This window comes from Cuculus canorus, chromosome 1 (genome assembly GCF_017976375.1).
Source record: "Cuculus canorus isolate bCucCan1 chromosome 1, bCucCan1.pri, whole genome shotgun sequence".
Taxonomy (NCBI): Eukaryota; Metazoa; Chordata; class Aves; order Cuculiformes; family Cuculidae; genus Cuculus; species Cuculus canorus.
Genome location: NC_071401.1, coordinates 136218832 through 136469163, shown reverse-complemented (window position 1 = coordinate 136469163; position 250332 = coordinate 136218832). Strand labels below are relative to the sequence as shown.

The window sequence follows — 250332 nt, the reverse complement described above, 5'->3', positions numbered from 1 at the left end:
TTTACACATGCATCTCTCCAGAGCTATAGAACTTAATACTGCTGTTGAAACATGTAGAAAAGAAAATACATTATGGGCTGAGAAAAACAGACCAGCACGCTTTATTCATTTTATGAAAGCATGCAGGAATATTGACCCTAGTATTACATTAACCATAGTCAAAGTATTTGATGATTACTGTACACATCCCACAGCTGCCTAGCAGATTTAAAAGGACAATTTGATTCCTGAAGCATATAATCCTATTCAACATACAAAAATCCCAAGAGAAACAGCAAATATAAACCAACTGTTATAGATGAACTCCTTGCACTACAGTGTGCATATGATGTTAAATACTCACCAAGGGCTAAGGCTGAACTTTGCTTTTTTTGTGTTTTCCTCTAATGGAGGATAGTGTTCCCAACAGTTGCACAGAGGTTTTGCTAGTGAGAAGGGTGCAGAAGAGATGTAATCTTTGAAACAAATTTCTCCTTATTTCACTTCAAGGTCTTAAATGCATCCCCTTTAGGAGCAGTTTCATTAGGCTGCGGCACATACATGGTAGAGGAAACATCAGAAGGGAGATTTTGCTTCTTTGAACTCTTCTGCTGGTCAGCCCTTATTCTCTTGCCTCAGCCTTTTTGATTTCTTTTTCTTCACCATCTCCTTATATCACACCCTCTTTGAGGCTCATGCTTGTATCCCTAAATAATCCTTATTCTGCCTGTGGCCTCCCAACTCCTTCCTGATTTAGCCCTATACCCTCTGCTCTATTTCCTTCCTGACACAACTCTGCGCTCACTCTTCTCTCCCCTCGACTATCTCTAGTTTCTATCATAACAACCCTCCTGTTTCGGGGTAACACTTAGCCTAGTGTCATCATGTGTTGGGCCTGTTTTTGTTTTCCCAAGCACTGAACTAAACAAGCTTTTATGACTGCAATATTGGTGCTAGAATTATTAAGTTCTTCCTTTTACAAAAGAGCTTTGATTGCAAACACTGGTCATGTGTACATATCTTTTAAGTGTGGATGGAAAAGAATCATCTCTGTGAGAGGTCCTAAATTATGTTTCTCATCTCACATGCATTTCTTTTTCTGCTAAGCGTTTATGTGACAGAAGAAGCAAAATAGGAGCAAGATAACGTGCTGCCAATGTAGCTGCTTGTAGATCCACAAGAGTATTCCTCAGCCTTTAACTTGCCACCAGTGGGTTATCTTTCCCACTCTTTGAGACGAGTCTAATGGCTGGCACGGATGAGCTGCTTATTGCTGATTTTTTTAAATCAGAAACACCTTATACAATCTTTGCATTTATTACTGAATTAAAGCTTTAATGTGCTGTGAAACCCACTATTTTAAGTTAAGGGGTTTTAAGTAATTGTCAAAGCAGGTCCACAAGGTTCTGCCATAAAGAAATGCTGCTGACAGGTGTCAAGGGGAGGCTTTTGCCCTCTCAAGATTCAACACATAAAACGGATCTCTCCATCTATTCACTTTGCTGGGGAGCTACATCAGCACAGTTGATGTTGGGACTCATCTAAGATAAGTTATTTTTATGATGTTTTCTGGGCAATCACAGCTTGAAAGATGACGAGAATCTCCTCAAGAATAGCTTTGCCTGAACCACTTGTGTTCTGCTAATTGTTATTTATACTTCAGAGATTTTGGGAGCATGACAATTACTTGCAATTGACATTTCAAACAATACAGTTGCCAAATAGCAAAGCTGCTTTTTTTAAAAAAAGGGAATAACTCAAGTTAGTGGCTGTGGGGATGCCAAATTCTGAGGTAAGATTGTTGCTGATTTTTTGCAATTTTTTTCAAACTTGTTTGTAATTAATATTATAGCTTATTCCAAAGAGTCCCTTATAACTATTCGTACCCCCTTTACTTTGTTATGAAAATCTCTCAAATTGACCTGGAGAATTTTACCCTTTGATATACCGTAAACTGTCTGTATGCTTGTGTGTTCACACACAAACATGCAATCTGTTATTTTAAAGAAGCATATGGTACAAGTAATAATTTCCTTTCACAAGAAAGGTTTCTAAGAGAAAAAAAATATGCTTTTTTCAGTGCCAGGCAAAATCTGTGTCACATCAGTCAACAGGATGATTCACTCACTGGAGGTGCCTGTCTCTCACCAATGTCTGCAGAAGCCCAGGCAATGAGCTTGAAAAAGATGTCAACCTTTTTGAACACAAACTTTATAGCCTCAGGGAACCTCTGAGGGGTAGAAATAGACAATCAGTGTGACTTTTAGCCATATATAAACCAAAGAGGACACGCTGATCCACGAACACTTTTTGCAAGGCAAACAGCCTTACAGAACTTTGGAGTAGCTCTGAGAAGCCAGGGGCATAAGTAAAATCAAGTTTGCAGGGAGACATCATTGCTTTGTTAGGCAAATTGATATGCAAAAGAGGTATCTCCAGTGTTTATAAGTTCTAGTTTCACTGCAGACCTGAAGAAGTTCTTCATTTCGAAGAGTTTGTCTGCTTTAAGATGTATCATGTAACTGAGGAATACATTATCAAAGATTTCTTTGGCGCTTGGATAAGCCCCTTTTAGGTAAGTGTAAACTAGCAGAACACATCTGCTAGAAATTAACACATTCCCACTGAATTCAATTAGTACCAACATGAATATGGCCCAAAGGATTTGGAATTTCATTATATATAAAACCTCTGTCAGAAAAATAGTAACTGTATTGAATTATGTTTTCTTAAAATACAGATGACATCAGTTCCGAATATGGTCACGTAGGTCTCTTCAAATTTCTCATACAATACATTGTTTTATTTATTAAATTGTTTTCCTTTTGCTTCCTAAAGTAATGGGCTCTCTTGCATTATTGTATAAAGATGCTGATACATTCACATACCATTCTGATAATATGTCATGAGAACCTGAAGGAAACACCACACATACATTTGACGTAAGCTATCTAGGCTTTTTATAACAAATGGAGACATCATGTATTTGAGGAAAACATCTACCTTTATAAAAAAGCTGTGGAAGGGCCATGTTTTGTTTATCATATTTCCATTATCTAAAGGCAAAAGTTGAAGCGTGTTTCCCTTGCAAGTACTTTGGCCCAGCGCACCCAGTGCAATACTGTCAATAGAAAACAGTTCTAGAGTAGCCAGTGAAACCACACTGCCACTTGTTAAAATCTCTCTGGAGCAATGATATGTATAAAAGCAAAAATTCATTCAGCACGTTTGCTATTTTATATCCTCAAGTATTATCTTTTGAAAGCCTAATTTAAAATCAAAATATGTTATGTAAATCCTGTGATATGAATTCAATGATGGCATGAAAGAACTCTTTAGTTTCTTTGGAAATAAATCCTTTCAAAGGCAAAACTAAGAGTGTACTAAAAAAAGTCTGAAAACAAAACTGTAAATCAGATTCTTCATTTCCATGCAAACATCCAAACAATTTCCACATTGGGTGTTTGCTGCTCTGCTTTTCCTCCACCAGAACTGACCTCTGTGTGGAATTGTAGGGAAAGACTACCAGTTCTTCAGATTATCAAAAAATAGTTATGAAGGAGCTCTCCGTGTCTTACAAATTAGCAATGTGCTGATGGTGTTTTACCAGGACAGCTTAGAGTTCGGTTTGTACGAAGCTGTGCAGTTCAGAGATGCTTGCAAACGTAATCCTTGAAGAGAAGAGAGACATTTAGAAAAATCAATCTATTTACTATATATTTCTTATTAATTATTCATTATTGATAGCACCTATCTGCTGCTGGATGCTACCCAGGGAAATAGAAGAGACACTCCTGGCAGGAGCTGTTTATTTCTCTAAAATAATAAGCCACATTCCAAAGAGACTATAAACAAGTAGTCATTTAAAAAATATATTAATAATAATTAGTTTCTATTTGGCATATTGACATTCAGCATGTGCAAGATGCCTTCTTTCATTTTCATTGAACAGAGATTTTCATCCTAAGACTTACTATATAATAATGCAGCATCCAGCTCACACGTTACCATGCTGCACATTTCACTGCCCAGTGCATTCATTCCTATGTATATATATTAGTCATTTTTATATATACATACATTACATGGTTATCCATTTGGATAAAATGTATAAATAATGAAGAGTGCCAGCTAGCACTGCCTATTAAGGGTGTCTCATAGCTATTCCCATGACATTTCTTACATCTCCCTTAATTTACTTCAGGGTTTTCTGGCTGTACCAGCTTATATCCATAAATATCACTTAAACATCCAGTAAAATATTTAACCATGTAACTAAGGAACTAATGCAGCTTAGTGTAAATGATATGGTCCAGAGCCACTACCTTTCAGTATCACAGTTACAGATACTCCAAAGCAGCATATTCTCTGAAAAGCAGAAAGTTACAGATTGACATCTAACAGTTATACATGTTTTTATTGTACTAGCTAGATTAGGACCCTACCCTTTTAGCAATACCAATGATGACTACTAGACCTCTCCATCAGAGGCAGGAAACTGAGGTTCTAAGAAGCTCTGTGTATTGCAGATCTTTATGGATGAATTATTCAGGATTGGGGCCATCTACTTCTCCAGGTCTCACCACAGCATCCAAGATCAGAGGGCTTGGAGCTGACAGTTATTCTGTGATATCATCTTAAGATGAGAGATAGCATCTATCTTCCATCAATGACATAATATTAATTTAACCCTCACTCTGCAGCCAGCAGAGACAACAGGCATATCGATCGCGTGTAGGCAAGGGGACCTGGAAGCACAAAAGATGGAAATACACAAAAATTCCATTTCACAAATTAGAAGAAATTTGTCTCCATCAGTTGGCAATAAGGCCTCTGAGCCAGCTCTGGGCTTCTCAGAAGAGGAGACAAAATTATGTTATGCTACTCTGAGGCTGAACCCAGCCAGAAGCCAGAAGGCTTCCTGCTACACAAGAGGAATAAGCACAGTTTGGACAAGGAGATTGAACCTGATGCCTAGTTTGTTGCACCAGATAGCACCAGCGGGAAATAAGAAGAGAAACAGCAGCTATAATTTGTCCCAGCAGCTGAAGTACATACACACTCCTAGCTTCTGGGGTTTTGTTGATACCAGCATTTTCCCTACTGAGGCAGCCCTACCTGTTCCCACAGATAACACCCAGACTCTACTTACACTGTTAAATAAAATAGGAAAAGTGGTACAGCCCCTCGTGTAAAACCACCTCTATCCCAAAACAAGGTTGCCTTGACCATCCTGCACACTTGGAACGGTCTCTGGACCATGCTCAGGGCATCCCACACCCAAGTCATGCCCAGATACCAGCTGGGAGGATGCCACCTGACACAAGTCACACAAGTCTCCTTTGCCACAGGAGAACTGGAGAAACAACACTGCACTGGAAGATGTTTTTAAAAAATCCCAGATATTAGACACTTTGACATCATGTAGTGAGTAAATCCCTACTCCACAAGACCTAAAGTCCAAAAGTTGTATGAAAATCTGACATAAGACTTAGGAGGGGGAAGAGGGCAATGACACTAAGGAAAGCACAGAGCCGTGCCTGATTGCTGAGGAGTAGGTTCGCAGACATTGCTCTGAGACTCTCTGAGTTTGGAAACAGCTCAGATGTTCAGAGATGTCTGCTGTTTCAAGTGTAGTCTGTAATGGGTAGATCTGTGAGGATAAAGGGACGAGTGCAAGAGGAAGATGCTAAGGAGGCCAAACCCTCATTTACCTTTACCCAATGCACCAGTGGCAGGAAGTATGGCACTGAAGCTTCCCACCAGCTCCTCCACCCCAGCTACAGGGCCACTTCAGCACTGGCCAGCAAGTTAGGAACATGTGGGAAGTCATTCTATACTGTGGTTTGACCTGTGAGTGAACTTAGACTGTTTGATGACTCCATCTGATGACTGATCATAGGAGTTTAGCAAAGAGTGGGAAAAGAAGTATCTACATCTCCACCAGCTGAAGGAGGTAAAGCCATTGATTGATAAAAGAAGTGCGGAACCTCTTATCCTGTTTGAGCTCTTCTGCCCTGTCCCACACTCCTCTGCAGCCCTTGACACCTGGGAGACACCCACTCTGCTGGCCCTGCATGGATCCCTGCTCTTTCCCAGACATCTTGGTGGCTATGCCGGCTTTGGAACCCCAGGTGGCCATGGGGCTCCTCAGGTGCTGGCAGCAGCCCCACAGTGCATTCTGAGGATCCCTGGGAGGGCTGGGAGAGCCAGAGGGCAGAAGCACGTAAGGGAAAAGAACACTCCAATGAATTAGCAACACAGCAAGAAACTTATTTTGACCATGTTCAACCTACCTAGAAACTGATCTACAGCTTTTCCATAAATTACAGCACAGGGAGACACATCAAAAAAATGTCAAACTAGTCTCTTCACAGAGTCTTAGAAGAACAACCCCCCTATTCCAGGAAGGAGCATGTAATATGATAGATGCACTTAAGCATCAGAAAAAGGCTGTTCCACTGTCACTATTGCCATCTTATCCTTTAGCAGAGATTGATTTGTTTAAGTCCCAGATGTGACAGTAAAGTATTTCTGTACTTTGAGGTAAAGGCTTAAACTAAAGCATGTGGGACCTAATATTTGTTGTGAACTGAAAAATGAGAGGATTATCTAGCCATGCTGGTCAAGGATACCACTACCTAAATGGTGGACTGGGTAAATGTGGTGCCACCGTCCCTGATACTGCAGCGTTGTGACAGACTGAGTCTCCACAGCACCGACACTCAGCAAACTGCAGCCTTTGGTTTTCAGCCTGCACTAAAAATGAGAGATCTGGGAAGAAACAAACAAACATCTAAAATTAAAGACAAAGATAGGGAGATCAACAAATAGTGCAGGGCTGCAAGAAATCTTGGTGGGCTTTGCACAAGAATTTAATATGATGTGGTCACATCTAGGGGAATTGAGGCTAAGGATTATGGCAAAGTATAAGGTATCTCCTGCAGCACAAGGCATTTCTTTCAGCTGCCCCTTTGTTGGCTCACACATGTCCCTGGAGCAGAGGTGGAGTTAAGGAAACAGAGGCTAAAAGATGTTGGATTGCTTAAATCTGATGAGTGCAGGAACTATGTAGTTTGGGTGTTATTATCTCTCTCCTCTCCCCATTTCTCCCTCGACACTGCTGACTGAGCAGGAGGCCCAGGGCTACAGCCCCAACTCAAACCAGTTCACTGCCAGCTTTCTTATGCTATGGGGCTGTATGTGTTTCTCTAGGACCATGTCCTCTCTTAGTGATGTATGCTGGTGACCCATACGCTGGTCTTCTATTGTACCAAGTGAACTGCTAAAGGACAGCATCACTTCCTAAGAGAGGCCATAGGAGCCAACAGGGGAGCACGTGCTGCATTGCAAGCAGCAGCAGGGACCCAGCCCTGGGTAGGTATAGCTGGAGTTATCACTGGCCACCAAGCCCATGGAGCCAGCTGTGAGCAGAGATAGTCTGAAGTCAGCCTAATGCTGTTAAACTATAGCAAGCTTAGACCTGCTCAAGGAGCTAAGGACATGTTCCAGGAGATATAGCTGCTGTCATTCAAGACAGTGCACCCAAGATGGTGTGAGTTTTTTCCTATGCTACATAGGAAGCAGATATGAAGGTAAGGTATACCTCTGCTGTCACCAGCAGTGTCCATCAGCTCACTGAACTGCAGAAGGTAAACCACAAGATATCACCCTATCTGCTGCCTGGTGACTACATGCAGGGGGATAGGAAATACTAAAGTCTTGGTGACAAATGCACCAGATTTCATTTGTCAGCACTGGAAGTCCCATGACAGAGATTGAGACAAATGCCAACATATTGCTAGCTTTGCAGAGGGTCAACAGCCTGCACGCCATAGCCTGACAGGCACAGAGCAGTCAGAGTACAAGATTTCATTGAATGAGGCAGATGTATCATTTCCAAACCAGACAGTTTTAATCAGAAAGAATTTCTCTGCCAGTAAACACACAGAACGTCTACAAACTTTACTATGTAACTTAGTAATGTTGGGCAAAGGGCACTAGTTACATGTATTTTGAAGATAAAAACTATTTTTGTCCTGCTGTTCTTGCATGAAACAGAAAAAAAAACCCAAACCGGTTCAGGCTAACAGACATCCTTACTTTGCAGTTTCTGCACTTTCGTATTTGATGTATATACTGCCAGTTCATCTGGGAAGAGTTCATCCCTCCTATCCAAATATGGTTTATCAGCTTTGGATCTTTGTGGAAGCCTCGTGCTGAGTGCATGACATCTCTGGATGCCTGCAAAGTCATCCTATCTCTAAGCTAAGATTAGAATTTCAAACAAAACTTATCATGAAGCAGGATTTTCTGAAAGGGCTGGACACAGCTATAATGTGGAAATTACAGAGTCATGTCTAAGTATATTATTCAATCCTTTTTTATATAGGCATATTTATAAAACAAGGCTTACCATAACATCAGTAAACCTTGTGGGTGGAGGGGAAATGAAGCAGTGTGAAGGGAGATGCATGATGGGCCATAATAAAACGAGACCCAATCTTGCCACAACTTCTCATCATATTTTGCCTGAAAAGGCTGTGTTCACAGCACTCGGACATTGCGTTCCTTACAAAATTGGTTAGGAGACATTTTGAGAGATTTTCTCAGCTATTACTTAAATTTCATACTTAAATGTGCATGTGGCAACCGAGCAAGTATTTAAAAGGTCAAACAGGATCATTTTTTGTAGCTGTCACTCTCCAGAGCATATTCATACACTGCTACTTAGGGAAATCATGCTGCACTCAAAATCGTGTCTCAAAATGCTTAACCAGGAAGGGGCAATAGTTCTGGTGCTCATCTTCACATCCCAGTAGTCATGGCCCAGCAGACTTCCTTGAAGCTGATCTGAAGCGTAAGAGAAGAGGAAGGCATCCCCTCTTGCAAGGGGGAAGCTCTTTCAGAATTGAACAGGCAGAGGTGGAAAGGCATGATTTTATGAGCACTTTTCTTTCAAATGATCACTAGTTTTTGTTTAGTCAAATAAGGGCTGGGCCATTGTTTGTGCCTATTTGATGGGACCCCTTTCCTATCTCAGCTACAAAAAGCCAGCCTCTGCATGGTACCCAATTAAGGGCAAGGAAATCTCCAGCAAATTAGCGAGGAGTATGTGAGGCTGAGAGGCTGTAGGGGTCTCTGACAGTATCAGTGCTGGTGACAGTTTCTGTTCCACCTAACCAGCTGGAGGAAGGTACTCCCTTGCTCCTACTTGCCCTCAGAGATTATTTTGATCCATTTTGCCAAACTGGCTGCTAATCCACACACTATGTGTCAGTCCCTGCCAGCAGAGATGGGACAAGGAGCACATCAGCAGCAGCTCCTGTATCCTTGCACCACAGAACAGCCAAAGGACTTTTGCAGAGTGACAAGGGGCCAAGGCTGAATACATCCACAGTGATGCGTTATGCTCTAAGGTGCTAAGTAAATAACTGCCATTTCTTGCTGTTTCTGTGTCCCTGTTTATAAAGCTGTAGATTTCAATAACTTCAGTAGGAACTGCAATTGAGCATATGACATAAGTAAACTTGTGTCAGAAGCAAAATAATACAATTCAAGGATCTTACAAAAAAAGGAAAGGGGTTTTCATGTAGTTTCCAGACATATCTTTATTTTTCGATATGCAGCTAGCAGCCACCCTGGAGAACATCAATATTGTTTCTAGCCCTAGCGAGGAACAAATACTTTATAGAGCTAAAAGGAAGAGAGTAGAAAGAAAGTGATAAGGAAAAAGGAAAAGAAAGGAAAAGGGAACAGATTTTTTTTTCCATGTGTATTAGATATTTCCAATAGTTACACCCAAGTAAGAGGCACTTCTGGAGGCTGCATCAAACAAATGAGTCAGCACCCTCAAGACCAGTCTCTGCCACCCCATCTGCAGCAGTGTAACATGTGAAGTTGTCCAAGCCCAGCCCATATAGTGCCATAGCTGGCACCAACAATGCTGACCCTGCAGAAACCCACCCAAATGACTTTATCTATGTGTACTCGGAGTCTGGCTAGAATTTAAAAATCATTTGGGTGGGTTTAGATCCTGATTTTTCAGACTGGAGCTGGTCATTTGCCTAAAGTTGATTTCATACACAAATGCTAAGTTAATTCCCTAATGTGACTGAGGCTTTAAGTCTGTCTCTTTTCTGACTACTGGATATCTGGTATTAGAAAAGGATAGTGCCAGAAAAGTTTCCAGGAATCACTCACCTATTTAAAGTTGAGCACATGCATGTGTTCAACAGGGTGGATATCTTCAAGCTGAGGATTACACTGCCTGTCAAATGCACCTTCTCAGTTTTTCCAAGCCTGAATACAGTTAAAAGCCTTCCTGACCACTGCAGGCCTGTCAAGCATTTCTTTCTTTCTTTCTCCAGTTTACAGAGAGAAGTAAGGTCTTTTACTCTGCATAATTTTTATAATATGGAGGTCATTCTCTTGAGTGATACACAGAAAGTTTAGAAACCTCTCTACTGTATACACACATTTTTCTTGGACACGTGGGAGTTAATCTGACACAATGAAATCTCTGCGCTTAGCTTCATTAAAATCTAAATTTAGATCTTTTCAGAGAGTTGATGTAGTGTTTATTCTTCCTACTACAAACCCGAAGACTTTGGGAAAAAAAGCTGCAATTTCCAAGAATGCAAGTTTCCATTAAACACAAGAGCCAAAACTGTAAACTTTGACCTGTGGGAAAAAGAACAAACTGCAATTTTACTGAGTTTTTTGCCATTGTGCATAATTTCCCCTATACCCATCCCATATACACACACCCATCTGCCAGCGCCTGTTACACCAGCTGAACGTTTTAATGGGTCTGACTGTGCCCAACACAAGCGGTGATCCATAAAAAGGAATGTCTTTTTTTTTATCTTTTCTTGCAGAAACAGGTAATGAAGTTTGTCAAAAGCAGCAAAGGCCATGGGATTCCAGCTGTGGTCCTCCAAACACTCACATGCTTTGCTTTTTGCCTGCAAGCTGTTTCAGCGAGATTTGCCTTAAGATAAAAGTTAAAAAAGCACGACTCTTGGCTTACCAGAGGAAGCAAGCAATTGGGGACTGGTTCTGCATACTCCGCCAGAGCCAGTTCCCTATGGAAAAGGGACAAGCAAAAGAATCATAAATTCATAGAATGATTTCAGATGGAAGAGACCTTGAAGATCATCCAGGTCTCAGCCCCCTGCCATGGACAGGGACACCTTTCACTGGATCAGGTTGCTCAAAGCCTCATCCAACCTGGCCTTGAACACCCCCAGGAATGAGGCAGCGTAGGACCCCCAGGAATTTCTCTGCATAACCTGTGCCAGTGCCTCACCATCCACACAGAAAAACATTTCTTCCTAATATCTAATCTAAATCTCCCCTTTTTCAGCTTCAAATCATTACCTCTCATCCTATCCCTGCACTCCCTGATACAGAGGCCCTCCTTAGCTTTCCTGTAGCCCCCTTATAAGTACTGGGAGGCGGCTCTAAGGTCTCCCCAAACCCTTCTCTTCTCTACGCTGAGCAAGCACAACTCTCTCCAGATCAGGTTGCTCAAAGCCTCATCCAACCTGACCTCGAATACTTCCAGGGATAGGGCATCCACAGCTTTTCCTAGGCAACCTGTGCCAGTGCCTCACCAGCCTAATGTCTACCCCCACCCCCACCCCGCCCCATGCATTTAAAGCCAGAAGCACCTTTCCCCTCCGCTATTCCCACCGTCCCCGCCCCTCCCCCCCCCTCCTTCGCCGCCGGTCCCGCCCCGTGTCCGTGCGGAGCCCCTGCCCGGTGGGACGGGCCAGCCGGCGGGGAGACGCGCCTTCCGTAGGTTTCCTTCTGTCACCCGCTTGGGGACAAAGTTTGGGAATAAAGGGAGGGTTTCCCGGGCTGGTTTCGGAAAGGAAGGAGGGCTGAGGAAGGGAAACGCCACCGCCTGCTTCGTGGAGCCCCGTTTCCTGCGTGCCGCGCTCCCAGCTCCGCTCCTTGCTGGGATGATGCTCGTGCGGGAGCTTGCGGCGAGGCTCCGGGCTGCACCGCGGGGCTGCAGCCGCCAGACATGAGTCTCCGAGGTCTTGTCACAGACTAGCCTCGGTTCAAACCAGAGAAGTCCGATTCTTGAGGTCCTGAAGGATGCGAATAACTTAGCGTTCTGTGTTGCGGGACCTACCTGGGCACAGCTGTCTCCTGGAGAAGCAGCCTGAGGAACCAACCCGTCGTACGTCGTGTTATTTACACCGTTTGCAAGTCTGTTCTGCAGCCTCCCTGTCTGCAAGGAGTGTCAAAATAGCATCTTTTGTTTCTGTTGTGAGCTGATACCACTTGCTCATATAAAAATGACGGTCTGAAAGTCGGAGGGCACTGCAGAATAAGTAGTCATACAGTGACATTTAATGTAGTGGTTGTTGGTTGGAGATACCTACGCGGGGCTTCTTGCTGTAGTGCATAGGTGACAAATCTGACCAGGTTGTCTCTTTTTGCAGGGTAGAGCAAGCCAGGTGGACACTCACTAGAGGGACCAGCCCCCGTTTCATATCTCGCTGAGGGGACTATGGTGGCAGGAAGATGTTGGCTCGGAAGAGTATCATCCCTGAAGAGTATGTGTTAGCACGGATCGCTGCTGAGAACCTGCGCAAGCCGCGCATCCGAGACCGGCCACGCAAAGCCCGCTTCATTGCCAAGAATGGGGCATGCAACCTGGCACACAAGAACATCCGTGAGCAGGGGCGATTCCTGCAAGATATTTTCACCACCTTGGTGGACCTGAAGTGGCGTCACACATTGGTCATCTTTACTATGTCCTTCCTGTGCAGCTGGCTGCTCTTTGCTATGATGTGGTGGCTGGTGGCTTTTGCCCACGGCGACATGGACCCAAGCACAGAAAACACTACAAACAGCACGAAATGGGCACCATGTGTGACGTGTGTTAGGTAAAGTACGGTTGGTGGGATGAAGAAATGGGGGGAACAGAGCTGCCTACTCTTCTACCAGTGCCTAAAATGCAGCTTTTGATTTACACAAACCATTGTGATTGGTTGAGACAGTTGAAAAATGCAGTGTTTTCCTCTAGTTTACTTAAAGTCATCAAGCCATCTGGGCTTGAAAAATACTGTACTGTAGATTTCTTTGATTCTTTACAGGATCTGAAAGAGAGGGAGACCTGCTGCTTTTCATGTGTCTCCACACTCTGTGGGTAACGTACCTTGCCTATGGAGATAAGAGCCTGCTACATGAGTGGGTATGTGTTATGTGTATTGTAACGTTGTCTACAGCAGCGTGAGAATCCCAAGCGTGTTGTGAACCACTCACTGTGCCGGCTAAAGGGAGTCACCACAAGAGTGGTACCTGATAGGCAGGGCATTGGACATGGGTGCCAGGCAGGGCTAAGAAGGGAAGTGCTACTTTGGGCAAAATTAAATGTCTTTCAAAATTACTCTTATGAGAGAGCTAAATATGTGGTTCTTCAATTACCTTGAAGAAGCCATAGGCCAGCAGCTTGACAGTGGGACAGCTTCCATGGGGTGATGATGTATCAGACAGTGAAAATTTAAGGGACTACTAGGTTAAATTTCACCTGTTAAAGTAGTTCACTCTCCACCCTTAAAGCCACAACAACTTGCAAGGCACTGATGAACTTACACATACGTGTGTGGAATAGAAGAGTGTTTATAAATTGGAGGTGACAGTAAGCAATAGGATCAATTTGTCATCTCATCAGTAAGATCTCATATACAGTATTACGTGTTTTAAGCAGAAAAAATTTGATTTGATGCAACCAGAGTGCCCCAGATCATCTGCTGTTAAACATTGCAGCGCTGTGAGGGACTGGAGGGGGGGGAGGCTGAAGGGTCTGCTGAGATGCAGGGTATCTGCTTCCCTTTTCTGTGTTCTCCTGATGTTCAAGCCACCTCACCAAGTTTGAAGGGACATTGTATCTGGCTCATGAAGTAGTGGAGATTTCAATCTCCTTTGTGTTGATGCTTCTTTGCTAAATAGAGATTTTCCAAGCTAAAGGAAATAGGGATTTTTACATGCTAACCCTCATTAGGTTTAGGTTTGGAACGGGGTGAGGGATTAGGGCTATTGTCTTATTTTTTTTGCAGTGACTGGTCACAAGCAATCACCTCTGAAATGAGATTTCATGACCCAGCTTGTGTCTGTTGGGGTGTCACTGCTGGCATGTCTAGCATTTGTAGGATTTGTCCAATCTGAATTAGCAAGTAGCTGCACCCTGCCAGCTCTTTAAGGTCAGCCTGGGGCACATCCCTCCACTTGGTTGGTGGCCTCCTTGGCTTTGCCTGTGCCATGAGGTTCCCCACGGGGCTCCTGGGCTACCCCTCAGAGCCTGAGAGAGCTGCCAAGGGCTTCATGCCACTGGGATGAGGAGAACCCATGACTGCGGCTCTGCCCCTCACTCTCCGCCTGTAGCCACAGCTGGGGCAGCCTCACACCAACAGTTCTTCCAGAAGGGCTGCTAACCTCTGCTGCAAAGACCTCCTGGAGGGATGTGAAAAGCAGAGCAAATGAATTGCTGTAACTTGCTGGTTTAGCACACGACAAAGACCACGTTGCATCCTCATGCAAGTGTCTCAGGTGGTTCAACCAACAGCTGCTCAAGTGTGTCCACATCCAAACCATGCAAAATCTTTCCCCTTAGTAGTGAAATACTTCATCTTGTTAAATCCAGCTACAGCTTTGAATAAAGTCATGAAATAGCTATATGATTGCTGACATCTTAAAGAATGGTGAGTTGTTGGATGTAAAATATATTTAATATTGCAGTGATACATATGCCAAATTAATGGCAAATATTTTTCACCCTCTTTTCCTGGGATTTAGGCCCACAGATATTTCAGGAGAAACACCAAGGTTTTTTGGGGGGTAGGTACCATTACAGATTTATGGGAAACCTGATTTTAGAAATTTTAGCCAGTGCCTAGAACTTGCACAGCAGTTTAATTTTTCAAAGTACTGCAGAAACTGCTAAGTCTCTCGGCTCTTTGGCATAGAAAGCTATTATCCAAAGAGGAAAAATGGTACACAGCTCTAAGGGGAAGGACCTGAGAATAGTGGGATTTGGAGTTCCTGGCTCCCTCTTCACATGATCAAAATGTTTTACAAACTTAGTACCTCAGTTACTTCCACTGTACAAAGGTGGGTTCTCTTTTCTTATCTTGTTTTGTTTTTTAATAAGGAGTACTGTTAAAGGAAATCAGGATATTTACTCCACAGATCTTTAAGTTGAATTTAGCTGATTTCAGTTTATACCAGAAGCTTCATTCTGCCTGCAACTAAATATTTGTGAACATAAGAAATAATTTCGTATTTCCTATTAATTAACTCTTTCATCTGTAATTTCTTCAGAATGAAATGCAAAAATAAACCCCTCAATTCAAGGGAATCTGCCAAAGATTAAAACCATAGAAAAGTTAAAAAAAAAAAAAAAAAAAAAAAAGCAAAGTTCTTTCAAAGGTGTATCTGTAGAGACTGGCTGGTTTTCTGAAATATGAACTTTTTCATTCAACAGAAAAATATCCCTGGTATTGCTTATGCTATTTTACCGCTTCCTCGTGACCCCAGGTTCACTGAAAATATGGTTAGGGGGAAAAAAAAAAAACAGAACAAGTGATTTAAAAGCAGATTAAGTGAAAAGCAAACCAAACCCAGTGAGTGGTTTAGAACCATCTTCATTGGCTGAACATATTTTCCACAGCTAAAGCCATGTCGAGCATGGCAACATTTCAAATGTTGGTGGATTGCACTCAGTTGAAAGGATGACTATTATATCACTCCATATGTGCTGCATGTCTGCTGGATAAACTTCAAGGTACTGACTTAAACATAAGAGACTTTGGTGAAAGATGTATCTAGTTATAAAAGGAAATTAAAGACCCTGGTATATATAGGAGATATGACCTTTTGGATTATTATAAATGATGTATTTTGGAAAGTTTGTGGACAACAGTCTCTCATGTCCAGCACTATGGCATATTAGGGACATTTAACTTAAGCTGCACTTCTACAACCCACTTCTGTGTTGAAATTTTCCAGCTAGTCTTGCCACATTAGTGAGCTAAACCCAAACCCTGTGTCACAGAGCTGTCCTCCTGCCAGGATGTGCAGAGGAGACCACTGGCTTACTTCTCTCTGCAGCCTGATCCTGCAGGCTCAGTCACAAGGCGAGCAAGGGTTTGGGAAGTGTCATGAATCTGGGAACGTCCCATTTCCCCCCAGGAAATACTGCTAAAGGGGGTCACAACTCAGGTAGTATGAGTGAAATACTGCAGTTTTCCATATTTCCTTTCCCTGTATAGGCTGGTGGAAGAATCTTGGTGTGCCAGCTGACTGCTCACCCTTGCCTAAACCACTGCTTTCCAGTAGGAGCTTCATGAGATTGAGAAGATGGAAAGCTCAGGTGTTGCAGCACTGTCAGTTAACACAGTGGGTAGCATGTGTTGCTGAAGAGAAAATCTAGTGAACTTCTCATGGTCACATAGTGTTACAGATGGTCTTTCAGGATCTTAGGTTCTGAGGTCTTCCAAGTCACTATCAGATACTGCACCAGTCCTACGAAAACAGGCAACAAGTATGCAGTGCTTTTGCTGGTGTTAACAGAAGGCTTAAGCATACGTGGGTGGTACAAATAGGTCCTTAAGTGCATTTAGTGTGTTTCTAGAAAGCATATGTTAATAGCTTCTCAGTTTGTGTTCAATGTCCTTAAAGTTAACTTTGTGCGATCTTCTTCTCCAGGTCTTTCACCTCTGCTTTCCTCTTCTCCATTGAAGTTCAGGTGACCATTGGTTTTGGGGGTAGAATGATGACAGAGGAATGTCCTTTGGCCATCACAGTCTTGATCCTGCAGAACATCGTGGGTCTGATCATTAATGCTGTCATGTTGGGCTGCATATTCATGAAAACTGCACAAGCTCACAGGCGGGCTGAGACTTTGATTTTCAGCCGGCAGGCAGTCATTGCAGTTCGAAATGGCAAACTTTGCTTCATGTTTCGAGTGGGAGACCTGAGAAAGAGCATGATCATTAGTGCCTCAGTGAGAATTCAGGTTGTAAGGAAGACTACGACCCCTGAAGGAGAAGTCATACCCATTCACCAAGTAGATATCCCTGTGGATAACCCCATTGAAAGCAATAATATTTTTCTTGTGGCTCCCTTAATTATTTGTCATGTCATAGACAAGCGGAGTCCTCTTTATGATATCTCTGCTTCCGACCTGGCACTCCAGGACCTGGAGCTCATTGTGATACTTGAAGGAGTCGTAGAAACGACTGGCATCACAACACAGGCCAGAACCTCCTACATAGCAGAGGAGATCCTCTGGGGTCACCGCTTTGTGCCTATTGTCACTGAAGAGGAAGGTGTGTATGCAGTTGACTACTCCAAGTTTGGCAACACTGTCAAAGTGGCAGCACCGCGTTGCAGCGCTCGAGAGCTTGACGAGAAGCCATCCATTCTCATCCAGACCCTGCAGAAGAGCGAGCTGTCCCACCAGAACTCCCTGCGGAAACGCAACTCAATGAGAAGAAACAATTCCATTCGGAGGAGCAACTCCATGCGGAGAACCAATCCCTCCCTCATGGTGCCCAAAGTGCAGTTTATCACACCTGAGGGGAGCCAGAGTGCCTCAGAAACATGATACGCAGCTTTTTGTGAGGCTGGTGGCCTATGGAAGGAGGAGGCAGCTGGGGTGTTTTGTTTAAATTTTCTTTTGCTTAAAAATATGAGAGCGCAATGCAGAAAGGAAGCATGCAAGAACTATTTATTCTAATACTTACTGAAAGCACCACCTAATGGCATTAGAAAACACTTTAGCACTTAGTGTATGAGTTAATATAAAATGGCACGTACACCAAAGAAAACACAGCTCACTCTTGTAATATAACGTGTATTTATTCTTGGTTTAATGTCGTTCTAATTTTTTAAATCATGTTTTCCCTGTCAAGGGTCTCTTTCTTATCTTTTACTGCTGGCTGTCACAAAATGTGGTTTTTTCTGTGTTAGTGGGTTACCCACCTGCAGGCAGAAATGAGTGTTTTTTCAAAACTGCTGTGTACAACAGCTCCTACAGATTTTGTAGGGGATATTTGGATATCGATCTTTTTGGGATGAATTTCTTGTTCTTTTGAAAGGGGTAGCTGAATTCCTCAATGATTTCACTGGAGAAGAGTGTAAGCTAGGATTTCATCTTCGGTTTTCTGTATATCTTCTTTCAATTTATTTGTTGCAAAGGCATTCTGAGAGCAAATTCAGGTCAACTGAAGTGACCTGACCATCCTATGGGAAAACTGGTGCCGCTCTGGGCAGCACTGGCAGAAGAACCAGCAAAATGACGTTCCCTCTTGCAGAGCACTGCTCTTCTTCTCAGGGTGAGGTACTTTGCTGCGGGACAGCATGCATCTGTAGCATAGCTGTAGCCCAAGCTAAGAAACTCTGATCCTCCAAGCAACTAAGCATCCATTTCACTGAAATTACTCAAACAAAAAAACACGTGCATCTTTAACATCCTCCTCATATTGGTGGAAGAGCAAATGCTGTTTTATTTTCTCTTTTAGATTCATATACTGAAGGCAACACATATACTTTCTTCGCTTATGGTATTTTTTGTAGGATTAAGTATGTTTGCTTCAGCAAAAGGTTGCGTTTTACTGGTGGGAATTCGTGAATGGGAGTGAGAGGAAACCTTGCCTATAATATTAAAGACAGTATTTTCAAAGCTATTTGAATAATTTTCAGGGGGACGTGGATGCTGCTACTGAATTACTGCTTTTTCAGCAATGTCTCACCCATGTTTTTATATAACATGCATTGAGAATTGGTGGTAAGCAGCTTTTCTCTTCAAATTAAAGTGGGTGTTTGTAATCTAGGTCCTTCAAAAAAATGTCATCAAAAGTTTTTTTACAAGAATAAATAAATGCATGACAACTAATTGTATCATATTTGGTAGTGCTAAATTGATACATGCTTTTTTCCCCTCTGTGAATATGAAGTGTAATTATAAACAAATTCCTGTTCAAATTTCTTACTAGAGTTGCCTTGCATCTGTGACTCAAGAGAAGAACTATCTCTGTGCTGATGCTCTGAGCCACTCAACCACTTGATTACTTTTATAATTTTAGATATCAAAAAGCAGTGCTGGATTCTCATTCTTTTTGGAATTCAGTCCATCAGCACTAGTATGGATGGTTTGCAGACTTGAGTGGTGACATGGAGGGACATTTCTCTGCAGTGTAGGCTCCCTACATTTGAAGCAGGTGCTCTTCAGAAAATAAACACTGACAAAATACTTCATCTGAAGCTGTAGCGGAAACTGAAGTTTCTGCTAAGAGCTTTCATTGCCTGGCCAGACCATTGATGTTCTGGAAGGATGGATGGTGAACATCCAGAGATATTCATCTGTCCATTGTGTTTCCAAAAAATGAATGTTTTCACCTTCCAAGAAGAGTCAAATTTAAATATATACAATTTGTTTCTGGCCTCCGTTTTGAGGGTTGTGAACTTCTTTGAGGCTGTGTGTTTGATAAATAGTTAAATCAGATGCTGTACAAAAGCAAATTTTCTACAAAATAAAAGTGACAATAATGATTTTTTCTGTCTCTGTTTTTTCCCTATTTCTTCTCATACTTTTCTTTGTATTCTCCATTCATATATTTTTCTATACTATTAGTCCTTCTTGTATCCCAACCTTTACCACAGTCCTGATGAGTAATAATTTGATATTATCTCAATGCTCTGTTAGTATTTCAGCTGAGAGGTGTTTTCCACCCACAACAATTTTCTGATTTTCTCCTTAAGTACATTCCTTCTTCCAATTTTTATTTTACCTTCATCTCTCTCTGCTTTACACCTAATGTACTCTCTTTCCCATAAGGCTGTTACAGGGGTATTGGTATTTTGAGATAACACTAAGGCACCTCAGTCATATGCAAGGATACTGAACAGAAACACAAAGCAGACCCTTGTTTCATGAATGTCATGTTCATATGTGCTGTGCTCCTGCTCCTTGCAGAAAATCACTTAATGCAAAGTTGCTTTCTTCAGCAAGAGTTGCAGTCCTGAAAGAGGCTGGCAGCAAAAGTAGTTGGGTTAAGCTACCCAGCCAGCTATGAAGAGTGGCGGCGAGGTTTTGTGGCTGGGAGTTGCATTCCTCAGTGAATGACAGGTTTCAGACCCAGCTTTGCAGAGTCGTGCCTGCTGAGAGACGATAAGCTGGCAGCCGCAGGGTTCAATGTGTTTGATTATTTGTTCTCCCTGGCAACTTTATCAGATGAAGTGAGCTTTATTTTAAATTCGAAGTTTTCTGTGTTTAAAGTACACTGACAGGGTAAGAATGACAATTGAGATTTCTACCAAAGACTGTTGACAGTTCATGCTGGCATTTAGCTGTGTGTCTCTCCCACGGACAATACTTTAGAAAATTAGAAGCAATAATGTGTAAGCATCATCTAACTGCCGTTCCTTCTCATGTATTTGTGTCTCTACCATTCCCATCACCTAGTAACATGGTGTAACTGGAACTGTGTTATCCAGCATCACTTGTTCCATACATTTAATAGGCTTTGGCTCTTTTAACAGCCTACCAGACAGATGCAGATGTTACTGGTGTAGCCTTCTGTGGGGAGCAAAACTATTTTGTAAGAGCAGAAAAGTGATTATAAAGTTCTTTCAGGGTGGGCATAATATCAGGGGCTGCACTTTGCTTTTTCTTTATACCTTTAACTTTAAAACCTCTCTATTTTAAAAAGAAAAATGGCAATTAGACCCTTTGTCGTCTTTGTGGACATTCAGGAGATTCAGAGTTACTGTGGTGGGGACAGACAGCAAACAAACAGAAAACACAGATAGCACTTACAGGCGATACAAAGCTTGATTTTCCAGGGTTGAAGCCAACCTCTGTGTAATATGATTTGAAGGAAACTTTCCTCTTTGGCAGGTTATTCTGTAGCTGTCACTTTCAAGATTTCTTGCACTCTCTTTCGAAATATCTGGTGTGAGCCAAGGACAGTGGCAGGACCCTAGCGCAAGCACACCCTGAACCAGGTGGGTAAATCAGATCTCTGCAGGAGGACTAGCAGATAACAAATACGAGGGCTCTTCCTTTCCTCCCACTTAGAGCGATGTCATCAAACCCCATCGTAGAGCCAGACCAAGAGCCCTGGCTGCAGCCAGGTCTTACCAGGATGCATAACATATGGTCATCGAGTACTTCCCAGAACCCAAAAAGTCTGCCTTCAGAGAGGAGCCCTCAGCACCTGTTGTGTGGAGGAGACCACTGCCTAACAGGGCTTGACAGGGGGTTCAAGGGGTTTAGGGCTGTCCACTGAAGGGGGTAACCTGGCTAAGCAGGACTGCTGGGGGGACTGCATCACAGGCAACGCAACAAGGTTGCGCTTCATGTCTAGCTTGGACTGAGGCTGCTAAAGATAGAAGCAGGATAGCTGCCTAAGCTCTCAAAGCTGATAAAAATGGGATTGTAACTCAATGAGTGATAACTGGGTGTATTTCCGGTGCCATGAGGCACTTCCTCTGGCCCCCAGAGCTGTTTAGATGGCCAGTGGTCTCCCGTCAAGGCCATGAAACTCCTGCCTACTCAAAATACCCCTCCTGGGCATCCAGTTGCATCTTGATCTGCATACCAAACTCTCCTAAAGCATGCTGCAAGTCACTTCCATAACAATATCACTGTGACCTTGAAAAACAACCCACCTTCTGAATATTGCTGTGTGGGTATGCATTTTACCACAGCAGTTTGTCCTTGTGAATGCTATTGATTGGCCCCATCCACAAAAGGGTTATCCCAAGCTTTCTGACTCAAATCTTTGTACAGCAAGAGAACAAAAAGTGTATTCATATGTAGTTGATACCTCACGTATGTAATAGGCTTTTATCCTAATGCCATGTCCGCTAGTGTAAATACAGGCTGGGGGATGAACAGATTGAGAGCAGCCATATGGAGGACTTCATAGTGCTGATGGATGAAAAGTTAGACATAGGCAAGCAATGTGTGTTCACAGCCCAGAAGGCCAACCATATCCTGGACTGCATCAAAAGAAGCGTGGCCAGCAGGTCAAGGGAGGTGATTCTGCCCCTCTACTCCATTCCCGTGAGATCCCACCTGGAATACTGCATTCAGCTTGGAATCTCTCAGCACAAGAAAGATATGGACCTGTTGGAGCAGGTCCAGAGCACGTCCAGAAAAATGATCAATGGTCTGAAGCACCTCTCCTGTGAAGAAAGGCTGAGAGAGGTAGTATTATTCAGCTTGGAGAAGAGAAGGCTCCACTAAGACTTTGTTGTGGCATTTCAGTGCCTAAAGGGGATTAGTAAGAATGATGGAAACTGATGAAATGATGTGATAGGACAAGGGGGAATCATTTTAAAACTAAAAGAGGGTAGATTTAGACCAGAAATAAAGTTATTTTTCTAGTGAGGGTGGTGAAACAGATTTCGTTAACAGGTTTCCCAGAGAGATAGTAGAAGCCCCATCTCTGGAAACATTTGAGGTGAGGTTGGACCAGCTCTGAGCAACCTGATCTGGTTAAAGATGTCTCTGCTCAGTGAAGGGGGTGGGACTTGATGACCTTTAAAGGTCCCTTCCAACCCAAAGCAGTCTGTGATTTCAGAGGCACAGGACCCAACTCACTTCACAGCCATCTTAAATGTATTTAACAAAATCACACACCTTTATCTGTTTCCATAAATTTCTGGCAAGGAATTATGGTTTTGCTTTTCCATCTATAAAGCAGTATGTTCACAGCATTCTCGCTGACTGAAAAAAACATGACTGATTATGCATATCTTTTCTTCCTTCACATACTAAGATTGAGGACATCTTGTGAAACCAGTTTCCAAGCTGTCCAGTGATTATTATTAGCAAATGCTTGTTGTTGCAAGTTGAAAAAATATTTAGTGGAAGACCAGAAAGGAACATAAACTGGAGAAAAAAAAATTGATATTGTTTGATGAAAAGAACAACGCTTTCATTCTTTTCCACAAATTATATGCTCTGCAGGGCCTAATATTTACAAAGTACTGCCGGAGGGTTGGAAGGCACCATCAGGCAATAAATCATATTCTGCTAGACTCTGATTTTGTGCTGTGTTACTATTAGCAATAGGGTTTCGTAGTCTCAGTATGGCACCCTACCAGTGTGCATCAGCCTGATCTCCAAATCCTTGCATTCACCGAACATGATGCTGAGGATTTGCCATGAGCCAACTGGCGGCTAACTCCAGGAGCTATGGTCACTGGTCTCTACATGCAGTGATGCTGGGGATCATGGATGCAGGGCTGGGGCTGGAGGCAGTGAAGACCCTGGTGTCAGTGTCCTGGGTTGGTGACTTCCAGACTGGGAAATAGAGTGGCTTCCCAGGTGCTTTGGGCAATGTCATTCACAAGAAGGCATCTTTCTTCCTGTCAAGTTGGTGGGGGACACTCTTGCTGTGTGTTGAGGTGGCAGTGAAATACAAAATATTGGACTAAATTTTCACTTCTCTAAGCCTGATTTCCTGGTTCTGGGTGTTGCTTGTATAGCCGGGTAAGAGTTAAATTTTATTCCCAAAATGCTTATGTTAAAATATACTTTCCACATATGTGTGTTTACATCGCATCTAGACTAAACTAAGTCTAAAGGCAGGCATTTCTAATACTCCTAATATATTAATAATGCTTCTCAGCTCTATGTCAGTGAATTATATTTCCTACTTCCCCTTAAGAATTCTTTGAAATTTCTCATACAATAACTGGACAGTAAAGATAAAATATATTCCCACGTTCCCTTTTTGGACAGTGTAGAGAGATTTAGCCTGCAGAGACAGGATCACTGCTGTCCAAGAGAAACAGCCACTGAGATTGGGGGACTGACAGTCAGCACACATCACCAAGGTGCTCGGGTTAAAAGAAATATTTAAAAGTACTAAGTATTCAGTAGGTTTCTGGCTGAGGACTCTCAGACCACTGATAACTTATCAGTTAACAGTGAAGAGATATGCTGAAATCATCAAGACATACTACAATGTAAGAAAGACAGAAACCATGCATTCAAGGAAAACATCATCCATACTTTAGTTATTGTTACCAATAATTTTAACATTTAAGTTGTTAAAAATTCAAAGAAGGATTCTCTCTTCACCTTTAACAAACATTTAACATCTTTTTTTTTCTCTGCTTTAAAAAAGAGTTGATCCAACAGGAGACACTATTTCTACCCACAAATCTAGTGTAGTTTTCTGGAGGATAAGTGTTAGCCTCAACACACTTTTCTGGGCTCAGTGCAGGAGTAGCTGTGCATGATGTCACGGCCTGTGCTGCTCAGGAGGTCATACAGGATAATGTAATGGTCCCTTCTGCACTCCAGATTTATGAATAGGGAGGTTTAATGAGTTTTGGTCAAGAGAAAGGCTTCCTCTGATTCAAAAGTCTTAAATTAAGCTCCCACTGAGGAAATAAACAAACATGAAAAAAAAAAAAAAAAACAACCCAGGATTAGGCATCACCAAATGGTTGATTTATTTTGACAAATGCATTTCATGGCTAATTATGAATCATTCAGACAATACTGACAAATGTCTCTGGGGATCATTTGTAAAAATTAGGTTATCTTATCATTGCAGGAGTTTACTTTGCTCCCTGTTGTTGCTAAATTTTGGATTGGGAGCAAGAAAAGGAAAGCCAGCTTCTGTGTGGGACAGAGTGAAATTTTATTTCATGGTTTTATGGTGTGAGGTCTACTACAAAGATCATTAAATTGAGAAATGGTGCTGGAGTGACTACAAAGCACTGTCGTGGTTTTGGTCTCAGTGTCTTCCTCACCGAGGGAATATCACTGCTCTTCTCAAGCACTATTTTAGTAACCACATGAGCCACAAAAAATAATTTAATTCTTCAATGGCCCAGCTTTGTTATTTTTCAGGGTATATTTTTTGATATTAGGTCTTTGATTCTGGGTGATCTGGATTTGTCTGTCAAAAAGGGGCTGCTTTTTTGACAGTCTGCTGACTGTCACAGTTTTCAGGATCAGTCAAGGCCAAGATTTAAAGCAAAACTGAAAGGCTGCAACACCCAGTGAATGAAACTCTGCTGAGTTTGAGAGAGAGCAAGTGATAATTGTTAACGACTTGGGTGGTCAGCTTTGTGCCTTAATTTGTTAAATTAAGAGAATAATAAGATTTCTGAACTGAAGCTCTCCTTGTAGTTAGCCCCTTTGTACTGCCTGTAAATCCACATGACAAATGGAATACAGCTCTGAGTGTGCTTATTGAAATATATAGTTTAACCTTATTTTAAAGACATGAGTATCTTTACGTTTATATTCGTATTAAGTATGTCATTATCAGTCATGTGGTTTTTTTTCTTTGGGGACAATAATCTACTCAAATATCAATTCAGATATTCTGGTTAAAGATAAGGACTAACAGTCAATGAGAAAAGAGTGAGCTTACTGCTCAAATACACAAAATTGCTTATGATATTCCACCATGTGTCTGTGAAGGTTTGTAGTAAACTGGGTGACTGAGTCCAAGTTTTTCAGTGTGTGCTTTTTTTAGGGACTAAAAAAAAAAAAAAGCCTTCCATAGTCCAATTTATTGTGGTACGTCTTGAGGAATGACTGCAAGAAAATATGCAGTCATTACTACATTTATTACTACATTTATTACAAGGCATTACTACATTTATTACTGAGGTCCAATTCGGTACTACACTTCATCACTTCAACTTGTGCTCCATTCTGAAGAACAACTGTCCCATCACTCACTGCATAAGGCTATGTCAAATGTTAAAACTCTGTTTATTTTTTGCTTGAATAAGAAATTTTCACCAGTTCCACTAAGGCCACTCAATCCCTGCAAAAGCATCAACATGGAGTAAAAGGTTGGCATGGGTGTGATAACTTTGCACAACTGGATGTTGTATGTCTACACCCTTGCTGTCAGTAGGCCAGGGTTAACTCGCACAGGGTTTCAAGTTAATGGTCTACTGCACTGTTGAGTCACAGCCCAAGTTATGGACACCAAGCTGATAGAGAAAACGTACATATGTCACCTATATGGCATTCACAGAATTAAAAAAGGAGTAGTAAGATGACCACGTAAGGCTACAAAGCAGCTGCCACCTGTGGAGCCACATGACCCTTACTTGTGCCCCTTCTGTTAATGAAAGCTCCAGGCAAAGTAGATCACCTTCTGGGGTTTTTCTTTCCTTCCTTCAATGCCAACAAATGTTCCATTTTAATTAAACTTGGAAACAGAGCAACCCAAATCATACACAACCCCCTGAAACATTTCATTATAATAGTTTAAAACCTGTCACATTTATAAGTAATGAAAAATGCTACTTTTAACATGCAAAGAGCTATACTGTACATTGCTTTCGGGGGAAGCTGGAGAAAGTCCGGGGCTAATATACTTCAGTGATATTGATTACCAGGGTAAAGGCAAGAAAAAAACAAACAGGGGAATGAGAAGTTAAGATGGCTAAACTAAAGATTTCCTGACCATGCACAGAGTGATGAGTGGAACAGTCTTCAAAGCAGAGGTAGCAGAAACTTTACTGATGGAGGTGTTTAAAGTGAGACCACACACAGACATGTACAAGCATAATAATTTAGCAGAGAAACACACAGACTAAGTCAATTGTATCTTTCTAATTTCAAATGTCAACACTCACTTACTGGGAGGCTGCTAGTGGTGATGTCCACAAAACAGAAAGATCATCTTAATCAGGTAGCTGCACCTTGCACAGTGCTTGCAATTCACTGCAAATCACACAGCTAGCAACTAATGGTAATACCTTATGTCTTTCCAATGTAATCTGTGTATATTAATACATTCTTTCCTATTCCACTTCAAGCACAGGACTATTGATTCACTAGTAAATTCCTTCAACTTAAATTCTCCTTGTGAACATTATCAAACCAAAGGAGAGAAGCTTGTTTAACTTGGTATTTATATATATATAAAAGTAAAAATTTATAGAAAGAGGTGTTTGCACTGCCATACGTGGGGTAGGAGTTCTCCAGGTTATTGTTACTTTGGCTTCCCAGCCAAAAGCTTCCATTTAAAGTTTGATGTCTGATAACACACACACGATCAATAGATAGATAGATAGATAGATAGATAGTGGATATGAAGATATGTAGATATACCACGAATCCTCATGGCTCAGAGACCCCCTCATAACCTTTAGAGAGGAAAAGACTATCACTGTGATGGTGTTCTCTGCCATCCAGGGCCTTGACTAACCTCATTGACCTTTGAGTAAAGCTGCTGGCACACTCTAAGGAAGATTCGACACAGCAGAAGACGTATTTTTTTGTTTGCCTGTGAAGGGGGAATTTTCATCCTTATTAGGGCAACCTATCAGTGAATAATGTGACATGATGTCACAGGAGAAGCACTGGTTTTGAGACTCATTTTATTTGTAACTCTTTGCAATGTGTTGGTTTAGACTTCTGTCAAGTGTCTCAGAGAGCTTTACATGACCACTTTGCTCTTCAAAGTTTTCAACTTCACTTAAATATGGATGCAGTGGCAGTGAAAGCCTGGTACCTGCCCTTGAGCCGTCTGAACAGAAAACAGAGCAGGATAGTTAAAAAGTGAAACTTGGTTTTCTTCCCCAGTTAGGATTTCCAGGCATTTCTATGGGTATTTCAGAAATGTCATTTGATGTATTACAAAGGGGAATTAAACAGTAATGGAAAAAATAGTGCATGTTAAAGTTTGTGTGCAAATACATGTGCAAAGACTTTTTTATGTTTTATTCCTGAACTTTTTTGAGAAAAATGAAGGGGTTTTTTATTAGAGATTTCAGACCTCCCTTTGAAAAACTTGCCCATATTAGTTTGGCACATGAAGTCATCAAGAGGCTGTGGCGGTTCAAAGCAATAAAATTGCCATACATGTGTATACAGCTGCCCAACTGCATCAGTCAAGGCACGCACTCAAAAAAATGCCTTCCAAGGGTTGAAATATTTATTAGTGAAGACACGGGAAGCTTATCAAATAGTTTCATTCAGAGATATGGGTTTTTAAAGGCTAACACTCTTTGTACCCGCTCATGGCCCCAAGGAGCTCCCTGTACACTCGCAGCCACAGATGATGTCTTGTGAGAGCTGCACAGAACATGCAGGACATGTGCTTTCAGTCATGAAAAGGGGTAGCGGCCACACAGCTACGTGCCTCCTTGTTCACATCAGTCAAGGACTCACTTCCAGCTGGGTCGCATGCCGTGGCCGTGCAGACTTCACAGCAACAGCGAGGATGAGCCCTGGATGTTCTAGCTCTCAAAAGCACATGTGCCTAATGTGCCCCTAGGGAAGGTTCACTCAGAGCTGCCAGAAGCACAGTTCAAAGGCCGGTGAAAGATAAACCAGATTCCTGATTCCCTTCCACAGCCTTTGCCTTGCCTTGCCTCTTCCTAAATAATTGACTATTGCATGTAAGAGTCTTGCACGCACTCTGAAATGGAATAGTGATTATGATTTATTTCAGATCAAAGACTTTTAAAAAGGAAATCTGCAGGTACTGGATTCTAGTTGCTGTGCTGGGTAGCACATGATAAGACATAGATACCTAATAAAGTATGAACTATTGAATGCCATCTGCTAATATGAATAGATGTGAACATAATTAAAACACTGAGGATGCTGTTACCAAAACTGATACACAGAAACACCTGGCCACCTCTAAAATTCAAAACAGTTCGGCAGTATTTGTAGACTTGCTTTTAAGTCCCAAATTAGAAGTGCTCTCAAGGAAGCCCCTAAGGTTGAATACATCCTTAACAGTCCAGAGTGCTGGCAGGAAGTGGACTCAAAGTGAAAAGTGGCAGTCTCCAGAGCATAAATCTGTATAGCAGAGGAGTTTTCCGGATCTTGAAGCAGCCCTCCCCAGGCAGCGTGGGTGCATGCCTTTCAGCCCTAGGGAGTTATTTAATGCTAAACTTGCATATAGACACAACCATCTTTGTTTAGACATTTCAATGCAACCTCTACTAGAAAAAAAAAAACCTAGCCTACCTACCCTTTCTGTGTGACAGCAATGTGCTTCTGTTTAATAGATTTCTGGTAACAAAAGGAAGATTACATAGCAGTAGCAGCTCACTTAATAATGAAAGAAAAAACCCATAATGCAAATATTAGTAACCAAGTAAGTGAACAAGATTTATCTTTTCCTATTTTATACATCATGATTCAGTACTGCTTTTGAAAGCGTTGTCTCCTTTTTGATAGAGATGGAACTCCAGACACTGGTAGGGTAGTCTGATGCTGTTTGAAATGACAGATGTGAAAGCTGAATGATGAAAATAAATTTAGGTACACCATATGGATCGATTATGTGTACTTAGTAGACCTGTCCTTCCTGTGAGTCTGCAAAGTGCCTTCAAAATGCTGTAATTGCAAGTGGTTCATATTAGAAAATAGTATCAGGTAGAAAGCAGAGGTCCAGGTTAGCTAAAATTTATGATCAGTTCTGACGTAACATTATCTGAATCCTTCTAATCCTAATTCCTAACTGGCAAAATGTGGTCTTCTGTAAAGGACTTCAGGTTTTTCAGATAAAATTTCAATGTATTTTACAAGCATTATTCACACTAAGTATGCTCTATTTCCAGAAGGTAGAGTATGTGTTTTCATTTTATAAATAAATCAGGCTTTGTTTCTGGTTCAGTGATGTAATAAATACACCATAGCTACAACAGGCACAGATCATCACTGGCCCCTCATGGCATGGATGCTGCCCTGGTTTGCACTGAAGTCTGTTGTCTCTGGTCCCCAGATTCCCTGCGGGAGGGCGTATGAAAGCAGAGATGGGCAATGGCCCAGTTCTGAAGGGATTTTCAAAGCTTGTTGTGGTGTCCACCACCAAAATGCAGCCAAAGTAGCCCAACCCAGCTCAGTCTTGCTGTAACAGGCACTGGAGAACAAGCTCCTGTATATCCATTGTCATAAGCCAGTTCAGCCTTAACCATAGAGGAAAGAGCCTTACAATTACATAATACCATGTACTACTTGAAGTCAGGGAAAGAAAACTGGCTTCTCTCATCTGAACAAAGGCCCAGTAATCACTTGAGAAACTAAATGTCAAACAAGAAACATCTCTAGGGTACTGAGCATTCCCAGAGGAAGCAAAGGACACATTTCTCCTTGGGAAAATTTCGCAGTGGCAGAAACAAGGCCATCATGCAGTGTACATAATAAAAAATTGAACAGATCTCTTAAATGAGCCCATTTTCTTTCCTCAATCTAGTCCTAGGTTTAGGTTACCCCCACATACACATTAACACCCACTATTTTCCTCTGACTACAGTCAGTCCTGTACTCTCCCACTTCTTGTTCTCCTTTGGGCAACTGAATGTCAGCATGAGATTCCTGGTCTGGAGCCACAAATCTTGCTGGAAATACATTCATCACAACCAAAACAGCCAAAATATTTCTGATAGATTGTAGGATAGGATTGAATTACAGCCATAGGAATGAATTCTTATAAGTGATCGAGCCTGGAGACTGTTTAATCAGACTGGCTTTACAAGAAACCAAAGCACAGAAATCCCAAGACATCCATTCTTTTCCACAAAATGCAGATCTTTGAGAGAGTTGAAAATTAGAAGAAACTCTCCTTACTCTTTGTGTATTCATCTATTATGAACACATGCATATATGTAGCTAGAGGAACAATTTGAGCATTGAAGGGGAACATATATGCCGCATTAGTCCTGTATGTTTATCCTCTAAAAGCTGCAAAGGATTTCTTCTGAAAGCCTTTAAAAGACGGATCCTGACCTCTGCTGTAGCATTGACTGGATGGAAGGGGATGCAGAGCAGATCAAGACTCATGTATACAATACAACATCTGATAGAACAGTATTAAGGAATGTCATTGAGGCAATATGTAATCCTTCAGTGATAAGGAACTATTAGATCATGCTTCATTCAGAAGAGAAGGCATACTGCAGCATGTTTCTTGTTGCATTCATCAGTAGGAAGGGGCAATCATTCATCAAATATTTTTTCCATTAATTCTCTGAATTTCCCAGAAAATGTATTGTTCCATAATGTGCTACACAAGTGGAGAAATCTCTTAGTGAGAGATATGGGATATTATTCAATGAAACTCACCTTCCTCTGCCCCTGTTTTGGCTGAAGTGGACAAAGCTAGTCAGGGACAAATAGAAATATTCAGTAAACGCACTCACCATTTTGCTTGATAAAGAGAAAAATGGTGGATGGATGAACAAAATTCTCCGACTATTAAGGATAGCTGGGAGCATTGCATTCTTCAGTATCTCTGACCTGTCACCCTACAGAGTTCACTTCCACATAAATCAAACATTTACCAGACAGGGTAAAACTATTTTCACTGTTACAAAGGAGGCAGCTGGCCAGCTCAAAAGGACTAAATCTCTGTTCCTCTGGGACCTGTGGAAATGGTCATTACAAGACAATATTTATTTATAAACACACTTGGCCCTGTCAATTGAGCTTGAATATATAGAGGAGTGGAGCTTATTAGTAAGATAAAGCTTTCCCATGACCTATAGAGGACACTGCATAGGGACCACAGATGTTCCGTGTTACAAAAGCTGGAAAATTGATGTCAATGGCCTTGAAAAGTTTGGTTTGAAAATAAGTAAATAAATAAATAAGGAGGTCACCAGCAAAGACAAGAGTAAGGACACTGGAAAATGGATCTTCCAGGATATTTGACCTTTATTTATTTAACTAAGTGGAACATATCCTGCCCTTGACTGCCTGTGTCCCTCCTGAGCAGCAATGCTGAAGTTACCAGAATTATTCTGGATTTCCACCAGTGCAGAGCAGGGCAGATGGCAGCCTCTGTGGCAGCTAGTCTGTCATGCAAGGGAGCACATACACACATATATACGCACAGAGGTTTGCCTTACAATGGGATTCACACAAGTAGTGCCAGGAAAGGGCCAAGGAAGAACTGTACTTCTGAAGTCAATCCATGCCACTTTCCAATGTAGGTATGGAAAAATCTCTGTTCTTGTCAGAGAAACTCTTGAGGACTCAGCTTGAGTTGCATAACTTAAACATGGAGCTTCTTGACATGGAATTTGTAGCCGATTTTAAGAAGGAAAGCCAGAAAAAAAGCTACACAAGAACTTCACAAGACTTGATTCAGTTTTTATTCAGCAGGTTCTAGTTATTCAGACTGTTCAAGCTGCTTACACCAGCTCTGAATCCGGCCTAGACCAAACACAAACCATATGACATCCTGGCTGGCCTGAGGCCATGAAGCAAAGGTTTTGTGCATATATGCGGGCTGTGCTGATGAAAGCCATTGAACACAGGTTGATGTTGTTTGCACAGCTGCAGGCTCACTGTGCACGCTTGCAGCATCCTCCTACATCTCAGCTGCTTCTTCCTCCAGCATAACATGGAGATCAGACCAGCATCTACTCATGTATCTGTACAGCAAGGGACTTTTCTATCACACAATAGCTTGGACAGTCTTTTTACCCCCATCTGCCAGAGGGTGCTGGCTAGTTACCTTCCAGTACAGCCTTTTGAGATAAAACCAGTGTAGGCTACTGCTTTTCCCAACCATTAAAATTGTCTTCACATATTCAGGTGTGCCAGGCCACTCATTGATGCAGCAGGAACTAGAAAAAAAATCCTTTTTTTTTTTTTTTCCAGCTAGGACTGAGAAAAGCTCCATTAGCCCACAGGAACAGGAGCGAGGCCACAGATGCTTGGGGTTGTAGGACATCTTCCCTATAACAGTTTTGCAATGAAAATGCCACAACTGTCTCATGGCTGAGGGCACCAGTGAGTAACTGACTGACTGCCATCAGGGAACTAAAGTAGTTGTTCTAAGCTTTTATGAGCTGCAGGAAGTTTCCAGCTTGTCATGACTTCAGAAGGCCAGGCAAATAACTGCAAAAGTATGGATCCACCTCTACGTTCAGTTTGTCTTACTTTCTGTTTTTCCCTAAGCATCTGGTCTCACAGATATCTCCACCTTTCAGCTCACTGTCCAGATCTACCCAGCTTTCTCCTAGGCACAGAGAAAGCAATATGTTCACAGACAGCTGCCTACAGAGACATCGGCCCAGAACAACATACTCCCATTCTCCTGGGATGCACTGGACCTTCTTGGCAGCAGCTACTCAGTTTGCACCATGGTGGATTTCCTACCAGGTGAGAGGGGAGCAGTAATAGTACTCCCCCCAGAGCAGTGTCTGGTGAGGTCATGGAGGGGTAGAGCACTACAAGCACCCCAAAACTGGAGCAGGTGCATACCTACTAAAGAGCTGAAATTGTTGTGCTAAAAAGCCAAACAAACCAAACTGCAGTTGAACGTTTTTTAATATTGTTTCCCATGATAGGATAAATATAAATTATCAGTCTGATTGCTGCAGCTCAGGCTGGGTTTACTGCAAAGGCAATTACTGAAGGGTTCTTTTTCCTTTTCCCGTGAACTTGGTATAGTTTACACTGAGATAAAAAATTCCACAGTGCTGTTTTGCAGAATCATTTTCCCCTCATCTGTCCTGCTTCAACCTTTCTAGGATTTTTTTTTAGAGTAGTTTTTTTTTGAGTAGAAACAAAACACTTGAAGTACACATAACCTTCTAGCTTATGAGAAATCAAGCAATTTCCACTACTTTTCAATGCCAAGGGGAAAATTTTCATCTGGAGTGTAATAGTATCTGTAATATGGACTTTGTTGGATATGGTATGGTCCAGTCTTTGATGCATTGAATCTTCATGGGAACTTTTTCAAGTGAAAGTAAAACAGGATGCATGATCACTTATTACTTGCAATAAAAATATAAGGAAATAAATTATCAGCACTTTTATAGTACATCACTGCTCAGAATTACCATATGTATCACAAACTGGAACTGTCAGTATTTCTGTAGCCAAGTGATACTTTCATCGGTTCTCCAGCTTTTCTTTGCCATCCTTCTTCCATTTCCAGTTGAATTTTGAATATTTGCAGGGGTGCAGGCTCCACAACCTCTCTGGGCAACCCATTTCACTATTCAATCACCACTACAATGAAAAAAAAACAAAAGACAAACCCAAAAACATTTCTTATGCTTAAGTGGAATTTCTCATATTTCAGTTTGTGCCCATTGTCTGTAGTGCTGTCACAGGGCATCACTGAAAAGTCTGTGGCTCCCTCTTCATCATGCCTTCTGCTGGGCATTCATACATATGAATAAGATACCCCAGGCCTTCTCTTCTCCTGGCTGAACAGCCCCAGCTCCCTCAGTCTTTCTTCATATGAAAAATGCTCCAGTGTGTTAGCTATATTCCTGGCCCTTCACTGGACCTGCTCCAGTACGTCCATGTCTCTTGTACTGGGAAATGCCGATCTGGACCCAGCGCTCAAGATGTGTCTCACCAGGGCTGAGTAGAGGGGGAGGATCATCTCCCTCAACCTGCTGGCAATGGTCTACCTAATGCAGCACGGGATGCTGTGGGCCTTATTTGCCACAAGGGCAAGTTGCTGGCTTCTGGTCAACTTGTCCACCACACTCGGATCCTTTTTATACAGAACTGCTCTTCAGCCAGTCAATCCTCAGAGTGTACTAGTGCATGTTGTTATTCCTGCCCAAGGACAGGACTTTGCATCTCCCTTTGTTGAACTTCATGAGATTCTTCTCAGCCCAATTCTCCAGCATGTTGACGTCCCTCTGAATGGAAGCAAAGCTATCTGCTCTATCAACTAGTCCTACCATTTCTGCATTGTCTGAAAGCTTGCTGAGAGTGACCCCACTGTGCCCTGTATACAGGTCATTAATTGAATTTTTAAACATTATAGGCCCCAGTATCAATTTCTAGCGTACACCACTAGTGACTGACCTCCACTAGACTTCATGTCACTAATGACAACTGTTTTGCCCTGGCAGGTCAGCCAGCTTTTAGTTCACCTCACTGCTCACTTATCTAAACCATACTTTATCAGTTTGGCTATTAGGAAGTTATAGGAGATAGTGTCAAATGTTTTGCTCAAGTCAAGATAAAAAATATCCACTGATCTCTCACCAACCAAGTCGATCATCTCATCACAAAAGGTCACGAGGTAGGTCATGAGATTTCCCCTCTGTAAATTTGTGATGACTATTTCTAATCACATTCTTGTCCTTAATATGTGTGGAAATTATTTCCAGGATCAGTTGCTCTATCAACAGTTCCTTCCAGGGGATCAGGTTAAGGCTGTCTGACCTATATTCCCAAGATGGTTCATCTTGCCCTTCCCAATGATAGGGGTGACATTTGTTTTAGTCCACTCCTCAGCAACCTCTGCTGATTGCCACAACTTTTCAAAGATAATTGAAACTGGCCTCACAATGACACTGTGCAGCTCTTGTCAGAGAAGCCCATCATGCCCTTTGGACCCATGTTATGTCCAGTTTGTTTAAATACAAGTATTTCTCCTTAGAGTAGGAAAATGCTGACAATTACCCATTCGTTTTTATTGATTTTTTACTAATTTCTCTGTTTTACTTCTAGAAACACTGGTGCTGACCTTGTCATCTCACTGTTTGCAAAACTTTAAGTCTACTTATCATCCCATTAATGGAGTCAGAAGTCAGAGACTTCACTTCTTCCACACTGCATTCTTTGTTCTCTGCTTCATCCCTCAAGGCATTCTAGTCTCTAAAACATGAAGAACAGAAGATCAAACCATTTTAATGGTGCTCCTTGTGCTTTTTCCTGTACCGAGAGCCCAGAGTGTTCGTGTGCATTAATTATTCTTGCTCCCCTTGAAATTACCAACAATATTTCTACCAGCAGGGTTCCCTGTTTTGACACTAATCTCTCCAGTTCTCATAGAAGCTATCCTATGTGGAATTAGAAACACTGATTCATCCCAATTAGTCTGTGCTCAGAACTGTTCCTCATCTTCCCATGCGACATTCTGAGTAACCCACAAAGGGAAAAATACTATCACAATGAAACGTTCCTTTCCAAATCCTCTGCTGTCCCTGGATACCACGGGAGCTCATTTCAGCTGCAGTCGGGACAAAGATATTTATTTTGATTTATGTTTTCCTATCTGCTCCCCCTTAGCCACAAGAAGCTGGTCTGCAAGCACACACATCATCTCTGTGTATCTCTGCTCCCCAACTAGACAGTGACCTACTTCAGAAGGCAAACAGAGATCAAATGTTACTCTCTGGTTCGTGGGTAAAAAAACCCTTTGAATTACAAGAGGAACCAGAGGAAAAAACAGTGTTCATCCTGCACACTGCTGTGTTCACAGTGAGTACGGCTGGTTCCTTTCCCACACATCTTTGCTCTTTATTTGTTTTTTTGATTAAGCTAACATGCATTTCAACAGCTGGATCCTTGAGAGTTTTAAAACATATCAAGGAGTAGGCTAATCCATCAGCAAGAAAACAGGACTGGGAGAAAGAAAAATTGTAACCTGGTGGATGCTGAAGCTTGATTTTCTCCTAGTGGCTCCATGCGCTCAAGAAAGCAGTGAGGTAAATGTATGTGGGAAAATTTCACAAAGCACACAAATAACAACACAGTGTATGATGATCTGGTTAAAAAAATGTTGCGTGAAGGAGAAGGAGAAGGAGAAGAAAAAAAGAGATAAAAGAGCTCAGCCAGTAGTCCTTGTTTCAGCAAGTTAAAGCTGGAGTCATTGACCAAAACCAAGCCAGTTATAAGATTGGGCCTGGGTTCTAGAGTCCATAGTCATGAACTGGTAGCTCATGGTCAGACTGAGGCTCTTAAATCAAGGTACTGTAATAACACAGTAATAGAGCCTCCCTATATTTAAGGGTATTTATACTTGAACTCTATAACCTCAGCTTCTTGCCACATCTCCCTTTCCCCTTCTGTTGTACCACTAAGGCTTAAAGTTTTTTATGGGTTTTGCTGTGTACAACACCTATGAAGAAAAATCATTCTCTGTATTCCAAAGCCACTGGCTGAAGTGATCAGTTCATAAATTTGTCTTCGTTAAATATGTCCTCAAAACATCAATTAAATAAACCTTCTCTTTTTTATATTCCTTATAGAAATACTGCAGAACTCTGCCATAACAAGGACAGATTAAATGCAAGAAGGAAGAATCTGGCTGGCAATTAAACACCTTCTTAGTACCTACACTAAGCTTGATAAACTCAAATCTATGTTGGTTTTTATGGGTACTCATATTCCTGGTAATAAAGGTATGAAGTCACTTGGTAACAGGGTCTCATTCTGATTCCAACAGAAATAAAAGGAAAGGAGTGATTTCTCACGTGTTATCCTAGAAATAGCCAACACCATGTGAAAGGCTCTTCTTTGTTATGAAACACTGCACTAGGGCAATCATTTGGCCATAGTTTGTTTAAGAGAAGTGGAGACAGGGAGAATGTAAAAGAAAACACAGTTTTACATCTATTCAGGATGGAAACACAGTTATTCCCAAACAACATAAAGATAACGTTGCTAAGTGCATTTTCAAAGTCGACTTGCCTATTAAACACATCCAGCTTTAAAAAAAAAAAGAGAGACAAAGGGAAAGAGAGAAGGAAAGAAAGAGAAGAAGGAAGGAAGGAAGGAAGGAAGGAAGGAAGGAAGGAAGGAAGGAAGGAAGGAAGGAAGGAAGGAAGGAAGGAAGGAAGGAAGGAAGGAAGGAAGGAAGGAAGGAAAATAGAATGAGATAGAAAGCAAGCTTTAAAATTTTAAAGAGCAAAGATAATAGCAAGATAGTGTTCCAAAAGCAATTTATGTACCAACTTTAATTAATTCGTAATACACACAAAAATATTTTCTTCAAGGACATACCATGTCAGAGGAGTCTCTCCATAAATGCGATCTGCAGTATGCATGATGGATAGGGCCAAGGAGGGGAGCTCTGTAGAGCTGTCCTGGACAGTCCTGAGGGACCAGTTCTGGTATGTCCTGAAATCTCAGGAAAGCGGAGATTGAAGAGGGTAAAACACTAGATCAAAACCAGTGACACTTCTTGGAAAGAAATTGGCAAGCAGTCTGCAGTGGAGCAGTCTGGGAAGGAAAGTTTCTCATTTATAAAAATGATAAAGATTTGATCATTTAATCTAATAGAGGGAATTTTTGTGTTATTTTTCAACTGTCCCATTCAGATCCTATAACAAAGGAGCAGGAGTGCACAGCCTCATCCACTTTAATTTTGTACATGCAGATTTCGCTGATTAAGGAAAAGTCCCTCCATTTAGCATAAGCTATGGATGGTCTCAGTAGCTGTCCTCATAAACACCAGGCCCTGAGCTGGTTCAACTGATAAACCATTCATGCTGGTAAGTGTCTGCTCCCTTCATCTCCTGCAGCAAATAAAACCCAGTGCAGGTGTTCCTGGGGCTTTGAGGATACTTTTGCATAGTTTGAGTCCTTACTACAAAGAAAGGAAGCTAGAGACTCTATTCTCCTGACTGGCAAGCAGAAAATATTGCTAAAGTTCTAGTCAAAAAAATCTGCTTATAGAGGCATGGAATTTAGAATAAAGTATGCAAAAACTCACACTTATGAGAAAGCCATGCTCTCTATCACTTTGCAGGAATGCTGTTTTCATATAGACATCAAATATGAATGAACTGATAGACAAAAAACTTCTTGATGGGATCAGAGATTGTTACAATAATCCCCATGACTAGCATTTTTGAAAGGCAGGATTTCAAAGAGGAACAAGCAATTCCCTAAGCAGTGAAAATAAACACACCATCTTTCACAAGGATTTTATGTTTTTATCTACTTAACTCTAGTGTCCAAGGATGTAAGACTTCCAGGTGATATTTGGCATACTTTGGCACTTATTTATAAAGGAACTCTGTGATTCAGGTTTTTTACTGATTAAAAGGATGCAGGCTTACACTAAACTCTATCCTCAGTAAAAATACTAATAAAGTCTCTCTTCTATTTTGATACTTATTTTCACAAAGCTTGTAGTGTCTTAATTATCCTTAAAGTCCTTACCCTTTGTGGTTGATAATAGCTAAAGGATTCAGAGACTACTATGGAGAGAGGAAGAAAGGAAGAAAGCAGGGGGACAGGCATAGTCACAGCGATTGCATTCACCTTGTTCTCATCTGCAAAAACTGTAACACAGATTCAGGGCATGAAAAGCAATAAGATTTGCACCTTTATACTTTCTTCTTTTTTTTTTTTTTTTTTTTTTTTTTGATCTGGGGAGAAACATAGTAGAAAGGATAATAATTAGCTCCAACTTTGAGAAAATCCAGTGACCACGGACTAAGGCAACTCGAACAAAAATGTGAGTTACTAGTAACAGAAACAATATATCTGAGAAGACCTGAATGTGTCAGACCACAGTAAGCCTACAAATCTCTCTAGCCTGCTTTCCCAAACCTACAAGTAAGGACTACAGGGTCTTTTGCAGTGACAAGGTGGAGGAATGCTTGGGCCAAATCTCCCTGCTGGGACCTACACTCTACAGGTGCGAGTACCACAGCTGTTGACAGAGTTTGCTTCTGTCATCGTCAGGCAACCTGGTTCCATTTCTCACTTGAATGTGTGTTTCTTTGATGCTAGCTACCAGCTCCTGTTCTGACTTTGTCAGGTTATGGAGCACTTTAACAAAGTCTTTAACTGTTTTACTTTCAGAAACTACTTGTGTGCCTTTTAAAGTCATACCTCAAACAAATCAGGTTTAAATTTTGCTTAGGCTCCCCATTTTTTTTTAGCACTGTGTCAGTTTTTGTGACACTGATCCAATTGCCCCAGTTCTTCAGCTTTCTTTTTAAAGCCCAAATACTACAAATCTCTGACACATGCTCATGTCAGGCTCACAACTGTCACATACCAATACAACTGTCGCTCTTTGCTGCTACTCACTGCACCCTTGTTCCAATGTCTGTCTATCATTGCTTACTTACCCTTTTACCATGGTGTCGTATGGCATTCAGGTTTTCTCCCCACCGACCTCAGCATGTGGTAAGGGCTTGCAGAGTCTCCTCAATCTGCTTTGCTGTTTATACTTCCCTGCTGTGAGTTTGGCTGTATCTTGGGCAGCCAGGAGCTTTGACTAACAAGACGTTAAGACACTGTATAAGAGCAGAAGGGCACATGTACTCAATCAGACCAAATGTTCTTCTAACTTAATAGGTTAGAGAAGGTTTAGTTATGATCAAATGTGGTATCTCTTTTTAATGGTTTAATATAACAGATGCTTGCTGTGAGGACTTTCCATTAAAACCCTGCCGATTTATTACCCAGTAGTACACTAGCCCTTTTCCACAGAAACAATGTCCCAAAGTGGCCAATAAAGGGTGTGTAGGGAGCAGTCAATGGTACTTTCCCCTCTGCCAGCATCTACATTTTGCTGTCCAAAGGTGTTCTGAAGTAGAGGTGCGGTCTTACAACACCAACCTTTTATGGATTTTTATTTTCTGAATTTGTCAAATCCCTTTTTGAGTATGTGTACATTGATAGCATCCACCAGATGCTGCAGCAAGGAATGACTTGCTTAAGTATATATTCAGTGAAGGATCATATAATCACAGAACGGTTGAGGTTGGAAGTAACCTCCGGAAGTCATCTTGTCCAAGCCCTCCTGCTCAAACAGAGAACCCTAGAGCCAGCTGTCCAAGCTCGAGTCCAGATGGCTTTTGAACATCTCCAAGGACAGAGAATTCACAGCCTCCCTGGGCAACCTGTTCTTGGTCACCATTTCAGTGAAAAAGTGTTTCCTGATGTTCAGACAGAACCTCCTGTGTTTCAGTTGCGATGCATTGCCCCTGATCCTGTCACCGGCCACTACGTGGCTCCATCTTCTTTGTACTCTCCTTTCAGGTATTTCTATAAATTAAATTCCCCTCCCAAAGCCTTCTGTTCACTAGGCTGAACAGTACCAGCTCTCTCATTTTTTCTCACAGAGCAGTACACATCGTTCAAGGTACACCATGGACTCACACAGAGACATCACGATTCTGTTTTCATTAGTTTTCCTTTCATAATGATTCCCAACATCCAGGTGCCAGGGAGGGTCTGAAACAGAAGTCTCCAGGAAGGATGCTGCAATCTGTTACTAAAATGCCAGAAACAAGGGGTGAGGATTTTGCAAGTTGTATCTATCCTCTTCCATCGATAGTCTGAGTGGAAGCTCTGTGAACTGAAGGAAATTCAGACGCTCTCTGTTATCTTTGAAAACCTGAGTTTAGATTCAGATTTGGAATTTTCAAACCCTCACTACTTGCCTATTAACATCATCAGGTTCTCAAAGAGTTAGAGCCTGGGTCTGGTGGTTTTGAATAAAATCTACAGGACAAGGTAATTAAACCCATGCTTTCTGATTCCCATGCTAGTCGGAATCAGGGCAAAGTGACACAGGGTGGTTTGAGCTGAATTAATCGCTTTCTGCATCAGCTCGTCTGACAGCTTGATGGATCAAAAAGAAAAGAGCAATTTCTCTAAAAGAGCTGGATAGAGAGAGACTTTTCCGGACATTTTATCAGCCTGAGCAGCTCCAGGTCAAGCGCAACAGAGCTGGATTGGCACAAGCAAGCAGGCACCAGCCCATCTATGAAGTTAGCCCTGACTAACTTCATCCCCAAAGGGGTGCAGGGACTCTGCTAAGGAGTCCCACTCCACTAGGTGCTCAGCCATGCCCAGGTGCTGTGCCTCCACAATCTCTTATCTCTCACAAACTCAAAGCATGGGGATTGGGCCTCCATGGTTGTTAAGCCTGCAAACCTTCTGTCAGCTTGTAGAGATGCTGTTGTTGAGCAAAACTGTAATTTATTTGGCAAATGCAATGACAAATGGTAGAGCTTCAGTGTGCTCTGCCATAAACCACTAGCTGTGGCGTAAATGTTCTAGGAAAACAATGTTTAATACCACTGTTAGCTAATAAAATGCCTTTTTTGGTGGTATTTACAGGAAGGGCTTGTTTCCTTTGAGTAAGTTTGCTTTGACATTATTGGGAGAAGTTTTGTGGCAAGATATTTACACTTGGCTGAATTCCTGTGGCATTCTCCAAGCACATTTGACACAGACTTGGGGCCCAGGCTGCCAGAAGACGAAGCAGCACTTTGCACAGCACCTTATCAATTTGTTGTGCTGACTGAGTGGTGTGATTACTTTTCCATGGCTGGGAAGGCTGGCTAACCCTCCCTGAACCATTAATCTCAGAACAGTTTGAACTAAGAGAGATTTCTGTAAAAATAGACCACAAAGAATGCATCAGAGAGGAGAGGCTTTACGTCTTTTATAGCTTCTTGACCTCTTCTGGGTGGATTTTTTTACTAATGAGAAGGATTAAATGGAATGTCCTGGTGCCTCAGTGCAACAGAGTGACCAATTTGCACAGCTGCTCTTATTAATGTCTGTGAACAGCATTGCTGCTTGGGCATTGTTGTTGAGCACACAAAATAAGGGCCTGAGTCATTGCTGCTTCAACTCAGTTTTTGACCACTAGCTCAGATTTTTGGGGTCTCAAACTCATTCCTGGTTATGCTCATCTTTCTGAATCCTGATTTCACCAGAACCAGGCTGGAGGAAAAAATGAAGGAAGAGGGCAAGAGTGCAACACCTGAGAAGACTGATCTTTTCCTAGCATATAACTTTTGTCTGGTTGGTGATCAGTTGTAGTGACAGCCCCTCTGAGCCAAATAAATCACAAGATTGAGTAATCATTACACTGACAATAATGTAAGATTCAAGATAATAAAACAATACTAATGCAACGTATCCTACAATTACAAAAATATGAAGTGCATGAGGCACGGAACAATGTGCTTCAGACTGGAAAACAAACTTTCCTCCTTTCTAAGAACTTATTAAGTAAGATTATTTCTTATGTCAGATATTTTATCTGATACGATGAAATAGAATATAGCTTTTATACTGTAGGAGAAAAACTCTCACTTTGCTAAGTGACTCTTGGAAATGTTCATCAATTTAAGAATTAGAATGGTAAAGATTGTAGAGTTTGTAAGCAGTTCTGTAACCAGGATTCATTTTGTAAGTGCAGTAATCAAGTAATCACAGATTACAATGAGGATATGTCTGTGTAATTCCCCTTTTTTATGTATTTTTAGCTTCCATGTTAAATTCAGTTAAACGTAATGAAAATATAAGTAGTTACACCATCTTAAGTGCTTACGTAAGGAATTAAAATTTTACATTTCAGTATGATTTTTTGTGCATTTAAACCTTGGCTGCACTATGGGTGTCAGTGTTCTGCCTTGGCAAGGACTTGGCTGCAAAGGTGAAGAAAATACTTATGCAGTGCAATGTTTGGACTTTGGTCTAATGAACACAGATCCACTGTCTTCCTCTGGTGCATTTTCTGTTTGACCAAGAATGCAAGAACAGGGGGCTGGTTAAGATACATTTGAACATTAACTAGATCACATTTTGTTCTGCTGGAATACAACCAATGCCTAGCAGCAGTCTTATGGCTCAAAGCTGCAAAATCATACTTAACCAAACAGTAAGACAGATCCTTATCTTGTTCTCTATGATATGTTTTATTTAGTTTCATTTGTTTTTAAAAAAGGCATTTGATGGGGCTTTCAGGTTTTAAACCTCACATTAACCAAAGCTCCTGCAGCCTGAATCTTGCAACACAGCAGCCCAATGCTAATGCAAAAGTGGAAATTTGACTACAAATCTACATTTTTCAGCCTTTAAATAGAGAAGGCATTAAAAAAATAAATCTGTAGTGAGCAAGGAAAATGACCCCTTCCCTTCCCAGTCAGCTGCTCTGTAATCAGCAATACCTACTCTGTCTCCCGTTTCTGTGATCAAGCTGTTTGCGGCTGTTTCTGGGGAAGACACATTCTTTCCCACTGCAGGACTATGAGCCTGTGGTTTCCATTTCACATCTGCAGACTGACGGGTGTTTCATCACCACCTAAAAAAAATGTTCACGTGGTATCATGAACAGATAAAACTGTCATTTAAAAAAAAAAAAAAAATAGAAAAAAAACACCAACCAACCTAAAAATTGCGTTGTTACCACCGCCTAGTGGTGCTCTTCTCACACTTGCAGCAGTCATTTTTATTGCAAAAAAACTGCTTCAGAAAAAAGACTACTTGCACAAGATTTATATGACCTTTCTTTAGGTTAATGGCTCTTTGGTGTGGACATGAAAGTTTCACTCATTTTTCCACTTATGCTGCTTTTAATCTGTTCTTAATGATTCAAGATGCTCAGAATTTCACTGTAAATTACCTACAAGCATTTTTTGAACAACTTAAAGTTGAAGCTGATAAGAAGTCAGCTGCTGATGTATGAGCTTCCCCAGTCACTACCACATACTTTAATGTCTATCGTTTCATGGTAGCCAGCACAGACTTGATGAAAAAGAGTGGAGTCTCAAAGACTAAGAGCCAACTCATTTGTAAACCCCAGCAAACAGAAATAATTTTCTCCATGTGGAAGAAGACGGCCACAGCCCTGACTATCCTAGAAACTGTCCTGACATCTACTTATTATCAACATCCTTCCAGCACTCCCGGAAGCACTTTCCTAGAACTTTCTAGGAAAGCAAGTACATTATAGCCTATCCACCAGGCTGGAATGCAGTAGGACTCTGGAAAATAAGTTAGGATTAACGAGCAGGCAGTATACAGCCAAAGTATAGGTTTGTAGGAAATGTTTATTTTTCAGTTTTTCAGCAGAATCATCAGCTTGTGCAGCTTTAAACACAGAGCAACAAACATGGGCAGGTGAAGCCTCAAAACAGTTCACTGAACATTCCTGGCAATTTTGATAATAAGGTATAACAAATAACAAAGACTATTTAATAAGCATGGTCAGCGTTCATAACATCATAGTTAGCTTCTAGCAGCACAGAAACTGACAGCTTGTGGGAGAGCAGGCCCTTTTCATTGACTGAAGCAGACCTGGACCTAGCAGGAGAGCTACTGCGCAAACTCCCACACCTGACGCCAGAAAGCGATGGGCTGTGGTGTCCTGTGCAGTGGAATGATCTGGCATCAGGACTTCAAAGAATAGCATTTGATATTATACGTCACTGTTGTCACATACTTGTAAAATTTGGTTGCATTAATTACCCAGGCCAGAGTTCAGACAGACAACCTACCTCACCTCTGGTTTAGACTGTTGTTTATTCTCACCTCTCTGTATGGGCTCAGCCTCCCACAGACCTGAGAAAGTGGGCAAGAGATGCTGTGCTGTTCCCAGTCATGTCCTGTCCTCAGCACTGATCTGTTTCGACTTTGTCTCCCAGCAGCCCCTGATCAATCGCATCTGCCGCAGCAGCTCCTGGAGCAAAAGGATCCAAGAGGTGTGGCTGCCCTGCACCCCCACACCTTCTCCCAGCATAAGCCACAGCAGAGGAGCCCACTTTCCTGACTGGAAACTTTTCAGGAGTCCCAAGGGAAGCACTCTTGCCTCTCCTGTTCCGGAACCTGCTTATGCCCCAATTCCTTTATAAAATTCGTAGAATCATAGAATCATAGAATAGTTAGGGTTGGAAGGGACCTTTAAGATCATCTAGTTCCAACCACCCTGCCATGGGCAGGGACATCCCACTACATCAGGCTGTCCAAGGCTCCATCCAACCTGGCCTTGAACACCTCCAGGGATGGGGCATCCAGATCCTCCCTGGGCAACCTGTTCCAGTGTCTCACCACTCTCATGGTGAAGAAATTCTTCCTAATGTCTAGTCTAAATCTGCCCCTCCCCAGTTTATACCCATTCCCCCTGGTCCTATCCCCACAAGCCTTTATGAATAGCCCCTCTCCAGCTTTCCTGTAGCCCCTTCAGGTACTGGAAGGTCGCTGTAAGATCTCCTCTGAGCCTTCTCTTCTCCAGGCTGAACAAGCCAAATTCTCTCAGCCTGTCCTCATAGGGAAGGTGCTCCAGCCCTCCGATTATCTTTGTAGCCCTCCTCTGGACCAGTTCCAACAGCTCCATGTCCTTCTTATGTTGAGGATTCCAGATCTGGACACAGTATTCCAGATGAGGTCTCACAAGAGAGGAATAGAGGGGCAGAACCACTTCCTTTGACCTGCTGGCCACACTTCTTTTGATGCAGCCCAGGATATGGTTGGCCTTCTGGACTGCAAGTGCGCATTGCCGGCTCATGTCAAGCCTCTCATCGACCAGCACCCCTAAGTCCTTCTCTGCAGGGCTGCATTCGAGCACATCATCCCCCATCCTGTACTGAAAACAGAGATTGCCCCAACCCTGGTGCAGGACCTTACACTTGGCCTTGTTGAACGTCATGAGGTTCTCAGAGGCCCACTCCTCCAGCCTGTCCAAGTACCTCTGGATGATATCCCATCCTTCCAGTGTGGCAACTACACTACTCAGCTTGGTGTCATCTGCAGACTTGCTGAAGGTGCACTCAATCTCGCTGTCAATATCATTGATAAAGATATTGAACAGCACTGGTCCCAGTACAGACTCCTGAGGGACGCCACTGGTCACGGATCTCCATCTGGGCTTCGAGCCATTGACCACTACTATTTGAATATGACCATCCAACCAGTTTCTTATCAACCTTACTGTCCACCCATCAAATTCATATCTCTCCAGTTTAGAGAGAAGGATATTGTGGGGGATCACATCAAACTCTTTACATAAGTCTAGATAGATCACATTCATCAGTTTACCTGTGTCCACTGCTGCGGTTACCCCATCATAGAAAGCCACCAAGTTGGTCAGACAGGACTTGCCCCTGGTGAAGCCATGCTGGCTGCCATTAATCACCTCCCTGTCTTCCATGTGCTTTAGCATAGCTTCTAGGAGGATCTGTTCCGTGATCTTCCCAGGCACAAACGTGAGGCTGACAGGTCGGCAGTTCTCATGGTCATCTTTTCTACCCTTTTTAAAAATGGGCACAACATTACCCTTCTTCCAGTCACCAGGTATTTCTCCTCACTGCCAGTCTCCCTGGGAAAGACACTAATTGCTCCTTTATTTCTTCATCTTAAAATTTCTTGCAGTCAAGCTTTTAGGCAGGAGACAGCACTCCCTTCCGATGATGATGAGTTGATTGACCAAGAGCAATTGTAATTCAGTATGTCCAATAATTACATCCACAGTTGTATTTTAATGTAGATGACATGATTATAATCAACCACCACCACCATAAGAAAAAGAAAAATCAAGGTTTGGTAAGGGAATTGCTACATATAGAAATACTCATCGTATTTTTCTTCATAGTGGCTTGACAGCCTTCCACAAACAAATTAGCAGATGTAATTTTTAGGGATTATTCGGAGCAGAAATTTCTTGCCACCCTCTGGTCCCCGCCCTGCTGGTTTGCTGTTACCTCCTTGTAAGAGATCCTGTAGTGAAATAGATGTAATTCGTATGGATATTATTGCCACCAGAGGTCAGCACACACCAGATTAAATAGCAGATTAGCTACTATAAATTAAAGGGGAAAGTCCTCAGCATCCCGGGACCCTGAACAGCCACTCTTCAAGGATGCAAACAAATCAGTCGTGGTGAGCACAGATGGGGCTGAAATCTTTTTAAAGGGATGAGAAGATTTTCTGTGCAACTAGACAAGTTGTTCCAGGCTTGGGGTTATACATCACTGTGTAAGAACCAATCCCTTTTGCACCAGTGGAATGACATGGGGGATACAAACCACACCTTTATCGTGCAAATTAAATGAGAAAGATTAGTAGGGAGTTTTAAGAGTGCTCTGTGATACCCACTGAAGCATTGTACCATCAGTCTGGACTTCACTAATAAGAGCATTTCTCATCCCTGCCTGGAGCCATTTTCCCAAGTATGGTGCTTTCCTTCCTTTCTTCTAGGACTCACATTCAAAATGTTCCATCCTTTCCCCACGAAAATCCTGAACCCAACCTCAAAGCACTCTGCAGTAAGAGTTGTAAGAAGCAAACTAAATAGGACTGCCTATACAGTTTGTGCCTAGAAATAGTTTTGAAAATAAGAGGCATCGTGACAGCAGAAACCTTTTTCTCATCTTTACAGATGTTTTGGTCTGATGATCTTACCTCTAAATATTAAAAGGAGTTAAAGACAGAGTACCATGAGAGTTACTGAGGTGTGTTCCTTACTCAGTTCTAGGGAACTCGGGGCCCAAGAACTTTATTTGTGTGTGCACGCTTCCTTCAGGCTGGCTGATAGCGCACTTCTGCCTCCAGTGCCAGCACAAGCTGCAGAGCAGTTCTGTGCCTCTGCAACAGAGAAAACCCACAGCAAACAGGACTTTACCTTTCTGTGTCATGTACCTAGGGACGGGGCTTTTTTGTTTGCAGTCCTTGTGCTCTGAAAAGAGCTTTGGCTGAGCCTGGCATAAGCATACCTGCTCATTGGTTTTGAAAAGGACTACAATTTATTTATTATTTATTTATTATCTATCTATCTATCTATTAATTTATTCATTATTCCAGGACTTGCCTTGAAGGAAATAGAAGTAATAAATGAATAGCAGGCATTATGAATAAAGGGAGGTTTGGCAGACTCTTGACAGAAACAGGAATTGGAGAATTCAAGCTATTCAAAATTATAGATGGGTGGCTTGGGTGCTTGTTTTTCATGTTTCTTATAATGCACTGAGATGACAGATAGCAGACTTCCAGTAATTTTTAGAAAAAGACATTACTGCAGGTGTCTAATATCTATTTTTAATTATCTGGTCAGTAGGTAATTAAACAAGGTATTAGACACTTGTAGGAATCTTCACAACTTCCAGAGAGGCTTTAAAAGAGAAAATAAAAACATTTGTGCTTTGGAACAGGTGAGACTCATTAACAGATAGGCATGTTGCAGGTCCATTGTTTTACTATATGTTTTCTTAACTCTTATTCACAAATGTTTAGTTCACCCCTCAGTCAGAGAAGACTTAATGGACTTTGATTTCCAATGTTCTTGCAAATATTCCAACATTATTGACTTTCACTGGTCTTTAACTATAGAACTTTGGAGACAGTTTTGCTATCTTCATATCCAGCTTGTCCAAAATCTATTCATTTACCAAGACACAAGAACAAGACATGTATCGGGCTAAAACTGAATTAGATGCTTAGCCTGCTGGTATCGGCTCACACAAGTTTTGTTTATGCAAGTGTTGCCATAACCTTGCAAGTTGCAAGGTTGCAAGCCTTGGGACTGGATTTTCTCTCCTAAGTCACATCTGCTCCCGTGCAGATTTGCAGAGACAGAGCCTGGATTTCCATGCTGTCCCTGGCACAAATTTGCATCCTTGCAGTTAGCACAGCTCATCTACAGTGACTTGTAGCCTCAAAGGTCTGGAAAAGAAAGTACAGATGTACTGGGATAAACACAATGAACTAGACAGCAAAGACTGGGTGATGCTCTTTCGGCGACATCCAGGAGCAGGATGGTGAGTACTGCAGCGCAGTGACAGCTTGTGGCAGTGGGGTGCTTGCCAGAGCCGGGGAAAGCCCAGGAAAACCCAGGAGGGAGCGGGACAGACGGCTCCTGGTTCTGACACCTGGAAGCAGTTGTTCCTGCCTTGTGGCTGACATAGGGGGGCGGTCCGGGCAGCTACCGCGGGAGATTTAAACAGCCCCTAGGGAGCGCCGCGACCCGAAGCGTGACAAACAGTTGCAGGGTATGTTAGTAAAACAGAGCCGTTTGAACGGCAGTTCGAATGGGCAGGGTGAGCAGGGAGGGCAGAGAGAGGGGCTGGACGTCAGCCAGAAGGGACCAAGGACCATGGTGTCTACCCGGCAGAAAACTAAGGCTGCTCCAGGTACTGCACCAGCCAGGAGCCATGCAGCCACCCAGACGGAGCCTCAATGGGTACTTGCAGCCACCCAGACACCAGGCTGCAGTCAGTGCCTGCCTCTCACGCTGACTCACTCCACTGGTAGTGACTTCACTTGTGGAAGCTGTACTCGGGTGGGGGAACTCCTCCACTTGGTGTCAGAACTAAGGAAGGAAGTAACCAGGCTAAGGACCATCAGGGAGTGCGACGGGGGAGATAGACCAATGGAATAACACCCTATGCTCCCTCTCACAAACTAAACAGGCAGACAGAGTAGCACAGTTGAGAACTCCCCATCTACTACCTGTTGGCTGAGGAGAAGAATGATGGGGAATGGCAGCAAGTTCCACAGGCCAAGATTATTTATCTTGCCAAGAGCAAGCAAACTGATGTCTACGTGTGGCTTTCAACAGCTCCATCAGCACCCAGGTAGACCAAAAGCAACCCTGGGCTAGGGAACAGAGTCAGGAACACAGAGCCTTGCCCCAGGTTCTGCAGGACCGCAACTTCTCTTTGAGCACATGCACTTCTCTGCACTCCAGATCAGTGCACAGCTCTCCCTAAGGACTTTCTGGTTCCCCCTTCTGGCTTTGAAAGCAGCTGTACAGCCCTGTGACAGTCCTGCTCACTGCAATCCTTTTACATTCCCTTCTTACTTCCTCTGGCCCTCTAAGGTATTGTTGAGCATCTAGAGCTCTTCTCAGCTCATCTGCCAGGATCCATCCACCTCCATGCTCAGGCAGCTGGGACTGCTGAACCCAAACAGAAAAGGCTTGAAAAAGGACTGTTGTGTTTTCACTCAAATTTACTTTGCCATCCTTTAGTACTTTGTGGCCAAAGAACACTTGCTTTGATTGAGAGGCCAAGATTCTGCAACCGTTCCTGATTATCGACACCATCCCTGCCTAATATCAGTACTGTACCATGTATAAGATTTCACTATTACTGAGTCTAGTCCTTTGGCTCAAGCAGGAGGGAGACTTAGTAAGTTACACACTTGAGAGCCAAACAAGGCTGCCCCGTGGTCAGCGCTCAGTAGACTTCTACCAGGCATCTCCTTGCTGTGCCCTCCGATGGACAGAGCTAGGCAGCAGATCCTGCAGGGCCCCTGGGTGAGCTCCTCAAGCTGTGCTCCCCATCTAGTCCCACTCACATACTCACAAATGCACAGCTCTGTAGCCTGTGTGTTACAGCACAGAGATGCTGCTTGAGGAGTTTTCTCAGCCTGGGGACAGCCTGGCCAGGTCTCCAATGCCTTTGCAGGCTGTTGCCAGCCCCCACCGTGTCCCCCACCAGAGGGGGAAGCACCCAGGTCATTCCCCCTCCCCCTGCTGGCTTTCTCCCCACAGCCCCAGCTTCCTCCTTCCTTGTGGGGTGCCCGTGTCCCCTGACAACCCACAGGTCACAGCCTGTGCCTCAGCCCCACGCCCCTTGACAACCCTCTTTGTTACATCACCCCGACTCGTCCAACCTCCTAGAGTTGCTGGGCCACCCAAAAGGACAGAGCGTCTGGACTCTGGAACAGACATGGCGTCATTGGTGTGCCTACTCGGTGAGTGACCCTACCCAGCCCCAAGCCACCCTCACGGGGCCACCTTGGAGCCCGGTGTCTTGGGAGGGAGGGATGCCTGACCATCCTGTCACCACCTGCCACACTCCTGCAGCCCCGTGTCTGACGAGCACACCCTACCAGGCACGGCAGCTGTGCCAGCCAGGGTGGACAGAGGCTCTGGGAGGGGATGTAGGGCAGAGCAGGGGAGAGAGTCTTGAGAGGACAAAGAGGGGAAGGGACAGAGGGGTGTCCCATTTGAGGGACGAGCATCTGAGAGTGAGTCTTCAGAGGACGAAGAGGGGAAGGGGTGAAGGGGTGTCCCCTTGGAGGGATGAGCATCTGGTGTGGTGGTATAGCAGTTTGCAGGGAGGGCAGCCCAAGCCTGCGCCACTCACTGCAGCTGCTCCCAGAGGCACCGGGCAAGTGCAGGCAGGGCTTTGGTGTCGAAGAGCACTAAAAACCCCAAGTTCAGGCAAACCCAGGTTCTCCCGGGGCCCTGTAGGCGGTGGTGATCCTGATGAGACCTCAGGGTAGCTTATCCTGGTTCCTCCCTCAGCACGCGCAGACCGGAGCAGGTAGCCATGCAGCCGCTCTTGCCTTTCCACCCACTGTTCTCCCCCTTTGGAGGGTTAAGCACAGTCTGCCTTTTCCCACAGGGTTGCTGACCTTGCTCGGTTCTGTTACTGCATCGTTGGCCCCTGCTCCAGGCAGCCCACTTTCGGACGACGAATACCGGGACTTCTTTCACAGCCTGCGGCCCCCATGGAAGGCAGTGTTCTCGTGCACCATGCGCCAGAGGTATGGCTGCCTTAGCCCAGGAATCCTGAAGCTGGACCGGGAGGAGAACCACGGGATTGTCCCCAAAGGTAAGGGCATCCCTCCACATTCAGTGGCACAAGTGGCCATCTCCAAATCTCCCAGGGTTTTCAGCTCTCCTGCATGACCTCAGCTATCCAGCAATCACCGCAGGAAGAGCTGCAGGTTTTGAGCTACAAGGGTCAGCTGTGCTTGTCAAGACTGTGGTGCACATGTGGGCAGACACAGGCTTTGCCAGCAGCATTTCGGCCCTATGGACCTTTCCCCTTCCCCTCCATGGCTTAAATCACTCTCAAACTACTTTGCTCTGAAGGGGTTGTTTTCTCTAGTGTTTCTGGCCCTGGGCTGGTCATCTTTTAACGCATCACAGCGCTACTTGCTTTTTTTCCCTTTATTCAGCCTCTCAAGGACCAATAACAAAGCCTTACCAGACCGTGGAAACACGACGTTTTGGTCTCTCTGACAGGGCAGTGAGCAGGGTGACAGAGGACAGAGAGACAAACTGAAAACCTGGTTGAAAACCTTGACTTCCCCTTCTGCCTGTCAGCTCTGCTCTCTGCCCCTCTACTCTGCTCTCGGGAGACCTCGCCTGGAATTCTGCATTTAGTCCTGGGTTCTTCAGCACAGGAAGAACGTGGATCTGTCCAGACCGAGTCCAGAGGAGGCCACAAAGATGATCAGAGGGCTGGAGTGTGTCTTATACAAGGACAGGCAGAGAGAGTTGTGCTTGTTCAGCCTAGAGAAGAGAAGGCTCTAGGGACACCTTAGCACCGCCTCCCAATACTTAAAAGGGGGCTACAAGAAAGCTAAGGAGGGCCTCCGTATCAAGGAGTGCAGGGATAGGATGAGGGGTAATGCCTTGAAGCTGAAAGAGGGGAGATTTAGGTTACATGTTAGTAAGAAATGTTTTGCTGTGTGGATGTGAGGCACTGGCACAGGTTGTGCGGGCTGTGCAGAGAAATGGTGGCTGCCTCGTTCCTGGGGGTGTTCAAGGCCAGCTTGGATGATCATGGCTTTGAGCAACCTGATCCAGTGAAAGGTGTCCCTGTCCATGGCAGGGGGCTGGGACCTGGATGATCTTCAAGGTCCCTTCCAGCCTAATCCATATTAGGATTCAACCACAAGCCAACTCTGAAAACAGCCAACCAAGAGGTCCCGAACTCTTACTGCGCCCCAGCCTAGGAGCCACATAGCTAAACTTGCAGCCTGCCCCCATCCCACACCTCTCTCTCTCCACTCTCTCCAGGGTCGATCTGCTCCGACTTCCCAGAGAGGATGCAGTTTGAGAGCTTCTGCCAGTTCGCCCACTACCGCTGCTTCAAAGGCCAGTTCTACGTCAAGGTGGGGAGTGGCATTCAGCACAGGGAGTAGGGGAGGAATGTCTTGGGAGACGCAGCGGGTCAGGAGGAAGGGAACCTAATCAGAAACATTTTTCTTCTTCTCACCTCTGCTCAGCGAATCCAGTGTCCAAATACGTCTACTCATAAAAACCTCTTCCTAGCGGGGCAACATGAGGCCGTGGGCTATGGAGTAAAGGATCAGAGCTCCCCTGTGAGAGAAGGTACGGCTGCACGGAGCTGCACTGGGCACCCCTGTGTGCCTGCTCATCTCCCACAATGACCCTTGCCCATCAAGCAGCTTTCTGGGTGACTCCAGAAAGGGTCCTCAGCCCACCCATGTCCTGCTCTCTCCCCAGCCCCAGGGCAGGCTTCTGTCTCACCTCCTGGTGCCCTGCTGGAGTCTACGGGGCTGCTTCTGCTACCACCAACTGTGCCATCGCCGGCTGCCCCTGCTCCCTCGCCTACCAAGTTGGAATCCCCTGCCCAGGAAGAGACATCGTGGAAGCAACGCCTGTGGAGCAGCATCTCGAAGCTGATCTCCTTGGCCCTCTCCACAGAGAACTCATCGGGCACGCACAGCTCCTCTCCACAGCGCAGCCCGGAGGCAGGGAGCACACCCGGCACTGCTGAGGAGGCAGCACAGGCAGCTGCTCCCCATGGCAGGTGAGGACCTTTAGCTTCTCATGTTGCCTTGGATGAAGCACTAATTAACTGTTACCAGGTTTTTGCCTTTCTGTCTAATCCAGTGGCTCAAGCAGGAGGGAAGCTTAGTAAATTCCATAATTGAGAGCCAAACGGGGCTGCCCCATGGTCAGTGCTCAGCAGACTTCTACCAGACTTCTCCTTGCTGTGCCCTCAGATGGACAAAGCTAGGCAGCAGATCCTGCAGGGCCCTTGGACAAGCTCCTTGAGCTTGCTCCTCTTCTTGTCCCTCTCACATCCTCCCGAATGCACACACAGCTCTGTAGCCTGTGTGTTATGCAGGCATGTAAAGACTCTGACGATTCCCCCGTTTCTCCACGCGGTTTGGCCAGGAGTCCAACGTTTCTTTGGAAAGGTTTTTTTTGCTGTGCTTTGGGGTTGTTTTCCCCGCTTGCACTTTTGAACTAAAGGTCTGTCTCTTCAGCTGATGACCAGAGATGAGGCTTGATTTCCTCCCTCCTTTTCTCTGTCAGTCTTTCAGACCTCAAGAATGACGAGGCAGTGATGATCCTGTGCTCTGTGGTGATGAAGGAAAACTGTCTCACATCACTGCTCACCAAGTCTTGGAAGGAGCTAGAAGAGACACTCTTTGGCTTTGGAGATTCGGTAAAGATGCTGATGGTCCCCTTTGTGCGGTCTGTGTGTAGGGCTCCCTGAAGTGCTGAGCACAATGCTCTTGACGGCCAGAGCACATCAGCACTGTCCTTTTGGGTGTCCCCTCTTGGGTAAAAACTGAGCTGGGTGACGGGGAGGCAGGCTCTGAGCCAGGGATATGGGAGCTCTTCAGTCTCCTTTCCCTCCTGACCTCCCCACTGCATCCATACTAGGTGTGTGACAGCATGGGTCGGCGCCACATGGACCTGCACCCTCACTCTGCTTTCTGTTCGCTGAAGATGGAGCAGTGTCAGAACAGGAAAAACCTGAAACGCGTTCACTGTGATTCAGGCAACTTCACCAACTACATCAGCCCTCAGGTCTCAGCTCAGCTCCAGGCTGCAGAGAAGGAGGTACTAAGCATGTTGCATGCCCTCCTGGCCTCTGAGGAGAAGTCTGAATTGCCTGGTGGACAAGGGGAGGGAGAAGCTGAGGAGAACCGTTATACATTCTGAGGGCCTGAAAGGGTCAAAAGCAGAATGATGAAGCCAGAGGCCTTGAGAGCAGTGTTCTGTGGGGCCTGAAAGGGTCGATAACAGAAAACTGTGCTGAGATTAAAAGCCGCTCCTCCTGGAAGGGAGGATGCGGACACAGAGGTTCTTGGCAGTATAATGTGTTTCTCCCCATTCCAGGGCCCAAGCTAAATGTATACACTCCAGGAACACCTGCAGATTTAGTTAAGGATGTTATGTGAACTCTGGACAGACACGTAGACCCTTGTTTTGTAGAACTTGTAGAGCCTGCTTTCTCACGACAAGAATAATAATAAAGTATGTAAACAGTGCATACAAGTACGATGTTATCTCAACCAGAAGAGTATAAAAACTCCGTTTGGAGAATAAAATGTTGCTACTTGCCACCAGAGCGGTAGTCCATCTGTCGATTTAGGCGCCCCTGTGAGCTGGTCTCCGTCAAGAAGCATGGTTGTTTCTATCCTTTTCCAGACCAGCTCCTCACAGCCCTTGCAGGTCAACAACATGGAGAATTTAGGAGGGCCGAGGGTAGAGCAGTGGTGCAGCCAGATAGCGAGCCGTGGTTGTGAAGATCCTCGTGTGTCTCTGTGGTTGAAGGCAGAGTACAATGCCTTACAAGAAGGAGATGCCCCAGCCCAAGTGGGTGCCCAGTAGATGCTCCCATTCCTCCTCCTCCTCCTCCTTCTCTGGCCTTCATTCCCATCTCCCCAGATCTGCGACTCAAACGGAGTGAGGTACCCAAACTACTGCACCTTCAAGAGCCACCAGTGTCTCCAGCAGAGCCTCTACAATCAGAAGATGAGAAGCAGCTTGCACTGCCCTTCACACACCCTTTTCCTCCGTGGCCGGTCTCTTCACATATAGCCCCAAATCCCTGCAGGACTCACTGGGCCACTGCTTTTCCCTCCAGTAGGAAAGGACCGGGGGTGTTTGGTGGGGGGGTGGTGACAAATAGTGACTGAAGCTCAGCTGCTGTGGAGTTGAGGCAGTGGGATTTGCACCAACACTGTAAGAGATGGCAATGGAGACAGCCACTAACATTGGACAGTCTCAGGATGCCATCCGTCATGGGGGTCCTCTTTCCCTGCAGGCAGAATGGGCAGTGGTATTAGTCCTACAAACTGGGGCTCTCCTTGCAGGTGTCTCGCCACGGCTGCCAGAGAAATGAGAGCTACCGAGTGCTGAGTGAGAAGGAGGGAGAGGAGCAGGTGCAGCTGTGGCGCCAGAAGTTCCACAGCCTGTGGATAACAGGCTGATGAACAGGAGCAGGAGGACGCGCGGGAAGCGCAGTGCTCCAAGGCAGCCCCTGTTGCAGCGAGAATTTTGGAGAACTTTCCTGGGACTATTGGGAGGTCCTATGCAGGGTGTGCACTCGTAGGTGAGGCCTCCAAAGTTGCTGCAGGAGGGTCCATTGTTAAATAAACAACTTATATAGTTCTAAAAATGTCGAATCTCCAGTCTCAGCTGCCCTCCACTCGCCCCTCTCCTGGAGCGTGGCCACAGCCCAGGAAGGTGGATCAAGGGAATGGCTGGATATCTCTTCTCTTTGAACTAAGGGGGCTGTTGAGGTGCAGCATTCCTGCACAGTTCTCCTACAGTGTTCATTCCCGTGCTGACTGGTCAGCCGAGGTGTTGATGGCCCATCTCCACAATGCTCCCCTTCAAGTCCCGTGCACACTGAAAAAGCTACACCTAAAGTGGCACAGCCCAGTTCTACTGAGAATGCGACTAGGATGCATTTTCTCACATTTTCTCATACTATGCATTACAAAAATAACACAGAGCTGTTCTACTGATTACAGCAATGTGAAACTGTACAAGTAGCAGCGCAATATGGATCACGCATGGGACACCTATTTTGCTTTAGGCCTATTGATCAGGCCCTGTCACTTGAGCATTGGAGAAGGCATCAGCTTTGTGGACCGGGATTTGGAGCTGCTGGCCCACACGTCCTTATCTAAGGTCCACAGCTGCTCTTGGCTCCATCCTTCTGCAGGCCTATAGAAGGCAGAGTACAACACCTTCCAGGAAGGAGATGCCTCAAGCCAGGTGCATGCCAAGGAAATGCTTCCATCCTTCCTTCTACTCTTTTTCCTCTGGCCTTCATTCTCATCTCCCCATATCTGTGACTCGAACAGAGTTAAGTACCCAACTGCTGTGTGTTCAAGGGCCACCAGTGCCTCCAACAGAGCGTCTAGAATGAGAGGGTGAGAAGCAGCCTCCACTGCCCTGTACAGAGCCTTCTCCTTCATGGCCGGTCCCTTCACAGCCAGCCGTGGGTCCCTGCAGGACTGACTGTTGCATTGCTTGTCCCTCCGGTGGAAGAGACATGGGGGAGCTTGGGAGGATGGTGACAGATAGTGACCCAGGCTCAGCTGATGTGGAATTGAGGTGTTGGGATTTGGACAGACGTTGCCGAACTCAGTTCTCCTACTGCATCGTTGGCCCCTGCTCTGTGCAGCCCCCTTTCCAACAGCGAGTACAGCACCTGCTTTATGAGTGTGTGGCCCATTCCCACAGGGCTGCTGACCTTGCTCCGTTCTGTTGCTGCATCAGCGGTCCCTGCTCCAGGGAGCCCGTTGTTGGACAAGGAATACCAGGCATTCTTTCTCAGCCTATGGCCCTCATGGCAGTCAGAGATGTCCTGCACCATGCACCAGATTGATGGCTGCCTTAGCCGCGCAATCTTGAAGCTCTCCCTAGTGGGGCAACATCAGGCTTTTGGCTCTGGGGAAAGGATGAAAGCTGCCCTGTGGAAGAAGGTCTGGCTGCACAGAGCTGCACTGGGTGCCGTTGTGTGCCTGCTGATCTGTCAAAAATGGACAATGCAAAAAACGCACCTAGTCCACGCTGCCCTCCGCTTTTATACATTTCGTGAAAACCGTTTTGTGGGAAAGCAGTTAACAATAAGGCCCATACACCCCCCATCTCATCAGAACAATAAGGCCTATCCATCCCCCCATCAGCGTGTGTTGGGATGATCTGTCGGACGGGCAGAGGAAGAAGGAGAAGAGGGGTGAGCGGCGCCCACTGGTGAGCACTGCCCCTCCACTAAACCCCACACCACAGATGAGCTGGTGTCGAAGAAAGACATTTTAGTTCTCCACCTCCCTCAAGCCAAAAATGCCAATAAGCCTGTTTATCCCCTTAATGCTTGATCTAATTTTTGGCTTGAGGTTAGAACTTTTTACTCCACTTTTCTTTCCACCGTTTTTTTATACCTAGATTGAACCCATCCCATGCCTAAACCAAAACATGAACAATTCACTAAATTTTCAACAGTCATTAGTGTTTTATCTTCCCCTCTGCCCCTGTAGTCCATCATGAGGGTCTTTAGGTACTGCATTAGATGTCCTTATTTGTCATTGTTTAGTGGCGAAAAGCCAACTGTTCTTCCCTGATTCTCATAATGCCCCCTTTTTCTTTTGTTACTACATTTGGCTTGAGCCTGTAAACATGACCCAGCTTTTCTGTTTGTTAACAAATAAGGGGAGGGGACAAGGTATTATCATCAGGAGGGTTCCCCCTAGTATTATACCCTTTAACTCTCCAGAGTTCTGCCAATTGTCTTTTCACCTCTTCTCCATATCTAAATTGCCTCATCATCAATCTGAAGACAACAGTTGGTTAAGTTAAATCTCCCACAGACTCCTCCTTCTTGAGCCAAAAGATAATCCAAAACCAGGCGGTTCTGGTACACTGCCGTCGTAATATTAACAAAACCGTTTTATCAGCAGTATTCTAAATGGCCCATCTTACGCAAAGTCAAGCAGCATTGTAACATGGGCCAGAAGGATCACACATATCCTGGTATGATTCCCTCGGAAGCCACTCCTGGGGTTTAGCTCAGGGGTTGTTACACACGATGCCTTGGGTGGTATTACACCTCCCATAAACGGTACTATTCCTGTTTCGGGGAGCTCAGTCTACACTCCTCGCAGCTGTAATGGGTGGAGTATCAGGAGGAGGATTATGAACAGAGGTCCGGTATGACATATGCTTCCACTCCCTTGACCTGTGGGGCTGCAGCCCACAGTCAGGGTAGGAGATGTCTTTTTGGTGGCAAGCATAGGAGTCAATCCAGTCTTGCCGGTCTTGCTGCACTGGGTGCGCTTGTGTGCCTGCTGATCTCCTGTCTAAAACGGACAATGCAAAATCTTCAATCAAACAAAAAGTTTATTATGAAACATTTATTATGAGGTACCAAATAGGCACAGCAAGGAAGCAGCGCTGGACGCGCGGCTGGGGCTCGGTCACATCAGCCAGAGGCGCACCTAGTGCAGGGTCCCCTCCCCTTCGATACATCTCGTGAAAACCGTTACAGTTTGCCGGGAAAGCAGTTAACGATAAGGCCCATCCGCCCCCGTCCCATCAGAAAAATAAGGCCCATCCGTCCCCCCATCAGCGCGGGTTGTGGTGGTCGGATGGGCAGAGGAAGGGGGAGAAGGGGGAAGGGGAGCGAGCGGCGCCCACTGGTGAGCGCTGACCGTCCACTGAACGCCACACTACAGATGAGCTGGTGCCAAAGAAAGACGATTTGCATCTCCACTCCATTTTAAACAATCTCCTGCCCCATAGCAGCGGCTTCGAGCCCGGCGAGGGGAGCGGGGCCGCTCCTGCCCCTCCCTCCCCGGACCCGGCACAGTGCGGGCCCTCGGGCCGTGTCCCCAGCTCCGCCCTCGGGGAGCGGGGCTGCTGCACCGCCCAGCAAAAGCGGCAGCGGCCAGAGCTCAGGCAAAGGCTGTGGGGCAAAGAAAGAAGCGAAGTCGGGCAGCAGTTCGGCCCCGTGCACTTTTCTCCATCCCCTGTATGGCTTAAATCCCTGTCTTTCGCTCTGAAGGGGTTGTTTTCGCTCTCGTTTTGCTCTATGGTTCTTTAACCTTTCAAGGACCGATAACAAAGTCCTTACCAGATCCTGGAAACACGACGTTTTGGTCTCTCTGGAAGGGCAGAGAGCAGGGTGACAAAGAGCAGAAGGACAAACTGAAAACCTGGGTGGTTTGACTTTCCCTTCAGCCTGTCAGCTCTGCTCTCGGGAGACCTCGCCTGGAGTGCTGCGTGCAGTTCTGGGTTCTTCCGCACAGGAAGAACGTGGATCCGTTCAGACCGAGGTATGGTGGGTGCCTCTCCCGTGGGCAGGCACGTGTGAACACCAGCCATTCCTTAAAGCTCCATTTCTTCACACAGCATTGTAACCACAGGAGCCTAATGGTAGGGCGGTTGATCTCTTTTAGCTTCCAGGCCTGGCAATTCCTCTGATCCCTCCCCTTGGCCTTCCTGCCCGGCAAAGGATCCGGTGCCATGCTTGATGAGCCCTGAAGGAAAAACTGCTCCCATGCTGCACACCCTTTACGTCAGGCACCTGCAGCCAACTTGTGGCTTGAATGGATCTCATTCCAAATTCCAGCCACCAAAAGTCGGCACACTTTCATCTGCTGACAAAGAGAGCCTTCCAGCAGATCCCCATCTTGAGAAAAGCCCTGACTGACCGAATGGCCACTCATTAACAACTTTGCTCAGCTAATGAAAGCTTTATTAGATTCTCCCTCTAAGGGAAAGTTTTGCAGGCCTTAGGAAGTCTCATCTTCACAACCTTGCTCCAGGTTCTCCCCCTCTATTTCATTTGTTTAATGCTAATCTGAAGGTCTCCAAGAAGTTTCAGCTACTCTGAGGAAAGCTGCTCAACGCAGGTTAGCCCCTGTACCGATTTGAAGAGCATTTGAATAGAAGCAATTGCTGCTCTTACCTTCTTCTTTCCTTCTGCCAGTCCAAAGTCTGCTTATTTATCACTGGTTTTGTTTCCAGACACGGAATACAAATATTTAATGAGAATTGTTACCTCTTCTGCATCACTGCTGATTATTGACACCATCCCTGCCTAATAACAGTTCTTTCTGTACCATGTATACGATTTCTACTACTACTAAGAGATGCAAAATATAGAATCATAGAATCACTAGGTGGGAAAGGACCCACTGGGTCATCAAGACCAACCATTCCTAACACTCCCTAAACCATGCCCCTCAGCACCTCATCCACCCGTCCCTTAAACACCTCCAGGGAAGGTGACTCAACCACCTCCCTGGGCAGCCTGTTCCATATTCTCTCATCCTTATCCCACTGTCCTTACGTTTTCTACCATTAGCTTCCCATGTTGCCTTGGATGAACAATTAATTAATTGTTACCAGGTTTTTGCCTTTTTGTCTAATCCAGTGGCTCAAGCAGGAGGGAGGCTTAGTAAGTTACACACTTGAGAGCCAAACGAGGATGCCCTGTGGTCAGTGCTCAGCAGACTTCTACCAGGCATCTCCTTGCTGTGCCCTCCGATGGACAGAGCTAGGCAGCAGATCCTGCAGGGCCCCTGGGTGAGCTCCTCAGGCTGTGCTCCTCATCTCGTCCCTCTCACACCCTCCCTCTGCAGCCTGTGGGCTACACAGGCACGTAAAGAGACTGCCGATTCCCCCATTCCTCCGTGCTTTTGGCTGTGGGTGATGACCTTGAACTCTCTGACATGTCCTTGAGCAGCGAGGCGTGAGGGGGCAGGGTGTGGCAGGCCAAAAGAGGAGAGAGAAAGCACCAATTAGCGGCAAGCTCGAGGCGCGTGAAACTAAGGCTTTAACCTATCAGCGAGCAGCTGGGGGTGCGTGGACGGGCGCGTGAACAGCAGCGAAGGTATATAATGTTGGTACAGGTAAGAGAGAGGTTTTTTGGTCAAAGCACGTGCTGCTGTTCGTGGGTTGGTGCTTGCGAGTGTCGCCCCTACGTGGGGCAAAAATAAGTGCGGAAGGAGCAGCCGGCAGGGGGTCCAGGTGAACGGATCAATCAGCGGAGGAGCTGACAGACGAGGGTCTCCATCGCCTGAAAGGTGAGCAGCTGCGTGCGTTTTAAAATAGGGGCATAAATGTTCGTGGCAGTCTGTTTTAAGACTGTTAATGAAGGTGCTATGAAAGGGGGGCGTTGAATGTGAAGAGTATGCTACGAAGCGATTGCTGGCGTGGCTTAAGTCGCAGGGGGTCCCGGCAGAAAATTGAGACCGCTTTCGAGGTGGAGGCTTGGGAAGCGGCGGGATAGTTGGTTGGGGATGCCGCTTCTCGCGGGGATTTCACAGCAGCGGAAATAATGAGTACTTGGCGCCTCGTAGTAGACTCACTCGTTAAAGCGGGTCGAGGCCGACGGAGAAGCTGGGGCTGTATCTGAGCCCCGGCTGGGGCTGCTGGGACTCCTGGCGCTCCTGTAGTTCAGGCGAAAGCGCCGGACGAAGAGTGTAGAAAAGCCTTTAACAAACGTTCTTGAAGGAAAGGAGCCCAAAGAAGGCGGCGGCAGGCCGGATATGCCTGGCCCAGCGGGGGCAGAGTTGTTAAAATCTGCCTTTATCACACGTAATAAAGGACATAATCTATTGGCAAACCTAATAAAGAGGTGCTAAATGGATTAGTTAGCGTTGCTACTGACAAACACAGTGGATCTTGCGGGTTACCTAGATATTTTCTTTGGGTTGGGTGGGGATGAGATTCCCACAATTTTTGCAATGCAGGTCGTATACATCTTGCTGGTATCCGTTGCGGTCCATCTGTAGAGACACAAGCATACCCTCGCCCTCCCGTTATTAATGGCCGCGGACCTTCCCACTGTCTCGTTTCTGAGTTACGTATCGTTACTTTAGCTTTACTCATGTTGTTTGATTATGCGATAAAATGTTGCTCTGTCGGGGGAATATTGTCTTGGCAACGATTTAAAAAATTTAGATCGTACGTAGCTTGCAATAGTGTCTCTTGAGGGGCGTATCTCATGCTCCCTCTTTTTTGTTTTTGCAACGTGTTTTTTCACGTACCGTGAGCTCGTTCGACTGTGGCTTGCCCTGTCGGTGAGCGAGGGATGCCTGTGACGTGAGTGTTTCCCATTGCTGAAAAAAAGGATTTCCTTATATTAGAAACGTATCCCGGGCCATTGTCTGTTGTTGCTGGTTTTGGCACCCCCAAAATAGCCATTGCATATTGTAAATGTTTCTTTACATCTTCTGCTCGTTCTCCCGTATGTGCGGAAGCAGCAGTGCAGGTAGAAGAGGTGTCAGTCGACACACGTACATATCTTAGATGTCCAAACTCGGGGGGGTGTGTTACATGAGTTTGCCGTATTTCAGGTGGACCTAATCCACGAGGATCTACACTGTCAAAAGTAGTGTTTGGGATTAGTTGGCAATCAGGGCACATCTGTACAATTTGTCGGGCTTGCTCATGAGTTAACCGAAACATTTTCCTGGGGGCGGTACTACCTTGGTGATAAAAATGATGTGACATACGTGCTTGTTGTGGTGTGTCTGGAATGATTACAGGGGCTGCCAGAGCATCAGCTCGGCGATTGCCTTCGGCCAAATATGCTGGTAAATTTGTACGAGAATGTACGTGCATTACGAAATAAGGCTGATGTCAATTGTCTAAAGGGTATTTCAGCTCCTTTAAAACCATCTAACTGTCTATCATCTACATACTTTACGTAGGCGTTCTCCAAGCGTGAAACAATGCCGACAACATGGGCCGAATCAGTAACAATATTTATGGGTTGCAAAACCAGCTGAAAACATCTAACTGCAGCCAGTTCCACAATCTGAGGTGATCCTGACACTTTACAAAATGTCCGATTTCCTGAGGGAAATTCTCGGAGGATAATGAATGCTGATTTGTCCTTTGAAGTCTGATAATGCAATTTGTATAGATAAGGAATGTTGCAAAAGCAACAAGTCTACTTGTTGTTGAATCATTGGGACACAGGTGGTAGGGGGATCCATCCCATCCATTTCTAATAAACGACTGCGACCCTTTTGAATTAGCATAGCTAACGTTTCATGCCGAGTTGTTACTGGTTTAGAAAACTGATGTGGTAAAAATATCCATTCTAAAGGTCTAAATTTGTCGGACGCACCTTCCACCCACTGGGCTAAAACTCCAAACGGTTGGAATTAGCTTGAAATAATATATAATTCGATTGGGGTGTTTAAGCATTTGCGAAATATTTGTTTCTGACTAAACCTTTTAGCGATATTGTCCAATCAAAGAATCTTCGTCTAATTGCCTGGGAGGAGTTAAATCTGAATCTCCTTTTAACAACGTAAAGGATGTAATTCTTCTGTAGTGATGCCCGACAAGGGGCTTACCCAGTTTATGGCTCCTAGCAATTTTTGCTCACCGTTCAATGTTTTTACAGAATATAAAATTTTAACTAGCAGTAGTTGAATAGTTTGTTCTCGAATTTTCCACCCCCAGTATTTCCATGGAGGAATTTTTTGGCTTTTCCCCGGTGAGACACAAAGACCTACTTGGGTAACAGCTGCTGTTAGAGCTGCTACAGCTTCAGCTGACGAACTGGCGATAAAGCTTTTGCTACAAACCACTGACAAGTTGTTGGACCGTTACACATGCCTTGTGGCAATAGTGTCCGGTGATACCGTTGGCTTGGTTCTGCCCTATTAGTAGAAGGGCTAGAAAAGCAAAACGGATTGCATCCTTTGGATGCAGTGGAATGCTAAAAAACCCAGTCTTTCAAGTCTATAATAGTTAAGTCCCAGTTTGGGGGTATCGTTGTGGATGAGGGCATTCCTGGTTGCGATGCTCCCGTAGGCTCAATATGGCATTTATTTTTCGCAAGTCCTGTAATAACTTCTTCTCTTCTTGTGGATTACAAACACAGGAGTATTCCACGGGCTGGTGGTTGGTGCAATGTGTCCGGCTTGTAATTGTTCTTGCACTAAACCTTTAAGGCGGTGCAGTTTCTGTTCGCTGAAGGGCCACTGTGCCACCCAAATGGGCTCATACGTAGTCGAGGTAAGAGGAAGGGTAGTCTGCACCGCAGTGGCCCACGTTCAAAATGGGTGCTCAAAGTCAGCCCGCATTGTGCCGCGCAGTCTCTACCCCATAAGACGGTGGGAAGTGACAGAACGTATGGTTTAACAGTTGCCACGCGACCTTCAGGTCCATATGTGATTACGGAGTGTGAAGTTTGTCGTGGGCTGTCACTGCCCCACCCCCCGGCAGAGCGGTACGCGGTTCGGTCCATGGCCATCGTGTTAAAGAAAAAGCTGTTACATGGGCGCCGCTGTCTCTAACACCGGTAAAATACCGTAGTCTGTTGCTCCGTGAGTGTCGTACTTTGCAGGTTAACGTCGGTGGTGACTTGTGTAGTTATGCGTCCATCGAATCGCGGGCTGGTGAGTGGAGCGAGAGGCTCCTTCTCCCCGTACGCGGTTTGCTGCGTGGGGTACAATTGCTTGAAAGCCAACCAGCTGAGCAATTCCAGTGCCCTTTGGCGTGAAGCAAGGAGGCATAGGCGTCCAAGCCATTACTTGCATTGTTCCCGTAAAATGGGCATCGATCAATGCCGGTGAAAGAAACAATCCTTGCTTTGTGGCAGATGATGGTCCGATTAACAGTGCACTAAGTCCGTTTCCTAAGGGGCCCGTAACAGCCGTAGGGATGAGCTGAACCGCAGCGGTTGTTAACCCTATCGCTGGCGGTGGCCGGGTCCAGCCCTGCGCTCCCTGCTGTGCTGGCACAGAGCTGGCTTTGCGCTACAGAAGGGTTCTGAGAGGGTCCGTGTATCGGGGCGCGCCCTCTCGCTATCGCTCGGCTGCATGTTTGGCTGTGCCCCAGTGCCCGACCGTCTTCATGAAATCTAGATCTGCCCGTGTTGACATAATGCCGGCCTTTCTGACATCGCGGACACATTCCGGGACCGTGATCTAATCCTTCGATTTCCGGAGCTACACGGTCCCTATTTGTGGAAGGACACTGTCGTTGCAGATGTCCCGAATGTTGCACATTCCCTTGTGCTTCGGTGTATGCATAGCCGCAAAAGCATCAGCTGTTAAAGTTAGGTGGTGAGATCGAGATCCGATTTTTGGCATGCTGCCATCGTCTCAGTAAGTGATGGGCTTTTGTTTTTTAAAGGCAGTCAAATTTTCTGACAGTCCGCGTTTGCATTCTGTACGGCCAGTTGTTTAAGCAAAGCTTCTCTAGCAGCGACGTTGTCTACCTGCTTATTTAAGGCTTCTTGTAGTTTGTCTAAAAAAGGCACGTATGGTTCTGTAGCTCCTTGTCAAATATTAACAAAAGACTGTCCGTGAGTCCCAGCGTCAGGGCGTTTCTAAATGCCTTCAAGACAGTAGCCTGTAATTGTTGCAGCAGATATTACAGATCTATAGATATTTTTTTCTTTCTGCCCTATTTTTCAGCTACAAACAGAGAAGAAACTTATTTCTCTCTTTTAAAATTGTGACACAGGGTCATTCATTAAGAACAACTATACTGGTAAAGAGTAATTTTCTGAAGTTAAACATCTACGAAACAGTAAAACTATGCCTACAGCAGACACAATAAAATTAAATTTATCTTAATTCAATTATAAAAAAATAATAATAAAATTTAACTTTAACAAGGCAGATGAGTATATCTGTTTTCATTTTGTATGTAAGAAAACAACCATAAAATGCCTCAAAGCCATGGAGGGAGTCAGTGATTAGTAGTTCAGAAGTAATCTGATTCGGGTCACAAAGTGTTCCAAAACCCATACCTAAATATAGCATATCTATATTTATGTAGATGTCTATGACATCTATGTAAATCTATAGATTATATAGATCTGTATATCTATAGATATCTATGACATCATTCTGTTCTTGTGTTATCGTGTTCCCCGTCTCCTTATCGGCTGCTCACCTTCCGTCCAGCGGGCAGGTGTCTACAGGTGCACCTCAGACTTTGTTTCAACCCCTCCAAACCTTCTGACAACGTACGCCACCAGATCGTGCTCCTTACATGACCCTCTGTTCAGACCCTAAATCGGGTGCCATTTGCTGCGTATTAACAAGCAAGGACTCAGCTTTCCTTTCAAGCTAAGACGAGGTTCATTGTTACAAGCTTGTATTTATATCTTACAAAAAATGACAAAACTGGTCCCACAAGTCTGTCATAAAAATTTTGACAGTGTGTTCCTGGCCTTCCAAGCTCCTCGTGACCACTGTTACTGTTTTCATGCTGCCTTGTTTTTGCTACCAATGCTGAATATTCTCAGGCCGGACGCCCGCTTGATATCAAATGCTCTGAACTCCTGGTCGAGAGGTCCAACAGCACTTGTAGCGATTTCTTGCTCACTCTCCCGAGTGCAGCCTGTGGTGCAGAGACTTCTACATTGTGGAAGCAACGCATGCAGAATAGCGTTGGGAAAGTACTGGGCCTTCTCTGTGGAGAACTCGCTGGGCACGCAGGGCTGTTGTCTGCAGCGCAACCCTGAGTCAAGGGCAGGGATGGCACCCGGCAGCACCGAGGAGGCAGCGCAGGCAGCATGTTTCCGTGGCAGGTGAGGACCTTTAGCTTCCCATGTTGCTTTGGGTGAACAATTAATTGTTACCAGGTTTTTGCCTTTCTGTCTAATCCATTGGTTCAAGCAGGAGAGAGGCTTAATAAGTTAGGTAGTTGAGAGCTAAGCAAGGCTGCCCCGTGGCCAATGCTCAGCCATCTTCTACCAGACATCTCCTTGCTGTGCCCTCAGGTGGACAAAGCTAGGCAGCAGATCCTGCAGGGCCCCTGGACGAGCTCCTCAAGCTGTGCTCCCCATCTAGTCCCTCTCACATCCTCCCAAACGCACACACAGCTCTGTAGCCTGTGTTACACAGGCATGTAAAGACTCTGACGATTCCGCCATTCCTCCATGCTTTTGGCCAAGAGCCCAGGGTTTTGTTGGGAAGGGTATCTCCTTGTGCTTTGGCGTTGTTTACCCCACTTACACTTTTGAACTAAAGGTCTGTCTCTTCAGCTGATGACCAGAGATGAGGCTTCATTTCCTCCGTTCCTTTCTCTGACTTGTCTTCTAGCCCTCAGGAATGACGAGGCAGTGATGATCCTGTGCTCTGTGGTGATGAAGGAAAACTGTCTCACGTCAGTGGTCATCAAGGCCTGGAAGGAGCTGGAAAAGAGACTCTTTGGCTTTGGAGATTCGGTAAAGATGCTGATGGTCCCCGTTTGTGCGGTCTGTGTGTAGGCTCCCTGAAGTGCTGAGCACAATCCTCTGATGGGCAGAGTTGGTCATCATTGTGCTTGAGGTTCTGTCTCATTGGAGTAAGTTAGCTAGCTGACGAGGGAGGCAAGCTCGAAGCCAGGGACAAGGGAGCGGCTCAGTCTCCTTTTCCCACCCTTGACCTCTTTGCTGCATTCACCTTAGGTGGTGTCACGTAGACGTGAGCCATCACTCTGCTTTCTGCTCGCTTTCTGCTCGCTGCAGATGGAGCAGTGTCGCAACATGAGAAACGTGTACCGTGTTCAGTGTGATTCAGGCAGCTTCTCTGCCTACATTGGCTTTGCGGTATCATCCCAGCACCAGACAAGAAGGTACTAAGCATGTTGTGTGTCATGCGGGCCTCTGAGGAGGATCCTGCATCGCCTGGTGGGCAAGGAGAAGGAGAGGCATGGCTCTCTTCTTCATCCCTTTGCAGACCAGCTCCTCATTGCCCTTGCAGACCAATGGCATGGAGGATATAGGAAGACTGAAGGTGGAGCACTGGTGCAGCAGCAGAGGCAGAACAGGCCAGAGATCATCCTCTCTCACCACTGCTCAGCTGCTTCTCCCTCCTTCTCTCTCCTGCCCCATCATCCCAGTCTCCGCATGCCATCCATCAGGAGGTTCCTCTTTTCTTGGGCGCAGGATGGGCGGTGGTATTAGTGCTACAAAGTCCGGCTCTCCTTGCAGGTGTCTCACTGTGGCTGCTGCAGGAACGAGGTGTCCTGGGTGCTGAGATGGAGGGAGAGGAGCAGGTGCGGCTGTGGCACCAGATGTTGCGTAGCCTGTGGTGCAGAGGCTGGTGGGGCAGGAGCAGGAGAGTGTGTGGGAAGCACAGGGCTCTGGTCAGTGTCTCTGGTGGGGCAGAGAGCCTGGAAAGATTTGGACTGGAGACAAAAGGCTGTTCCTAATGGCAAGTGCTAGCCTCCCAAGCAGGAATTTGCAGTGTTTTCCCTGTAGTGTTGTCTGGTACCACCAGCGAGGGTTTGAGTTGGTCAGCTTGTAAGCTTTCGTCCGGGTCCTTGTTGGCTGCCACTAACTCACGTCCCAGTCTCATCTTCAGCCAGCTGAAGAAGCACAGTTGCCCCATCCCCTCTTCCAGAGTCATTGGCTGAAAGCTGTGTTGACATCAGTGGCCCTTCCCTCAGCTCTTCAATCTGCCTTGGTGGCATGACAGCAGAAAAAAACTGGGCACAGCTTTCTGAAGCTCCCAGAAGTTCATCGCCTCTTCTGGACACTCTGCTGCTTCCCCCGTTCTCCCATGCTTTTGGGCGAGAGCCCAAGGTTTCACTGGGAAGGGTTCCTTGCTGTGCTTTGGGGTTGTTTTCCCCGCTTCCAGTTTTGAACTAAAGGTCTGTCTGTTCAGCTGATGACCAGAGATGAGGCTTGTTTTCCTCCATCCCTTCTTGGTCTTTTTGCTCTCAAAAATGACGAGGCAGTGATGATCGTGATGAGATCTCAGGGCAGCTTATCCTGGCTCCCCCCTCAGCACCCGCCGATCGGAGTAGGCCGCCCTGCAGCCACTCTTGCCTTTGCTCTCACTGCTCTCCCATTCCAGAATGGTTAAGCAAAGCCTGCCTTTTCCCGCAGGGCTGCTGAGCTTGCTCAGTTCTGTTTCTGCATCGTTAGTCCCTGCTCCAGGCAGCCCATTATCCGACATGGAATAACAGGCATTTTTTCACAGCCTGTGGCCCCCATGGAATGCAGAGGTGTCCCGCACCATGCGGCAGGCACGTGGCTGCCTCAGCTCTGCCATCCTGAAACTGGACCAGGAGGAGAACCACGGGGTTCACAGGGTTGTCCCCAAAGTTAAGGGCATCACTCCACCTTCAGTGGCACAGGTGGCCATCGCCCCTACTGCAGCAGAGGTGGCTGTTTCCCTGCCTTGAAATCGCACTGGATTACAGGGCTGGTGGTGTGTAACATTTGAGGAGCCAAGAAAGATCCCAGTAGAGAAAGCGCACAGGGAAGGTTGGAAGGCTGAAGGTAGAGCACTGGTGTAGCAGGAGAGTCAGCCGGGGCTGTGAGTACCCTCGTGTGTCCCTCTGGCTGAAGGCATATCGCAGCACCTTCTGAGAGGGAGATGCCCCAAGCCGGGTGCATGCCCAGGAGGTGCTGCCATCCCTCCTTGTCCTCTTCTTTGTCTGCCCTTCGTTCCCATCTCCCCACATGTGCGACTCAGACGGAGTTCAGTGCCCCAGCTCCTGCACCTTCCAGAGGCACCAGCGTCTCCAGCAGAGTGTCTAGAATCAGAGTGTGAGAAGCAGCCTCCACTGCTTTCTACACAGCCGCCTTCTCTGTAGCCGGTCCCTTCACAGCCAGCCGTGGGTCCCTGCAGGACTCACTGTCACATTGCTTGTCCCTCCAGTGGAAGAGACGTGGGGGAGCTTGGGAGGATGATGACAAATAGTGACCCAGGCTCAGCTGATGTGGTATTGAGGTGGTGGGATTTGGGCAGACATTGCTGGACTCAGTTCTCCTATTGCATCATTGGTTCCTGCTGTGTGCTGCCCCTTCTCCGACAGCGAGTACAGCACCTGAGAAGAAAAAAAAAAAAAGAAAAAAAACCCAAACCAAACCAAAACTGATGGTAAAACTGTAAAGGATTTGGAAAGTGTATTTCCCATCCAAGACCCAATGTGGGATCCAGACTGATCTAAACGTGTAGAAAAATTACAGGTATATCTGGAGTGAATCTCGAAGGGAATGAAAAGGGCCATTCCCAAACAAGCAGACAAGGTCTCCTAGATCACCATCTGAATTCTTAAATCAACTGAGGGAAATAATGTGCCGCAACACACTGCTGGATCCTGGGTCAAGGGTAGGAATACAACAACTGTGTTCTTGTTTTGGGACAGTCTAAAAGAGGAACAGTGGCTCATATGAAGGAAGACTGACGGGGACCTGGGGAATCCACCCTAGTGGATCCACTAGTTATAACGAAGCGAGGGAAAGAGGAGAAGAAAATAGAATTTTAGTTGACACAGATGCAGTGTATTCAGTTTTGAACTAAGCTTTGATGTCCCTAGGAAATGACTACATCATGGTAAAAGGGGCAACTGGCCAAACTGAAAAGGTGTATTTTTGTGAACTTCTAAGATATAAACTGGGAATACAATGGGGCATCCACAGATTCTTGTATATGCCCAACTCCCCAAGGCGCTTTTGGGGAGAGATTTATTAGAACAATTGGGTGCAATAATCAAATTTGAAAAGGGAGAGATTACTCTGGAGGTAAATGACCCAGCAGTATAGGCAAAGAATGGGTTTATCCTTAGTCAGTGTTGTGTGCTTCCACAGAAGGGAAAAAGAGAAGAAATCACAAACCAGGTATACCCTAAGGTATGGGCCACCAATGTGCCCAGGACTTACGGCCTGTAAATAAAATAACAAAAAACCTTTACCCAGTGGTGGCAACTCCATATACCCTGTTAACTCTATTAATACTTGAACTAACCTGGCTTACTATTTTAGACCCGAAGGATGCCTACTTTTGCCTCCCTCTCCGTGAAGCCAGCCAGAAAATACTTGCATTTGAATGGAAAACCCTGAAAGCAGGTGCAGAGCTTGACTCACCTGGATATTTGCTAATCAATTTGCAAAGGATCTTGAGGCCTGGAAGCCCCACCTAAGGAAGGGAGATTGTTGCAGTATGTAGATGATACCCTGATTGCCACCAAGACAACGCTTGCATGACCTGGATGGTGAGTCTGTTAAACTTCTTGGGGCTCCAGGGATACCGTGTATCTAAAAGAAGGCCCAAGTAATGCAATCTACTTGGGCTGTGAAATCAGCGCTGGACAAAGAACTTTGGGACAGGCCTGAGAAGAGGCAATTACACCAAACCCCGAGACTGTACAAACAGTGAAAGAGGTATGAACTTTCTTGGGGATGACTGGGTGGTGTCAGCTATGGATCTGTAACTATGGACTGCTTGTTAAACCCCTGTATGCACTAACCACCGCCAAACAGAAATGCCTCCAACAGAGCAAAGAGGCCATGCAAGCCTTTGAACAGCTGAAGAAAGCCCTGATGTTGGCCCTGGCCTTAGGACTTCAATATGTGAATAAGCCATTTTTCCTTTTCTCTCATGAGAAGCAAGGGATTGCCCTAGGACCTGGCTGTTCACGAGCGGTTTCAGCTGTTGTGATAAAGATGCAGGAGGCACAAAGATTTACCCTGGGCCAGAAAATGACTGTGTTAGTGTCTGGAAGCGAGAGGTGGGCACTGACTTTCTCCACAAAGGTTCCTAAAATACCAAGCTGTAACGTTGGAATGTGATAGGGGAATTGTGGTTACTAACATCATCAACCCAGCTTCTTTTCTCAGTGAAAATACAGGAAAATCAGTGCACCAGGACGGCTTAAGAGACCATTGAGGCCACATACTTGAGCCGTTCAGACCTGAAAGGCAATCACATGGAAGACGCTGAGGGCTGGTTCATGGATGGAAACAGCTATGTCTTAAACAATGAAAGACATGCCAGGCCAAAAACATCAAGCATGCAGAGCGATGCTGAGACTGCTGGACACAGTCCAGCTACCTGAGAAAGTGATAATCATGCACATGAAGGCGCACCAGAAAGTGAATTTGGAATTGGGGAGAGGAAATGAGCTGGTGGACAGAGAGGCAAAACTGGCAGCCAAAGGTGAGGTAAAAACAAAAGGGGCTTTGATCCGTGACAGGCGAATTTCTGTACAAGGTAAGCCAGAATATACCAAGGAAGATCAGATAATCGGAAATTTTATTATACACCTGGAAGGGTCATATAGTAAAAGGGGTGAGTCCTCACTCCACGAGAGAAACTAATCATTCCCCCTTATTTAACATGGCTTTTGATGAGGGAAGCAGAAGCTTTTATGTAAACACCTAATTAAAGGGATTGCAGCTAGAAATTTATACACCGTTGTGAGGCAAGTGGCTCAGCAGTGTGACCTTTGCCTCCAGACTAATCCCAAAATTGCCCCAGACCAGAAATGGACCAAATTGGAAGAGGCAATGGGCCTGGGCAATAATGGGAGGTTGATTTTTTTCGGAACTCCCAAAACAGGAGGGATGTTGATACTTAGGTATGAACTGGTACCTTTTCAGACTGGCCAGAGGCATTCCCTACTAGAACAAGGAGATAACCAGAACATTAATGCAGGAAATAATACTATGCTTTTGGGTTCCAGCAACTATCTCTCCTGATAGGGGACCACATTTTATCTGAGAAGTAGTACAACAGATCAGTTACTATTTGCATATGAAATCATGACCTCCTGCATGCTGGCATTGGACAAACAGCTCCAAAAGATTGAAAAACATGAGGCTGAGACGTGAAGTAGGGGTTTGGATGAACCTGTGCATAACATACGACCTGAAGATTATGTATATGTAAAGTGTTTTGCAAAGAGGACTCTGGAAGTGCGGTGAGAAGGACCATTCCAGGTGTTCCTTGCCTCCTTCACAGCAATTGAAATCAAGGAGTAGAGTGCATGGATGCATCGCACCCGAGTGAAAAAGGCACCTCTAGCCAAAAGAATACTGAGTGGCCTTGGGCTCAAACTTCTATTTGGTATACTGGAGCCCTGGGAAATATTCTGAATCAGAAGGGTTTAAATCTATCAACTGTGGTTATGCATGAAAATCAAGTATATGTGAGGCAAGAGTGGAATGTGGATAGAGAACAGGGGATTCAGCAATTTCAGGAGGAGAAATCAAAGTAGGATGCTGAATGGTTAATAGGACTATCCATAAAAAGGCATCCCAAATTACTATCTCAACTACACCTACAGATAAGAATGCAAAGACCTGTATTCCCAATGATTTAGACTGTTGGCATAATTTTACATTAGTACAGACTATTAAGGTGGTTTGTTTCTGGGCCTGTGATACCATTGGGCTCTCCTTCAAATTTAAAATAAATATTATAACGAATGCTGTTCAACCCAGAACGGTCTCTTAAATGCAAACTGATAATTCTGAAATTCAACCAGCATGCCCTCATTTCCTAAAAACATTTTTCGAGGGCTGGACAATCTGGCTGTGAAAGCAAGTGCCCTTCAGGGGCAGAACACAAAGGGGCCTAACCAGAGTGTTACAGACAGGATTGGAGGTCCTAAATGGAATTGGCTATCAGAAATGTTACCAAAGTGGGAGAAGGTGGAGGAACAAGACTATGAATTAATAAGAAATTTACTCGGTGTGATCCAAGAAAACGTTTCTTTGGCCCTCAGTTGTATACAGGCACAATTATGGATGCAATCAGTGGCTGCCTTAATTATAAGAGAAGGTGGTGAGGGTACTTTCTCACCGAAATCTGGAAAGTGGTTTGGAACAGTGCCACTGTCTTAGAGAGGAAGCTTCAATCCTGATAGACTCTGGTAAATTTCACCTGTGACCCCATCACTAATACAGCCACAGCCTTTGTGTTTACCGTACGTAACTCAGCAATATATGAAATCTGCTCCATCATTGCATTAGGATTGAACCATGATAAAACTGTGCTCTATCCTTTTGAACATAGAAAATGGACGCAAATAGTGAACGGGAAATGGCGAACTGTAAATTTAAAATATTGCATTACACGAGAACAACAAGGATTCATTTGCTAAATAATGCAATCGGTGCTCAAGACATCTGCCTCGACACTGAGCAAAACATCTGTCACTTTGAGATCCATCTAGATGCTAATCCGAGGACTGTACTTGTCATACGTGGGCCAGGGTTGTGTGTGTTTGAAAACTGCTTGTACCTCTGTAGTAATAGATGAGATAAGTATGGATAGTGAGAATCACTCTAATTTCTGTATTTGTTAGCTTGTTAAGATTGTTGGGTGTGACTTTTCTTATTTAGCACCAGTTGTATCTCATCAGCTGATGTAGTCCGATTATACAATATTTCACAAATTATCACCTCTACCTATTGGAATGAATCTTACATTGGTAAAATAATTAATGAAACAGTTAGTAAAACATCAGGACTTGATTATAATTCTGGACGAGGTCCAGGGAAGCGGGACAAGACCCTGATAACAGTCCACCACAACTGGAAAGAAAGGGGGTCCTAAAAGGGTAAAAGAAAATTTAAACCATCATTGGAGGGACGTGTTGTTCAGATGGTCCCCTACTGCGACTGGCATTCTAAATAAGTTGTGTCACCCCATTATTGCCCTTCTAATGCTAGTTTTATTTAGCTTTATTTTCTCTGCTACGTTATTTATTTTGATTTGGAGAATGCTACAACGACTAATAATTTTGACTTCTATGTCTAGTGCCCATAAGAAAGCATTAAAAAGGTAATGTTCTAACAAAATATCATACTAGTCCCCTTTGAGAAATGAATTACAGAGCTGGCAAATGAATTTGCCCATGTTAAAAAGACGGGGGAATTGATGTGTGAAAACAGACAAGGGGGGGCTGGGAGCGTTTGTTAGAGCTTGGCGTTGTTCGCCTTGAAGACCTTGGAAGTTGATAATGAAGGAGACAGCTAGCAGCAGTTTACTGATAAGTAGGTATTGGAAGAGACAAGAAGGCAGAAAGCTGGCTTATTTGGTTCAGGAGTTAGAAAACAGCCAGAGGAGACTGAGTCTGCGCAAAGTTCAAAAAGAAATGTATTCATCCCGAGGAAGACTTCCTACTTCATCCCTAAGACCCCAGCCCGTGACCATCAGGAGGCACTATGCAGGCATAAGATTGGAGCAAACTTTCCAGATCTAATTATAATATGAAACGGAGAAAGGGTATGAATATGTAGTAGGCGCTTATACCTATGCATGTCTTTACACTATAAGTAGCTGCTTATTAAGCTATACAATGTGCAAGCTAGGAGGAGAACCCTCTTGCACCCCAGCGCTGGAAATAAACATACCTGCTTTATAACTCATTTTGGGTTACAGCGTTTCATTCCGCAAAAACAGAGAGATGTGGGGGAGCTTGGGCGGATGGTGACAAATAGCGATCCAGGCTCTGCTGGTGTGTAATTGAGCTGGTGGGATTTGGACAAACGTTGCTGAACTCAGTTTTCCTACTGCATCGTTGGCCCCTGCTGTGTGCAGCTCCCTCTCCGACAGCGAGTACAGCACCTGCTTTATGAGTGTGTGGCCCATTCCCACAGGGCTGTTGACCTTGTTCCGTTCTGTTTCTGCATCGGTGGTCCATGCTGCGGGCAGCCCATTATCAGACAAGGAATACCGGGCAGTCTTTCTCAGCCTGTGGTCCCTGTGGAAGAGAGAGATGTCCTGCACCATGTGCTAGGTTGATGGCTGCCTCAGCCTCGCAATCCTGAAGCTGGATTCAGAATCTGAATGGGATTCAGAGTCCTGAACTCTCCCCTAGCGGGGCAGCGTCAGGCCTTTGGCTCTGGTGTAGAAGATGAAAGCTCCCCTGTGGAAGAAGGTTTGGTGGCATGGAGCTGCAGTGGGCTCCCCTGTGTGCCTGCTGATCTCCCATAACGACACTTGCCCATCAAGAAGGTTTCTGGGTGGCTTCAGAAAGGTTCCTCAGCACCGCCTGCCCCCGTGCCCCCCCCCAACCCCCCGGTGTCCTGCTCTCTCCCGAGCTCCAGGGTAGGCTTCTGTCTCACCCGCCGGTGCCCTGCTGGACTCCCAAGAAGGACGCTCTCCTGAAAGGCTCCTGCACACAGGGGAGTCTGAAATCCCGGCTGGAGAAGGAGCTCCCCGTGACCGTGTCAGAGGTACCGAGAGCTCTACAGGAGAGAAGGTTACTGCTTCCAGTCCCGCCAACTGTGGCAGCCCTGTCTTCTCTGCCCCCTCACCTTCCAAGCTGGAATCCCCTGCTCCGGAAAAGACATTGTGGAAGCAACGCATGCAGAATAGCATTGGGAAAGTACTGGGCCTTCTCTGTGGAGAACTCGCTGGGCACGCAGGGCTGTTGTCTGCAGCGCAGCCCTGAGTCAAGGGCAGGGATGGCACCCGGCGGCACCCAGGAGGCAGCGCAGGCAGCATGTTTCCGTGGCAGGTGAGGACCTTTAGCTTCCCATGTTGCTTTGGGTGAACAATTAATTGTTACCAGGTTTTTGCCTTTCTGTCTAATCCAATGGCTCAAGCAGGAGAGAGGCTTAATAAGTTAGGTGGTTGAGAGCTAAGCAAGGCTGCCCCGTGGTCAACGCTCAGCCATCTTCTACCAGACATCTCCTTGCTGTGCCCTCAGGTGGACAAAGCTAGGCAGCAGATCCTGCAGGGCCCCTGGACGAGCTCCTCAAGCTGTGCTCCCCATCTAGTCCCTCTCACATCCTCCCAAACGCACACACAGCTCTGTAGCCTGTGTGTTACACAGGCATGTAAAGACTCTGACGATTCCGCCATTCCTTCATGCTTTTGACCAAGAGCCCAGGGTTTTGTTGGGAAGGGTTTCTCCTTGTGCTTTGGCATAGTTTACCCTACCTGCGCTTTTGAACTAAAGGTCTGTCTTTTCAGCTGATGACCAGAGATGAGGCTTCATTTCCTTTGTTCCTTTCTCTGACTTGTCTTCTAGCCCTCAGGAATGACGAGGCAGCGATGATCCTGTGCTCTGTGGTGATGAAGGAAAACTGTCTCATGTCAGTGGTCATCAAGGCCTGGAAGGAGCTGGAAAAGAGACTCTTTGGCTTTGGAGGTTCGGTAAAGATGCTGATGGTCCCCGTTTGTGCGGTCTGTGTGTAGGCTCCCTGAAGTGCTGAGCACAATCCTCTGATGGTCAGAGTTGGTCATCATTGTGCTTGAGGTTCTATCTCATGGGAGTAAGTTAGTTAGCTGACGAGGGAGGCAAGCTCGAAGCCAGGCACAAGGGAGCGGCTCAGTCTCCTTTTCCTGCCCTGACCTCTTTGCTGCATTCACCTTAGGTGGCGTCACGTAGACGTGAGCCATCACTCTGCTTTCTGCTCGCTTTCTGCTCGCTCCAGATGGAGCAGTGTCGCAACATGAGAAACGTGTACCGTGTTCAGTGTGATTCAGGCAGCTTCTCTGCCTACATTGGGTTTGCGGTATCATCCCAGCACCAGGCAGCAGACAAGAAGGTACTAAGCATGTTGTGTGTCATGCCGGCCTCTGAGGAGGATCCTGCATCGCCTGGTGGGCAAGGGGAAGGAGAGGCATGGCTCTCTTCTTCATCCCTTTGCAGACCAGCTCCTCATCGCCCTTGCAGACCAATGGCATGGAGGATATAGGAAGACTGAAGGTGGAGCACTGGTGCAGCAGCAGAGGCAGAACAGGCCAGAGATCATCCTCTCTCACCGCTGCTCAGCTGCTTCTCCCTCCTTCTCTCTCCTGCCCCATCATCCCAGTCTCCGCATGCCATCCGTCAGGAGGTTCCTCTTTTCTTGGGCGCAGGATGGGCGGTGGTATTAGTGCTACAAAGTCCGGCTCTCCTTGCAGGTGTCTCACTGTGGCTGCTGCAGGAACGAGGTGTCCTGGGTGCTGAGATGGAGGGAGAGGAGCAGGTGCGGCTGTGGCACCAGATGTTGCGTAGCCTGTGGTGCAGAGGCTGGTGGGGCAGGAGCAGGAGAGTGTGTGGGAAGCACAGGGCTCTGGTCAGTGTCTCTGGTGGGGCAGAGAGCCTGGAAAGATTTGGACTGGAGACAAAAGGCTGTTCCTAATGGCAAGTGCTAGCCTCCCAAGCAGGAATTTGCAGTGTTTTCCCTGTAGTGTTGTCTGGTACCACCAGCGAGGGTTTGAGTTGGTCAGCTTGTAAGCTTTCGTCCGGGTCCTTGTTGGCTGCCATTAACTCACGTCCCAGTCTCGTCTTCAGCCAGCTGAGGAAGCACAGGTGCCCCAGCCCCTCTTCCAGAGTCATTGGCTGAAAGCCGTGGTGACATCAGTGGCCCTTCCCTCAGCTCTTCAATCTGCCTTGGTGGCACGACAGCAGAAAAAAACTGGGCACAGCTTTCTGAAGCTCCCAGAAGTTCATCGCCTCTTCTGGACACTCGGCTGCTTCCCCCATTCTTCCATGCTTTTGGGCGAGAGCCCAAGGTTTCACTGGGAAGGGTTCCTTGCTGTGCTTTGGGGTTGTTTTCCCCACTTCCAGTTTTGAACTAAAGGTCTGTCTGTTCAGCTGATGACCAGAGATGAGGTTTGTTTTCCTCCATCCCTTCTTGGTCTTTTTGCCCTCAAAAACGATGAGGCAGTGGTGATCCTGATGAGACCTCAGGGTAGCTTATCCTGGTTCCTCCCTCAGGATGTGCAGACCAGAGCAGGCAGCCCTGCAGCCGCTCTTGCCTTTCCACCCACTGTTCTCCCCCTTTGGAGGGTTAAGCACAGTCTGCCTTTTCCCACAGGGTTGCTGACCTTGCTCGGTTCTGTTACTGCATCGTTGGCCCCTGCTCCAGGCAGCCCACTTTCGGACGATGAATACCGGGACTTCTTTCGCAGCCTGTGGCCCCCGTGGAAGGCAGAGGTCTCATGCACCATGCGCCAGACATATGGCTGCCTTAGCCCAGGAATCCTGAAGCTGGACCGGGAGGAGAACCACGGGGTTGTCCCCAAAGGTAAGGGCACTCTGAAAACAGCCATCCAAGAGGTCCCCAACTCTTACTGCGCCCCAGCCTAGGGGCCACATAGCTAAACTTGCAGCCTGCCCCCATCCCACACTTTCTCTCTCCACTCCCTCCAGGGTGGATCTGCTCCGACTTCCCAGAGAGGATGCAGTTTGAGAGCTTCTGCCAGTTCGCCCCACTACCTCTGCTTCAAAGGCCAGTTCTACGTCAAGGTGGGGAGTGGCATTCAGCACAGGGAATAGGGGGGAATGTCTTGGGAGACGCAGCAGGTCAGCAGGAAGGGAACCCAATGGGAAACATTTTTCTCCTTCTCAGCTCTGCTCAGCGAATCCAGTGTCCAAATACGTCTACTCATAAAAACCTCTTCCTAGTGGGGCAACATGAGGCCGTGGGCTATGGAGTAAAGGATCAGAGCTCCCCTGTGAGAGAAGGTTCGGCTGCACGGAGCTGCACTGGGTGCCCCTGTGTGCCTGCTCATCTCCCACAATGACCCTTGCCCATCAAGCAGCTTTCTGGGTGACTCCAGAAAGGGTCCTCAGCCCACCCGTGTCCTGCTCTCTCCCCAGCCCCAGGGCAGGCTTCTGTCTCACCTCCTGGTGCCCTGCTGGAGTCTACGGGGCTGCTTCTGCTACCACCAACTGTGCCATCGCCGGCTGCCCCTGCCCCCTCGCCTCCCAAGCTGGAATCCCCTGTCCAGGAAGAGACATCGTGGAAGCAACACCTGTGGAGCAGCATCTCGAAGCTGATCTCCTGGGCCCTCTCCACAGAGAACTCATTGGATACGCACGGCTCCTCTCCACAGCGCAGCCCGGAGGCAGGGGCAGGGAGCTCACCCGGCACTGCTGAGGAGGCAGCACAGGCACCTGCACCCCATGGCAGGTGAGGACCTTCAGCTTCTCATGTTGCCTTGGATAAAGAACTAATTAATTGTTACCAGGTTTTTGCCTTTCTGTCTAATCCAATGGCTCAAGCAGGAGGGAAGCTTAGTAAATTCCATAATTGAGAGCCAAACGGGGCTGCCCCATGGTCAGTGCTCAGCAGACTTCTACCAGACTTCTCCTTGCTGTGCCCTCAGATGGACAAAGCTAGGCAGCAGATCCTGTAGGGCCCCTGGACAAGCTCCTCCAGCTTGCTCCTCTTCTTGTCCCTCTCACATCCTCCCGAATGCACACACAGCTCTGTAGCCTGTGTGTTATACAGGCACGTAAAGACTCTGATGATTCCCCCGTTCCTCCATGCGGTTTGGCCAAGAGTCCAACGTTTCTTTGGAAAGGGTTTTTTTGCTGTGCTTTGGGGTTGTTTTCCCCGCTTGCACTTTTGAACTAAAGGTCTGTCTCTTCAGCTGATGACCAGAGATGAGGCTTGATTTCCTCCCTCCTTTTCTCTGTCAACCTTTCAGACCTCAAGAATGACGAGGCAGTGATGATCCTGTGCTCTGTGGTGATGAAGGAAAACTGTCTCACATCACTGCTCACCAAGTCTTGGAAGGAGCTAGAAGAGAGACTCTTTGGCTTTGGAGATTCAGTAAAGATGCTGATGGTCCCCTTTGTGCGGTCTGTGTGTAGGGCTCCCTGAAGTGCTGAGCACAATGCTCTTGACGGCCAGAGCACATCAGCACTGTCCTTTTGGGTGTCCTCTCTTGGGTAAAAACTGAGCTGGGTGACAGGGGAGGCAGGCTCTGAGCCAGGGATATGGGAGCCCTTCAGTCTTTTTTCCCTCCTGACCTCCCCACTGCATCCACACTAGTGTGTGACAGCATGGGTCGGCGCCACATGGACCTGCACCCTCACTCTGCTTTCTGTTCGCTGAAGATGGAGCAGTGTCAGAACAGGAAAAACCTGAAACGCGTTCACTGTGATTCAAGCAACTTTACCAACTACATCAGCCCTCAGGTCTCAGCCCAGCTCCAGGCTGCAGAGAAGGAGGTACTAAGCATGTTGCATGTCTTGCCGGCCTCTGAGGAGAAGTCTGAATCGCCTGGTGGACAAGGGGAGGGAGAAGCATGGTTGTTTCTATCCTTTTCCAGACCAGCTCCTCACAGCCCTTGCAGGTCAACAAAACGGAGAATTTAGGAGGGCCGAGGGTAGAGCAGTGGTGCAGCCGGATAGCGAGCCGTGGTTGTGAAGATCCTCGTGTGTTTCTGTGGTTGAAGGCAGAGTACAATGCCTTCCAAGAAGGAGATGCCCCAGCCCAGGTGGGTGCCCAGTAGATGCTCCCATTCCTCCTCCTCCTCCTCTGGCCTTCATTCCCATCTCCCCAGATCTGCGACTCAAACAGAGTGAGGTACCCAAACTACTGCACCTTAAAGAACCACCAGTGTCTCCAGCAGAGCCTCTACAATCAGAAGATGAGAAGCAGCCTGCACTGCCCTTCACACAGCCCTTTCCTCCGTGGCCGGTCTCTTCACATATAGCCCCAAATCCCTGCAGGACTCACTGGGCCACTGCTTTTCCCTCCAGTAGGAAAGGACCGGGGGTGTTTGGTGGGGGGGTGGTGACAAATAGTGACTGAAGCTCAGCTGCTGTGGAGTTGAGGCAGTGGGATTTGCTCCGACACTGTAAGAGATGGCAATGGAGACAGCCACTAACATTGGACAGTCTCAGGATGCCATCCGTCATGGGGGTCCTGTTTCCCTGCGGGCAGAATGGGCAGTGGTATTAGTCCTACAAACTGGGGCTCTCCTTGCAGGTGTCTCGCCACGGCTGCCAGAGAAATGAGAGCTACCGAGTGCTGAGTGAGAAGGAGGGAGAGGAGCAGGTGCAGCTGTGGTGCGAGAAGCCTGGATAACAGGCTGATGCACGGGAGCAGGAGGATGCACGGGAAGCACAGCGCTCCGGGGCAGCCCCTGTTGCAGCGAGAATTTTGGAGAACCTTCCTGGGACTATTGGGAGGTCCTATTGAGGGTGTGAACTCGTAGGTGAGGCCTCCAAAGTTGCTGCAGGAGGGTCCATTGTTAAATAAACAACTTACATAGCTCTAAAAATGTCAAATCTCTGGTCTCAGCTGCCCTCCACTCGCCCCTCTCCTGGAGCGTGGCCACAGCCCAGGAAGGTGGATCAAGGGAATGGCTGGATATCTCTTCTCTTTGAACTAAGGGGGCTGTTGAGGTGCAGCATTCCTGCAAAGTTCTCCTACAGTGTTCATTCCCGTGCTGACTGGTCAGCCGAGGTGTTGATGGCCCATCTCCACAATGCTCCCCTTCAAGTCCCGTGCACACTGAAAAAGCTACAGTTAAAGTGACACAGCCCAGTTCTACTGAGAATGCGACTAGGATGCATTTTCTCACATTTTCTCACACTATGCATTACAAAAATAACACAGAGCTGTTCTACTGATTACAGCAATGCGAAACTATACAAGTAGCAGTGAAATGCGGATCGTGCATGGGACACCTATTTTGCTTTAGGCCTATTGATCAGGCCCTGTCACTTGAGCATTGGAGAAGGCATCAGCTTTGTGGACCGGGATTTGGAGCTGCTGGCCCACACGTCCTTATCTAAGGTCCACAGCTGCTCTTGGCTCCATCCTTCTGCAGGCCTATAGAAGGCAGAGTAATCTAAAACCAGGCAGTTCTGTTACACTGCCGTTGTAATAGTAACAAAACCGTTTTATCAGCAGTATTCTAAATGGCCCATCTTACACAAAGTCAAGCAGCATTGTAACATGGGCCAAAAGGATCGCACATATCCTGGTATGATTCCCTCGGAAGCCACTCCTGGGGTTTTGCTCAGGGGTTGTTACACACGATGCCTTGGGTGGTATTACACCTCCCATAAACGGTACTATTCCTGTTTCGGGGAGCTCAGTCTACACTCCTCGCAGCTGTAATGGGTGGGGTATCAGGAGGAGGATTATGAACACAGGTCCTGTATGACATATGCTTCCACTCCCTTGACCTGTGGGGCTGCAGCCCACAGTCAGGGTAGGAGATTTCTTTTTGGTGGCAAGCATAGGAGTCAATCCAGTCTTGCCGGTCTTGCTGCACTGGGTGCGCTTGTGTGCCTGCTGATCTCCTGTCAAAAACGGACAATGCAAAATCTTCAAACAAAAAGTTTATTATGAAACATTTATTATGAGGTACCAAATAGGCACAGCAAGGAAGCAGCGCTGGACGCGCGGCTGGGGCTCGGTCACATCAGCCAGAGGCGCACCTAGTGCAGGGTCCCCTCCCCTTTGATACATCTCGTGAAAACCGTTACAGTCTGCCGGGAAAGCAGTTAACAATAAAGCCCATCCGCCCCCGTCCCATCAGAACAATAAGGCCCATCCGTCCCCCCATCAGCGCGGGTTGTGCCCGGCGAGGGGAGCGGGGCCGCTCCTGCCCCTCCCTCCCCGGACCCGGCACAGAGCGGGCCCTCGGGCCGTGTCCCCAGCTCCGCCCTCGGGGAGCGGGGCTGCAGCACCGCCCAGCAAAAGCGGCAGCGGCCAGAGCTCAGGCAAAGGCTGTGGGGCAAAGAAAGAAGCGAAGTCGGGCAGCAGTTTGGCCCCGTGCACTTTTCTCCATCCCCTGTATGGCTTAAATCCCTGTCTTTCGCTCTGAAGGGGTTGTTTTCGCTCTCGTTTTGCTCTATGGTTCTTTAACCTTTCAAGGACCGATAACAAAGTCCTTACCAGATCCTGGAAACACGACGTTTTGGTCTCTCTGGAAGGGCAGAGAGCAGGGTGACAAAGAGCAGAAGGACAAACTGAAAACCTGGGTGGTTTGACTTTCCCTTCAGCCTGTCAGCTCTGCTCTCGGGAGACCTCGCCTGGAGTGCTGCGTGCAGTTCTGGGTTCTTCCGCACAGGAAGAACGTGGATCCGTTCAGACCGAGGTATGGTGGGTGCCTCTCCCGTGGGCAGGCACGTGTGAACACCAGCCATTCCTTAAAGCTCCATTTCTTCACACAGCATTGTAACCACAGGAGCCTAAAGGTAGGGCGGTTGACCTCTTTTAGCTTCCAGGCCTGGCAATTCCTCTGATCGCTCCCCTTGGCCTTCCTGCCCAGGAAAGGACCAGGTTGCATGCTTGATGAGCCCTGAAGGAAAAACTGCTCCCATGCTGCACACCCTTTACGTCAGGCACCTGCAGCCAGCTTGTGGCTTGAATGGATCTCATTCCAAATTCCAGCCACCAAAAGTCGGCACACTTTCATCTGCTGACAAAGAGAGCCTTCCAGCAGATCCCCATCTTGAGAAAAGCCCTGACTGACCGAATGGCCACTCATTAACAACTTTGCTCAGCTAATGAAAGCTTTATTAGATTCTCCCTCTAAGGGAAAGTTTTGCAGGCCTTAGGAAGTCTCATCTTCACAACTTTGCTCCAGGTTCTCCCCCTCTATTTCATTTGTTTAATGCTAATCTGAAGGTCTCCAAGAAGTTTCAGCTACTCTGAAGAAAGCTGCTCAATGCAGGTTAGCCCCTGTACCGATTTGAAGAGCATTTGAATAGAAGCAATTGCTGCTCTTATCTTCTTCTTCCTTTCTGCCAGTTCAAAGTCTGTTTATTTATCACTCGTTTTGTTTCCAGACACGGAATACAAATATTTAATGAGAATTGTTACCTCTTCTGCATCATTGCTGATTATTATAGACACCATCCCTACCTAATAACAGTTCTGTACCATGTATACGATTTCTGCTCTTACCGAGTCTAATCCTGTAGCTCAAGCAGGAGGAAGACTTAGTAAGTTACACACTTGAGAGCCAAACAAGGCTGCCTCGTGGTCAGTGCTCAGCAGGCTTCTAGCAGGCATCTCCTTGCTGTGCCCTCCGATGGACAGAGCTAGGCAGCAGATCCTGCAGGGCCCCTGGGTGAGCTCCTCAAGCTGTGCTCCTCGTCTAATCCCTCTCACATACTCCCAAATGCACAGCCCTGTAGCCTGTGTGTTACAGCACAGAGATGCTGCTTGTGGGGGTTCTCTGAGCCTGGGGACAGCCTGGCCAGGTCTCCAATGCCTTTGCAGGCTGTTGCCAGCCCCCACCGTGTCCCCCACCAGAGGGGGAAGCTCCCAGGTCATTCCCCCTCCCCCTGCTGGCTTTCTCCCCACAGCCCCAGCTTCCTCCTTCCTCGTGGGGTGCCCGTGTTCCCTAATAACCCACAGGTCACAGCCTGTGCCTCAGCCCCACGCCCCCTGACAACCCTCTTTGTTACATCACCCCGACTCGTCCAACCTCCTAGTGTTGCAGGGCCACCCAAAAAGACAGAGTGTCTCGACTCTGGAACAGACATGGCATCGTTGGTGTGCCTACTCGGTGAGTGACCCTACCCAGCCCCAAGCCACCCTCACGGGGTCACCTTGGAGCCCGGTGTCTTGGGAGGGAGGGATGCCTGACCCTCCTGTCACCACCCGCCACACTCCTGCAGCCCCGTGTCTGACGAGCACACCCTGCCAGGCACGGCAGCCGTGCCAGCCTCCCGCCCAGGGTGGACAGAGGCTCTGGGAGGGGATGTGGGGCAGAGCAGGGGAGACAGAGTCTTGAGAGGACAAAGAGGGGAAGGGATGGAGGGGTGTCCCATTTGAGGGATGACCATCTGAGAGCGAGTCTTCAGAGGACGAAGGGGGGAAGGGGTGTCCCCTTGGAGGGATGAGCATCTGGTGTGGTGGTGCAGCAGCTGGCAGGGAGGGCAGCCCAAGCCTGCGCCACTGCAGCTGCTCCCAGAGGCATCCGACAAGCGCGGGCAGGGCTTTGGTGTCAAAGAGCACTAAAAACCCCCAAGTCCAGGCAAACCCAGGTTCTTCCGGGGCCCTGTAGGCAGTGGTGATCCTGATGAGACCTCAGGGTAGCTTATCCTGGTTCCTCCCTCAGCACGCGCAGACCGGAGCAGGTAGCCATGCAGCCGCTCTTGCCTTTCCACCCACTGTTCTCCCGCTTTGGAGGGTTAAGCACAGTCTGCCTTTTCCCACAGGGTTGCTGACCTTGCTCGGTTCTGTTACTGCGGTTGGCCCCTGCTCCAGGCAGCCCACTTTTGGACGACAAATACCGGGACTTCTTTCGCAGCCTGTGGCCCCCGTGGAAGGCAGAGGTCTCATGCACCATGCGCCAGACATATGGCTGCCTTAGCCCAGGAATCCTGAAGCTGGACCAGGAGGAGAACCACGGGGTTGTCCCCAAAGGTAAGGGCACTCTGAAAACAGCCAACCAAGAGATCCCCAACTCTTACTACGCCCCAACCCAGGGGCCACATAGCTAAACTTGCAGCCTGCCCCCATCCCACACCTCTCTCTCTCCACTCTCTCCAGGGTGGATCTGCTCCGACTTCCCAGAGAGGATGCAGTTTGAGAGCTTCTGCCAGTTCGCCCACTACTGCTGCTTCAAAGGCCAGTTCTATGTCAAGGTGGGGAGTGGGATTCAGGACAGGGAATAGGGGGGAATGTCTTGGGAGACGCAGCGAGTCAGGAGGAAGGGAACCTAATCAGAAATATTTTTCTCCTTCTCAGCTCTGCTCAGCGAATCCAGTGTCCAAATACGTCTACTCATAAAAACCTCTTCCTAGCGGGGCAACATGAGGCCGTGGGCTATGGAGTAAAGGATCAGAGCTCCCCTGTGAGAGAAGGTTCGGCTGCACGGAGCTGCACTGGGCGCCCCTGTGTGCCTGCTCATCTCCCACAATGACCCTTGCCCATCAAGCAGCTTTCTGGGTGACTCCAGAAAGGGTCCTCAGCCCACCTGTATCCTGCTCTCTCCCCAGCCCCAGGGCAGGCTTCTGTCTCACCTCCTGGTGCCCTGCTGGAGTCTACGGGGCTGCATCCACTACCACCAACCATGCCATCGCCGGCTGCCCCTGCCCCTCGCCTCCCAAGCTGGAATCCTCTGTCCAGGAAGACACATCGTGGAAGCAACGCCTGTGGAGCAGCATCTCGAAGCTGATCTCCTCGGCCCTCTCCACAGAGAACTCATTGGATACGCACGGCTCCTCTCCACAGCGCAGCCAGGAGGCAGGGAGCACAGCCGGCACTGCTGAGGAGGCAGCAGAGGCAGCTGCTCCCCATGGCAGGTGAGGACCTTTAGTTTCTCATGTTGCCTTGGATAAAGAACTAATTAATTGTTACCAGGTTTTTGCCTTTCTGTCTAATCCAATGGCTTTTCGCTTTTTCGGCGACATCCAGCAGCAAGACGGTGAGTACTGCGGTGGGGTGGCCATCTGAGGTGGTGGGGCACTTCCGTGTGACGGGAAAAGCCTAGGAAAACCTAAACGGGAGCGGGGCGGGCGGTGCTCGGCTCCTGACACGCGGCAGCGGACGGTCCCGCGCGGTGCCTGACGGGAGGGGGCGGTCCCGGCGGATACCGCGGGAGATTTAAACGGTCTCTTGGGAGCACGGCGACTGGGAGCGGGCAAAGAGGAGCGGAGCAAAGAGGTGCGGGGCACGTTATTACGAAGGGGCAGTTTGAGCGGCAGTGCGAGCGGTCAGGGCGAGCAGGAAGGGCTCAGGGAGAGGCTGGTGGCTGACCATGGTAGCTACCAGACAGAAGATTAAAACTGCTCCGGGTGCTGCAGCGAGCAGGATGGATACTGCCACCCAGACAGAGCCTCAGTGTGTCCATGCAGCCACGCAGACCCTGGGTTGTAGGCAGTGCCCCCCTCCCACACCAGCCCGTGCCTCTGATACCAGCTACGCTTGTGGAAGCTGTGCACGAGTCGCAGAACTCCTTCACATGGTGGCAGAGCTGAGGGAGGAGGTGAACAGGTTAAGGACTATCAGGGAATGTGAGAGGGACATAGGTCTTTGGAGCAGTGCCCTCGCACAAACCCAGCAGGCTGCTGGAGCCAATGCGGCGGAGCAGCTTGATCCTATAATCTGTGAGGCAGGGGGAACAAGAGATGGGGGATGGCAGCAGGTTCCTGTCCGGCGCAGGAAACCTGCTCCCCCCACCCAGACAATTAACCCCCAGACAGCCCTCAGAAATAAATATGAAACGCTGCAGGTAGAACCTATTCCCCAGGAAGAAGCAGTGGAAGGAGATGGTCCCCACAGCCTGGAAACATTCCCTAGGCTCCAGCATCCTCGGAGGGCCCTAAAAACATCCTCTGTCAAGAAAAAGAGGAGAGTGATCGTCTTAGGGGATTCCCTTCTTAAAGGAATGGAGGGTCCCATCTGCAGACCGGACCCGCTCCACAGGGAGGTCTGCTGCTTGCCGGGGGCTTCAGTGAGGGCTATCAATAGAAAACTCCCTTCCTTGGTGAAGGAAACGGATTACTATCCCGTTAGTATTTCAAATAGGTAATGATGACTTACAGTGCAGAAAGCTGAAAGCCATCAAAAGAGACTTCAGGGCTTTAGGGAAGATGATTGAGGGCTCTGGAGCGCAAGTGGTGTTTAGCTCCATCCCAATACTAAGGAATATGGAACAGGAGGTCAGGAACGTACAGATGATTAATGCCTGGCTCCGAGCCTGGTGTGAGGAAAGAGGCTTTGGCTTCTTTGATCATGGGATGACCCACCCACCCCCAGGTTTTCTTACTAGGGATGGGTCATACTTGTCTCCAAGGGGGACTAAAGTAACCTCTAAAAATCTAGTTAGGCTCTTAAATAAAGCTTTAAACTAGATGTGAAGGGGGAAGGGGAGGAGACCAGGCTAGTTGGGAATGAGCCTGGAAGTGGGAAACCGGCGGCTGAGAAATGGTGTGCTGGAGAGGACCACCAGTACACCACAACAGGGCAAGTGAGGGCGAGTACAAGTGGGGACAGTAAGGATGAAACTGGGTCTGTGGAATTAAGTTATTCCAAGGACCAGTCAATCGAGAATAAACTCTCTTCCCTTTACGAGGGCTGAAGGTTCATCAGCCCAGCTGAAGTGCATTTACACCAATGCACACAGCATGGGCAATAAGAAGGATGAGCTGGAAGCTGTTGTAGGGCAAGGTGACTATGATGTCATTGCCATCACAGAAACGTGGTGGGATGACTCACATAACTGGACTACAGCTATGTTGGGATATAAACTCTTCAGGCGGGACAGGAAGGGTAGGAAAGGAGGCGGGGTAGCCCTCTATGTCAAAGAGTGCTTTGATACTCTTGAACTGGATTACGGTGAGGATGGGATCGAGTGCCTATGGGTTAAAATCAGAGGAGTCCACAAGAAAGGGGACTTTGTGATAGGAGTCTGTTACAGACCACCCAGCCAAGAAGAAGCTGCTGATGAACTCTTCTATAAACAGCTGGGGATAGTCTCTAAATCTCTGCCTCTTGTCCTTGTGGGTGACTTTAACTTTCCCAATGTCTGCTGGGAGTACAATACAGTAGAAAGGAAACAGTCTAGGAGGTTCCTGGAGTGCATCGAAGACAACTTCCTTGCACAACTGGTTAGTGAACCAACAAGGGAGGGTGCTTTCCTAGACCTGCTGTTTGTGAATAGAGGTGGTCTTGTTGGGGATTTGATGGTTGGAGGACGCCTGGGATTAAGTGATCATGAGATGATAGGGTTTTCAGTTCTAGGTGGGATTAAGAAGGGGGTTAGCAAAACAGTCACATTAAACTTCCAGAGGGCAGACTTTGGCCTGTTCAGAAGGTTGATTAGCAAAGTCCCGTGAGAAACAGTCCTTCAGGGCAAGGGAGCCCATGAGGGTTGGGCGCTCTTGAAAAATGAAATCCTAGCAGCTCAAGAGCAGGCCATCCCTGTGTTCCGGAAAAGGAGCCGGCGGGGGGGGAAAAGCCAGCTTGGTGGAGCAGGGAGATCTCAAGATGCGTCAATAGTAAGAAGAAGCTCTATGTGCTCTGGAGGAAAGGACAGGCATCTTGGGTGGACTACAGGGACGAAGTGAGATGAGGGAAAAAATCATGAGGGCCAAGGCCCAACTAGAAATAAAACTCGCTAAGTCTGTGAAAGACAACAAAAAGTCTTTCTACAAGTACATTAACAGGAAAAGGAGGACGAGGGAGAATATCCAGTCTCTATTGGATGCAGAAGGAATAACAGTGACAGGGGATAAGGACAAGGCTGAGGTACTTAATGCCTTCTTCGCCTCAGTCTTTAATAGCAAAGGAAGTTGTTCCTTCTGTTTACAAATCCAAGAGTTAGAGGGGCAGATTGAGGCTCCCGTGATCCAAGAGGAGGCGGTTAGAGACTTGCTTGCCCAGCTAGACGCCCACAAGTCTATGGGGCCGGATGGGATCCACCCAAGAGTATTGAAGGAGCTGGCGGATGTCCTTTCCAAACCCCTATCCATCATCTTCCAGAGGTCCTGGCTGACTGGGGAAGTTCCACTAGACTGGAGGCTGGCTGATGTTGTGCCCATATACAAGAAGGGTTGCAGAGAGGATCCGGGGAACTACAGGCCTGTCAGTCTGACCTCAGTGCCAGGGAAAGTCATGGAACAGTTAATCTTGAGTGCTATCATGAAGCACATGCAAGAGAACCGGGTGATCAGGCCCAGTCAACATGGGTTTACAAAAGGCAGATCTTGCCAAAGATCTGAAACCTGATCACCTTCTATGACAAAATCACTCGACTACTGGATGGGGGAAAGGCTGTGGATGTAGTCTTCTTGGACTTCAGTAAAGCCTTTGACACAGTTTCTCACAGCATTCTGCTTCAGAAACTGTCAGCCTCTGGCCTGGACAGGCGCACACTCTCCTGGGTTGAAAACTGGTTGGATGGCCGGGCCCAGAGAGTGGTGGTCAATGGAGTTAACTCCAGCTGGAGGCCAGTCACAAGTGGAGTTCCTCAGGGCTCAGTACTGGGTCCAGCTCTGTTCAATGTCTTTATCAATGACCTGGATGAAGGCATCGAGTGCACCCTTAGCAAGTTTGCAGATGACACTAAGCTGGGAGGAAGTGTCGATCTGCTGGAGGGTAGGGAGGCTCTGCAAAGGGATCTGAACAGGCTGGACTGCTGGGCCGAGACCAATGGGATGAGGTTTAACAAGGCCAAATGCCGGGTCCTGCACTTGGGGCACAACAACCCTATGCAGCGCTACAGACTGGGGGAAGAATGGCTGGAGAGCTGCACGGAAGAGAAGGACCTGGAGGTGTTGGTTGACAGCCGACTGAACATGAGCCAGCAGTGTGCCCAGGTGGCCAAGAAGGCCAACGGCATCTTGGCTTGTATCAGAAATGGGGTCACCAGCAGGTCCAGGGAGGTTATTCTCCCTCTGTACTCAGCACTGGTGAGACCGCACCTTGAATACTGTGTTCAGTTCTGGACCCCTCACCACAAGAAGGATGTTGAGGCTCTGGAGCGTGTCCAGAGAAGAGCAACAAAGCTGGTGAGGGGGCTGGAGAACAAGTCTTATGAGGAGCGGCTGAGAGAGCTGGGGTTGTTTAGCCAGGAGAAGAGGAGGCTGAGGGGAGACCTTATCACTCTCTACAACTACCTGAAAGGAGGTTGTGGAGAGGAGGGAGCTGGCCTCTTCTCCCAAGTGACAGGGGACAGGACAAGAGGGAATGGCCTGAAGCTCCGTCAGGGGAGGTTCAGGTTGGATATCAGAAAAAAATTCTTCACAGTAAGAGTCATTGGGTACTGGAACAGGCTGCCCAGGGAGGTGGTCGAGTTGCCTTCTCTGGAGGTGTTTAAGGAACGGGTGGATGAAGTGCTGAGGGACATGGTTTAGAGAGTGTTAGGAATCGTTGGACTCAATGATCCAATGGGTCCTTTCCAACCTTGTGATTCTGTGAGGCCGTGGGCTATGGAGTAAAGGATCAGAGCTCCCCTCTGAGAGAAGGTACGGCTGCACGGAGCTGCACTGGGCGCCCCTGTGTGCCTGCTCATCTCCCACAATGACCCTTGCCCATCAAGCAGCTTTCTGGGTGACTCCAGAAAGGGTCCTCAGCCCACCTGTATCCTGCTCTCTCCCCAGCCCCAGGGCAGGCTTCTGTCTCACCTCCTGGTGCCCTGCTGGAGTCTACGGGGCTGCATCTGCTACCACCAACTGTGCCATCGCCGGCTGCCCCTGCCCCTCGCCTCCCAAGCTGGAATCCCCTGTCCAGGAAGAGACATCGTGGAAGCAACGCCTGTGGAGCAGCATCTCGAAGCTGATCTCCTGGGCCCTCTCCACAGAGAACTCATTGGATACGCACGGCTCCTCTCCACAGCACAGCCCGGAGGCAGGGGCAGGGAACTCACCCGGCACTGCTGAGGAGGCAGCACAGGCACCTGCTCCCCATGGCAGGTGAGGACCTTTAGCTTCTCATGTTGCCTTGGATAAAGAACTAATTAATTGTTACCAGGTTTTTGCCTTTCTGTCTAATCCAATGGCTCAAGCAGGAGGGAAGCTTAGTAAATTCCATAATTGAGAGCCAAACGGGGCTGCCCCATGGTCAGTGCTCAGCAGACTTCTACCAGACTTCTCCTTGCTGTGCCCTCAGATGGACAAAGCTAGGCAGCAGATCCTGTAGGGCCCCTGGACAAGCTCCTCCAGCTTGCTCCTCTTCTTGTCCCTCTCACATCCTCCCGAATGCACACACAGCTCTGTAGCCTGTGTGTTATACAGGCACGTAAAGACTCTGATGATTCCCCCGTTCCTCCATGCGGTTTGGCCAAGAGTCCAACGTTTCTTTGGAAAGGGTTTTTTTGCTGTGCTTTGGGGTTGTTTTCCCCGCTTGCACTTTTGAACTAAAGGTCTGTCTCTTCAGCTGATGACCAGAGATGAGGCTTGATTTCCTCCCTCCTTTTCTCTGTCAACCTTTCAGACCTCAAGAATGACGAGGCAGTGATGATCCTGTGCTCTGTGGTGATGAAGGAAAACTGTCTCACATCACTGCTCACCAAGTCTTGGAAGGAGCTAGAAGAGAGACTCTTTGGCTTTGGAGATTCGGTAAAGATGCTGATGGTCCCCTTTGTGCGGTCTGTGTGTAGGGCTCCCTGAAGTGCTGAGCACAATGCTCTTGACGGCCAGAGCACATCAGCACTGTCCTTTTGGGTGTCCCCTCTTGGGTAAAAACTGAGCTGGGTGACAGGGGAGGCAGGCTCTGAGCCAGGGATATGGGAGCCCTTCAGTCTTTTTTCCCTCCTGACCTCCCCACTGCATCCACACTAGGTGTGTGACAGCATGGGTCGGCGCCACATGGACCTGCACCCTCACTCTGCTTTCTGTTCGCTGAAGATGGAGCAGTGTCAGAACAGGAAAAACCTGAAACGCGTTCACTGTGATTCAAGCAACTTTACCAACTACATCAGCCCTCAGGTCTCAGCCCAGCTCCAGGCTGCAGAGAAGGAGGTACTAAGCATGTTGCATGTCTTGCCAGCCTCTGAGGAGAAGTCTGAATCGCCTGGTGGACAAGGGGAGGGAGAAGCATGGTTGTTTCTATCCTTTTCCAGACCAGCTCCTCACAGCCCTTGCAGGTCAACAAAACGGAGAATTTAGGAGGGCAGAGGGTAGAGCAGTGGTGCAGCCGGATAGCGAGCCGTGGTTGTGAAGATCCTCGTGTGTCTCTGTGGTTGAAGGCAGAGTACAATGCCTTCCAAGAAGGAGATGCCCCAGCCCAGGTGGGTGCCCAGTAGATGCTCCCATTCCTCCTCCTCCTTCTCTGGCCTTCATTCCCATCTCCCCAGATCTGCGACTCAAATGGAGTGAGGTACCCGAACTACTGCACCTTCAAGAACCACCTTCAAGAAAGGGTTTTTTTGCTGTGCTTTGGGGTTGTTTTCCCCGCTTGCACTTTTGAACTAAAGGTCTGTCTCTTCAGCTGATGGGGGTCCTCTTTCCCTGCGGGCAGGATGGGCAGTGGTATTAGTCCTACAAACTGGGGCTCTCCTTGCAGGTGTCTCGCCACGGCTGCCAGAGAAATGAGAGCTACCGAGTGCTGAGTGAGAAGGAGGGAGAGGAGCAGGTGCAGCTGTGGCGCCAGAAGTTCCACAGCCTGTGGATAACAGGCTGATGCACAGGAGCAGGAGCACGCGTGGGAAGCACAGCGCTCCAGGGCATTCCCTGTGCTGAATGCCACTCCCCACCTTGACGTAGAACTGGCCTTTGAAGCAGCAGTAGTGGGTGAACTGGCAGAAGCTCTCAAACTGCATCCTCTCTGGGAAGTCGGAGCAGATCGACCCTGGAGAAAGTGGAGAGAGAGAGAGGTGTGGGATGGGGAAGGCTGCAAGTTTAGCTATGTGGCCCCTGGGCTGGGGTGTAGTAAGAGTTGGGGAACTCTTGGTTGGCTGTTTTCAGAGTTGGCTTGTGGTTGAATCCTAATATGGATTAGGTTGTAAGGGACCTTGAAGATCATCCAGGTCCCAGCCCCCTGCCATGGACAGGGACACCTTTCACTGGATCAGGTTGCTCGAAGCCATGATCATCCAAGCTGGCCTTGAACACCCCCAGGAACGAGGCAGCCACCATTTCTCTGCACAGCCCGCACAACCTGTGCCAGTGCCTCACATCCACACAGAAAAACATTTCTTACTAACATGTAACCTAAATCTCCCCTCTTTCAGCTTCAAGGCATTACCCCTCATCCTATCCCTGCACTCCTTGATACGGAGGCCCTCCTTAGCTTTCCTGTAGCCCCACTTAAGTACTGGGAGGCGGCGCTAAGGTTTCCCCAGAGCCTTCTCTTCTCTAGGCTGAACAAGCACAACTCTCTCCGCCTGTCCTTGTATAGGACACACTCCAGCCCTCTGATCATCTTTGTGACCTCCTCTGGACTCGGTCTGGACAGATCCACGTTCTTCCTGTGCTGAAGAACCCAGGACTAAATGCAGAATTCCAGGTGAGGTCTCCCGAGAGCAGAGTAGAGGGGCAGAGAGCAGAGCTGACAGGCAGAAGGGGAAGTCAAGGTTTTCAACCAGGTTTTCAGTTTGTCTCTCTGTCCTCTGTCACCCTGCTCACTGCCCTGTCAGAGAGACCAAAACGTCGTGTTTCCAGGCTCTGGTAAGGACTTTGTTATCAGTCCTTGAGAGGTTGAATAAAGGAAAAAAAAAAACCAAGTAGCGCTGTGATGGGTTAAAAGAAGACCAGCCCAGGGCCAGAAACACTAGAGAAAACAACCCCTTCAGAGCAAAGTAGTTTGAGAGTTTGAGTTTAAGCCATGGAGGGGAAGGGGAAAGGTCCATAGGGCCGAAATGCTGCTGGCAAAGCCTGTGTCTGCCCACATGTGCACCACATTCTTGACAAGCACAGCTGACCCTTGTAGCTCAAAACCTGCAGCTCTTCCTGCGGTGATTGCTGGATAGCTGAGGTCATGCAGGAGAGCTGAAAACCCTGGGAGATTTGGAGATGGTAATTTGCTAATCCCCAGCATTAGCCTGGCTCTCCTGGGCCAGGACTCCATCCCCAACAGTTGCGTATCAGGCCAGACCTGGAGTATTCCAGCTTGACGTAACAAACCATTCCTGTCATAAACTATTCCTATGATGGTACAGAAAAACTTTCCAGTTTGGGCAGAGAGGAGAAGAAAAGTACGTTTTCATACCAGCACCTGGGAAGTGAAAGAATGGGCTCTCTTTGCTGGTCTCTCTCATGAGCCAAGGTTCTGCGCTAAACCTCAGATCAAGCTCAAAGGAGCCAGTCTGGTTGCAAGAAAAACTCTTGGGGAGAGGTGATGAGCTTCCGTGAGCTTCAGAAAGCTGTGCCCAGTTTTTTTCTGCTGTCATCCCACTGAGGGAGAGGTGGAGGAAGCGAAGAACTGAGGGAAGGGCCACTAAAGTCATCACGGCTTTCAGCCAATGACCCTCGAAGAGGGGCTGGGGCACCTGTGCTTGTTCAGCTGGCTGAAGAGGAGATGGAGGAAAGCTTTTCCTCCACAAAGACCTGGAGGAAATCTACAACATGGCAAAGTCAGACTCTTCTTGGTTGTGCCAGACAAAACAAGAGGGGAAAACACTGCAAATTCCTGCTTCGGAGGGTAGGTCTTGCCATTAAGGAAAGCTTTTTTTCTCCAGGAAATGCATGCAGCACTGGAAGGGATGCCCAGAGAGGCCACAAAAGCAAACTGCCTTGCACAAAGCCATGGTGCTACTGCTGGGAGTGTTCTGCTCCAAGCCAGGCTTTTGGCTAGAACCCAAAAAAAAGTAACCCATACCACCAACATTCCTGTAATCTGGTGGTGTTTCAGGCCAGAGTAACTCCCAGCTTAGCTGCAGGGGGGCAATGGCCACTTATGCCACTGAATGCGGAGGGATTCCCTTACCTTTGGGGACAACCCCATGGTTCTCCTCCCGGTCCATCTTCAAGATTCCTGGGCTAAGGCAGCCATACGTCTGGCGCATGGTGGAGAGAGCAGGACACAGGTGGGCTGAGGACCCTTTCTGGAGTCACCCAGAAAGCTGCTTGATGGGCAAGGGTCATTGTGGGAGATGAGCAGGCACACAGGGGTGCCCAGTGCAGCCGTACCTTCTCTCACAGGGGAGCTGTGATCCTTTACTCCATAGCCCACGGCCTCATGTTGCCCCGCTAGGAAGAGGTTTTTATGAGTAGACGTATTTGGACACTGGATTCGCTGAGCAGAGCTGAGAAGGAGAAAAATATTTCTGATTAGGTTCCCTTCCTCCTGACTCGCTGCGTCTCCCAAGACATTCCCCCCTATTCCCTGTGCTGAATGCCACTCCCCACCTTGACATAGAACTGGCCTTTGAAGCAGAGGTAGTGGGCGAACTGGCAGAAGCTCTCAAACTGCATCCTCTCTGGGAAGTCGGAGCAGATCAACCCTGGAGAGAGTGGAGAGAGAGAGGTGTGGGATGGGGGCAGGCTGCAAGTTTAGCTATGTGGCCCCTAGGCTGGGGCGTAGTAAGAGTTGGGGACCTCTTGGTTGGCTGTTTTCAGAGTGCCCTTACCTTTGGGGACAACCCCGTGGTTCTCCTCCCGGTCCAGCTTCAGGATTCCTGGGCTAAGGCAGCCATATGTCTGGCGCATGGTGCACAACACCTCTGCCTTCTACGGGGGCCACAGGCTGCGAAAGAAGTCCCGGTATTTGTCATCCGAAAGTGGGCTGCCTGGAGCAGGGGCCAACGATGCAGTAACAGAACCGAGCAAGGTCAGCAACCCTGTGGGAAAAGGCAGACTGTGCTTAACCCTCCAAAGGGGGAGAACAGTGGGTGGAAAGGCAAGAGCGGCTGCATGGCTACCTGCTCCGGTCTGCGCGTGCTGAGGGAGGAACCAGGATAAGCTACCCTGAGGTCTCATCAGGATCACCACTGCCTACAGAGCCCCGGGAGAACCTGGGTTTGCCTGGACTTGGGGTTTTTAGTGCTCTTTGACACCAAAGCCCTGCCCGCGCTTGTCGGATGCCTCTGGGAGCAGCTGCAGTGAGTGGCGCAGCCTTGGGCTGCCCTCCCTGCCAGCTGCTGCACCACCACACCAGATGCTCATCCCTCCAAGGGGACACCCCTTCCCCCCTTCGTCCTCTGAAGACTCGCTCTCAGATGGTTGTCCCTCAAATGGGACACCCCTCCATCCCTTCCCCTCTTTGTCCTCTCAAGACTCTGTCTCCCCTGCTCTGCCCCACATCCCCTCCCAGAGCCTCTGTCCACCCTGGGCGGGAGGCTGGCACGGCTGCCGTGCCTGGCAGGGTGTGCTCGTCAGACACGGGGCTGCAGGAGTGTGGCGGGTGGTGACAGGAGGGTCAGGCATCCCTCCCTCCCAAGACACCGGGCTCCAAGGTGACCCTGTGAGGGTGGCTTGGGGCTGGGTAGGGTCACTCACCGAGTAGGCACACCAACAGAATCACAGAATCACAAGGTTGGAAAGGACCCATTGGATCATCGAGTCCAACCATTCCTAACACTCCCTAAACCATGTCCCTAAGCACTTCATCCACCCGTTCCTTAAACACCTCCAGGGAAGGTGACTCGACCACCTCCCTGGGCAGCCTGTTCCAGTACCCAATGACTCTTACTGTGAAGAATTTTTTTCTGATATCCAACCTGAACCTCCCCTGACGGAGCTTCAGGCCATTCCCTCTTGTTCTGTCCCCTGTCACTTGGGAGAAGAGGCCAGCTCCCTCCTCTCCACAACCTCCTTTCAGGTAGTTGTAGAGAGTGATAAGGTCTCCCCTCAGCCTCCTCTTCTCCTGGCTAAACAACCCCAGCTCTCTCAGCCGCTCCTCATAAGACTTGTTCTCCAGCCCCCTCACCAGCTTTGTTGCTCTTCTCTGGACACGCTCCAGAGCCTCAACATCCTTCTTGTGGTGAGGGGTCCAGAACTGAACACAGTATTCAAGGTGCGGTCTCACCAGTGCTGAGTACAGAGGGAGAATAACCTCCCTGGACCTGCTGGTGACCCCATTTCTGATACAAGCCAAGATGCCGTTGGCCTTCTTGGCCACCTGGGCACACTGCTGGCTCATGTTCAGTCGGCTGTCAACCAGCACCCCCAGGTCCTTCTCTTCCGTGCAGCTCTCCAGCCATTCTTCCCCCAGTCTGTAGCGCTGCATAGGGTTGTTGTGCCCCAAGTGCAGGACCCGGCATTTGGCCTTGTTAAACCTCATCCCATTGGTCTCGGCCCAGCGGTCCAGCCTGTTCAGATCCCTTTGCAGAGCCTCCCTACCCTCCAGCAGATCGACACTTCCTCCCAGCTTAGTGTCATCTGCAAACTTGCTAAGGGTGCACTCGATGCCTTCATCCAGGTCATTGATAAAGACATTGAACAGAGCTGGACCCAGTACCGAGCCCTGAGGAACTCCACTTGTGACTGGCCTCCAGCTGGAGTTAACTCCATTGACCACCACTCTCTGGGCCCGGCCATCCAACCAGTTTTCAACCCAGGAGAGTGTGCGCCTGTCCAGGCCAGAGGCTGACAGTTTCTGAAGCAGAATGCTGTGAGAAACTGTGTCAAAGGCTTTACTGAAGTCCAAGAAGACTACATCCACAGCCTTTCCCCCATCCAGTAGTCGAGTGATTTTGTCATAGAAGGTGATCAGGTTAGTTTGGCAAGATCTGCCTTTTGTAAACCCATGTTGACTGGGCCTGATCACCCGGTTCTCTTGCATGTGCTTCATGATAGCACTCAAGATTACCTGTTCCATGACTTTCCCTGGCACTGGGGTGAGACTGACAGGCCTGTAGTTCCCCGGATCCTCTCTGCAACCCTTCTTGTATATGGGCACAACATCAGCCAGCCTCCAGTCTAGTGGAACTTCCCCAGTCAGCCAGGACCTCTGGAAGATGATGGATAGAGGTTTGGAAAGGACATCCGCCAGCTCCTTCAATACTCTTGGGTGGATCCCATCCGGCCCCATAGACTTGTGGGCGTCTAGCTGGGCAAGCAAGTCTCTAACCGCCTCCTCTTGGATCACGGGAGCCTCATTCTGCCCCTCTAACTCTTGGATTTGTAAACAGAAGAAACAACTTTCTTTGCTATTAAAGACTGAGGCGAAGAAGGCATTAAGTACCTCAGCCTTGTCCTTATCCCCTGTCACTGTTATTCCTTCTGCATCCAATAGAGACTGGATATTCTCCCTCGTCCTCCTTTTCCTGTTAATGTACTTGTAGAAAGACTTTTTGTTGTCTTTCACAGACTTAGCGAGTTTTATTTCTAGTTGGGCCTTGGCCCTCATGATTTTTTTCCTGCACGATCTCACTTCGTCCCTGTAGTCCACCCACGATGCCTGTCCTTTCCTCCAAAGCACATAGAGCTTCTTCTTACTATTGACGCATCTTGAGATCTCCCTGCTCCACCAAGCTGGCTTTTCCCCCCCCGCCGGCTCCTTTTCCGGAACACAGGGATGGCCTGCTCTTGAGCTGCTAGGATTTCATTTTTCAAGAGCGCCCAACCCTCATGGGCTCCCTTGCCCTGAAGGACTGTTTCGCACGGGACTTGTTTGGCTCTCAAGTGTGTAACTTAACTAAGCCTCCCTCCTGCTTGAGCCACAGGATTAGACTCGGTAAGAGCAGAAATCGTATACATGGTACAGAACTGTTATTAGGCAGGTATGGTGTCAATAATCAGCAATGATGCAGAAGAGGTAACAATTCTCATTAAATATTTGTATTCTGTGTCTGGAAACAAAACCACTGATAAATATACAGACTTTGGACTGGCAGAAAGGAAGAAGAAGATAAGAGCAGCAATTGCTTCTACTCAAATGCTCTTCAAATTCATGCAGGGGCTAACCTGCATTGAGCAGCTTTCCTCAGAGTAGCTGAAACTTCTTGGAGACCTTCAGATTAGCATTAAACAAATGAAATAGAGGGGGAGAACCTGGAGCAAGGTTGTGAAGATGAGACTTCCTAAGGCCTGCAAAACTTTCCCTTAGAGGGAGAATCTAATAAAGCTTTCATTAGCTGAGCAAAGTTGTTAATGGGTGGCCATTCGGTCAGTCAGGGCTTTTCTCAAGGTGGGGATCTGCTGGAAGGCTCTGTCAGCAGATGAAAGTGTGCCGACTTTTGGTGACTGGAATTTGGAATGAGATCCATTCAAGCCACAAGCTGGCTGCAGGTGCCTGACGTAAAGGGTGTGCAGCACGGGAGCAGCCCATGAAGTGCTTTCTCCACAGCGTGGAGACTTCACAAAGATAGATATCCCAAATTCCTCTTAGGAGAAGGATCTGCGGCTCAGCCACACGATACAATTTTTCCTTCAGGGCTCACCATCAACCTATCTGCTCCTAGGCTCTTGGATTACATGCTGTTGGAGAAAATCGATCTGTAAGCAATGACCCGTCTTCACACATGCCTGGCCATGGGAGTGGCACACAGCATATGCACAGAAACACGCAGACACCTGGCATCTCAGCTGGGTTTAGGTGTGCATTCCCAAAAGAGAATACGGCTGAGCATTAGGGCTACTAACAGGAAACAGCTTTGTGCACCTCCTTAAAAGATCTCTTGGCCCTGTCACACACCATGGATGGAGGAGCTCACAACAGCACACGCTCCGCACTTGCAGTGGATTGGAAACAGGCGATCCTGTACCAAAGCAGTTCACATTAAACAGCACCAAATGAGCATATCAGAATCCCTGAGGGCATCTCTCTCTCTCTGGAGTGAAACCAAAATGACTTATCCGGGAAAGCCACATCTAGACATCAGTTTGCTTGCTCTTGGCAAGAAAAATAATCTCGGACTCTCATTCAAAGCAAGCATTCCTTGGCTACAAAGTACTAAAGGATGGCACAGTAAATCTGAATGAAAACACGACAACGATTCTTTTGCAAGCCTTCTCTGCTTGGGTTCAGCACTCCCACCGCCCAAATAAAGACATGTAATGCAACCCCTAAAGACCCTCATGATGGACTAAGGGGGGGGGGGTGGAAAATAAAACACTAGCGATTAAAATTTAGTGAATTGTTCATGTTTTGGTTCTGGCATGGGATGGCTTCAATTTAGGTATAGAAAACCAGGGGAAAGAAAAGTGGATTAAAAAATTCCAATCTCAAGCCAAAAAATAGATCAAATTCTAAGGGAATAAACAGACTATTGCTAATTTTGCCTTGAGGGGGGCTGGAGATAGAAAATGCCTTTGACATGAGCTCCTCTTTGGTGTGGGGTTCAGTGGAGGAGCAGTGCTCACCAGTGGGTGCTGAGCGCCTGCGGATGCTGAGGGGGGAGCCAGGATAAGCTGCCCTGAGATCTCATCACGATCATCACTGCCTCGTCATTTTTGAGGGCAAAAAGACTGAGAAGGGATCGAGGAAAACAAGCCTCATCTCTGGTCATCAGCTGAACAGACAGACCTTTAGTTCAAAACTGGAAGCGGGGAAAACAACCCCAAAGCACAGCAAGGAACCCTTCCCAGTGAAACCTTGGGCTCTCGCCCAAAAGCATGGAAGAATGGGGGAAGCAGCCGAGTATCCAGAAGAGGCGATGAACTTCTGGGAGCTTCAGAAAGCTGTGCCCAGTTTTTTTCTGCTGTCATGCCACCAAGGCAGATTGAAGAGCTGAGGGAAGGGCCACTGATGTCAACACAGCTTTCAGCCAATTACTCTGGAAGAGGGGCTGGGGCACCTGTGCTTCTTCAGCTGGCTGAAGATGAGACTGGGACCTGAGTTAATGGCAGCCAACAAGGACCCGGACGAAAGCTTACAAGCTGACCAACTCAAACCCTCGCTGGTGGTACCAGACAACACTACAGGGAAAACACTGCAAATTCCTGCTTAGGAGGCTAGCACTTGCCATTAGGAACAGCCTTTTGTCTCCAGTCCAAATCTTTCCAGGCTCTCTGCCCCACCAGAGACACTGACCAGAGCCCTGTGCTTCCCACACATTTTCTTGCTCCTGCCCACCAGTCTCTGCACCACAGGCTGCACTCGGGAGAGTGAGCAAGAAATAGCTACAAGTGCTGTTGGACCTCTCGACCAGGAGTTCAGAGCATTTGATATCAAGCAGGTGTCTGGCCTGAGTATACTGAGCACTGGTAGCAAAACAGGGCAGCATGAAAAAAATAACAGTGGTCACGAGGAGCTTGGAAGGCCAGGAACACACTGTCAAAATTTTTACAACAGACTTGTGGGACCAGTTTTGTCATTTTTTGTAAGATATAAACACAAGCTTGTAACAATAAACTTCGTCTTAGCTTGAAATGAAAGCTGAGTCCTTGCTTGTTAATACGCAGGAAATGGCACCCGATTTAGGGTCTGAACAGAGGGTCATGTAAGGAGCATTATCTGGTGGCATACGTCGGCAGAAGGTTTGGAGGGGTTGAAACAAAGTCTAAGGTGCACCTGTAGGTGCACCTGCGTCCTGCCCGCTGGACAGAAGGTGAGCAGCCGATAAGGAGATGGGGAACACAATAACACAAGAACAGAATGATGTCATAGGCATCTATAGATATATAGATCTATATAATCTATAGATTTATATAGATGTCATAGACATCTACATAAATATAGATATGCTATATTTAGGTATGGGTTTTGGAACACCATGTGACCCGAATCAGATTACTTCTGAATTACTAATCACTGACTCCCTCCGTGGCTTTGAGGCATTTTATGGTTGTTTTCTTACATACAAAATGAAAACAGATATACTCATCTGCCTTGTTAAAGTTAAATCTTATTATTATTATTTTATAATTAAATTATTTAAGATAAATTTAATTTTATTATGTCTGCTATAGGCATAGTTTTACTGTTTCGTAGATGTTTAACTTCAGAAAATTACTCTTTACCAGTATAGTTGTTCTTAATGAATGACCCTGTGTCACAATTTTAAAAGAGAGAAACAAGTTTCTTCTCTGTTTGTAGCTGAAAAATAGGGCAGAGAGAAAAAAATATCTATAGATCTATAATATCTAAAGATATATCTAGATATTTATAGATAGTAATACAAAGATATTTGAAAGAAACAAACCCCAAAGCTAGAAACTAATGATCTTCAAGCGCTTTTGGAGTGGGATCAGGATCAAGAGCCTTCTTTTGATGTTGGCTCCAAAGAGCACAGCAAGGATTCGGAAAGGTGTGCAGGACCGTCAACAGCTGCACTAACCCCTTACCCCCCTAAACTGGCCGTGCTTGCCTCTGCAGCCCCCGAAGGGGATGCCGACAAGCCCTTTGATCCGGGTCCGACAGACCCCGAGGAGGAGCCTCATCTATTTCCACCCTGTCCCTCAGACAGATGCGCGCAAGTCAGGAGGGAGGCGCAGCTGCGGGGACAGGTTGAAGCGTTGCAAGCTTTTCCTGTGACTTATTCAGGAGACGCCAGTCCGCGCTGGGAACCAAGTAGTTATGAAGTGATAAAGGAGATTCGCAAAGCTGTAGAGAACGGACAAACTGCTGCGTTTCCGTTAAATCCGGTAGAAGGTACCCGTGACACGTACCATCTCACACCACAGGACTGGAATTCAATTGCCCGATTAGTTATGACTTCTAAGCAGTCATGTCTTTCCATCAAACTGAAAGGAGTCGGCGACTATAGCAGCCCTGGGTAATTTGCAACGCCCGCAGGATAGTCCCTTGCGGCGTGTGGGGCTCGATGCTTTAATGAACGAAGTCAATCATATTGATAATGTAGCCCAAGCGAGAATACCAATGCAACGGCTGCAACAATTACAGGCTACTGTCTTGAAGGCATTTAGAAACGTCCCTGACGCTGGGACTCACGGACAGTCTTTTGTTAATATTTGACAAGGAGCTACAGAACCATACGTGCCTTTTTTAGACAAACTACAAGAAGCCTTAAATAAGCAGGTAGACAACGTCGCTGCTAGAGAAGCTTTGCTTAAACAACTGGCCGTACAGAATGCAAACGCGGACTGTCAGAAAATCGGACTGCCTTTAAAAAACAAAAGCCCATCACTTACTGAGACGATGGCAGCATGCCAAAAATCGGATCTCGATCTCACCACCTAACTTTAACAGCTGATGCTTTTGCGGCTATGCATACACCGAAGCACAGGGGAATGTGCAACGTTCGGGACATCTGCAACGACAGTGTCCTTCCACAAATAGGGACCGTGTAGCTCCGGAAATCGAAGGATTAGATCACGGTCCCGGAATGTGTCCGCGATGTCAGAAAGGCCGGCATTATGTCAACACGGGCAGATCTAGATTTCATGAAGACGGTCGGGCACTGGGGCACAGCCAAACATGCAGCCGAGCGATAGCGAGAGGGCGCGCCCCGATACACGGACCCTCTCAGAACCCTTCTGTAGCGCAAAGCCAGCTCTGTGCCAGCACAGCAGGGAGCGCAGGGCTGGACCCGGCCACCGCCAGCGATAGGGTTAACAACCGCTGCGGTTCAGCTCATCCCTACGGCTGTTACGGGCCCCTTAGGAAACGGACTTAGTGCACTGTTAATCGGACCATCATCTGCCACAAAGCAAGGATTGTTTCTTTCACCGGCATTGATCGATGCCCATTTTACGGGAACAATGCAAGTAATGGCTTGGACGCCTATGCCTCCTTGCTTCACGCCAAAGGGCACTGGAATTGCTCAGCTGGTTGGCTTTCAAGCAATTGTACCCCACGCAGCAAACCGCGTACGGGGAGAAGGAGCCTCTCGCTCCACTCACCAGCCCGCGATTCGATGGACGCAGAACTACACAAATCACCACCGACGTTAACCTGCAAAGTACGACACTCACGGAGCAACAGAAAACAGTATTTTACCGGTGTTAGAGACAGCGGCGCCCATGTAACAGCTTTTTCTTTAACACGATGGCCATGGACCGAACCGCGTACCGCTCTGCCGGGGGGTGGGGCAGTGACAGCCCACGACAAACTTCACACTCCGTAATCACATATGGACCTGAAGGTCGCGTGGCAACTGTTAAACCATACGTTCTGTCACCTCCCACCGTCTTATGGGGTAGAGACTGCGCGGCACAATGCGGGCTGACTTTGAGCACCCATTTTGAACGCGGGCCACTGCGGTGCAGACCACCCTTCCTCTTACCTCGACTACGTATGAGCCCATTTGGGTGGAACAGTGGCCCTTCAGCGAACAGAAACTGCACCGCCTTAAAGGTTTAGTGCAAGAACAATTACAAGCCAGACACACTGCACCAACCACCAGCCCGTGGAACACTCCTGTGTTTGTAATCCACAAGAAGAGAAGAAGTTATTACAGGACTTGCGAAAAATAAATGCCATATTGAGCCTACGGGAGCATCGCAACCAGGAATGCCCTCATCCACAACGATACCCCCAAACTGGGACTTAACTATTATAGACTTGAAAGACTGGGTTTTTTTAGCATTCCACTGCATCCAAAGGATGCAATCCGTTTTGCTTTTCTAGCCCTTCAGAATAGGGCAGAACCAAGCCAACGGTATCACCGGACACTATTGCCACAAGGCATGTGTAACGGTCCAACAATTTGTCAGTGGTTTGTAGCAAAAGCTTTATCGCCAGTTCGTCAGCTGAAGCTGTAGCAGCTCTAACAGCAGCTGTTACCCAAGTAGGTCTTTGTGTCTCACCGGGGAAAAGCCAAAAAATTCCTCCATGGAAATACTGGGGGTGGAAAATTCGAGAACAAACTATTCAACTACTGCTAGTTAAAATTTTATATTCTGTAAAGACATTGAACGGTGAGCAAAAATTGCTAGGAGCCATAAACTGGGTACGCCCCTTGTCGGGCATCACTACAGAAGAATTACATCCTTTACGTTGTTAAAAGGAGATTCAGATTTAACTCCTCCCAGGCAATTAGACGAAGATTCTTTGATTGGACAATATCGCTAAAAGGTTTAGTCAGAAACAAATATTTCGCAAATGCTTAAACACCCCAATCGAATTATATATTATTTCAAGCTAATTCCAACCGTTTGGAGTTTTAGCCCAGTGGGTGGAAGGTGCGTCCGACAAATTTAGACCTTTAGAATGGATATTTTTACCACATCAGTTTTCTAAACCAGTAACAACTCGGCATGAAACGTTAGCTATGCTAATTCAAAAGGGTCGCAATCGTTTATTAGAAACGGATGGGATGGATCCCCCTACCACCTGTGTCCCAATGATTCAACAACAAGTAGACTTGTTGCTTTTGCAACATTCCTTATCTATACAAATTGCATTATCAGACTTCAAAGGACAAATCAGCATTCATTATCCTCCGAGTCCCCTTTTGAGTCTGTTTGAGTGCATGAGCCTAAGTCCCACCACGAAATTAAGTCGTATCCCTCTTAAGGGGGCCTTGACACTTTTTACAGATGGATCAGGGGAAACTGGCAAGTCAGTGATTGCTTGGAGGGCCAAACAAGACATGTGGAAATCGGACATTTTGTAAAGTGTCAGGATCACCTCAGATTGTGGAACTGGCTGCAGTTAGATGTTTTCAGCTGGTTTTGCAACCCATAAATATTGTTACTGATTCGGCCCATGTTGTCGGCATTGTTTCACGCTTGGAGAACGCCTACGTAACGTATGTAGATGATGGACAGTTAGATGGTTTTAAAGGAGCTGAAATACCCTTTAGACAATTGACATCAGCCTTATTTCGTAATGCACGTACATTCTCGTACAAATTTACCAGCATATTTGGCCGAAGGCAATCGCCGAGCTGATGCTCTGGCAGCCCCTGTAATCATTCCAGACACACCACAACAAGCACGTATGTCACATCATTTTTATCACCAAGGTAGTACCGCCCCCAGGAAAATGTTTCGGTTAACTCATGAGCAAGCCCGACAAATTGTACAGATGTGCCCTGATTGCCAACTAATCCCAAACACTACTTTTGACAGTGTAGATCCTCGTGGATTAGGTCCACTTGAAATACGGCAAACTCATGTAACACACCCCCCCGAGTTTGGACGTCTAAGATATGTACGTGTGTCGACTGACACCTCTTCTACCTGCACTGCTGCTTCCGCACATACGGGAGAACGAGCAGAAGATGTAAAGAAACATTTACAATATGCAATGGCTATTTTGGGGGTGCCAAAACCAGCAACAACAGACAATGGCCCGGGATACGTTTCTAATATAAGGAAATCCTTTTTTTCAGCAATGGGAAACACTCACGTCACAGGCATCCCTCGCTCACCGACAGGGCAAGCCACAGTCGAACGAGCTCACGGTACGTGAAAAAAACACGCTGCAAAAACAAGAAAGAGGGAGCATGAGATACGCCCCTCAAGAGACACTATTGCAAGCTACGTACGATCTAAATTTTTTAAATCGTTGCCAAGACAATATTCCCCCGACAGAGCAACATTTTATCGCATAATCAAACAACATGAGTAAAGCTAAAGTAACGATACGTAACTCAGAAACGAGACAGCGGGAAGGTCCGCGGCCATTAATAACGGGAGGGCGAGGGTATGCTTGTGTCTCTACAGATGGACCGCAACGGATACCAGCAAGATGTATACGACCTGCATTGCAAAAATTGTGGGAATCTCATCCCCACCCAACCCAAAGAAAATTATCTAGGTAACCCGCAAGATCCACTGTGTTTGTCAGTAGCAACGCTAACTAATCCATTTAGCACCTCTTTATTAGGTTTGCCAATAGATTATGTCCTTTATTACGTGTGATAAAGGCAGATTTTAACAACTCTGCCCCCGCTGGGCCAGGCATATCCGGCCTGCCGCCGCCTTCTTTGGGCTCCTTTCCTTCAAGAACGTTTGTTAAAGGCTTTTCTACACTCTCCGTCCTGCGCTTTCGCCTGAACTACAGGAGCACCAGGAGCCCCAGCAGCCCCAGCCGGGGCTCAGATACAGCCCCAGCTTCTCCGTCGGCCTCGACCCGCTTTAACGAGTGAGTCTACTACGAGGCGCCAAGTACTCATTATTTCCGCTGCTGTGAAATCCCCGCGAGAAGCGGCATCCCGAACCAACCATCCCGCCGCTTCCCAAGCCTCCACCTCGAAAGCGGTCTCAATTTTCTGCCGGGACCCCCTGCGGCTTAAGCCACGCCAGCAATCGCTTCGTAGCATACTCTTCACATTCAACGCCCCCCTTTCATAGCATCTTCATTAACAGTCTTAAAACAGACTGCCACGAACATTTATGCCCCCATTTTAAAACGTACGCAGCTGCTCACCTTTCAGGCGATTGAGACCCTCGTCTGTCAGCTCCTCCGCTGATTGATCCGTTCACCTGGACCCCCTGCCGGCTGCTCCTTCCGCACTTATTTTTGCCCCACGTAGGGGCGACACTCGCAAGCACCAACCCACGAACAGCAGCACGTGCTTTGACCAAAAAACCTCTCTCTTACCTGTACCAACATTATATACCTTCGCTGCTGTTCACGCGCCCGTCCACGCACCCCCAGCTGCTCGCTGATAGGTTAAAGCCTTAGTTTCACGCGCCTCGAGCTTGCCGCTGATTGGTCCTTTCTCTCTCTTCTTTTGGCCTGCCACACCCTGCCCCCTCACGCCTCGCTGCTCAAGGACATGTCAGAGAGTTCAAGGTCATCACCCACAGCCAAAAGCACGGAGGAATGGGGGAATCGGCAGTCTCTTTACGTGCCTGTGTAGCCCACAGGCTGCAGAGGGAGGGTGTGAGAGGGACGAGATGAGGAGCACAGCCTGAGGAGCTCACCCAGGGGCCCTGCAGGATCTGCTGCCTAGCTCTGTCCATCGGAGGGCACAGCAAGGAGATGCCTGGTAGAAGTCTGCTGAGCACTGACCACGGGGCATCCTCGTTTGGCTCTCAAGTGTGTAATTTGGAATGAGATCCATTCAAGCCACAAGTTGGCTGCAGGTGCCTGACGTAAAGGGTGTGCAGCTTGGGAGCAGTTTTTCCTTCAGGGCTCATCAAGCATGGCACTGGATCCTTTGCCGGGCAGGAAGGCCAAGGGGAGTGATCAGAGGAATTGCCAGGCCTGGAAGCTAAGAGAGATCAAGCGCCCTACCATTAGGCTCCTGTGGTTACATGCTGTGTGAAGAAATGGAGCTTTAAGGAATGGCTGGTGTTCACACGTGCCTGCCCACGGGAGAGGCACCCACCATACCTCGGTCTGAACGGATTCATGTTCTTCCTGTGCGGAAGAACTCAGAACTGCACGCAGCACTCCAGGCGAGGTCTCCCGAGAGCTTTCCCGGCAAACTGTAACGGTTTTCGCGAAAACCGTATCAAAGGGGAGGGGACCCTGGACTAGGTGCGCTTCTGGCTGATGTGACCGAGCCCCAGCCGCGCGTCCAGCGCTGCTTCCTTGCTGTGCCTATTTGGTACCTCATAATAAATGTTTCATAATAAACTTTTTGTTTGATTGAAGATTTTGCATTGTCCGTTTTAGACAGGAGATCAGCAGGCACACAAGCGCACCCAGTGCAGCAAGACCGGCAAGACTGGATTGACTCCTATGCTTGCCACCAAAAAGACATCTCCTACCCTGACTGTGGGCTGCAGCCCCACAGGTCAAGGGAGTGGAAGCATATGTCATACCGGACCTCTGTTCATAATCCTCCTCCTGATACCCCACCCATTACAGCTGCGAGGAGTGTAGACTGAGCTCCCCGAAACAGGAATAGTACCGTTTATGGGAGGTGTAATACCACCCAAGGCATCGTGTGTAACAACCCCTGAGCTAAACCCCAGGAGTGGCTTCCGAGGGAATCATACCAGGATATGTGTGATCCTTCTGGCCCATGTTACAATGCTGCTTGACTTTGCGTAAGATGGGCCATTTAGAATACTGCTGATAAAACGGTTTTGTTAATATTACGACGGCAGTGTACCAGAACCGCCTGGTTTTGGATTATCTTTTGGCTCCAGAAGGAGGAGTCTGTGGGAGATTTAACTTAACCAACTGTTGTCTTCAGATTGATGATGAGGCAATTTTAGATATGGAGAAGAGGTGGAAAGATAATTGGCAGAACTCTGGAGAGTTAAAGGGTATAATACTAGGGGGATCCCTCCTGATGATAATACCTTGTCCCCTCCCCTTATTTGTTAACAAACAGAAAAGCTGGGTCATGTTTACAGGCTCAAGCCAAATGTAGTAACAAAAGAAAAAGGGGGCATTATGAGAATCAGGGAAGAACAGTTGGCTTTTCGCCACTAAACAATGACAAATAAGGACATCTAATGCAGTACCTAAAGACCCTCATGATGGACTACAGGGGCAGAGGGGAAGATAAAACACTAATGACTGTTGAAAATTTAGTGAATTGTTCATGTTTTGGTTTAGGCATGGGATGCGTTCAATCTAGGTATAAAAAAAACGGTGGAAAGAAAAGTGGAGTAAAAAGTTCTAACCTCAAGCCAAAAATTAGATCAAGCATTAAGGGGATAAACAGGCTTATTGGTATTTTTGGCTTGAGGGAGGTGGAGATCCAAAATGTCTTTCTTTGACACCAGCTCATCTGTGGTGTGGGGTTTAGTGGAGGGGCAGTGCTCACCAGTGGGCGCCGCTCATCCCTCTTCTCCCTCTTCCTCTGCCCATCCGACAGATCATCCCAACACACGCTGATGGGGGGATGGATGGGCCTTATTGTTCTGATGAGATGGGGGGTGTATAGGCCTTATTGTTAACTGCTTTCCCACAAAACTCTAACGGTTTTCGCAAAATGTATAAAAGCGGAGGGCAGCGTGGACTAGGTGCGTTTTTTGCATTGTCCATTTTTGACAGATCAGCAGGCACACAACGGCACCCAGTGCAGCTCTGTGCAGCCGGACCTTCTTCCACAGGGCAGCTTTCATCCTTTCCCCAGAGCCAAAAGCCTGATGTTGCCCCACTAGGGAGAGCTTCAAGATTGCGCGGCTAAGGCAGCCATCAATCTGGTGCATGGTGCAGGACATCTCTGACTGCCATGAGGGCCACAGGCTGAGAAAGAATGCCTGGTATTCCTTGTCCAACAACGGGCTCCCTGGAGCAGGGACCGCTGATGCAGCAACAGAACAGAGCAAGGTCAGGAGCCCTGTGGGAATGGGCCACACACTGATAAAGCAGGTGCTGTACTCGCTGTTGGAAAGGGGGCTGCACAGAGCAGGGGCCAACGATGCAGTAGGAGAACTGAGTTCGGCAACGTCTGTCCAAATCCCAACACCTCAATTCCACACCAGCTGAGCCTGGGTCACTATCTGTCACCATCCTCCCAAGCTCCCCCACGTCTCTTCCACTGGAGGGACAAGCAATGCAACAGTCAGTCCTGCAGGGACCCACGGCTGGCTGTGAAGGGACCGGCCATGAAGGAGAAGGCTCTGTACAGGGCAGTGGAGGCTGCTTCTCACCCTCTCATTCTAGACGCTCTGTTGGAGGCACTGGTGGCCCTTGAACACACAGCAGTTGGGGTACTTAACTCCGTTCGAGTCACAGATATGGGGAGATGAGAATGAAGGCCAGAGGAAAAAGAGGAGAAGGAGAAGGAGAAGGATGGAAGCATTTCCTTGGCATGCACCTGGCTTGAGGCATCTCCTTCTTGGAAGGTGTTGTACTCTGCCGTCTATAGGCCTGCAGAAGGATGGAGCCAAGAGCAGCTGGGGACCTTAGATAAGGACGTGTGGGCCAGCAGCTCCAAATCCCAGTCCACAAAGCTGATGCCTTCTCAAGGCTAGGCAGCAGATCCTGTAGGGCCCCTGGACAAGCTCCTCCAGCTTGCTCCTCTTCTTGTCCCTCTCACATCCTCCCGAATGCACACACAGCTCTGTAGCCTGTGTGTTATACAGGCACGTAAAGACTCTGACGATTCTCCCGTTCCTCCATGCGGTTTGGCCAAGAGTCCAACGTTTCTTTGGAAAGGGTTTTTTTGCTGTGCTTTGGGGTTGTTTTCCCCGCTTGCACTTTTGAACTAAAGGTCTGTCTCTTCAGCTGATGACCAGAGATGAGGCTTGATTTCCTCCCTCCTTTTCTCTGTCAACCTTTCAGACCTCAAGAATGACGAGGCAGTGATGATCCTGTGCTCTGTGGTGATGAAGGAAAACTGTCTCACATCACTGCTCACCAAGTCTTGGAAGGAGCTAGAAGAGAGACTCTTTGGCTTTGGAGATTCGGTAAAGATGCTGATGGTCCCCTTTGTGCGGTCTGTGTGTAGGGCTCCCTGAAGTGCTGAGCACAATGCTCTTGACGGCCAGAGCACATCAGCACTGTCCTTTTGGGTGTCCCCTCTTGGGTAAAAACTGAGCTGGGTGACAGGGGAGGCAGGCTCTGAGCCAGGGATATGGGAACCCTTCAGTCTTTTTTCCCTCCTGACCTCCCCACTGCATCCACACTAGGTGTGTGACAGCATGGGTCGGCGCCACATGGACCTGCACCCTCACTCTGCTTTCTGTTCGCTGAAGATGGAGCAGTGTCAGAACAGGAAAAACCTGAAACGCGTTCACTGTGATTCAAGCAACTTTACCAACTACATCAGCCCTCAGGTCTCAGCCCAGCTCCAGGCTGCAGAGAAGGAGGTACTAAGCATGTTGCATGTCTTGCCAGCCTCTGAGGAGAAGTCTGAATCGCCTGGTGGACAAGGGGAGGGAGAAGCATGGTTGTTTCTATCCTTTTCCAGACCAGCTCCTCACAGCCCTTGCAGGTCAACAAAACGGAGAATTTAGGAGGGCCGAGGGTAGAGCAGTGGTGCAGCCGGATAGCGAGCCGTGGTTGTGAAGATCCTCGTGTGTCTCTGTGGTTGAAGGCAGAGTACAATGCCTTCCAAGAAGGAGATGCTCCAGCCCAGGTGGGTGCCCAGTAGATGCTCCCATTCCTCCTCCTTCTCCTTCTCTGGCCTTCATTCCCATCTCCCCAGATCTGCGACTCAAACGGAGTGAGGTACCCGAACTAATGCACCTTCAAGAGCCACCAGTGTCTCCAGCAGAGCCTCTACAATCAGAAGGTGAGAAGCAGCCTGCACTACCCTTCAGACAGCCTTTTCCTCCGTGGCCGGTCTCTTCACATATCCCTGCACCCACCTGGGCTGGAGCATCTCCAAGGATGTGGTCAGTGCTCGGCAGACTTCTACCAGGCATCTCCTTGCTGTGCCCTCCGATGGACAGAGCTAGGCAGCAGATCCTGCAGGGCCCCTGGGTGAGCTCCTCAGGCTGTGCTCCTCATCTCGTCCCTCTCACACCCTCCCTCTGCAGCCTGTGGGCTACACAGGCACGTAAAGAGACTGCCGATTCCCCCATTCCTCCGTGCTTTTGGCTGTGGGTGATGACCTTGAACTCTCTGACATGTCCTTGAGCAGCAAGGCGTGAGGGGGCAGGGTGTGGCAGGCCAAAAGAGGAGAGAGAAAGGACCAATCAGCGGCAAGCTCGAGGCGCGTGAAACTAAGGCTTTAACCTATCAGCGAGCAGCTGGGGGTGCGTGGACGGGCGCGTGAACAGCAGCGAAGGTATATAATGTTGGTACAGGTAAGAGAGAGGTTTTTTGGTCAAAGCACGTGCTGCTGTTCGTGGGTTGGTGCTTGCGAGTGTCGCCCCTACGTGGGGCAAAAATAAGTGCGGAAGGAGCAGCCGGCAGGGGGTCCAGGTGAACGGATCAATCAGCGGAGGAGCTGACAGACGAGGGTCTCAATCGCCTGAAAGGTGAGCAGCTGCGTACGTTTTAAAATGGGGGCATAAATGTTCGTGGCAGTCTGTTTTAAGACTGTTAATGAAGATGCTATGAAAGGGGGGCGTTGAATGTGAAGAGTATGCTACGAAGCGATTGCTGGCGTGGCTTAAGCCGCAGGGGGTCCCGGCAGAAAATTGAGACCGCTTTCGAGGTGGAGGCTTGGGAAGCGGCGGGATGGTTGGTTCGGGATGCCGCTTCTCGCGGGGATTTCACAGCAGCGGAAATAATGAGTACTTGGCGCCTCGTAGTAGACTCACTCGTTAAAGCGGGTCGAGGCCGACGGAGAAGCTGGGGCTGTATCTGAGCCCCGGCTGGGGCTGCTGGGGCTCCTGGTGCTCCTGTAGTTCAGGCGAAAGCGCAGGACGGAGAGTGTAGAAAAGCCTTTAACAAACGTTCTTGAAGGAAAGGAGCCCAAAGAAGGCGGCGGCAGGCCGGATATGCCTGGCCCAGCGGGGGCAGAGTTGTTAAAATCTGCCTTTATCACACGTAATAAAGGACATAATCTATTGGCAAACCTAATAAAGAGGTGCTAAATGGATTAGTTAGCGTTGCTACTGACAAACACAGTGGATCTTGCGGGTTACCTAGATAATTTTCTTTGGGTTGGGTGGGGATGAGATTCCCACAATTTTTGCAATGCAGGTCGTATACATCTTGCTGGTATCCGTTGCGGTCCATCTGTAGAGACACAAGCATACCCTCGCCCTCCCGTTATTAATGGCCGCGGACCTTCCCGCTGTCTCGTTTCTGAGTTACGTATCGTTACTTTAGCTTTACTCATGTTGTTTGATTATGCGATAAAATGTTGCTCTGTCGGGGGAATATTGTCTTGGCAACGATTTAAAAAATTTAGATCGTACGTAGCTTGCAATAGTGTCTCTTGAGGGGCGTATCTCATGCTCCCTCTTTCTTGTTTTTGCAGCGTGTTTTTTTCACGTACCGTGAGCTCGTTCGACTGTGGCTTGCCCTGTCGGTGAGCGAGGGATGCCTGTGACGTGAGTGTTTCCCATTGCTGAAAAAAAGGATTTCCTTATATTAGAAACGTATCCCGGGCCATTGTCTGTTGTTGCTGGTTTTGGCACCCCCAAAATAGCCATTGCATATTGTAAATGTTTCTTTACATCTTCTGCTCGTTCTCCCGTATGTGCGGAAGCAGCAGTGCAGGTAGAAGAGGTGTCAGTCGACACACGTACATATCTTAGACGTCCAAACTCGGGGGGGTGTGTTACATGAGTTTGCCGTATTTCAAGTGGACCTAATCCACGAGGATCTACACTGTCAAAAGTAGTGTTTGGGATTAGTTGGCAATCAGGGCACATCTGTACAATTTGTCGGGCTTGCTCATGAGTTAACCGAAACATTTTCCTGGGGGCGGTACTACCTTGGTGATAAAAATGATGTGACATACGTGCTTGTTGTGGTGTGTCTGGAATGATTACAGGGGCTGCCAGAGCATCAGCTCGGCGATTGCCTTCGGCCAAATATGCTGGTAAATTTGTACGAGAATGTACGTGCATTACGAAATAAGGCTGATGTCAATTGTCTAAAGGGTATTTCAGCTCCTTTAAAACCATCTAACTGTCCATCATCTACATACGTTACGTAGGCGTTCTCCAAGCGTGAAACAATGCCGACAACATGGGCCGAATCAGTAACAATATTTATGGGTTGCAAAACCAGCTGAAAACATCTAACTGCAGCCAGTTCCACAATCTGAGGTGATCCTGACACTTTACAAAATGTCCGATTTCCACATGTCTTGTTTGGCCCTCCAAGCAATCACTGACTTGCCAGTTTCCCCTGATCCATCTGTAAAAAGTGTCAAGGCCCCCTTAAGAGGGATACGACTTAATTTCGTGGTGGGACTTAGGCTCATGCACTCAAACAGACTCAAAAGGGGACTCGGAGGATAATGAATGCTGATTTGTCCTTTGAAGTCTGATAATGCAATTTGTATAGATAAGGAATGTTGCAAAAGCAACAAGTCTACTTGTTGTTGAATCATTGGGACACAGGTGGTAGGGGGATCCATCCCATCCGTTTCTAATAAACGATTGCGACCCTTTTGAATTAGCATAGCTAACGTTTCATGCCGAGTTGTTACTGGTTTAGAAAACTGATGTGGTAAAAATATCCATTCTAAAGGTCTAAATTTGTCGGACGCACCTTCCACCCACTGGGCTAAAACTCCAAACGGTTGGAATTAGCTTGAAATAATATATAATTCGATTGGGGTGTTTAAGCATTTGCGAAATATTTGTTTCTGACTAAACCTTTTAGCGATATTGTCCAATCAAAGAATCTTCGTCTAATTGCCTGGGAGGAGTTAAATCTGAATCTCCTTTTAACAACGTAAAGGATGTAATTCTTCTGTAGTGATGCCCGACAAGGGGCGTACCCAGTTTATGGCTCCTAGCAATTTTTGCTCACCGTTCAATGTCTTTACAGAATATAAAATTTTAACTAGCAGTAGTTGAATAGTTTGTTCTCGAATTTTCCACCCCCAGTATTTCCATGGAGGAATTTTTTGGCTTTTCCCCGGTGAGACACAAAGACCTACTTGGGTAACAGCTGCTGTTAGAGCTGCTACAGCTTCAGCTGACGAACTGGCGATAAAGCTTTTGCTACAAACCACTGACAAATTGTTGGACCGTTACACATGCCTTGTGGCAATAGTGTCCGGTGATACCGTTGGCTTGGTTCTGCCCTATTCTGAAGGGCTAGAAAAGCAAAACGGATTGCATCCTTTGGATGCAGTGGAATGCTAAAAAAACCCAGTCTTTCAAGTCTATAATAGTTAAGTCCCAGTTTGGGGGTATCGTTGTGGATGAGGGCATTCCTGGTTGCGATGCTCCCGTAGGCTCAATATGGCATTTATTTTTCGCAAGTCCTGTAATAACTTCTTCTCTTCTTGTGGATTACAAACACAGGAGTGTTCCACGGGCTGGTGGTTGGTGCAGTGTGTCTGGCTTGTAATTGTTCTTGCACTAAACCTTTAAGGCGGTGCAGTTTCTGTTCGCTGAAGGGCCACTGTTCCACCCAAATGGGCTCATACGTAGTCGAGGTAAGAGGAAGGGTGGTCTGCACCGCAGTGGCCCGCGTTCAAAATGGGTGCTCAAAGTCAGCCCGCATTGTGCCGCGCAGTCTCTACCCCATAAGACGGTGGGAGGTGACAGAACGTATGGTTTAACAGTTGCCACGCGACCTTCAGGTCCATATGTGATTACGGAGTGTGAAGTTTGTCGTGGGCTGTCACTGCCCCACCCCCCGGCAGAGCGGTACGCGGTTCGGTCCATGGCCATCGTGTTAAAGAAAAAGCTGTTACATGGGCGCCGCTGTCTCTAACACCGGTAAAATACTGTTTTCTGTTGCTCCGTGAGTGTCGTACTTTGCAGGTTAACGTCGGTGGTGATTTGTGTAGTTCTGCGTCCATCGAATCGCGGGCTGGTGAGTGGAGCGAGAGGCTCCTTCTCCCCGTACGCGGTTTGCTGCGTGGGGTACAATTGCTTGAAAGCCAACCAGCTGAGCAATTCCAGTGCCCTTTGGCGTGAAGCAAGGAGGCATAGGCGTCCAAGCCATTACTTGCATTGTTCCCGTAAAATGGGCATCGATCAATGCCGGTGAAAGAAACAATCCTTGCTTTGTGGCAGATGATGGTCCGATTAACAGTGCACTAAGTCCGTTTCCTAAGGGGCCCGTAACAGCCGTAGGGATGAGCTGAACCGCAGCGGTTGTTAACCCTATCGCTGGCGGTGGCCGGGTCCAGCCCTGCGCTCCCTGCTGTGCTGGCACAGAGCTGGCTTTGCGCTACAGAAGGGTTCTGAGAGGGTCCGTGTATCGGGGCGCGCCCTCTCGCTATCGCTCGGCTGCATGTTTGGCTGTGCCCCAGTGCCCGACCGTCTTCATGAAATCTAGATCTGCCCGTGTTGACATAATGCCGGCCTTTCTGACATCGCGGACACATTCCGGGACCGTGATCTAATCCTTCGATTTCCGGAGCTACACGGTCCCTATTTGTGGAAGGACACTGTCGTTGCAGATGTCCCGAACGTTGCACATTCCCCTGTGCTTCGGTGTATGCATAGCCGCAAAAGCATCAGCTGTTAAAGTTAGGTGGTGAGATCGAGATCCGATTTTTGGCATGCTGCCATCGTCTCAGTAAGTGATGGGCTTTTGTTTTTTAAAGGCAGTCCGATTTTCTGACAGTCCGCGTTTGCATTCTGTACGGCCAGTTGTTTAAGCAAAGCTTCTCTAGCAGCGACGTTGTCTACCTGCTTATTTAAGGCTTCTTGTAGTTTGTCTAAAAAAGGCACGTATGGTTCTGTAGCTCCTTGTCAAATATTAACAAAAGACTGTCCGTGAGTCCCAGCGTCAGGGACGTTTCTAAATGCCTTCAAGACAGTAGCCTGTAATTGTTGCAGCCGTTGCATTGGTATTCTCGCTTGGGCTACATTATCAATATGATTGACTTCGTTCATTAAAGCATCGAGCCCCACACGCCGCAAGGGACTATCCTGCGGGCGTTGCAAATTACCCAGGGCTGCTATAGTCGCCGACTCCTTTCAGTTTGATGGAAAGACATGACTGCTTAGAAGTCATAACTAATCGGGCAATTGAATTCCAGTCCTGTGGTGTGAGATGGTACGTGTCACGGGTACCTTCTACCGGATTTAACGGAAACGCAGCAGTTTGTCCGTTCTCTACAGCTTTGCGAATCTCCTTTATCACTTCATAACTACTTGGTTCCCAGCGCGGACTGGCGTCTCCTGAATAAGTCACAGGAAAAGCTTGCAACGCTTCAACCTGTCCCCGCAGCTGCGCCTCCCTCCTGACTTGCGCGCATCTGTCTGAGGGACAGGGTGGAAATAGATGAGGCTCCTCCTCGGGGTCTGTCGGACCCGGATCAAAGGGCTTGTCGGCATCCCCTTCGGGGGCTGCAGAGGCAAGCACGGCCAGTTTAGGGGGGTAAGGGGTTAGTGCAGCTGTTGACGGTCCTGCACACCTTTCCGAATCCTTGCTGTGCTCTTTGGAGCCAACATCAAAAGAAGGCTCTTGATCCTGATCCCACTCCAAAAGCGCTTGAAGATCATTAGTTTCTAGCTTTGGGGTTTGTTTCTTTCAAATATCTTTGTATTACTATCTATAAATATCTAGATATATCTTTAGATATTATAGATCTATAGATATTTTTTTCTCTCTGCCCTATTTTTCAGCTACAAACAGAGAAGAAACTTGTTTCTCTCTTTTAAAATTGTGACACAGGGTCATTCATTAAGAACAACTATACTGGTAAAGAGTAATTTTCTGAAGTTAAACATCTACGAAACAGTAAAACTATGCCTATAGCAGACATAATAAAATTAAATTTATCTTAAATAATTTAATTATAAAATAATAATAATAAGATTTAACTTTAACAAGGCAGATGAGTATATCTGTTTTCATTTTGTATGTAAGAAAACAACCATAAAATGCCTCAAAGCCACGGAGGGAGTCAGTGATTAGTAATTCAGAAGTAATCTGATTCGGGTCACATGGTGTTCCAAAACCCATACCTAAATATAGCATATCTATATTTATGTAGATGTCTATGACATCTATATAAATCTATAGATTATATAGATCTATATATCTATAGATGCCTATGACATCATTCTGTTCTTGTGTTATTGTGTTCCCCATCTCCTTATCGGCTGCTCACCTTCTGTCCAGCGGGCAGGACGCAGGTGCACCTACAGGTGCACCTTAGACTTTGTTTCAACCCCTCCAAACCTTCTGCCGACGTATGCCACCAGATAATGCTCCTTACATGACCCTCTGTTCAGACCCTAAATCGGGTGCCATTTCCTGCGTATTAACAAGCAAGGACTCAGCTTTCATTTCAAGCTAAGACGAAGTTTATTGTTACAAGCTTGTGTTTATATCTTACAAAAAATGACAAAACTGGTCCCACAAGTCTGTTGTAAAAATTAACAAAAGACTGTACGTGAGCCCTGCTGCACTGGGCTTCCCTGTGTGCCTGCTGATCTCCCATAACGACACTTGCCCATCAAGAAGGTTTCTGGGTGGCTTCAGAAAGGTTCCTCAGCACCGCCCGCCCCCGTCCGCCCCCCCAACCCCCCCTCTAACCCCCCGGTGTCCTGCTCTCTCCCGAGCTCCAGGGTAGGCTTCTGTCTCACCCGCCGGTGCCCTGCTGGACTCCCAAGAAGGACACTCTCCTGAAAGGCTCCTGCACACAGGGGAGTCTGAAATCCCGGCTGGAGAAGGAGCTCCCCGTGACCGTGTCAGAGGTACCGAGAGCTCTACAGGAGAGAAGGTTACTGCTTCCAGTCCCGCCAACTGTGGCAGCCCTGTCTTCCCCTGCCCCCTCGCCTTCCAAGCTGGAATCCCCTGCTCCGGAAGAGACATTGTGGAAGCAACGCATGCAGAATAGCTTCGGGAAAGCTGATGTACTGGGGCTTCTCTGTGGAGAACTCGCTGGGCACGCAGGGCTGTTGTCTGCAGCGCAGCCCTGAGTCAAGGGCAGGGATGGCACCCGGCGGCACCCAGGAGGCAGCGCAGGCAGCATGTTTCCGTGGCAGGTGAGGACCTTTAGCTTCCCATGTTGCTTTGGATGAACAATTAATTGTTACCAGGTTTTTGTCTTTCTGTCTAATCCATTGGTTCAAGCAGGAGAGAGGCTTAATAAGTTAGGTAGTTGAGAGCTAAGCAAGGCTGCCCCGTGGTCAATGCTCAGCCATCTTCTATCAGACATCCCCTTGCTGTGCCCTCAGATGGACAGAGCCAGGCAGCAGATCCTGCAGGGCCCCTGGACGAGCTCCTCAAGCTGTGCTCCCCATCTAGTCCCTCTCACATCCTCCCAAACGCACACACAGCTCTGCAGCCTGTGTGTTACACAGGCATGTAAAGACTCTGACGATTCCGCCATTCCTTCATGCTTTTGACCAAGAGCCCAGGGTTTTGTTGGGAAGGGTTTCTCCTTGTGCTTTGGCATAGTTTACCCTACCTGCGCTTTTGAACTAAAGGTCTGTCTTTTCAGCTGATGATCAGACATGAGGCTTCATTTCCTCCATTCCTTTCTCTGACTTGTCTTCTAGCCCTCAGGAATGACGAGGCAGCGATGATCCTGTGCTCTGCGGTGATGAAGGAAAACTGTCGCACGTCAGTGGTCATCAAGGCCTGGAAGGAGCTGGAAAAGAGACTCTTTGGCTTTGGAGATTCGGTGAAGATGCTGATGGTCCCCGTTTGTGCGGTCTCTGTGTAGGACTCCTTGAAGTGCTGAGCACAATGCTCTGATGGTCAGAGTTGGTCATCATTGTGCTTTGAGGAGCTATCTCTTGGGAATAAGTGAGCTAGGTTATGAGGGAGGCAAGCTCGAAGCCAGGGACAAGGGAGCTGCTCAGTCTCCTTTTCCTGCCCTGACCTCCTTGCTGCATTCACCTTAGGTGGCGTCACGTAGACGTGAGCCATCACTCTGCTTTCTGCTCACTTTCTGCTTGCTGAAGATGGAGCAGTTCAGAATCCTGAACTCTCCCAAGTGGGGCAACATCACAGGTTTGGCTCTGGGCTAGAGTATGAAAGCTCCCTTGTGGAAGAAGGTCTGGCTGCATGGAGCTGCACTGGGTGCCCCTGTGTGCCTGCTCATCTCCCATAACGACCCTTGCCCATTAAGCAGCTTTTTGGGTGGCTTCAGAAGGGTTCCTCAGCACAACTTCCCCCCCTCCCCCGGTGTCTTTCTCTCTCCCGAGCTCCAGGGCAGGCTTCTGTCTCGCCCCCTGGTCCCCTGCTGGACTCCCAAGACGAACACTCTCCTGAAGGACTCCTACGCATGGGGGAGTCAGAAATCCCTGCTTGAGAGGAAGCTCCCTGTGCCTGTTCCAGGGGTACTGAGAGCTCCGCAGCAGAGCGGGCTGCTACTTACAGTCCCACCAGCTGTGCCAGCCCTGTCTGCCCTTGCCCCTCACCTTGCGACCTGGAATCCCCTGCTCTTGAAGAGACGTTGTGGAAGCAACACATGCAGACCAGCGTGTGGAAAACTGATGTACCGGGCCTTCTCCGTGGAGAACTCGCTGGGCACGCAGGGCTGTTTTCTGCAGTGCAGCCCTGAGGCAGGGAAGGCACCCGGCAGCACCAAGGAGGCAGCGCAGGCAACATGTCTCCATGGCAGGTGAGGACCTTTAGCTTCCCATGTTGTTTTGGATGAACAATTAATTAATTGTTACCAGTATTTTTCCTTTCTGTTTAATGTATTGGCTCAAGCAGGAGAGAGGCTTAATAAGTTACATACTTAGGAGCTAAACAAGGCTTCCCCGTGGTCAATGCTCAGCAGATTTCTACCAGACTTCTCCTTGCTGTGCCCTCAGATGGACAGAGCTAGGCAGCAGATCCTGCAGGGCCCCTGGGTGAGCTCCTCAAGCTGTGCTCCCCATCTAGTCCCTCTTAATACTTGTGAATGCACACACAGCTCTGCAGCCTGTGTGTTACACAGGCACATAAAGACTCTAACCACTCCCCCATTCCTCCATGCTTTTGGCCAAGAGCCCAGGGTTTCGTTGGGAAGAGTGCTTTGGGATTGTTTTTCTCCACTTGCACTTTTGAACTAAAGGTCTGTCTCTTCAGCTGATGATCAGAGGTGAAGTGTGATTTTCTTTTCTCCCTTCTTTGTTGTCTCTTTTAGCCCTCAAAAATGACGAGGCAGCGATGATCCTGTGCTCTGCAGTGATGAAGGAAAACTGTCTCACATCAGTGATCATTGAGGCCTGGAAAGATGTGGAAGAGAGACTCTTTGGCTTTGAAGGTCTGGTAAAGATGCTGATGGTCCCCTTTTTGCGTGCTCTGTGTATGGCTCCCTGAAGTGCTGAGCACAATGCTTTGATGGGCAGGATTGTTCAGCGTTGTCCTTTGAGGTGTTATGTCTTGGGAATAACTGAGCTGTTTCACCAGAGAGGCAAGCTGAAAGCTGAAGATGAGGGAGCTGCTCAGTCTTTTTCCTGCCCTGACCTCCTTGCTGCATTCACCTTAGGTGGCGTCACGTAGACGTGAGCCATCACTCTGCTTTCTGCTCGCTTTCTGCTCGCTCCAGATGGAGCAGTGTCGCAACATGAGAAACGTGTACCGTGTTCAGTGTGATTCAGGCAGCTTCTCTGCCTACATTGGGTTTGCGGTATCATCCCAGCACCAGGCAGCAGACAAGAAGGTACTAAGCATGTTGTGTGTCATGCCGGCCTCTGAGGAGGATCCTGCATCGCCTGGTGGGCAAGGGGAAGGAGAGGCATGGCTCTCTTCTTCATCCCTTTGCAGACCAGCTTCTCATCACCTTTACAGGCCAATGGCATGGGGAGGATACAGGCAGGCGGAAGGAAGGTGGAGCACTGGTGCAGCAGCAGAGGCAGAACAGGCCAGAGGTCATCCTCTCTCACCCACTGCTCAGCTGGTTCTAATTTCTTCTCTCTCCTGCCCCATCATCCCGGTCTCCGCATGCCATCCGTCAGGAGGTTCCTCTTTTCTTGGGCGCAGGATGGGCGGTGGTATTAGTCCTACAAAGTCTGGCTCTCTTTGCAGGTGTCTTGCGGCGGCTGCTGCAGGAATGAGGTGACCTGGGTGCTGAGGTGGAGGAAGAAGAGCAGGTGCAGCTGTGGCGCTAGAAGTTGCGCAGCCTGTGGTGCAGAGGCTGGTGTGCAGGAGCAGGAGAATGTGTGGGAAGCACAGGGCTCTGGTCAGTCTCTGGTGGGGCAGAGAGCATGTAAAGATTTGGACTGGAAACAAAAGGCTGTTCCTAATGGCAAGTTCTGGCATGTAACCACAGGAGCCTAATGGTATGGTGGTTGATCTCTTTTAGTTTCCAGGCCTGGCAATTCTTCTGATCACTCCCCTTGGCCTTCCTGCCCAGGAAAGGACCAGGTTGCATGCTTGATGAGCCCTGAAGGAAAAACTGCTCCCATGCTACATACCCTTTATGTCAGGCACCTGCAGGCAACTTGTGGCTTGAATGGAGGATCTTATTCCAAATTCCAGCCACCAAAAGTCAGCACGCTTTCATCTGCTGACAAAGAGAGCCTTCCAGCAGATCCCCATTTGAGAAAAGTCCAGACTGACCAAATGGCCACCCATTAACAACTTTGCTCAGCTAATGAAAGCTTTATTAGATTCTCTCTGTAAGGGAAAGTTTTGCAGGCCTTAGGAAGTCTCATTTTCACAACCTTGCTCCAGGTTCTCCCCCTCTATTTCATTTGTTTAATGCTCATCTGAAGGTCTCCCAGAAGTTTCAGCTACTCTGAGGGAAGCTGCTCAATGCAGGTTAGCCCCTGCATGGATTTGGAGAGCATTTGAATAGAAGCAATTGCTGCTCTTATCTTCTTCCTTTCTGCCAGTCCAAAGTCTGTATATTTATGACTGGTTTTGTTTCCAGACACTGAATACAAATATTTAATGAGAATTGTTACCTCTTTTGCATCACTGCATAACAGTTCTTTACGAGGTATACAATTTCTACTCTTACTGAGTCTAATCCTGTGGCTCAAGCAGGAGGGAGGCTTAGTAAGTTACACACTCGAGAGCCAAATGAGGCTGCGCCGTGGTCAGTGCTCAGCAGGCTTCTACCAGACGTCTCCTTGCTGTGCCCTCCGATGGACAGAGTTAGGCAGGAGATCCTGCAGGGCCCCTGGGTGAGCTCCTCAAACTGTGCTGCTCATCTAGTCCCACTCACATTCTCCGGAATGCACACACAGCTCTGTAGCCTGTGTGTTACAGCACAGAGATGCTGCTTGTGGGGTTCTTTCAGCCTGGGGACAGCCTTGGGGACAGTCTGGCCAGGTCTCCAATGCCTTTGCAGGCAGAGGGGATGTGGGGCAGAGCAGGGGAGACAGAGTCTGAAGAGGTGAAGTGGTAGACTGTTGTCCCCTTGAAGGGATGAGCATCTGGTGTGGTGGTGCAGCCTATGCCGGAGCCAATGTGGCTGCCCCCAGAGGCACCCGGCAAGCGCAGGCAGGGCTTTGCTAGAGAAGAGCACTAAAAACCCCAAGTCCATCCTGATGAGACCTCAGGGTAGCTTATCCTGGTTCCTCTCTCAGCACACGCAGATGGGAGGAAGCGGCCCTGCAGCCCCTCTTGGCCTTTCCACCCACTGTTCTCCCCCTTCGGGAGGGTTAAGCACAGCCTGCCTTTTCCCACAGGGTTTCTGACCTTGCTTGGTTCTGTTAACTGCATCTTTGGCCCTTGCTCCAGGCAGCCCGCTTTCGGACGATGAATACCGGGCCTTCTGTCTCAGCCTGCGGCCCCCGTGAAAGGCAGAGGTGTTGTGCACCATGCGCCAGACATATGGCTGCCTTAGCCCAGGAATCCTGAAGCTGGACCGGAAGGAGGCCCATGGGGTTGTCGCCAAAGTTAAGGGCATCACTCCACCTTCGATGGCACGTATGGCCATTTCCCCCCCCGGAGCAAAGCTGGCGGTTTCTCTGGCCTAAAATGCCACCAGATTATAGGAATGTTGGTGGGATGGGTTACTTTCATGTCTATAGCCCAAAGCCTGGGATGGAGCAGGACGCTCCCAGCAGTAGCACCATGGCTTTGTGCAAGGCAGTTTGCATTTGTGGCCTCTCTGGGCATCCCTTCCAGTGCTGCGTGCATTTCCTGGAGAGAAAAAAAGCTTTTCTTAATGGGAAGACCTACCCTCCCAAGCAGGAATTTGCAGTGTTTTCCCTCTTGCTTTGTCTGGCACAACCAAGAAAAGTCTGACTTTGTCACATTGTAGTTTTCCTCCAGGTCTTTGTGGAGGAAAAGCTTTCCTCCTTCTGCTCTTCAGTCAGCTGAACAAGTGCCCCAGCCTCTTTTCAAGGGTCATTGGCTGAAAGCCGTGATGACTTCAGCGGCCCTTCCCTCAGTTCTTCACTTCCTCCACCTCTCCCTCAGTGGGATGACAGCAGAAAAAAACTGGGCACAGCTTTCTGAAGCTCATGGAAGCTCATTGCCTCTCCTCAACGGTTTTTCTTGCAACCAGACTGGCTCCTTCGAGCTTGATCTGAGGTTTAGCGCAGAACCTTGGCTCATGAGAGAGACCAGCAAAGAGAGCCCAGCAGACACTTGACTGCATCAAGTTTTCCTTCACTTCCCAGGTGCTGGAATGAAAACGTACTTTTCTTCTTCCCTCATCCCAAAACAGGAATTTTTTCTGTACCATCATAGGAATAGTTTATGACAGAGTTCCTTGGGTGCAGGATGGGCAGTGGTATTAGTCCTACAAAGTCTGGCTCTCGTTGCAGGTGTCTCACTATGGCTGCCACAGGAACAAGAGTTCCTGAGTGCTGAGAAGGAGGGAGAGGAGCAGGTGCTGCTGTGGTGCTGGAAGTTGCACAGCCTGTGGTGCAGAGGCTGCTGGTCGGGAATAGGAGGATGTGTGGGAAGCACAGGGCTGTGGTGGGGCAGAGAGACTGGAAATATTTGGTTTGGAGACAAAAAGGTATTCTTGGATATCTGTTATCTTTGAACTAAGGTGGCTGTTGAGGTGCGGTGTTCCTGCACAGTTCTCCTTCCACACTGTGTTCACTCCAGTGCTGATTGGTCACCTGTGGTGTTGATGGCCTATCTCCACAATGTTTCCCTTTAAGTCCTGTGTACACTGAGGAAGCTACGCATAAATTGGCACAGCCCAGTTCTACTGCGAATGTGTCTGGGATGTATTTTCTCATACTCTGTGCATTACAAAATTAACACATAGCTATTCTGCTGATTACAGCAGTGCAAAACAGCACAAGTAGCAGCACAACAGGGATCATCTATGGGACAGCTATTTTGCTTTAGGCCTATTGATCAGGCCCTGTCACTTCAGCATTGGAGAAGGCATCAGCTTTGTGGACCGGGATTTAGAGCCACTGGCCCATGCTTCATTGTCTGAAGTTCCCAGCCACTCTTGGCTGCATCCTTCTGCAGAAGTCAGTAGTTCTTCCAAGGTTGTGTCTTACTGTATTCTACTGAGTCTCACGTATAAAGAGCCTGTTAGTCTCATGAACCTAATTTGCTCCCTTCTCTCTGATGCTGCTGCTCTGTTTACACTCCTCAGTGACGTCTCACGTCTGAGGTGAGTCTCCACTCACTCCTGGTGTTTCTCACTTGCTGCAGCCTGTGTCCTCTGAGCATGAGCACGGCAGCGCGGCCTCATCCCCTGCCAGCCCATGGGACAGAGCACAGCCAGGTATCTTCCAGGTTTCAGGTACAGTATGTGAAGAAGTTGACATGCAGGCTTTGCTTTTCACTGCAGCACTGCAGTTCATGGTTTTCTTTGGCCTGTCTGTCCCCAGTCTCTTTCTGGAAGAATTCAAAACACAAAAAGCTCACTGAGGCTGCTGAGAGGGTGCCGAGTGGGGAGAACATAGGAGCTTTCTGTCGGGGTGGCAAACCCCATGTCTCCTCCACTCTCTCTCAGGCCATGTGTCTCCCGCGCACCTTCCCCTGCTTCCCCATGTCTCTGGCCAGGCTATCCTTTCCCAGGCTGCTTCGACAGCCTCCCACCATCCAGGTGTGCTGCCCTCAGTGGCAGCTGTGCACCTCCACCAGGTGCTGGCACTGTTTGCTCTTGACAGAGCAGCACCAGCCACACTTGCAGCTGCACTGCTCCACTCTCTCTGTGTGTATGGTGTGGAAGCTCCTGCCACAGCACAGGAGCTTGTGATGATCTATGGCTAGAGGGGTCTACTTGCACTGGCAGTGAGAGGTGCCTGCGATCCTGTACTGGGGGTCCCAGTCACAGAAGTGTGGGCTGTCCATCAGGTAGACCAGCTCATGAGTTGTGTAGGGCTTAAAGTGAGAGGTCTTGGGCACCAAGAGGTTGTAGGAACCAACCTCTAGCTCATGAAGATGACACAGGAAACAACATTCCTTACTATTAAAGAACTATTAACTTGCCAGGATGTTTCATTTGTGGGCAGGCAGTTGAATTCTGGCTCTGAAGCTGGTTCTGCTTGTGACTCTCTGGGTGCTGGTAGGACTTGTGCTGCTCCACTCCCTGCATCTGCACAAGGTAGAGGGGAAACTAACAGTTAGTGAATTGGATGGTGATAGTTTTGGGTGCTCACCTTGATCCTCTGGTGTTTTCTGTCATACGATTAAGGAAGGAGCAATGGTAAACCATTGGAACAGGCTGCCCAGGGAAGTGGTGGAGTCTCCATCCCTGGAGGCGTTCAAAAAGCATGTAGACGTGGCACTTCATGACATGGTTTAATATGCAAAGTGGTGTTGGGCTGATGATCAGACTCGGTGATCTTAGAGGTATTTTCCAACCTCAAAGATTCAATAATTCTGTGAGTTTAAACCTTGTAGCAGAGGAGGAGGGGTTTGTGAGTCATGGTCCGGGGCTTTCAAGATGCTTTCAGACATTGCTGCTGTTGGTGGTGCTTGTGCTGGAACACGCAGAGAGGAAAATGCTGAGAAATAGCTGAAGTATTTAAGGCAACAACAAGAATGACTTGGAAGAGGAGCTTGTTCACTGAAGGGTGGTCTCTCACAAACCAGACAGGCTCTTCAGAAGGTCAGAATCAACACGGCAATCCAATAGTGACATGGAAAATGCAAATCCTTTCCTTGTAACAGCTGTGAGTTATTGGCAATTTTTTTCTTCTGAAATATGTTCACTTCTTGCCTTTTCTCTTAAGAAAACTAGCCAGAAACTCCACTGCCAGCGTCACCCAGTTTTTGCTGTCTAGTTCATTGTGTTCATCCCAGTACACTTGTATTTTCTTTTCCAGACCTTTGAGGTTACAAGTCACTGTAGATGAGCTGTGCTAACTGAAAGGGTGCAAGTTCATGCCAGGGACAGCATGAAAATCCAGGTTGTGTCCCTGCAAATCTGCGTGGCAGCAGGTGTGACCTGGGAGAGAAAATCCGGTCCCAACGCTTGCATGGCAAAATTTGCATGAGCAAAACTTGCATGAGCCGGTACCAGATGGCTAAGTATCTAATACAGTTTTAGCCCAATATGTAGAATCAGAATCACTAGGATGGAAGGGACCCACTGGGTCATCGAGTCTAACCATATTCCTAACACTCCTTAAACCATGCTCCTCAGCACCTCATCTGCCTGTCCCTTTAACATCTCCAGGGAAGGTGACTCAACCACCTCCCTGGGCAGCCTGTTCCAGTGCCCAATGACTCTTTCTGTGAAAATTTTTCCTGATGTCCAGCCTGAACCTCCCCTGGCGGAGCTTGAGGCCATTTCCCCTTGTCCTGTCTCTTGTCACATGGGAGAAGAGGCCAACTCCCTCCTCTCCACAACCTCCTTTCAGGTAGTTGTAGAGAGCAAGAAGGTCTTCCCTCAGCCTCCTCTTCTCCAGGCTAAACAACCCCAGCTCTCTCAGCCGCTCCTCATAAGTCTTGTTCTCCAGCCCACTCACCAGCTTCGTTGCTCTTCTCTGGACACGCTCCAGAGCCTCAATGTCCTTTTTGTGGTTAGGGGCCCAGAAGTGAACATGGTACTCAAGGTGCGGAGTGTCGAGTACAGAGGGAGAATAATCTCTTTGAATCTGCTGGCCATGCGGTTTCTGATACAAGCCAAGATGCCATTGGCCTTCTTGGCCACCTGGGCACACTGCTGGCTCATGTTCAGTTAGCTGTCAATGTCTTGTTCTTGTGTCTTGGTAAATGAATAGATTTTGGACAAGTTGGATATGGAGATAACAAAACTCTCTCCCAAGTTCTGTAGTTAAAGAAATGGGAAATACTGGAATATTTCCAAGAACATTAGAAGTCAAAGTCCATTGACCTTTCTCTGACTGACAGGTGAACTAAACATTTGTGAATAAGAGTTAAGAAAACATATAGTAAAACAATGGACCTGCAACATGCCTATCTGTTACTGAGTTTCACCTGTTCCAAGGCACAAATGTTTAGATTTTCTCTTTCAAAGCCTCTCTGGAAGTTGTGAAGGTTCCTACAAGTGTCTAATGCTTTGTTTAATTATCTTCCGAGCAGATAATTAAAAATAGATTAACTAGACACCTGCAGTAATGTCTTTTTCTAAAAATTACTGGAAGTCTGGTACCTGTCATTTCAGTCATCATAAGAAACATGAAAAACAAGCACCCAAGCCACCCATCTATAATTTTGAATAGCTTGAATTCTCAGATTCCTCTTTCTGTTAAGAGCCTACCAAACCTCCCTTTATTCATAATGCCTGCTATTCATTTATTACTTCTATTTCCATCAAGGCAAGTCCTGCAATAATGGATGGATGTATAGATAGATAGATAGATAGATAATCAATTGCAGGTATGCTTATGCCAGGCTCAGCCAAAGCTCTTTTCAAAGCACAAAGACTGCAAACAATAAAGCCCCGTCCCTAGGTACATGACACAGAAAGGTAAAGTCCTGTTTGCTGTGGGTTTTCTCTGTTGCAGAGGCACAGAACTGCTCTGCAGCTTGTGCTGGCACTGGAGGCAGAAGTGCGCTATCAGCCAGCCTGAAGGAATCGTGCAGACACAAATAAAGATCTTGGGCCCTGAGTTCCCTAGAACTGAGTAAGGAACACACCTCAGTAACTCTCATGGTACTCTGTCTTTAACTCCTTTTAATATTTAGAGGTAAGATCATCAGACCAAAACATCTGTAAAGATGAGAAAAAGGTTTCTGCTGTCATGACGTCTCTTATTTTCAAAACTATTTCTAGGCACAAACTGTATAAGCAGTCCTATTTAGTTTGCTTCTTACAACTCTTACTGCAGAGTGCTTTGAGGTTGGGTTCAGGGCTTTCATGGGAAAAGGATGGAACATTTTGAATGTGGATTCCAGAAAAAAGGAAGGAAAGCACCATACTTAGGGAAATGGCTCCAGGCAGGGATGAGAAAGCTCTTATTAGTGAAGTCCAGATTAGTGAAGATGGTACAATGCTTCAGTGGGTATCACAGAGCACTCTTAAAACTCCCTACTAATGTTTCTCATTTAATTTGCACGATAAAGGTGTGGTTTGTATCCCCCATGTCATTCCACTGGTGCAAAAGGGATTGGTTCTTACACAGTGATGTATAACCCTAAGCCTGGAACAACCTGTCTAGGTTGCACAGAAAATCTTCTCATCCCTTTAAAAAGATTTCAGCCCTATCTGTGCTCACCACGACTGATTTGTTTGCATCCTTGAAGAGTGGCTGTTCAGGGTCCCGGGATGCTGAGCACTGTCCCTTTTAATTTAGTTTATAGTAGCTAATCTATTTAATCTGGTGTGTGCTGACCTCTGGTGGCAAAAATATCCATACGAATTACATCTATTTCGCTACAGGTTAGAAACATGAGTTTTTCTCTTACAAGGAGGTAACAGTAAACCAGGAGGGCGGGGACCAGAGGCTGGCAAGAACCCCATCCCTGGAGGTGTTCAGGGCCAGGTTGGGTGGGGCCTTGGACAGCCTGATTTAGTGGGATGTCCCTGCCTATGGCAGGGGCATTGGAAGTAGATGATATTTAAAGTCCCTTCCAACCAAAACTATTCTATGAATATTATAAAGGAATTGGGGCATAAGCAGGTTCCGGAACAGGAGAGGTAAGAGTGCTTCCCCTGGGATTCCTGATACCAAGTTTCCAGTCAGATGAGTGGGCTCCTCTGCTGTGGCTTATGCTGGGAGAAGGTGTGGGGGTGCAGGGGCAGCCACACCCCTTGGATCCCTTTGTTTCAGGAGCTGCTGCGGCAGATGTGATTGATCAGGGGCTGCTGGGAGGCAAAGTCGAAACAGATCAGTGCTGAGGACAGGACATGACTGGGAACAGCACAGCATCTCTTGCCCACTTTCTCAGGTCTGTGGGGAGGCTGAGCCCATAGAGGTGAGAATAAACAGACAGTCTAAACCAGAGGTGAGGTAGGTTGTCTGTCTGAACTCTGGCCTGGGTAATTAATGCGACCAAATTTTAACAAGTATGTGACAACAGTGACGTATGATATCAAATGCCATTCCTTGAAGTCCTGATGCCAGCTCATTCCACTGCACAGGACACCACAGCCCATCGCTTTCTGGCGTCAGGTGTGGGAGTTTGCGCAGTAGCTCTCCTGCTAGGTCCAGGTCTGCTTCAGTCAATGAAAAGGGCCTGCTCTCCCACAAGCTGTCAGTTTCTGTGCTGCTAAAAGCTGACTATGATGTTATGAACACTGACCATGCTTATTAAATAGTCTTTATTTGTTATACCTTATTATCAAAACTGCCAGGAATGCTCAGTGAACTGTTTTGAGGCTTCACCTGCCCATGTTTGTTGCTCTGTGTTTGAAGCTGCACAAGCTGATGATTCTGCTGAAAACCTGAAAAATAAACATTTCCTACAAACCTATACTTTGGCTGTATACTGCCTGCTCATTAATCCTAACTTATTTTCCAGAGTCCTACTGCATTCCAGCCTGGTGGATAGGTTGTAATGTACTTGCTTTCCTAGAACTTACCGGGAGTGCTGGAAGGATGTTGATAATAAGTAGATGTCAGGACAGTTTCTAGGATAGTCAGGGCTGTGGCCGTCTTCTTCCACATGGAGAAAATTATTTCTGTTTGCTGGGGTTTACAAATGAGTTGGCTCTTAGTCTTTGAGATTCCACTCTTTTTTATCAAGTCTGTGCTGGCTACCATGAATCGATAGACATTAAAGTGTGTGGTAGTGACTGGGGAAGCTCATACATCAGCAGCTGACTTCTTATCAGCTTCAACTTTAAGTTGTTAAAAAAATGCTTGTAGGTAATTTACGGCGAAATTCTGAGCATCCTGAATCATTAAGAACAAATTAAAAGCAGCATAAGTGGAAAAATGAGTGAAACTTTGATATCCACACCAAAGAGCCATTAATCTAAAGAAAGGTCATATAAATCTTGTGCAAGTAGTCTTTTTCTAAAGCAGTTTTTATGCAATAAAACTGGAAGTGTGAGAAGAGCACCACTAGGCGGTGGTAACAACGCAATTTTTAGGTCGGTTGGTTTTTGTTTTTTTTTTTCTTTTTTTTTAAAAGAAGACAGTTTTATGTGTTCATGATACCATGTGAACGTTTTTTTTAGGTGGTGATGAAACACCCGTCAGTCTGCAGATGTGAAACGGAAACCACAGGCTCATAGTCCTGCAGTGAGAAAGAATGTGTTTTCCCCAGAAACAGCAGCAAACAGCTTGGTCACAGAAACGGGAGACAGAGTAGATATTGCTGATTACAGAGCAGCTGACTGGGAAGGGAAGGGGTCATTTTCCTTGCTCACTACAGATTTATTTTTCTAATGCCTTCTCTATTTAAAGGCTGAAAAATGTAGATTTGTAGTCAAATTTCCACTTTTGCATTAGCATTGGGCTGCTGTGTTGCAAGATTCAGGCTGCAGGAGCTTTGGTTAATGTGAGGTTTAAAACCTGAAAGCCCCATCAAATGCCTTTTTTAAAAACAAATGAAACTGAATAAAACATATCATAGAGAACAAGATAAGGATTTGTCTTACTGTTTGGTTAAGTATGGTTTTGCAGCTTTGGGCCATAAGACTGCTGCTAGGCATTGGTTCTGTTCCAGCAGAACAAAATGTGATCTAGTTAATTTTCAAATGTATTTTAACCAGCCCCCTGTTCTTGCATTCTTGGTCAAACAGAAAACGCACCAAAGCAAGACAGTGGATCTGTGTTCATTAGACCAAAGTCCAAACATTGCACTGCATAAGTATTTTCTTCACCTTTGCAGCCAAGTCCTTGCCGAGGCAGAACACTGACACCCATAGTGCAGCCAAGGTTTAAATGCACAAAAAATCATACTGAGATGTAAAATTTTAATTCCTTCTGTGTCTAAATTAGCATATATACCTACTAACGTAAGCACTTAAGGTGGTGTAACTACCTAACATTTTCATTACACTTAACTGAATTTAACATGGTAGCTAAAAATACATAAAAAACGGGAATTACACAGACATATGCTTGATTGTAATCTGCGATTACAATTACATGATTACTTACGATTACTTACATGATTACTGCACTTACAAAATGAATGCTGGTTACAGAACTTCTTATAAATTCTGCAATCTTTACCATTCCAATTCTTAAATTGATGAACATTTCCAAGAGTCACTTAGCAAAGTGAGAGTTTTTCTCCCACAGTATAAAAGCTATATTCTATTTCATCGTATCAGATAAGATATCTGACATAAGAAATAATCTTATGTAATAAGTTCTTAGGAGGAAAGTTTGTTTTCCAGTCTGAAGCACATTGTTCTGTGCCTCATGCAGTTCATATTTTTGTAATTGTAGTATATGTTGCATTAGTATTGGTTTATTATCATGAATCTTACGTTATTGTCAGTGTAATGATTTCTCAATCTTGCGATTTATTTGGCTCAGAGGGGCTGTCACCACAACTAATCACCAACCAGACAAAAGTTATATGCTAGGAAAAGATAGTCTTCTCAGGTGTTGCACTCTTGCCCTCTTCCTTCATTTTGCCCTCCAACCTGATTCTGGTGAAATCAGGCTTCAAAAAATTGAGCATGAATCAGGGTTGAGTTAGAGACCCAAAAAATCTGAGCTACTGGTCAAAAATTTGAGTTGAAGCAGCAATGAGTCAGGCCCTTATTTTGTGTGCATGGTCTGGGGCTGCAGGGATGCGTGACCGTCTTGTCACCACCTGCCATGCTCCTGCAGCCCTGTGTCTGATGAGCCCACCCTGCCAGGCACGGCAGCCGTGCCAGTCTCCCGCCCAGGGTGGACAGAGGCTCTGGGAGGGGATGTGGGGCAGAGCAGGAGAGGGTGAAGGACAGAAAGGGTGAAGGCATTTCCCCTCAGAGGGGCAAGCGTCTGGCATGGTGGTGGGGGAGCTTGAAGGGAGGGCAGCCAAGCCTGTGCCATTGCAACAAGCGAGGCCAGGGTTTAGTAGGGAAAAACTGGAAAAAAAACTGCCAGGGCTACTTAACGCTTCTGGTGCGTTGTGGCATACACTGGATTTGGTTCAGGTTATAAGGGTCCTTCATATGGTCCACAAGTACGCTCTGAAGCCAGCTGGTATGCAGCGTGCACTCAGCAGGGTTGGGAGACCACGAGCACAGGAGGCACTGCTGTCCTGTTCAGCTTTGTACCAGCTGGTTATGGGGAGCTTGTGTTTTCAGTTTCCAAAAGAAAAAGAAGTCATCACTGGGAGAGGAATGAGGACAGGAGAAACAGTAGTTTGGACAGGAAGCATCAATGCAGCAAGCTGAAAGGGGAGTCCATTCCCTGATGCTCTGTGAAGCAGTTATAGTGGTCAGTAATGAGCCCCACAGGGGTGATGTTAATTAATTCCAATATTTTCTGATTTTTGAGGGTTGACTTAGCACCTATAAGGCTGTATAAATCATGCATTCATTTGCAAGCTTGTTCTCAGACCCACAAAAAAAATCGTGTTTCCTGCAGATAGTGTTCCTGCAGTAGCCTGAGCTCGGTGGATGGATATAACCCCTAGGCCTACAGCATGCCCGACACCAGCAGCAGGGACGTGTCTTACCTGTGAATATGACGAAACAGCAAAACTGGATAGTGATAGTTTTCAGGACTGACAATTTTAGTCTGGATTTTTAAAGCTTTCATTCATTCTTTGTGAAAACATGCACTCTTACCTTTTCTTTTCAGACTACTGCTCCTTGCATGGTCATACAGTTAAAAAGTATATTATGTTTATGTTGTTAAGCTAATCCTAAACCTTTCTCTACTAAAAACTATTTAAAGACTGACTCATTACATTTCAGCCCAGTTTATAGTGCAGTTCATTAACAGTAGGGTTTATTTTGCTAGCATCAGCCAGGCAAAACTGAACATCTCATTCAAGAATAAATACAATGTGGTTTTCTAAGCCTCTGGAACCTTCCTAGCTCACAGCTTGCTGAATTGCTACATGGTGCTGTAAAACTTTCCAAAAATCAGCAGGCCAGCCCAGAAGGTCCTACATGAATTATTTGACATCCCCTTTTGTGCAAAGTGAAGCACCGGATACCAATGAATGTGCCAAATGCCAAAGCATGACACTTTGACAAATCACTGAGAGCCCTTTCCTCCCTGACGACTGCAGGTGCAAGTCCATCAGCTCTGAATCTCTCCTCTGCACCCAAACACATTCATCCCATGCACTTCCAAGAAACAGAGGTACAAGCATTTTGAGCTAAGGCTGGGAGAGTCTCAAGCCTAAGACTGGGCAAAAGTTTCCAGCAAGTAAAGATAATAAGGGAGAAATTATGCATTATGAATAAAAGTATAATGCATATAGATCGAAGAGGGAATTCTTAGACAGTGTTGAGTTTTTTTAATTGGGTCAATGAAAAGGAATTTTGTAAGATAATTAGTATTTAAACTATTTTTGACCTAAAACTCAGTTGTAGCACCCCAGGTTTAGGTGGGGACATGAGTGCTACACCTCTAACCACAACTTCCTCATGCGATATACATAGCAGAGGCACAATAAAAATTAATTTAGATCCTGCAAATGCCCTGTTGTGACCATACAGATTTAGTAGGATTGTCTGAATGCTGCTGTCTTAGTACAGCACCTATAACACCTCAAGTGAGGGCACTTGAAACATATGCAGGAAGGTTAATCCTCTCCTGACTACATCTGCTCTGGATGATCCAGACATGTGGCCAGGTATGCACTCCTCCAGTTTAACATAAATGGATTGAGAGGCCATTGACCAACTGGCTGAACACCAGTGGAGGGACACCAAGATGGTTAGGGGCCTGGAGTATAGCTTGTATGAGGAGAAGCTGAGAGACCTGAGTTTGTTCAGCCTGTAGATGTCTCTGGGGAGATCTGTCTGTGTCCTCCACTGTTTCATGGGTGAGAAGGCAGAGTCAGGCTCTCAAAGATGCCCAAAGAAACTGTGACATCTCCATCCTTGGTGCTGTTTAGAATTTGACTGGATGTGGCCATGAGCATCCTGCTTTAACTGCGAAAGTTACCCTGGCCTAGGCACATGGCTGGACTAAAGGAACTCCAGAGGTTCCTTCCAACAGAAATTATACTTTCTTTCTGTTTTTCATACAAACATTTGGAGAAAAGCTGTTCTTTCTGAAAACACTGGCATTCACAGATGACTATACCTACATAAAGCAGGGAAATGGAGTATTTCTTGGTTATTATTCCTTACTTGCTTTTTTTATCTGTAACTCCCTTGGGCAAAGAGAGTAAGTCAAAGAGGGGAAATGTTCCTGGTAACACCAGCCACCCCTCATCTGCCATGAATACCAAGTAGTGAATATTTTATTATGATCCACTCTAAATTGGTAATTGCTTTTAGGAATTGTTTCACATCTTTTTTATATGACTGCCTTGCTGCCTGTGTTTCAGGTAACTATGTTGGTTAATTATAGAAAGCACACAAACCCCAGAGAGAGTTCTGAACATGCATTTAACTCAGCAATTGTTGTTAAAGCCCTGATGCCTGAAAACTTTTTTTTTACTCCCCAGATAATTTAACGAAAGACAGTAGTACACACTGCAAGCCTAGGATGCGAAGTGGTGGTCCACAAAGTATTTCTTATATTAGTATTAGAATATATAAGAGGCATTCCATGAAATGCAGGGGATTACTATCAATTCACCTGCACTACTTTTGTGTTGAATACTTCCAAGTTAGGAATACACTAATCAAGAGGAAAGAAAAAAATGTTGTAAACTTACTATGTAAATGAAATATTATTTTCTTGTTTCATCTTTGGCTTTCACACATGACTTATTCTCCTCCTGAAGTTCCTCAACAGCCTGCGTGCCCCTCACAGGAAGCATGCGTGCTTATGGATTGACACTATGGGAAGAACTGGCATCGGAGGAAAAACATAATTCTGAATTGGCACCATGCAGATCTCAGATGTCTCGCTAGGGATAAAAGGTACTTTAAAACCCTTGAGTTCAGGATTGTACATCTGGTGGACAGAATATGAAGCCACTGTGCTGCCAGCTGTCTGTGTACATCTCCATTAGCACTTCTAGTTCTGGCTTTATTCTTAGGGGAGTTTCCCACAAATTAGTTGGTTTTCCAATTTTTTTTCTAGAATCATGGCCCACCTGGGAACATTAAGGAAGATCTGATGGGCTTAGGGCCCTCACAACTTACACACTTTTTTTGTATGCAAACCAGTAAAAACAGTCAGTAAAAGCATTGAATCCTACCTGTAAATAAACCAACAAAACAACTTTTCTGTGCTTGTATTTTTCCGTTGTTGATACACCTATATATATGTGCACATCCAGATGTAGAGTCACAGATCCCAGTTTGAAAACCAATTTTTCTAGGGGGTTTCTCTGAAGGCAGTCATTGCCAAACATTTCAGGAGTATGAAAAATTTTACTTCGAAGATACATGCCAGTAGAGGGAGCTTCTTACTGATCTGAGGCAGTTAGGAAATGACTCATTCTTATGAATAAGAACATATGCTTCTCATAACTTTTCATCCTTTTCAAATCTTCAACATGAGAAGGATATGGAGCTGTTGGAATGGGTCCAGAGGAGGGCTGCAAAAGATGATCAGAGGTCTGGAGCACCTCCAATACGAGGACAGGCAGAGAGTTGGGGCTGTTCAGCCTGGAGAAGAGAAGTCTCTGAGGAAACATTATAGCAACCTTCCTGTACCTGAAGGTGCTATAGGAAAGGTGGGAAGGGACTCCTCATAAAGGCTTGTGGTGATAGGATTAGGAATAAGTGTAAACCGGAGAGGGGCAAGTTTAGATTAAACATGAGGAATTTCTTCACAATGAGGGTGGTGAGGCACTGGAAGAGGTTGCCCAGGCAAGTTGTGGATGCCCCATCCCTGGAAGTGTTCAAGGCCAGGTTGGATGGGGCCCTGGGGCAGCCTGATCCAGTGGGAGGTGCCCCTGCCCATGGCAAGGGGTTTGGAACTAGATGATCTTTAAGGTCCCTTCCAACCCGAACTATTCTATGATTCTGTGATGTTATGATCTGTTATAGTGTTAAGGGTAGATATCAGTCGAGTATGCCAAGTTCTTTTCAACCTCTTCTTGCACCCTGGAGCATCAAAAAGTAGCACCCCACAGGCTGGCTCTGGCAGAACCAACAGTAGTTCTTTCTGTGAGTTGTCATTTACCTGCTTCTTCATTTGTGCACCTAACTTGGAAACACCTTGGAAGTGCTTTCTTTAGAAGAAAGAAAATAAATCTATTCAACCGTGAGGCGATTAAGGGGGATGGCAGTACATGTGCAATGCTCGTGCTGCAAGGTGTCTGAGAGCTGTGCTGTCAGACAACATTCAGTCCTACTCTTCTGCCTATTTTTCAAGAGCTAGGCTCTCTAAAGCCTCCCATCTTCCTTTCTAACTATAGCACAGACCAATAAGGTAAAGCACTCATGAGTCAAACTTTTATACCCTTGCCTCTTTTTCTAACCACTTGGTTTATGGGATTCTTTCCTTTTTAAAGTGATTTTTTTCTCAGGGCACCTAAAGCCGCAGCCTTGCAGAACTGCAGGCAAGTGAGTCATCCCGGAGGATGCGTAGGCTTGGTATAAAAAGGGGTTTTGTTTTTAAGGAAAATAAGGATGGGGAATGTTTTCAGTAGCGCTATGGAAAAAAAATAGCATGCGAGCAGGTAAGGTGCTGTAATTTGGGGCATAGCAACTCAGTGAGACTTTCTATTTTTAGTCGTCTTGGTAGTGTGATCAGCTGCTGGTGTTTGAAATCACTAAGCAGTCTGCTGTTCTTGAAATAGTGCAATTTTGTTAGGGCTGTTTTCCGTTGTGTCCCTTGTTTTGACTCTTGATAAGATTTATATGGGCATTTGCTGGTTTTGTTTCCTTTCCCTTGTAGAGGGAGGGAGTAACTCTGAGGCTAGAAAGTACCACTTGAAAATGAAAGCTGGAGCTCTCTTGTGTATTTGGGTAATTGAAAAGAAAGGGGGGAAAAAAAGGGTTTCTACAAAGATCCTTATCCCCCTGTATGGATTGGCAATGGATTCTTGATTCCCCTGTTTTCTTCATTCTCTGTCATTTTATAACTCCAGGACAGTAACCTGGTTTTCATGTCAGTCATATATTTGAACTTAACCCATACAGGTGTTGCAGTGGCGTGGGGAGCACATAAGACTAGATGCTGGCTTATTGTTGGCTGTTTAAAATACAGGATTGAATTGCTGCTGCACTTCCCTCTTGGTATATTACATGGTCACTTGAAGTGTTCAGAGGACATTTTCTTGTTATAGTTTCTGAGTAGCTCTTATGCAACTGAGGCTGCGAAAAAGAGGACAAAACAGGAAAGCAAACAAAAATAGAACTAGAAACCTTCTCTGGAAACTGCTTCTATTTTATTACTATATAATTTCTGCCTTTCTTATTTTTCTAGAGATAGTCCATATCAATTGTATATGGCATCCCTATTTTTTCCCCCCAGGCTCTTTGACTCCTGCAGTGCTTTACCTTTATGATTAATGTTGCAATTGTCTGATGCAGCTAATAGCAGCAGCAATTAGTCCAAAGCTTTTGTCCTTAACTCTGTTTGTAACCTAATTAACTTTGTAAGCATTTTTGTGCTGATCATATCATACCAATAGTGTATATACTTCAGCATTTTTTTGTACCTTTTGCCCTTTGCTATTTATGCTGTGCAACCAGCCATGTGGGTAATGAATTTTGTTTTCTTTCTGCACATGGGTGACTGAATTGCTATAAAGCATGTGCATCTAAATTTGCTTTGAATGTCCCAGTCCATTTGTGATTATGGTATTCAGACCAAGCAGAGCCATGCCCCATGTTCACAGGAACCATTACCTGATTGTGTGAATGACTGAAGGACTGAAAAGAGGCCAACCCAAAGTGGTTTAAAAATATTCTGTTTTCTTCTGTGGTGTTTTGTTGCCCTGCTCCTTCACCACCACCACCACCCCCCCCCCCCCAAAAAAAAAAAAGCAGAATCATAGAACAGAATCATAGAATGCTTTGGGCTCTAAGAGACATTAGAGATCATCCAGTTCCAACCCTCCCCTACTTCTGCATTAGAGATCATCCAGTTCCAATCCTCCCCTCTCCCGTCCTGCCATGGGCAGGGACACCTCCTACTGGATCAGGTTGCTCAAAGCCTCATCCAGACTGGTCTTGAACACCTCCAGGGATCCATATCCACAGCTTCTCTAGGCAACCTGTTCCATTGCCTCACCACCTTCACAGTAAAAAATTTCTTCTTAATATCTCATCTAAATCTTCCCTCTTTCAGCTTAAAAGCATTACCCTTCATCCTATCACTACACTCCCTGTTAAAGAGCCCTTCCTTTCAGCAGACAAAGAAAAAATTTGCAGTTTTTTCTGGTTTTTATTAGGTAAATATCTTGTGATGACTAGATTGTGACAGTGTGACCGATGCTCTGCCAAATCCTAATCTGAATATTGTATTGCAAAGCCTTACGTAGTCTTCCAAGATTACCACCTTTGAAGTCAGAGCAGCAGTGATTTTCAACTGATGGCTGCCTCTGGGTTAGATTTTTCTTGTGTTTGCTACAAAGGAGATAGGGCTGCAAGCTGGACTGGTGCTTATCCAATATACCTCTCCACACTCTACAATACAGTGGGACATCTCCAGGCACTGCAGTTTTAAGCTGTAAGCCTCTAGGGTGCCATGTGAGGCAAAATTGGTCCAAACCTTTCTTGGGAATGCTGCCTTAGTTATTTTTGCTGAACCCTTCTTGCAATGGTATAGGAGGAAGAGGATGGCTGCTAGAGTACAGAAACGCCGATGCTGAAGGGACAGGAGCCTTCAACAGGACCACAGGTGAGGCTTTCCTCCCTGGGGGAGCGAGTTGCCTTGCTCCATTCAGGTCCACAAAACCTGCTCTAAATAAGACTCTCATAACCCAGTCATGAAATGGCATCAAAATAAAATAACCCTCCAGGAGTCCAGGTAGATCAGATCTATCAGATCTATATCAGATCTTACTGCAAATATCATGAGATGAAGGTTATCTAGTTTTGGGTTATATATAATTCTCCATGTAACTGTAGAAATAATCTTGTGTTCGCTGGCTTCACTGTTCCCACCAGTTTCCAGGCAAATTTTCAGCCTATCACCTTTCTCATCTGAGCCCTTTCTTATCTATTGCTGTCACCTGAAATCTTAGAAAATTTCCTGTAAAATAATGTAAGTTATATCTCTCTTATTCTCTTTTGACAGTCAGTCTAAAAGTTTGAGAGAGATGTTTTTTTCCTTTATCTTTTTTTTTTTTTTGCTGGAAATTGCCCTGGCTTTGTTGCTACAGAAATAAATTGTAACAGATGTCTCAGAACCCACATGGAGTTACCAGAACATCACAACCAGGCACAGTCCAGAAGCTTGGTGGAAACTGGGATCTGAGTAAGGGCTTTGGGCACAAGTAAGTTTTTTTTCAGCACGAAGTTGACTTTAGGTAGAACAAGGTGAGACCCCCCAGCTCTTGCAGAAACACTTGCTCATTTGAGGTGCCTGTTTTGGGGCACCGTAGATGTGGTGAGCTGCCCCAACACAAACAAATCCAGCAGAGCAGTGAAAACCAGTGTTTTCCCACTCTGGGTTGGACAGCTAATTATTTTTTTCCTGTTCATGTTACTGCTTATCTGGCAATAGGTAATATGAAGTGCCTCAGGAGGTGCTGTGACGCACAAGTAATCTCTGCTTGTAAAGCACTCCAAGGCACTTCACTGGAAGCTGGTAGGAAAGTGTCACCCTTAGCTACCAGCAGAACCTGGATCTACACAATAGCCTGGCTGCTTAAACAGTAGTTTTTGTATAATGACATGCCAGTAGTCACTTATTATGTCTCAGAGTGGCTAGGTCTATTAAGGCACGTGCTCTTTTTGGAGGGCCAATCTGATACGTATTTTCACAGGGAAACTTTATCACCCATAATGGGCTGTACATAGCAGGAAGTGTTCGAGTGAAAGCGTAACTTTCCACCCTGAAAATATCACAAGTGGCCACTATGGTGGCTCACGTGGCCCAAAGTTCATCTTAAATTTATCTTTATTGTCACTTCCATATATGCCCACATCACTTATAAGCCCCCAGTGTAGATTGGGACCCTGTTGCAAGAGGAACCATCTGCAAGCAGAACAAAGGCAACCATGGCCCAGGCAACTTGTTATCTTGGACAAGAGGCATCAGATGGATGCAGCTCAAAGGGAAGATAGAAGGAAACAAGGAGACAGCATCAGACAGTACAAGTTAAGTCACCCAGTTGCCTTAACCTTTCTCCAACCTTTTTCTGGCATCTCTACAAGAAAGTTCTACTGGGGTCAGACACAACAAGGGAATAGGAAGCGGGGAGTTATATGTTTCTCTCCATGCCTCTTCAGTGAAATGGGCATCTCTCATTGAGGGTAAGGGGTATAGCACATGCCTGGTGTTCAGGGTGACTGAAACTACAAGCAGCTAGACAGCCTTTGACTAACAGAGAGGAAACAACAGAAAAGCCATAAGAGACAGCAAAAATACTAGGTGGACACTGGCAGGGTGACCCTGGGAAACTTTTAAACTAGGGTTCAAAACGATGAGGGAAAACGGTATCTTTCTCCCCAGTTTTCCCCCCTGCCCGGGGCGGGGGGGGGGGCCTGCAGCCAGCTTCTCAGCTCTTGCTTGATTACTCTCCCCTCAATTCCCACCTTATCCATGAAACCAGGCAGAATTGAATTCACTCCACAAACTGAAGATATCCAAAGACCCCAGAGGCACTGCTGGAAATCCTCTCCCCCCCCCCCCCCCCCAAATGTTCCTTGAAGACCAAGAATACATTTCTGAAGAGTTTCCTTTTTCTTAAGTCTTGTCTGCACACCAGGAGGATGCAGCTGCTAGCTTCGCAAGTGGGAAAGAACCATTGTGAGTTGCCTCTGCCAGCCTGGGCGTACCTGTGGCAATAGTAAACAGAAACAGCAAAAGCAATAGCTCCCTTACATGAATGGCAGCTGTTTCTACTACGGTGACCCAGGATGAAAGTTTGGGTGGATTGCTCCATTCTCACTCTGCTGTGAAAAATTGGCAAGTCTTTTGTCTCTTCATTTTAAACATTGAACTGCTACTTGCCTTCTGGCTACACTTCTTCAAAGTACAGTCGGATTATTTTCTTTCCTCAAAATTTAAGTTAGAAGAGGTGATTTTCTCATACAGTCACGCAGTCTTAGGCGCCATGGACTTTAAGAAGAAACAATACATGCATATTTCTATTTATATCCTGAAACTTGTGGTAAAATCAAAAGAGTTGCCATCATTGGCTCTTGAGATACCTGGATTCCTTTTCATGTGAGGACAAAGCTTTATCTGACTTCTCTCTGATTTCACTTTAAACACGATTATTCCTTTGTTGGTCAAGGAAGTGAATGATCATAGCTGCATGGAGTTCAGCATGTCCTTTATTCATTGAATCGAGCTGAGTCAGTTTACAAAGAAGATCTTGGCTCTTAAAATCAGTTCACCAGAAGCTTAAATGCCACCTGTGCCATGGGGAAAATACTGGAAAAGACTGGAGACTTCTGCTCCGGTGATATACTGGATACCTTCTGTCAAATCTCATAATCCTTAGTACGGAGCATAACAGAAAGGCTAAGCATGTATTTTCCATCACAAATGCCATTAGAAGCATCAGAATAGAGCCTCTGATATCAAACCAAATAGCCCACATGAGTCACAAGCCAGCGGAAAAAAAAAAAGACTGCTAGAGAGAGTTATTCAGAATAGCACTTAATTAAGAAGAGTTGAAAGTGGCTATAGCTCCCTTAGGAGAATCAAAGACTACCTTGTTGGGGGCAGATTATCAAGGTACATCAAAGACTAGAAGACAGGCAGGTATTTGTGGCAAAAAGATACTGATCTGTGCCCCCACAAGTGAGGTGCCCAGTCAGGAGCACAGTCATTGGAGAGAGAAGCTCCTCTGAGGAATGAATTGTAATTCAGATGTGAGGAGCTGGGGCCGAGATCCTTGTAAGAGATACTTTCCTAGTGCCTTCATCTCCAGCTCAGTGTGTGAATGTCACATAAGGCCCTAGTTAATCTGATTTAGTTAAAGATACTGCTTGGTTGAAGTCATCGCAGTCACACTTGTGAAGGCATGCTTGCCATGATATGCTTCAGTTGTCTTTGCGTCTTACTCAGCTAATAAAAAATAAACTTATACTACAACATAGGCACTCCTATTTTGAGTAGCATCTATGGAATTCATAGATCATGCCAGAGCAATATATGTATTAGATGATGATGTAAGAATGCAAAACTGGCCAGTGCAAATAAAAGTGTTCCTCATTTCTATCTTTTAAATTCTTACCACTTGTCCTGTTTTACTTTTACTGGCACAGGTAATGCTGAGCTGATATTTTCATAATGACTCTTGCTGCAAATCTTTCCTGAAGCTAATTTCATAGCTTAAGGCTGGAGCTAAAGCAGTTTATGGAAGGAAAAATAGCTTTGCTAATGACTTTTATAACACTCGCAGAACTCGGGATGGTCACATCCAAAACAGTTTTTACTGAGCCAGAAAGGCTAAGCTTGTACCTACCCTGCTCCAGTGGCTCTTGGGTGGAGATGAAGACATCTCACAGTAGCCACCAGCAGCAGCAGGCCCATGGTTACACCTCCTGAATCTTCTTGCAAAGTGTTGATAAAGAAAGGCTTTCTGTCAGAGCTGGGTTGGCTTTGACAGGCCACTAGAGTTATTTCCTTGCAATTTATATGGTTAAGATCAACATGTCATAGAGGAGGAAATGCAAAGACAAGCTTCCAAGGATAAGGTCACTGTGCTTGTCAGAAGCAAAGGCAGAGATAGGAACAACACTCCCTTCTGTCCCAGAGTCATTCTGAATAACTACATTATGAGTGTCACTGGGACACTGATAGGCAAAAACTATGACAATTAAAAGACAACTAGAGGAATATAAAGTGGAGAAAATTATGGAGCAATTTTTTTCAGGAAATGACAAATAACAAGTTTTGTGGGTGAAACAGAGACCTGGGCAGGAACTCATCATACTTCTGAGATGAGCATTGATATGAAAGAAAAATCTGCATGAAAGGAAATTTTGAATTGATTACTCATTTGGTCCCCATCTCAGGCAGAGCCTGTAGTGAGAACCAGTCAGTCACTTCTCCAGCTCCACAGCAGCCTAAAACATGAATGCCACCAATGCAGCTCATCAGGGGAGCCCAGGCTTCCAGAGAGACATGGTTGTCATGAAGCTCTGGAGGTGCAATTCCTGCACTTGAGGGATTATGAGTAAAGAATTTCCTACTGCTAGTCCATACACAACAGAGCTCAAAGTGCTTGGCATACTCTACATTTCCTGAATATAACAAAGTGAAAGCCAAAAGTGATACGTGTGCACAGCCATGAATGCACAACTGAAATAAGCCAACCAGTGGCAGTAAATCTGCAGTAAATAAAAGAAACAGAGCCAAGACACAGGGAAGGGAATGCCTCTCTCCCTGTCTTTCCTCAGGAGGAGGCTGGAAGCTAGTGGAAATCTTTTTGAGGTTAAGGGGAACAGCTGCACGTTTTTAACAAGCCCCTTCCATTCTTCTATTTTCTAACTGAGCTCTTAATAACATAGTAGCAGTGCAATTTAAAAGAGAATAGAAGGAACATAAGGAAACCAAAGGAAGACTTTTCAGGGTCTTGCCTTTTGTTTTGTTCGAGTTTTTTGAGGTCATTCAGGATGCTTCAAAACCTGTTCATATGAGTGCAGAAGGTAGCAGAAAGGCAACCACTGACAGAGAATTAAAATGGTAATGATAACAGAAAATTCTGTTTTAGTTAATGCAAACTGTCCACGTACATGGAAAGCCCTTACTTGTAAAGAGTTAATAATTACAAACAAATAAGTAATAAGAGGAAAAATCTCTGTGCTGAGTGTTCAGTTCAATCCTCTCATCCATCTTTCATGTTGTTAAAACTAAATTGATTGATTGCTACTTTTTCTGTTAAGAAACTGAGAGTAAGGGAAGAGACAAGGTGTGGCATAACCCTTCAAGTTAGTGGAAAACTAATCTGGTCAGGTGCAAGTGATGGTGGGGTGAAATGGTTTCCAGAATTTTCTTTGGCTGCTGGGGGAGAGAGGGAAATTTTAAGAGGGACAAGACTTTGGACCAAGGACTGCTGCTCTAGAGAGCCACTCTTTTCTGTCTGTAGTTTAGCTAATATTCAACCATTGAATAAACAAAGCCATGCGCCTGGCATGGCTTTTTATTTGATGAGGGAATCATTAGCAAGTGTATGTCTTTCCAAGGCCTCTCTAAAGCCACTTTGAGATTGTGATAAGGATGCATTTGTGTATCTTCCCAAACAAAATGCCTCCCACACCTCTTGGGTGGTCTAAGGCTACTAAACAGCCCCCACTTAAAAGGTGCTTTAATTATCTGCTTCTGAAGGATGAAACAATCTATCAGTAGCAGATACAGGAAGTTTTGATGAACAGCCTGTTTCCCTGGTTTATAACTTTTTCAGGAGGACACATAGAAAGATGTTAGGTTTCTGTTTGGTGCATTGACAGAAAAACAAGGTCTGGTTTTGTAAAGGCTTCATTTGCTGATGTGCTCCCTGTTGCTTTGCTAATACTCAAAAAGGGGGGGAAGGAGCTTCACCACCAGGATTTTACAAAAGAGCTGGAGTTAACAGGCATTAATACAAGTCATGGCCAGCTATTGAATTGCTTTGTGTGGCATCAGACAGCTTATACAAGATAGAAATCCACATTGTGTCACACATGCACAAAGCATGATTTAAATTTCTGTTTATAATTAACACACAAAGCCCTTCCTAAATTACATAAACTTCTTCCATGCAGTAATGGAGGACAGTGTTCAGCCCAGTAAAGGCCTCCTGAGGTTCTTCACCCTTGCAGTTCCTATTGATCTCCTTTCTTATTGCTTCTTCTTCATCCAAACTAAGTCAATGTTTTCGTATGTTGTGTGGTTTTATGTCCATTGCTGTTGCCTCTGCCTGACTCCACTGGAGTGTGCAGCTCTCAGCAAAGGAAAGGGTTAAGGATGCTGATCCAGAAAGCAGCAGTGCCAGTGGCCTCCCCCATTAACTGAGGACCGACAGGAGAGGGGATTAGGGGGAAAGAGATAAGGCAGATTCCTGCCTGGAGACCCTATCCTCACCAGGAGCAGAGGAGAGTGGGGGGCTGCCAGCGGCACTAAAAAGCTGAGAACATTTCTGGGCAGGGGTATCCACCCTGTCACTGAATTGAACTTGCAGCACTAGGCTTGAAAAGCCTCAAAATCAGTCACTATGTGGTAATGGACACATTCCCACTTCTGAAGTGATTTTCCCCTTTATTTTTCAGTGTAGCCTGGCCTAGCTCCTGATGCTCTCCAGCATCTGCTTTCCTACTCTAGAATCTGATTTTTTTTTTTTTTTTTTTTTTTGCCAGCTCCTTAAATTTCCTTTCTCACAGTTTTCTTGTCTTTGTATGTGGAAGCCAACAACTAAACACACTTTGTCTTAGCTAAGGTACAAAAGCTCCTAATAACAGTCCTATTTTGGAACTTGCAAAGGCCTTCCAGGAACACTAAGTTAAACATAGGGATGTGTTTATCACTTTCTAGTAGCATTTAAACTGCTTTAAATGACATAATCCTTCATAGAAGTCAGCTAATATAATGAGGGGGGCTTTAATCAGGAGGGTCCCCTGTATTTTTTCCCAACTCAGAGAGTTTCTCTCCGTTCCACCCAACAAATGTCAGTTATTAGAACTACCAGAGTAACAATTTAGTCTGCATTTCATTATTGGCATTTTGATCAAAGGTTCTGCATGGTCTATAAACAAAGCATCTTCGTCTTACAAATAATGACAATTAGAAGTATAATTTTAAGGAACATTTTCTAAGATGCATTCTAAAGTGAGTAAAACCTATGGGTGAACTGTTAATTTATGATGGCACATTAGAAAGTTGCAGCAATAGGAATCAAAAAAACACAGAATGAACACAAAAGATCTCTAAGAACCTTTAGCAAGAGGCAGTCTGGACGTATTTCTGTTGTAGGCAAGGACTGCCTTTACTTTTCATTCTGGTTCTCAAATCATATCACATCTTTCTATTTGGAGATCAGGAAGAGTTTGCTAATCCGTTCCTTTGGTAGGAACCTAATTCTGCAATGTGAGCTTAATATGCAGATATTCCAGGAACTTAGTTCAAAATCTGCTGAAATCACAATAGATGACTTAAGTGGTAATTTATTAAGGTCTTGGTGTAAGGTACAACATGGTGTGTACATGTGTGCTAACACGGTTAAATCTTGAATGAAGGCTATAGAAAGGAAAGATTTCATTAAGGTTAGAAAAAAAAAAAAAAGATGAGACAAAATAGTATCTTTACTTTTGGAACCTGAAAGTTAAAAAATACTCCAAAAATCTTAAAAACGTATGGAAAAATAGTAGCACTTTACACCATACTCTAACATGTTTTGATTGCTAACGTTTTTTTCCTGAATTAATAAAGTAAATTGAGTGTTTTAAATAAAGAGTAAGAACCATTCAGGATCTCCTACAATTCTTTTTTTGTTCCATCTGTGCCTTTGTCATGCATCAATAGGATACTGAGGTGTTAAACTCGTTCTTCACTGAGAAAAAAAGAAACCTGTTAACCTAAACAAGGCTCTTTTCCTATTTAACATATACACCTCAATTATCTGTATAATAGGACTTTCACTCTGCTAATTACACGTGCAATTATGATTCAGGTTATTGACATGAAAGAGTATGTAATGATTGCACAATAAATTCAAGTGGGTGCTTTCCAACCTTCTCCCTGAAGAGTTACATATTTCTAAATGTCCTATATCTGTATTGTGAGTTATACACTTCCATTATGAAAACATGCCTGTCTGGGTTTGGTTTTCTTCAATTTTACTTGCCTGGTGTGTGTATCTTGGTACAGAAATGTTACATTTCATGTAGAAGCTCACAAAACGCAAGCACTGGTTTTGCCTCTCAGAACAGACTGCTTTTGTTCCCAGATAACAGTACCTCTCTTTTTGAGCTCAGATACTAGATACCAGCTAGCGAGAAAAATCCTCCTACCAAAGACTTTGCTGCACTTTGTGCAGCGTCAGAGCACAAAGCCATGTAATAGAGTGAGCATCCCCAGCTGCTTGAGTGCTTGGGGCGAAATATTTTTTAAAAGCCAGAAATTCAACTTTTGGAGCTATTGTCATTTCAGCTTCTGACATTCCATTACACACCACTACAAAGCAGAATCAAAAGTCGAGGTTTGCCTCCCAGGGTTCAGCCTAGTTAGCTCTGTGGTTTTAAACAGCCACAACTCACACAGCAACAAAGCTGAAGTGGAAGCTGCCAAAGGTAAATCTATCCTTTGGGATTTCTACCCCAGCTTTTTTTTGTCCTTTTGCTGAGGCCAGCAGGACAATGAGACTATTAAGCCGTTCAGCTTTGTTTTGCACGCTATGGAAACCCTAATTCCCTCCTGGGAGAGGTTCTCTGTAAGAGGAGAAGCTGCTGTTAGTGTCTGTAATCAAGCAATACAGCCAAAGAAACAAGCACCTCTTCAAGGAAGAGCCTCACATCCTGTGTTCTACACTGCTCAGCCCAGGCAGCAACTTGTTCTTGAGTTAACCTAAGTTAAATAGAGCAAAGCCCACTCTGTCTGCATGCACAGGACGTATTTTACCTACTAACAGAAACAGTTGTACTTTCATATTCTCTTCTTTTTTCCTTCCTGTCCTCACTGTATTAAATCTAACAAAAATTATCATGAACTAAATTTTAAGTGAAAATTGAATCAAAAGGCCAGAATATGAAAAACATACCCTTACATGAAATCAAAGGACATTACTCACAGGGTGTATAACAAATGTTTTGAAAAGCACCAAGTCAAGTTTAGTGGCCAAATGCAAACATGGTCCACTCCATCTGGCATTCAAACCCCATGCTCTTAAACTCTGACTTCAGGTAGGATACTGATGCAGTGCTAGGGAGTAGCAAAACATGTTCTTTCCCAAAATATCTGGCTTCAATAATATTGGATATTAAGTGGTTTCTTTAGTGTTTTGGTTTTTTTTTTCTTTTCATCCGTTAACACCAAACATTATCTACTAAGGAATGCTGGACAACTACTTGGCTGGAGTAACGTGATTTAGAGGGTCAGATCCTGCAGTCTCAGAGGTGAAGCATCCCTGTGCTTTCACATGAACATTGGAAAGCCCACAGGGAAATGACAAAGAGGCTTTGAAGGGGAATAGCCCTGCCAGATCATAAACAGACGTACTCAAGCCACAGCAGCAGGCTATCAGTAACCACCACCTGATTACATAACTTTTAATTCATAGCCACACATGATTGCATCTCCAGGGCTTGTCTTGTATCATCTCATTTACGGTCTCCTTATTTAGACAAAAGCTGGCTCTGAACCCCATACTCTTTCTTCTGTATTAAGGGTAGGTGTCACATAGCTGATGGTTAGTCACTTCGTACCAGGTTTCCTGGCCCTGACTCATAAGCTGCTCTGCATGTGGGTCTGATTGCAGGAGTAGGCTATATCGTGGGGCAGCTTGGACGGTTTGCAAAGCCAAGTGAGTCCAAGGGCTTTGTTGAGTACATGTTTGATATCTCCAGGCTCTGTCAGGTACACAGCCTTGCATTATGCAGCCCTTCCTCTCAAATCTAGCTTGAGTTATAAACAAAGAGCTAACCACCTTCAGATGCTGCAAAGACACAACTGAGGGAGAGCATCAGCACTTTCCAGACTTCAAATGTAGCATCAGTCCAAAGAGCAAAGCAAATCTGCCTCACTGGTCAGCCACACAGGTGTCATAGATCTACAGCTCCCTCGGCATTGCCCTCATCTGAACTTACAGTTTTGCTGTTTACTTTAGCCCACATCTGCCTCTAAAACAGGTTCTCACTCATTCCTTCTGCAACAGGTGCTGGCATGGGGCTGGTGTCTAAAATCATCTCCCCTAGTGGAAGGAAAGTCTGTTATTCTTAACAATTTTAAGTGTGTTACTAAGAAGGTATCATCTGTTGCTGCTGAGTTGGTGGGTTGCTATGGTGTTGATCCTCCCAATTTTTTTTTTTTTTTTACACTTGTCAGGTGTAACCATCTAATTGAAATTGGTGCAGTAATATCAAAATCAAAGAAAGTACAGATAAAACCATTAACGGACAAAGATAAATTATAAATAAGCTTTTCACAAGGCCAGCATGTGCCAGCCAGACTTGTTAAATAAAATCTCAAGTTGCTCCAACTTAAAACCAGTGGGTTTTTTGTTTGGATTTTTCTTTTTTTTTTGCCATCACAAGCATTACATCATAAACAACAAAGTACTGGAAACTAAACTCCAAAGTGCTATTTGGAGTAGACAGCTTTAAGTACCACTGATGAGGCTTTTCAGCTTGTTTCCTCAGGGAAGGAAGGCTAAGGAGAATCAGGCTGTCTAACCCATCCTGTCTTAATCTTTTCCTTCCTTCTCCTTCCATAACGTTGAACCTCTTAACCAATTTCAACCAATTTGACAGAAGACAGAGAAATGAGGGTTGCAGCAGTTTCATGAGACAGGGACTGGGTAGAGGAGAGAGACCTTGTAATGCCCTGAGCGATGGAAAGGCTGATTAACTTACCCTGAACTAGATATTAGAGAATCCACAGATGACAGAGCCATTAGAAGTGAAATTTATCACTTCTCCCATCACTGGAAGAACTTGTTTTTTCTTGAAGCACAGTCCCCCCTTGTGTGGATCTTCATAAATGTCTTTATTAACGTATTTTAACCAGAGCTGTCAACCCGCTATAAGATTTCTGAGCTGTGCATCCCTGTGCAGTGCAGACACCTCTGAATGCAGCAGTCCACCTTTATCACCTAAAAATTATTTTTCTAGGCCTATATCACTACAAAGAAAAACACACATGATGTAAAGTTACTGAGTAGTGGAATTTACTCTGTGTCTTCCTGCCAAGATTTTATTCTGCTTTCCCGTGCTGTCTTCTTTATCATCTGTGTGTACTGCCTGATGGCTGAACACGGACCTCTAGTTTGGTAACTTGGACAGAGACCACCTATTTTTGTGGAAAAGGACAGACAGTTTGGAATGGTAACTAAATGAATCTGGCTGTTTGCAACCAAAGCAGGATTTGAGCTGATTGAAAGGCTCTGTGTATCATTTACCAGACTCTTTAGGCCATCTGGCTTTCTGATCAGGAACCAAACCACAAAAATATACAGCCAAAAATTAAAATACACTTCACACTATTAGCTCTTTTATTTCATGCTCAGTAAGATAAAGAAAAATTAATTTTGAAAATCCATAATGTAAAACATCATGCACCTTCCTTGAGAGGTAAAGATGTCTGAAAAATATCCTTCTAATTAAAGTGCTCCAATAACAAAGGACATCTTTTACATTTGATTTGTACATCCATCATAGACACATACTTACTGAACATGAAGTTCATGGAAGAAAAATTGTGGCTACCACTAATGTCTTGGATTTGTAGATTAGCAGTATTAGAAATTTTCCAGTGTCATGACACACAGATTCACTGGGGTTCATGTACTTCAAAGAAAGATGCTGATTTTTTTGGAAAGGTGTTACTACAACCAGAAGACCAAGCAGGCTTATGTTTGCTTGCTGGCTACCTTACTGGTTTTCCTGGTACCCAGTACCTTGTGTATCCTTCTATAATTAGTAAAAGTTCTGCTCCCTACACTGACCAGCTGGTGGTTCATTACATTTCACATTGAATCCTTTGCTCTTAATGTCTTCTGTGTGAAGCTTTGCACTGGGTTGGTTGTTTTGGAGGTGTACATTTTCCTACATGTTTTTTGCACATAGTATATTCTGTGCTTTGCAGTTTCTGGAGTACAAGGGAGTAATACTCATCCCAGTTTCTCCAAAATCTCATCTCCCAGCTCAAGTGCTACAATGTCCTTATACCTGTGCATGGGGTACCCTAGAAGAGAGACCTCAGCTGAGCTATCACCGCTCATTCCTTGGGGCATGCTGCACCAGGCAGGGCAGATGGTGGGATGGAAGGCAGGAGGGGCAAGTAGCATTTGGTGGCTTATATTCTTCTCACCACATGCCGGCCTGGGAGTCTGCTGTGTCCTACAGAGCAACATGGTGACAAGGTTCTCCCACTGGGACTGGGGTAGCTCTTGGCTCCTGCAACTCCCAGGAAGCACAAGATGCAGCATGTAAAAATTAGGTATCTATATCCAATACCATTCAACTGTTACTATGCCCTGCATCTGGCAAAATGTTTCATCTTTTATGTAAACTCCTTGGACACATCCTGACTGTAGAGTATAACACACACAGAGATACTATGTTTTGTCAGTTCTTGGTCCTTCCTCCCTTATACCACTTAAGCATTTTCTCCAGCCACAAGCAGTCATGGACATGATTTCACCTTACTAAACCCCGTTTTTTCCAACTTACTTCTGGAAGCCAATCCATCTTAGAGGTGAATGAGGGATAGCAAATCTGCTTATCCACTGCAGGAAGACAGATGGTATATCTTTGTGAAAACATGAAGTAAGGATGCTGGTCGGAATTCACCTTGCGAAATATATGTTCATGCTGCATGCCGTCACATTCAGGCTCAGGTCTGTCAGGCAGTCCAGTTGCTTTGGGATCCCTGCATCTGAGATGGGATTAGGTGGACTAATGTTTAAAAAGTTCCAAGTGCTGCCTCTTCCACACAGTAAACTGCAGCGTACTGCAAGAGCTGGTTCTCCATATGAGGTTCTCTCTGACAGGCCAGTGTTACAGCCTGTACCCCACAATACAACCTGCCTCCATTCATACATGCATGCACATACACATCCTGAAAAGAGTAGCTGTTGCCGTACTGGAAGCCACAGGCTGGGAGAAAATTTGACATTGCTGCTGCTGCTGGGATGGTGCTGCAAGGAACTTGGTCCTGGCTCCCTTAGACAACTTCAGGAGCCAGATGTGCACCCCAGCACAGGCCCCAGCACAACCCTTTTGCATGCTGAGAAAGAAAATGCTTGAGAGGACTCAGTGAAATGCAAATTTAGATGGTTCAAAAAGAAAAAAAGAAAATGAAAGTCAGAGGTTTTGCACAGGAAACTGAATCCATTTCATTGAAATGCAAAATGCAAATTTTCTTTCCCAGGAAGAGCAAAAACCAGCTCAGGTTGATGATTTTTTTAAGGGAGCAGGAGCGTAACTGGTAACAAAACCTATGCTAGTTTGGTTCTGAGAAACAGTGTGAATTAAATCACCCCTCGTGTAATCTTGCAAATGCAGCCCTGTTGCATGATACTTTCCAGTTTTGTCATCACTGCTTGTTTTGAATACATGAGGAAAGAAAAAGCTTATTGAGATCTAAGGAGTAGAAATGATGCAAATAGTAATCCATCCAAACTGATACCAGCATGTCTTAAGTGCATCTAGTATTTACCATCTGCCCAAGTTCCCCATTAGCTTTAGTCATTCATCTCTTCAGCTGCCTGTGCTGTGCCCCTTCTAGGTGGCTGAACTTCTTGCATACAAAACTGACAAATGCAGAGGCCCCTGCCACAGAACACGTGGGTGGCTGTTTCACAGACGACCATTTTGCCATCCTTAGAAGCTTTTTCAGCTTTGTCAGGCTGTGTTTGAGGGGATTCATCTTATCCAGGAGATGAGAAAAAAATGAGATTGGGTTTGACAGGCAGAAACAAAAGATGATTTGGCTTAGTCTGATTTTGGCTTAGTCTGCTGGTTCTGCCAGCAGAGAATGTTAACTGGCTGAGGGAGCAGCTAGGAGGAGGATGTCTTAGAGAGGGCATGGAATTCAGCAGGAACCAAGCCCAGTGAGCAATATCTGTGTCAGCACATGCACCAGTGTTGGAGGCACAGCCCCTATTGCCGACTGTCTCGGCATCATTTCTTGTACAGCGCTTGTACTTCTCTTTCAGACTCACTTGGCCTCCAGTCACCGCTGCTGGTGCACTAATTGGTAATACGTCTTCACAGATCAGCCTTACAGTATGGTTCTTGTCCTCAAGGTTTTGTTTTGCCATTGCCCCAACCACCCTTCTGTGCAGCACTGACATTACACAATTGCCTGTCCTGTTTTATCGGGGCCCTGTCCCAGCTAAAGAACAAAGAAAACAAGCTGTACAGGCAATGTTTTTTTGATTAATTAACAAACTAGACAGGGTTTTATTCGCAGTCTCCTTTGTATTTCCCAGCCACCCAGTTTCTGCTTCTACTGCATGCTTTTGCCTCTGTGTGTGTACCAGCCCACACTTACTCTTTGTCCATTCCTGTGATGGCACCATTGCTGTCCTGCAGTGACAGTAGTGACAAAATCTGCTGATCCTTTCATTCCAGCTTGTTCTGATGACTGTACATGTTAAATAATGCTACAGGCTGATGAAGGAATGAAGTCTGTTTTCCAAAATGTCTCTATCATATGGATTCTTCAACAGCTACGAAAAAAAGCAAACTCATTAAATTTCTGTGTAGGAAGAAAGAATGAAAAATTCTCTCCTCTCCTGGTCCTCTTTCCATGAGTGTGTAGAAAGTTAGTGGTATTGAGAAGTCAACTCCTCTCTTACGTGTTACTGAAATTGCCCATGAGTTAACTCAGTAATTCTCAGGAGAGGACAGAGCAGCAGTCACACGTAAGCGGAACCTATAAAAATGATCCAGGTTTGGTGCTGTATTGCCTCTTAGGAGACAGGGCAGGAAGTGAAGCCAAACAAGCGCCCTAGGGGAGGAAAAAGAAAATACAAAATACCGGAGCTTTGTGTCTCCCCAGCTCTAATCCAGAGGGCTCACAGGAGGAGGCAGGTATGCTACTCTGTTCACTGGAGAAGAGAGGGCTTTGGGCAAACAAACAACTTCAGCACTGTTTATTTTTTTGTTGACTCCAAGAAGTATAGGAGTCATAGTCACCCTCTTAAGTGCTGGAGATAAAGATTATCTCCAGTATAATTGGGGTCAACAAGCATAAAGAGTGCTTATGCTTCTGGGTAGGAGCCCTTGTTCACAAAGCAGAGAGGAATAGCTAAGCAAACTCACTACAGACTTTGGACAGACACAAAGGCACTTCAGATTTTGTGTGTTGAGTTAAGGCTTCTAGTAAAATTTTAACATAACCTTTCCCAAACTGTTTACTTTCAGAGAATAATCTGTGTGTAACTATGGGAAAAAGGAAACAGAAATTTCAAGAAGAAAATTTAAAAGATGCATTTTTTTTTTACCCAGTTTTCACTTTCTGCAGGGGAAGAAGCAAATCTGACTTCAGCAGGTTTAACCTAGGAGATGGTTTATGTGCACTGAGAAACTAAAACCTGTTCAAATTCCATGCATTACCATTTTCCCTCTACTTTGTTTTTCATTTATATTTTAGGCTCACATTCTGCCCTGAAAAAGATGCTGCAGTTACAAAAGGTTGAGTCTATGTAAGGTTCCTGCCTGGCTGTACATGGAACAACCTATTAAAAAGAAATGTTAATTATAAGTACTGAATAATTGGGGTTATACATTTTTGGATCACTAATACTTTGTCCATAGTCTACTTTACTGAAACAGTACATGAATAGACAGTGCTCTCTTCTAAACACTGTTGATCATTGCTATTCCTTCTTGGGATGCTGCTTTGAAACCCTTTCACTGTACTGTATTCAGTGAAGCCAGACTCCCAAGAGGAAGACCACTGCTTTGTGCAGTTGCTTATTCTTTTGATTTTCCTTGTTTAAATGCCTCAGAGCTTACTTCTGCCTGACTGGCAGAATATCTAAATGAATGACGTACATCAAAATGTAAATATATGACATTCAACTTGGGGGGGCGTTATTTCAACAGTGAAAACAAGTCTAAACGATGGTGTTACTGCTTTAAAGAAGAAAGTATAAGTGTGACTAGATATGAAATATTTTTTATCTGTTAAAGAAATTTACTTGTATTCATTTTAAGGGAAAACTACAAGAAGCACTTCCAACATTAATGTTTCCTCTTCACATTGTCAGCTACCACATAGGGCCAAAAGACTCTCTTACTTCGGATGGCTTAAGATGCCCATATCAGTTCTGACTACTTTGCAAGCAATGTTATCGGGCAGATGGAACTAATTGAGGAGCAAGATGCTACCCAGGGTAAAGAAGTTCACAAGCCCTTGAGACAACAGGATTGCAGAAACTGGACCTTTGTCCTTTCAAGGAGTCATGTGAGCCAAGGAAGGCAGATTTACCTTCCAGAAGGGCTGAGTTACGCAGGTGGTGGTACTGCTTACTTGTATTAGTGAGCCCTTTAGAATGCCTGAGGTGATCACCTCCCTTCATTCATAGTACCACAGCGGGGCTTGAGCTTTGTCTAATAATTACTTCTAAATGTTTATTACTGGAGATGCCTTGTTAAGGAAACTTAAAACAAACCTGTTTTATACAACTTTACCTGTAATGTGAAATTACTACAAAGGAGATATAGTCATGAACTGAAAATTTTTCTACTGAGCAATAAGATTAGATCAAACATCCCAGGTGATTTCCATGCTGGGACTCCAGAACTAAAGTGCTCTGAATGTGGCTGGTTTAGATTGTACTGGATTGGGGGTTTGTACTGGAGCTCATTCTGAAACAACTGTGGCCACCTGTCCTCAAGAATTAACCACTGTTCTCTCCTACCACTGGTGTTTCTCCAGGGACTCCTTCCCCAGGGTGTTGTTAGGAATTTACCATTGTGAATTCCAACAAACGACAAATTTAGCAGCAAACTCTATCCCTAAACCACTGGTTGCTGGAAGTTAGCAGGACATACCAGAAGTCCCTTCTCTCAGTATTTGTCACACTTCTTGTATTCCTTTTTCACTACAACAGGTGTCGGGCTACTGGACTAAATGACCCATTGCTCTGACCATATACAGCAGCCCTTAAACATCTATTCAGTGCAGCAGCCTGCTTGTTTTCTGCAAGTCTCAAAGTGCTTTACAAGGGGTGCAGATGCAGAAGTATGTGTCAGAGAAGTGCAGGGACTTGCCAGCGATCTCTGAGCAGACTGACTCCTAGCACTCAGGAACACTGCACAGACATCCTTAGTTCATTCGTGGTGTTTCTTTCTCTTCTGTGGCCGTTTCTAATTTGTGTCTCATAAAGCCCCTAGCTTATGATTTTCTTGGTGGCCTTTATAAGCTGCTGTCAGTCATTCTGTTAATTTCAACACCCCTACAATCTCTATCACGCTCTCAACTTCATCTGTGCTCAGATTCTGTGATTACCACCCTTCCATTCCCTTATTTTTTTGTCTGTCTTGCTATAACATGAACTGCAGTGGAAATAAATAATGACAGAAGCTGTCACTCACAGTGCTAATTAGACATAAATTTCTTTAAACATTCTAAGTTTTTGCTTCATGATAGCAGTCTTGTTTTCTTCCTCATTGGCAGCAAATCCAACTATACATAAACTACAAATCCTTGACACAACCTTTGCAATCCCTTTTACATTATCTCTTGATACTGCTGCCTCTGAGATGTCTAACCATATCTGGAGCCGTCTCATTGCTCTTGGTTTACATGTTTACTATGAAATAATGTATTCCCTCCATAAGAGATCTCAAGCTCCAACTTTAAGCTTTTAGACCACAGAGTCTGTAAAACAATTCATTTCTGGGTTTATGTTCTTCTGCACCTAGTAGATGAACAAAATAATTAAAAAAAAAAAGAGAGACATTTACAGAGTACCTATTTATGCTAAGAAAAGTGTTTGGAGCCAAGGGGAAGATGAAAAATCAGACAGTGCTTGGATAATATTTCCTAAGGTTTCTCAGGCTGAGAAGCAATGACTAAAGGGAGGACTAAAGGGAACTTAAGTCTTGATAATACAGTTATTATCAAAGACAATGGAGTTTTCATATGGATTACTGACACTGATTAAAAGAAAATCCTACTCCATGGTCAAAAGAGTAACTGGATAATAGAAAAGATCATGAAAATAAATTATCAGCTGAGATGTGATCATGACAAATACTACAGAGCTGGGTATACACAGCACATAAATATTAACCTGACATGGAATTGAGGACAGAGTAGATTTCACTGAAATGGGGCTGAAACATGACTTTGGAGGAGGCAACATTGCTGAAGCTAACAGGCAGCTGAGATAGACAGAGCAGAGATAGATGCAACAGTTGTCTGTGAGACACCATAATATAATATTGCTTGTGCTATGATTGTTCCTGGAAATTTGAATAAGATTTTGTAATCAAGAGCATGAAAAACAGTAACATTTTTTGTTCCCATTGGAGTTTCCACTGACTTCTAGGCTGAAGTTCCAAATAGAGCATAAAGCAAAAGATACCAATCAGGAAAATAAACATTGCCCTGGCCCTCCCTGAGCTGGCTAGCTAACAAATTTATCCCTCCAAGCACAAACCAGAAAGTTGTCATTGAAGACAGCTGCCAAGACAGCCATCCAGCTGCGTGGTGCTGATCTTCATTTTCCACCTGAAGGAAACCATAGATCAGCAGAAGCTGGGCTATCTCCACTATGTTTTTCAATCTTCAGACCAGTTGGAAAGGGATCAGAGTAACTGGGAGACAGACTCAAAGTGGGAGTGGCAGCAATAAAGGGCTTATATGAAACTCAGTAGGAAAGCGCGCATTATTTCTTGACTCAGATATCTGAAATAGGTGAGGTATATAGTAGCATCAGTGAAGACAAACATGATTGGTTACATAATTAGACAACCTCAGTGGCTCCTGACACATGTACTTCACAACTGCTTATTTAAGAGATGTTGCTGTTACCTTACTGTTTGACATAGAAATACCCACAATCTTTTGCAACACCAAATGCTACCTTATACAATATTTTACCAGTGAAGAAGCACAATGGTCTAAAGATCATAAAACTCCCAGAACTGGTACCTCTGAGACCCTTAACAGGCAGAAACACTTTGATTTTCTCTGTTTCTATTTCTGTGAGGACTTCAGTAGTGTAATTTTTTCATCCTGATCAGTTGCCTAAGGACTGGCCAACCCCAGTTTTACAGAGCACACTTGGCAGGAATCCACTGTGTCTCATCCCTACAGTAACCCAACCCAAGTTCATTTTTTCACATCTGATAATGAGGTCATGTTATAGCTGTAAACCAGACATCTACCACATGAACAGCAGAAGGAACCTGAGCTGGAGATGGCGTTCCAAGACCCGCTCACTTTCTTTCATAAGTTTGGGCACTGAACACTGCTTAATGACACTGCCCTGCTGTTATAAATACCCAGGTAGTCACTTGACCTTGGCAGCTGCTTTGGCTAAAATAATTCTTCTTTGAACCTGGCACTGGCACAATAGGAGCACATGCTGACTGGCCGCTGCAGCCTGGCATTCAGCTGGAATGTATGACCTTCATGTTGCTCTGAAGGTGCAGCTTCATGACTGGCTTACGCTGCACTAAGGACCAGTACTGAAAGCAGTGTCCCCACCTCCTCATTTTCCCCTGCATTACATGTCCCTGTCCACTTTTCTTCTGTCACTGACCACACTGAAAATTAATCTTCCCTCCTACAAAGATTCTGCTCAGTTTTGGAGTGAAGCAAAGCGAAGTAAAAACACAATTCTAGGACTTAATGCATTTTTCCCCCATGACATCTAGATTAGAAAAGATGAATCAATTCTTCTTTTTCCTTGCACTGTAAGGTGACTAGACAGGTAGACATCTATGCTCTGTTTATCTAAAGGAAGATGAGACAAATCCCATCATTAAAGTGTTTATTTCTCCTACATTTCCCCATTAGGAAGTTTCCTAAGCCAGCTGACCAGAACCCTTTATAATCTTAGTGAAAGGCATGCACCTCTACAGGGACTTCATCCTCTTAGTCTGTGTTTTAGGACTAGTCAAATTGCCCTCAGGATCAAGTGTCAGGGGCTGATATTCTGCAATTATTGTCTGTAAGGATTTGTGTTTTCTCCAATTACATTCAACAGTTCATTATCAAATCTGTCATGTCAGATTTCAGAATCACGGTGTCAGCCCTATGCCAGTCAGATCACTCAATGAGCTGCTTTTCTTCACTCATTAGCCATCCATGGAAGCTAATATTGCCCAAGCCCAGTGCCTACAGACATTTTCCATGGCAAAAGCAAGTGGAAGAGGGCAAAGGTCTTTCTGCATATTTTTTCTGCTTTCCTTTAATAGCCACCATCTTATAATTGATATTTAGATAACATAATAACTCACAAATGATACATAACAGGGAAGTTGTCCAGAAGTCACAACTGTACTTTTTTGCCATATACTACACCAAAAATAAAGCAGAGCCCTGGTCCTTTCTTGGAAGTGTTACTGCTGCAGTCTAACTGCACTACCAAATCCTTTCTAGCATGGATGAAATCTTAGCACAGAGGGAACTAGGATAAAAGAGTTAGTGCACAGAGTAACAGCGATAGGCAATGGATGAAGGTAATCATCCATGCTCACGCAGCTTGCTCAGTTGCTATTCAGAACTCATGACAGCAAACAATTACCTTATACAAACAGGGACAGATGTCAAGTTCCTTTATTACATGAAGTAACCATCAGGGATGTAGTGCTGTAAATGTCCTCATAATGTACTTCCTATCATATGGCAAGACAATTTAATTATGTTTTGTACAATGATGAAACAACTAAAAAGGAAGTGGAAGGTAATCAGTTTTGGATATGTATTTGATTTGAAAGATAAGCACCACTTCCCAAGTAGGTACAACAGCTGCAATGATATTGGAATATCATTTGTGTAATAATACAGGCAGATATAATATGATTTGACATGCAATAAGCACAACCGTATATTCAATAATTTCAAATGTGAATAGGTTTGCAAAAATGAGCAACTGCAAGGTTCATCAGCTGTACTGAAGAAAGGTATGCAATAAGTCTAGGGTATAATAAGTTCTAAGGGGTTTTATTCTATTCAATGATGCATAAATAAATAAATAAATACGACAATCACTGAAGACAGCAATGAGTAGAATGCAGATCTGTAACTAAAGCGATGATTTGGAAAAAATGAGGGGGTTAATATCTATTACATAATGTTCATTAATTTTTTTGGTTGTTTCTATGAACTTTTCAAAATAGCTAGGATAAGTGCCTCCATCTCTCAGGCATAGAACCAGCCCAAGCAGGCAAAGCAGTCACAATCAAGTTATAAAAGGATAAGAAAATTCATGGACATACAAAATACAGGTTTTATCTGCTTTCAGAATGACTTTCATGCAAAATGTTGCCTATGTTTTTAAATGTTCAAAATAAAACACTTCTAGCTGCACTTTTGTAAGCCAAAAAGACCCTGCCATCTAACATGCACCTTATTCAATCCATTCATTTTAATTACTATTTGAAGTCCTGATCACTAAAATTGAAATCCAGGAAAGGTAAATTTCTACCTACTTTTCTTAAGGTGCTAAAAAGCAAATCAACGAGTTACAGGGAGCTCGTGGCTTTCTGAACCTATCAAATCTCCTGCTGCCTACATGCATATGTCTCAGCATTACCTAGTAAATTTACAATGACACAGAGGTTTCAAGAGTTCAAGCTACATATAAACAGTAAATCTCTGGCACGTACCAAGGAAAAAAATGTCACGTTTATCTAGCTGGTATTAGCTGATATCGCTGCTGGGGCTGATTATGTTGCTCAAGACAACTTACAATAGTTTATGTACATGCATTATTATTAAGAAGTGCTGGGATTACAACAATGGGTACAGGAAGAGGTATAGACACGGACTAAATTTAGCTGAGTGAAGCTAATCCCCATCCCCAGCTCGTTCTGTAGTCTGGAGAAGTGTTATCGTCTCTAAAGGCAGCTCTGAACACAGGCTTAATTTAGTCTTAAGTTAGAGGAGAGGCAGAGAGCTGATGGAGCGTTTCTCAGCCACAACAAAGGGAAGGGACTCTCCTTTTGCCTACTCATCCCTCTCCTTTTGCCTACTCATCCCAGCACCTCTTGAGCTGCCTCTGGTGTTTGCTGGACACTTCACTGAGCCCAGTCAGCTGGCTAATGAACAGAAAACTACTTCAAAGAAAGAAAAATGATAGCTTTCAGCTGATTTAATGAGCTGAATCAGGTCAGGAAGAGATTAGAGAAGCATTAAAGCTGGTGGGTGCAAGGCATGACTATGGGTGGAGGGCAGTGCTTTGAGACTTGTCCATTCTTACTTCCTTTCACTCAGCTCTGCTCAGCAGCTTCACCCTTAGCTGCTCTGTAAATGAGAACTTTAATGGTGGAAGTGGCTTCAAGGAGTTTGTATACCCACACCGGAATTTCGCACTCCCATTCTCATGTTGCTGTCACTGCCATGTGGCCGGGTAATGAACTGATATAAATGACCTCCCCGAAAACAGGGATTTGCTTTTGAGCCTGTCCCCAGTGCAATTGCAGCAATACAGAAAAGGTGGCAGCAAACAGTGATGCAGGACTGAAAACTGCCAACATGGGCAAAAATCTGAAGCTGGGTTAGCATCTGAAGCCAGCATCTCTTACTACGCCTTAAACTGCTTCTGGAGGAAAATTTCTGCTGACTGTGGTGGGGGATGAAAATAGCTTCCCAGGCAAGTACAAGCACTTGGGAATACCTCCATCCCTCTATTTATTCCTTCACCATACCAGGAGGGGTTCAGGTCCCTTGTTCTGCAGGCATTTTGCTTGGGTGCGAGTCACAGAGTCGAAGCTGCGAGTCTGTGTTACATGCAGACAGCAGTGGGTGTCTGTGGTGGGTGAGGGGTGTCTGAAGAAGTCAACCTGAACAATGAGGACATGAGCTTTTCCTCCTACACCTTAAACTTGCTTTAGAGGTGACTTGAAGAACTGGGGAACAGTTTATATGTCTTGGCTTCTTTTCTTAGAGGAGAGGAGCATCAATATCCAAAACAAAGGAACTTAGATAGTCAGAAAGCAATGTCTTCTTATCTTCACTGGTTTGACCCAACTTTGGAGCAATGAGATTGCATTGCAGCATTCCAGGTCAAATTATGAACGCCAACCATGAAGCATTCCAATGATTCTTCTTTCAGAATATTGCAATGGCATGTACTAAAGAAAACAACAGCTTCTCACAATAATCCAAAAGAATTATAGAAACTATAAGTGGGCACCTGTTACATTCAAATCAAAGGTATATGGTACAGTTATGCTAAAGCTCATGGCTCACTTTGCTTTGCCTACAGCATTACAAACCAAAATAGAAGCTTGATTGGTTGTATAATTATGTTGTTTTACAGGTTACAAGAGAAGATTCAAAATGTGTCCATGGATGTCTTACCCGACCTTTGTGTGCACCCTCTAGGCTCACTACTGTAAAATGTAACCCTATTCACTAAGCACAGGACAAGCATCCGTCCTTGCTTTCAGCAATGATTTTTTTCCCCTGCAAAACCACAGGAAGAGATTAGCAGAGTCAAGGGGCCCTTGGGACTCAGAGCATACCCTTTCTTCCTGGCGTGCCACCAAGTGTGATTTTAAAGGTAACAAGGTTTATTTTCACATTTTGAAAAGTTCCCGGTTTGAAATACATACCTTTAAGGAAATGTTTCTCTGCGATCAACCTGGCATAGATACTTGAATACCTTCATGATCAAGTCTCCCCAGGCTGACAGAGTGCTAAGCTACCATGCCTTCTCTGATGAGAGGCTCTTGTATTGCTGCCCCTTGCCATCTCTCAGGACATATGCTGGTCAGGTGAAGTAAGCTGTGACCAGGGAGACTCCAGGAGTCTCCCCAGCATTTAAATATATACTGACACATTGCACCTGCCAACAGTTCTCTTCTCTCTCCCCACAAAGCCAATATCATTAAAGGTAAGATGCTGCCCTACATTGTCTCATTGGGTACCTGCCACCTTCCATCAATATCACCGCAGGTCTCTAATGGGTTGATTGCAGCGTGCTCTTCCTTGGACTTAGCTGTAGAGATGGAGCCAAACATTACTTAGTACTGGGAAATATGTTAAATAACGCTCTCTGGAAGCTTACCTGTGTTCACAGTACTTTTCACAAAGCTTGCTCAGTAAACTGCAGAGCAGGATAGGTCCAGAGTGCAACCTGGCAAAGGTTAGTTAAGATATCAATGGTCACTTCCCAAAAAGGTGAGCAGTTGATCAACCTTGACCCTTTACATCAGCAATCTGCTTCAAAGGCAGTGGCTGGAAGCCTGTGACTGTACTAGAGAGTATGGGCAGAAGTATGTTTCTGCAAAACAAGCAAAAATACATTTGGTCTGTCTTCAGAATGACAATAATTTTTAATAAGGTAAATGTGGGATCATGTAAGAGAATGTCGAGGTGAAAGGGAATGGGAGAGATGAATCTGTTCTTTAGTAAAATTCAGTGTAAGCAATGCCCATAGGGCCCATAGGTGGGGGGTTCAAATAGTATCGTATTTTCTCCAAATATGACATGCATAAGAGGAAACCTGGAATCAGCTCCTACAGACGTAATAAGTCCTGCAATTGTGAAACTACTTCAGAAGTCATTAGAGAGAGTATGTGTTTCTACATGAAGCACTACTAAAAATCCTACTGTAACATAACACAGTATAGTATACAGCATTACTATAAAAATCTTTGTAACTAGATAAAACACAGTGGCACATGTCACTCTTCACGCAGATACGCTACAGTATGTGATTACAGGGGGTGCCTGCACTATTTTAAGTGTCTGGAGAGGTGTTAGGTTGACAAAGCCATATTAGATTCTTCAGACATACAATGAACAAAATCCATACACAAAAGTCCTAGGACTACTAAATTTGCTGAACAGTTAACCAGTTCAGAGAAAATAAATCATCCTTATTGTGTGGACATTAATTAACTGATAAAAATCACTGTCCGTAAATCATAAAAACTTTCAATTCTATATATTTTTGCTTGTAGTTGGAAGGCATTGGCTGAATGGTCCTTGTGGACTTTACTTACCCATGGAAGGTGTACAAAATGGATTGTAATGGAATACAAAATGTTTAAAAATATTTCTTTGATAATTTAAAGATGAAATTGGAAAGGATTTTTGACAAGATTTAGGATGTTCTTCCCTTTTCCCCCCCCCTTTCTTTAAGATCATATTTTACCAAGATGATGACAGCGATCCCCCGAGGCCCTCCCAACAGTCACATTGGCCCAGTGGGGAAAAGAGGAAATCATTGTGTGTGCAAGGATATAAAGAGTCACTGAGGGCACAGGAGGGAGGGAGGGAGGGAAAGTCCTTCCTGAGCCAGGTCCTTTGCCAGACCCATAGGTGCGTATCATACTGTATTGCCCCATTTCTCTCTTCTTGCGTTATTTAGCAGTTGTCATTTCTGCTGAACTTTTTAGTGAGCCAGGGCTATCAATGCAATTTAATTGCTGCAAACTGAGTGCTATTACTCACTTAACTGGAAAAATTTGTGACCATATATGTCCTCTGATATCAAAGAAATTCATTAAATAATATCATCACATTTCATTGTGGTCCCAAACACTGAAACAAAGACCTCGCTCCACCATAATGAAGCTTCATAGGAAGAAGTCCCATTTTTTCACTTGCTATGGCTCCTAGATGTGCTGTCTTGCTCAGCTTCTGCATGCCTGCACATGCTCTTGGAGATACTGGGGGGACCTTCACACCCAAGTGCCCCAAAACAGAGAGTAAATCAAGACTATTTTGAAAATGCATGCTATTATGATGAGTTGATAAGAAAGATTCATTTAAAAAGGAAAAGTTTTCCGTCTGTTACCTCTTCTACTACCACTAGGAACTCCCAACTGCATGCAAGTGATCGCTGTGCAAACTTGTGCGTACATGCATGTGATGTATATTTGGGGTTTTTTTAATTAACTACATTATAAAGCACTTAGGTATCATGAATAACACAGTAAAATTATTATTATTCTGTATAACACAGTAAAATCTTCAAGGAAAAACTGAACAGAAACTAGTCCCACTGACAAAAATAAGGAATCGTTCCTTCAAATGAAACTGAGGTAAAATAAGTCTGCAGAATTGCCACTCCAAGATAATTTTTCTTTATTGTGTGATGTATTTCCCGTTTAAAGAGACATTCCAGATGAATAAGCACAGAATTAAAATATATGTGAACTGGCATTTTAATTCAGCATCTTCAAGCACTGTGTATGCATCAGCATTTATTTCTAGTAGCTCTCTGTATTTTGCAAAAGGGGACAACTAATTCTTTTTTCTCCATTACAGCCATGTGAAATAATGCTTAGAGTATATCCATCCCACAGTCCAAAGATCTGATCTACCAGGTCTAACACAGTGACAGATCACATTTTACCTTATGTACTCGTGCCTACAACCCATCTTCTTGAAGTGTAATGGGCTTCCTTCCCTTCCTAGGTTTCGTGATGTTTATTCCCTTAGGACTACAGCCATAATCAGACCATTAAACCATCAAAATTTTGCTGTGGGAAGGGGTTCCTTTAACAGAGTTAAAGGATCTCTGTTTCTAAGCAGGTTTAATTGTAGTTCTGAAAAAAAAAAAAAACCAGAAACGGCAGGAAAATCATACCTACTTTCATGTGTTTTGGAACAATGATGGGACAAATGCAAGTAATGGGGTATCTCAGACTTATCTAAATACAAACTTTGTATACAAACTAAAAGTTAAATGAAATTAAAATGTACACACAAAACATATGTTGTAATTGTATGAAGGTTACTGGGCAAATTTATTTAGACTGTGTCCCTTAACACTAGGGTTTGTTTTTCTGGAAAACTGGTGCTTCATCAAAAATAGCCAAACTAGAGCTGAACTTTGAAACTGTGACCTGTCACCAAGAGACTTCCAGTGTGACCTAGGGGAGATCTTTTCACCTCTCTGTGCTTCAATCCTCCGTCATATGGGACAATAAACTAGTAAATAACTAAAAGCAGGAAGAGTGAATAATCTTTTCTTCTGCTGTCCTGCATCTGAATTGAATGTTTAGATTGCAAGTGCTTCAGAGCTGGCATTAAATACCCTGTGCTTTTAACACTGCAAGCAAAACAATGCCTAATCTAAATGAGAACCTAGGAGAGCTGTTGTAATCTGTGGTACTGTGGTCTGGTGCCCTTTAAAAGCTTTAAGACCTTGCAAACAGGCAAGTGGCATTTTCCTCTCTATTTAATTACAAATGCAACTATGATGACTGATTGTTGAACACTCATCAGGAGAGAGAAGGATCCTGTCAATTACAGGCACTGGCAGGACAAGCACATCCCATTGGTTCTGGTTCAGGAATGAATGGACATTGCTCCCATGCTTCCCTAACCTCTCCTGCCTCCTGTTCTCCTTTCTCTCCTACCTTTTGTTCTCCCTTATTTTCTTAAAGTTCAGCTGTTCACTTTCCCATTTGGATTATACAGGATAAACTTCCTTACCTTTACATTTCATTTTGGAATTATCCCTTACCTCTAGCTCCCATTTGACCTGCAGTTACCCAAGTCTGGAATTGATCTGTCTATGGCAAGCTGCTACTTGAAGTACAATGTGGATGGCTTACTTAAATCATTCCTTTCCTTGCAATGTCAGAAAAAAAACATAAAGAAGCAAAGTAGGTTATGGTCAGATGGTACTGCTGCCTATAAAAGCAGGTTTTACCCTTTCCTCACCACTTGTGCTCACCACCTGTCTTGTGCTGGCACCAGTGTTTGTTTGGCTGCTTGGTGAGCCAGAGGGAATTAATCCAGCTAATACTATCCTGGCCAAAAAAACCCCAAAACAGATAAACAAAAAAATAAATAAAACTTTAACTGGCCACAACAACTGAAATAAAAGGTAACCATAGATTTAGATGGGAGAGCCTAGGCTCTCTAGCCTAGTCACCTTTAACCCAGAGACTTTTTTTGGGAGGACTTTGGAATCTACTGTTCTGTTTTCCTTCTTGTGAGAGAGAATTAATCATTTGTGACCAGGAACCTAAAGCTTTCTTTTATTTTCCAGTGAAAATAAATGTGTAAAATTCAGTGTTTTGCCTCTGCTTTTCTCCTTTACAGCTAGAAAGAAGTAATGTTAGAGCATTAGGAGAAAATACTCTTTGCTATCCTTTCCCATTTTGCATGCTTTAGTCCTGTTGGAATTTCAACAGATCGCTTCCTCCTCCTCTGCTCAGCAACAGGGGCAAATCATATGCCCAAATTTTCAGTTCCAGAGGTCAGAGGAAAGGCACTTCATATCATCTGACTTGTACTGTTACTTACAGCGTGTGCTTATTACTTTTAAAAGGCACAAAACTCCATTCATGCTCCAAAGACTCATTCTGTAAGCCCTACATGTAACAATTTTAAAGTGATGCCCAACTGAGGTGTGTTGAAATAGTCAGGGAGAGTGTGATGTGGAGAGGGCCTGAGCAGACAGAGGAGGAGGAGAAGCAGTTGAAGCACTGCATCAGGTTACATTCCTTGTTCCTGCCAAAACATTTGTGTATGACTCCAGGCATGCCATTGTCCCTTGGCAGGATTTCTTCAACCACAAAAAATTCAGCTTAAGTCAGCTGCAGGGCAAAAATCAGATACCACAATCTGGAGCAACTTTTCCCCGGAAGAGCACATAAAGCACTTTATTTTTGCACAACTTCTTGCTTGCAGTAAGCAGGCACCCTGGAGGTGTTTCAGGCCAGGCTGGATGAGGCTTTGAGCAACCTGATCCAGCCAGAGGTGTCCCTGCCCATGACAGAGGGGTGGAACTCCCCTGTGAGCTCCTTCCTGCCAAGTTTATGGCCTTATTGTGAGAAACACTTATTCACTAGTAAAATACTGAAAAGGACAAAGTCTTTCGAGCAAAGGCAATAATATTTTTATTTTACAACTCAGCGCTGAATCAGATGCCCTTCTAAAATAGGCATGCCCTCTTACAAAAGCAGTGGATATATACTAGTTTTAGACAAAGAACCATGTAAGTCCTCAAAGAATGTTTTTAGGTTATCCAACCATGCCTGGAGCCTTCCTTCTCCTGACCCAAGACAACTACATCTCACAAGTCAATTAAGCATATAAATAAATTCTCACAGCCCTAAGACAGGTTATCTCTTGACCCAAAAGAACTACATCTTGCAAGACAATTGAGCATATCAATAAATTCTTGCAACTCTAAGACAGTGTTCAGTCTTTCAGGCTATTCATCCATGTCTGGAGATTGTCTGCATATTATCTTTTGGGAACAGGTCCAGAGAAGGGCTACAAGGATGATCAGAGGGCTGGAGCACATCCCATATGAGGAGAGAGTTGAGAGGCTCAGTTGGGCTTCCTCAGCCTGGAGAAGACAAGACTCCAAGGAGACCTTATAGTGACCTTCCAGTACCTGAAGGGCCTACAAGAAAGCTGGGGAGGGACTGTTTACAAAGGCTTGTAGTGATAGGACGAGGGGGAAGGGGTATAAACAGGAGAGGGGCAGATCACTATGACAGTGGTGAGGCACTGTCACAGATTGCCCAGGGAAGCTGTGGATGCCCCATCCCTGGAGGTGTTCAAGGCCAGGTCGGATAAGGCTTTGAGCAGCCTGATCCAGGGAAAGGTGTCCCTGTCCTTGGCAGGGAGGTTGGAACTGGATAATCTTTAAGGTCCCTTCCAAACCAAACTATCCTACGATTCGATACAAGACAGATTTATATTACCAGACAATTAAACATACAAACTAGCTGCAGCAAAACTTATCAACTAACTCTCACAGTACGGAAGGGGGATAACGCTTCCCCATCGCGTTACCTTATTGGGAACGTAAACTCAGAGGCGCTTATGAGACCCTGGGAACCGCCCCGTCCCGGGGCTGCCGACAGCGCCGTGACAAAGGGAGGCGCCCTCGCATTATCCTGCCCGTGGGCAGCAGCTCGGCGCCGCGGGGTCAGCGGCAGCGTGGGGAGCCGGGGGCGGAGCGGCGGCACCTTGAGCCTGCGTCCTTGGTGAGGATTGAGCGCGGCGGCCGCCACCTCCCCGCGAGCCCCGGGAACGCCCCTTCCGCTGCGGAGCCCTCATTGCTGAGACCCGAGCCGCGGCGGCTGTTGTACCATCGCCTCTCCCCGCGCCCAGCCTCGTCGGTGCGTGCGGGGCGAGCCTCGCCGGCGGGGGATGCTGGAACGGGATGGATGGGGGCCGCGGTGGGGGGGGGGGGATGCTGGATGGAGGGGGATGGATGGGGTTCCCAGGGGTGAGGGGGGCGGATGGTGGATGGGGTTCCCGGGAGGTGGGGGGGAGTGCTGAAAGGAGATGGATGGGGATAAATGAGGTTCCCGATTGGGGGGGGGGAGAGGATTGGGGGGGGGGGGGAGAGGATGGTGGAGGGAGGTTAGATGGGGTCCTCGGTGGGAGAAGATGCTGGAACGCGATGGATGGGTTCCCGATTGCGGGGTGGTGGTGGAGGGGAATGGATGGGGTCCCCGAAGGGGAAGATGCTCTTGGTTGGGTGCCTAGGGAATGAGGGAATGATGGAGGAGGATGGATGGGGCCCCCGGCGGGGGGGGGGGGTGGGATGCTGGAAGGAGTTGGATTCCTCGGTGGGGGGGGAGGAGGTGCTGGAGGGAGATGGATGGGATCCTCTGGGGGGAGGGAGGAGTCTCCGTTGGGGGGGATGCTGGAGGGACGGTCGGTTGGGGTCCCCGGTGATGGGGCTAGGGGTAAGGCCGTAGAAGGATGGATGGGGTTCGCGGTGGGGGTGAGGGGATGCGGGAGGGGTAAGGATGTGGAGGGATGGATGGGGTCCCCGTCGGGGGGGATGTTGAAAGGGGATGGATGGGGTCCCCAATGGGGGATGATGCTTGAGGAACGGTTGGTTGGGTGGGTTGGGCACCCAACGGTGCCTGTTTGGGAGGGGGGGCGAGAGGTAGGGAGGGTCCTCGGTGTGTGTGTGTGGGATGCTGGAAGGGAATGGATAGGGTGCCCTGTGTGTGTGTGTGTGTGAGGGATGGATGGGGTTCCCGGGGGGGGGGCGGGGGAGGAGTGGGGTGCAGTAGGGAGATAGATGGGTTTCCCGGTAGGGGCGGTTCCCGGAGGGAGATGGCTGGCGTTCCCGGTGGTGGGGGGGGAAGGATGGGTTTTCAGTGGGGGACGTGCTGGAGGGGAATGGATGGGATCCCCGTTTCGGGGGCGACGCTGGAGGGACGGTGGGTTGGCGTCCCGGGGTCTGCGTGCGGGGTCGGAGCCAGGTGGTGGCTCGCTGTTGAGCGTTCGGCGGGAACGCTGGGGCCGTGCGCATCAGCCCTAGGGGCGACCCCACGTGCAGCCCCTCGCTGCTCCGCGGCTTGGCCGGGGAGGGAGGGGTTAGCGGATGCGGGCGAGGGTGGGAGGCACCGCGCCGGGCTCCATGGGCTGAGCCTCGGGGACGAATGGAAACGAGACGGAAAAATCCCGCAGGCTTATTGTTCCCAAGCCCGTTTGTGGTTTTATTACCAGTCCCGGGGCCCTGATGGGCCCTTGAAAGGGAGGTGTGCGCCAAAGAGCCGCTAACGCATGGAATAGTTTGAGTTGGAAGGGACCTTAAAGATTATCTAGTTCCACACCCCTTCCCCCCTCCATGGGCAAGGACATCCCACTAGATCAGGCTGCCCAAGGCCCCATCCGGCCTGGCCTTGAACACCTCCAGGAATGGGGCATCCACAGCTTCCCTGGGCGACCTGTGCCAGTGCCTCAGCACTCTCATGGTGAAGAAATTCCTCCTTATGTCTAGTCTAAATCTGCCCCTCTCCAGTTTATACTCATTGCCTGTCGTCCTCTCACTACATGCCCTTGTAAAAAGCCCTTCCCCAGCTTTCCTGTTGCCCCTTCAGGTACTGGAAGAGCTCCTCGGCGAAGGTATTTCTGTAGGGAGGCTCTGGAAACTCTGCGAACAGAAGGAAAACCTGTTATGTGCTGCCAAAATAACTGCCCTGCTTGGGTGGCAGGGAGGGACGGGAACCAGAGATCCTTGCGGCCCAGGCAGGGTGGGAACGTGTGTGGGCTGGTAACTCATGGAGTGGAAGGAGCCCTGTGAGCAAGGGCAGCGAGCTCATGTGCCGCCTTATGTAAACTACCGTCAGCAGCCGCTCACAGCACTTCCATCGGCAAGTTTCCGGCTGTAGTAGGTGACCTCTTAAATCCAGAGCATGCTTTCCGGTTTGAGCTGGCTTGCTTTGAACCAAGCCTTCCTGTCTCTTCTTGCAGAACACCATGGCTACTCTCAAGGAGAAACTGATCACTCCGGTTGCTGAGGCAGCCACGGTCCCGAACAACAAGATAACGGTTGTGGGGGTTGGACAGGTTGGGATGGCCTGTGCTATCAGCATCCTTGGAAAGGTACGGCTCAAGGACAACTTGGTATTCAACGTCCTACTGCTCTAGCGTTTTGCACTGCCTCTTTGTCTTAGCAAATGCTGTGGAATTTAGTAGGTTACTACAGGAATGCACACATGAATCACTTGCAGTTTGTCTAAGCGAGCAGTGACCTTCGCTGTTCATGAAAGGCTGACCTCATTCAGTGTCTCCTTGTTCTTTCACCCTTTCCAGCTGTGCTTAGCAGTACCTCTCTAATTAGACACAGTTATTTTGCAGGCTGCTGGGAGAATGTAGTGAGCAATGGCTCTGAAGCCCTGGCAAACTTCTCTTTCTCATTTTAATTTTCTTATTCTTCCACAACAAATCTGGAGTTTGCTTGGTGGGAGAGTTCTGATGTGGGAAGAATGCAGAGAGCAGAAATTCGTGTAAAATATGGTATAAGAATCAGAACTATGCGTGTTTGCTTTTTACTCTTTTAGTGCACATATGCCATAGTAACTGAAAATACTGCTATTACCTTCAGTAGACTTCTTTTTTTCTTAACCTCTTATTGCTTGGTTGTGTGGCTCTATTTTTCCAGTGAGGTTTTTAGCTAGTGTTCCAAAAACTAAAAACAGGTCTGGACTGAGGTTATTCTGACTCTTCCTGTTACTGTTTTGTGAGGGGTTTTATGGATTTATTTTTTTCAAATCTCATGTTGTGGTCTTTGAGCAAAGCCAAGGCTTATTGTCCAGTAAGGCTCTCTTGTATTTTGCATTTTGATTTTAGAGAATATTGTAAACTAGTTACATTTGATTCTTTTGTGCTGTTTTTGAAAAGACAAATGGGAGCTGCAGATCTGCCTTTCCCACTTGCAGGAGCAGATCTTGAATCGGGTAGCTCACAGTGAGATCAGAAACCTTGCATGTACTACTAAACCAGCTGTGTTTTATTTGGACATGGTCCTCCTTCTACCTATTATCTTAAGGATGTGTGTTTAAAATACTAGTGCTGTAATAATTAAAAAAATAATTAAGGATTTTCACTTGTTGATATTAATGAGGCTTGTGAGCAAGGAAAAGATGACATTAAGGAAAGGCTGCAGTGAAACTAAAAAATAACTTTTAAAACTGTAACTAGAGGAGATATTTAATGAAAACAATGGCTTTTCATTGTGGAGTTTTATATTTATACTTTTTAAGCAAATGTTTGCCTCCTGTGGTCTGAACTCTTTTTGGTTTTGAAAGAGTACTGTAACCTGTGTAGTTGGCAGTGAGGGAGCTATGTGAAGTTAAACACAAACTTCACTACAAGCCAGCATTCATCTTTGTTTAATACATTGTCCTAAGCAGGATGAAATTCTGCTTTCACCAGGTTTCACTAATAATGAGTTTTATGCACCAAACTCGGAGTAAAAACTGGTTTTAAATTTTTCAAGCTTGAATTATGGCATGATGGAGTTTATTTCAAACAGGCTTTTGCTCTCTTATTGTCTCACAAATATAACCTGTAGTATAAAACATTTTTTATTAGAGAAAAACATCTGATTCTTGTCACTGAATTAGATGTGGCTTTGACTTGTGCAAGGTGGTTGACTCACCCAAGATGTCTTTGTGAAACCACAGCATAAAATTTTGTACCTGTTTTCCTGTACTTTAATATGTAGATGCAGTTGGGTTTTAGATGGCTTTGAATTTTATAAAACTAAACAGTGTACTAATACTAAATTTCAGTTTACTGATGTATTTAATAGATTAGTTTGAATGGCACTAAAACTTACATGTTGATTATTTTTAGCTCACTCTGAGAGACAAGTTACTGGTGCTGCCATACTGTTTTAGAAATGGAAACATCTCCTCAGTTACAAGTCAGCTGTTTTCAATGAGAATATTGTAAGCTGCATTTGGTGACTTGGTAGACTTCATTCCTGTGTGCATGGAATAATGAGCGGAATCCTTCTGTAGGCAACACTGATGCAAATTCATGAGATTAGTCATTGGAGCTATTCCAGGTCCTCTACTGTTTCAGTGAGAACCTGCTCAGTCTGGTGAATGCTGGTTGCAAGGTCTAGGCTGAAAGTCCTGTGTTGTCAGACACTGTGTGTGTATAAATCTATCTGGAATTGCACAGTTCCATGCATTCCTTTTTTCAAATCCTGGTTATAGTAACTTAGTTTAACACTAGTGATTTCAGTTAAGGATGCTTCTTCATAGCATTGAAATAACTGGAACTTCATTTTCACCCTGCAGACTATGTTGAGAACAGAGCAAGTGCCAATATTCTTAAGGTGTTCCTTCAGTAGTTGATCAAATCAGCTGTGGAAGGAAGCAATGCAGTGAAGCAGTGACCTCTAATGCTATCTTAAAGTATGAAATGAAAAACTTGAATCTGCCTGCTGTTAAACATATTTTTCCACAGGAAAGTTAGTGCATATTGTTTCGTATTTAAAGTAGTTTAATTGATGTTAATAATTAATATTCCCGGGTGAAATAGTGTTACCTTTATATAAAAGTAAACAAAGATGTTTGCTTGCAGTAGTAATATTTTTCAATAGTATTGAAATGATTTATTTGCTTTTAAGTGGGTTATAGATACCAAGGAAAAGAAACAGAAGTAGTAATTTGAATCTCAATATAACTTACTCAATAATAAGCTTTTAAGCATAGTAGAATTTACAAGGATAGTAAACGCTTCTGTCAAAAGGCAGTAAAACTTTGCATAAAAGCAGAATGCCTTTTTCCTCCACCCCTTTAACTTTCTCCCTGTTCTAAAATGATATGACACTATCTCCCAGCTGAACCTGGCTGGATGACAAGCATACATGGCTAAAACTGTTGTTCAAAGTAAGTATAATGTAGTAGCTGTATTAGAGAAAATTAGATAAAGAATCTGTTCTCTCTTGATACTATATTTAGTATTGAGGAAAACAAGTCTGTTTCCAGTCTATATTTAGTGAAATGAATTGGTTGAGGGGATGTTATAAGGGAATATTTATTTGCTGATATGCGGTTTGTTGTATTAGGTATTTAATATTTAAAATAGGCCTATTTGCTAGATAGATTTAAAAGGTTTGTTACAACTCAAAGATACAACTTTTTTCCTAAGATAATAACAAAATCATGGAGTGCCTTACTAGCAAAGGGTTAGCTGTGCACTTAAACACCGCACAAGCAACGCTTCTTCTGGGAAGTATGGGTTTTATGAAGCTGTGCTGTAGTGGCCTCTGACTCTGTTACTGTGACGTACATCAGAACACCAAGACAAGGCTGTCGTGTTGTTTTACCTTTGACGAAGAGATGCTTTCAGATGTGTGACATGCTACTTTATAGTGTAATACAGCTCTGCTCAAGTCTAACTTTAAAATGCAAGTTAACTGCTTCATTGACTGTTTCAAATTTTGTTATATTCAGGGTCTTTGTGATGAGCTTGCTCTGGTTGATGTTCTGGAAGACAAACTTAAAGGAGAAATGATGGATTTACAGCATGGGAGCTTGTTCCTTCACACTCACAAGATTGTGGCAGACAAAGGTGAACCTCAGTTTCTTTTATTTCATATTGGTATGCTGTGAGTTTGCTCAGTAGTGGAGCACTAGTTATGTAACCCTAAAGAATTCTAAGGATTTGGCATTGAAAGGTGTACGAATCGAGGTGAGTTCAGACAAACATGATAACAATAGGATTAGTCTTAATCTGGGCTCTCTTAGGTCTTTAATGGCCACTCTACAGTTTTGGGCTTGTTAGGTAAAATTGATTTGGGTGAAACTCGTACCTCCTTGATGTGGAAGAAAATATTGTTATTTGGATAGTAGGAATGAGATTCAGAGGGACTGAATATACTCCCAAGATCCACATGTTGATCTAGTGAGACTGCTAAGAGATGCTGGTGGTGTTGATCTCTCATGGTTTTTGAGTTTGAGTGCATGCACAGTAGAGCAGCTACCCATAGGACTTATATGAGCACAGTGCTATTGAAATTAGTGATATCTATTTAACATATCCTCTCTCTTCTCCCTCATGCTTTGTTGTAGACTATGCTGTCACAGCCAACTCCAAGATTGTGGTAGTAACTGCGGGAGTTCGTCAGCAAGAGGGGGAGAGTCGTCTCAACCTGGTTCAGAGGAACGTGAATGTCTTCAAATTCATCATTCCTCAGGTTGTCAAATACAGCCCCAACTGCACCATCCTGGTGGTCTCCAACCCAGGTAAAGCAATATTTTCCTAGAACACTTAAAAATCCTATTTGTTGGAGAACTAATGTTTTATCAGTCCTATTGAATACAAATTGAATGTTGAGAATAGCTTTGTGCGGACATCTACCATGTAGCTGCTAACAACAGAATACAAACATTCTGTACTTTCCAATGCTGTCTTTATTCTGAACTTCTCATGGTGTCTGTATTTTAAAAGCTTGCCTTGTGGTAAATATTTCGGTTCTTAACATACTTTGGCTTAAACAGTAGGTAGCTTAAAATCTCTAAAGGAGACACCCATTTTGCTTTTCAATTGTTTGTAAATCATAACTTTGTTCTTTGTCTAGATATTATATGACCATTTTTCAGGATGAAGAACCTCTTCTATAGGCTTGGCAATGTTTTCAGAAAAGTTTGCATGCTGAAGCTTGTGGTGGGGGTATTGCTAGCTGGACTACATAGTTCAGTTAGAGTAGGAAACGCTTAGTTGTAACTTACTGCACCTAATTGTGTGCTCACCTGCAGACATCTCATTGCAGCTTGGATATTTGGATATCTAAAGCTGACTAACCGTTCTGGTACGCATTGTGGAGTGTTTGTCAGGTGGCCTTTTGCCTGAGTGAAACCATTTCTGCAGAACCGTGACAATGAAGTCACACTGCTTTTAAACATAAGTTGGCAGAGTCAGTGCATGTAAATCAAGCAGCTTGGCTGGTGATTGAGTAATTAGCTGGTGTAGAATTAGTACTACTGAATGCTAGGGTACTGAGCAAGTGAATAGTGTGCAAATACAATAGCTTATGGCATTTTTAAATGCTTATCTGAAAGTCAAACTTAGTCAAAGATCGAATTGTTCTTGTTTGTGCTGGTTTTGTCTGGGGTGAAGTCAACTTGCTTCATGTAGCATACTAGTATGGGGCTGTGGTTTGGATTTGTGCTGGGAACAGTGTTGGTAATGTTATTGCTGAGCAGTGCTTATGCAGAATCAAGGCCTTTTCTACTCCTTGTACTACCCTGCCAGTGAGTAGGTTGGTGGGGCACAAAAGATTCGGAGCAGACAGAGCCAGGACAACTGGCCCCAGCTGACCAGAGGGGTATTCCACACCATATGCTGTCATGCTCAGCAATAAAACTAAGGGGAAGGCTGGCCAGGGCGTCACTTCTTGGAAACTGTCAGAGCTTTGGTTGGTGGTGAACAGTTTTCATTTGCATCACTTGTCTTTCTTGGCTTTTATTCATCTTCATTTTCCTTTTCATTACAATTTTTTAGGTAGTTTTATTTCAGTTATTAAAATGTTTTATCTTGACCCATGAGCTTCCTCACTTTTACCGTTCCAATTCTGTTCCTCCATCTTGCTTGGGCAGGGAGGGAGTGACTGACTGCATGGTGCTTAATTGCTGGCTGGGGTTAAATCGCAACAGTCCTTTTTGATGCCCAATGTGAGCCTTGAGGGGTATGAGATAACAGATTGACCGGAGAACATTAGAAGGAAATGATATCTGTTAGCAGTTGCAGGTCATGATATTGATCATCTGCTCTCAATGCTAATTTCAGATCTGTGGTGAGCTTTTTGCCGCACGTGTTAAATTGGTGTTGTCTTTCTCAGTTTAATGTGTTATGTAGTGGTTAGTAATGTCTTCCCTGGGAGATGTTATTAAAGCACTGACCCTGAGCTTAATCTGATATTTGGGCTGTGTACTGAGCCATTGCTGTATGTCAGGTACTGTCTCATGGGGACGTTTAACAATTAATTCCCCTGAGAGGCTCTTTGTGGATGAAATACAGAATGGCACGTTAATAACTCTTCCCTCAATGCATGCTCTGTGGCAGTGGTTACAGCAATGGAAGCGGATGAGCTGGCAGCCCAGAGGTGAACCCATCTGAGCTGCTGAATTATGGCAGGATGGTTCTCTATCCAAGCAGCCGTTAGTTTTAAAAGTATGTTGTGTAGATGCTCGCATACCCAACAGTTCTTCTGCTGAAGAATATTGAAACAATGATGGATCAGGCTGCTAGAATTGAAGTGGCTCAGGTAGATCTGGATTTGGAACATAAAGATGAACTATTTGTTAGACCCATGACACATCAAGACATCCAGGAAAGGATGCGACATTCAAGTGAGCTTGTGATAGAGGGTGGACTTAACCAGTGCAATAGCATCAATAGTCATCCATGAATGTCAAATGTGCACTGTAACAGAATGAGCTAAGTGGCTGAACTCTTTTGGGTATAGAGTATGATGGCTGAAATATCAATATGGGGAAGTTTCACTACTACAAACCTGCCATGGCAAGCACCATGTCCTTACAACAGTGAAAGCAACTACTGGATGGATGGAAACATACCATGTGACGCGTGGTACTGCCTGGAATCCTATCTTGGACTTGGAAAAGCCAGTTTTGTGGCAACATGGCACCCTGAAAACTGAATTGGACAATGGGACTATTTTCCAAAGCAGTCTCAAGTACCTCAGTGAAGGAACATGGCATGCACCAGCATCTGGGAAAAACGAACAATATGAAGTGCTGTCTAAAAAGTACACAGAGAGTAGTTGGTGCTGGGACATCCAAGATTAGGATACGCATTTAGCAGGAGCCATTAATGCTAATTGACACTAGAGAGTATGCTAGTCAAACTAACCCTGGCCAACTAAAACTCCTGCATACTGTGGAAGGAGATGAGATCCCTGTAGCGCATATAAGGAACTTTCAGGAAAAACTGTCTGGGGCTATCCCTTCCTCAGGAAAGGGTAAACCTGCTTTTGGGATTCTTTTTGCTCGAGGACTTGATGCACTTTGGTGGGTAATGAAGAAGGATGGGGGAGTCCAGTGTGTAACTCAAGTTGATTCATTCCTGAGTGAAAATCCATTATGCGAATTATGTGTTATAGGAATTACCATAGCAGGAATCACCTGAACAAATGGGGAGGGGACAAGCCTTACAAGAAGCAGTGCAAGCACAGCAGTAACTTGACCCGAGCTGACTTTGGTACTCACCTCCACACAGCACACCCTCCTCTTGTCCTGAATGACCACTATAACAGGTGGAGCCCAAAGTCATGGACTCAATGGACATTTTAAAGACACTTTGCAGGTGTGGTCCATAGACTAAGGGAATGATACCTGTGTTATGTATGGAAGGATAGGAAAGAGGCTGGTGGTGTTTAATGAGGATGCATTGAGTAGTGTGGGACCTGAGCATTATGTAAATGCTATAAAAAGAGTGGAGAATATGCTGGTTTTGGCTGGGGTAGAGTTAATTTTCTTCATAGTAGTTGGTCTGGGCCTATGTTTTGGATTTGTGGTGGGAACAGGGTTGATAATAGAGTGATGTTTTTGTTATTGTTAGGCAGTGCTTATGCAGAGTCAAGGCCTTTTCTGTTCCTCATACCACACTGCCAGTGAGTAGGCTGATGGTGCACAAAAGACTGGGAGCAAACAGAGCCAGGACAGCTGACCCCTGCTGACCAAAGGAATATTCCACACCATATGATATTGTGCTCGTCAGTAAAACTAGGAGGAAGGTTGGCCAGGAGGTCACTGCTCGGGGGCTTGCTGAGCACCGCTTGGGTGGTGGTGAGCATTTAGTTTCATTTGCATCACTTGCCTGTCTTGGTTTTATTTCTGTTATCTTTGTTTTCATCACAGTTTTTGTTATTGAAATTAAATAATAATAAAATAATAATTACTAAATTGTTCTTATTTCAGTCCAGAAGCTTCCGCTCAGTTTTATCCTTGCAATTCTCTTCCTCTCAGTCTGCTGGGGCAGCAAGTGAGCAAGCGGCTGTGTGGTGCTTAGTTGCTGGCTAGCATTAAACTATGAAATGTTATGGACTTCTCCGGTTGCATGAGGAGAATTGTGCGTTGCTTTTCCAGAATTATTTTTATAATTATTTGTTTTCTCAAAATGTGTGTAGCTTTGTCTGCTATTCTTATATAGTGGAAGCTATTGTGCGGCCATTAGAAGGGACTTAACACACTGCATCTTGTGTTGGCGTGTGACCTTGATGTCCTTACTTGTTTAACTTTATTGGGTCTGTTTGGGATGTGGCTCAGGTAGAAATGTTTTCTGCCTGTCCTGTGTAATGCCCTACTGTAGGCAGACAATAAGGTTACAAAGTGGAGCTCAAAGTCTGGGCACCTGTCTTGGCACCTGACTTGAAAGCCAAACTGCCAGAGCAATTGTAGCTGTTGGATAGGGAAGTGCTCTGTCTGTGTATATTACTGTGATACTGGCAAGAACTGTCCCACGTGAAGCTGTAGGGCCGCTATGCCTGATGTCGCTTGTAACAGCAAAGTGTGATCTGTACTGAAATGACATGGTTTTGGTGCCTGAGCAGAGCAAGTAATGTATTTTGGATCTATATGCAGAAATGTGTTTCCTCCTGAAAACTGGATGGCTTTTGAGAGTTTTGAAGCTGTAGTTAATTATTACAGCCTGTTTGTTATTGTTGCTTTGAGTTGTGGATTAGTTTTTTTTCTCTCTGCTCACATCCTTTTCTGTCTTCCCCAACCTAGCAATTTTTTTTCCTCTGTTTTTAGAGCCACATACAGCTAAAGCGTGTTGTTTATCTGGCTTTTCATGCTACTAAGGCAGTCTGCAGAAACTGTATAATGAACAAATTGGTTCAAGAAAGTAAACTGAAGTACTTACCAGAAAGAAGTACATAGATCTCAAACATATTTCATTGTCAATTGCCTTGTCTCTTATTGTGATGAAGTGGAAGGTAATGTTACCTCAGGAAACTGCTTGAATGTTTTGGCCACGTGAGTTCAGCCCTAATTCTGGATGCCCTGGGGGTTTAACTGCACCAAAAAAACTACCTCCAACTTTAGCTGGTAGGATACTAATCTCCAAAGACCTTATTTAATGTTCTTTGCGTAGTAACTTTATGGGTCCTAAATTTCAAGCAGTGCATTCATTTTAATACTCTAAATAGTTAGACCTGAAATACTTTGAAAACACAATGGTGCTCGTTGGTCAGTTCTCCTGATTGCCCTCCAACTTGCAGTAAAGTAATTGTTGGAGCATTCTTGATGTATGTCAATGGTGTCATTTACTGTGCATGTTTTTCTTTTCAGTGGATATATTAACCTATGTCACATGGAAGCTGAGTGGCCTGCCAAAACATCGTGTGATTGGAAGTGGCTGCAATCTAGATACAGCTAGATTTCGCTATTTGATGGCTGAGAGACTTGGCATCCACCCAACCAGCTGCCATGGCTGGATCTTGGGGGAACATGGTGATTCAAGTGGTAAGGAGCAGTTCTGGCCTCCTTAGGGGAGTAAGCAATACTATGTTAGAGGTTGAGGTCTAAGGGGTGTTACAAAATTCTGAAAGAACAGATGTAGCTGAGCTTGGGTAACTATCACTGTGCTTTATTTTTATGAAGATTAGAATTGAGACAAGTCAAAGAAATCTAGCCACACCTTTTTGGTAGAAGTGATTGTGGCTATATGATTAAACCCTAAACTGTAAAGACTGATTTTCTTAGCTAAAGTTGTGTCCTACAGATTACTACTTCTGTTTATCTTCATATTTTGGATTATTGTAATGTAGCCTGTAGCATAGTTCTCTGAAAGCATTATTGGCTCTTGTTAGATCAATGGTAGAGCTTGTTGCAAGTAGTAGAAAAAGCTAGCAATCCAGATTCAGGCTAACAAAATTCTCTTACCTTATTTTACGACTTTTCTTCATGCTATTTAAAAGAAGATGGTTTCAAAACTGTGAAATCAAAAAAGCTTCTGTTTTATTTCAGTTCATGTATTTCAAGTCTGAAATTATGCCACAGACCATTTGTAAATTGATACTGCTTTATGTTTAAGTGCTGTGTATTTTTAAGGGAGTCACCTCTTCAGTGTCCCATTGCTTTTGATCAAAGTACAGTGTCTGATCAACAACAGTATTTACTGAAGCCAACCCTACACTGTAATGAAAGCAGACTTTGCTGAACATAGAGAGCTCATGTTGTTTCAGTATTATAGCTGTTTTTGCTTTAAAGTAACTAAGAATTCCCAATTACTTCACAGAAAAAGAATGATTCTGCCTGTAAGCTCCCAATATGAAGGGAGATGAGCAAATTCTTCTCTTCGTAGTCTAAGCTTGCATGTTGCTACCTTGTTATTCAGGGAAATAAGAGCATAATTCTTGAAGGGTAACCCTAATACTGATTAGTGAGATGGCAATTTTTGATTAAAACAAGTCTTGAAAGGCTGAACAGCTAAGATGTGCCTTTTTGCTAGAACTGGAGGTTTCTGACTTCAAAAGTAGCTATCTTACACCTTCCGGGGACTGAAAGTTCTGTTGTTCATATGTTGTGATTGACTTGTTTAAGTGCCAGTACTAAAATAGTCTCATATTTGACCCCCAGAGTTTTCTTATAACTAGAGTTATTTCTGAGGACTTAAAAAATCTACCTCAAACATTATTGTAGTTCTGGCTACTACTACTATTTTTTCCAGTTATCTTGGATAGGAAAAGTGGAGGGGAAAGTCACTAAATGCTATTGAAACTTATGTACTCTCTCTGTTACAGTTGCTGTTTGGAGCGGAGTTAATGTGGCAGGTGTTTCTCTCCAGGAGCTGAATCCTGCTATGGGAACTGACAAAGATCCAGAGAACTGGAAGGAGGTCCATAAGCAAGTGGTTGAAAGGTAAAGTGACTTGAAGAATAAGGTGGATATATGTTATGTTGAAAATAACTAGTTTGTTTACTGCCTTTTTTGTCACTGCCTGTCCATTCTGCTGCAGCTTTCATGCCCTTATGTTTAGCGGGTTTCATGAGTAAGTGGAACTACTAGTTTAAACCCAGGCATGAAGGGTATCGGTTGGTAAGCTTTATCCTGCAGGAAGACCAGCTATTGTGTGACATCCACTTTACCACTGCAGTGCTTAGAGCTCTGTGCACTTATTTTCTTGCAAGTAGCTTCTGAAATGGTTAACCTTTCTTAGCATCTTGCCCTTTGAACAAAGAAAGTTTGCTTCTGTGAGTGGAGCATTGGAATTGACTTGGGAAAACCTACTCATTGACTTAGAGGAAACTTGCCTAGAGTTGCTAAATCACTTCTCTTGTGGAAAAGGACTATACAGGCATAAAGTAAATGAAAATGTTGGTTAAAAAAGAATGGATGTGTCTGTAGATAGTGCATGACTGACTCTAAATGTTTACCTATTTCAAACGTGCTCAAATGTGTCTTGAATAGAGAACTTGTTCAGTTGTAGCTGTCTGGTTTTCTACTTAACGCTAAGAACTCTTCATAGATGGAAGCTATTTTTGTTTTCAGTTAATCCTGTGAGAACAATAGGGCTTCTTTATTATATCTGTTAGATAATGTGGACTTTATCCTCTAATGCTGAAATAATGTAACTTATTTTGCCATTTTAATTCCAAAATTTAGAATGTGTGTCACAGGAGCTTCACATTTTTTCGGTGGGAAACATTCACTCATCTTCAGTCTTAGCATTCATGCAGTGTCTTGAAGACATCTTAATGCAACTGTGTTTCAATATTTCCTTAGTGCCTATGAGGTAATCAAACTTAAGGGATACACAAACTGGGCTATTGGCCTTAGCGTTGCTGAGCTCTGTGAGACCATGTTGAAGAACTTGTGCCGGGTTCATTCAGTCTCAACACTGGTAAAGGTAAGTGGTGGCTAATTGCATGCTCTAGTTCATTTTGTTGTTATGGAAAAGCTAAATCATCTCAATTAGCAAGGTGCTGAACAAAGAAAGCTTTAAAATATTGATTTGAATTTAAAATGGAATTTTACTACGGCATTTTTTCTAATCTGACCTCTTAGTTTCAGCTCCATACTTGTGAAGAGGGTAGGCTAAGTTCGTTGTACTCTACCCGGTGTTGTACTAACCTTGTGTAAAGCTTTCCATGTGTGGCATGCATATTCGCTAGAAAGAAGTTTCAATGCAAAAATAGTAAACTTCATGGAGGCCCAGCTATGATTCTATGAACCATTGCCTAGCAAAGGTGCTAGGAAGGAGAGCTATGCCCTTTTATAGGTGGTATAACTGGCTACATCTAATCTGTAGCAGTTGTATAACCTCTGGTGCAGCAAGGACTCTGAGGAAGCCGAATTTACTGCTCCTTGTATGTCTTTGAACTTTGTCTTGCTGTACATAAATGAGAGGTTTGGAGGTGAGGTTTCTGAAATTGGCCATCTCAAAATTGCCAATCGTGGTCTAAAACAGTTCTGTGCTTTTATTTTCTCAAATATATTATTGCTGAAAACTTTTTGCATGTTGCAAAATGATGGTCTTGAGCTCTGCTCTCGGAAGGCTTCCTGCTATATAAACTTAAAGGAGATCTGATTTGATGGGGTCATGTCTGACTAATCTCTTTTGTGGTAGGGAAAGTATGGGATTGAGAATGATGTCTTCTTGAGCCTTCCTGCTGTCCTAAGTGCCTCTGGATTGACAAGTGTCATCAACCAAAAGCTGAAGGATGATGAGGTGGCTCAGCTGAAGAAGAGCGCGGATACATTATGGAACATCCAGAAAGATCTCAAAGATCTGTAACTCATGAATGTTTGATTCAGCAATAGAAAAACAGTGTTGTGTGCAAATGTGGGCTCTACTTGCTACACATCTCTGTGGTTAACATTTAATGCTCTTCCAGACTGAACTTTGTCCACAGTAGCTAAACATATGCTTGCTGTAACGCACAGACCTTATGAACAAATAAAGCAACTTTTCAGGCATGTTTTGTTGTCCTAGTTGCTTATTTCCAGTGACTTCTGTATTTAAATTACATAGCTTACTCTAGCATTCTCCTTTTAGTATTTGCCACGGACTACATGGAAGTAACCACATGTCCTTTTAAAAGGTTAGAAACAATGTAGTAATCAGATGTGGTTGAATTTTACTAATACAATGTTACTGGAAGCCTTTTTAATATGATTTGTTTTCAATCCAGTTGCTTACTAAGCGTAGTTCATTCCCAGACTTGTTTCTGATACAGTACTTCCTATTTTTCACTGATGGGTAGAGGAAATTGAATGAGGTGGCCTCTGAGCCACCTGCCAAAAATATGCCAATGTTAAGATTCTGGTATGCTGCTGACCTAGAGAAAGGGTTTTGTAGAGCCTTCTCTCTTCTGGATTCAATTATTTGCCTGTTGTTGATGTCTAGTTTTCATAATGCTTAGAACAAACGAGTCTTTTCTATTTGATTACAAAATCCATTTTTTTTTGAGTTAGACCGGAGCCCTGTGGTAATCCTTGTTATAGAAAAGTCAAATTTGGCCTTTAATCTCTAAATTTCAGCATGATTATTTCACAAGTGTTTATCTACTTACGTGGGTGGTAGAGAACAGATTTTTAAAAAATCCTAAAGTTTTATTTCTTAATCACTAGTAATTATGGAACAGATATTAACCATAAATTAGCCAGTACTTGCTTGGCATGATTAGAACTGCTCAACCTAACTGGGGGCAAACGATATCAAATCCATCTATGTTGTATCATAGTTGAGGGGCCTGCAAGTGTTGTTTTGTAATAAATTGGCTGAGACTAAGTTGGAGCAACTTTAAAGGCCTTTTCTAGCTCTGTTAAAATGCTTTGGGTAGTAAAACACTTGCACAAGCAAGTAGATAATTTTTTTTGTAGCTACTCTTAAAAGATTATGCTAGTCCTGTCATATTGCAAGATAACTGCTATCTGTGATGTAGTGAGTAGTTAGTGAAACATCATGTACGGGGTTCTGGCGACAGCATTATATATGACGGGCAATCCCAGGAGATCTTAGGAGATGTTTTCAGTCACAGACTAAATGCCAGACTATTTTACTAATGGGACAGGAGAAAATTAGTCTCTGCTTTCATAACTCAACATGGAGCTCTTACTGGAATGTCTTCCACACCTGGATAGTTTATCTTTTATTCCTGCTAAGAACTGTTCATGATGAACTGTTATGAGGTAAGTGGCATAAGATGCTGCTGTTTGCAGGGCACACCCATTAGCAGTTTTGACCTGAGCACGTTTAGGGGGCTACTCCGCATAGTTCCTTCTGGCTTTGTTCTTTCTGTTCTCAGTTATGAAAAAATTCAAAGCTGTGTTGAGGGACATTGTCTTGCAGGGTTCTTGAGACTTGTGCATGAAGAGCCATTAGCTGTCTTTGAGGACAGGGGATGGGTCTGATTTTCTGATAATGAATCTTGACTTTTAAAGATCACTCATCTACAGTAAAACTGAGTTTTATCCTCAGTTGCTTCAGCATGTATTTTTCACCTGCAGGAGTGTAGGGTCATACCTTGTTCTGTGGTCAGCAAACTGGGACCCAAAGTAGCCTGGGACATCTTGAAAGGAGCATGGTAGTCAGTGCTTGAGCTGGGAAGTTCCTCTTGCCTAGTATCTGTCAACCATTCCTTCAATCTGACTCCATGGAAGGTCTTTTTATTAGTGATCATAAGCCTCATCAACAATACAAGATCTTTTGTGTCTAGACATTAAGGAGCCATAGGGCTAATGACAAACTCCACCACAAAAAAAGTGTGGTCAAAAGAATGGATACAGATGAAGCATGGAATCACCATGCTTCATCACATCACCAGCATTGCTATACCAACTTCTATTTTGGGGAAAGTGACATCATGAAGGAAATTCCTAAGAAATTTAAACCAATGGAGTGTCCTTGTGGGTATTGATGGGGTATTGGTTCAAAATTATTACATAGGAATGAGTATCTTACGAAATTTCAAAAATCCCCTAGTTTAAATAGGGTCTTCTGATTATTTTTTTTGCATTCACTGATGCTTGTAAACTCTATGCAAGTACCTTAATTATATTGTAATTATTATTAGAAGTCTTATCATATAGTCTTGTATCTTAACTTCATTGTAGTTGCATGTAGAATAGCTTCCCTGCATGTATTTACTCAACACCAGCCTATCACTTTCTGTCACTTGGAGTCTATCCATTATATGGTTGACATAAGACTATACTAAGTCCTTAATAACTATATTGCCATATTACTTTATCTCTGAAAGATATTTGTGGGTTTTTTTTCCTCAGTGTGATAGATTCATATTTATCTTGTATAGGCTTTGTTTGTACAGCCCATTGATACATGAACTTTGTTCTTGTATTGCCTTTCGTTGGATAAAACAGGTTTTTACCCACATTCCTCTGTACCAAGAGGTACCTTTGTCACTCCTTGGTCTAACAGAAAACATTGTGGTGCTGTTGGACAGAATAGTAGAGCCAGTGAGAAGCACAGTGGAACACTTAAAAAAGGGCAACTTGCTTGACTTGTAGGTAAGACCGATAACATTATGTTAACTGCTGTGAGGACCAAGACTCCTTGCATTTGTAGGTACGTAGATAGAGGCTACAGATTAGCAGAAAATCTGCAAGTGTCATGACAGAGGACTGGAGCTCAGTCCTCTTGAGTTACACTCAGCCTTGGATATAAGCTGCTTTCCAAAGAAATGTATGAGAAGGACAGAGAGATGGAGTTTTCCAACTGTACATGCAGAACATTGAGATAAATGAGTAGCATTCTTGCTTTATTACCAGCCTGCAAGCTCAGTCAAACATTGCTGTTAGTGGTAATCAGCCATCACCTGAGCAAGAGGTGGGGCTTGTTATAAGCTCAGATGCAGTGTTAGATCAGCTGCTTTTTTAGTAGTCAAAGGATAAAAATAGAGTTGAAGGGCAGAGAGTTGAAGGCAGGTTTAAGCAGTGAAATAGTATTAAAAAGAACATGTAGGTGTATAGCAATGTTATTGTGTTTACCCACTTTGTGTGAGCCTTGTGCTGCAAAAAAAAAAAAAAGAATGCTGTTTCCCCATTTTGTAGATATTAAGCCACACATACTCAGTGTAACGTAGATGCTCAACTCTCACTGATACCAGCATGACCAGTACCCAAAAACATTTCAGAGTCAGATCCTTATATTGTAGTACAGAATGACACAATGCCATAGTGTAATGTCCTCTCAGGGCAATGCCTGATTTTCATAGAATTGCTGGGTTGGAGAAGACCTTTGATACGATGAGATGATCAACTCAAACTGTACCTGTCCACTACTAAATCTTATCCCTAAGCACTTCATCTACCCACCTTTTCCATACTTCTAGGAAAGGGGACTCAACCTCCTTCCTGGGCTGCCTGTGCCAGTGTTTGATAACCCTTTCTGTGAAGAAAGTTTTCCTTCTGTCCAATCTAAACTTCCCCTGACACAGCTTAAGGCCATTCCCTCTTGTCCTATCACTTGAGAGAAGAGACCAGCACCCACCTCTCTACAACCTCCTTTTAGGTAGTTGTAGAGAGCAATAAGGTGTCTCTTTTCAGCCTCCTCCAGGCTGAACATCCCCAGTTCCTTCAGCTGCTCCTCTTAAGACTTGTTCTCCAGTTCTTTCACCAGCTTTGTTGCCCTTCTCTGGATACGTTCCAGCACCTCAATGGTTTTCTTGTAGGGAGGGTCCCAAAACTGAACTCAGTATTCAATGTGTGGCCTCACCAGTGCAGAGTACAGGGGTAGAATCACTTCTCTGATCCTGCTGGCCACACCATTTCTGATACAAGCCAAGCTGCTGTTTGATTTCTTGGCCACCTGGGCACACTGCTGACTCACGTTCAGTCGGCTTTCAACCAAAACCCCCAGGTCCTTCTCTGCCAGGCAGCTTTCCAGCTACTCTTCCTCAATTTTGGGCATTTCTTTCTTCTATGAATGGTTCTGTAAATGCATGCCTGTAAATCCAGCCTTACACAAGTCAAAACTTTCAAAGCTTTTCAGAGGCTACAGTAGCCAGGATTTTCCTAAAATTCATGCCAATCACTGTGATTGTACAACATTTTTATAAACCATTCCTGAGATACCACGTGCGTTATTATTCTGTACAAGCAAAGGAGTCGTGCAAATAATTGACTTAGACTGGTCTATTGGAGAGGTCAGACTCTGGAGAGCTGAATCTACCCAGTGGCTGAAATGAATAACTTGTCTGCAAACATAAGCAACAATGCACAATGTGGCCCAGGCTATGCGAAATAAGATTGCAGGGTAAATATTTTCTCCCTTATGCTCTCCTCTTTAATAGCTCTTCAACATTATTAAGATATGCTTACATGATCAATATCTGAGGTAAAAAAACCAGAAAATTTGTCAAAATAGTGTGGATTCCTACCAGCATTGATTTCTGGAAGGGAATATTCATAATTCTTGCTCTGTGGGATGTGCGAAATGAAAACACAAATGGAAGGAAAAAGACGTATTGTTTAAGATAGTTACCTCTGTGCTGCTAATTCTGTATTTCAGACAATAAGACAGAAATGCAGTGATTTCTGAAGTTTCTGTTCATTCAGTAGTCTCTACCAGTAGTGGATACTGGAATACTCTTCCCAGTATCACTGGGAATCCGGAATGATTGCCATATCTTAAGAATAACATCAAACTTTTCCCTCCCCATTTTCTCCCCATATATGAAAACAGAGTAGTGCTTGATACTCTCAGACTGAAGATAGGTACAGAAGAGTGTTTTTGATCTCTGTTCATTTCACTGAGTTTGTTTTTCCCATAGCAAATTGTTCTGTATTGGGATGATTCTGAATGCTGCAGGGTTGGGGGGTGGGGAGGAGTTTGCTTGTGTTTTGTTGGTTTTTTTTTTTTTCGCAAAGATAGAAGAATAATAAACATCTCTTTCAATACACTTCAAGGGCATTCAAAGTCAGTACTGTGGTTCTCAGACAGAAAAGATGACCACAGTCACCTTAGATCAAGTGCCCATATTCTACTTAGTAGGATTTATGCTTAAGTGGTTTGTTGAATGGCTAAATTTCAACACATTAAATTTCAATCTTACGATGCACTGCATACTGATCGTGGGATAACCTGTTTTTTATTAACTCCCTACAATACTGAAAATCCTTGCTATACTTAATTAGCTGAATGAATGAGAAAGCCTCATCCAGCACTACACTTTTGAGTTTGCAGCATAATCTTTCAAAGCATAGAAACCTTTGTTTGCAGCCAGAGAAGTAAAATGATGCAGTCCTCACTACTTGAGGGTATGGAGATAAACTCTGTGAAGCTGAGCTGCCAGCCCTGATAGGAATTCCTCCAAGGTCACACAAGATAAGAGACGTACTAAGAATACATACCTAACCTGAGCTTTTTAACATTTCTAACAACAAAAATTAAGCCTAATTTCTGTAGTCCTCTTTGTTACAGAAAGGAAGAACAATTATTATGAAAGAAAGTGAAACTCCTAGAATGTTAGGCAGGTGAGGCTTCAGTCTTTGTGTAGTTAACGCTTGCAGCTAAGGAGAAACCACAAATTAGAACACCACTGATGGCTAATTCTCATACTGCATCTCCTGGGTGAATGAGCAGAGGTCACAGTGCTCTGCGAAGCTGGTCGCATTAGCCTCTCGAGCCACTTGATATGAATGTCTTTTTGTGTGTCATGGTGCCCACCTGCATCGTGCCTGTTTGGGATAAAACATATATCAGGTGTCACTGAGAAAACTCCATTGTGTCACCTCACTCCCCAGCACTCAGTGTTTCATAGCCTCTTCTCCTTACTGGCCATTCACAGAGTTACTCTTCAGCTGTATCCTAGCTGGAAAGAACAATTCTCCACTTGTGAGAGATTTGGAGTAATTTTTGGACTTGCATAAAGCAGGTATGAAGGCTGTTGCTTCACAGCTGGAATGATCTGAACTTGCTGAGTTCAGGCAGGCAATTAGAGTTGTCCCTAGAGCATTTCTGAACAATTCTATGATTCTCCCTAAACTCCACAATGACCCTAAATTACCAATGTGCTAGAAAATGGGCTATTCTCTCACTGAGCTATTCTCTCTGCAGATAGCTTTGTCCTCTGACAGCTTTCTGGCATGCTGCTAGCAATGCCCAAGAACCCTCACTTCTCATGACATCTGCACAGCAAAGCGAGCAGCTCAGGGGAGCCCACGCAGTAAACAGATACATGGCAGCAAAAAGGAACGGTCTAGCTGATGGAGTCTGACTTCCCAACAGGTAAGGCTTAAAGATGGCAGCCATTGCAAAAAGATTGGTCAGCAACATTCCAAGGAGTTCATATGCTGTTCCAAAGCATGAATTCCTTTACTTGCATGAGTATTCTGCTGTGGTAAGAAAATAAAACTGTTTAGCTATTTGTCTTGCCATGCAGCTGCTATTATCCTCTCAGCATTAATTACAGTTTTGAACAAGCATTTTTTTTCTCTGAAACTAAATTATTCCTGTCATGGCACCATAAATGCCTCAAAGACTTGGATATTTTTGATTATTGATTAAAAAGTTATATACAAAATAATTTGTAGTACTGGTACAAACTCACCTCTATCGGTCTGTGGCTTTAAGGGGCTTATAAGCATATAAAATTATCCTCAATATCTTTGGAATTCAGAATTGAGGAAGTCTAACAATTTGGGAGTATCCTCAGCCAAGAATTTCTCAACCGCTGTCTACCCTAGAATGCAGGGGTCTGAGGCTGAGTTTGAGGCTCAGGTCTTCTGTGAAGGTTAGGAAAGTGAGATCAGGCTGATAAACACTTATCCTTTAAACCATCTCAAAAGTGAACTAATTGGTAGGGGGGTATGCATCCACACACAGAGATTTTTCTAGAGTTCCCTTGGGTAAGCAATTTACCAAGCATATTGAAAGGGGCAAAATCCTAGCTCTGTCTAATGAGGGAAAGAGAGAAGAGTAGCTGAGCTAACAGACACTGGTTCCCCACCTCCTCAGAACAGGTCCTGATTTTATCAGCTACCGGGATCTGGCCTCTAAAGCCTCCAGAAGTTTTTCCCCAGACACAATTTGACAAGAATTTGCCCATGCACTGAGTGCCAAATGCCTTAAGGGTAACTACATATCCTCAGCATCTCACTCTTACGCATATTTGTCTGTCCATCACAACACAGCTCTGCTGTTGGATTTCAGACCACTTGGTGGCTGGCAAGCAAAGCGAAGATCCCTGATCATGAAGCCTCTTTAGAAAAGGAGAATGATGCTGGTGAACAATTTAGACACATCACTTAGGCAGGTTTGCTTTATTATTCTAATTTTCTCTGCCACTTTGGGATTCATAATGAGGTTTATCAGTCTCTGAGGCAAAATATAGTAAGCCTTTACCCTTTTCTCTTTAGGAGGGTTAAAACCAAGTGCAGCTGACATCTTACTGTGATTGTATAACACTAAGCTAAACTATGGAAAACAGACATTTCTGCTTTAAAATTGTGGAAAAGATTTTTTTCTTTTAATTAAGTAAAAACCTGAGATTTTTTTCTAAAATATTTCCAGGAAGGTTCATCAGGATACCTAAATTGCACCTAGTAAACAGTGAGGCCTTCAAGTGGGGCAAAAAGACACCTACAACACATAGAATTCAAAGGAACACCTTTAAAAGTTAGGTAAGTGAAGACAGGAAATTACCACAATGAAGTTTGAAAGGGGTGAAAAGAAGGGAACAACAACCTGAGGTGAGGTGAAAAAAGAAGAAATATAATGTTAACATACTGCTTTTTCTAAGTCAATACCAACCTCAGCAAATAAATGTCTGTAATGTATCTCTTTAGAAGAGTGGATGTTATTTGTAGGGATACAAAATTAAAGCTCAGCCTCTATCTCTAAGTTTCTTTAGAAAAACTCTAGCCTTGGCAGCCCACACTACTGAATATTAAGAGCTCACCTCATTAGGGATCCCTTCTTTTCCTCTCCTCTCTGTGTCTCAGCCTGAGGGAGGGGCTTTTCTTCCAGATGGAGATCTCCTGTTTTGCTGATTGTATTGTGGTTCTGTTTCCACGGGCTTTGTAAAACAGGTTTGCCATTAACTAGGATTTAGTGAAAGGGACAGAAGAGACTTGTGGTCAAGCAAAACAATACAGATGCCAGAAAACTCATGTTAATACAACCAGTGCCACCTACTGCTGTTTCTAAAGTACAGTGTGTGTAGATCAGTAATTGCCACAAACCATCGTAGCTTCCTTCTGTAAAATTTGACTTAACGTTTATGAGCATTTTTAATATCTCTGTCTTTTTTTCCCCCTTTTCCTTACTGTTTATGCAGACAAACCTTGAAACTACAATTATGTTCAGAACAAGCCAGACCAAGACAGTTATCTCATTATAAACTCCTACACATTTAGAGTGTTTCTTCCCCTAATATGTCGTTTCTCACTTCAGCCAAGGAGGCTGAAGTTGATTTTCTAATTAAAAATATTGTCTGAGGTGGTTCTTCTGGAGGGACTGTGGTGTGAAGACAACATCCACGACTCACTTCCTGGGGTGATGTGTTGAGTTTGTGTTTGCAGAAAACTTTGTTCTACCCAGACAGACGGAGTTAGGTCAAAGCATGCAGAGGAGACAATATTCTGGATCGTAACAGTTTCAAAAAGAGTTTTAGGTAGGGCAGAAGGCACTGCATTGTCCTTGCATTGCTGTCTCCAGACAACTGTATGATTTCTCTTCAAAGACCTTGTATGCTCAGCCTTCTTATTGTGCTGTGTCCTTGCAAGTGACATAATTACACTTCTGTGGGCTGAAAAAGAATTTTGTGGAATAGCAAATGATATCTGGCAGAATTGAGTCACATTGAACAATGCGTCACCAGAGGGCATTTGTATACTTTCGTGATAAGAGCGGTATGTGAGCCTAGATTAGGCTAGGCTCAATACCAGTTTCACTGGTTTCCAGATTTCTGGAAAAGATTTTAATCAACGTTGTATTTTAAAACCTACTATTTTGGGTAGGTTTCCATGTTCCCGCTTCAGAAGTTGTCCTCTGTTTAGCTGAAAAGGTATGAACAGTACAATCATAGTCACAACCTTTCCTGGTCTCTATGACAAACCTGACATGTTCTAGCGTTAGCAGAGCACCCCTCTCACTCCTTGCACTTAAAGGGAGGGTAGCTAGTGACTGCCCTACTGTTCCTTTCTGCTCTTGGTGACTGTCCCTCCTCTGTGTGTGCTAAGCTGGCCTATTCGTACTGTCAGAATATGGCTTTTCCTCTGGGGAGTTCATTTTGCTGTGGGTGTATAGCTACAGGTGTTACCTCCTATATGGCAGCAAACAGGGACTACCATGTGCATCACAGAGATCCTGCACTTAATCCTGGCAGGCCATAAATATAATGAATAGGGCCCTTTGCCCTCTTGCAATAAAGAACATTTGCAGGGATGAAAGTTTTTGGACTATCCGTTGGATCTGACCTTTCCTAGGCACTTCATATGCCTAATAACAAAAAAAACCCAGGAATCTGAGATGACACTGTGTGCAAAGCTTCTTTAAGACAGACAGATTGGATAAAGCAAAATGTACTCTGAATATGAATAAATACTAATATTCATAGTACTGTTGAACACTTTTTATCAGTCAGAAACACTTTAAAGAATCCATATTATCTCCAACCTGCAAAAAGGGAGTTGCATGAGTTGCCCAGGTTCACCCAATGATAGTGTGTGTTAGTGCTTGTGAAATTATCTTGTGGTATCTGATGATTCTTTCAAACCCATTCTCCAAGATTTACAAGGTTATATTGTATTTTGTCAAATTCAAACAGCAAAACAAGGATCCTCTTATTACAAAAGCTGGGAAAATATGACACTCAAGAACCTGAAAACCATGGACTATACAAAGAGCTTAAAAATTTTATTGTTACAACTTTAGTTCTTTGTTCTAGAATTATTTGCAGGGTTTCTAGGCTTTTGAATGCTTAGGGACATTGGTATGTCAGTAAGCCTGTGCAACTGTTTATCTGCCATCACTATTAGAGGCTTGCTTGTCATCGCTGGAGAGGTAACTGGTGTGAGCAGTTTGACTTCAGTATCTTGAACGAGTTTCAAAGACTCTAGGGAAGGATAGTACCCAGCCAGTGGTGATGACAGGTCCCACACCTGCAAACCCATCTAGTTTCATGGAATCATGGAATGGTTTGGGTTGGAAGGGACCTTAGAAACCATCCAGTTCCAACCCTCCACCCTGCCCCACCACAAGCAGGGACACTTTCAACTAGATCAGGTTGCTCAATGCCCAATCCACCCTGGTCTTGAACATCTCCAGGGATGGAGAACCCACGACTTCTCTGGGCAACCTGTTCCAGTACCTCACCACTCTCGCAGGAAAGCATTTCTTCCTAATATCTAATCTAAATCTCCCCTCCTTCAGCCTAAAACCCCTCATCCTATCCCTGCAATCCCTGATACAGAGCCCCTCCCCAGCTTTCCTGTAGCCCCCTTTAGGTACTGAAAGGCTGCTATAATGTCTCCGTGGAACCTTCTCTTCTCTAGGCTAAACAAGCACAACTGTCTCAGGCTGTTCTTCAGTGGAGTAGAGAGGCAGAATCTTTTTCCCTCTGGAAAGCTGCAGCTTGCAGTAGTTACTTGTAGTAACAGCATGAAGGCGTGAGTTCCTCTGTCAAGGATCTCAATTTTGACTAAATAAAGTTCACATGTACCATACAAACGAACCCAAGAAGGGCTCTGCTATGGGGATACCTCACTGCCTCCGCCTGTCATCACACCCATCGGTGTGAGGGGCTGAGGCAATGGCATGGTCTCACGTGGCTGCCCGTTACCCCTTGGTGGACCACAGCAAGGGTGGCAGCAGAGGAGGGGCCACTGGGCTGCAGGAGTCCACCTATAAGCTGCCACTAGTGAGGCAGACTGTAGGCTCACTACCTATGCTGTCTCCTTTACAGGGTCTGGGTTTGTGGTGTACGTGTTGACACAGGGCTGATGAAGTCCTCTCGGATTAGGATGGGCTTGCGGGCTGCTTTGTTCTTACCTGCTCCACTCCTCATCAGAGATGGCCTTTGGGAGAGTGGCACCTTTCCACCTCACGCTCAGGGTTTCCAGGGAAAAGTGTGATACCATGATTTAGGCGATTTGATGGTTAAGAAATGAAGTGAGCCTTAAAATATTACTGATTTTTCTTTTAAATGACACTATTTTTAACCTATAGGATGATATGATTTCCTATTTACTCGATGTAGTAAAAGTCATAGCTGCTCCAAAAATAACCATTCTTAGCCGTAAACTGTTAAATAAGGCAACTCAAACCACTGAAACAAAAAGACACCCAACTGATAAACCTCCGAATTCTTCCCCGGGCAGGGTGCAATGTGGGGCTGCCTGCCAGGGCCACTGGTAGGAGAGGTGAGGAAGCATTCACCCTCGCCTTTCCCGTCTCTTCATGTTCCCAACCATCTTATTCCATCACTTCTTGCCAGGCTCTTTGTTGAGATGGATGTGGTTCCTGACTTGTCAAAAAGAGTTGTCTGCAACTTTAAGTTAGTTCAGTGAGCTGTATCCATCAGCTCAGGGATGGCTCTGACTGCCATGAGTGCAGAGGGAGCATGGGAAGTGTAAGTGGAAGAACAAGTGGTTTTGGGAATAGTTAGCCATGAAGGTAAGCTGAGCAGTAATTATGTTATGTCTAAGAGACTTTTATGCAGATGAGCTGCCTGTATTCTAAACCAATTGCCTTGGGCCTGTTTAATGTCTTAAGTGAACTCAGAACCTTTCCCTCTATGCCACTGTGAGACACCCTGGATCTCACCTGGACGTTTGTTCACTGCTGAACTGCAGATTTTGGGCAGGTTATGCTCTAAGCTCAGAATCGGATTCAACTTACACAGCTGTCCCAGAAGCACTGGCATCTCAACCAGACATGTAAGCACATAAGCATCTTCCCAGCAGGCAGCTGCTTTGTGGAGCTTTGAGGATCTCAAGTTGTAACTTAGGGACTGACACCTCTGCAGGTGTGTGTGCACTGCTTGTAGCATCCCAGCTCCGTGCTGGAGCAAGACAGGGGCATTCTGTTTGCTGACTTAGTACTCCTTAATTTCCCTGAGCAGAGGACATGGGCCCAGAGGCCAGAAAAGAGCTGTAGCATACAAAGAGAGAAAGCAATGCAGAAAAACAGGGGCCAGGACTGCAAGGATGGCTAAAGCACGTGCCAAAGTAGGGACAGAGCCTTTGTAACTCTGTGAAAGCTCTCAGGGCTGCAGCCCTGCTCAAGAGTGTAGGGTGAAACCAAAAGCTTGTGCAGAGCCCTGGGAGCACTGCAGGAGTTAATTGTGGAGAAAGGGTTTGAGTTAAACTACTGTTTACAGACTGATGAACTGAACAAGAATAGGTAGCAGTGTATAATCTGACAAGTAATCTGAGACATCATGTAGAACTAGTCTACTGACAACTACTAACTGGGTTGTTAAGTGGTCAGCAGTCAGAGATGTCTATGGGCGCTAATGGGAGGGTGTATCTCGAGGGGAGGACTCAGGGGCTGGACTCAAAGTGTGCTCCCTGCTGGAGTTTGTTCAGGGCAGTGCTGAATTTACAGCCCTCGAGTTTCAGTTGTGCCTGAGGTGGTGGATATTGAATGCTGTGGCTGAGAAGCTCAAGACCATTTTTAACTTTCCTCTAAAAGAAGAAAACGAGCAAGCCCTGGCGCCAAAACAGTCAAGACTGTTCTCAGGTCTGTCTTAAATTCTTGCCTCTACCAGCAGCTGCTTCTCAAGCCCTGAGGATTTCACTGAGCCAATTTAATACTGGTGGTCAGACAGTTTAAACCCATTAGCTCCCAGCTATCTGAATAATTTTCTTCTCAAAGCCCAGCGCACCAGCAGACTGCTCTTACCAGAACTACGGAGAACTGCCACATTAACTGAACATTTGCTAACTGTGGTGACATTGAACATTCGCCTGCGTGGTGACCATTTGAGGGCTGAAGAAAATGCCACTGGCTAGATCATTGTCCATGACTTCTCTTAACGGGCTTCCTCAGTGGGAGGATGAAGACCTACCAGTGCAGGATTTGTTGCTCTTTGAAGTTTCTTGGGAAGTTACCAACAAAGGTTTGTATAACTCTTAGGAGTTAGTAGCACTGTTTTCATGGGAGTGAAGGGAGGCATGAAGGGGAGATTGGGGAAAAGTGGGCAGCAGAGCTGTTGAATTGGAAGGAGTACATGTGGCAGCAATGTGTAATCATGCATGCTCTGTGTGGGCTGCATCTGCCCGTGCTTTTGTGGGATGAACGTGTAGTCGGAATATCTGTGTGTCTTTACATTTTTTGCCATCAGAGATAGGTTATTTAAACAAACATCTAAGTGTTATACCTGGGTGTGCAGATGCATGGCTATATACATGTTACTTTGTACGTAATTATATTTTATCTTCCATGCAAATTCACTTCGGAATATAATGCATGAAAATGAGCTGTAAAACAGACATCAGATTCAGAGTAGTTTAGCAGTCTCTCTCAGCCTTCTAGAGAAGTGTGGAGAAGAGGCCAGGTTTGAAATAGATAAAAATAAACATAGCTGCGTTGATGTCACTGAATGAAGAACAATTGTCAGTGTCCAGCAGTCTTTATGCCAGCTGAAACCTTTTTGGACTGGTCTTTGCAAACACAGGTGGTGCCAGGCAGGGGTTTCACGCTTTGTACATGTGTACAGATTGAAAATTTGTTCACTGTACGCAGCTTGTCATGCAAAGTGCACGCTGCTTTGTACACAAACATCTTTCTGCCTCCATTTCTAAATCACTCATCCAAGCATCCCCTTTCAGCTACATGTAGTTCACCAAGGGGGAACGGGCTCCATGTTTGCCACAGAAGTGAGTTAGTATGAGTAAATGATTGACCTCATGTGTCTTATTGTCCTGGCAGATAAATAGATTAGTCAGGAGAGGGGATCTGTAATCTGTTAAGATTTTAACTCTAAAGGAGAAATGTGTATGAGAGGAACAGACAGTGCTAGCTTTTATCTCTGTAGTGAAACTGGAACTACTATTCTGTGATAGCTTCTGGTATTTAATTTGCACTGCAGTGCAATATTACATTGCTCTTTTTAGGGTGGAGAGGAGTATCAATACATAAAGGTAATACAGAGTAGATTTTGCACTTCAGATCCCTGTGGACTTATTTTTCAGTAGCCTCAGTCAAGCTTTTTGAGTGAATTTACTGTTGTCAGAACTTGAAGCATGCAGCAATTTAGTTTTGCAGTGTGCTTGATAAGTAAGGCACTGGCAAGCAGATGGCAGCAGCAGTCTAGCAAATTCAGGTGTTCTCATGAACATCTCTGAACTCCATAGTATGTGTATTTTTGAGTCATGTAGACCCACTGGTTATAGATATCACACATATGTTTAAGCACAATTTGCTTAAGAAAAAGTAAAACACAATTAGATCTGTCTTTCTGTGCATATACAAAATGCAGTGAATCATTTAATCACCTATATAGCTCTTGACTCATTGAAGCCAAATCAACTGACACAGATACAATTTATTATTCTCACATTTTATGAGAGAATTAATATTTATTGAAGTGAATATTTATTGAGTTAGTTTAAAAATAAGGTGCTATTAATTACACCACTTACCAAACCCATGTGACCAAATGGGGCTAACTGAACTAGTCATAGCAAACAATTTCTTCATTAGAACCAGATCTCTGTGCAAAGTTGCTGTCAATGATGCTTCTCTAGAAATATCTGTGCAAAAACTCTTTAATGAAGCCATTTCAGCTTATTTTTTTTCTGGTAAACTCTTGATACTGAAGGTTTTTTTTCTATATCTTCCAGGCAACTGGATGTTTAAGTCACGTGGTGAGATACTGTTCCCTGGTGACCTAAGTTTTTTAAACAGTTCTTGGAAAATGTTAGGGATCTGTGTTCCTTAGGAGAGAGAGTAGCCAAAAAAAATACAGTGACAGCCACCACAGAAGATACACAGGCTTAGGAAATAGAGCTTATACTGTGTTTTCCCTGTCTCCTTTAGCAGAAGGAAGGACTGTTTAATTCACTAAGTAGGCTGACCCCACACAGATTTAGTCCTGCTATGTGTTTTAGTTTTAATGTTACTATATAAATTCCTGTTATAAAAGGGACGATGAACATTTGTATTAACCTTGTGCGCCTCACCAGGTGCTTGGCTATGGGATCATTTCCTCCTTGACCTATGCTTCTTGTTCATGGCTCCTCCATTTCTCTGTGCCAGTGGCAGTAAGGTTGAATGTCTTCTTCCCTCTGAGGAATATACTACCAGAGCTCACAGATGGCTATCTAGTCACACACCTGTAAACAGTGTGCTTTACAGACGCTGAGCTGTTTTCTGAACCTCTCAAATATATTCTCTGTCAGAGGTTGAGGATTATGAAGGAGTCCTGCAAACTGGAGTATATCAGATTATGTATTGTGAGAAGATCTTCATGCACCAGGCTGCCTGCCGGGACCGAGCATTTACTGGGATTTCCCTGAGCAGGAGTTGGTGCTGGTTGGTACTGAGACATGTGATGCAGCTAAGGAAAGGACAAGTTACTTGTATGAATTCAGTGCTCAGAGATCTACAAGTATCCACTATTTCCAGGGTCTCATCACTTCTTTGTCAGCAGCTGACACAATAGAGGTGTGTCTTATTTATTTATTTTTTTTAAATCTAGGTCATTTTAACACATGCTCTAACTAGGCAGAGCTTTTTACTTCTCTGCTACTTTTTATATTCTCTGCCCTGGCTGCTGCCTGTGCTAAGTGGCAATTTCTGTCATGTATTTTGGGAAGCACCAGCAACTCTTCTCTCTCCTTTTCTTTGTCTTGAGAAAGGAAAAACAAGGTAGCTGAAGGAGAGAATGAGAGAACGAGAAATTAAAAAAGACTCATTTGCCAGTGTCAATCTCCCTGTGAAAAGGAGCTTGCCTCCTAAACACAGCACAACATTTAAATCATCTTGCATAAAAGTCTCTTACCAAAGCAATGAGAAAAATATTTGTTTGTTTTGCAAGACTTTCCTTACTTTATTTGACTCTTCACTGATGGGTAAGACCTATACTGTGAAGTAGAGCTACTGTGATTATGTGGCAGAAGGGGAAACTTCAAGGACAGGAGCATAAACCAAGTGGCTACAAGCTATGTAGATCTTGTGAACAAAGCCCCACAGACGGAAATTGTCAACTGGCAGCAGCCAAAGGCCATTGCAGGAGTAATAGGAGCAGCTCCGGACTTCCTTTTTCCTTCAGCTTTTTCCCACTGAAAATTTAAGTATTTTATCTAGGTATGGGGAGAAATCTAATTCTGTAAGTTACAATAACAGTTACCTGTAGCTTAGTAGGGTTCCTCATACATTAATGAGAAGGGCTGAGAAAGTTCAAGATCTGGTTTGTGCTCTGTAAAGATGTCTTTAAAATCACTCCAGTCCCATTTAGATTAGTATTTCCTGCTGTAATACTAACAGCTTTTAGACAGAAAATAGAAGAATGCTTAAAAACGCTGGGCAAACAGCCAGTTCGTGTCATTATTCATCTATGAAGAAATTAGCTCAAGAATCACTGGTAGATGAATCCTAAATATTTTTTTCCATCCCTATGGGAATGAAGACTCTGCTAAAAAACCCACATTTGTTTGCTTCTCCCTGGAGCAGAGCTCTATGTACAGTTTTTCTGGCAAAAATCTGGACTCTTGGAAATTAAATTCTGAATCTATTGAAGTTAGTAGGACCAGCATTTTAATTCCTCTGCATCAAATGTCCTTCCTTGATGAAGTTCCTTGGGAGAAGGTGAATGATGTCATCTGTGACACACCTGAAATAACACTCTTTTGGGAGTTGGGATGCACTGGCATAAACTTTGCATAAGCAGAATATCAAAGTCCTGTGTATTTCTAGAGTGGGGTGGTGCATCAATGTCACATCAATCTCAAATGAAATCTTGTGCACTGGGGGTGATGCAGACAGAAATAAATTCTGTATTACGGACATCTGTCAAATTTCAGTGTTTAGTATTATTTCACAATGTGTTTGGAATGCCAGAACTCCTGTTTTTTGACGTGTCATGGCCACAAACGTAAATTAAATGTACGTTAAAAACATCTGCTGTCTGAAGATCCTGTTTTTTTTTTCGCCTGATGCATCTAACAACCTGACTCTAAAAATGGTCCTCACGTATCTCAACACACAACCAATAAATAAATAAATAAAAATCCAACCAAATAGTAGAAAAAACAAATTCAAGCCCAATTTTATCACATCTCTGTAGATCAGAGATTCCGAGGGGAAGAGGTGGAAGGATAGCAGATGTAACTAGTAATCGTGGCAGTAAAGTCAATTTGAATCCTGGACTTGTGGTCCCAAAACTCTCTTGGAATCCATGGTAGTCATGATCCTCAGGAAAGCTTTAGTGCTTTCAGAATGGCCCAGTCAGGACGCAGCAAAGAAGCTGAAGAGCCCTGGGAGCACCCTGATCCTTTGTCTCTGTGTATCAAAGGTGCATGGGGAAGGGCTCCTGCACTCCATTTATCTATATCTCACTTGGATAGTTTTGCTTCCTATTGCTCTCCTTCCTTTTTGGTTTCTGCTTCTCCTTCTCTCTGTCCGTCTGCAAGCTGGGCTAGGTGGGAGAGCAAATAAAGTGAATGAGGGGTTATCTCTGGCAGTTTTGAGAAGTTTTGGCAATTCTATGCTCAAAGGATGGCACCTCCATAAGATTTTTCATCAGTGCAATTCCTAGGTAATCCTTGAAGTTGTGGACCCTTCCTCATCAGGTGACAAAAAACATTGGAAATGCATCTTTGCATAAACCAGCTTGCGGCAGAAAGAGCAGAGCTATGAATTAGATCTTGAACAAAGATTTCCAGTTGCATAGTTAGATCTCCACTTCTGCCTAATGTTGTCCTCCGTACTGCAGGATATTGTGAGACTGTTCTTGGCTCACAGACATTTTATTTCTTTAGATAGTACTGATGACTATCCTGGAGGGCTCTAATTGCTGCTTGGATTTTAAATATACAAAAGAACTAATGCACCAGGACTTGAAATGAGGAAAGAAGAAAATGTCTGGAGTAATGCAGATAACCCTTTTAGACAAATTTGTAGTAGTGGTTATGTATATGAAAATATTCAGACTTTTAAAAATAAAAATATTTTCTGATAAAATATTTTGTTTTCATCTTATGTTCTTTAAAGAAGACATTAAAAAAAGTCAAACATCTCTCAAATGAACAAAATCCTTCTTTCCCAAGCGTTTTAGTTCCCCTTTCCATGCCAGATAAATTTTCCCTGGAAAAAGAGGAAGAATGGAAAGGAAATAAGTGTGGAAAAGGATTTGTTGTTGGTTTCCCTTTTAACTTGATTTCCTTTATTGTGGTGGAAGAGTTTAAAAAACATTTTAAAAAGAATTAATGGAAATATTTTTCTCGCAAGAACATTTAATAATCATTAAAACTTATAATATTTTAATAAAGCATTTTGGGAGAGATCAGAACACTAAAGTAGCCCTCTATACACATTTTACTGCTATTTCCCCATGTTTGTGATGATCCAAACCAATCCTCTGGATCCGCTCTCTCCTAATTCTGCATCTATATCTCATTTTGTCTTTAATGTTTGTTTTAAAACCAGTTCCAAAGTACAAAACTTCAGGGGCTGCATACAAAAACTTGCATCATCACAGAATTTTGTCACAACCGTGTTGTTTGTAAAGGTTTTCTGTTGATAATATGACCTTAACGTCATATTAGAGAAGAAATAAGGAGGTTTACCAAAATGTTTGAAGTAATTTGAGAATTCTTTTAGGTTCCAAACAAATATGTAAACGCTTACTCTGTTACTCAGTAAACTGTGCTTACTGGCACAGGTATTTCCAGGGAATTCAAAGTAACTGAACAGATATAAGCTATCTCGTTAGGATATGTAATGTATTCCTTGAGTTTGCTGTGGAAAAGTGTAATTTCAAAAGCCAATACGTTATTGTAGACATTGATCTGTTCTTCTCAGGATAACTTTTTTTAAGTTATGCCCAACATATATTTTCATTTGTACACTTTGCCTCCTCTGTCAGCTAAAGTTTATGCAACAATACCCTTTGTGAATCATATGTCCGTAGCGATGGAGAAGACAAAAGCATGTTTTGGGACCAGCTTTTATCACACTGTCCCCTGAAGAGTTTTCACAGTCCTTAAAATACACTCTTTTGTTTTTATCCTAAGTACCTCTCATTGCATATCGGGCAAATCAATGCCCCAAAATGTTTTTTACCGTGCTGTGCAAGAGATTATGTTGTGCAGCATACTCTCCACTCTTTCCTTAAGAACAAGCATTCCATACATCTTTATCAGGGCACGCTTTACAACACACAGTGATGTTGCGCAAAACCTTCTGAAAAGAAACACTCAGCTGTTGGCTATACAAAACAGAGTTCCAGGTTCTATTCAGCTCCTAAGTTTCAGCTTTCTTATTAATCTTAAAAGTAATAGCTGTGGAAACTTTGCTACCTTCCTGATCCTGATGTTGAACACCTTGCAGTGTGAAAGAGGAGGATCTCCACTCTTGTGATAGTGGGGAAAGACCTCTGCACCACTCTAGTTATATACAGCTTTATCGTATTATTTAATATCTTTCATCTTGCATGTAGATATTTTCTCTTTTCCTGGCGTCACTGGGCTGCTTTGCACAGAAATCTTCCCTTATTGTAAGCTCAGTATTTCTACCAGTTAAAACCAATTAGTTTCATGACTAAGATTTCTACTAAGTCCCATATTTATTCTTATTTATGCAGTGCCTTATAGTCATACAATGTACCTACCCATAAGAACAGTCGGGTCATTGTTACTTTATGGGCTGAGCACTCTGACTCGTCTAATATAAATAAAATTATACGTTTATCTATCTGAAGCCAAGCTATTTAAGTAGTCTCTCTCAGCAGAAGAACTAGGAGGGAATATGTACTGTCACTTACCTAAGATTTCTCTAAATCCCTGTCCAGGATTTGGAATATGGTGACTATAAGTTAATTTCTTAGCTTTCTTGTCCTAATGGAGTGCAGAAGAATAGATTTCCTTCTGCAGTTCCATGTTTATACGATCTGAAACTCTTGAACTGTGAACTTTATTTAGGAACATACATCTGTGAGATTGTCGCCTTAGGCCTTGAATGACTATGGAGGGTAATAGTTTATTGTACTAATTCCACTTTGCAAGATGGGAGATTGGAATTGCATTTGTTTTTCTTTCTAAACTACCTAAAATCCCAAGACTTCACAATATAAAAGTAGAAGGGCTAGGGACCCTTCAATCATTCAAAACAAGTGGGATATTTCTCAAGAAAAGGATTTTAAGTGCCCAATTACTTTTCCACAAGCAAAATTAAAAGCATAGCTCTATCACTCAGTTCCTCAGGACTGCAAGATACCAGCCCTGGCAAAAGGATTTCTGTAATTATCAGGTGATACGGTTTATTTAATCTGAGAGCTAATTTCCCCAAATGCTGAGTAACTTCAGGTGCTCTACTGTAAATGGTGGTCATTTGCTGCAGATTTTTAAGGATTATCAGGTAACCTGTGAAGATTCTTGCCATACACAGCAGAACACAGACCGTTGGCACCTCTGGGTGGAGTACCTGCTATTAGTCATTGGCAACTTGCAGTACTGACGCCTTACGTAATTTTGATGTCATTGCTGAAAGGCAGAGCATAGCCTTCTTGCCTGAAGTGTTACCAAATGTTTTCAAGTTCAGTAGAGGATGAAATTTTTAAGTTGGAGCACTAATTTCCTTCCTGATGCTTCCTTTATTGTTCACTTTCACCTGTTGTGCTTCATTTACCTTACCACACTTTAAAATCACTGAAGCTATGCTAAACTTGTCCCTAATGTACAGCAGCTACCTAGCCTCTGGTTTTCTTTTCCATTGCCTTCCCTCCCACTTGCTGGATTCAAGCATGCACTGTTTTTTTCCAAAATTTGTGGTGGTTGAATGCCCACTGCCTGGCACCACAAGTCCTGTGGCAAAGTGGCCTTTGCAAGGCTGCCCTGCCAATGAATGATTTATGGGGCTGGCTATGGAGAAATGTGAGGAACAACAGCCAAGTGATTCTTGCATACCATGTGCAAGACTAGATAGATCTGTAATGACTCTTCAGGGTATGTCACTGTTGCATTCTCTTATATATTTTTATATTGCATTTATTTTTAATATGGACAGTATTTTGGTGGAAGGTGCTGCATGCATTTATATTGGCAGTGTAGGCCACATTCCTTCCAACTTTAACAGCTCTTCAGAATTGTGATGGAACATGACACCTTTTGCTTTGAGGATATTGCTTTAAATCCATTTTTATAGCCAGAGGTCAATGATATCTATCAGTCCATTCTCTCAGTGACTGGTCTAAAACAAGCTAGAAGTACCAGCTGAGTCCTCACACCATGTATTTTCACATCATAAAAGATGTATTTGAAAGTTATAACTCTTGCAATTAAAAAGCACAAGGCTGTACTTGGGATGCAATAGGATCAAAATTAAGCATGGAAGAGTGGAAACCATGAGACCCACGATTTGAATCTCAAAATTTGAATCAAGTTCCCAAAATGGGGGAATAACGTAAGAATGAAAAAATATAGTGGTTGAAAATTTCTAGTGTGACTTTGAATACCTAAAGGAGATTTTAAAAAATCACAGACTAGATAAATAAACAGTTAAGGGTAGAAAGGGTCCATTTAAGATTAGAAGAGAAATTGAGGGAAGCCATGTGCCATCACCTTGGAGGAAGCAAAGCATTAGATTGTCACTTGAGAATTACACAGTCTGCTGTCAGTGCATACTCCTAAACTGAATGATGAAGCTCTGATCCCATTTAAGAGACTGAACTTCTATTTATTTGATAAAGTCTGAGTTTCACTTAAAATCTGAATACACAAAGTGCTTTAACTAGAGGTATATCTGAACCATCAGTGGGTTGGAGCTTATTCCAGCTCTTTGTGGCCTGCACACCTTTCTACTTTTTGTATTTTGTGATCTTCTTTTGCAGTGGGAGGCATTTACACTGTGATCCAGACAAAAGCCAAAATTACTGCAGATGAATGGGGTGAAAACTATTTTCTGGTTGGTCCCTATTTTGAACACAATGTAAAGACTCAAGTGGAAACATGTGAACCTCCAAACCCTGCAGTTGAGAAGGCAATGAACACCATGAAAAGCCAAGGGTGTCAGGTAAATAAGATGTGCTATTGCTTCCCCGGCTAACAAAGCTGACTCTGAGGAGATTACAGTTTTGGTTAATGCTCTTGCTGTTCCACTTGACACAGCAGTCCTGGTCAATGTCACAATGGGAAAGGCTCAGAATCCACTGTTAGAACAGCAGAGTCAATTCATTAAAGGTTATTTTTGAGGAAGAACTAGTTTATCCAATTACAGGTTTTAACAGTCATTTATCTGCAAGTCTACTTAATTGGATTAATGACTTATTTATCCAGCCTCTAAACACAGTGAGATTTTAGTAGATATAATATGACCTCACTTTGATTAAATCCTTAATTTTACGTTTGGTGTTCTTGTGCTGGAGAGAGAAAAGCATTCCACTAACTCCCAATTTTTATGTAGCATTATATTGAATTAAAAGTCAGAAAGGGGCAAAACAGAGATAGACTCAAGAAAAGCAGCCAACTGACGAAGTATCTGCTTCCTCAGATCAATGCAACTACCTCTCTGTTCCCGGGGAAGAGAGGTTAAAGCACAGCACAAAGAATGAATTAATCTGTGTTTCTCACACTAACCAGGGTTTTCTGTGTGATCTCCATCAAACCTCATAGCCTTCATGTGACTCAGTTTCTCCAATAAGAAAGTAGGAATAAACTTCTAACTGTAAAGGTGACCTGCTGAAAGGAATAGAATCTGCTGTTGATGGGCAAGATACTAAGCTGCAAGCAGCTCCAGCCTTGAGAACAACTGAGCACCTGAAAATGAAGGGAAGATGACACATGCTAGATGTTACTTTATTTCTTGAAAGTCCTCATCAGAGATCTAGAACTTTTCTTGACTCAAATTCAGCATAGAGTCCCTCAGAGACACCAGTCTGCAGGAGGAAAAATTGCCTGTTTATAATGTGTGCCAAACATGTGAACAGCATTGAGAGGCAGCAGCAAAGAAGTGTTCTTACAAGGTTCTGGTTTTGAGGGCCATGATATGCTTTAATGTAGAAATTCATAAACTTCTGCCAACATCTGTGGCACTGGCAATGTGTTGTTTCTCTCTGTAAGAACAGATCTCCTGTTGTTAGGTTCTATTGTGCTTTGTGTTATAAAAACCTATTGCTGGACTTACATGTGCCACAGCTTGTGAAAGTATTTGGGACACCAACGCTATGTGATGCTTGTGTTGTTCAGGCTGAGATTAAAATTAAAAGGTCTAATCTAACTGTTATTTCTTATTTCTAATCAGATTTTCATAAGCGATTGATCAAATTTGCCATATTGCCTCTGTTGCTTACGAAGAGATGTCTCTGCAAGCTGTGTAACATTTCTTTGTCTGGGGAACAGCTAAAGACTTGTGGGGTATATTAATTGCAATGCTATATATACACTTCATGCTATTCCAGCAACCCAGTGAATGTAATAAGCCAACTCTGGCAGCCTAACTTGTGCATTGTGCTGCTGGAGTATTCATGCATAGCAGCAAATCTGTCCCAGGTATATCAATTATAGCTTTGATCTCTAATAATGACGCTCTAGTTTCCAGGAGCTGTGCTTATCCTATTAGCATTTATGTCTGGATTTTGCTTATGCATCACAATAGATCCCTTTAAACCAAGGGACCTAGGAATGCTTCCAAACTTCTCAGGTCAGGTGTGTTCCTTGCCGCAACCTGACTCCATATTTAGATGAAGCCTGGGTTCATACAAACTCCCTGCTTTTTAACCCCATTTTGCTGAATAAGAAACCTGGATAGCCTGAAATAAACACATAGGGAGCTGACGCTTGTTCACACATCTGTCTTTTTTACACCCTGTATTTTTAGTGCAAACAGGCCTAAGAGTTTTCCTTTTGTGGTTTTCAAGGCCTGACCTTTATAAAGCATGTTCTAGCATCAAGGCTGGGTTCAACCCCTGAGGTCCCAGGGGCTGTTGGATGAAATGAGATTGAACAGTGACAAAAGATTCCTTTTCAAGGTGTATAAACTGCACTAGCATCCCTATAGTACATTGTTCTTCCCAGTTAATGTTTGCTGCTATAGCCATTTTGGTGGTAGAATTAATGTGAAATAATTTGAGTGTGCAGAGTGGTACAATCTGCAGTGTGGGTCCCACTGTGTTGTGTTCAGCCTACTCTCCTGGTAGGGCAGGATGGGCAGGAAGGTTATATCAGTGAAGTTCTAAATACTCTTTTAGAGGCATTTAACTATACTGATGGTGAATAAAGCAGGAAAGCTGTATTTTAAGGCTGATGTGGTTTAGGAATTATATCTTCTGATTGATCATTCCACTCTGCCAAAGGGCATCAACTGCTTGAGCAGAATGAGGAAATGTCATGGTAGTTGCAGGTCTCAAGCACCTGTCCTACAAAATCCATCACCATACATGGCAAAAGATTGGTGACAAATCTGGCTGAAATAAAACAATACTTTTGAAGTAAGAACAAAAGTGGCATAAATGTAACACTTCAATAAGAACATAATACCTCATTATTCAACCAAGTGTAGTCTCCCTAAGCTATTTTTTAATGAAAAAATGTTAACATTGCAATAAAAATCTAAAATTAAGGTCTTAAAACCAAAATGTTCTAAAGATTTTAGTTTCCTTTCCCCCCCTGTCTTTTGCCCAGGATAACTCTGGGTATTTTGCAAGGGAAACCACAAATCCTGGGTATGTAGGACTATGAGCACATATTATGTAAAAAACCTACATTTTGATGGATGAAATAGTTATGCTAACTAGCCTTTGCATTCATGTTAATGTTTTCTGCTTATATCATTGCCTCTTTCCCAAAGGTCTTTTTTGGAAGATGGCTGATAGAAGGCAGCCCATATGTCTTACTGTTCGATATAGGATCAGCAGCTTGGAATCTGGACAGGTGGAAAGGTGAATTTTGGGATGTCAGCAACATAGGGATCCCTTTTCATGACCGAGAAGCCAATGATGCTGTGATTTTTGGATCATTAACAGCCTGGTTTTTAAAAGAGGTACAGTTTTTAAATCTAGAGACTTTCAAACTTCAGCCTTGTCATCAGGGCAAAAAAGCTTTAGGATGTGGTTCCCATTCTCCAGTTTAAAAACTATGTTTTAAAGAAAGTTGATACCTGATGTAGATTGAATTTGTATTTAAAACCTAAATCTTAAGTGGTCATTTAATTGTACTTTTCTGGGATAAGGGGGCAAGGGGGCTGCCCTCTGTGAAAACTGCTATGTCTTTACTGTCACTTCCCTCTCTGTTTCTTCTCATCATAGTTTAGCCCTAGCCCAGCAAATTTCAGCAGGTCAAACTGAGCAGTTGGGCTCCCAGTTCCCTTCTCCCCCTTGCCCCCAGGGAAAGGAAAATAAGAGGAAAAAAACTTGTGGGTTGGAAGCTAAACTAAAACAGCTTTAACGAAATAGTAATAATAATAGTAAATAAAACAACAGAATACATACAAACATATGAAATTGTGCCCCCACCCCTCAATGACTATACGTCACCACAAATGCTGTAGGGCAGGCACAGGGCAGGTGAGTGGCAGGAGGGAGGCTGGACCCAGGAGGTGGATTCAGGAACACACGGATCTGGGATCAGGGACAAACAGACAGATGAGGTCCTCCCTGGACATTGACCAGTACAGAAGAGAGTAAGATCCTCACGATCTCTCAGTTTTATACCAAGTATGACATATATGGGATGGAATAATCGATTGGTCAGTTTGGGGTCACTGTCCTGTGTTCACCTGTCCTATCTGCCCCTTCCTGCAGGTGCAGCTTTTTTTGCCTCTGACTTATGGCATTCACTATCTCGAGGGTGGCCTTGGTTTCTACAGGAATAAGTATAAGGAACGGCCTTTCTGCATGCCAGTGCCCTGTGTTATCACTGCTAGAGAGAAATGCTGTCTGAAGAGTATGCAGTTAGCTTTCAGAAAATGAAGTTACATAGATGAGACATAGCAGAAGTTAGAAAACTGATTCTACTTTAGCTCAGACCACAACACTTCTTAACACCAGATGCCCTTACAAGGAGGATCTCAAAATACTTTTTTGTCTCTTATGGTAGTCAAGTTTCCAGACTCACAAACTGTCCTTGAAACCAGTCAAGCCATATCACAGCAATTAGATACTTCCTTGCACAGGGAATACAGGCAGACAGAGACAGCACTGTCAGTTCACATGTTGCTCTACCACAGCCTACCTGGAAAGAGGAAACTTTGTTATCTGCAGAATCATCTGTCTGTCATACGTGCTCATGATTTTCTTATGAAACAGGAGTTTCAGCAGCATATGAGTAAGTTGAAAGAAAGAAGAGTGACTATGCTTGCCAGAGCTCCCTGATGCTCTAGTAAGGATACTGTTCTGAGGCACTAGTGAGGCACATGTGCTTCTTGGGCTAAGGATTAGAGCTGATGGGAATCATGACACAGGGGAAGGCACAAAAAAAAGAGGTTTCTGAGGCTGGGGTGATAAGCAGGATAATGTGTATTTCATGCATGTTGTTTCTAATTATTTTCAGCTTTCCAGTCAGTTTGATGACAAGCCAAACATAATTGCCCATTTCCATGAGTGGCAGGCAGGAGTGGGTTTAATACTGTCTCGATCTCAGAAACTTCCTGTTGCCACAATTTTTACTACCCACGCGACTCTGCTTGGGAGATACCTGTGTGCAGCCAGTATAGATTTTTACAACAATCTTGACCAGGTAAGAGACATTTTTCTCATTCTTCCTTTTTTTTTTTGGCTAATCAGCTCCCAACTCCTTTTCTGTTTACTGATCTATATCGTATATTGTATTTTCTGTCTTGCGTGATCACTCATGATTGACTCACAACTGAATCATAGTTGTCAGTTCCATAGCACAAGAAATAGCATTTGTAAGACCATGGTGTGTTTAGGTATGAGTGTGTGTGTCTCTGAGTCATTTGACAGTTGTTAAAGCTCAGTGGAGTCTAGAATACTTGCACTTTGATTTACCAGATTTCCACTGGAGAATAATGAAACTCATTGAGCCTCCAGTCAAGTCATTGCCTTAGTCCAGCCTACTGATACATGGAGTAATATTGCAACAGTAAGGGATTGCCAACAGAGATTCTTAGCCTTCTTTTCAATGGCTTGGGATGTTTTTCAAAAGCAAGAGGAGATTTACGGGCCCAGACATAACTACAAGTCAAGTATCTTTTGAGAATCTTGCCCTTTGTGTTCAGGAAAGGCATCCATTGCTTGAGTTGATTGCTGTGGTTTAGGAATTACTGTAAGCAGCAGAGTAACCAAGTGAGTTTAAACCTATTCAACTGTAGCCATCATCTTATACTTCAAGTGTAGCTTCACAGCACTCATTCTTGATGAAAGACAGTAGAAAAAATAGGCAGTAGCCCTATGCTTGCTGAAATAACCCTGGAATTCCATTTTTTATTCCCTTTCCCCAGCTTACTTCTTAGTTTTTGCAAGTCATAATAAGTCCTTCCACTTTCAAGCTTTTCCGTCTAGGCTTAATTTGTAACTGGCAAATGCAAGAAGTATTTTTTGAGTTCAAAAGACACGCATCTGTTTCTTAGAACTTTTCTAAACTGCCCAGTGGATTGGGGTTTCACTGTTCTCTTTCCACTCAAAGCATAACACAAACCAATGTTTCAAGAACCCAGATGCCTTTAGCACTGCTTTTAGCAGAGGAGCATTACATGATCTGGGATTTTTATTATGGTTTCAGACAAACTGAGTTCAAGAGGTTTTTGCATTCTATCATTACTGAGGGAAAGGTAGTTAAAAGGGTCAAACAACTGCCCTGTTCACTGTCCATACATTTCCTTGGATGAAATAAATGAAGAAAATTACTCAATTGGCAATTTTAAACTTGACACACTGTGGAACAGTGTCTTCCAAATACAAGCCTGAAGCAGTAGTGTTCTACTGGCCAGAAGCACAGAATAGATCGACATTCCCTTGTACTCCGAGGAAACAGTCATTCACCTTACTCCTCTTATTTTTCTACCTTTCCCACCAAAGCCAACTATTAAATCTACTGAACACACTAGCAGTAAATGTCTCCACTCATTTAGTCATATGAATAAAGGTTGCAGCATGGCAGTGTTTAGGGGGAATCCTGCCCAATATAAGGTAACTAACACAGGTGGTTATTTCTAGGCTCCCTAAACCGTCAGGGGAATTACACTGGCCTCTTCACAATCAGTGTAAGGCAAACATATTCCAATTAGCATCTGAAACATCAGCCTCCCATCTATCGCCTTGGAAAACTAGTCTCCTAACAGACACATTTGTTAGGTGCATTAATGAAGAAGCATGAATAACCTAGTCATGCTATCGGACTCAAGTTTCAGGAGCCTAGACATTCCTACTCCTCAAGTTCTCCTTATATTTAGCTTTAAAGTCATATTAAATTATTTTTCTATGGACAGAAGTAGACTGAAAGAACTAAACCCATGCTGTTTCAGGTCTAACACTTGAGAAAGGGGGGACTTTTCAGCAGTAACTTTATTAATTCAGCCTTGCATTCTGAGGCATAATTTGTTAGTAAGGAAGCCATAGTAAAAAAAAAAGGGGGGGGGGGAGGAGGGACATTTAAAATAAGAGATTAGGCTTAAAATACAAAGAAAATGTTGAAGCCTTGTCTTCCGTTTATAAAAGAACATCTTAAAAAAAATTTGGTTTGGTTTGGTTTGGTTTGTATTCTGGTTAATTTGGTGAGTTATAAGTGGTCTCAAAAGCAACTATTTTTTCTTTTCATGATAACTTTGGGGCCTCACCCTTGCCTGCGTACTCAAAAGAAAGAGTCATGTTCTTACATTTGTGCAGACTTACAGATTTTAATATATTTATAATCAGGACACAGTATTAATATAATTTTTACTGTTCACATGTAATGTGACCAACTTTATTCAATAAGGTGGTGTCCATCCTTCTGCAAAGCTTCACAAATTCTATTGCTGTCAGCTACATGACAAATATGGAAATTTCTATTCAGATTTTCTTCTAAGAATATATGACATGAAATGCGAAGCAGCTTCAAGTATTGTTATAAACTGCTGTAAATATAAGGGATGGAACTTGTGGATTTCTAGACCTTAAGGCTTTCTGCCTTGTGTGGAGAAATTGACATTTAAAGATACCAATAAAGGGAATGATGCCAAGCTGTTATACTACTGTTTAACAGGCTTATAGTATGCTAAAGCACTTCCTGACAAAGTTAACTTTTAGTAAGAGGTCACCCATCTTAATGAGGGCTCCTTTGGCTGTAAAAAGGTCAACCTGGCCCAAAAGTCAATTGAGAAACATAAGAAGTTGGTCTGGAGTGCAGTAATTAAACAATACAGATAGCTAAGTCTCCAGAGGCTATTTTGTTGCTGTCTTCTAGTAGTGAACCAAGCAGCATCAAGCAGTTTGTCCCGTGGAGAAGATTCTTCAGGGCTATCTAATGTTTAATCTTTGTATAGGACAATATATTTTTAGGATGTGTCATCCCCTCCCAGCCTAAAGTAGCTGGTTTACCTGTTTCAGTGCTATTGCATAATTTTCTTCCTGTAAAGAGTTGTAATAATCTACTTCAAGTTCTCACTTTTGAGCAGTGTTTCATGGCTAGGACACTATTTCACCAGCTTTAAGCACAGCAGCTGAGATGGGTAGGAAACATGCAACTGTAGTACATGCTGTGCCAGATATCACAGAAAAATGATTGCAGCACAAAAGGAAGTGGTGTGGCTTAGCTGAGGCTAGTGACAATAAGGCATACACAGCTCCTACAGGTAAAAGAGGAAACCTCATGTTCTCTTTTCTAGTCCTCAATGCAGTCTAGAAAATGTTGGCTTAGAGTACTTGCTAGAGAGAGCTCTACTCAGCGCTGCTTTTCTGCAGCATTGAAGTATTTTACACTGGGATCCACAGGCAAAACCATGATATGGTTATTTGATGACTGATAAAAGATATTTACTTGGCATCTTCACAGTCCTTTCCTTCCCTTCTCTCACAGTGGCCTGTGTGTGTGTGACCAGAGTGGTGTTCCTCACTCTCATGTTTCCTCTTAGCCCTGACAGTGCAACACACTTCCAGTTTGTCCTCTACTGTCCATCAGCCCTGCTTGTTCTGCACACACACACATGCATGCATGTGTGCATGCCTGCGCAGTGCAGCACTCTTCTACTTCAGTGTTAAACCACCCCTGTAGATAAGTAGGACCAGAATATATGATATGACTTGAAAGATTGCTTTTAAAGAGATAAAGCATTACTGAGATTTTCTTTCTTTCTCTGTAATCCACAGTGGAAAATACCAATTTAAGTCACTTTCCTAGCGAAGTTCAATAGATGTCAGCTGGCAGAAGTATGGAAGTTACAAATGTGTTCTCTGAAGTGAGCCAGTGAGGTCAGAACCTTTAGACCAGAGAAGACTTTGGCCCAAGTCCCAACATCAATATCAGTGATCAGGCAAAGGGCTATGCAGTGCAGGGTGGCTGGCATTTTCTCTAGCACTTCTATGAACAAATAGTTCAAGTCATCAGCCCCTGTCAGGTAGTAAAACTGGAGGGGAAGGTTCCATGTGGTCGTCTGATTGCCTTCACGAGCACTGGACCTGTGAAAACTTGACTTTCAACATTACTAGTCTTTGGGGGAAAACAAGAATGGTTTAGTGAAGGATTGCCACACTGTGATGCATGATTCTTTGCAGATTCCCTAAATCGTGTACAGACCTGAACTGTAGGCAACCAAAACTTTTTGTTTTGTGAGCTAAGGGCACATGTCAGTCTGTGAGCTATAAGGGGAACATTTTCTGGGAGACTGAAAACCTAGCCAACCTAGTAGATTAGAGCTGTAGATTCCTGGACGGTAGGAGGGTACATTACGGATGTAAAGAATGTAATGCTGTCTGACTCCCGACCTCTTCCTTAGCCACCTGCTCTTTGCTTCAATCAGAGAGAGGATCTTGGCTCTTATACAGTATTACTGTATGAGATTATACAATTCTTATATTCTTACATTCTTAAGCCAATTTATCTGGACTGGGAGAAATTTAGCTGCTTCTTCTGCAGTGGAAATCTAGGTATTAAACCCTTAACACTGTACACAGAATAGTGCACACAAGAAGTAACACTGTTTTGTCCTCAGCAGCATATAACAAAAAGCAAATGGGCTATGCCTGAGCTAAGGAACCTCAAACCAATAACCATATAACAGCTACTTAGTGTTGATTTTAATTCCTATGTTCACATTGAATCACACTGATTCTGGAGGAAGGAAGGGAGGGAAAACAAAAAGAACAAAACATGGGGCAACTTGCTTGGTAACTGGTAGTGTGTGATATTTTTATCTACTTTTAAGCATCTGAAGAACCTTGCGTAAATGGCTGGGTCAGGGACTGCTAACCCTACCTATAGGTTACTGGCTTGAACTCTTCCAAAGTCAACATTTTCTGATTTCAATAACAAGCAGGATATGTAATGAGCTCGATTCCCAACAGAGACATTATCATAGATTTAACTATGGTTGTTTTTGTTTATGTCAGTTTTACATGTTCAAACAGTCCAGCCAGCAATGCATTTTTGTTACCACAGCCCCCATATCCAGTGTAGCTTTTGTACTGGTGAAAGTAAGGTTATGTTTGTTGCTAAAACAAACTGAATCAAAATAGCTAGTCCAGAAGGCAGGAAGTTCTGTGAAAAAGGTTCTGAGCCTGTGGACCCTTTTTCTTTTCAGAAGGAACTGACTTCTCAGCTGAAGATCAAGAATATTAATCTTTATTGTTTTCCCCGTTGTTTAGGGGGAGTGGCTTATTGGAGTTTTTTTTTGTTGTTGTCTGGTTCGTGGTTTTTTTGATCTCATTGCACCTCTCTGGGCTTTTAAATAGATCAACACCTTTCATAAACTGACTGAGAGGCACTGATGATCCGGGCTAGTTCATAGGTGAATAGACAGCCTTACTGGAAACAGTCTTTTCGGCAAATGATATAACCTGGAATTTCATCTGAGAGGTAACCATCTGAAATAGTTTTGCGAACCACTGGCCTAGCATAATGCAGAAGTTTGTAGGCTTCAGCCTCTGATGCTTCTTACTAAAAAATAGCCTTGAGTTATAATGGAAAAAGTGCTCTAAGGAGAAGAAAAAAAATTCTTCCTTGCCTTTTTCCTCATATAAGCTTGTCCTGCCAATGTGTAACCCTTTTATTTAGACCATTTTACATTTGGTAAAGTGTAGCTGAATCTAGTTTGCAGAGTGGTGGAGAATTCCATCTCAAGAGGTCTGAAAAGTTCTAAAAATCTCAATGAAAATGAACAGCCAAGAGCTTTTGTGCTGACAATATAGGAACGCAAGTACTGTCACAGCTGTCACTGAGCTCACTGTTATACAAAGCTGATCCGCTTTGTTAGTAGAACAGCTAATGGAAATCTGACTTAAGCCAGGAAGTGTAAATTTCATTCTTATTTGGCATGGCAGGGCTATACCAGAATGAAAGTTCTATTTCCACAAGATAGCAATCAATGGGAGTTAAATTTGACATAAGGTTTTTTTTTTAATAAGGATGATTCTTATATAATTCAGACAATGGCAACCAGAGAGATTATGCTAGAAGTGAAGATCTTTCCATTCTGCCTTTTGGTAGATGAGAAATTTGAACTCCAGACCTATCTCTGTTCCCGGTTCCACAGCAGAATCACATTGTGAACTGGAGTGAAAATAAGAGACTATAAGATTTCATTTCATTCTCTGCTTGAAATTGTCAGCTAAAAATTAATGCATCAAGCCTATACTTTTTATTTGAGATACAAACTACTTGCCTCAAGAGTTTATAAAGATTTTGTAAGGTTCAAGTAGTGAGGGGAATTTATATTTATGCAAAGGTGTCACAAAATTTTTCATTATCAAAACTGTATATTTTAATACGAATTTGAATTTGTCTTGGTTTAACTTTTGTTGGCTTTCATCATACCTTTTTTCTTTGCTGCATGGACAAGTAGTCTAGTGTCAGTATCTAGAGGTTGTATACAGACTGTGATAATTTATCTCTTTCAGAAAAATATTTACATAGCTAGTATAGTCTTTATTCTTATTGAAGTAGGAATGTCTGATTTTGATTTTTTTTTTTATTAGTTCAGCGACTGCTCCATTTCCAGCACAACACCAGTATCAGATAACTGCTTGATATTGTCTTCTTTCTGCACTTGAAGGTAGTCTTAGCTCTCTTAACCAGACTGTCACGCTACCTACTGTCCCCTCTAGCATGCTGAATTTTAAAGCATGAATGGATTGTTACGCTTATCACATGGGTCGGTAGAAAGGATAGCAGTGAGCTGTTTTTTCCCCTCAGAATTATTTTGCAGCAAATGCGAGTTTTACTCCAACTTGTTATGCTTGTGGAATATCTTCTTTTGCTTTGATATTAGAGTGGCTTTATATGGGAGACATTTCCTCCCTCTAATCCCTGCCATGATGTAAATTCCAATAATCTGCTTAGTTTCTAACAGTCAGAGTAGAGGGGGATCCTCACTGAGAGCAGGGGAATATTTACAGTAAAGTGGACATTGAAATCATTAGTCTTTATTAGTCACTGAGGGAAGAAATGGTTGGACTCAATGATCTTCAAGGTATTTTCCAGCCTAAATGATTCTATAAACACTTAATATGTCTTTTTTATCTGTTTTTCTCTTGATGCAACTTTAGTTTGTGGCTTTACTAGTGTTCCCATTTGCTGATAACAGCAAACAAACAGAAGTAAGCATGACGCACTTCACAGATATTTTGTTTTGCTCTTGATGAACGTGAATGAAATGGAACATAGTTCACAGGTGCCTGAGCTGTGACAGACAAACATTCAGACAGCAGAGCTGATTCCCAGGCAAAAACATTGATTTGGGGGTGAAGAGCAAACTAGCTGCACTGGTGTTTTGCTTCATTTCAGCGTATTGACTCAATACAGTGCCATGCCCTGTATTGCCTCTAATTATGGAGGTAATACTGTCACAGCGAGCTCAGCTGTCTTCGCACAGTACTGTGTGGACTATATTTGTCTCCTGCCCTATCTCATCAACTAAGTTCCATTTAACCTGCCCTTCAACTTGTCTAAGGCTTAATTTCTGAAGTCGCTTGTCCAGTCTGCTCAGAGGTGCCTAATGATGTTTCTTACTCCATGTTACAAGTGAAGCCAAAGGTCAAGATCTTGCTTTACCGATTGGTGCAGAAAACTGCTAGAGAGCGAAGGCAAATGAAATGTGAGAACTCTGTGACCTCAGTTTATACTTTGTAATAGACATGGAATGGTGTACCTTTAAAAAGTGTGCCAAAAGTCATGCAAGCATGTGCAAAATCAAATATTTCCTATTTCCAGAAGATGAAAAAATGAGTAGCGATGAAGAAGTAAACATGAATATATATACATGTTAAATGTATTAAATGCTTTCATGCAATAAAAAAAATAAAAGCTACCAAGAAATAAGCCATATTGCTTTGAACAATCCTTTTATTAACCTTTTCTGAGCAGTTGTAGATGAAGTGTTTATCTACAGTTAGTGAATATGTCCCAAATTTCATTTTTAATTACATTTTGTAATGAAACCTGTTCTTAGTGAGAAAGAGAAAAGAGGAAAACCTTGTAAAGCTTGGCCAGTTAATTGTTTGTTAGCGGTTTTTAAGTTATTTTTAATGCACAGTCAGACATATTGGGAAAAACTTGTATAATTTCAACTATGCATTGGAATCCCATCCCATTTATTGTGTTTGCCAGCATACTGAAGAACTGTCTCCTTTTGTGTCTTTGGGACACAGAACTATTGAATAATCGTAATAACTTTTGGTTTTGTTATCATTCAATATGCAGCTTCACACCTTATTTACAATATGTAATTAAGATTTCTGCTCTAAAGAATCTGTGATTTTCTCAAGAGCTGTTTCGCAGCATTTGTCAGTGATATCTACATGCCCCAGAAACATTAATTAGGTTACCACACTGATGTGAGGGGAGGTAGCTACATCGTCCACATTTTCTTAGGGAAGCTTTTGTTGGAATCAGCAGTACTTTATAATCTCACGTCATAGGTCTGGTGGATTTCAGATGTAGACGTGGTTGCTTAACACTTAAACAGATAAGACTCAAAGGTGTCAAGGTAGTCTTCCAGAAAAGGAGGAACACACAGTTAAGAAATGCTTGTGAAAAATTTGATTTTGGGTAAGTGAAGCATCATGCTAGAGGTCTATGGCACTCTAAGGAGTCAAATTATTTCACCTTTATTTCCTCTTCCTCTGTCTTTCTGCCTTGTGCTTTTTTTACCATTCATCTTCTGTGACAAATGAGATGCATGTTCTAGAGAAAAGATCTTTTGTGACATGGTTGTATTTCGTGCAACAAAATTTTCATGGTGAATATAAGAAATATGATATATGATGATACAACTGAAAAATGGTTTAACAAATAGTGTAATATGTGGTAAAGTGTATTTCCTGGCTTTTCTAAAAATATCTTTGGCAGGTTTAGAAACTCTTGACATAGAGGATCATCAATACCTGGTACAGGAATACCTAGTTTCACTAGAAATTTTCAGCTGAAATTTTTCAAGATTCCTTTTCTGGTCAAATTAAAGTGGTATTTTCAACTAATACAGCAGAAGTCGCTTTCCTACCAGCAGTGTAGCACCACTGCAAAATTAGAGTGCTCAGTGGATAAAAGCACTTAAGTTTCTTAGCAAAACAGTTGAGATAGCTATATCTACATCTATATTTACATCTATACTTATCTAAGCAAAAATAAAAAAAAAAAATTGTTTAAATCTTCTTCCCTGAAATGGTTCACATGTGCTGAAATTTCTTAAAATTATTATGCACCAACCTGAAGCATGTAATCAACATGAAATTTGGTGGTCTAAATAACTTTATTTCTGAACTAAATTCTAAAGTCTTAAACTTTAGAAGTATATAACTTTAAATTTAGAATTTTATTAGCAACCAGCAGCAGCGAAGTTCAGACAGTCCTAACTATTGAAATGCTGTCTGCCCAGCCTAAAATAATGGTTAACTCTGTTATGGTCAATGAAGTTGCAGTCAAATGCAATCAAAATCAGACTGCACCTGGTATTAGGCAGTGATAATGACAGAGCTCATTGAAAATCATTGTCACTCTCTGTGTAGCTCATTTGGAGCCTATGCTGCTACCCTTATGAGGTTAACACCTCGGATCCCAGAAGCCAAACATCATGTAAGACTAAAAGGGTTGTAATTTAATTGTAGCCATTGGCACTCCATTAACATTATTGGTTTTTAAGCTACATTGTAACAGTTTTGCAGTGGGCATCATTAATGAACATTCCAACCTTTAAGTGGACTCAATAGGCATTGTGCATTTCCTTCTCATCAGGATAGTGCAAATTCAGTAAGAAAAGGTGTAGCTGCAAGGTTTAAAGGTGATTAAGAAATGCTATGGTATTTGGAATAGTCTTATCTAGCAATTTAACTTGTATCTGCCTCCAGAAATTCAAACTGAAGTAAAAGGAGCAGCAAATAATAGTAGTGAACTTGGAGGAAGAGTATAGGAAAATATCTCATTTTCTATTTTCTTTGTTCCCTTGGGATTTGTGACTAAGTTCGTACACCCTGCCTCACTACCACAACTCAATTTCTCTGGTGCCTAAGCATGATTCCCACCATTCTACCCAGCCACCCAAATAGTCCTCATCCCTATTCCTTTTTATCTTCTCTTTCCTATACCTTCAGCTACCAGCAGCTTCCCTGCTCTTGCAGGTTTTCCAACAAGCAAAGCAAGATGCAGCGTAACATATTGCCAAGTAGTATAGACTAATCCTTACATTTCATGGGATCATTAATCTAGGTCTCCTTCCATTGCAGAGCTGCCATTCTTTATTGATGAATGTACAGGAACTGTGAGCTGTCTTGTTCCTTCAAACTCTTTGAAACTGATAAAATGGTTCAAAAATCAGAAAGAAACACCAATAGCATAATCACATAATTCTTATTCCTTGGGGAAATCGAGCTTAACACAAGAGACCTTTTATTTTGTTGTAATAAATCTGATGAACATAACAGAAAAGTGTCTTTTTTGTTTATTTTATTATTTAACAGTTTGACATTGACAAAGAAGCAGGAGAGAGGCAGATTTACCATCGGTACTGTATGGAACGGGCAGCTGTACATTGTGCCCATGTGTTCACCACAGTCTCTCAGATAACAGCTATAGAGGCAGAACATATGCTTAAAAGAAATCCTGGTAAGACCTGAATTGTCTTTTTATTACCTTTCCTCTGAGTACCTGCATTTCCTCAGACTGAATGAAAATAATGATAGGTATACAAACACAAAGAGCAAGGACACATGCATAGGTATGTCTAGTTACACTACAGAGAATAACCAATTTGCTAAAGAAAAGTGCAGATAATATAACTAGAAACACACTCTAGTAGCCTATGAAATCCAGAAGAAATCAAGTTCAGCATCATTTAATAACTGCTTTCAGTACCATTTCAGGAGAGCATAGGTTTAGCTTCATGGATGTTAGTCTTTCCTTGCAAGCACATCTCAGCTTCAGGAGTTTTGTCCATAGCAGGGTTTCCAGTGATGGTAATATATTCAGGTCAACTGATAAAAGCAGAAGCTGAAACCTTTGTAATACATTTCACCAGCTTTTACAGTGTGAAGTTTGTTTCCTTACTAGAGATGGATGATATATTCTTTTAGAAATGTAGCAAAATATTTCATATCCAAAACAGAATGTTAGATCAGTTTTGATTTCTAGTGCTGATGCTGATTTCATTTACTTAATATTGAAAGAGACAAGAAGGGGAAAACCATACTGTAAATCAATACAGTTAATTTCCCTGTAATGCTCACAGCTAGAAGTAGCAGTGTGGTTGTGGCCATCCTGATCTTAGGATCTAAACATGATAAGTTTCGTAGATATATATATATTTTCTAGTAGACCAAATAGTATAATTTGAAAAGGTAGTTGAGAAATGTGCCCAACAGTTCATCTGTTTTCCCCCTTTGTATTAGTCCAATAAAATAAGGAACTTAGCAACAAACCTTATTGTGTTCCATGCATGGATTTTGAGTAAAGTCATGATGCCAATTTGAAGCATTATTAAAGTTCTCTTTAAACCAGCACAGCGCTTTATAAGGACAAGCCACAATATTCCATCTGCAGGTAAGAATCCTAGGGGGAAAACTGCAAAACCATTCCAAGACTACTTAGGAGGTGTGTTCACATATTGGTTGGATATTTTAAGTATAGCAATGCTCAAATTACTGTTGGCTTTTTGACTTGCTTATTCTTTGTAGATTTTTTTGGGCATGAATTGCAGTGCTAATTATAGTTTTGGGACCATAAACCCAGTTAACTTAATTGCTTCAGACCACATGTTTCATGCATCAGGATAAAAGAAGTTGTTCATTGGATTATTTCCCTCATTCACGACTAACTGTCAATAGGATGATGAATTTAGAAGATTTTTGTCCTTTTTATTTTAAACGTGACGGCCGTGTCATAAAAGTAATTCAAGTGTTCAGTCATCTAATCTGGGATATATCTGAAAGGGCTTGTTTTTTACCAGGTGCAGAGCACTTGACCTCTGAAAATCAGATTTTGAAGCTCTTTTATATTGGCATGAGGCTTCTTCCCCAAACAGCTACTCTTGAAAATCATAGTTTGTGTTTGGAGATTTTAGGAGACTGAAATGGGTATGAATTCCATTTAGTTTGGGAGACAAGATCTGCAGCTTGTCAACAGATGGAATGTCAGTTGAAGCTGAAGAGAGTTCCATGCAGGGAAATTCACAGGGCTGAGTTTTTTTTGATTGTTCTTGAAACTTTAAAGAAACCAAGTAAATATATTTAATGTTTAGGTTAAAAAGTTGTTGCCACATATCATGTTTCATGTTGACAGAGCTAGAAAGAAATTCAGTAGGAACTGGTACCCCAAATCCTACGAGATAGTTATAAGTGGAAAATATGTTCTGATGGGAATAAGTGCCTTAATAATATTCTTTGAATCTTATACCATGAGTAAACTGTACAGGAGTCTACTCGCATACTTAGGAGTCTATTCTTATATTATTTGTTCTGTCTGAAGCAGTGAAATTGGCATAGACATTGGCTGTTCGGGAAAGTCAGCAAACCTTCAGTAGATCATTGAGTTTGAATTCTGCTAAGGAACATGAATACTGAAATAATTCATACACTTCTCAATCTAACAATTAACAGTTAGAAGGGGGATGCAGAACTGGCACAGTTAACTTTTATTTGCATTTGAATTTAACAAAGTTAACTAAAAATAACTAAAGAAACGTGGTATGTAGAGCTATCTCTGGCACTTCTCATTGATGTTATACTTGGTTTATAATTCAAATCATCAATTTCATGACTTGAAAAAGCCCCTTTAAAATTCAGTAGACATGATTGCGTAGAAAGCTTTTGCACCAGGACAAAGGCTGATTTGCCAGTCTAAACCTGGCAAACTGAATGCTTGCATTACACTGATTTCAAGTCCTATAATGCTTTTTGACCAATAATTTATCAAATCATATTTGTCAAAAGCATGAGTACCTAAAGTTGAATCTGTTCTCTTTGACATATATAATGCAATATTCCATCAGCGATCAGAAGTTATATTCCAGCAACCTGAAAACTGATACGGGATATCTATTATTTTAATTCAGGTATGAAATATGTGAAATGCATATCTCATTAGCAGTAGAGAAGACTTCAAATCAGAATTCCAAGAGACTTAGGTATCTCTTAAGACCTCATATTTGTATCTGTATATATTTGATCAAAATTATAGAAGTAAAATCTGAAAAAGCATAAGTCAACCTTGAATCTTAGTGATTTGTCAACAGAAAACATGATATGGTGAAATTATTATTTAAATCAATGCTAGTTTCTTTCCTGTAAATACAGAAGTCAAATCATTCTGATTTGACCTACTTTAACAATTTTGAAACAAAAATGGCATTAATTCATTAAACAACAAAACCCGCAACACACTTAAAGTAGGAAAAAAGCTCTCTGTCATCACTTCTTCCCTAGGCCAAGGGCATATTGCCTCACAAATATCCAAAATATTGTTGTATATTTAGCAGAAGCAGTGAAATAGATGCTTTGGACGCTGTGTCTTGTATTTCAAAGGCTTAAATGTGAGATGGATTGAGCCCCAATCCTGATGAAAAGGTAAATGAAGATGCAGTTGAATCACAAAACATGGGAGTTGGTTATATACAGGTTGCTGATGATGGGTGAAAGTGCCCAAAACTCCCTGATAAATGACTGCAAGAGAGTAGTTGGAACCCAGTCAAGGATTCTTACTTTATTGCAAAGAGCTTGAATTGGTTGCAGTCTCAAAGATGTGTCCTCTATGAGCCAATTCTTCTGTGCTGAACAAGGAGCAAGTCAGAGTAAGGAGTCTATATGTTATTGGTAAAGATAAAGAGAAATGGAGACTGTTTCTTCTCTGTTGACCCCTGACTCATATGAGGCCACAAAGGGGTTAGTTTGGAGCAGCTCCTAGTGCTGGGCAGCAGCAGAACACAAGTTCTCTTGGCAGGCCCACCAAGACTCTCTTTGCTTCTCACTGAGAACCAAATCCCAAATACCTAACAAGTATTTCTTAGTGAAAACTGATATTCAGTTTGAAATGTGGTGTTTCAAGACAGATCCATCAAAATTTTTGATATTGCATGGTGGCTAATAAAGGTTATATATTTATCTACTGCTGTTAACCTATTTATGTAACCCTTTACCTGATAAAGAGTAATCAGAGGTCGCTTACCTGGCAGGGAAATACATATGCTGCTAAAGCAAATTCTAAACGTCAAGGAAGTAATTAAAAATGGCTGTAGCACTTGCATGAAAAATGTCAATGGACAGCATCTGGAGAACTGATTGTATTTGAGATCATCTTGATATGCAATCAGCCAAATGAGCCATAGATATTTTAACGTTGTGTCCCTAACTCTCAGGAAATGAGGCAGTTTTATATTAGGTCAGATGCTTAATGCTAGGCATACAAACCTCTACTCCTAGAGGAAAGGATGGGAAACCGTGAATTTCAGGCATCCTTGACTGAAAGACCACAACAGAAGTAATGTTCAAGTCCTGCATCAGTTGCAAGAAAGAGACTTTACTCTCCTCAGTAATAGTGATATGTGGGAGGGATATTAACCATGTGCACTGAGATCAAAGAAGATGATGTTTTGTCTACATGAACAAAACATGTGGTAGGGAACGACATCTTACTGAAGGCCCTTTGGATGATTCATAGAACTTTTAAAATTACTGTAGTTAATGTTTGTGTTTATTAGACATCCAGTGATGCTTACCAGATCAAGTATGAAACCAGCACCAGTGCACCCTCTAACAGTTAGTGCCTCTTTGAAGATTCTTTGTATTTGAAGAATCTCTGATATCATAGATTAGAAATCCATTATAGAAGTCTACTGATGCCAATTGTGTAACTATGAAATGCAACTGCTGAGCAACTGGCCTCCCCTTTCATTTCCATACATGCCTTTCATAAACCAACTTAAAGCAAAGAAAATGTCATTCTTTCCATTTACTTCAATAAGATTAAAGGCAAGCCTTTAAATAGCTGGTGTACTCTACCAGAAAGGTGAAGAGTGATGGAATTTCAGTGTTGTCTGCAACAGACTATGTCTATCCTTATAACTCAATGTATATCCTATAACTCCATCTTAGAAGATACTGGAAATGAGCAAATTTTAATTGTAAGATGCATTGGAATCTTTGAGGAAAGCAGCCGTAAAAGTGTAAAGCATACTATTCTGTGTCTGCTTTAGGAGAAATCCAACAGATTACTGAAAGGTAGACTTTTTAAAAAGGTTTCTTATATTCTCCCTTTACTGGTAAATCCTCAGAAGCCTTGACAGAACAGATCTCTCTTGTGCCATGCAGTAAACAAGTGCATAGTGCAGCAGAGTTTCTGCTTTCAAGAGTTTTCAATCTATAATGATAAAGTAGGCAAAAATGATATCAAGAATGAAGAGGTAAAGAGCATATCAAACAAAAACCATATGGCTAGATGGAGACATTGCTTAGAGTCTCAGCAGATAAAAAGAGTATGGGGAGACTTCACTACTCAGCAGGGTCTACAGTAATGTTGAGTACAGGTCGAAATGATAACAAGCCATTTCAATGCTATAAACACTCAAGTGCCACGTGCAATAGCTTTGTGAAGTAAGCTGGTGGAGATCATTGTGTTAGACAGTGCTGTTCCCTACCTGTGAGTAGTAAGAGTGCATAACCTGTTGACACACTGACAAATGAAAGGCACATTATTTCTTTCATTAAAAATTTGTTTGATTCTAAAGATGTCTTCCTCTGCCTTTTCTCTGCTTTTCCAGATGTTGTCACCCCAAATGGCTTGAACATTAAGAAATTTTCAGCAATGCATGAGTTTCAGAATTTGCATTCTATGTACAAGGCTAGGATCCAAGAGTTCATTCGAGGTCATTTCTATGGGTATGCTTTCACTTTACACAAATTAGCAATGGTTGTCCAACAGTATATAGAGCAAGAACAAAACAAGAAGACTAAAAAGTACTTCATAAAGGAGGTGAAATATTACCAACTTATTCAAATATCTGTCTGGGATTTCTGTCATAGGCTAAAGGAAATTTATGCACTGATTCTAACTCTGCTTAACAGATTGCTGGTCTTGATCTTTTTCACTATTTACCCAAGATGCAGTTTATCAGATTAAGATAGTAATTTTATTTTAAATAACAGCAGAAAAGGCCCACTTTCATTAGTTTCTTGGGATAATAAATTCCACAGAATAGAAAGTTCTTATGTCTTTTATTTGATTGTATCTTGAAAAATGCTTTGTGTTTGACCCTTTGCTTTACTTCAGCCACCTTGACTTCAGTCTTGAGAAGACCTTATTTTTCTTCATTGCTGGAAGATATGAGTTTTCCAACAAAGGAGCTGATATGTTTCTGGAAGCCTTATCAAGATTAAACTTTTTGCTGAGGGTAAGCAAACTTCTGAGAATGAACATAGCATAGAACTTCTACTCAAATGTACCTTACTATGGGAGTCACCTGCAAGGATTTCCATGCCATACTCTGGTTTATAAGAAAATAATTATGAGTTATTCAGAGTTTTCATAAAGCGCTATCCCTGAATCATCAGAATATATAACAATCTCAGGCTGCTTAAAAATAATTGGTTACATAGTTCAAGAAGTTAATCCGTGGTTACTTCCCTTGTTTTTAGAGAAAAATACGGAAAATATGATTCAAGAATTTACCCTGAAGGTTTACATATTAGAAGGTAAATAAAAATAATCCTTTAATGATGCAATTTAAAAATATCTTTTTAAGAAAATTACTTAATTTATTAGTATCTGACCATGATCTTTTCAATCTTTGGATATTATTGTCACATTGGATTGGAATCTTGCATTAAAATTTACAGTGTGTCAGTGGCCTGATCAATAAGCATGGGGAAGCCACTACTCACTCCTCCATGATTCTATTTCCTCCAGTAAAAATTAGTTCAATATTACTTTGTTGAAGGTAAGACCTAGGCCTTGTCATGATGAAAGAGCAGAGCACTTACCATCTACAAATGAAGTAATTGAAAATGTCTCCAGATGTGTCCCAAAGACTGATGCATTTAAAATAAAAAATTAAAAATGGTGCTAATCAGTTTTCAGTCATCTACCAAGGATTAGTTGGCTGTAGTCCCAGACATTCTGTTTTGTACTCCTTCATTTAAATGACATGGAAAATATGGATAAAAATCTCAATACTATATTGTCAGGAGGGGCAAGAAAATTATTAATTTTCAAAGCTCCAAGTACACTTATTCTACCACCACCTGCTATTAACACACCATTAGAGCCTGTGAACTTTCTAGAAAAATTTAATCCATTCACTCACACAACAGGTCACCTCATGTAACTTAAGTGTTCTTTCTGTCATTTGGCAGCGCTGTGCAATATCAGCTACCTGTTAATGACATGTACAGAGTTAATAATGATAAATGCTGCTAATATGGAAGGTGTTATGTGCTAAGAGGGAAAGAATTGCTTGAGCTATGATTTCAGCAGTCTTTTATTGTATCTAACGGTTTATATGACATCAATGACAAGCTAGGCTGATGGAAAGTCAAAACTCAGGCTAGTTTTAAAAGCTCTCCAGAATAGTGTACTAAGACTTGCTTCTCCCATAAGCTGAGCCCAGTTTTATTACATTACTGTTCCAATATGCGTGTCAGCCCAGATTAGCCATTCGAAGAACCTTTGCTCTGTTAGTCATTCCAAGGGGTAATTCCAGTGGGAACAGCAGAATACCTGTACCTATGAATCAGGGAATGAAAGTGGCTCTTAAACAAGTCCCAGTGGTGTCCCTGACCATGAACAGCACTGGATGGAGTTATTTTATTTTAAAGAGTACTTTTACTGTGCTACTTGAAAACCTTACTGACATGTTAGGAAATAAAATATGAATATTGGGACAGATTGTTCATGCACGCTGAGATCATAACATGATGGACTTTGAACCTGCCCTGAAGAGAGGGAAGGGAAGAGCCTTAAAATGATAGGTTATAAAAATCCCATAGGTTGTTTTATACTAAACATTACTCTGTATCTCAGTCTGGAAGAAGGCATGCTAATAACATGTTTATGTGTCTAAAGTTTAGAATGGAGGCAATTTAAAGTAATTTAATTTTTACAGCTCTGAACAGACTTTGCACCTAGGTTTTCTTTAAATAGATACTGACAGGAGTACTTTCTTCTCCATGTAAGGAATCTCTCGGGGACCTGGTATTCTGAATCTTGTTAGTGCACAGGAAAAAACAACAAGTAAAACCATCTATAAGTAAAAAGTCAGATTTTACAGCAAATCTTTTTGCCTTTGCAGTAGTTGGATGTGAGAGATAAGCAAGAAGTTACTTGCAGCTTTTTACGTCTGTTAGGTTATTTGCCAGGCATTCAGGTAGACAGTGGTTGCCATCATACCTCTTTCTGCCCATACTTCTGGGGCATTGTTGCTGTAGAAAGTAGTTCTGCTTGCTACTGTAGGAAATCCTTCACACCATGCCTAGGCATACCCCAGCAAGTAAACTAATTGCACACTCCTTTGAGCCAAAAAAGTTTGTGTCAGGTGAAAAAATGTGTGTAGGATTTTTATTTTTTGCAGTTTACGTTCACATCTCAATCCATGGTTTCTAAACCTTGAGAAGTTAGGAAGATCTCTTTTGCCCAAATTGGAATTAGTTGACATCTATTAACCTGTATCTATCCTCAGCTATATCTCTGATTTGACCAAAACTTCATAGTTGTAGGGAGAGGTATAAAATCAGAGCCTTCCTTGACAAGCAGTTGAAGTGCATTGTCTTTTCCTGTGACTAATTCTTACTGTTAAAGTTGTCTGGGATACCTTGTAATGAGATTTTTTTTTTTTTCCTCTCCATCTCATGTGCATGTAGGTTCATAAGACTGATATTACAGTAGTCGTGTTCTTCATCATGCCAGCAAAGACAAACAATTTCAACGTGGAAACCTTGAAAGGACAAGCAGTTCGGAAGCAGCTCTGGTAATTGCCATTCTCACTGAGATCCTTATACAGTGAAATGCGGAGACATGTAGAAGTTTCTGATGAAGAATAGTGCTCTTTGCTTTGCTAAAAACAAGGATTGTGCAGAACTAGAATGTATTTGAGGGGGTGAAAGAGGTGGGATTGATAAATAAGGGCAGATATTTCTCTTTTTTTTCTAGGTTATTTTTAGTAATCTTCCTTGCCATTCTTTGTAACAAGTCAGCGAATAGTACATGTTTACAGTGACAAAGTCAAAGGATTTGGAAAATCCAGCATTCTGGATGTCTTCTGACTGTTTCTAACACTCTCTTTGGACATGCCATTGAGCTTCCATAAAATAAGGACCACCTGCTAATTTGCCAGAATGAGCTTCTCTGTCACCAATGTGAAAAAGAAATCAAGTATACTTCCTCTTTTGTTTAGAAATATGGAAATGGTACTGTCTAATCCAGCAGAATATCAGTTGATAACACTTGCGTGTAATTTTCTGTATAGCCCAAAATAAGCAATGGCCATATACAAGCGTAGGAACTTACAGTTATAAGGGAAAGTTGTCACAGCCCTTCTTAGTTTGACAGTTTTCATTTTACAATTTCCCAAACAAAAGTCAAGGCAGGAGCAACCTTAACTTTCATCTCTCTTTAACTGCTATGTGATTCTATGTAGAAAAAGACACTTTGTCAGGTACTTCTAAGCCGAGAGATGTGGCAAAACCAAAGGTTCAAAATCATAAAGAAAATTGGTTATGGGTTATCAAGGATGACTTTTTTTAAAAAAAAGTGGGAAATACTATTTCATTCAACTTATTTGCAGTTTAATCGTCTAAGCTGGGAAATGGAAATGTGCACCTTATTAGGCTGCTAGAGCAGTTAAACTGCTGAAGAAATAAGGAAGCTGGTTGTAAAGCTGAGTGACTAAAACGCACAAGACCTAGCTTCTGGTTTTATGCCTATGTCTCACTGTGTTTAGCCTCTTTCTGATGCCAGTTCTAGGTTTATAAAATGACGGAAGTCTAAATTACTCAGAGATCTGTAGATGAAAGGGATTAAGAGAAGGAAACTATTTCTCTTGTTGTGTCATTAACTGCCTCAAGCAGATGACCTTTTGACTCATTTTTTGGATATCAGCAAGCAAGTTGGAGTCTTTGATGAACAGATGCTAAACCTGCACAAATGCAGTTACAGAAATAATTTAACAAGTGTCATTGAAATAATTTACCTTTTGTGTTATCTGGAAAAGAAGATAGATATGAGAAATCTATTTAGCCTATAGACTATCCCTGGAGTCATCACACAGCAACTTCTTGGGACTTACAGGAAACATTCTACCTATTTACCATGGTGAAATCAGGTACCACAAATGTAGAGGTTGGAATTAATTGTCCAACTCTGGCTTGTTAAAAGTAATGCACGTGAGCTGCCTGCACTACAAGTGAAGAGTGATGGCTCTCTCCAAATGTGGTTTCGTCCTATACCACTTCAGAAAGTATCTAAGATGGGTGGAGGGACTCGTCCTCTGAAATGGACTGCCACCCTCGGCAATGTGTGGAGGATCTGTGCAACTAACTTAAAATGTAGGTGACTAAAGTGGGGCAACAGTCAGAGTTTTTAATGAGAACTCTGTATGCAAGAACTGTAGGAAATTAAAGTGAGTGCAGCAAGAAACAGCCATGCTTGCAACAAGTGCTTTTGGCCCCTGCTTTGTGTTTGATATAAGGTATGTAATGATGGAATACAATACAACAAGTACACATTAAAAAAAATAATTTATGGATATTAGAAAAGTTTAAATTACATGAAATATGCAAGGGTTTTCCCCTGTTGTATCTCCACTACATGGTTATTTCTCTGATGTTCAATAGTGCAGGCACAATAGTAACAGTAAATATAAGCCTAAAGGTGTGAAATTATGAAAAAATGCTGTTTCTAGCTATTCTTCCCACTCTGTGAAAAGTAAAAGACTCTCTGCATCATCGTATGCAGCATTGTCATGATCTGGAACTCCTGGATAAAACTTCTTTATATCAGTATTACATAATAGCATTAGATGATTTTAAGGATGTCAAATTAAATACAAGAAGTGCTTTGCACTTATAAAGGAATAGACAATGGCTGATATGGTATGTAAAATCCCTTGTTTCCTCTGCTTCTGAAAATGCGGTCTAACCTATCTGGGCTAAGTTTGGATATTATTCATAGCATGAGTCCATGAAAATATAATTATGAGGGGACTAGTTTACTGGGATTTGGATCAATGTGGTTTGACATTTAGCTGCTTTAGAGCTCATCCAAACTTAAATCATTCTCTGTTGTGTCTATGTGAGTTGAGAGAGAGCAACTAACAAATATGTAGATTCTCAGCTTGGTAAAGTTTAAGATTTGATTTAAGGAGTTTTCTCTTATTCCAAAGTATAATTCTTAGAAATCAGGAAGAAAGGAAAAGTTCCATGAAGATGTTTTACTCAAATTGAGACTGCATTTGCTATTTTGACAACAGCACTTCTAGGTGTACTTTCAAGTTATTTTGAGTAGAGGCAGGATAATATAAATGGCTCTTTGCTTTTAGAAGAGTTGCTCACTGGAGTTCTTTCTCAGCTAAAATATAACGTTTTCACAAGTTTTATTATTAGCTTAAAACATAGCCTGAGCTTTCCAGGAAGTTTTTTTTTGTTTGCAAAGTAATTTATGGTAAAATACCTTTTAGTCTAATACTTGTTTTCAAAAGTCTTTTAGTTAGGAAATAGGGTAGAAAGTAAAGGGAGAAGCTTGCTTTGAAATCCCTGATTGTTTAACTCATTTATCTTACATCTTTCTACTAGGTCAAGTTAAATTGGAGACCTTTTAGTCTTGACTAGTGTCCAATGTTAATGATTGTATTTCTCTACATAGAGTCATATATATGCTCTTTTTTATAGCTGAGATGAAAGTGTGGTCTACTGATCAGAGCAAAATATTAGAAGTAATCACTAGTGAGGTCTGCTCCTGGCTTTTCACATCTTTGGAAGCAGGTCAAATCCTCAGTCATGTTGAAATCCATCAGTGTGGCTGCTGGCAGTATAAAAGAACTTTGAGAGCCAGACCTCTGTCTGCTGCTGCATTCTTGATTCCATCAGTATACATGAAAGTACAATTTAATTTCCAATAGCAGAGATCTCTTTTATTCTGTCTTTGTCTTGGATTCTCCTGTTTCATACATGTATTTATTTATTTTCCTAGGGACACTGCACAATCTGTGAAAGAAAAGTTTGGAAAGAAACTCTACAATGCCCTGCTAAAGTGAGTGTATAGGTTACTTTCCTCTGCCTTGCAGAGCCACGTATTCAGCTGGCTAACCTGTGGTGTTTCTGTGCTTCTACTCTTTGTGTAAGTAATTTTGACATCCATAGGAAGGGCATAGGAGAAGGATATGGGACCTTCCATTCCATATGCAGGTTACTTGTTCAATAGGCAAATCACAGAGAAAAAAAATTAAAGGTAGTAGCACTCAGTTGTGGAAAGAGTCTTAAGAGACATGGGGGATGTCTAACACAAAGGCTTATTCACCACAAAAATAGGCCACACAAAGGCTTATTCACTCAGCTTAAAAAAACACCAGAGACAAAGTAATACACATTAGTGGCTTAGTCAGAGACTTCCAAAAGCCAGTTGAAAGTGAATGACCCAAAACACAGATGAGATGACTTCAGCAAGAAAAAGATATGTCTGAAAAACAGAAAAAAACAACTCTTAGCTTTTGTGGAAGCGAACTGGAAGGTCAGCAAGTATATGGGAAAACAAAACATAAGGAATATAGAAGAGCCATGAAAATAAAGGAAGGAGTATTGTTGACATCAGCAGACTTCAGATCAGACCTTGTTTGTCATTTCTTCTTTTCTTTTATATAATTGGTAATAAGCCATTTGTTGAAACAGACTCTGTGTTGCCTCTGCAGAGGAGAAATTCCAGACTTGAACAAGATTCTTGACCGAGATGATATAACCATTATGAAAAGAGCCATCTTTTCAACTCAGGTCAGAAAATGTATTATTTACACAAACGTATTATAAATGTCAGTAGGGGTACATGACTATGTGCAAGGATTGTTATATGACATATAGTGATATGCATGCCTTGAAAAAGAACTTTTCAGCAAATGTACTTCTCATTGGTAACATTTAAAGATCAGCTGTGATTGATTTTAATGAGAATATGACCCAAACTAATTCTTTTGGGAAATCCATGGACACTCCCCCAGTCACATGCAGGACACCAAAATTCCTGATTTTTTTCTTCTGCATTAAGTGTGAACTTCACATTGCTCCTGAAGCCTGGATTCTTCTCTTTTTATTAAATATGTAAAGTAAGTCTCTTAAGGAGACATAAAGCATTGACTAAAACCTTTTAAAGTTAAATGTTAGGCCTTTCTAGAAGTTAGTACAAATACATTTATTTTGAGGTAAATGAAACAAATTCTGAGACAGATTTTATTGTCTATTTTGGGACTTAGGTGTATAGAAGATAAAATTATATGGCCATAACTTTCCTTTCTTACCTCATAATGAAAGGGTAAAAAAACCTATCTACACTGATGACAAAATCTTGCATCATCTTCCACTAACCTTAGAATGTGGTAAGAAGACTCTTTGTCAACCGTTTTTGCTGGCTTACAGATTCCCTTTACTTTCTTTAGCGACACTGTCTGCCTCCAGTGACCACCCACAACATGATTGACGATGGCAATGATCCAATCCTCAATACCATCCGACGCATTGGCCTTTTCAATAACCGGACAGACAGAGTAAAGGTACATTTTGTGATTTTCATTTTAGATATAAAATGAAATTTCTCATACAGTCTCAGTTAGGATCATTAGCGTGGGGAGTGCAGTCAAATTCTTGATAGGCAGTATTATACTAGTAGAGTACTTCCCTCTTCCTCCCTTTCCAGGATAACAGTCACTTCACAGATTTCCGCAGTTGCTGTTTAACCAAGTTAATTTCAAGTTAGATATCTGATATTAGGAACTGTTTTCATGTCTGACTTCTGTACTCAATCATAGAATCATAGAATGGTTTGGATTGGAAGGAACCTTAAAGATCGCCTAGTTCCACCCTAACTGCCACAAGGCAGTGAGGCCTTCCACTAGATCAGGTTGCTTGAAGCCTTATCCAACCTGGTCTTGAACATCTCCAGGGACGAAGTATCCAAACTTCTCTGGGCAACCTGTTCCAGTGCCTCACCACCCTCACGGTAAAAAATTTCTTCCCAATATGAATATGAATTAGGAAGAGTTTTTTTTCTGTGAGAGTGGTGACTCACTGCAATGGGTTGCCCAGAGAAGTTGTGGATGAGAAGCTACTACTCCTGAAATCCAGAAAGTGCCATAGATTGTTTGCACTCTGATGTGAAACTCTGTAATAGACTCATTTGCTTACAACAGGAGATCCAGAGACTGAGCACAGACATTTCTGGAGTATTGGTTCACCTCTTAAGGATGGTGCCCACTCAGCATTTGCTGTAGAAGGTAACCATGGCTTTGATCCTGAGCAGAAATACTTCCAGTTCATGCTGTGCTCATGTTTGCATTAGCCGTTGAAGCTAAATGTAGGTAAATAAATCTTCTCTTTCCTTCCTTGTCTCTCTCACTAGAACACAGAGATGATCAGCTTCTACTTTCAGAAGTCTGCCAAAGATTCTTTTTGGTCTGGCAACCTCTAGCATTCTCTGTTGACTATGACTACTTCATTATATATCTATTCAAAGTAGAACCCAAAACTGCAAATTATTGCTCTTCCAAACCTTCTTTTTAAAGGCAGATCCATAGTCCCTCTGCAATGACATCTCACTTGTTCACAGAGTTTTGGCTTTTAAACCCATGACAATAACTGAACAAACATTTTCTTCAACTTCCTAGCTGCTTCTCCTTAGCTTAACATATTCTCTGCTAACTGTGAGCCTCCAATGAGCTCTGGGAACATAACATGGTAATAATATACTAGATGTAACAAAAGAAGAGTGGAAAGATGTACTGTATATAAATGTAATAAAAAAATCCTTAGAACTAACTGCTCAGAGTCATTAGAAAGCAGAGTGTATATAACAGTGCAGATGCCTCTTCCTGTCTCTCAGTAGTCTTGACTTGCTCGGTATATGGCAAGTTTGTACAAAACTGCCTTTACTACTGGAAAATTACCTGCTGCATCAGCAGACTTAATACTGAATGAGCTAAATGTGATGGGCAAAAATTCTGTAAACTTCAAAGGGAAAGTCATTTTGAGAGATGTATGACATATCAGTGCAGACAGAGTTAGCATGTGAAAAATAGTCTCAGCAATGCCAGTAGAAAATCTTGTCTCATTCACTGGGATCAAATAAGCTTGTATAATGAGTTTACAACCCATTTACTGTTTAACACATTCATGTGGTACTTTATTCAAGTAGGTAGCATGACTGTATTATTAAGAAAGGATAAAAGCATTTCCTTGACATAGAATAATGGCTGTAGTATGTTTATGTGGGGAAAAACCCCAGAGAAGCTTAAACCCTTCCCTCAGACTTCTTCCTCACAAAGATGACTGAACAGCGTACACAAGGCACTTCTCTACTTAGCACTGGAATATGGGAGAGTGACCCCAAGCCCTGCAGAGTCACACAGATAAATTAGCTTGGGTCCTGAAAGCAGGACATTAGCCTAAGTTAGTAAGCTTTGTCTTTCAGCAAGATTAGCCTAGGCACAGGAATGTGACGATGGGGCTATAGTATGTCTGGTTTCAAAATTCTCTCTTGAGAGATCCATTGTGTACCATAAGCATTCCTATGTTACAGCTGGATGCTGTGAAGTGCAAAAGTCATGTATCCTCCTGAAGCCTCCTCTAGAGCCAGACATCCCACTACTCCTTACCTTGGCGCGATAGACTAAGAGAACTAATTTGGTATTGCTAAATGCAATGCCTTAGGGCATGATTATCAGTGCACATGGTCTTCCTTTGTCAACAAGCATAAAGACGAAGACCTGTCCAGAAAGAGGGTTCATTATTAGTGCTCTTTCCAGGACAAGACTGCGCACAGGCAGAATACATTTTAATGTGGAAATTTAATTAGATTACAGATGGGCAAAGACACTTAGGAAAAGGTCAGAGTGAAGAAATTGCTTTTAGTTATTGAGAATTAAAATGTATTGATGATGGTTTCTTTTCACCTCTAATGTAAGTTTTGAATATCCAGGTGATCGTACATCCAGAGTTTCTTTCTTCGACAAGCCCATTGCTGCCCTTGGACTATGAGGAGTTTGTTAGAGGATGCCACCTTGGTGTATTTCCATCATACTATGAACCCTGGGGTTACACTCCAGGTAGGCAATCTGTACACTTAGCTAGTATTGAAAGTTGAATACCCATTCTATTGATGCAGTATAGGTTTGCAGCCAGTTTCTTCAGGAGTGCTGGAAAAAACTATTTTGGCTTTGTTTCCTCTGCAGTCCAAAGGTCTTACTGCTGGCAAAATTGGGGGCCATGTGGTATAAAATGGCATCTATTGACTGACAACTACTCACATTTGTCCCTGTGCTGCACCCTTTCCCATACAAGCATGTAATCTTTTGATTTTCCGTGGCTTTAGAACCAAAAAATAAATCACTTTTAAAACCTAATTATTGACTTGATTCAAGGATTTTTAAAGAAGATTTGTAAGAATGTACATATTGAAAACAGTAGGATGAGAAATCTGTTACTACCAGCCAACTTATTTCAGTGGATTTCATTCCAGACAAGAGTTAATTCTGATACAATCTTGTAACACCGTATTTAAGGTATTTACCACAAATACATGCAGTGATAGAGAATGCAATAGGAAAGAGAAACCTGAGAGGGGACCTTATCAATGCTTATAAATATTTAAGGTGCAGGTGTTGAAAGGATGTGGCCGTAATCTTCTCAAGGACAGGAAGAGAGGCAGCAGGAACAAACTGGAACATAGGAAGTTCCACCTTAACATAAGGAAAAACTTTACTGCAAGAGTGACAGAGCACTGGCACAGGCTGCCCAGGGGGGTTGTGAAGCCTCCTTCTCAGGAGGTATTCAAAACCACCTGGACACATTTCTGTGCAACTGGTGCTCTAGGCGAACCATCTTTAGCAGGGAGATTGGACTAGATGATCTCCAGAGATCCCTTCCAACCCTGACCATTCTGTGTTTCTGTGAATCTCAAAGAATTAAATGGAAATTTCTAAAGATATAGAGAGCATGTAGTTTCTGGCATTAAAAAATCAGCTAGATTTGAAAAAGTACTTAACACCCAATGATATCAGTGCAACCTATGAACTTGAATATCTACAGAGATAAGAGCCTAGGTGTCTGGCTTTTTTATGTCCTCTAAAATACACTCTGTAGTGTTGATACGCATCTTAAAGTTGGGGGTCCTCCTTGAAAAGCATTTGTTGTAAACCAATGAATCAGAATAGAAATTTTGCAAACTTAGTCATTTTCCAGAGCTATTCCTCTCCAAGTAAAAGTTGTGCTCAATTCCGAGTAAGACAACTGTCTTGCATTCCAGCAATTTCTCTTCCTGTTCTGATCTCAGCTAGGGTATAAAGAAAGCATGACAGACAGGGATGATTTTGAAGTTAACATTAAAGTAAACCTGGACAGAAAAGTTAGGCTGGTATTTAGCAGTTTTGAGAAAAGCTGTGATTTACACTAGTTAAAAAGGTAGTTTATCTTTCTGTTAATAATTCAGAAATCCTTCTCTTTGTTGATACCCATCTAATCCTCCCAGAAACAAAGTGACTTTTATTAAGGTAGACTTGTATCTGTGTTTTATAGACACTGGTTTTATTGTCATATTGACAACAGCCACCTAGATGGCTTTCAGCGCTTCAAAGACTGGAGTATTTTATCTGCATGCTGTCTTAAGCTTAAGATAAAACCTCTTTGAGCCTTAAGTAGTTATCCTCACGCACAGCAATGATAGAAATAACTACAAAAGATGTATCCATTTTCTAATTTTATAAAACTGGATCCACATCTGCTTTGAATGCACTCTGGAGTTAACAATGGGGTTTGTTGTTTTTTTTTCTTGCTATGGGGACCATAAACATCCAAATACAAACTTTAACATGCTCTTGCACTTAAGAGATTCGGTTTTGTAAATTGTTGTGAACAACTAACGAACAGATGTGTACAATAGGATTCAATTTAAAATCCAAGCAAATAGTACAGACCATATATTGAGGTTCTCTATTTCAACACTGTTCTCCTATAAAGTTTTCAGTTAAAATTTTCTCTTTAAAGTTTAATTTTCTTTCTTTCTTTTATCTTTTTCTCCAAATCCACAACAAAGCATAGTAGTTTTCACTGGACATTTTTCAGAGCAGCTCTGGTGTTACGGAACCGTCTGCCTGTTTCTTATTTCTCTCAGGGTGAAACCATTTGAAATATATCTCCCTGAAATACTTTTTATCTGTTTCTTTTTACAGCTGAATGTACTGTGATGGGCATTCCCAGTGTAACCACAAACCTTTCTGGATTTGGTTGTTTCATGCAAGAACATGTTGCTGACCCAGCAGCTTATGGTAAAATTCTTAACAACATATCAAAATACTGCCTCTGACCTAAGAATGCGAAAAGCATAGCAAGGATGCTGTGACTCCTTAATTTTGTGCTTTCACTACTGCAATGGAGTTCATTGGGGGAATATATTCAGAGCTCGGGATAACTCGCTATGTTGAACAAGCCATTCAGGCTTTCACATTTATCTAAATCCTTTCTTGGTACTTTCTCTTTTGTCTCTCTTTAACCTTTCAATTGTTTTATCCTTCCAAACTCAGCACTCCTCATGCCTAATCTGGAGTCTCCCAGCACTTCGCTTTAATACTTCTGGTTACAGCCTAACCCTTTGAGCCCTTCAAAAGGAAAGTGAAAATCTGCTTCTCTTTGAATAGTCCAAGAAAGATGTACCGGCACCTCAATGCCGGTGAAACTTACCCACAACCAAACAAAGAGTAAAGTATTATATACACTAAAAAATAAACCAGTGAAAATAAAAGGAACCTAGTTACAAGACAGAATCTCTTCATAAAGGTTTAGAAATGGTTCATGATTGGAGTGTAGTAAGGAGGAGAGCGTGTGCTTCTCTGCACAGTCAGGCAATGACAGCTGTACACTGGTACCAACTGTACCCTGACCTAGGGGCTGGGGTAGAGCCAATTGCAAAATTCAGCTACACCTGCCTGGGTAGGCATGTCTTTGAGAGTTCTCAGAAAGGTCACAGACCAAAAGCACAGGTCACTTGCTCTTCTCAGCCATAACATAGATGTGAGGGCTATCATAATTTACTGTTCACTCCTAGGGGACACCAGGCACTTCAGTTAAGGTACTTGTACATATCTCTTGTCCGTTAAGATAGCTAAGGTCTAGTATACTCTTCTACCCAACACCCTGGTGAAGGAATAAAGTGTTGATCTCGACAAACTACATAGAGGCAATGTTTACCTAAGTCCTCTCTCTACCAGAATTGTATAATGCATCAACTAATGTATGTGAGTGAGCTATCTCTATGGAAACACTTTTATTTCTTCAGCAAACACAGCCTCTCTCCAACAGACTGATTCTAATCATCCACACCTCCAAACTCTACTGCAAACTAGGAAAGAACTAGATTTTTTTTAACCAGTCATTATTTAAAAAAATTATGGGAGATAAAAATCATATATCTTTATCCAGAAACTCTTGAATCCTTTTGAACGTACTTATGTAACAACAATAAAGCCTCTGAGTTTTGAATAATTTGCTGAATTTCATCCTGAGAGGTAAAGAAAATTAAAATAAAAAAATACGTATTTCTCTGTAGCTTTCTATTCCACCAGAATAGTAACAAATGTTCCAGTTCTAGTATTAAAAAGGACATATAATACATGTAATGTTTGTAAGACTATGTGACAGAAGGTGGAAAGGAAATGTAAGAGGTCAGATCCCGTTTTTTCAGTTCCACTCATCCTCACCCTTTTTTTGTCTTTCAGGCATCTACATAGTTGACAGGAGGTTCCGCTCACCTGATGAATCATGCAACCAGCTGACTCAGTTCTTGTACGGATTTTGTCAGCAGTCTCGTCGCCAGAGGATCATCCAAAGAAACCGAACTGAGAGGCTCTCAGATCTGTTAGACTGGAGATACCTAGGCAGGGTGTGTGAAACTATGTAATAGAGGTATTAAAAATTCCAGACACATAGGTCTAACTAGCAATTTTCAGCATCATGCTACAATGCAAGGAGATATTCCTGTTCTGAAAAGCATCTCTCAAAAGTGCTAAAGACAAAGCCTCCCTTTACACTGCAATGTAATGCTTCCATTCTCCAGGAGTAAGGAGAGTCATGACTTAACTGTGTAGGCTCGAGGAGAAGCCAGTCACACTGAGGTCTTTGTATTCCTCGTGCTAAAGACAGTATAAAAAGCTTGTGTCTGACAACACTGGCAACCTTACAGTAAGTAGGATTTGTGCTCCAAAGTCATCTGGACTCCTTCAAAAGTCTTAAATGTTTTTTCTAAATTGCTTGTGGGCTTTCTGGCTCCTCAACACTCCTAAAACACCCCTGTACCTTAAAGGCAAAATAGTGTTTTCAATCTGGCAGAGAAAACACTGCAGTACGTCCTACTAAGAAGACAGTAGCAAAGCAGTATTCTCAAGTCTACAGGACCAAGTGGATGCACGTGTAACTGTTTTGTAGCTGTTTTGGACCTAGTCGTGCTCCAATATACCTTATTGTTTATATAAGATCCTAGCGCAACAAGCTGTTTTTAATAGGCACATGATGGAGGCCCATTAATATGGTGAATCCATAAATATTTTTGCAGAATTTTTATATACCAGGCCTCAGTAAAATTATAAATGTTACTTCTTTGCAACTGTTACATATGTTTTCTATGCCAGGATGGGTCCAAAGTTTATGCATCTACACATGCCTACTTAAAGATGTAAATTTTCCTTGTTAAAAAAAAGCCCGTTCTGTCTTGAGGGATAAATAATACTCAATAAGAACTACACTGACTGAGACAAGTGCTGGTTTCCTTCTTGGTATGTCTTAGTCTTACTAAAACTTCATTCAGCTTCTGTTCCAGACTCTCATACAGTGTGAATCTAACATGAATAGCTCACTACTTCACAGCAATGTGTTCGTTACAAGCAGCGATATCAATTGGATCCACCTTAGCTGAAAATGTTCAGCCTTTGTTCAGTATAATCTTTTAGAAGATACTCATTTTATGTTCTCCTTTTTTTCCTACTTAAATTTATTCAAGATTTCCTTGACTAGTAAAGGCTTCTCTTTTATGTTGCAGTATTACATGCATGCCAGACACTTGGCCCTCAGCAGAACATTCCCAGATAAATTTGAGATGGAACCAAGTGCTCCACCCAAGGTAAAGTCTGATTTTTGGAAATGAATTCCTCTGCATTTTTTGCGGCTTTACAAAGAGAGAGAGGAAGTGTGTGTGTGTGACAGAAAGAGAGAGAAGAGAGCAAGTCTTGTTTTAACTGAAGGGAAGTAGAAGCTCATGATTAAAAGCTCAGCAGTTTATAGATCCAAGCCTAACGTGGGAGTTGTAATGGTATCAGATGCAAACACTGGAGGTACCAGGTGCAATGCAATAAGAGTTCTTCAGGTCATTTAAAGTGACCTAGACGGGACTATGACAGTTCAAACTAGATGAGGAACTGGCCTTTGAAATTCCTATTAGAAAACTGGCAGCTTCTAATTTTGCTTCTGACGAATGCTATGGAGATGTTCTGCACAAACCAAATAGAAGGGAAGCTGGGAAAAGAAGTTCTAGGGAAAGTGAGGCAAAATATTGTCTTCATCTATACATAGTATTTGAGGAGGATGCTGTGGCTGGAACTGCAAGGGGTCAGGTCGAAGTTACGCTTTTATAAAGAACTTTCATAGTGCATATTAGCACTGCTTTGAGGAGGGAGGCTGCTGAAATGCAATGTAAGAACCATGTTATTTGAAACCAAACCTCCAGACACCTCCAGAGAGGAGCTATTTTTTTTTAAATTAGGAGAAAGGAGGCTCAGGTCAACCGTCTTTGCTTGCTTTTGGTTTTGTAGATATTGACATTATAACTAGAAAATTGTTTTAAAACTTCAGACTGAATTCTGAATTTCAATAAGCATGTTCTGACTACAGAGTACAGAAGAATTTTGTGTTGTGTTGATGGTTTCAAACCTCAGGAAAGACAGTCATATTTTTCAACGCATATTTTGTATTTTTTATGGCACAGACTAAAGATGAGTGCTGTACAAGTATGTACTTACGGGCAGAGAAGTACTGAGGGGACCTAGGTTCAAGCAAGTTAAATTTTAGAATGTAGAGCAGGTCTAGCTTACATCTCACCATTAGTTTTTTTCGAGGTGTGGATAGCCTTGAGTTACTGTATACAACCAATTGAGGAACACTGAGATAATATATACAACTTCTCTCTGTCAGACGGAAGGCTTCAGGTACCCCAGGCCTTCATCAGTGCCACCGTCACCTTCTGTCTCTCAGCATTCCAGCCCTCACCAAAGTGAAGGTGAAGATGAAGATGAGGATGAAAGATACGATGAGGATGAGGAAGCCGAAAGGGACAGGCAAAACATCAAGTCTCCCTTTTCCCTTGGAGTATTACCTCAAGGCAAAAAGAAGCAGCATGGAGAATACAGGAACTGAATTTGTTGTTCTCAGTCTCGCAGGGTCTCTCCATTCATTCAACAGTTTCTCCCATAGCCTTGGCAAGCTTTGTGTTAAGGACAGTCTGATATAATTAGAGGAATTTAAAATGTTACTTGAGCTACACTGTTGGAAAGCCTAATATTATTTCACCTTGAAAGTAGTTTAAATGACATTTCTTCTCTGCCCCTTTGAGGTAGAAGAGATTTCTCAAGCTTAATAAACCTAGAGAATGCGACAATCTCCTCAGGAGCTTATACAAACTGCTGATCATACCTTTGTCTACATAATCATCTACATTAATCATAGTCGATGCTGATAGTTCCATTATGGATGTCCCAAATGTATTCCTGTTTCATTTGTGTTCTCCCTATTCCTCTCCTAAACTAACATAAACTATAAGACAGGACTCAAAAAAATTAGAGAAAGAAGTGTTACACTGGGGAGTCTTTGGCAGCGTTAAAGAAGATACACTGAAAAGAAAATGGTCTTTTCCTTATGCTGTTTATTGTAAGCTTACATCATTGAAAACACTTTTCTTCAGCACACAGAAGTGTCTTGATCCAGTGGGAAAACATGCTTCCTGTGGAACTACATAAAGTCTTAGGCAGCGGGCATTTGAATTTTAGAGACAAATTAAGTCATCTTTCTGAATTCATTTAGATCCACAATAAACAGCAGACTGTTTATTTTCTGAATTATCTGGTGTGTCTGTTTTATTGTTTTCATCTAGTATTAGATTCTAAGTTTGTTTTCATCTAGTATTAGATTCTAAGTTTGTTAACAAACTAGTCTGGGAGGAAATTGCTACAGAGAATGTCAAAATTTCCTTAAGTAACACCTTCCCCTGAAGATAAACCTACACGCCATAGAGCAATGTGACAACATTTGAAGACAAGTAACTCTAGTTCCTTGAATTGCTCCATTAGTCCATGGACTATTTCACTTTTTCTATAAGACAACTAATCGTAAGAAACAACGCTAAGAGAATTCCAAGAACACATGGCCTCACAAACATAATTTGGAAAAGCACCTGAAACTTCAAAGTTCTTGGGAATAACTGAAGCTTACAGTGAGAACTAGACATTTCATTTGCCTTAGAGAAAGCTTTCAAAAGTATTTCAATTCTTAGAGACCAGAGAGGGCCTGAACATGCTCTTCAGAAGTAGATCTTGACGTAAAGACTTTAAGAAGGAGATTAATCTATTCTTTTGGATGTATGTGCATCAAGAATTTCTCGTGCTATTCAAGAAAAGGCATTTCCAGGAATTGATTCAGCCTGTTCTTCAGCAGGTAGGACAGTGTAGCCTGTGAAGGTATTTACCTTCATTATCATTCCCAGGGGAGCCTAGATGTCCAATGTTGATAGACACCTACTTTTCAAACACCTAACCAGCACTGAATGAGGTGGTTCTTGCTGTAAGCCACATAGAATAAAAGTGATTAGGTGCCTGTTTGTATTTTTGGGCACCTAAAATCGGTTTTAAAATTGGACTTAGATTCTTAAGCTGATTTGGATACTTGAAAGAGTAACTGTTCTCAGAAGAGAGATTTAGGCTTTTATAGCATCAACTTAATTGGACTTAAAAGGAAGCAATGTTTTTTAGCAATTTTAATATTAATTAAAACAAAGTGATGACTGCAATTATTTTCCTTCATACTGTTTACTAAGTGGAGAAAACTGCATTTTGTAAGTTCAGAAATATGTATTCTCTCCCAAAGTGTTTTTAATCAAAGTTCCCGTGCAGAGTCAATAATGTAATGGCTGAGAGTCCCAATAGAAGGACATATTGACTGAAAGTTAATGTTCTTTTTTAAAAAATTAAGAAGTATGACATTATTGCTTGTATTTCACCACACTGTTGTACTGAAGAAAAGCATTTTGCCCAAATTCCCTGTAATCAAAATTATATTAGCATCATCTGAGAGCAATTCAGCACTTCCTTTGGTGCCTGAAAATGTTCTAGTAGCCACAGGCTGGTGAATGTCTGTTTATTGTCATCCCCAACCCAGCTTCATTGCAGTGCTGGAAGATGTAATCACTACAGCCATATTGTAAACAGTGTTGAATGATGGCACAGACAGTATGGAAAGTTGAAAGGTTTTAGGGTTTCATTACGATAGCTGCACTTCTTTCTGGACAAGTCGCAGAGGATGAGAAAAAGGCAACATGTATGATCCAGGTTGCAGGTTCTCTTAGATGTGCTTATGGTGTTTGAGTCCCCTGCGAAGAGCACAGGTGTGGCGTGACATCTCACACAAATCCAGCTGTGTTTTTTTCAGCATGCTAGCATGCTTTGAGCGCCTGCCCAGTGACAGAAAGTGCACAACTTTCGATCTGTGACTAATGTGAATTCTACACCCATTCTTCTCAGAAATGGCCCCAGACTGGCCAACGTGACTTCTGCCTAAAACCTCTCAGTTTATTTTAGTCCTGCCTTGAATGCTAAGGCTAGCTGCCAGTAGCAAAGCTATTTAACTATAGAAAAACATTTCTGCTTTTTGAATTTAGAGTGTTAGAAGGAATGACTTTTCAACAGATTGCCTAACTTAAATGCCACACATTTCTAACAGCTACTGACATCTGACAAGCTTGGTTGCAGCTATCTGTTACATAAGTGATTATCTGGCAGATTGAAAATATTAGGGTTTCACAAATGGCTCACCAACAAGGCAGATTGTTTATAGTATTTCATGATATTTGTAAAGAATTGTTGAAGCTATTGAGCTTAGACAAGAAATACATACCAAAATCAGTCAACTATAGTTTTTGTATCTCTGGGACATCTAGAGGCATAAGAATTTCCTGATACTAATAATCCAAAGCATGTACAAGCCTTCTAGTTTTCATCTGAGCACTGACAAGTCATGATGTAAAATAAGCTGAAAAATAACTTAGATACACCTGAGATATTCAGAGTATGTTTGAAAAAAAGAGCAATTAAATTAATGAAAATATTCTGGTGGATACCTGAATTCCAGCACCTGAAAGGGGCCTACATGAAAGCTGGGGAGCGGCTGTTTACAAAGGTATGTAGGGATAGTACTAGGGGCAATGAGTATAAGCTGGAAAGGGGCAAATTTAGACTAGACATAAGGAGGAATTTCTTCATGGTGAGAGTGGTGAGGCACTGGCACAGGTTGCCCAGGGAAGTTGTGTCTGCCCCATCCCTGGAGGTGTTCAAGGCCAGGTTGGATGGGGCATTGGGCAGCCTGATCTAGTGGGATGTCCTTGCCTGTTGCAGGGGGATTGGAACTGGATGATCTTTAAGGTCCCTTCCAACTCAAACTATTCTATGATTCTATGATTCTATGATACCGTTAATCTTTAGATGAACTTCATCATGAATGCATTCTGTCACACTATACCTAGTGCTATTGAAAGATTTATTAGTGCTTAAAAATGAATAAAGACATTTTGATTTCTCCAGTTTTGTTCCACCATGAAATCATGTAGATTATATACTATTAATGAAAGTGCCTATAGTTCTATGATAGAAATTAATTCCTCAGTTCCTTTGGATG

The 250332-nt window shown here is 44.1% G+C and overlaps 7 protein-coding genes and 2 long non-coding RNA genes across 12 annotated transcripts; 8 read left to right on the top strand and 1 right to left on the bottom strand.

Moving 5' to 3' along the window:
* The first annotated feature begins 11706 nt into the window (after window positions 1-11706).
* On the top strand, window positions 11707-19576 carry KCNJ8 (potassium inwardly rectifying channel subfamily J member 8). Of its 3 annotated transcripts, none has more exons than XM_054087258.1 (3): window positions 11707-11781; window positions 12438-12884; window positions 16705-19576. In XM_054087258.1, the coding sequence occupies exons 2-3, from the start codon at window positions 12520-12522 to the stop codon at window positions 17603-17605; spliced, it is 1266 nt and encodes a 421-aa protein (XP_053943233.1). In that variant the 5' UTR covers window positions 11707-11781; window positions 12438-12519; the 3' UTR covers window positions 17606-19576. The 3 variants fall into 3 exon arrangements, with proteins under 3 accessions (XP_053943233.1, XP_053943223.1, XP_053943239.1); XM_054087248.1 differs by lacking the exon at window positions 11707-11781 and adding an exon at window positions 11788-12172; XM_054087264.1 differs by lacking the exon at window positions 11707-11781 and adding an exon at window positions 11788-12261.
* A 12548-nt stretch (window positions 19577-32124) lies between these two features.
* Window positions 32125-43762, bottom strand: LOC128853952 (uncharacterized). The gene is made up of 5 exons (XR_008452794.1): window positions 43664-43762; window positions 40850-40964; window positions 39814-39981; window positions 37730-37846; window positions 32125-33985 (listed from the first exon to the last, which is right to left on the bottom strand). It is a non-coding gene; the product is annotated as an uncharacterized LOC128853952 (long non-coding RNA).
* Window positions 43763-50866: 7104 nt separating this feature from the next.
* Window positions 50867-56027, top strand: LOC128851982 (acrosin-binding protein-like). Its single transcript, XM_054064614.1, has 9 exons — window positions 50867-51178; window positions 51835-52044; window positions 53241-53335; window positions 53450-53555; window positions 53691-53997; window positions 54510-54642; window positions 54864-55043; window positions 55635-55802; window positions 55875-56027. Exons 1-9 carry the CDS (start codon window positions 51154-51156, stop codon window positions 56025-56027), a joined length of 1377 nt encoding a protein of 458 aa, XP_053920589.1. The 5' UTR covers window positions 50867-51153.
* A 21088-nt stretch (window positions 56028-77115) lies between these two features.
* Window positions 77116-83723, top strand: LOC128851978 (acrosin-binding protein-like). The gene is given in 8 exon segments (XM_054064482.1): window positions 77116-77168; window positions 77697-77809; window positions 79462-79671; window positions 79797-79855; window positions 79857-79892; window positions 80006-80111; window positions 80247-80559; window positions 82369-83723. Coding segments are annotated over 8 exon segments (936 nt in total). The 3' UTR covers window positions 82415-83723.
* A 2862-nt stretch (window positions 83724-86585) lies between these two features.
* Window positions 86586-94640, top strand: LOC128851970 (acrosin-binding protein-like; the record flags this gene model as incomplete). The annotated part of the gene is made up of 8 exons (XM_054064348.1): window positions 86586-86775; window positions 86902-87022; window positions 87351-87656; window positions 92457-92768; window positions 92965-92990; window positions 93250-93413; window positions 93636-93815; window positions 93917-94640. Coding segments are annotated over 8 exons (1482 nt in total), but the record flags the coding sequence as incomplete, so codon positions are not given.
* A 17911-nt stretch (window positions 94641-112551) lies between these two features.
* LOC128851704 (acrosin-binding protein-like) lies at window positions 112552-113665 on the top strand. Its single transcript, XM_054062396.1, has 3 exons — window positions 112552-112847; window positions 113070-113249; window positions 113351-113665. Exons 1-3 carry the CDS (start codon window positions 112746-112748, stop codon window positions 113531-113533), a joined length of 465 nt encoding a protein of 154 aa, XP_053918371.1. The 5' UTR covers window positions 112552-112745; the 3' UTR covers window positions 113534-113665.
* Window positions 113666-113813: 148 nt separating this feature from the next.
* On the top strand, window positions 113814-167454 carry LOC128849492 (uncharacterized). 2 transcript variants are annotated; one of them, XR_008447421.1, is made up of 5 exons: window positions 113814-114365; window positions 120555-120974; window positions 121491-122560; window positions 123071-123589; window positions 165142-167454. It is a non-coding gene; the product is annotated as an uncharacterized LOC128849492 (long non-coding RNA). The 2 variants fall into 2 exon arrangements; XR_008447420.1 differs by lacking the exon at window positions 165142-167454 and having other exon boundaries at window positions 123071-129860.
* Window positions 167455-172146: 4692 nt separating this feature from the next.
* On the top strand, window positions 172147-187390 carry LDHB (lactate dehydrogenase B). Its single transcript, XM_054084408.1, has 8 exons — window positions 172147-172300; window positions 174399-174530; window positions 177899-178016; window positions 178517-178690; window positions 183761-183934; window positions 185215-185332; window positions 186197-186320; window positions 187041-187390. The coding sequence occupies exons 2-8, from the start codon at window positions 174405-174407 to the stop codon at window positions 187206-187208; spliced, it is 1002 nt and encodes a 333-aa protein (XP_053940383.1). The 5' UTR covers window positions 172147-172300; window positions 174399-174404; the 3' UTR covers window positions 187209-187390.
* Window positions 187391-199682: 12292 nt separating this feature from the next.
* GYS2 (glycogen synthase 2) lies at window positions 199683-247503 on the top strand. Its single transcript, XM_009569794.2, has 16 exons — window positions 199683-200499; window positions 209431-209612; window positions 212385-212576; window positions 214085-214270; window positions 224638-224782; window positions 229926-230043; window positions 230435-230555; window positions 233020-233126; window positions 236345-236404; window positions 237060-237138; window positions 237798-237911; window positions 240332-240458; window positions 242580-242675; window positions 244122-244285; window positions 245438-245518; window positions 246586-247503. The coding sequence occupies exons 1-16, from the start codon at window positions 200379-200381 to the stop codon at window positions 246805-246807; spliced, it is 2115 nt and encodes a 704-aa protein (XP_009568089.1). The 5' UTR covers window positions 199683-200378; the 3' UTR covers window positions 246808-247503.
* Window positions 247504-250332: the final 2829 nt, after the last annotated feature.

Excerpts from the sequence above, each read along its gene's own strand:
- KCNJ8 (XM_054087258.1), top strand. The coding sequence starts at position 12,520 with ATGTTGGCTCGGAAGAGTATCATCCCTGAAGAGTATGTGTTAGCACGG. Across the intron at positions 12,885-16,704 it reads CCATGTGTGACGTGTGTTAG|GTCTTTCACCTCTGCTTTCC; the intron begins GTAAAGTACGGT and ends CTTCTTCTCCAG.
- LOC128851982 (XM_054064614.1), top strand. The coding sequence starts at position 51,154 with ATGGCGTCATTGGTGTGCCTACTCG. Across the intron at positions 53,556-53,690 it reads GAGCTCCCCTGTGAGAGAAG|CCCCAGGGCAGGCTTCTGTC; the intron begins GTACGGCTGCAC and ends CTCTCTCCCCAG. Across the intron at positions 53,998-54,509 it reads GCAGCTGCTCCCCATGGCAG|TCTTTCAGACCTCAAGAATG; the intron begins GTGAGGACCTTT and ends TTTCTCTGTCAG.
- LOC128851704 (XM_054062396.1), top strand. The coding sequence starts at position 112,746 with ATGATCCTGTGCTCTGTGGTGATGAAGGAAAACTGTCTCACATCACTG. Across the intron at positions 112,848-113,069 it reads TCTTTGGCTTTGGAGATTCG|GTGTGTGACAGCATGGGTCG; the intron begins GTAAAGATGCTG and ends CATCCACACTAG. Across the intron at positions 113,250-113,350 it reads TCCAGGCTGCAGAGAAGGAG|ACCAGCTCCTCACAGCCCTT; the intron begins GTACTAAGCATG and ends ATCCTTTTCCAG.
- LDHB (XM_054084408.1), top strand. The coding sequence starts at position 174,405 with ATGGCTACTCTCAAGGAGAAACTGATCACTCCGGTTGCTGAGGCAGCC. Across the intron at positions 183,935-185,214 it reads GGAACATGGTGATTCAAGTG|TTGCTGTTTGGAGCGGAGTT; the intron begins GTAAGGAGCAGT and ends TCTCTGTTACAG. Across the intron at positions 185,333-186,196 it reads CATAAGCAAGTGGTTGAAAG|TGCCTATGAGGTAATCAAAC; the intron begins GTAAAGTGACTT and ends ATATTTCCTTAG.
- GYS2 (XM_009569794.2), top strand. The coding sequence starts at position 200,379 with ATGCCACTGGCTAGATCATTGTCCATGACTTCTCTTAACGGGCTTCCT. Across the intron at positions 237,139-237,797 it reads GAGCCATCTTTTCAACTCAG|CGACACTGTCTGCCTCCAGT; the intron begins GTCAGAAAATGT and ends TACTTTCTTTAG. Across the intron at positions 237,912-240,331 it reads ACCGGACAGACAGAGTAAAG|GTGATCGTACATCCAGAGTT; the intron begins GTACATTTTGTG and ends TTGAATATCCAG.